Source organism: Vipera berus (assembly GCF_964194415.1).
Source record: "Vipera berus genome assembly, chromosome: 15".
NCBI classification, from domain to species: domain Eukaryota; kingdom Metazoa; phylum Chordata; class Lepidosauria; order Squamata; family Viperidae; genus Vipera; species Vipera berus.
Window position 1 is genome coordinate 10,376,111 of NC_138218.1, and position 287,163 is coordinate 10,663,273.

Sequence of the window (287,163 nt, forward strand, 5' to 3'; positions counted from 1 at the left end):
GCTTCTCAAATTTTGCCTGGCGGTCTTCTGACGTTTTACTTCTTAACCCAAGCTTTATGATATTTTTTTTTAATGTTTTTAACCATAAACCTTTGAGAGATGCCAGACCTTGGTAGCCAGTCTATTCAATTATTTATTTATTTATTTATTTATTTATTTATTTATTTATTTATTTATTTATTTATTTTAATTCCATTTATATCCTGCCCTTCTCCGAAGACTCAGGGCGGCTTACAAGCTAAACCAACAAACAGCATTAAATTTTGTCTCGTCCCCAGCCTTATGGTCTGCTTCAGCTGATCTCACCCTCTATCATCTTTTTTCTTCGTCTTTTTCTTTTCTTTTCTTTTCTTTTCTTTTTCTTTTTCTTTCTTTTTTTTTTTTGGTATCTGCTTACCTGACTTCCCCTCCATAAATATTCCCTGGCTCTCTAGCCTTGTCAGACCCAATCTAGGAAAGAACCTGCCTCTTACAAATATTTTACAGGGCTTGGAAATGCAATGTATATAGAGGAAATCTATTGTACAGTACAGTTCTGGTCTGATTGAAATTCTGCCACGGTTTACCGAAAAGGGAGGGCCGGGCTTAATTATTACGCCAGGAAAGTTGCAGTCCATTGTGGAGACCTCACTGATCTTCTTCCCCACAAAGAATCAATTCCCTTTCATCTTTGATGAAGCTGTTTGAGTTGCCCTGAACTTGTTTGAAACAGGCTGGCAAAAATCTGAAGCCACCGTGTAACAACGTCCACGGCAGAATTAGGGGCGAATAAAAATAAGCTAGCCAACAGTGTGTGTCTGTGTGTGTGTGTTTGTCTGTGGGGAAACCACCCCTAAGCCAGCCACTTTAGCTCCTACCCAACAATGGCTGGCCAAAATATTTTCCAACTCTTTTACAACTTCGACTCTCTGCCAATCGCACCCCAATTCAGGGAGAGCGTGACTTCAGGGTGACTTTGATTCCGTGTTAATTTCAGCGGCTAGGAATATTAACTGCAAGAAATATCTCATTATAATAATATTAAAACACGATCAATATAGCTCAGTAAATGAAGCAGCAGCACAAGCATGATAAGATCTTGTTGTCTTGCGATACTAATTTCCTGAAAATATGTCACAAAGTCATATGGATCTGAGAATAACATGACACCGTTGGATGTAGGACTGAATTTTGATGCGCAGGGCAATGGAGTAGCAGATTCGTGAACAACAGGCCGGAAAAAGTTATTTAATTCTATTTGTTGTAAAGTTACATTGACAGAATCTTACCAGTCTGAAAGTGCAGGCAGTCTTCAACATAGGGCCACAATGGAGCCCAAAATTTCTGTCGCTAAGCGAGACATTTCTTAAGTGACTTTGGCCCCATTTCACGACCTTTCTCTCGCCCAAGTTGTTAAATGTCTCTTGTCAGATGTTCGTCACACCCCCATTCCTTCTGCTGGGGAAGATGGTTTTTCTCTGACCATCCCTCTTGATGGGATTCATCTCCTTCAACCTTTATCCAAATGATAATAAGTCCCTTTCTTTCAGGGCTGTTGTAACTTCAGACAGTCACTAAACCTGTAAGAATTGCCTGAAAGAACTGTTATACTGAATACACCTAGCCTATTTGAAACAGGAGTCGATATTTTTCCTACTATACACTTTTCGTTTCGATATAGCTTTTCTCTCTCTCTTCCTATCTCTTGGGAATCCTATCATTTGACCGGCTAATTCTACCCTAACCTTCCTTGACAATCACAGTTGCTAAGTCTTTATCCCTCTTTTAACAATTAAAATATGGTATTGATACAAATAAGGTCTGGCAGCTGCTTCAAAAGGTTTTTAATTGAATGATTATTGTATTAAATAACTGTTTTTAATGGAGCATGAACTTTTCAAGTCATGACTGGGGAGCTATTGAGGTTCGGGTGAGTTTAGCAGGTATTAACCAGCCTTGAAAATTATAAAGTCATTATATGCATTATTATTTGAAATTTTGCCCAGTAGGGTTTCCCCCCCCTCCTTTTTTCTTCCCCCAAGCCAAGCAAATTGGATCCCACCAAGAGTATAAGAATCTACGTTAACGAGTGACACTACATGGATGTTATATGACCTTGTTACTCTTCAGTGGTTGCCCAGCATAAAAATCCGGCCCACCACGGTTTTTCACACTTCATGGCTGTTGCAGCATCTCCACATAATACATATGGCTCATATTCATGATGGTTGCAGTATCCCTGGTCATGTGATGACCTTTTGTGTCCTTCAAGGAAAAACAAAGCCCAGTGTGAATTTGGTTCGGTGTTGCAACTGGGCTGGTCAAATCCAAGAGTTTTTTCCAAGATGCAAGACCAACGTTGACATTGTGTTGGGCAATTTTCTATCCAATGTGGTTTCCACACATTGTGTATGTTAAAATCATCTTCTGCAAGTACTTTGGCGGTAGAAATAGCTGAATGTCTAGATCTCAGCCTGTTTGACTCCAGGCAGGCGACGTCTCTCCACGTTGGCAGCTGAGAGTTACCAGAAGTTGTGCGTGCTTTCATGACTGCAGGTTTTTAAGAACAGTCACTTGTCTGAAATGGTCTAGGGCAGGGGTCTTCAAACTTGGCCCTTTTGTGACTTGTGGGCTTCAACTCCCAGGATTTCTGAGCCAGCCTCTGGTTTGGTGGCTTGGTGTCTAATCATGACTGTGTATGTAGGACTATCAACCAAGACACACAGATTGAGGACCCTACCCTAACAAGCTTTTGATGTTTGAAGGTCTGCAGAACATGTTAAGGAGATGCCGTTTCTCTCAAAGTCAAATTGATGTTTAGTTAGCATGGCTACATGGCTACATTCTCCCCTACATGGGGAGAAACCTGGACATAATTGTAATTAGTCTATATTGCCCCAGGCACAATGGGAATTGCCAGTCCATATGCCACACTGATTCCTACCTTCTGGAAGGGCATCTGTCATATTGGTGGTCCCAGAAGAAGACATTAATCAAGGCGAGTCTCTAATTTCTTAAGTAACCTCATTCTTTCCAAGGCCAGAAGTTGAGATGGAATTTAGAAAAGGGTACTAACCCTATTTTATTCCCCCCCCCAATATGTGGGGTGGATTTTCACTCTCAGAGGTGAATCACATAATATTCAGTTTGCCTTATGCAATCTTAAAGCAGACAGCTCCAAGGCCTTTCTTATTCCCTTCTGCAAGTTGTCCTTGGAGAAATTCTCATTTTAATTAGTCTTCTGGAGCTGGTTGTCACCCTGCCACAATATAGCCCACTGGTTTATTACCTCCATTAAGGCTCCAATAACTTAACAAACAGATCAATAAACCATTATTACTTCTAGTCTTTCAAAAAAAGAGAAAGGGGAAAAAATCATGCCCTCCTCCTTCAGTCAAACTCAAACCAGCCCTGGTGAAATTTACAATTTCTCGTCATCAAGGAAGACGTGGTTGGGACAATTCATTAAAAGAATCCACACTGCTGAAATAGCTCTTCCCTTTACGGGCAGTGAAGGATCAATAGAAGTTGTGATAGCTAGGATCACCCTGAAAGTAGAAGGTAATCTGGGTGTCTATGGAGATTCTCAGTGATCCAGGTCAGGGTTATCCCAAAAGCGCTTTTTCAAAAGGCAACTGGACTTTGTTTTTTTCCTTGAAGATGTTTCGCTTCTCATCCAAGAAGCTTCTTCAGCTCAGCTGCCTTTTGGAAAAGCACTTTTGAGAAGGTAATCTGTGGTCTCTTTAGATCATGAACAGGACTTAGTTTGGGTTACCAGCCTCACTTTCTTCTTAACTTGTCCTTAATTCTAGGTTGGACCTCTCTTTGATAAGCTTCCATCTGTTACCTGCCCTCGGGTACTTTGAAGAATAGGTTGACCCCTCATCTCTGTGACAGCCCCTCAGATACGGGAGGGCTGATATCACGTCCCCCTAGTCCTTCTCTTCACTAGGCTAGACATACCCAATTCCTGCAATCGATCGTTCTTCATGTTTTAGCCTCCGGTCCTTGACCTTTGATCTTGGCTACTTGAGGGTTGCACTCAAAAAGTAGACATGGCCAAGACATCCTTGGGAGAAGGGTGCGGACAAGGCGGTATGATTTCTCCCCGTTGAACTGAAATATTAAACTGTAATAAAAATTACATTAGGTTGATGTACCTTTGCTGCTCACAGAGTTGCTACGGATGAGTGTGTTATGGCCGCTGTTTGCTAATCATTCTGCAATATTAGCATCTTGAGAGCCACCAAGGGCTAAATCTACATCCACATCTCCAAAAGCACAATATTAAAGAGAGAATGTAGGCTCAACCTCCCTATTGAGATCTTTGCTCTTCAGATGACTGTGTGCCGTGCATTAGCTTCAGGAACTCTCCAGATCTTAGTGCTGAACGGTTGCAGGAGAAGAATCTCTGGAAGTTCTTAGGAGGTCCAGTCTACCATTCCTTAACCAGGATATAAGGCTGGGAAGATCCCACCTAGTTGGGGAAACAGCATTTCTTTCTCTAAGAAAGCTTGCCGATCTTGCAAGAACGAGGTAAAGATATGTGGGAGACAGGAGGAAAGAGCAGCACAGGGGTCTTCAGGCTTGGCCCTTTTTATGACTTGTGGACTTCAACTCCCAGAATTCCTCAGCCAGGCACGCTGGCTGAGGAATTCTGGGAGTTGAAGTCCACAAGTCATAAAAGGGCTAAGTTTGAAGACTCCTGGACAGCAGAATAGACAATGGTCAGAGGAGAAGCAGCTGAGTCCAGCGAAGAAAAAGGGATCTGTGAAACATTTCAAAGGGACCCTCCCTATTTTTCTGAGAAGTACACTGTGTGTGTGTGTGTGTGTGTGTGTGTACACATTGACCTTCCAAACTTGCAAAATTCTGTTAATCTAGCCTTACAGTAAAACTCTTGCCTGGACTACCTCACCGGGCTGGCAGATCCAGAAGGTTTCAAGTTAATTCCTTAAGGTCCCTTTTAGCTTCTGCATCAGATTAGTCGGTTCCCCTTTTTTTTTACCATTTCTGGAAGCTTCTCTGGAGGGCTGTCGTTTGTGGAGAATTAAGAGGTTTTGCTACAAAAGAACGGCATGGCAGCTAAGGGAGAAACTGATTGACTGGATGAGAGAGTTGAGGGCCTTCCTTTAACTACAAAGAGAGTTGTCTGGGGAAGAAAAAAAAAAACCGCAACCATTTGGCAACGTAAAGGGAAAAGGGGTGGTGGCATCGAAGAGAATGAACTGACAAACAAGTAATTCCGAGCACGGTAGGAAGAGAAAAGAACTGCCTTTTAATTATATGATCTTTTTTTTTTTGTTTCCTGGATGAATTTATTTCTGACAGTTTCGTAAGATGACAAGAGAGTGCCTTTTATATGCACAAAGGAAGAAAAAAAAGAGAGAGAGAGAGAAGACGCTTCCCATTATTCAATCCCAACTGTTAAGGCATAAGAATTGGAAATGGTTTTTAATACAGTTTTAAAATTTTATGTTTATTGTCAGGATATTAAAAAAAATAAGATAAAACCTCCTAGCAATTACCAAATCGCAAGGCTCTTAAATCAGTTTCCTTCCTTCCTTTTTTCTTTCTTTTTTTTTCATCCCTCCTGACAGGAATAACAATAAAATAGGTTTGTTTGTTTGTTTTATTCCACATCTTTTACTGTGCAGATTGATGAGGCTTTAAGTGACTGTTTAGGGACTTTACAAGGGAGGGGGAAAAAATCAAGTAACTTTGATGTCAATGAATCGTTTGTCGCTCAGCGTGAATAATTGGTTACAACTGTGCCTCTGTTAGTCCCTTTCAAAGGAGCCTACAGTGGGGCTCAAAAGTTGGCCAATCTTTTTGAATTTGCAATATTTCTGCATAAATAGGGCTGAAAATGTGATCTCTTTGTGCTGAAGATTTGTTTTGCAAGGAGGGAACTGGGTAAAATTCCTCCAAGGCGATGTGCATGCAGCAGAAGGACAGGAGAACCTGGGGCGGTGGCGTCAAGAGAGGAATTAGCCTAGAGTCGTTACATTCCCACAAGCGGTCTCAATCTAACCCCTCTTGAATTCCACTGGCTCTTATCTACTGACAATTTAGCGCTGTCCCTTAGTTGACTCGATTCTTGTGTAAAGGCATGAACTATAAATCAATTTAACTTGAGCTCTCACGACCAGCCAGAGACCTCACTCTCTAAACCCCACATTCCTACAATAAACCCACCCAAACTAGGCTTTCCTACTTGCTGTATGTTCTGCCTATGGAAGAGAAGGATTAGAGGGGATACAGTAACTGTCTTCCAGTACTTGAGAGTTGTCACAGAGGAGATTGAAGAGGGTGGGACAAGAAGCAATGGGTGGAGGGTTGTCAAAGAGAGGTCCAACCTAGAAGTAAGGAAAAATTTCTTGCCGGTGAGAACAGTTAATCAGTGGCCTCCCAACGTTGTGGGTATTCCATTGCTAGAGGTTTTCAAAAAAAAGCAAGACTAGGCAACGATTTGACCAGGATGTCCTAAGGTTCTGCCTTGAACAGGGGGTTGGACTAGAAGACCTCCAGGATGCCTTCCAGCCCTGTGACTCTACGTTGTAAATATTATTTCTGCTCTGAGATGGAGGCTTGGTTCCCCCAGCTGGTCTGGAAACCTAAAAAAGGTAAAGGTTCCCCCGCACATGCGTGCTAGTCGTTTCCGACTCTAGGGGCCGGTGCTCATCTCCGTTTCAAAGCCGAAGAGCCAGCGCTTGTCCGAGGACATCTCCGTGGTCATGTGGCCGGCATGACTAGACGCCAAAGGCGCACGGAACGCTGTTACCTTCCCACCGTGGTGGTCCCTATTTTTCTACTTGCATTTTTACGTGCTTTCGAACTGCTAGGTGGGCAGAAGCTGGGACGAGTAACAGGCGCTCACTCTGGAAACCTAGGTGCTTGCAAATGACAGGAAGATATTTGCATAAGACTGGGTGCTTCCAAGAACGAGGACACCACTTGCTAGGCTGGGCAACTTTCCCAACTCTAGAGGGAAATTGGAAAGGCGAGCTCAGTTGGAGGAACGATCCTCTGGAGGCCTTGCAAAGGACATGAGAAAGGAATCCACCTTTTTTTTGGGAGACTGCTCCTGCCCATCCAGTCAGGCAAGGGATGGGCAGGCCTTAGCGCTGGAGGTGCAATTTATTTCCACCACCAAATGGATTGGTGATATTTCATGACAAACACAGCCTGGAGTGGCTATGAAGGTCAGCCCATCAGAGAGAGAAATAAATCGTATCGGATTACAGCTTCCCATTATGGGAGCTATTTATAGCTTGCTTCTTTGAAAACTCTCTGGGAATTTGTTTGGGGGATGATTGGGGGCTAGGGGAGGAAACTCTCCCCTTGGCTTCTCAATTAAACAACTGCAGCCCAAAAAAGTCACTTGGGAGGAATTGGGCCACCCTGGGATGAAAGAGTTTCTAAAGAAGCTCCATTCCCGAGGGAAAACCAGCCAGAGAGTCATAAGCTGAAGAGAGAGATGCTTTCACGTAATCAAAGTGGGCTATATTTCATTTGGCGAAGCTTGGTTTACAACAGTGTGCAGGATAGTGACGTGAAAGCATCACTTATGCAAGAGAACCTTTGTAGCTCAGGGTGGAATTGTGGGGTCCTTGGTGCTCTCTGAGCTTGGCAGTTTCCTTGCAGGCATTGCACGAGCCAACTGGGTAACATCATCAGTGCACAAACATCTGCAAGAAAACTGCCAAGCTCAGAGAGCAAGGACCCCAGAAAGGGTCGCTTGATAATGAGGTAGGTGGCATATAAATTTAAGAATAGAGTAGAATGGAATAGGGTAAGGTGGAGTAGAATGGAATGGAATAAGGAATGGAATGGAATGGAATGGAATGGAATGGAATGGAATGGAATGGAATGGAATGGAATGGAATGGAATGGAATAGAATAGAATAGAATAGAATAGAATAGAATAGAATAGAATAGAATAGAATAGAATAGAATAGAATAGAATAGAATAGAATAGAATAGAATAGAATAGAGCCTTGGTGGAGCAGTGGGCTAATGCCTCCTTAAGTAACACCAGCTGCCTGCAATTAGCACAGGTTCGAGTCCCACCAGGCTCAAGGTTGACTCAGCCTTCCATCCTTCCGAGGTAGGTAAAATGAGGACCCAGATTGTTGGGGGCAATTAAGCTGACTTTGTAATAATGCCACTTGGGGTGTGTGTGAAAGCAGGCATATACATAGAATGAAGGCTACTGCTAAGCTTGTAAGCCGCCCTGAGTCTTCGGAGAAGGGCGGGATATAAATGGAATTAAAATAAAATAAATAAAATAAAAAATAGAATAGAATAGAATAGAATAGAATAGAATAGAATAGAATAGAATAGAATAGAATAGAATAGAATAGAATAGAATAGAATAGAATAGAATAGAATAGAATAGAATAGAATAGAATAGAATAGAATAGAATAGAATAAAAGATGGGTAGTCTGTGCTTCATTGAGTTGTGTAAAACCCAGCCTATTAACTTAGCAAGTTGGTTATGTGAGACCAGCATAAACTATCATTTGATGTATTTCTTCTGGTGTGTGTGTGTGATGCAGAGCCAGCCCTTTGCATTTGATTAATCTCAATTTCAGTTAAATACATTGTGGGGTTAACCCCAGTCTTAAAACTCCAGATTTCATTCCCTCCTGTTGATCTGAAAAAACAAACTTTCAACACTCCAAATCCAGAACTTTCATTTCCATTTCCTACTAGTAAATTCTCACTTTTGCTAAATTGTAACAGGATGGAAGTAGCTCTGTTGAATATGAAGCATAAAGGGTATTTCATGGCCACAAATGCCTTAATTCTCCCCTGACCTCACCCTCTGAAAACTCTAGTTCTCAATCCACAAACATATTTAAACACGTTTTCTTTCCAAATTCTGTTGCCTTATCTGAAAATGGCTCGCCCCAATTACAAACTGAAAACAATCAATATTAAAAGCAAGAAGACATGGTAAAGAAAAGCGGTGCTTGAATTAATTGATCTACACCCTGGCCATCCTGCTAAAAGCTCGAGCAAAAATTACTGCATTGACCTCGTGTCAAAAACAAACAAACACAAAACAACAACAACAACAAAACATGCCATCAAAGCAGGCTTGAATTCAGTGAAAGAATTTCCACAAATGAAGGTCTGTGGCTTGTCCATCCTTGCATCTGAGATCAAAGAATGGAATCACGTCTCTTGTTGAAGGTGCAGATAGGGTGAGGACCTTCTTGAGATGTCAATATTGGAAGGAAGGAAGGAAGGAAGGAAGGAAGGAAGGAAGGAAGGAAGGAAGGAAGGAAGGAAGGAAGGAAGGAAGGAAGGAAGGCAGGCAGGCAGTAAAGCGAAGCCCTAAATGAAGTAGGTTTTTCTAAGACATTCTTGATATGTTCTTCACAGCTTACCTGCAAAATGTTCCTACCCAGGTAAAGAACCAAATGGCATTTGTTCTCCTTTAATGTTGACTAACAGCTGAAGGAATTCTGGGAGTTGGTCCACAAGTCTTAAGATTCAGCTCCCAGAATTTAAGACTTGTGAACTCCCAGAATTCCCGGAGCCAGGCAGAAAAAGTCTGGGAGTTGAAGTCCTCAACTCTTAAAGTTGCCGAGTCTCAGTACTCTACTTTTTGCCTCTCTTCCTTCAACTCTTTGCTTGGTTTCAAAGGCATTTTCCCTTCCTCTCCCCCCCAACCCCCCCCCCCATAATATCATTTTATTCAGCATTTGGTGACCTTTCTTGGAGGCTTCTTCAGAGCTCCAGAGTTGAAGTCAGGCATAAAAAGTCGTCTCAAATGGAGCCCTAAAAAAAAACAACACCCCACTTTGGGCTGGATGATCATGAACAGCTGGTAGGGTGCTGAGTGCGTGATTTTCACCCCCTTTCCAAGTGCTGAAGTTTTTCAGGGTTGAAAATGAGAATGGGTCGGTGTCTTTGTGATTGTGTGTGTGTGTGTGTGTGTGTGTTTATGTGCGTAGAACGTGAAGATCGTAAGAGAAACACAACTACAGGCTGCCTTTGTGGGTGCTAATTGCACTGCACGGAAGGATTGATTTGTAAAGCCTACACTGCTTTGCCCTGAAGGACAACATTTGTGCAAATCATATTATTGTATGCAGAGAAATGGGTAACACTTGGCATTATGGCTCCCTTTATAAATACCCTATTATTTATGAAATTAAATTAAATGGCACTTGATAGCAATCTGTTTCCCCCCACCCACCCACCCTCCCACTCCCATGCCAGAGTGCTGTTTTTAAATGCTACCTCTGCATTGTAAAATAATCTGTTAGAATCTATCCAGAGTCTATCAAATAGTGGAAGAATTTATTGTCCGTGCATTTTAGAACATACTGTGTGTTAACCCTGGGAAATAAATAGGCAGTTCCCAAGATAATAAAACACAGACTTTTTATTATTATTATTATTGTGCAGTACTTGGCAATAAGTGGTTATAAACAGGGACTTCTCGACTTATAACAGTTTGCTTAGCGATGGTTGAAGTTGTGACTGTCTCCGAAAAAGTGATTTACGACCCATTTTCGAAGTTGTGACACAAACACACACACACACACACACACACCATGGTCATGTGATAGTAATTTGTGCACTGGACACCCGGCTCACATTTACAACCAGTGGAAGCATCTTGCAATCACTTGGTGGTGGTTTGAAACCGGTTGCAACCGGCCCATTTGTTGGTCTGTCCATCCCTACCAGTAGAACACCCTGAAAGGGGTTTGCTTTTGGCCAGTGATCAAGCCAGATGGCAGCGTTAATTTGTCAGTTTAAGGCTTGATCTGGACCTGAAGTGAATCACTCGCTGAATGACTGCATCGCTTAGCGACTGAAATGCCAGTCCCAATTGGGGAGGACTACCAGGATTAAATGTCCCTGGATCTCTTGTAGTGTGTGTGGAGGATGGAAATGAAAGGGGTGGAGCTCTTCAGTAGGCTGGTTTCGCACCCGGGGTCAAAGCAAGAAAATGATCCTCCGATTCATCCATTTGCTACCTTCCCCTGGACCCCGAGCATTCTTTCCATTGCCTCCATTTATCCTTATCCAACGAGGATTGGCTGTGTGTCATTTGGGTTCCACCATGACCTGCATCTTGACCAGCTTTGCTCACCTTGGTGATCATTGAGGTCTCAGCAACGTGGCAGAACCTGGATTGGGTTGACTAGGCCGGAAAGCGGGCCCAGCCCCTCCAGAGAGTCCTCCAGGGCTTGTGAGTCCTACCGGGAAGAAAAGAGACAAAGGCGCTTCCACGCAGTTGCAAACACCTAAGCCAACCTCCAGGAGTAGGTCAATGAATCACCCAGGAGTCCAACTCCAGTCAAAGAAGATTTTACTTGAGGACTACCCAGAGGCAGGACATGCCTACTATACATCTTTTAACTGCTCCAGGCATCTTTACTGGAGTGTAAATATCTCTCAAACATCCGCTCTTTAAATTGGATTCCCTTCTGCTCCATCGCCTGCAGCAAAAGTCATTAATGGTTGCCATTCGGGATGTAAGCAAAGGAGAGACTCACTCTCAAATGTACAGAGATTGTCAAGCCTTTCGAGGAGTGTTGCTAGCATTGTGATCTCTTCTCTTCTCTTCTCTTCTCTTCTCTTCTCTTCTCTTCTCTTCTCTTCTCTTCTCTTCTCTTCTCTTCCCTTCCCTTCTCCTCTTCTCTTCTCTTCTCTTAACTTCCCTTCCCTTCCCTTCCCTTCCCTTCCCTTCTCCTCTCCTCAGGTCAATGCAACCAAGCCATTCTAATCCTTGATCTTCTTTTCTCTTTTCATTCTCTTCTTCTGTTGTTCTTCCCTTCCCTTCCCTTCTGGGAGCAATCCTTCTAGACCTTGTTCTTTGTTGCTCTCCATGCATACCAGTCATCCTTCCCAGCCTCCATGTCTCCCGCACTGATCGCTCACCGCTCTTTTCGAAAGAAACTCGAGAGACATTTTACCCATCAGGCGCCTTAAAAGTCAGGCGTGTGCAGTTGTTAAAACTTTCCAAAGTTCCACATTGCTTGCGTATATTTCTGCATATCTGTCTGTAGGGGGGATATTCTTCTGGAGCTTTCAGTAAGACGCTCAAATTGCACATCAGAAAAGATAATGCATCTTTATGCCGCTACAATGACTTCTAAATTTTTCATTGAATGTCAGCAAAGTGGGGAGGGAAAGGAGGGGGGGAGGAGAGAGGTGGAAGGGACACTCCATTGGTTGCATTATAGGCACTCCAAGATGGCTCCCCACCCACCCACCCTCCTTTTCCACCAATTCCATAAAGTGTCTGTGGTGGATTTGAGCGGTCGGAAACCCAGCAGTGATAAATAGCTATTTCTAAGTAAATTTCATGCAATTGCCCTTTGGTTAAAGTCTCTCCTCTCAGCACTTTTTCCTTCGCCCGCCGCACGGCTAATAACACTCAAGAGCGAATTCTCTGCAGTGTGACAACTGATTGCACTTTGAAGCAGTAAATGGCTTATTTCATAATTGGTATAATTTTTCACAAGTACCTGAATGTCATATCGGGAAAGAATAAGCAACCTGGACTTAATACAGGAGCTTTTTCAATCCGCCAACAAAAATCAATAATGTATTAAATCCCTCCTCAAACTGATTAAAATAATGGCAGCCTTGATGATGCTTTGGCAAACCTTCCTCTAAAGAGGGAACTCTTGGGCTGGAGATTGGAGGGGGGGGAAAGAATTTATGGCCAAAGGGTTGAAATGGGGGGTAAATGGGGCTAGCTTCACATCGAGCATCTGTTTTCCTAATTAAACTTTCGTCAAAATTCTCTCCCCTCTTTTTTTTTATCCCCCAGCCACTTCCTATTTACTCAGGACAATGGAAGACCACTACATTTTTCATTTGGAAAAAAAAATATTATTATTGTTTTTCATCCCACAGTCAGGCAGATGTTTAGACTGGATTTGGGCATTTTTTCTATCTATTGAATCCTTCCCAAGGACCTGTGATAGGCAGACGTTTGATGTGTGATGGTGTTTAAAGATCTCATCGCAGGATGTAAGCTGTTACCAAGTCAAGCTGCCTTTTGCAATTGACCATTGGGGATTTTGTCAATGCCACGGTGTCCAAGTATCATTATTATGGTTGGTCACAAAGTCAGCCAGATGTTTACACTGGGTTGGGCATTTTTGTCCACCTGTCGAGCCCTGTCCAAGGACTTGGGGTAGACAGATGTGGATGTTTGATGATGTCCAAGGTATCATCACTGGATGTAAGTTATTCCAAGCAAAGCTGCCTCTTGCAATTGACTGATGGGGAGTTTGTCAGTGGCAATGGGGTTCAAGTGGTGCTCCAATTGTTTGGGATTATCATTATTAAGGTCGGTCACACAATCAGCCAGATGTTTAGATCGGATTTGGCATTTTGGTCCACCTACTGAGTCCTTTCCAAGGACCTGAGATAGGCAGATGCTGTCTTTGATGGTGTTAGAGGAATTGTCACCAAAATGTTTTGAGTAAAACTGCCATTTGCAATGGACTGATGGTGAGATTGCCAATGCCGACAGTGCTCCAGTTGTTTTGGGATTGCACCCAAGGTGCCTATGGCTATTGGGTTTATCTCTGCTTTTCTTTGTCCCAGTCATTCTACTTCTATTTGCAAGTCTTTGTATTTTGTGATGATGATGATGATGATTATGATGATGATGATAATAATAATAATAATAATAATAATAATAATAATAATAATAATAATAATAATAATAATAATAAGAAGAAGAAGAAGAAGAAGAAGAAGAAGAAGAAGAAGAAGAAGAAGAAGTTGGAAGGGACCTTGGAGGTCATCTAGTCCAACCCCCTGCTCAGGCAGGAAACCTTATACCATTTCAGGCAAATGGCTGTCCAGTCTCTTCTTAAAAACCTCCAGTGTTGGAGCATTCACCACCTCTGGAGGCAGGTTGTTCCACTGGTTAATTGTTCTCTCTGTCAGGAAGTTTCTCCTTAGTTCTAGGTTGCTTCTCTCCTTGACTAGTTTCCATCCGTTGCTTCTTGTCCTGCCTTCAGGTGCTTTGGAGAATATCTTCTCCAGTTCTTCTCTTCTGCTGTCTCCAGCCACTTCTGCGTATGCAAAAAGGCAATATGATCTCGGTTACAAAAATTGTAGGGTTGCCCTGTTGTTTAATGAGGAAAGTTACCAAGAATGGATGGGGAAGGACAATTGTCATCTTGGTGAGATCTGAAGTGATCTTCATCCCCAAAGATACTCACAGCCAGTTATTTGAACTGCAGGTGGGTCTCCTGGACTACCTAATTCTGTTTAAGAGGTTTCCATGGAGATGCCTTCACCAGGCAACCTTTCTGCCTTTTGGCATCTTTGACAAAGTTTAATTAATGTCAGTAATAATTTCTATAAAAAATATCATTGTCCAGGCAGCAACAGGAGGGAAAATGGAGGGTGAAAAATGGGAAGAAAAGGAATGAATATGGAGAGAAGGGAATATTTGTAGCTCAGAGTGCAAATGAGGGGTTTGTGATGCTCTCTGAGCTTGGTGGTTTCCTTGCAGGCATTTTGTGACCCAACTAGGCAACATCATCAATGCTAGAAGGGGGTGGGGCTTTCTATACAGTTTCTTCTGGCACTAAAGATGTTACACAGTTGGGTCACGAAACGTCTGCAAGAAAACAACCAAGCAAAGAGAGTACCAAGGACCCGTAAGGCAATGATTTTTTTTTTAAATTTTTCTTTCTCTCATCTTCTCCTGCTGGGGAAGTTAAGATGAACAAAAAAAGAGAGGCCTCCCATAAATTGTTTTAGGAAATCACAGTGGCCAAAGTCCTTCCATGTATTTTCCAGGTTCTGTGACCAAAGGCTTTTGGATGGACGTCTATAGAATGCGATGCACAGGAAATAAAATGGTACCTCCCCATTCAAAAGCGATGGGCATATAATAAAATCATACAGGGCTACAGTGTCTTTCTGGTTGGTGAGCCCCATTAATCTCTATGGGACTTATTGCCATCTAACCAGGCATGCGCTATAAAATATTGACCATCTGCAGAAGTTTAACAGCCCTGTCGGATGTAAGGAAGAAACTCTACCTAAATAAGTTCTATTCAACCTACCTAACAATTGGGCCAGTTCAACTAATGTCCAGTTTTCCATGAAGCAAGTCTATCCATCTCTTTCTCCCTCTCCAAAGAATATCATTCATGCAACAGGAACTGAATAATACATAAAACAACCTCTGGCGTTTCACTTCCCAATTGAAAATAATCAGATCAGTACACAAGTTAGCTAGGGGTATCAGCACGGATCATTGCTTATCGCTGCTGAATGACAACAAGCCAGAACTGCTTGGGCTCATAAAATTCTGCCCCGATCAAAATTCAAAGCCACGTACAGTTTCTCGGGAGACGTAGGTAAAAAAAAAAATCAGAAATACTGAAATGAAGTCTCCTGCTTTGGATGGGTTGGACTAGAAGACCTCCACGGTCTCTTCCAGCCTTAGGATTCTATGTTTCTAAGTTCTGGATAGCTTGAGGTGGCCCTTGAATTATCCTTCAATCATGGTTTTTGCAAATGAAGACTGAATACCCTGTTTAAGAGGGGGACTGAGGACATTTGAAGATCATCGAGAATTTTTTTTTAAAAAAAGGTGTTCCCTTTTTGGGATGAGCCAGATGTAAAACACCTCCCTAATGAGATTTGGATAGAAGTATTTAACAGAAGAACAGAGCTCAAAGGGATCTTGGAGGTCTTCTAGTCCAACCCCCTTCTCAAGGCAACCTTGGCTCTTTTATGACTCGGGGACTTCAACTCCCAGAATTCCTGAGCCAGCGTGGCTCAGCTTGGAAACCTCTCCCTTTCCCCTCAGCGTGGCTGGCTGAGGAATTCTGGGAGTTGAAGTCCACGAGTCATCAAAGAGCCAAGGTTGCCTACCCCTGCCCCATACCATTACAGACAAGTGGCTGTCCAGTCTCTAAAAACCTCCCACAATTCCCAGAGGCAAGACGTTCCCTTGATTAATTGTTCCCACTCTCTGGAAATCTCTCCTTAATTCTAGCGTGGATCTCTCTTTGAGAATTTATCTTTGATAATTTACCACGTACTCTTGTCCTGCCCTCTGGTGCTCTGCTCCGTGACAGCCCCTCAAATTCCGGAATCATTGCCTCCCCTGGTCCTTCTCTTCATTAAAGTAGACAAAGAAAATGTAAATTCCTTTTATTTTTAAAATTTTCTCTTTTATTTGGGAATTGCATTGAGGAAAATGACTTTCTTTGTCTTCCGTACAAGTGTAGAAATCTCATCCGGTATTGGCTGTCGTCAGCTGTTCTTGGAATCAAAGCAGAAACAAAACTGACACGTATATCCTTCCCATCTCCTGATGCCCCAGACGTGGGCATTACTCACATTTGCGTCTATAGTTTTAGATTCATTTCCTCTTTTCCAGTTGAAATGCTTCTGCCAGGAGCTTTCCACGCCAAATATTAAAACGATTTAGGGAGCAGACAATCCAATTTCTTTCTTTGAAGACAGCAAATTGGATATCTGCAAGAGGCAAGCAAATTTTATTATCAACACATAGTTTGCTACTTAACTACCCTTAAGATTCACCAAGGGTTCATAAAGTCTAATTGAGAGAACATAGTAGAACGGTGGGGAATTTCCCCCTTCTAACTTTACCAGTGGTGAGATTAGGGTGTCCTGAAGTGTTCAGCCAAATTTTAGGCTAACCCAGCTTTTCTATTTTTCTTTCCTTTTATGCCACTGAGATAAAGAAGTAACACAAGCCAGCATGATGTAAGGGCTGTTAGTCTAGAAATGAAGTGATCCTTGTGCAAGTCCTCTTTCAATCATCAAGGAAGCTCATGAGGGGTTTTGGACCCATCATCCTCTCCTAGTCCAACCTACCTCACAAATTAGGATAAAACGAAGGAAAATCATCACGTAAGCCACCTTGAGCTTTTGGAGAAAACGTGGGGTGTATATAATCTTCATCCCCCACCAGCCCAAAATTGTCTATGTGCTGCATGGGTCATGAGGACCCAGATTGTTGGGGGCAATTAAGCTGACTTTGTAATAATGCCGCTTGGGGGTCTGTGTGAAAGCCCTAATAAGCAGGCATATACACAGAATGAAGGCTACTGCTAAGCTTGTAAGCCACCCTGAGTCTTCGGAGAAGGGCGGGATATAAATGGAATTAAAATAAAAATAAATAAATAAATGAAGAATGCATACTTTATAAATTCTCCACCACGCAATGTTTTTCAGTGACATTTTTCTAGTTCTCGAAGAGACGCACAAAAGTCAACTTTTATTTGCCTAGCTAGACCAGGTTGAAATCTGATGCACTGTTAATGATGCCGCTATAAATTTTCCTCGGGATCAGGAAATATAAATCATAATTACATTTTATTAGAGTTCAGCCACTAAGAGGGAGCCAGGAACTGTTAGAGCTAAAGGAACTGAACCGTAATTCAGAAGAAGATCTCAGAAGCTGGGGGGAAAAAAAAAAGATAAAACAAAGGTTAAAGTTGTCCTGCTAAAGTTGCTAGATCAAGGCTGGGGAAATGTTGACCTTTCAGAAGTTGAGGAACTATAGTTTCGAAGAAACAGCAGTGAGGGATGCTTGGAGATGTTGTTCAACGACATCTGGAAGAAGCTTCCCTTCCAGTTGGGGTAGATCAACCCCTAGAATTCCCAAGTCAGAAATTACAGTCTGAAGATACCTGGAGTTACTATGGGGAATCTTATCGAATACAGAATAACAAGAGTTGGAAGGGACCTTGGAGGTCTTCTAGTCCAACCCCCTGCTCAAGCAGGAGATCCTAAGCCATTTCAGAACAAATAGCTGTCCAATGTTTCCTTAAAAACTTCCAGTGACGGAGTACCCACAACTTCTGGAGGCAAGGCGTTCCACTGATTAATTGTTCTCACTGTCAGGAAGTTTCTCCTTAGTTCTAGGTTGCTTCTCTCCTTGATTAGTTTCCACCCATTGCTTCTTGTCCTGCCTTTGGGTGCTTTGGAGAAGAGGTTGACCCCTTTTCTCTCTGATAGACCTCAAGCACTGGAACCCTGCTATCATGTCCCCCCCTAGTCCTTCTTTTCATTAAACTAGAGTACATACCCAATTCCCACAAATGTTCTTTGTATGTTTTATCCTCCAGTCACCTAATCATCTTCGTTGCTCTTCTCTGCATTCTTTCTTTCTTTAGACCCAAGATGATTTGTCTTGCAAGAATCGAGAGCACAGAAGCCAAGTGAAAATGACCTAATGAAAAACAACAACAACAAGAACAACAACAAGAACAACAACAAAACTTCGGATGTAATCTAAGCCAAAGCTGGAATTCTCAGAGATCTTTCCTCGGGACTACAAAGCCCCTGATGCAAACGGTTCAGCAGAGGTAAGAGAAGCTCAAAACCAGGCTGCTAACTGATAAAACGAAAGATTTGGTGAGACAATGCAAATTAGTGGCCCGGAATCCAAAGATGGAAGGAGATTCGTTGCTTAGGGGCCAAAAAAAATAAAATGAAAATGAAAGGGCAGGTTGGAAATAGAATTCCTGCTGCAGTTTTGGACCCTTGCTACAAATTAAATATAAATCTCTTTTGCTTCTTGTAACATAATGGGCTTGAAGGGGACTCCAGAGAGACTCAGAAGCAGAGTAACATTTTCTCACCGTGGAGAAGTCAGAAAAAACCCCCTTATCTGCTCCTCACATCCTCTCTCAAGCTGCCAATGATGGCTTGCCCCACTGATTCGCTTAATAAGCCAGGACTGTGATGCCGAGTGTGTGTGTGTCGGGTGTCACTGACAATGGATAGCCTAGGAGTCGTTTTCTTCCTTTTTATTGCTGTTACATTATTTTTAAATTGCCCCTCACAGCACTTATAAATGGCCTCTGCCCATCAGCCGAGCTGCATCTGGAGAGTAAAGGAGGGTTTGGTTTCCTTGCCAGGCAGCGGGACCAAAAAACAAACAAACACAACAAACCAAAAGCCACGCTGTGTTATCTATTGCTAATAATTTAGTAGAGATGTTTGTGTTGTGTCTGGGGGAAAAAAAATATCAAACTTATCCTGCCAAATGAAATCACCAACTCCTTCACCCTCTCTAAGCTTCCGGGGTGCTGAGCCAAAGGAAACGGAGTTTCTTTGGGGAGACGCTGATTAAGACCATGATTTATTGTGCAGGCCATCCTCGACTTAGGACCGCAACGGAGCCCAAGATTTCTGTTGTTAAGTGAGGCGTTTGTTAAGTGAGTTTTACGACCTTCCTTAAGTGAATCACTGCAATTGTTAAGCTGGTAAACTGGTTGTTAAGCCTCCCCGGCGTCCCCGTTGAGTTGGCTTGTCCAAAGGTCGCGACAGGGGATCTCATGACCGTCATAAGTATGAGTCGGTTGCCAAGCGTCTGAATTTTGACCACGTGACCACGGGGGAGGCTGCAACGGTCGTAAGTGGGACCGTTCCTAAGTCATTGTTTTTTTCAGTGCCGTTGTAACTTTGAAGAAGGGGGGGGCTCAAAAAAAACAACAACCCACGCCTGAATTTTTCTGCATGCGCCTGAGTTTCTGCACATGAAGGATGAACCGTGTGTGTGTGTGTGTGTGTGTGTGTGTGTGTGTAGCAAAACCTTCAGGCTGCCACTTAGTGGCGTCTGAGTCATCCTACGAAGATGCCCTGAAGCTGCTTAGCTTTAAAACTGCGGTTCTAAGGGAGACCAAAAAGTGATGCAGCTCTTTCAAAATAGAGAGATCAAACAAAGCCAAAATGAAGATAAACACGCACGCACGCACGCAGAACTCACACAAATCATTCATCAGCCTGTTGACCGCACAGTGCATGATTTATTAAATTTTAATATATATTCCATAAAGAGTTGCCATATTTCCATAAATGTGTCACATCTACCTAATACATAGTAATGAACCTGCTCTCAGGATAGATAAATAAGAGCGAAGCACACCGGGCCAATGTTTATCAAAGGGAGATGTGCCAATATTGAATTTTTTTTTAATGTACATCCTTCAGACAAGGGAACTCTTCAGCAAGCATCCCTAGTGTGGGTTTGGGTACATGTGTGTGTGTGTGTGTGTTTCTGTGTGTGAGCAAAGATTGGAGGGGAATAGAGTGCCATCTGTAAAAAAAATGCATAAATATATATTTTTTTCATTCTGGTTTTTTTGCTCTTAGCCGACCGGCAGTCTTATAGTTGACCTGTTGATATCAATGGGAGAAAACGAAGTCAATTCAGAATGTGGAGAGCTTTAACCTCTCCCCGAACGATCCTTATCTTGAACGATTAATGAAAGTTGAAAAGATAGGGTGGGCAGAGCCAGACTTGAGGGGTGGGGTCCTTGGTGTTCTCTGAGCTTGGTGGTTTTTCTTGCAGGCGTTTCACGACCAAACTATGTAACATCATCAGTGTTACATAGGGAGCGGGGTGTGTGGAGAGGAGGAGGAGGAGGAGGAGGAGGAGGAGGAAGAGGATAGGGAGGAAGGAGGAGGACTGTGGGGTCCTTGTTGCTCTCTCAGCTTGGTTGTTTCCTTGCAAATGTTTCATTACCAAACTAGGTCACAACATCAGTGCTAAAAGGGAATGCGGTTTGATTTGAGAAAGGCAATTTTCAACCCACAGGGCTGAAAGCCAAGCAGTAACTTTAAATAGGATTGAAAATGAAAACAGGAAACGAAAGTAGCAGTAGAAAGCACAGTAAACGCCTCAATTAATCCATCAGTCCACTAACATGGGGTTTTCTGTATCATACTGGAAATTAAATTAGACTTTCTCCAGGTCTTCAACAAAGCTGCTTTATTCCTGGCCAGATGACATGCCCCTTTTTCGCAGCAAATTGATTTATCTCTGAAAGTGCAGCTGATTAACCATGGGACTATTCTTTATCCCCCCCCCCTATAGGGAATTGCTATACATTATTATGTGTTGAATGTAGAATACCTCTCTGTCGGGAACCTCAAGACTGTTGGGATGGGTGTGGAGCTACGTTTTGTGATAAATTTAGCTGCTCAGTTGAAGGATGTAAGCTATGTAGTCACAAAGAAGAGTTGGGGTCAACCTCTTCTCCAAAGCATCTGAAAGCAACGGATGGAAACCAATCAAGGAGAGAACCAACCTGGAACTAAGGAGAAATTTCCCCAAACTGAGAACAATTAATCAGTGGGACGGCTTGCTTTTAAAAGTTGTGGGCGGATCCATCACCGGAGGTTTTTAAGAAGAGACTGGACAGCCCCTTGTCTGGAATGGCATAGGGTTTCCTGCCTGAGCAGGGGGGGGTTGGACTAGATGACCTCCAAGGCCCCTTCCAACTCTGTTATTCTGCAGCAGCTAGAGGGGACACCCAAGAAGCCTTCCCCTTCCCCTTCTCACTTGCCAATGATGGAGACGGAGCACTAAAGTTAGTTAGATGGTTGTCTTGACGAAGCTTAACTGGAAGGAATCAACAGTTGCTTTGGCAGTGGGAACTCCTGCCGAGCATCTGTGGAGCATCCTGTGGGCTGAGCCATCTTTCACTGCTGTCATCCCAGAGGCTATCAGTGGTTTAATAAGCCTGCCATCGTGTCCCCTGCCCCTTAGCAGCGTATCACAGCCTTTTTTTTTAAAGGCTTCCTTCCTGGCCTTAAGGCCTCTTCGTTTCCTCTGACTCATCTCCACTATATTTCAGCTGACAGGCTGCATTTTCTTTGGGGTGGTGAAAGCTGTCACTAGTTCGGATGACACTCATTACTCTGCAGCTCAAATGTGGTGGGGCTGAGTGACACGCAGAAAACTCCCCGATACTTCCCGGAGCTTTCTTCAGCTTTTCAGCAGAGTTATTTGCCACCAAGCTGGGCTCCTTGGCGTTTGGGCGGAGAGGATGTCAAAAGCGAAGGTGAGGGTCTAGATGAAAGTGAAATGCCAGAATCCAGATCCCTTTCGGAATAGGGGATTCCTAGAAGCTTGGCGTTCTGACAAATCAGCCATCAATGGACACATGGTGGGAGAATGTTGTACAGACTCACAGGAGGGAGGGAGGGAGGGAGGGAATGCATCCCACCACACACAGAGAGAAATAAACCACATTTATGCTCCATTCAAAAGAGACACAAAGAAAGCTAAGAAGGAAACACACAAAAACCAGGACACATTCTCTCCAGTGGCCAACACCCAGATAAGCAGGGATTAACACCAGACAAACAATCAAGCAGAAAACAATAATCAAGGAACTACCAAGGAGAAAAAACACACACACACTCCCACCAACAGTGAAAGGGCAAAGTGCTGCATAAAACAGGAGCAGCCCTCGCCCCCCCCCCCCCCCACACAGGGGATGTTACCTAGTTGGGTAATGAAATATCTGCAAGCAAGCTACAATGCTCAGAGTATCAAGGACCCCATAACTACATTTGGAGCCAGCTCAATACACAGGGAACAGTCTTTGTACCTGGAACTTTCTGATTAGTGCAAAGTAAATAGGCAGTGGAGGACATTTGGGGTAGATCTTTGACTCTGTCCAGTGTCCTGATCAGTGAAGGTCACATTGCAGTCCATGAGCTGAGAGCTAATGTTTGGCTTGCAGCGTCTCCTTCCATGGTCAACTCAAGGCAAACACGTCCAATCATGCACACCCACCACACTGTTCCTTTTAAGAGAAGCAGCATCCTGCAGACAGCGGGCAGAAGAGATTTGCAAAATAGGAAGCAAATGAAAAGAAAAGATAGCTTATTTAGACCAGCGTCCTTCATTCATCCTCTCTCTCTCTCTCTCCGTGTTTTTCTGGCCTGCAAACTAACTTTGCTCTCCCCGGGACCGTACATCACATCGCACGTTGCCTTTCGTCCTTCTTTGGCAGCTTTGAGCCCTGAAAGTCAGGGAACTCTGCTTCCTTGGGGACAAAAAGGCCTGCTTTAGATGCACGATTATCTCGAGCAACGTGGGAGCCTCTTTCAGACCCCAGCGCCCGTTTCTGAAGCTCACTGAGATAGAAGCGTGCTTCTCAGTAGGGGTTGTGACAAGCCTGAAGGAGGTGGGTCTTCTCTGTTGACTAGCAATGCCCACCAGCGACAGCCACAAAAGCCTTTCTAATTTGACACACAACGAGAATTGCCTGATTTTCCCCACCCCACCCCTCAGGTTTTCTTGCCTTGTAAAGAGGCCTTCAGATCGTTTTTTTTCCCTTCTAAAGCCGCCTCGAGGCTTTGAGGTTTTATACAGAATATTATACAGAATAACGGAAGGGACCTTGGAGGTCATCTAGTCCAACCCCCTGCTCAGGCAGGAAACCCTATACCATTTCAGGCAAATGGCTGTCCAGTCTCTTCTTAAAAACTTCCAGTGTTGGAGCATTCACCACCTCTGGAGGCAGGTTGTTCCACTGGATAATTGTTCTAACTGTCAGGAAGTTTCTCCTTAGTTCCAGGTTGCTTCTCTCCTTGACTAGTTTCCATCCGTTGCTTCTTATCCTGCCTTCAGGGGCTTTGGAGAATAGGCTGACCCCCTCCTCTTCTTTGGGGCAGCCCCTTAGATATTGGAAGACTGCTATCAGGTCACCCCCCCCCGTTGTTCTTTTCACTGGACTAGACGTATCCAATTCCTGCAACTGTCCATCATATTTTTTAATGTCCATCCCCTGAGCTTCTTTGTTGCTCTTCTTTTGCACTCTTTCTAAAGTCCCCCCCACACCCCTTGCGAAATCAGCCCTCCTTGGATGCTGCAGCTTCCTTTAGCAATTGTGACTTCCTTTACTAGTTGTTTATTTGTTTCTTGGTTGTGGCTGTGTTTTACTTTGTGCACGAGGTCCTGAAGAAAGCCTCTCCCCCAAGGGTGGATGAAAACTCCCTACCAAAACCGCGCATTGTCTCTGGAGACTAGACAGTCCCTTGTCTGAAACGGCACAGGTTCTCCTGCTCGAGCAGGGGGGGACTGGACTAGAAGACCTCCATGGTCCCTTCCAGCTCTTCTCTTCTCTTCTCTTCTGCCTGTGAACGCAGACCCTTTCATCAAGCTGTTCTCCAGCTCTTTGCATTCCATTTTCCCCCCCCAAAAACAATGCTCCTCGCAAGCTGTTCCGTCCTGATTTGACCACTTTTGGCTGCCCCAATTCCACACACCGGTCAGTGTCAAAGAGTTGGAGGGAAGGCGGAGCTCACGGCTGTGGGAATCGGCTTTCTTTCCTTGTTCCCTCTTGGCCCACGAGCTCCATTCTTCAGAGAGGGCTCACCTCCCCGTCTCTTTCCCCTTGGGGAGGGCGCCGCCAAAGGAGCTGCAGCTGTGTCTGTCACAATGTGGCCAAGCGGTCCAGCTCCTGGGATGGCTGGCCTTGAGTTGGGCTCCAAGACTGAGCTTGTTTGGGCTTTGCCAAGCCCATTGTTTGCTCGCTTGGCACCACTGTGGCTGCCACATCTCCAGTGCCAGCTGTACAAAGCTTTGTACTTGATCGTACATCTTCTTGACAGTTGAATACCTGGGATTGGTGCTTCGGCTGATTTCCTTGGCAAGCTTGTCGGGTTGTCTTCTGCATTGGAGCCCTACCGATCTCCGCTTGCGTGGGGGCCCTGAATAGCCAAAAAGCTGCTTAAATCTCTACAGCAATGGCCAGGCCAGGCCTTTCCCATAAGGCTTTGCAGAAGCCTCCAGGCACGAGCGGAAACTCTGCCCATTGAACTTTGGCGATGCAGAACAGAATGACAGAGTTGGAAGGGACCTTGGAGGTCTTCTAGTCCAACCCCCTGCTAAGGCAGGAGACCCTATACCCTTTGAGATAAGCGGCTGTCCAGTCTCTTCTTGAAAACCTCCAATGATGGAGCACCCACAACTTCTGGAGGCAGGTCATTCCACTGGTTAATTGTTCTCACTGTTAGGAAGTTTCTCCTCAATTCCAGGTTGCTTCTCTCCTTGATGAGTTTCCATCTGTTGCTTCTTGTCCTGCCTTCGGGTTCTTTGTAGAACAGGTCGACCCCCTTTTCTCTGTGACAACCCCTCAAATATTGCCAAACTGCTATCATGTCCCCCTGGCCCTTGCAATGATACAACAACGAAGTCAAGAGTTCCAGCTCTCTTATTTTGCTATCGTTGCGACCCCCGTTATTTGGTTTAATCTCAATTTGGACAGTTGATTTGATTCATCGGTTCGATTAAATTACCATCAGAGGGAAGCTCTGAGTTGCATTTCTCCCAGCCTTACAAAATACGAAATTGCAAACTCGTTTTCCGGAAGCAAGTTGTTCTCCAACCAGCAAGCTTCTCAGAAGATGCTCTTAAAAAGTTTGCTGAAGAACAATTCCGGGTTGGCAACGTTGCCGCGGCTTCTTGGATTAATTCTAAGCTGCTCCCTCCCAAGCTAAGGAGATGATATTTGGCACATTTATAACTCCCGTAAAGGATAATGAGAGGAAGAAACAAAATTAATTCAAGGTCTGGCAGTTTTAATTTGGGGAAGGCAATCAGCTCCTTTCGTTCTTTTCAGGGCATTGGTGTTCTTTAACAAATCACATATTGGGTTTCAGAGGCTCTGATGGGAGTGGGCAGAGGACAAATCACTGACTATGAGAAAGAATTCTGAATATGTGGGTCCTGGGTGCTCTCTGAGTTTTGTGGTTTTCCTGCAGACGTTTCATGACCCAACTAGGTAACATCATCAGTGTTAGGAGGGAGTGGGGTGTGTGGAGTGAAGGAGAAGGAGGAGAGAGGAGGAGGAGGAGGAGGAGGAGGAGGAGGAGGAGGAGGAGGAGGAGGAGGAGGACTGTGGGGTCCTTGGTGCTCTCTGAGCTTGGTGTCTTTCTTGCAGACGTTTCATCACCAAACTAGCTAACATCATCAGAGCTAGTAGGGAGTGAGGATAAGCACTGATGAAGTTACCTAGTTGGGTAATGAAACATCTACAAGAAAGCAACCAAGCTCAGGGGGCACCAGGAGCCCAACATTCCTCCATCTCCTTCTCCTCCTTGGAATCTGATGTTAGCGTTTCACAAACCATCTTGTAGGGGCATTTTAATCCACCTGAAGTTGGTGAGATCTTGGGACTAGCTGCAGGCAAAACAAAATCTAAGCAACTTTATGGCGTACCTGAGCATCTGAGATTCCATGTTGGTCTTGGTTGCAAAGGATTTTCAAATATCAATATTGTTGGGCGCAAACCGGAAAGAAACTGCTTGATCTGTACCCAACCACGCTCAACTGGAGATGTCTACAGGGATTCTCAGTCATCCAGGCCACGGTTGTGCTTTTTCAAAAGGCAACTGGACTTTTGTTTTCCTTTAAAGGTGTTTTGCTTCTCATCCAAGAAGCTTCTTCAGTCTTTGGAACTGAAGGAGCTTCTTGGATGAGAAGTGAAACGTCTTCAAGGAAAAACAAAGTCCAGTCGCCTTTTGAAAAAGCACCTTTGGGACACTCAGCTGCAGAGCTTTCCAAATATAAAGCATGGCCCGCTCCCCGCTTTTCAAAATAGTTCGAGACCTCTATTTATGTCTACCTCTCTCTACTTATGTCAGGTACATGTCAGTGTGCACATGTATGAACAAACCGCTAGCGCTGGGTGAAAGTTTGCTGTGCCAGACAGCTGGCAACTTTTTGTGTGTGTGTGTGTGTGTGTGCGTGTGTGCCCGTGAAATGATCTTAACATTTGATTATTCTAAGGTGAGCTTTTTAAAACGGAATTTTAAATGTTACCCTGCTGTTTGAGAGCACACAAACCTTTAATTTCATGCAAATGAACGGTGAGGTGCTGAATGTCTTGATGTAAACGAACACTTTCTTTGAACAAAGAGGTTGGAAATGAGAGAGAGAGAGAGAGAGAGAGAGAGAGAGAGAGAGAGAGAGAGAGAGAGAGAGAGAGAGAGAGAGAGAGAGAGAGGGAGAGGGAGGGAGAGGAAAAAATTCCCATAGATTCTTTAATTGCTGTCTCAAAGTATGCAAATCTCGGCATTAGGCAGAATGCAATTATCCACTGCCTCTTTTCTGCCACCATTGCTAATGTCTAACAAACTACCAGTAGGTGACATTTACTGGAGGTAATGCAAATGAGAATTAATTTTTTTTTCCCGGAGACAAAGGGCAGCAGAAGAGAAAAACCTTCTTCACGTACAGTTAAAAAAAAAAACCCAACAAAAACTGAAATGTGTATGCGGGTATGGGTGGAGAGATATTTCCAGAAGAATTAAAAATTATGCATAATGTCCTCTTTCATTTGCTTGCAATGGAAGAGCTTTAAACTGAGGAAGCCACGGGTGGTGGAATTAAAAAAAAAACCACCACACGTGGAGTTGGGAGATCCGGGAAAAATGGCTGTCTAGAATTGTCCTCTCTCTCTCTCTCTCTCTCTCTCTCTCTCCCCCTCTCTCCCCTCTCTCTCTTTCTCTCTCTTTCTTTTTCTCTCTCTCTCTCCCTCTCTCTCTCTCTCCCCCTCTCTCCCCTCTTTCTTTCTTTCTTTCTCTCTCTCTCTCTCCCTCTTTCTCTCTTCCTCTCTCCCCCTCTCTCCCCTCTTTCTTTCTTTCTCTCTCTCTCTCTCTCTCCCTCTTTCTCTCTCCCTCTCTCTCTTTCTCTGCCTCTCCCCCCTCTCTCTTTCTCTGCCTCTCCCCCCTCTCTCTTTCTCTCTCTTTCTTTTTCTCTCTCCCTCTTTCTCTCTCTCTCTCTCCCCTCTTTCTTTCTTTCTTTCTTTCTTTCTTTCTTTCTTTCTTTCTTTCTTTCTTTCTTTCTTTCTTTCTCTCTCTCTCTCTCCCTCTTTCTCTCTCCCTCTCTCTCTTTCTCTGCCTCTCCCCCCTCTCTCTCTTTCTCTCTCTCTCCCTCTTTCTCTCTCCCTCTCTCTCTTTCTCTGCCTCTCCCCCTCTCTCCCTTTCTCTCTCTCTCTCCCTCTTTCTCTCTCCCTCTCTCTCTTTCTCTGCCTCTCCCCCCCTCTCTCTTTCTCTCTCTTTCTTTTTCTCTCTCTCTCTCTCAAACACTAAAAATATCCACCAGAGATTGCAACCTTCTTTTCGTTGAGAAATCGTTGCTATTTTGACAAGGCAAGAGCAGCCTGATAGCAACGTCTGAATGTCTTTTCCTTAGCTATTGTCTAGGGAAAGCCCTTATCGCTCCGCGGTGTTGATAACGAGTGATAATTCTATTAAATATTAGGCAGACGGATCCAGGTGTCAGAGCCGCTGAGCAAGGAGCACACACTGAAGATTCCTTCAGATTCTTCTTCGCCTGCATTGATTGAGGGAGGGGAAGATCTGCCAATGCCCCCGCCTTGCAAGGCTTTAGGGTTGGGTCATGGTCTTCTCAGAGAGCGATGGACAATTTTATTTTAATTTTTTATGACAGAAAGTTCACTGACGGGTGAGCAGGGATGTAGGGATTGCTGGGTGAGATGTAAAGAGGTCGCATTGTTCTTTCTTGAGGTGTCTCTTACTGAGTGCCTTTGAATTTCCACCATGGATGCACCTCAGATTCAGGTGACCCCATTCCTGAGGTTTCTGAGCTGGCAGCGGATCATGCCAGCCTGTGTGTGTGTGACTTTCCACTAAAACATTCACCGGGTGGTGTTCCCCAAACTGGTGCAATCCTGTCCATCAGGTCCAAGAGGACTTGAAACCTTGCAGGACCTGGTGAGGAGACCTGCGCAAAGCAGCAGGTCATAGTGGAACGTTCATCCTCAAGGTGAAGAGATGACTTGGTTGGCGTTCTCCTAACCTTTCCGTCTTGAAATCAGAACTCTCCACGCCATCCAGTTTGATACACTCGACTGATCCCCAGAGAAACCTAAGCAAGCTGTGTCAAGCCATCTTGAGAGGTAGCCTGGTTCAAGTGTGCCGCGTAAACCCTCTTCCCGGCAGTCTTTCTGACCATCATGAGGCTCCTTACTTCCATTGAGGTTCCTCAGAGGTGGGAAAACATCTTGTGGAAAGCCATCACCCAACAGTTCATCCTTCTGCCATCTAGGACCTTTCGGCTTGCTGAGAAACTCTGCTGAGGGAAGTTCAAAAGACCATTTGCAAGTGCTCTGAGAATACAGTGGAGAACCAGATGCCTCTTTCTGTGGAAGAAAACGTTTTGGAGTCGTGAAGACAGATCTGGCCCATTCTTCGCTTCTCGGACTCGTCAGTCCACCAGAAGAGCTTCAGAAGACTTGCTTCAGCTGCCTTTTCCCAATTAAGACAAGGGGAAAGAAGTTAGGACCATTGTGAAATAAAAAGGTAAAGGTTCCCCCGCACATGTGTGCTAGTCGTTTCCGACTCTAGGGGCCGGTGCTCAACTCCGTTTCAAAGCCGAAGAGCCAGCGCTTGTCCGAGGACGTCTCCGTGGTCATGTGGCCGGCATGACTAGATGCCAAAGGCGCACAGAACACTGTTCCCTTCCCACTGGAGTGGTCCCCATTTTTCTACTTGCATTTTTACGTGCTTTCGAACTGCTAGGTTAGCAGAAGCTGGGACGAGTAACAGGCGCTCACTCTGCTACGCGGCACTCGGGATTCGACCCGCCAAACTGCCGACCTTCTGATCGACAAGCTCAGCGTCCTAACCCACTGAGCCACCGCGTCCCTATTGTGAAATAGTAAGCTATTATATTAAGATAAACCCTCTGTTTGTGGCCACAAGTGTCCTTTCCCAAGGGCTACATAATGAAACGTTAACTCAAAGCCAAGCATGGCCATTATTGAGTCTTCCCTCGAAATTTACATCAAGGCATTTTGTGCACCAGGACTTCTTTTTTCTAGAACAGGCAAGATGGTTGAGAAACCCTTTCCACCTTTTAAAAGTCTAGCCAAATGAGTTCCTTTCCTCCTTAAGACGTGAATGTTTGCAGAAACAACCAGCAGAGGGAAGAATTTTGCCTGCAAAGGGGAAAATAATAAACTTAGCGCTGTTGTCAGCACGCCTGATGATTTTTGAAAGATTAACCAACGTTATCCGATGGGTTTATTTTAAGCTTTGACCATCATCTCAGGTCTAGAGAATTAAAAGTGGATAAAGAGGAAGGGAAAATGTCAAACTGCTTTATTGATGTGGCAAAAGAAGAGTTTTGGCAACGGGAGTTGTCTTAACTGGAAATGTAGACCATTCGTTATTTAAATTTGTCTTAACTCTGAATTGCGCTCACAAGCCTCCCAAAATTAGCTTTGAGTCTCATTCTTTTCCCCCAAATCTCATTAGCTATGCACGGTAAAATAAACTACATAAAGTCTGGGAGGGTGTTTTTTTTTTAAGTTCATCATTGCTGAACAATTTATTTTGCCTAATGAAAAAATTGGGCAAACCTCGTCTGCCAAAGGTTTAAATGCCCTGTTGTCTTATGAATTCAGAACGAGGATATATAAAGGACTTTTTTAAAAAAAGAAAGGAAAGGAAAAAGGAAAGAAGTGATGCATTTATGGAAGACTTTGGCATTTGTAAGTTGCTGGGGTTTAATGGAAAAGTATGTTACTTACCTGGCCAAGACAAGTAAATTGGATTAAAAGCTTGCAGAAACAGACAAGCCGAAGGACTTGGCTAGACTTTACGTTCAGATTATATGAAGATAACGTAGTGAAAGAAGTTTAATGGTATCAGGATGGAGAACAATAGTGAAAGATAGAAGGAAAAAGAGCTGAGAAAGAGGGGAAAATAATTTCTTTACCTTTTTAACGGAACGGAATAACAGAGTTGGAAGGGACCTCGGAGGTCTTCTAGTCTAACCCTATAAGTGACTTGGGAACCGTTTTTCACAGGGCCATTTGCAGCCTTCCCCCTGGTCACGTGATCACAATTCGGGGACTTGGCCACTGACTCACCTTAATGACGGTTGCCGTGTCCCGGAGTCACCTGGTTGCCTTTTTGTAACTTTCCCTGCTGCCTTCCTGCAAACCTAGTCAGAATGGGGTTAGCCCCGCTGGCTTAGCGGCCGCCTGTTTCACTTAGTGACTGCAGTGATTTGCTTCACCGTTGTAGCCAGAAAAGTCACAAAAGGGGGCAAAACTCACTGCCTTGTCTAGCGAGGGAAAACCCGCCCCTCGGTTGTGGCTGCAAGTTGAGGACTTACCTGTATCACCTTCCTTTGCTTAGGGAAACGCCCCATTTCTCTCCCTCCCTCCCTCTCTCCCTCCCTCCCATTCTTCTCCTGCCCCCAAACGAAACTGGGTCCCTCTTTCCTCGAAAGAGGGAAAAAAAACGCCGTGGAAAAATGAAACGGTGAACCAGCCCTGGTTTGGCTGACGGAATTGCACAGCTGTACCAATGCTACCCTCTGGTGACCAGAACATATGAATCCAATCGAATGGCTAATCTACTCTCTCTTGGAAGGAAAAGTAGACTTGCCAAGCACTGGGAGGAGGGAGCAATTAGCCCCGAGTTGAAAATCCATGCAGGGAAAAAGGAGAAGGGCTCTTCTCTTTAAAAAAAATAAAATAAAAATAAATAAAAACAAAAATAAAACCGGTCCTTTCCTCCCTTTGTTGAGCCTAGCCACATAGGTCAGACAGGAAGCAAGATCCATTGGGCCAATTCTATGTTATTGTAAGGCATCTTTCACCGCATCTTGCAGGTCTGAAGGTACACCGTTTTTGTTTTTTGTTTTTTTTTGGGGGGGGGGATCTTGCCTGGTCAAACTACTGCAGTTATCAAGTCCTGGCCAGCAGCATGGAAATTTATTCAGCGGCGTAAAGTTTTATTTAAAGGCGGTTGGAGATTCACCGGGCTTCAGAAGTCTTTGCATAGTTGACGATGTGGTTTTCCCCCTAATTGCTTGGCCCGATAACTCTTTCAGTGGAGATGCCCCAGGATGACTTAAAGGATGTGGAAAGGTTCAGGATAGTCAGTGGCTTCTCAGAGGAACTGTTGTAAGATCCTTGGACTCTCTGCTAGCATTGATGATGTTGCCTAGTTGGGTAATGAAACTTCTGCAAGGGAAAAAAAACCAAACTCGGGCAACAACAAGGATCCCACAGCCCCCCTCCTCCTCCTCTAGTTGGGTAATGAAATGTCTGCAGGAAAAGACGCAAGCTCAGACAACATCAAGGTCCCCACAGTCCTCCTCCTCCTCCTCCTCCTCTCCGCAAACCCCACTCCCTTCTAGCACTGATGATGTTACCTAGTTGGGTCATGAGACGTCTCCAGGAAAACCACCAAGCTCAGAGAGCACCAAGGACCCCACAGCTCAACCCTGAGCTATAAATATTCTCTTCTATCGGAACATCACCAGGGCAAAAGAGTTTATATACCTTTTTTTGTATGGTAGTTTATAGGTTTATATGGTAGCCATAGGAAGCTCCTGATGATGCTCCCTAGTTGGGTAATGAAATTTTGACGCGCGCACGGGGAGGCTGCAACGGTCATGAGTAGCTTCAAAGGGTCACTGAATGACCTGTCATAAGTCAAGGGCTACCTGTCCTTAGATGAGTGCAGGGGTCAGTCCAGTGTCCTTTCCCCGCTGAAGTGAGTCCATCCGACACAGATTTGTCCTTTTTCATATTTGATTTAACTTTCAAAACCCCAGAAATGGACAACGGGGGGGGGGGGGGACTGCGCAACACTCTCTCTCTCTCTCTCTCCTACTCGACCAAACAAAGGAGATAAAAATTAACATCTTTGCTTGGCTCATCAGTGACTGCTTTCCCCAGCTCCTTGGTCTCCCTCATTAATATTTATCGAGGGGGGGGAGGGGAGAGAGAAAGTTGCATAAATTTCCACTGCTACATAATTAACCCTACTTTGAAAAAAAGAAAAAAAAAGAGGGAGAACATCTTTCCCCTATGCAAAATAAGGTGGTCTCTGGCGAAGAGTTAATGAAAGATACAGTTGAGATCCATGAACAGGGGAGCTGGTCCAAAAAAAATGTAGCTTTCCCAGATCAGGATCTGCTGGAAGTTCCTCTGGTGGAGATTTTATTCTGGCTAGGTTGATTTGACTGTTCTGCCCCGTTCCTTGATACCCACGGAGACCTAGATCCTCTCTGAGGTTGCAGACATTTCATTACCTGGCTAGATAATATCAACAGTGCTCCCACACTCACTAGCCCTTGATGGTGTTCCCTAGTTGGGTCATGAAACCTCTGCAAGGAAACAGCCAAGCTCAGAAAGCACCAAGGACCCCACAATCCTCCTCCTCCTCCTCCGTAAACCCCATTTGCTTCTAGCACTGATGATGTTACTTAGTTGGGTCACGAAATGTCCGCAAGAAAACAACCCAGCTCAGAGCTACTGTCTATAAACAGGGAGCGAGTCACACCCACTAGCCCTGAGGATGGTACCTAGTTGGGTCATGAAATGTCTCATTTAACTCGGAGGGATTTCCTTCTGATGGATAAGTTTTTGGAGCCTGGTTCCTTGTCTCCTATTACTTGACAACTTGGATTTATCCTCCATTAGTGATAGCCAAGAAGGAATCCGCAAGGATCCAGTAACTCAGACAGCCAATGGAATACCCACTGGCCTTCCAAAGCTGCTCTGTCTTGGTGCTTTAATCTGAAGAGGTTAGAGACTGACCGTTCCTCTCTTTCATTTGTCTTGCCCCCCCCCACTCTGCTTCATTGTGCGATTCTTAAACGTGCCTCTGAGCTCTTTCTTTCCTTTCCTTTCCTCCCCTTGATCCACACCTCACGTCTGATCTTTAGTGCGATTCATAAAGAAAGCGGTTAACACGAGGCTGACATTCTCTTTGATACGAGCATCATATATGGGAAGCCACTTGACCCCTGAAGGTTCTCTTCTATTGCAAGATTGACACTTCGCATTGACATTGCTTCAGGCTTATCAACAAATCTAAGCCTATTTTATTAAGGAGCATGCCAGCCAGAGACATCTTTATAGACAGTTGGTGTATAGGAAGCCAAGGCTTTTTGTTGTTGTTGCAAGGAAAGGGACTGTTGTTGACTGCACAAGTGGGATTTGCTTCTCAGTTTCCCGGTCACCATATCTGAATACAAGAGTTGGAAGGGACCTTGCAGGTCTTCTAGTTCAACCCTCTGCTCAAGCAGGAGAGCTATTCCATTCTTGTCCCATCTCTTCTTGAAAGCCTCCAGTGTTGGAGCACCCACAGCTTCTGGTGGCCAGCTGTTCCACTGGCTAATTGTCCTCACTGTTAGGAAGTTTCTCCTTAATTCCAGCTTGCTTCTCTCCTTGATCAGTTTCAATCAGACTAGAGCTGGAGGGTACCTTGGAGGTCATCCAGTCCAACCCCTTGCTCAAGCAGGAGATCCTGTACAATTTGAGACAAGTGACTGTCCCATCTCTTCTTGAAAGCCTCCAGTGTTGGAGCACCCACAGCTTCTGGAGGCAGGTCGTTCCACTGGTGAATTTTTCTCGCTGTCAGGAAATTACTCCTTCATCCTAGGTTGGGTCTCTCTTTAATGTCTTCCCCCTGTTATTCCTCTCCTTTGGAGCATAAGTCAGCCTCCTCTCTCTGTGACAGCCCCTCAAATATTGGAGGTCTTCTAGCATGTCACCCCTGGTCCTTCTCTTCCTTAAACTAAACGTACCCCAATTCCCGCAAACATTCTTCGTGTGTTTAATCCTACAGCCCCCTGACCATCTTTTTTTTACTCTCTGACCTTTCTCTTTTCTTTTCTTTCTTTCCTTCACATTCTTCTTTCTCTCACCTTTCTCCTTCCTGCCTTCTTCCTCAGAATGTTTTCCATATTTTATTTTATTTTATTTTCATTTTTATTCCATTTATATCCTGCCCTTCTCCGAAGACTCAGGGCGGCTTACAAGCTTAGCAGTAGCCTTCATTCTATGTATATGCCTGCTTATTAGGGCTTTTGCCCCCCCCCCCCCAGCGGCATTTTTACAAAGTCAGCTTATTGCCCCCAACAATCTGGGTCCTCATTTTACCTACCTCGGAAGGATGGAAGGCTGAGTCAACCTTGAGCCTGGTGGGACTCGAACCTGCACTAATTGCAGGCAGCTGGTGTTACTTAAGGAGGCATTAGCCCACTACTCCACCAAGGCTCTATATATATCTTCTTTCCTTCTCTCATCTCCTTCCTCCCTCCCACCCTCCCTTCCTTTTCTCATCTCCTCCATCCCTCCCTCCCGTCTTCACTTCTTCAACAACCGCTCTTGAACAGAAGCTGCCACCCCCACCCCCACCCCTCATTCCGTTTCTGATTGAGACTTCAGGATAGCAAGCAGCCTTTTAACCTGAGCACACCTGCCCACCTCTGGCCCAGCGAAGCTCTTGCACAGCTATCGGCTCCAGAAACCTCCGTGGCCTGATAGGCTGAAGCAGATCAGGTGGTACCCCTTAAACCTTATAAAAGCCTCCAGGTCCCATCCTTGCTGGATCAGAGGCTGGCTCTGCTGATCCCAATTCCTCCTCCTTTAGTTTCCTGGCTCATCCCAGACCTTCTTCAGCTGCCTCCGAGCTGCTTCTGACATCTTGCTACGGCCAAGGCTGATGCCACCGAAGCTGTCAGAGATAACGGATGGCCCGTCCAGTGGAAAGCCTTGGATGAATCAATTAAGATAGCTCCTCACCTATTGATCCCTACCCACAGCTATAAAACTAGCATCGATTCCCTTGGAGAAAGCCAGGCTACGCACAGCCACCACCCAATGGCCAACTGCCTTGCAGCGTGATCAATATGGCACGTTCTGAAAACTTTGCCCAGGAGTCTCGTTGGGTGAGGGACGGGTTTGGGCCGAGCCGTAAAGAGCAAAACCAAATGATTTCACTAACAGCCCATTAAGCAGCCTATCAGGCAGCTCCATTCATTTATCCCCCTGACTTTAAGTTTATAGCCACACGGATTGCCATCCCATTTTTTATTTTTATTCTCAACTGGAAGGAAAGTGCCTCTGCAGGGCCCTCTTGTTGAGGGCTGATGATGGCAGCTTTTGCCGGGTCATGGACAAAATAAATGGCATATGCCGGTGTGTGTGTGTGTGTGTGTGTGTGTGTGTGCGTGCGCGTGCACAGGCACCCATGCACATTTGGCAGAAGAATTTCAGCAGGGGAAGGAAGCTGGCCGAAAGAGGATCTTCTTGACATCCATCCCGTTTGGGACGTCCTTTGCCTGGTGGATATTTGCAGGCAGGGTTCCAGATTGTTGTAGCTTCGTGGCCATTTGGATGAGAATTTCGTTCCTCCACCTGGTCAAAAGACCGGAGCTGGGTACAGACAGTTTTCAGAAATTTAGACCTAGAGTAATCTTGAACTGCAGATTTCAACACGGGTGGCATTTTTAATCCAGTCGAATCACCCGTCTGAGCCCATCTTAAGGAGGATACATAAAAACACGGCACAGACAGTCTATAAAGACATGCCCGTCTGTATCTGGCTAAATGTAGGTTTTATTGATGTTTCATTTCTTGATGTAAACAAGGCACGTGGCCACCCATCTCACAGGCGTATAAAGTTCCACCCAGCCATCAAGCAATGCAAATAATAGATCTCCCAGGTCAACGACAGCAAATTCCAACTTACAATAAAAAGGATTTCAGCCATCCGAGCCGGCTTAACTAGAGTGAGCCTAAATTTAACACACTACAATAAAAAAAGAAAAGAAAAGAAAAGAAGAAAAGAAAAGAAAAGAAGAAAAGAAAAGAAAAGAAAAGAAAAGAAAAGAAAAGAAAAGAAAAGAAAAGAAAAGAAAAGAAAAGAAAAGAAAAGAAAAGAAAAGAAAATCAGGTTGTCCCGGTCTTTTTTGCTGTCCCAACTCACAGCCTAGTAAATCCGAGCTGTCTTTGACAAGGTGAAGGAAAAGCGATTATACCCATCTAAGCTGTCACAGGAATTGATCGGTCGTCCTGAGTATTGATCCGCCGTCTCCAGCCTTTCAGGGTGTCAAGCACCTTCATTTGAATTTCTATCTGCTCAGCTCTGGACAAAATGATGGAGGCTCTGCCTCAGTTTTGGAATTCCTTGATCAAATGTCAACATCAACCAACAGCCTCGTTGGTCACCCTGCAAGTAGAAGGGCAGCATGAGTTCATTGCATTTGTTTATTCTGATCGGGAGTCCTTGGGGGTCTCTGAACTTGGTGGCTTTCTTTCAGGCATTGCCTTACCCAACTAGGGAACATCAGCAGTGCTAGTAGGGAGTGGGAACTGTGGAGAGGAGGAGGAGGAGGAGGAGGAGGAGGAGGAGGAGGAGGAGGAGGAGAACTGGGGTGGTGGTCCTTGGTGTTCTTTGAGCTTGGTGGTTTTCTTGGAGACATTTCATTACCCAACTTGGTAACATCATCAGCACTAGAAGTGGGTAGGGTTTACTCTTATTTTTATATACTCATGAATTACCAAAACCGCTCCCACCATCACTGACAGGGCAAGCCACAAGTATACAAAAAATATGAGCAAACCCCATTCCCTTCTAGCATGGATGACATTGCCTAGGACCTCTCACACATACATACATACATACATACATACATACATACATACATACATATATATATATATATATATATATCCTTTGTGTTCCTCCTATTTATTATTATTTCTTTTCTGGATGCAAAGCCAAATGTTTCCAAAGCTGCAACCGCTGTCTGACCTCACACAAAGCCAAGGAGGAGAAAGAGAGAGCTGTTAAGGTGATGAATAACTCACAAAAACCCAGTTGCAATGCACTGGGTGATGTCAGAATGCCCTTATCCCCCAAAGGTTGAAGAAATTACTTAACAGATTGGGAGGGAGGTAGAGAAGGTGGGAGGGGAAGAGAGAGAGAGAGAGAGAGAGAGAGAGAGAGAGAGAGAAGGAGCAGAAAGGAAACAGATGACACCCACGAACTGTTAGAATTTGCCTCCAAACCATCTCTAAGAAATACAAAGTGACCGAGTAACAAAATAACAGAGTTGGAAGGGACCTTAGAGGTCTTCCAGTCTAACCCACTGGTATAGGGTTTTACCACTTCAGACAAATGGCTGTCCAGTCTCTTCTTCAAAACCTCCAGTGCTGGAGCACCCACAACCTCTGGAGGCAAGCCGTTCCACTGACTGATTGTCCTCACTGTCATGAAATTCCTCCTTAGTTCCTGGTTGCTTCTCTCCTTCCCTTGCTTCTTGTCCTGCCTTCAGGAGCTTTGGAGAATAGCTTGACTCCCTCTTCTTTGGGGCAGCCCCTGAGATACTGGAAGACGGCTATTAGTCCTTCTTAACATTAAACTAGACCTTGAGGGCATCAACTCCAGCCTGCTGCTTTTTCCAGAAATCCATATGAAAACGTGGCTGTGCTAGTGTTCATCTGAGATCTGCCTTTTGGACACTGAAGATCGTTATTCCCTACCTTGTAATCTGAAATTAAGAGCTGCTTTTGATCTCCTACCCTGCAACAGATTTACATATGTAACATTCAAGAAAAATGTGAAAGTTTCTACGTGGGAGAAGTTTCCCCTACCTTTGTAACAATACAATGGGAAAGTTAATGCAGGAGGACATGAAATAGTAGTGTTTCAATATTTGAAGGGCTGCTACAAAGGAGAAGGTGTCAACTTATTCTCCAAAGCACCGGAAGGCAAGACCAGAAGCAGTGGATGGAAACTGAACAAAGAAAAGAAAAGAGAAGTATAAAGTGGGTGCTCCATCACTGGAGGTTTTTAAGAAGAGATGGGACAACTATTTGTGTAAAATGGTACAGGGTTTCCTGTTTGAGCAGGGGGTTGGACTAGAAGACCTCCAAGGTCCCTTCCAAGTCTATTCTGCAACTAGCTAACTAACTTTACCAATTCACTTTATACCTGTCAAGATTGTTTATTTCCCCTCGGTGTACTAGATAATCTTGCAATGCAAAGATTCTCTCCGTTTCCACAATCCCCACTTTGCAGTCCTGGCTTAAATAATACAGCTTTTTTTAAAAAAAAATAATAATAAAAAACCATAAAAAACCATTATGCTTGTAAAAAAAAAATGCTTCCTGGGTAGCCTCAAAGCTGCCTATGATCCTTTTTGATTCTCCGCCGTCGTTCTTACATCTTATTCATCTGGAAAAGAATTTGCAACAGCCCTGAAAATCATAGATTCCTCTCGGTTAAAATGATAAGCCGAAGTCGGGCAGCTGACATATAGTAACATGATTCACTTGGACAGTTAGTGACTGTACATCCAATTCATTCCTTCTCTGAAGCACCAAGTTATTATCTGGAATGCACAGGGTGTCTGAACTAACGTATGATCAGCCAGGGACCCCTTCTGACGGCTGGAAGAGCAATCAATAAGAATTGTCTCCGGCAGTTTTGTAGACTATGGAAGTTGGTGTGAAAATGAAGTGATGGAGATTAAGTGGTAGAGTGGGGTGACCCGGCTCTTTCAACCTTGCTTTTTTAATTAAAGATCCAACATTGCTTTGAACTAAAGTGGAGAAAACCCTCTCCCCATCTCCTCCTCCTCCTCCTCCTCCTCCTCCTCCTCCTCCTCCTCCCGACACTCGGCCGCCGAGATTCAGAAAAGGGTGACTTTGGTTTGAGCTCTTTCTCACAGGATTTGAGAAAGATGGACATTACAGATAAGTAGCAGAAGAGAGGGCAACTTCTAGCAGGCGTGCCAGCTCCACCCCCATGATGCTCAGCCAAAATCTGCCTCCCCAGAAGGCCAATCTTCTTTTGGAGAGAAGGGAATATTTGTAGCTGAGGTTTGAACTGTGGGCTCCTTGCTGCTCTCTGAGCTGGGTGGTTTTCTTGCAGGGGTTTCCTGACCCAACTAGGTAACATCATCAGAGGGGAGTGAGGTTTGTCGACTGGAAGAGGAGGAGGGGGGAGGAAGAGGAGGAGGAAGACAACTGTGGGGTCCTCGGTGGTCTCTGAGCTTGGCTATTTTCTTGCAGATGTTATATTACCCAGTTAGATAACATCAAAGTGCTAGAAGGAGTGGAGATAGGGGAGGAGGAGGAGGAGGAGGAGGAGGAGGAGGAGGAGGAGAACTGTAGAGTCTTTGGTGCTGTCTGAGCTTGGCTATTTTCTTGCAGATGTTACATTACCCAATTAGGCAACGTCAACAGTGCTAGAAGGGAGTAGAGTTTGCTATCTGTTTTTACACCGTTCCTTGGAACTCTGAGGATGTTACCCAGTTAGCTAATGAAACCTCTGCAAGAAGAACCATCATGCTCAGAGAGCACCAAGGACCCCACCATTTCCTTTCCATCCCCAGGTTAAGCATTAACGCAACCTTTCTTCCCTTTCTCCCCATTGTCCCGCCTGGATTCTTTCTGGCTGCTAGACCTAATTTTTGACACCTTATGCACCGCAGTCCAATATCGCAGGCTGTCATTGTGAAATGCGAGGCTTTGGGGTTGATGAAGCACAGTATGGATCCTGTCTGACAATCCCCAGGTCTTGATGGTGGTGGTGGTGGTGGTGTGGGGGGGGGGGGAAATTGAAGTCGAACCACTGAACTGAGAAAATGAAACGGCCTGGCCTGCAGCTCGTCCCCCCCTCCCTCACAAATCTCACAAAGCCCCCCCCCTCCCCTCAAAAGCAGTTGTCTTCCGCTCTGATTGTGAAAACTCAAGAAGAAAAGACAAGAAAATCAGTTCAATGGAACATTAACTGACAATTCTCAGGCTTGCAATAATAATGCATTAGCCACACAATTCATTCTTTTCTTTTCTTTTCTTTTTTTGTCTCATGTCTTCCTTTCCATAAAAAAAGAAAAGAAAAAAAAGTCTTCAAATAATAAACATGGATTTTATTTTAATTTTTTTCCCCCGTCCCTCCCCCCCAAACATCTGTCTGGTGACACCCAGTCAGCCCAAGTTTTCTTCTTGTGGGAATGTAGAGATGACGTATTAATTGTAATTTAAAGCCGTGGCCTGTGCGAAGGATATATTAACAGGAGGGGTTTAGCTGAACGCATGGATCTTGATCAACTCTGCCTGTTATTTCGGTCTTCGGCATATCTGGGGCTGGATTTCTAGGTGGATCTCTGAGCTACACACACACACACACACACACACACACACACAAATGCACACACGGAGAGAGTGGGGAATGCAGGCAGGTCCTTGAGACTGCCGGCCACCTCTAAATCACACTTGCATGTATAAATAATAGATAAGGTGGAAACTCGCACCCTTAATATTCTTCCTACGTCTTATCTTATTAAACTAATATTTCAAGGAACATAACAGGGTTGGGGATGACGTGCATCTGTGTGTATTTGGTGGCCAGGTCACTTTTAATGGCGTGGAAGATTATGGGTTGCAGGGCGAGGAAAAAAAAATAAAAATAGATGATCCAACCTAAAGCCCTAGTGAAAGCCACGATTGGATAAAATCAATAGTTTGTCCACTAAGAAAGGGAATTTTAAAAAAATAAAAAATAAAAATGGGCAGGGCGGTGCAATTGTACAGGCGGTCCTCGCGTTGCGACCCAAATCTACGTTGCAAAGTGAAACGGGTGTTGAGTGAGCCTGCCCCGTTTTGCGACCTTTCCTGACGCAGTTGCTAAGCGAGTTGTTGCCATTGTTAAGGACGCTGCAACCATTATAAATAGGAGGCAGCTGCCAAGCGTTTGAATTTTGATCATGTGACCACGAGAAGGCTGCGCCCGTCGTTAAGTGTGAAAAATGGTCGTAAGTCCCTTTTTCCCCCAGGGCTGTTGTAGCTTTGAATGGACACTAAATGAACTGTTGTAAATCGAGGACCACTTTATGTTTAGATGGCAGGACTTTTTCGCTTTCCCCAAAAGCAGAAAACTAAATAGAATCGCAGGGAAATTTCTTTTTTGGGCATGCTGGGAAGCTAAACTGGGTTCCAGCCATGTTGGGCTTTTAGATCGTAAGCTTGATCTAAGAACAGGAAGCCTTCAATTTACAACAGCTCATTTAGTGACCATTTGAAGTTAGAACGGCACTGGAAAAAAGTGACCATTTTTCACACTTACAACCGTTGCGGCATCCCCTGTGATCACGTGATCAAAATTCAGACCCAGGGCAACTGCAGGGTCCCGAGGTCAGGTGGTCAGCTTTTGCGACCCGAAAACCTAAAACCTTTGGTCACAAAGAAGAACTAGCTTTTCCCTGGGCTGTCCCCAAAAGTGTGAGATGGTTGGATGAAACAACGCAAGACAGAGGCTTCGGGTATTTGGGGGGGGGGGGTTAGCTTGGAAAGCGAGGGGGGGTCAACGGGGCCACGTTTACCGGCATCCTCACGTTCAGCAGCTTGTCAAATTTCTCTGAAACGACTACCGGGAAATACCGAGGGGAAGGAAGCAGGGGCTAATTATGACAGTCCAAAGTAGGGATAAATACAATGCATCAAAATTTACTGTGAATTAAAAAAAATCTCCTAACATCTGCAAGACCAGCGAGGAACTGGCAGGCTGATTTGATTGGCAAGGGAGTCCCCAGAATATTAAGTCTTGGCTTGGAGTTTTATTGGCTTGCCGTGACTTATATCCTATTAGAGCACAAACAATTGGAGCATGGCAGAAGATGCTGGACACTGAGAGAGAGAGAGAGAGAAGCAGGGATACCCCTTAAGTGAGGATTTAGCTTCTGTGGTAAATGGTGGCGCAGTGGTTGGAATGTGGTATTGCAGGCTAACTCTGCCCACAGCCTGGAGTTTGATCCTGGTTGACTCAGCCTTTCATCCTTCCGAGTTTGGTAAAATGAGGAGCCAGATTGTTTGAGGGCCAGAGGCTGACTCTGTAAACCACTTAGAGAAGGTTGCAAAGCACTGTGAAGCGGTATATAAGTCTAAGGCTATTGCTATCCCTCTCTTTTCATTTCCAGACGGTACATTGTCCTCCGTTGGATTTGGATTTCATTGCTGGTGATGTCAGCCGTTAGCAAAACTTAGACCGGTTGTCTCAAGCTCCTGTTCCCTTCTTTGATGATCTGAGCTGCCTCGTGGCCTGTGAATCAACTAAGTCTTTTCTCTTAATTAATTAACTTTCCACTTATGGTTTGTGAGTCTGTTGGGTGCGGGGCTTAAGGTGCTGAACTAGAAACCGGGAGCGTGACAATTCTAGTCTTCTCTTTGGCTTGACATTGGTTGGGTACATGTCTGGCCTTAAAATGGAGATCCTCGTCCCGTGAGCAATCCCAGCGTGCAAAGAACATTAGCGATAGAGTCTACCATCCAAGCTGGAGACGGGTCCATTAAAAGTGGTTTAGAGATATATCCTCTTTCCATTACTGATTGGGCCATTAGCTGGATAAATAGACACTAATATTCAAATTTCTCTGAATAATTCAGGTAGGATGATTTAACAAACAGGACAATATAGGAAGATAATTGTCAGCACCTGGTAGTTAAGCTCTGTCGGAGCAAGATAAGGGTGTAAAATATACCAAGGAGGTCAATTATTCGATAATCTTAATTTTCTTGAGCTTACTGGTGGTTAGTGAGAGTCAGCCCCAATTAAAATTCTTCATCCGTTAGGGAGCAGAAATTTCCTCCCTTTACTAAATTTGTATGGGTTCTATTAATTTTCCCCTTCCTTCCTTCCTTCCTTCCTTCCTTCCTTCCTTCCTTCCTTCCTTCCTTCCTTCCTTCCTTCCTTCCTTCCTTCCTTCCTCCCTCCCTCCCTCCCTCCCTCCCTCCCTCCCTCCTTTCAACTTCTCTTTCTCCTTCTCTCCTTTTCCTTCTCTTCCTCCTCTTCCTCCTCCTATCTCTGCTTGCTCAAACCTTATTCTGAGTTAGCTGCAACCTCCAAACATCTAGATTTTCCTTGGCCTGGGCGTGTGTATTTTTTCATGCCCGGCCCACCACCGTCTTCTTCCTTTTAATTTTTTTTCCCCCTTTGCTTGATCATCCCAGAATTTGCTGTCTGCGGCCATGACAAGGGAACAATCCTTTATGTAAATACCTTGTAAGTGGAATTCCTCATTATTAATGCAGACACTTTCGAAGAGGAAGGCAAACAGCATTTGGCAGGAAGGCTTTTTAATGAGCGGGTTGTAAAGCCTCTGAGCCACTGTGTGATTCTCTCAAGCACTCTTACACACACACACACACACACACACACACACCCTCTTTTCTGTCCGCCAAACATAAAAACACGGCTTGTGTTTTTCTACTTCAAAAAGCTGGGCATTTTCTTCTTTCTTCCCCCATTTCTTTCTTTCTTTTTTAATTAACCAATTTATTAGCAGGACACGTGCACAGAAATCTAGTGCTCAGGACTGCTGACTTTTGACCCTTGGTGACGGATATATATATATATATATTTGCCCTGAAATCTGCAACCGACCTCATTATTTATGGCATCCAGATTGGGATAAATCTGGTTTTCTCGGCATGCTGGATGGAGCCAGGAGGTAGGGCTGTGCATTGTGGAGAGCCAGTAGCTCTTTTGATGGCTAGAGATGTTTGCCTTTCCTCCAGCTGATAGGAGAAGTTATTTCTAGCTGAGGGTTGAATTGTGGGGGCCCTGGTGCTCTCTGAGCTTGGTGGGTTCTCGCAGATGTTTCAGAAACCATAAATGTCTGCAAAAAAACAAACCCAGATCAGAGAGCACCAAGGACCCCATAGTCTTCCTCATCTTCCTCCTCCTCCTCCTCCTCCTCTTCCTCTCTGCAGTCCCCACTTCCTTCTAGCACTGATAATTGGGCAATCAAACTTCTGCAAGAAAACAACCAAGCTCAGAGAGTAAAAGGGATTCCATGGTCTTCCTTCTCCACTTTCTCTTCTTCTTCCTCCTCCTCCTCCATCTTTCTTTCTTTCTTTCTTTCTTTCTTTCTTTCTTTCTTTCTTTCTTTCTTTCTTTCTTTCTTTCTTTCTTTCTTTCTTTCTCTTTCTTCCTCCTCCTCCTCCTCCTCCTCCTCCTCCTCCTCCTCCTTCTCCTTCTTCTTCTTCTTCTTCTTCTTCTTCTTCTTCTTCTTCTTCTTCTTCTTCTTCTTCTTCTTCTTCTTCTTCTTCTTCTTCTTCTTCTTCTTCTTCCCCGTCTCCTTCCCTCAGTCTACCCTACACCTCTATGATTTTGTAGTGGTCTCCTCTCCATATACTGTTTAGGAGAGGGGTGTTGTTGTTTTTTTAGTCTTCCTCTTAAATGAGGCATTTACTAGATTCCAGCAAGACTATTAATCAGGCTGCATCCAAGAGAGATGATCAATAACAGATCCAACCCTTCAGCTCTGCTAAAAGACCAGCCCATCTAGGCTCTCTTCTCCTCACTGAAGTTTAATAAATCAGTGTCTGGCAATTAAGAACTAGTATTCAGCTTTAAGAATCAATGCCAACACTGGATTTTTTTTATTTTTCCTCTTTTCTCATCCCTCCTTTTTTCATTTTTTTCCTCTTGACCACCAGGAGGGGGGGTTTCATCTTTTGTTGGCAATATCAACCTCACAGGGAGCCTTTAAAGTGATGAGAGTTGTACAGTTTGAAAGAGTAGGATGGAAGAAGGATGTACAAAGGTACAAAGGAAAACAGAGGAATGGAATGGAATGGAATGGAATGGAATGGAATGGAATGGAATGGAATGGAATGGAGAATGAAATGGAATGGAATGGAATATTTTATTTGGCCAAGTGTGATTAGACACACAAGGAATATGTCTCCGGTACAGAAGCTCCCAGTGCACATGCAAACAAGAGAGTAATAATAATCATAATAATGATACCAATAAGAGGGGGTAGTAGAGAAGATGAGAAGGATAACAATAATACTACAGCCATACAACATGGGTAGATATACTTAGCTATAAGTCAGCCTAAGAACATTCAACTTATTATAACCTAAGAAAGAAAGGAGGGAGACACAGGAATAATTCTCAGCTAATTTGAGACACCCCCCCAAAAAAAGTCGCAAAGAGTACTCTCAGTGGATCAGCCACAACCACAAAACGAAACGTATGCAGAATCCTTTCCTATCTCAGCTGAGCCAACTGGATTTCAGCTAGCCCTATAAAGCTTTCAGACATTGGGCTGGCCCATATTTTCTCTAGCCGGAGGCTAAACAACTTTCTGCCTTCCAGAACCTCAGTGGGCAGCAACTCTGAGGCACCAGTTCCTTCCTGTCTTTGACATCTTAATGCATCTGGACCCTTTTTGTAGACTTCAGAAGGTTAATTCAAAATGACCGTGGTAAGTTTCTCTCTCTGGCTACGTTCCCTTGCCTTCAGATCTTACGCTGAGCAACCGTTGCTGCTCCCTCATGGACTTCCTCACCTCCACCAGAGGACCATCCTCTCCTTTCTTTTGCCAGTTCTTGTCAGATGTGCCTTCTGGCTTAGTTTGCAGTGAGTTGCGGAGGCAAACTTTCTGGAATCAATAATGCAGACCAGCAACTGCCAGGCAGATTTCCGTCAAGAGAAGTAGGAGTTCATCTCAGCCACGCAACACGAAGCAAGCAAGTCAACCCAGGCTTTTCCCAGGATCTCAAAAGATCTTTAATGGAGTTATAGGATGGATAGATAGGTAGACAGATAGACAGACAGACAGACAGACAGACAGACAGATAGATAGACAGATAGATTTTGCAACAAGCATAAAATTAATTCTTCTGGTTTGATTCATTTGGGAGATCTTGCAAAGGATGGACAGTCTCCACCAAGATCAGGTACACTGTCCCATTATGTTTGGGACAATGTGGAAGACAAACAATGTTTTGTGTCCTTACTCTGATTTGTCTTTGATCCTTAATTAGTTGGGATCATCCCCTGGAGAAGCTGAAATCTCTTTGCCACTGTTGTGCTTTAAGAAGCAGCCAAACAACACTCGCGAGCAGGCAATGAAAACACACACAGAATAATAGGGTTGGATGAGACCTTGGAGATCTTCTAGTCCAACCCCCTGCTCAACAAGCAGACCTAGATTAAATAACTTGTGAAACTCCCCCTTCCTCCTCTTTTTTTTCTACCTAGATTGCGTTTGGACTATAAGACCTCCAAAGTCCCTTCCATCTCTATTCTATTCTATTCTATTCTATTCTATTCTATTCTATTCTATTCTATTCTATTCTATTCTATTCTATTCTATTCTATTCTATTCTATTCTATTCTATTCTATTCTATTCTATTCTATTCTACTCTACTCTATTCTTCTATTCTATTCTATTCTATTCTATTCTTCTATTCTATTCTATTATTCTATTCTATTCTATTCTATTCTATTCTATTCTATTCTATTCTTTTCTATTCTATTTATTCTATTCTATTCTATTTATTCTATTCTATTCTATTCTATTCTATTCTATTCTATTCTATTCATTCTATTTCATATTCTATTCTATTCTACTCTACTCTACTCTACTCTACTCTACTCTACTCTACTCTACTCTATTTCATATTCTATTCTATTCTATTCTATTCTATTCTATTCTACTCTATTCTATTCTATTCTTCTATTCTATTCTATTATTCTATTCTATTCTATTATTCTATTCTATTCTATTCTATTCTATTCTATTCTATTCTATTCTATTCTATTCTATTCTATTCTATTCTTTTCTATTCTTTTCTATTCTATTTATTCTATTCTATTTATTCTATTCTATTCTATTCTATTCTATTCTATTCTATTCTATTCTATTCTATTCTATTCTATTCATTCTATTTCATATTCTATTCTATTCTATTCTACTCTACTCTACTCTACTCTACTCTACTCTACTCTATTTCATATTCTATTCTATTCTATTCTATTCTTCCATTATTCTATTCTATTCTATTCTATTCTATTCTATTCTATTCTATTCTATTCTATTCTATTCTATTCTATTCTATTCTATTCTATTCTATTCTATTCTACTCTACTCTACTCTACTCTACTCTACTCTACTCTACTTAAAAAAATGTGGCACTAACTAATATAATTTGTGACCAGTTTTGCTTCCTCCCATGTAACCTTTAAATTCTGCTGGTGGTTTAAACTGTCCTTGTTACCCCACCTTTCTGTCTCACCTATATTTAATTCTTCGAATAATCTTGCAGGAGCCTTAGATGCTTTTGTGAGGTATCAACAGCGCCATCGTGTGCTAGAAGGGCTTAATTTCGAATAAATTGTTCAAGTGTTGAGTACCGAAGGGGGGGCAGGGGAAATACAGAAGAGAATACAGAATACTAATGGAGGAGAATATTTGTAGCTGAGGGTTGAATTACCTAGTTTGGGTCATGAAACATCTGCAAGGAAACCACCAAGCTCCGAGAGCACCAAGGACCCCCTCCTACAGAATATAAAATAACAAGAGCTGGACGGAATCTTGGAAATTTTGAGTCCCAACTCCTCCTTCAAGTAGGAAACCCTGTAGCAGGGCTCTCCAAACCTGGCAACTTTAAGACTTGTAGACTTCATCTCCTTAGAGTCCTCCAGCCAGCAGGAACTCTGGGAGTTGAGATCCACCAGTCTTAAAGTTGCCAAGTTTGGAGACCCCTGCCCTATACCAATCCAGACAAATAGTGGTCCAATCTCTTCTTAAAAGCCTCCAGCGATGGAGCACCCACAACTTCTGGAGGGGAGCACTTCCACTGCCAGGAAATTTCTCCTTAATTCCAGGTTGCTTCTCTCTTTGATAAGCTTCCATCCCTTACTTCTCATCCTGCCCTCGTCAACCCCTTCTTCTCTATGACAGACCCTCAAGTGCTGCTTTGCTAGACTGCTATGATATCACCCCTCGTCTTTTCCTGAATCATTCCTCCTTCAAATTAATTGGGATGTTTCTCTATAAAAAAAATCCTCCTGCACAACCCTTCGGAGATCAGCTCTGTATTCAGCAAGCAACAACAAAAAAAGCCACTGCTGTTTCTTTCTTCTCTCTTCAGTAAGGCAAATAGCATCTTGCTAGACATGACTTTCCGGAAACAAAAACATACATATTCATTTCCATTGCGTTCACACCTAGAAGGTGGGATAATGCTTGTTTGAAATTTGTTGAAAAGACTTGCTCTAACCCAGTCGGGAGCCAAAGGAGAAGGCGTTTTGTCAATGGGTTGATTTACATCTGGAGATGTTCCTTGTTTGCTACTGCGGTGTGAGAAATCTTTTCAAGGAGTAGACAAAGAATGAAACACGAGGATCCTGCATCTTGGCCCCAACAATCTGGGTCCTTACCAACCTTGCAAGGGTGGAAGGCTGAGTCAACCTTGAGCTGGTCAGGATCGAACTGCCAAGCTGCAGGCAGCTGGCAGCCAGCAGAAGTAGCCTGCAGTACTGCATTCTAACCACTGCGCCCCCAGTTTGACATGTCAGTCAAAAGAACGGAGGACTTGAAGAACTGTCTATCTAACACTGCGCCCTTGCCACGCTCTGATCCGAATTTTTGTTGTTTGTTTGTTCAGAAGAGGTTCTGTAACGGTGTCCTTCAGATTTGGACAATTCCAAATTTTAGATTTAGACATTTTAATAGGTTTTTTTTAGTGTTTTAATGGTTTCTATTGTTTTTATTTTAATTGTAATAGCAACGTGGTGGCCTAGTTGTGAAGACACTTCGCCTCCCTCTCAGAAGGTTGAGAGTTCAATCCTAAGTAGCAGCAGATGTTTCTCTCTTAAGGTGCAAAAAAAAAAAAATCTGCTGCCAACTCCAGGTAGGCGTCAGGAAGGGCTTCTGGCCAGTAAATGCTCAGAGCAGTCCAGAGACATTTGCTGAGATGGATGGCAGAAAGAAAGAAAGAAAGAAAGAAAGAAAGAAAGAAAGAAAGAAAGAAAGAGGGAGGGAGGGAGGGAGGGAGGGAGGGAGGGAGCTTCTCCGAGAGGTTGCAATGACTCAGTAGCAGCCAAAGGTGTGTTATTTGAAAGAGCTGACCTGGAATTGCCACCAGGTGGCTTCAACACTTCCCTAACATGGCCCAAAAACTTTCGTTTCCTGACTCTTCAGATCCCTTCTCCAGCTCCGGAAGGAGGTCTCGGGTCGATGACAGGATCTCAGCTGGCAAAAGCAGACCCAGCATTGGAACCCTACTCCGTTGATCTGACGGTTGTCCTAACCCCCTCATTCCCCCTTGACTAATCCTGTCCTTCTTGACACGACCTTTCCGCAGGCCCCGAGGAGGTCAGCGGGGGGCTCGCGCGGACCAGCCCTCCTCGGGCCTTCTGCTCTTCCCCTGACAGCTTTCCTGAATGGCAGCCGGCAAGCCGCACCGGCGGGGAGAGGCTAGAGGCAACGAGGGCCAGTTGTGACAAACACTCACAGGAAAATAATAAAGTGGCAAACTAATTTTGCATCGGACACACTTACCGGAGCATAAAGAGCCTCTGAAAGGGATACATCTTGTGCCATCTATCTTCCTTAAACACCCAAGCTGTGACAAAGTGGAAAGCAAAATTATGATGAATGATGGGAGCGGCTTGCAGTGGTACCTGGGTACTTTAAGCGGGCAGGATGGACGCTAATGGAAAACAGAACTTCTATCGGCAGGAGAGTTATGCGGAGGGGGGGGGAAAGAAGGTGAGCTTAAGGCCTGCACACACATGCAGAGAGAGAGAGAGAAAGAGAGAGAGACAGAGAGATTATGATAAACCGGAGCTTTGTTTTCATCAAAAGCGCATAATGAAGGCGCATCTCGTGACATAAATTAAAACCGGCAAGGGATAGGTCAGCCCGGCGCTGTGTTGTGTGAAGACAAATAGTCCCCGATCCCTTGACAAGAGCTGTATCTCATTTACCATTTCTCTTTTTTTTTTCCTCCCACCCCCCCTCTCCCTCTGTCTTTTTTTAGTACGTTTCGCAATGGCAAAACAACGACAAAAAAAGGTTTTGTTCGTCAACAACATAGGCGTCATTTATTTTACTGCCTCATTTGAATATGATAAATACGGGAGCCATTTATTTGTTCACCACCGCCAAATAATTGTAGATCCACTAGTTTTGCGGCAATTAATCACCGGGATAGGACTCAGCCCCCCCCCCAAACAATTCCTTCCCCCTACCATTGGCTACAAACATGACATTGAACAATAAAAAACATTAACCTTTGCTTTGCGGCAACAAACATACTCACACATATAATGCATGCATACATACACATTTGATGATTAAAACTAGTTGCTTTGCAGAGGCCACATCTCCAATTTATCATTGACTTAGTTAGTTCTAAAGCGGGGGGGGTCTATTTTCACTGGCAGCTAGGGCTGAAAACACAGGACCCACCGGATGGGATGAGGGGGGAAAAAATTAAAAGAAGTTTTAATCTGGGGAACAAAATTCCTCGGTTTGAACAGTGGAGACTTGGGGATATGATTGCGCAGTTAAATTAGTGGTTCTGCCTTAGAATGCTGCTTGTTACTCATCATTGGTCCATGTTTCAATAAAAGAGAATATTCTTAGCTCAGGGTTGAAATGAGGGGTCCTTGGTGGTCTCTGAGCTTGGTGGTTTCCTTGCAGATGTTTCATGACCCAGCTAGGTAACATCATCAGTGCTAGAAGGGTGTGGGTTGTGTGGAGAGCAGGAGGAGGGGGAAGGGGAAAGGACCGTGGGGTCCTTGGTGGTCTCTGAGCTTGGTGATTTCCTTGCAGCTGTTTCATGACCCAGCTAGGTAACATCATCAGTGCTAGAAGGGTGTGGGTTGTGTGGAGAGGAGGAGGAGGAGGAGGGGGAAAGGGAAAGGACCGTGGGGTCCTTGGTGGTCTCTGAGCTTGGTGATTTCCTTGCAGCTGTTTCATGACCCAGCTAGGTAACATCATCAGTGCTAGAAGGGTGTGGGTTGTGTGGAGAGGAGGAGGAGGAGGAGGAGGAGGAGGAGGAGGAGGAGGAGGAAGACTGTGGGGTCCTTGGTACTTTCTGAGTTTGGTGGTTTTCTTGCAAATGTTTCATTACCAACATCATTGGCCCATGCTTGTTTATAAGTAGGATCATCTGTACCAAGGGGAGGGGCATGTATTTATAGCACATTAAGTCCCAGGTCTGTTTTGGATCAGAAAAAAACGATAGGTTCCCTATTAAGGTCTTGGCCAAGTCTCTCAGAAATGTGAGTCAGCATAGCTTGCATCAGCTTTAGTTTCCTGGTCAGCGTAATGTTCTCTGACATTTGACAATTGTTAATTCTCTTTATGGCCTGCTAAGATGAAGCCACCAAAGCAATCGACTGCTCTTTATTAACACGAAGGTACGATTCCTTTTTATAATTCTGACCCTCTTCTTCCTGTATGCCTCAACCTTAAAGTTGGCTGGTGGTGGGTTGGTGAGCTAAGTGACACCTTTGCCCTTACAAAGTATGACTTTCAACTCCAAGGAGAGACCAAGGAAGAAAAAGTCTTCATATTTTTTTTCTCCAACTGAGCTTGTCTTCTTCTTTTTGTTTATAGGCTACCAGTCTCACTCTGCACAGCAACTCTGGGTGGTGTACAATGAAAATACATTGGTGTCATAGAACAGAACAGAACAGAACAGAATAGAACAGAACAGAATAGAATAGAATAGAATAGACCTCACTTCTTGCCACAGACTTGCCAACAGTTTTCCATAACTCTTCTGCTACATGGTTGTCAAATACAATTTGAACTTTGTTTCTGGCTGCTTAATGACCATTTATAACACTTTTCATGGGACTTATACTAACAGTTGACCTTGTATTTAATGCAAGGGTTCTCAGCTGTTGTCTATCAAATGTATTGATAACAATGCCCATCATATTCTTGTTCAGATTTGACATTCTTCATGAACACCAGTATTTCTCCTCTGCCAAAGTTCTCACTTCCCTACAGGTGTCTTCTCTCAGTTGCTCTTTTAGGCTTCTGCATGTCATCAAGGCACATGTAGAGATCTGGTTAGAAATCAGAGCGTCTACTGCACCCCAGATTTGGGAATAATCTGTGCAGAAAAAGTATGGCTTCCAAAGATGGATGGACTCAGGATGGGATGAATGCATCACTGCAAGACCTGAAGGACCAAACTGAAGACATCTAGGAGAAGATAGATCTATGTGGTTAATGACTTGGTGGCATACAATCAGTTTCCGTCCATGCAAGCCATATAATCCTAGGATGGTGGAAGTAAAGAGAAGATGTTGGCCTTCTGGTGCTTCATAATATCTATAATCTTTATAACTTTACAATCCTGGGATAGATGAAAGAAAAGAGAAGATGATTGTTTCCTGGTGCTTTGGTCAACTTATTTTCCAAAGCATCTGAAGGCAAGACAAGAAGCGATGGATGGAAACTAACCAAGGAGAGAAGCATGAAGGAGAAATGTTCAACCAGTGGATTGGCTTGCCTTCAGAAGTTGTGGGTGCTCCATCTCTGGAGACTTTTAAGAGACTGGACAGCCACTTGTCTGAAATGGTATAAGGTCTCCTGCTTGAGCATAGTGTTGGGCTAGAAGACCTCCAAGGATCCTTCCAACTATGATGATGATGATTGATGATGATGATGATGACCAGCAACATGGTGCAAGGACTTGGTTAAAACAGCAAAGGATATATCATGGGAAGACCTGAAGGACCAAGATGAAGATATCTAGGGGACGTTCTGTCTAGGTGGTCCCCAAAGGCAACCATTTCTTCATGGCATGTAATCAATCTCTAGATCCTTTTGTTCCTTCCTTTCTTCTCCCATCTTGCCTTTATTTCCAGGCCAACGGTGATGAAGGCTCCAGCTGCCAGGGCCTCACTGCCCTTGTGCAGTTGCCTGCCAGTTGTGCACTGCCGATTGCAACGAATGCCACCATCTGCTGCGCCACGTGGACATCATCATCTCCCCTTAATTACATTAGCCGTGCAATCAGTTACTGCATTACAAGGCCGGCGATGAGCTTTTAAATCTTGGTGGAAATCATAAATAATTGCAGTAAGTGCCAGGCGCCAGATGTGTGCGCCAACCCTGCTCGCGTTAGATAAATAGTAACCTTACGATACGGCATCAGAGTAACCTTACCGGGCAGACGGCGTGCACGGCCACTTCTGAATTTCGTTCCCGCATCTGCTCCAAAAGCGAAAAGGGGATTAGATCTGACACGAGAATTCAAGGTTAGCCCAGCTCTAAAACCCATCCCTTGTTTGGTATCAGCCGCCACCAGGCTGCAAAAAAAACAACACACACACACAAAAACACAGAGAAATTCAGCATTTCTTTGTGTCAAAGTTGGCATCCTTTCCAGATTCTTTGAGAGGGGCATAGCGGGCATCAGAACCTGGGTGTCAGCCTCCAAGCCGTTGCTTAGAAAGGAGGCTGGGGATCAAAATTGGCAATTAAATTCTAATTGATGGCCCGGCAGCCATTAATGATCAGGCTTCTGTCATTAATCCAAGCTGCAATGAGAGGATTTTTTTGTTTTACAAAGCAAACCAATATTCTCTTTTGTGGCTTCCTCATTATTGTGGAATCATAGACTTGGACAGGCCTTTTGGTCATCCAGTCCAAACTGCTGCTGTGGTTATTTAGGATTAGGGGATTAGGGGAAATTTGGCCCTGCTCTGTGGCTGTGTTCCCACAACGCATTCAACTCAAGCAGTTACTAACCAGTCAGATCTGAGGCTGGCAGATAAGTAAGTTCCATTTTCTCCAGGAAGGGCCTGATATATTACAGGTAGTCCTGAATTTATAAGGGTTCGTTTAGCGACTGCTCGAAGTTACAACAGCACGGGAAACTGTGACTTATGACCGTTTTTCACACTTATGACCACTGCAGCATCCCCAAGGTCACGTGATCAAAATTCAGACCCCTGGCAACTTGTTCATAATTATGATGGCCACAGTGTCCCCTATTTGTAACCACCTGTTTTTTCTCAGAGGACTTTGTAAATGGCACATCACTAAAAAAAAATTCAGTTTTTTGGGGTGTGTGTGTGTGTGTGTGTGTGGAATTGGACATCTCTTTGCATCCAAGTGAAGTACAAGACCAGCCCAAGAACTGAAGGGAATGTCTTTGGGATTGAGAAAACAGGCTAAATTCCGTATAATTATGGGGAGCAGTAGAAATTAAAGTCAGGTTCTGGCCATGACAAACTGGGAGCTGTCCATTCCTGAAGACTAGCTGCCCGACCTGTGTCACAACAATCTGTTTTCCAAATCTTTGTAAAGTTTCCATCCTTGTAGAACAGGCTTCTGTTTTGCAACCTCATTCTCAGTTGGCTTGAGAATTCAATTATTATTTTTTCCCACCCGTCTTTGCGATTGGACGCACGCACTTGATTCTGTTTTTCTCTTCTTTCAGACAACCACTTGTCTGAAATAGTATAAAGGCTCTCCTGCTTGAGCAGGGGGTTGGACTAGAAGACCTCCGAGCCCCCTTCCATCCCTTTTGTTTCTTTCATTCCGAGTTGGGTGAACTAAGATCTCTCTTAAATCAGGCTCAGCTCCTGAGGACTTCAGGATGAGTCTTTTGTTCATATTCAAGATTACGGCTTGGAAATCTTCTAGTTTTAGGTTGTGGACTTTTTATGTCCCCACGTGTAGTGATCCCAAAAGTAATCTTGGCGTTAATCTAGTGTTTTTCTCCCATTCCCCCGCTCAGACATCTGTGGGAGTAAAAAGATCTCCAAACATCTGCAAGAAATCAACCGAGTTCAAAGAATACCGAGGACCACACAGAAAAAGATCTCAAGAAGAACAATATTATTTTGTTCTCTTGCTTCTTGCTCCTTGTGAGTAAATTGTAGTTAAAGGTAAAGGTTCCCCCGCACAGGCGTGCTAGTCGTTTCCGACTCTAGGGGCCGGTGCTCATCTCCGTTTCAAAGCCGAAGAGCCAGCGCTTGTCTGAGGACGTCTCCGTGGTCATGGGGCCGGCATGACTAGACGCCAAAGGTGCACGGAGCGCTGTTACCTTCCCACCGGAGCGGTCCCTATTTTTCTACTTGCATTTTTATGTGCTTTCGAACTGCTAGGTTGGCAGAAGCTCCATTCTTCATTTTTTCCATCTCATCCCTATTTTACACTTTATTAAAGGTAAAGGTAAAGGTTCCCCCGCATGTGCGTGCTAGTCGTTTCCAACTCTAGGGGCCAGTGCTCATCTCCGTTTCAAAGCCGAAGAGCCAGCGCTTGTCTGAGGACGTCTCCGTGGTCACGTGGCCGGCATGACTAGACGCCAAAGGCGCACAGAACGCTGTTACCTTCCCACCGGAGTGGTCGCTATTTTTCTACTTGCATTTTTTACATGCTTTCGAACTGCTAGGTTGGCAGAAGCTGGGATGAGTAACAGGCGCTCACTCTGCTATGCGGCACTCGGGATTCAACCCGCCAAACTGCCGACCTTCTGATCGACAAGCTCAGCGTCCTAACCCACTGAGCCACCGCGTCCCTCTAAATTGTAGTTAGGGTGGGTAAACAGAGCCATCCAGGAGGTTGCTTCCTCTTTTTGATGCAAGCTTGAAATAAGGCTGTAAGATTTGTAGGGATCTCTGCTTTGGTTTCGTGCTATTTAGATCTGGCAGCTTGGGGCCTACTCCCACATCACAGCCCCTCCGAACTTGGTGACAGACAGTCAGGTGTTCAGGTTTTTAAGAAGAGATTGGACAACCGTTTGTCTGAAATGATATAGGGTTTCCTACCCGAGCAGAGGGTTGGACTTGAAGACCTCCAAGGTCCCTTCCAACTCTGTTATTCTGAGTTGGGTGAACTAAAATCTCTCTTGAATCAAACTCAGCTTCTGGGGAACGTCAGGATTCATCGTGTCCCCTTTTTTAAAAGTATTTTTTTTAAAAAAAATAAATTTTATTATCAAATAAAAATACAGAAGGAACAAGGTTAGAAGTTTCATTAGAAACACAGTAAGTTTCTTATTAGAAAAATAAGCTAGAAAAAGTTAGAAGTTGGGGGAAAAAGCAGACAGATAAGAAGAGGAAAAAAGGGCAAAGAGAGTGGGAGGGGGGATGAAAGAGTTCTGAATTTCTTCAGTGCGACAAGAGTACAAATATAATACAACCTTAACCCTTCAGCTTTACGTTTTACCACCTTTCAAAAATTACCAAATTATTCTAATCATTGAAACCTAAAAATCAAAGTTTCCTTTCTTCCAGTTTTGAGCAAAAAGTCTAGAAGCAATTTCAAAGTAGAAACAAAACTAGATACATTTTTTTAATTTAAAATAACCAACTTCACCGTCTCTGCTAGCTCCATCATCTTTACCATCCACTCTTCCACGGTGGGAATTAGGGTTTATGGTGTCCTATAAGGTGCAACTGTTTTACCCTGGCTTTCTCCAGTCAAGTTAGAAAGCTTGCCAACTGTGACTTGTTGAAAAATTCTAGGCAAAATATGTCAGCTTGCTGCCTTCACGCATTCTGCTATGCCACAATGGGCCTTCTTGGTTGTAATTTAGCACTGTGCATTTATTCTTCTTATTTATTTAAAATATCTATCTGCCCATTGTAAAACAATCATGGCAGGCTTACAATAATAATGTGTTTGTTCATATTACTGAAAAGGCCATTTGGACACTGGAGAATGGGTTTTGCTTTGTATATGTGGCTTAAGTGTTAAGTCTGTTTATAGGCCTACATATCAAAGGAATAAGCTTCAAAATGCATTTATTGATTTGGTCAATTATGATGTCCCGTGAGAGGATTGACAGAGGATATAAGGGATGAGATGATCTGCACATAGGATGGGCCATATTTGGGCAATGCCAAGACTGGATCTTGGGCGGGGGGGGGGAGAAAGATGATTATGGAAAACAAGAGTGGGAAAAAAATTATTATGTTGGGGATGTGGCGGGAGGGGGAAATGACTGCCCAGAGGAAAAGAAATACAAGGAATGCTTGTGGTGATCACAAAACTGTGTTGGCAGAGGTGCGAATGGGCCTGTGTGTAGTGCTGCTGTATTGTTGGCAGACAATCTGAGTACCGTAATTTGCAGCGAATGTTAAGACAGATTATATGATGCAACAAGGACCGTATGTAGTTGACCATTAATATAGCAAAGTAAGACAGTTGCATTTGAGAGGAGAAAGTGGAATGGCTACCAGTTATACAGAAGTGGTTGAAAAACTGTGTTGTTGTTGTTGTTAGCTGCGAAGTCGTGTCCGACCCATCGCGGGCAGAAAAACTATGGTTTAGATTAATTCCTATACCTTGGTTAGAATATTTACTAGGGATGGAAAAGTAGCAGAAATATTGCTGCTTATTTTTTCCGCATCCTGGAGATAGATAGATAGATAGATAGATAGATAGATAGATAGATAGATAGATAGATAGATAGATAGATAGATAGAGATGGATGGATGGATGGATGGATGGATGGACGGATGGGTGGGTGGACGGACAGAATGACAGACAGACAGGTAGATAGTAGATAGATAGGGGATAGATGGTAGATAGAGATGGATAGGTGGATAGATAAATATGATGGGTAGGTAGGTAGGTAGGTAGGTAGGTAGATAGATAGATAGATAGATAGATAGATAGATAGATAGATAGATAGATAGATAGATAGATAGATAAAGAGTAGATGGTAGATATAGATGGATGGATAGACAGACAGACATAGCTATAGGTAGATGGTAGATGGATCAAAGGCCCCCTCCACCCCCTCTCCCAGCGGGTCCTTCTCCTGCAGGCAGGCGAGGAAGCCTGGCGGCAAGGCCGGCGCGGGTTGGAGCGCGCGCGCGCGTCCCCCTCCCCTCCCCTCCCGGGGGCTCCGCCGCGCGCTCCCGCTCCTGGCCCGGCGGATGGGCCCGGCGGGCGGAGGGGGGGGGAGGCGGGGGCGGCCTGGCGCGCTCCGGGCGCGCTTTGGAGAGGCTTCGGCGTGCCCGGCGCGCCCAGGGCGCCCGAGGCCGGCCGGAGGAGCTGCGGCTGGCCGCGCCGCTTCTGCCCGGGGCCGGTGGGCGGCGAAGGGGAGGCGGCGGCGGCAGTGCGGGCTCCGGGAGGCAGGGGGCTCTGTGCTCTAGCGAGCGCGGCGGCGGCGGCGGCGGCGGCGGCTCGTCGGAGCGGCGCCCGGCTGGGTGGGAGGCGGTGTCAGCTCGCCTCGGCCGCCGCTTTCCTCCGCCCTCGCTCTCGGCTGCTCCGCTTGGGATCTGCCCGGGGCTGGGGGGCCTCGCGCTCGCACTCCCGGTAAGGACCGTCGCCTCCTGCGGGCCCCGCCGGGCCTCCTCCTCCTCTCCCTCCCTCCCTCCCACCCGCTGCCGCTTCTTCTTCTGCTGCTGCTGCTCCTCTTCCTCTTCCTCCTCCTCTTCCTCCGCTTCGGTCCCCGCCCTGCCGGGCAATGAAAAGCTGCTTCTGCCTGAAACGGGGGAGCCGCCAGCAGCCGCCAGCAGCAACGCCCCGGGCAACAGTTAAGTGTCTCCCCCCCCCACCACCACCACCACAAGGCCTGGGTGCCCCCTCTCCTCCATTGCTCCCCCATCCCGGGCTGGGCCTTGCGCCCCCTGCGCTCCTGCCAGCCCCCCTCCCGCTTCCCTTTCCCCACATGCACCTTCTGGGGTGCATTAGGGGAACCCTTCTCCCCCCCCCCCACTTCTAAACCGGGGAAAGGAGCGTGTAGGCCTTGCAAGCCGCGGTTAGGGCTTGTTGCAGAGTGTACATTGGGGGGGGGAAAGTCTCCCCGTTCCTTCCCCCTTTCCTTAAAGAGTGGGGGGGGTGCTCTCTCCCTTGTTCAGGGGCTAGAGAGGGGGGGAACCCCTGCAAAGATTCAGAACAAGGGGCTGGCTTTGTCTTGTCGGGGGCCCCCCCTCCTTTTTCAGTACGAGGCGAGAAAAAAATCTCTGCCAGCCAATCAACAACCACAACCCAGAGAAGGCACGCCTGCTCTTCACCCGCCAGCTTCCTGATGCTGTTTTGGGGTGGGGGGTTGGGGGGAATGCCTGGAAGGCCCTTGTGGTTGGGAGCAGACCCCTTTGCTTTGTTGCTTTGTACACTTAAAGGTGTGGAAGTTCCCTCGTATAACCCGTTTCTTGCATGCTTGGCTGGGCTGGGCTGCCCACAGACACACACACACGCCAGCTCCCCCCTGGAATGGCACCTAGGTGGGGTGTCTTCCGGTTTGAACCCCCCTGCTCTCATCTCTCTGCTTTCTTAGTTCCGAGCATGCAAAGGATCCCAACTCTGGAGTCGCCGTGCTTAGTATAAGACTGCCAGTTTGAAAAAGTGTGTTGGGGGGGTCTCTGGGTTGAACAAGGAAGAGAGCCTTTAAATGAGAGGGGGGTGGTGGTGGAAAGAGCTTTTCCCCACCCCATTCCCTAGAAATTGCATTACAAATATGCAGCGTTGCTCTTGAGACCCTGAAAGCATTTGTGTGTGTTGACACACTGACTCAACAACAGGAACAGAGTATCTTTACTAGCTGTGTTTGTTTTATTTTATTTTTATTGTTATTTAATGCTACTGGTTAGGTTAACAAGGGCTACAGTTCCATTTTTCCCCCCAAGAAAAGCTGAAGTGAAGCCAGGAAGGGCTACAGTATAAGGCAGTGACCCACTGACGGATTTGTGATAAATTAGCAATAGATCTATATTGGAAATAAACAATATGTTGGCTGTAAATTAGTTACAGGCTTGTTCAGCCAACCTGCTAAGCTGCAATATAGTTTCCTTGTTTGTGACAGGGATGTTGTCTTTAAATTGTAATATAGAGTGATGAAAGTAAACACTACCAATGCCAGTGTAGCAAGTTGCAATGTATACAAATCAGCCAGTTTGTGTATTCAGTAAAAAAACAATTAAGTATACCTGATATGCAGCTTTGGCTTAGGTCTTGACATCCAGGATATCACAAAGCTGTCTTTAACTTAGGTTTTAGCTGATGGAGAGAGGAGGTGGGGGTGGTTTAGTGTCTTGTGTGAACTAAGCCATTGTAATTTGTTGGTTGTGGTTTAGTGAAGTGAGAATGGGATCGCCTTTTGGAAACTTCTGACAAGCAAAGTCAGTGGGGAAGGCAAGCTTCGTTTAGCAACCGTGTTACTCACAACTGTGGCAACAAAGATCGTAAAATGGAGCAAAATTCATTTAACAAATGTCTCGCTTAGCGTCAGAAATTTTGGGCTGAACTGTGGCCGTAAGTCAGCGACTGGTAACCTGTACAGTCTTCTATCTCCGTAGTACGGCAACAAGACCTCAGAATTTCAACGGCAAATATTCCAAAAACTGCAGTGCAGCTTGCAACGGTCATAAGTTGCATTTATGGCATTGCAGCTGTCATAAATATGAAGTGAATATGTTATGAATTTTGATCGTGTGATCCTGGGGATGTTGCAGCGATGTGCAAAAAGGTCACAAGTCACTTTTTTCAGTGCCGTTGTAACTTCAAACGGTCATTAAAAGAACGGTTGTAAGTCAAGGACTTCCTGTATTTGTAGTTCAGGGCTGAACTTCGATGTCTTTGCTGCTCCCTGAGCTGGGTTGCTCTCTTGCAGATGTTTTATTACCCAACTAGGTAACATCATCAATGCTTCAGTAGCAGGGAGAGAACACACCCCACACACTCCTTTGTAGGATGTTACCTCCTTGGGTCATGAAATGTCTTCGGGCTCAGAGAGAACCAAGGGCCCCACAGCGTACAGAAAAATCCTTGGGATCCTTGCATACCTTTCAGATATGGAGACGAGTAACTTTGGGGGAAGAAACCTCAAGGCACAATGCAGCCTTCTCCCATGGCAAGGAAGCTAGCCCAAAGGTGTTGCAAAACGAAGAAAAAGAAAGAAAAATGGTCCTACTTGATTGTGTTGTTCGTGGGTGGCATCCCCCGATGCCTTTCTAGGACCGTAGGCATGCTTTTATGTGCACAGACCAAATTGTGGGAGGGCATTAATGTATACAGGGGCAGAGGTGGGTGTGAATTGCAAAGCCAGTAGCTCAGTGACGGCCTAAATATTTTAAACAGTCCAGGATCCTGAAACCACGTTTCCTTCCTTCCTTCCTGCAGAAGGCTGAATGGGAGAGATTAAAGCTTCCATTTGTGCGCCACTGCTAAACGGCATCTTTCCTGTTTGCTAACAATACCAGTCTTGGGTGGGGGAGAAATAATCTATTTTACATCTAGCCTTCCACCTGGACCAAAACAATATAACTGAACTCTAGAATTCCAGAAGAGCTAGAACTCTAGCAAAAAAAAAAAAATCAGAATAATATAAACAAACTCTAGAATTCTAGGCGAACTAGAGCTCTAGAAGGATTCCAGAATAATATAAATCCTCTTGAACTCTAGAGGAGTTTCAGCTCTTCAAGCTTCCATCCTATTCCCAGTGGCTGCTGGCCCAACCACTTTCAAATCTCAAAAGCAGATGAGATTTGGAGTAGAAGTAATTGAGCAGGTATATTTGTAAGCCACTTAGAGCCCCCAAAGGTGAGTGGGCAGCCATATCAATCCCCCCAATAAATAAATAAAATACTTCTCTTCTTTTAGTTCTGGACAATTAAAAAAAAAATCAGGGAATGGAAAGCCTGCCCTGATGCTTGAAAATCCTTTTGTTGTTGTTGTTGTTGTTACTATTGTTATTCTGCTTGGGGGTATTATTTTGCCTGGAACCAAGGGTGGAGTGGAGAGGTTAAACAGCATTCTTAAAATATTTTAAAGAATGTTTCGATTGCAGACAAGGTCCCAGCCCCTACGATTGGTTCAGGCAGTTTCTTGGGATGCATTCAACCTCTAAATTTGCATTCTGACCTGTCTCTGCCTCCCCACTCTTCTCCTTTTCCAGGATCCGTCCACCATGCCAGAGGTTAGAGAGCTCACCAATGCTTTGGCCAACCTGCCTATGGACCCCATTACCGGCGTTGGGGTCGTCGCCTCCCGGAACAGAGCACCCACCAATTACGACGTGGTGAGTATGAAGTCCACCCAACCATCACCTTGATGATACCTGCTCCTTTCCTTTCTCCTTCGTGTGTGTGCAACGCAAGCAAATCGCTTTGCGCTGGCACGCAGTGTGCGTTGCAGGGTGTTCTTTTTAAACAAACAAACAAAAAAACACACAACTCTCTGGAGCTGGGAACTAACTTTAAGCCTGGCTAGCAAAGCATCAGAGCTGGGTTTGTGGCATATAATTCCCAAGCAAATAAACCACCATCTTTTTTTCTAAGCCGCCCAAAATTGCTTTATTGGTGAGATAAACATAACACATAAACATAACATATGCACACAATATATAAATAAGAGGAGAGGGTCCTTGCTGCTCTCTCGTTCTTGCAAACGTTTCGTTGCCAAACTAGGTAACCGCATCAGGGCTAGCAGAGAACGGGATTTGCTTTCACGTTATATTCTAGTGGCTTGCCCTCTCAATGTTGTTGTTCCTCATTTCTTTTATCAATAAATAAAATAAAACATAGTCTGTCTCACCTGTGCTAAAGTAAGGAGTGATTATCCCAGACAAGTGAAGATGTAACCTATCTGACTTAACGCTGTGTGCGAATGCAGGCTAGTTGTTCTCCAGCAGCCATGCAAGAATTTATCCTGGTTTGGTGGGTGGTCATATCTGAATCCAGCTTTCTCTGCCTTCTACTTTCAGCAGTACTTGGTGATTGTTCGGATAATTCCACACCCAGTTGCTGCTCAGTTCTTTATTATTATTTTTCCTAAAGCAATTTTAAAATTAGAGCACTCTAATAAAAAAAGGGGGAAAATAGAAATTAAAAACGGTGCATACACATTGTTGAGTTCAGTAAAAAGGGAAGCCGTTCGGTTGATTCGTTATTCTTGCCAAGGCAGATGTCAGAGGATAGTTTTCACACCCTCAAGAGGACTAGCGACTTTAAAAAAAAATCGAATTTATGTGTAAGGAAATTTACTTGGGTGATGCCGTATTTTATTTTGAATACTATCCCCTGCTTTTTACCACAGGCTGTTTTCCAAGGCTGTTTCTTCAGACTCTATAAACCTGGCTTAAATGCTGTGTTTGTTCTTGTAATCAACCACTAACGCTGGGGGGTTATTTTTGCCCCGAGCCCTGGCTACATAGCTTACAAAAATGCAGGCTTTTGAGAGCTTCTTGAGGTTTGCTGCTGTGACCCTATTTAAGCTGATGGTCAGAGATGACCGATCTGGTTGTAGCTTCTAGCTATGTTTGGAGAACTTGCAGGATCAAAAAAAAAAGTTGTTTTTTTTTAGGGAAAACAAGATAAAAGGAGAGGCCACTTGGAAGTTTTAATGCCGGGGGGTGGAATAAAAAGAAGAATTTTGCAGATGATCTTTCTGGAATCTCAAACAGGAGCCTTCTATTAGGAGCTACTGTATTTCCTCATACTTGACGGCTGATAAGGAAACGCTGAGTTCACTACTTCAAATTCCAAGAAGGATAGCTGGCGTTTTTTGTTTGTTTTTTTTTGTTGTTGTTTTTCCACAAAATGAGAATCGGGAATTGGCTTTTGAACTGTTTTGCAAGATGGAAAGGCTTAGGGTTTTCACTGCCTTGTTTTTGATGTGTTTTTTCCCCCCTAGTAGATTCCCTCATGCTTCAATTTCCCAGGATTTAGGTCTGGCAAGCTCTCTTTTTACTTCTGGCACATCCCCCAAAGCTTTCTCTCCCCCCCCCCCCGCTTTTTTTTTTTTTTGGAGATTGAACTGAAATTGCATTGTCGACATTCCACTGCTGCGCACATTTTGTGGCAAACGTTTTGTCGTCAGAATGCTGGAGGCCGGGAGGAAATTACCCCAGATGAAATCACCTCTTTGAAGTTTCTTTTTTTTTAACTCCCCCCCCTTTAAAAAAAAAGGAGTGCTGGGTTTATTGGCTTGCCGTTATAAGCAACGTTGAAAAACAATGGCATACCAAGGTTCTTAAGTCTGCCCCAAAACAGTACAATATTTGATAACACAGAATTTCATCTTTTTCAGGGTTTTGTGCTTATCTTTCCAGGCAGAAAACATTATAAAGGAAAGTAAAATTTACCAGCAAGAACAGATTTTATGATAGATAGATAGATAGATAGATAGATAGATAGATAGATAGATAGATAGATAGATAGATAGATAGGTAGGTAGGTAGGTAGGTAGGTAGGTAGGTAGGTAGGTAGGTAGATAGATAGATAGATAGATAGATGATAGATAGATAGATAGGTGGACGGACGGACGGACGGATGGATAGATGGATGACCTGGCCCTTCTCTTTCATTTTTTTCCCCAGGTTGCACAAACCGCAGATGGCCTAGATGCTGATCTTTGGAAGGATGGCTTGTTCAAATCCAAGGTCACACGATATTTGTGCTTCACACGGACTTTCTCCAAAGAGAATGTAAGTTCACTTGCTTTTTTTGGTGTAACTATGAAGGGGTTGAGGTAGGATCAAAGAGAACATGTTTTGAGTTCTTCCACAGTGATGAAGCTTTTAAGTCCAACTGCTTTTTGGAGTTAAGGTAGTGGGAAGGTTGAAGGAAAGGGCGTTTTGTGCATTAACTATCAGTATAACTGGTTCCTGAAGAGCCAGTTTGGATTCATGGTTAAGGCCCTGGATTAAAACCGGGAGAGTGTGAGTTTGTAGTTAGGAGGTCATGAATTTGAATTAGAAATCAGGAGACACTGAGCTTGGATTAGGAGATCATTAGCCAGGAGACCATGAGTGGATCAGAAGCCAGGTGACCATGAGAAGCAGGAGGCAGAGGACCATGAGTTAATTAGAAGCCAGGAGACCATGAGCCAGGACACCGTAAGAAGCAGGAGGCCAGGAGACAGAAGACCATGAGCTTGGATTAGAAGCCAGGAGACCGTGAGTTCTGCTCTTGCTGTAGACACCAAAGCCAGCTGCCTGACTTTGGGCTGGTCCCTGTCTCTCATCCAAAGAGCCAGAGTCGTATAATGATGAAGGCTTCATGGGACAACGTTGAAAGTTGCTGGACTAGCAGCCCAGAGACCCAGGTTCTAGTCTCCTCTCAGCCATGGAAGTTCCCTGGGAGAGGCAGAGTCCTCCCTCAGTCCTAGGAAGCCCCCCTCCCACCCAAAAAGAAAGATGTTGCCAAGAAAGCTGTATGGTCTTGTCTGTGAGTTGCCAGAAGTTGAGGCTGACTCAAAGGCAGGCACACACAAAACGTTTGGTTCCTAGTCAGGTTTGTGCCCCATTATTCAAATTCTCTTTGGTCCCCTGTGCCAAGATTCTTGGGGGTGGGGTGGGGTGGGAAATGCATCTTGATTTTGCAGGATGCAAAATCCATTTCTCTCCTTCCAGTCGCCCCCAAGCGAAACATGTTTCCAGAAGGGTCTTGCTGACACAGGATGATGGGCCTCTACTTGTATGACTGTCAAAACAAGGGAGATCCCAGATACGCTTTCTGATGGAAATGTTTATGAAATGTGAGCATAAAAGCTTTGCTGTAGAACGTGGTTTCTTCTCCAGCCCTTAATTAATAAGGAACGACGTTTGCTTGGATTCAAATCAGGGTTCCTTGTTCCAACTTGGCCTGGAGGATCGCCTCTTTTTTCCCATTGTTGTTGTTGTTTTTCCCCCCCATTTTGCTTTGCTTTCTGGACTTTTTAGGCCAAGCTTCAAAAATGAAGCTGATTAGCAAACTGGATGCATGCCTTTTCTGCTCAGATAAGGATCTTCCCTGTCTGTGTATTTTTTTCCCCCCTGAGGTTGTGCTTTCACAAAACTGGAGCTGTTTCCCTGCTTTGTAATTTTGGAAAGGGGAGCCTCTGGAAAGATGTGGATTCCAAATGTTCCTTCTGAGGGGGTCTGAAGAGCACCAGGGATGAACCAAACCTCTTTCCCACCAACTGCAGGACTAACCTGGTCTCTGCCACCAATTCTGGTCCCCTCTCTTCTTTTAGAACTTCAAGGGAGGCAGTCCCACCTTAGAAGAATTTATGTAGATCCACATCTCCATAGTTCTGAAGCAGAAAAGGCTTTTGAAGGGTTACAAGAACGAAACTGCAGATGTCCACAGGACCGTTGGGACGATAGCTAAAGAAATGTTCTCTTCATGTTCTCTTGAGCTATCTTCTAGACCAGTAGTGGTGAACCTATGGCATGGGTACCAGAGGCGGCACTCAGAGCCCTCCCTGTGGGCATCCGCACCATGGTTTGGAGGTGGCAACTGTCCCTCTTCAACCAGCTGCCCCCCACAGGTGTCCCTCCCCACGAGCGACATTGAGGTGACCACACCCACCTTATCTTCCATGAACACCACAGCCTCACCTACCCAGTAGGCCACACCCACCTGGCACCCAGCGGTAAATAAGTGGGTTTTGGGTTGCAGTTTGGGCACTCGGTCTCTAAAAGGTTCGCCATCCCTGTTCTAGACATTTCAGGACCAGGCTGAGTGCATGTGAGGGTGAACTTTCTTCCAACGATGCTGTCTAGCCTAGTAGTGAAAGGCAGCTCAGAGAACACCCCACAGTTCAACCCTAAGACAGACAGACAGACATGCTCTACTCTGGGAGTTTCCCTTTTTTTTCATCAGTTGCCTAATCAATTTGCTTAGTTTTACTAAATTTCATGGCCATCGCTAGTGTTCAACATGGGCTTGTGTCATTGTAGAATTTGGTAGTGTGTCATCAGCATCTCCCAAATACGGGCGTTTTAAGCAAATGTCACAGTCTTGATTTATGCTGGTCTATAACCTCAATACAGATTTGATTGATTGATTGAATGAATGAATGAATGTATGTTTCTGATCATTCCAGTCTTTTTGCCAATACTCGCATAATTGTCTTATCCAAGATTCAGACTTCCAAAGCCATGCCTCTTGATCCAGCCCCCCAACTTGAACTGAAGCTCAGATGAGCAGGGGTAGTTTGTGAGAAAGTCGATACATGGATTGTGTTTGTACAATAATGTTGTTGACTGGATGGAGCCATCAGATTAATGGTCTTGCGGGAATGTAGTTTCTGTTTATTGGGGTGGTTTAGCTTTTGCCGAATCCTCCAGTATTTGGCGGCCATTGAGTCTTCTGCCTTTCTTCCAACAGAGTCACTTAGGTAATGTCTTGGTTGATATGAAGCTCATAGACATAAAAGATACTTTGCCCGTCGGCTTCATCCCAATTCAAGAAACTATGGATACACGTAAGTAGAGTTGGTAGCCTTTACTGTGATCAGGTCCTATCTAGATTCAGCCAGGCAGAGGATTCTGTGATGCACCAGCTATGGATTGAGTTGAATCCTATCTGCATCCCTATTGTTGGGTTTCAGTTGAAGATCAACACATTAAAATCCAGACTAGACGAGAGAAGACAAGGGAGGAGGTTAAAGACTGGGGTTCTAGGTGGGGAAAAAAGCTAAAAAATTAATCCTGAACTATAGAAACATCTTGGTCAACATTCTGCCATCAGGATTAGTACCTTCTGAGAAGTTCTGGATGAAATTACCTTTACACATAACAAGGAACCAATGTGAGCTTCACCCAATGTAGCTGGATGTCCAAGACTTGTAATCTTGCCCTCTCCTCCCTAAGAACATTTTTCTTTAGGATTGACACCGCATACTAAGTCCACCATTTGCATTTCCCTTCGGCAGAAGGTCAACCAAGTTTTAAAGGTCCAGATATTCATGTCTCTGCATGATCCAGGGATAGACGTTCTCTACAACTTGACCAGAAGGCTTGGAGATGGAAAGATCCCAGAGGAGTGGGAAGGAGAAACTGGGAAAGTTCAATGCAATTATTGTTCTCTTTCTTGGTGTCTGTCTCTTTCTCCTCCCCTCTTTAAGCCTTCAACCACCTGTAAAGAGAAGAGTAAGCTTTTTAAACTCGCATTGTCTTTTTCAGAAGAAACTGCTTTCCGGAAAAAGAGGTTGTGCATTAAATTTATTCCCCGGGATTCTACAGAGGCCGCCATTTGTGATATCCGCATACTGGGCCGAGGCAAACAAACTCCTCAACAATATACGTATATCGGGTATGGAGGTGTTTTTGTTTTTCAGGACTTTTCACTTGACTTTTTTCAGATGACCAATTTCCTCTCCAATGGGACCTCTGTCTCATTTCTAAACCAGCTCTAGGGGTCTTCTTCCAACTCAATAAGCCATATGATGAATGATTGAAGGAACTAGGTATGTTTAGTGTAACAAACAGAAGGACTAGGGGTGACATGATAGCGGGGTTCCAGTATTTGAGGGGCTGCCACAAAGAAGGGGAGGGTCCACCTATTCTCCAAAGCGCCTGAAGGCAGGAGAAGAAGCAACGGATGGAAACCCATCAAGGAGAGAAACAACCTAGAACTAAGGAGGAATTTCCTGACAGTGAGAACGATTAATCAGTGGAACGACTTGCCTCCAGAAGTTGTGAATGCTCCAACACTGGAGGTTCCCAAGAGGAGATTGGACAACCATTTGTCTCAAATGTTATTTGTCTCAAATGCTTGAGCAGAAGGTTGCATTAGAAGACCTCTAAGGTCCCTTTGAACCTATTACTTTATTTTATGTTCTCTGTTGAAGGAATCTTACTGTTTTCTCTCTTTGATGAAAAGGGAATTGAACAACATGGGCATCTGGTACCGGATGGGGAAAGTCCCTCGAAATCATGAATCATCTCAGCCTACCACACCTTCTCCACAAGCACCAGCCACCACACCAGCTGCCAACCTTCCCAGGTGAATATGTGGGCTTTTCATCCTTCCTTGCCAACGATGGTTTCCGGATGAACATAAGTCAACAATCTTTTCAAGCCAGGACTGAAAAAGAGGATTTTTCAAGCATAATCCCCTGCTTGGCTGCTATCCATGGCCACTTTGAAGTTTCCGGACTAAATTCCTAAGTTCAAAAACACCCAGTTTCAAAATTTTATTTATTTTTCCCCTCACAACATCTTACGCTTCTATGTCTAACCTATTTTATCACCCATCTGTGTCTGTATTCGTGTTCCTTTCTCAGCTCTAGTAACAGCTATGGTGTTATACTTGATTTTTTTTTTGAATGGGCAGCATCAATCAATGACAATCAGGCTAGGAAGTGGGAAACAGGTGACACCTTACCTTCTCCTACCTAACATGGAGAGAGGTTTTGGGGGGTCCTGTTACTATGACAGATCTCCTCTTTCTCTTTTTTTCTCCTCCTCTCTTTATCTTCTCCTTATCTTCTCCTTATCTACTCTTCTTTCTTCTTTGTCTCCTCTTATTTGTTTTTCTCCTTATTTCTTCTTCTTATTTCTCCTCCCCCCTTTCTTCCTTCCTTCCTTCCTTCCTTCCTTCCTTCCTTCCTTCCTTCCTTCCTTCCTTCCTTCCTTCCTTCCTTCCTTCCTTCCTTCCTTCCTTTCTTTCTTTCTTTCTTTCTTTCTTTCTTTCTTTCTTTCTTTCTTTCTTTCTTTCTTTCTCCTTCCTTCCTTCTCCTCCTTCTCCTCCTCCTCCCCTTCTCTTCTCCACCATTCTTCCTCTCTTTCTCTTCTTCTCGTCCTTCTCCTCTCCTCCATCCACCTTCCCTTCCTCCACCCCACCACCCTCATTCTTCAGCTCTTAAGCAGGAGAGATGAGGGTGAACGATGTATCGGCAGGAGAAGAGAAGCCAGTTGGGCTTCCCTCCGACATTGGTATTCCGCTCACACCGAATTGTAGTCGAGCAGCAGAACCCAAAGATCGGGCAGCTGCCATTTTGTCCAGAAGCGAGAAGAAGCTGCGGGAAACCCTTTTGTCATCCCTTTGCCCTGGTCTCCGAGGCTTGCTTCCCCCCTCCACACCCCAATATATGGAAGGGAGAGGGGAACACACGGGTGTACACACGCCCACACGAACCCACCCATATAGAGACACCCCGTTTCTCTTCTTCCTCTTACATTAAACCCCCTTCCTGTGCTGTCATTTGAATGCTGACGGGGAAAGGGGACATGTTACTCTCTTTCTCCGCCGTTGGTGGGGAGAATTAATTGGCATTTGCCCATATTAATGAGCTCCCTCTCCCTGCCTCCCCCTTTCCCCCACCCCCGAGTCTTCCAGCATTAGAGATTCTCTTCAAGTCCTAGTAATTAATTGTTAATCTCTTTTCAGGGCTAAGTTTGCCTACTCGCCGGAGTAGGGACAGGAGGGAATAAGCCCGGCTGCCAAACCCACGCACGTTGCAAGTGGCAGGGAGGGGGGGGAGTCCTCTGCCCCCCAACTCCCCCTCCCCGTCAGGCAGCAGTGCGCAGTGGGCAGAGTCGCGAATGTGTCACGCATTGCCGCGGCGCATTCGGCGACGGTGTCAAAACACAACTTCAATTAATTTCCTCTAATTATGGCTCCAGAGAGACTGGCTTTTTATTGTTCCTCATTAAAAGGCATTGCCTTTTTCCTTTTTTTATTTTATTTTATTTTATTTTTTAAATATCTGCTTTTTTATTTATTTATTTATTTATTTATTTGTTTTTATAAACCGCCCTTCGTTTGCTTGTTTGTTTAAAACCGCCCCCCCCCTGCCGCCCCATCCTCTTTCGGTGCCTCAAATGCAGCAAGAAATTCAGAAAGCTCTATTAATATGTGTGTGTGTGTACATATACATACATACATACATACATACATACATATATATACACACATATTCAGAAAGCTCTTAAGATGAAGGCCAGATTTAATTAATGATACGTCCAGGGAGGGGTTAAAAATACAGATAGTTCTCAACTTGTGGCCTGTTGCTTAGCAACTGTTCAGAATTCTGACGGACCTCCCTGAGGTAATTATGATCCAATAGCTGCCGCCCCTCCCTTTCCCCCCCCCCGCAGTCACATGACTGCATGTCAGGCGCTCATTAACGAGCCCACAATTACAGGGACACATGGCCACATTTTACCTCAGTGGTGAGGTTTTTTTTGTGGAAAACCAGCATGTTTTTGGCAGAACCGGCCCCTAGTGATTCACTCAATGACTGCCACAAAAAAGGGATAAAATTAGGTTGGTCATACACTATTGTACTGTTATTTTCTGGAATTGATTGGCTATGTCTAGCTATTTATATGTTTATATCATTCTTCATTCTGTCTATATCTATCTATCTGGCTATATATCTACCCATCTAAATACAAATATAAAAAAATAAAAACAGAATTATAGTAATAAATTTCTCCATTATTCTATCCACCTGTATCCATCAATCTACCAGTATCTGTCTGTCTATCTATCTATCTATCTATCTATCTATCTATTTATCTATCTATCTATCTATCTATCTATCTATCTATCTATCTATCTATCATCTACAAATGGAAATATAAATAAAAGACAGGAGAAAAGTAGAATCCTAGTAATAAATCACCAAACTAAAAAGCTTTCATATGTCTAAAGACAGGGAGATGACAGAAGGCATTCCCCTAAGTGATGGAAACTTTTTAAACAGTGTTACTAATAGTGTACAACTACTGTTACCACTGTTACTAATAATAATAATAGAAAACTAGCAGTTGAGAGTAGAGAGTTCAGACCAAATATAATGAAAAGCTGGTGGGGGGGTGGAATCAAAAGAATTTTGCTTGCCAGTTGAATCAGCCAGATGATATGTTTTCATTTCTGTCTTAGTAGTCTGTTAAATCAAAATCTCGTCAATGCAAGATTTAGGTTACTTTTCCCCAGCTTGGACCTCGCTAGAGTTGAGCAGGACTCAAGATCTTGACCTCTGAAATGATGCAATTTGGGGCTTCACTTGTCTTTATCTGCCAGTTTTATTCCCCCACTTAAGTGCTGAATAATTTCCGAGATAAACTTTCTCCAGAATATTTAGCTGAACCATCTCGAAATTAGTTGTCATATTTAGAGACGGCTTGAACTGGAAGATTTTTCTAGTTTCTCCCCCATATATTTATGGGACCTCGTCGAAATGTCGCCAAGACACCCTCAATCTTACACGGGAAAAGACCCGAATACGCCAAGACCTACATACCTGTACCCGTGAAAATCTACTAAAACACACACACACACACACACACACACACACACACACACACACACACATATATATATATATATATATATATATATATATATATATATATATATATATATATATATATATATATACTTGATGAAGAACGTCACCCTAATTACATATTTAAATGCAAGTCCCGTGTCAATATGGCTCCTTGCTGCTTGAAATGATGATTAATTATATTCCAGATTCTAGCGGCCTCCGTTCATCTCAGCTGTGTTATTGTTCCCCAGTTGTTCTTCCCTCTTGCTCGCCATTTCTTTCTCCCTTCCCTCTTCTCCACTTTTGTCCAGGAGCTGGTTTGTTTATTTATTTATTTATTAAATGCGCATGTGTGAATATGGCTTTCGAAATTGAAAGTAGTCATTGATTTGCCATATGCTGCCAAGCTGTTGGCGTTTAACAGGGGTTATATTAATCTTTTTGCCTCCCAATAAATTAGGTTGTGTGGGGTTTCTGAGTGGCACGCGTACAAGAGGGGAAGGAAAAGCTCCCTCTTTATAGTCTTAAAATGATTATAAAATGTGCCTTTTTAAGATATGCCAGCAGGAGACGTAGCTGGCAGCAGTAATAAGTTTAGGATCCGTATCTGGCTCCTGCTTGTATTTGTATAAAATCAATTCATGCCGGCAATTAGGACAGATTTAAGATCGTTTGCTTGTTTGTTTGTATCCCGCCTTTATTATTTTTGCAAATAATTTAAGGTGGCAAACATATCCAACACTTCCTCCTCTTATTTTAACAACAACAAACCTGTGCTTTGGATTGAGGGACCGGCCCAGGTTTTTGTGGCTAAAGGTGGGACTAGAACTCAGTATCCCCTGCTGATTGATCCACTGGGTTGTTGTTGTTTTTCCTTCCATTTAGTCGTGTCCAGTTCTGGGCTGGTCCCTGCAGTTTTCTTGGCAAGGTTTTTCAGAAGCGGTTTTCCATTGTCTCCTTCCTAGGGCTGAGGGAGAGTGACTGGCCCAAGGTCACCCAGCTGGGCAAGACGATCTGCTGAAGCCATTCTCCATCACGAGCATCCTTGTCTCCTTAATTTGGGATCGTTGTTCTTGAAGGTCACGTGTGCTCTTTTGCCCCTTCTCTTTAGACATATATCGTTGACGCTTCCTGCCAGCTTTCGAGGGAAAGGCCACGGCACTCGGCCAGATTTTGAGTATCAGCACTCCAATTTATATGCCATTTCAGGTAAGTGACAGATCTCCTTGCTTCCTAGAGACGCTCCCTTCACAACAACAATAGTTACATTTGCCAAATCGAGCCCCCAAATTCAGTGGCTAAGCAAGACGGTCATTAAGCAAGTTTTGCTCTTTTTTTTAATGACCTTCCTTGTCACCTTTGTTAACCGTATCACTGCAGTTGTTACGTTAGTAACACGGGTTGTTAAGTGAAGCTGCCTTCCCCATTGACTTTGCTGATCAGAAGGTCCAGCAAAGGGGAGTCACACCTCCCTGCCACCGTCATAAATACGAGTCAGTTGCCAGGCGTCTGGATTTTGATCAGGGGACGTTGCAACGCTTGCAAGTGTGAAAAAATAGTCACAAGTCGCCTTTTTCCAGTGCCGCTGTAGCTTCGAACGTTCACTAGATAAATTGTTGTAAGTTGAGGATGACCTGTAACACTTCTGCAGGCAATGGGGGAAAGATGGTGTGCCCACACCGCAAAGAGGAGTGGTGCTTCTGAAGCCTCACGTTGTTGGTCAGGTGGTCAGTTAAGTAGCCCTTCTCAACAGCAGTCCATCCTCAGACTGGGTTCCTGACCACGTGACGGGATGTTGAGAGAAGAGGACAAGGTTCTCAAGAAGATCCAATAATCTTCTGACCTGGTGATTGTAGAGTTCGTGAGAAAGAACTGCTCCATCCATACCTCTCATGACTTCTTCTGAAGGGTGGTGTTGAGTCAGAAGGTCAGACCCACACAGGCGACTAGAGAGAAGGAAGAGCAGAGGGCAGGAATAATTTTTGCCCAAGGACCCAAGCAGGGGGTTGGGCTAGAAGACCTCCAAGGTCCCTTCCAACTCTGTTCTTCTGATAAGAACAGAACTTCACGAAGCAGAAGGAGAAGTAGATGGCTTGTAATAACAGAAGTCGGAAGGAGGAATAAGTCACTTTTAAGGGGGCATAAATTCTCCACGGCGGCGCATAAACAGCCCTCGTTCTTCACCGTCTGTCCCTGCCAATAACAGGGGACGGTGCTGAAATAAAGGGGAGAGGGAGGGGAAGGGGGACAAAGCTTGTATCTTGGATCCTGGTGTAAAAGGTTAGTGGCTGACAGGTGGCGAGGTTTTCCCACTGTATAAAGCCATGTGCAGGCTGTCAGACCCACACAGTCTGCCTCGTTTCAAGTGATGGATTGCGTGTTTCCTTGATTAAACCTTCCGTCACTTAAGGAACAATAAGCTGCAGCACCGAGGTGTCAAGATGTGTGGCTCCGTGCGTGTGTGTGTGTGTGCGTGCGTGTGTGTGTTTCTGCTTTCCATTTTTGCAGATGTTGGGCTCAGCGCGCAGCATGTATTATTAAAGCGAACCTGGCATTTATAGCATCTTTATTTCCTTCGCAAGAGAAATGACCCTTAAATTTTGCCTTCGTTACAGGACGGGACAGAGGTGGCCCTTTCATCAGTGTAATTGGTAGATTAATCAACTTAAAACTTGAGTTGATTAATAAATATATATATATTTATGTTCCTCAGGGATTTTTAAATCATCTTTTGCCTTTGAGCTTTTCCATGATTTTGTCAAAGTCCGATAATGTGCAAGTACTACACACACACACACACACACACACACATCTTCCTTTCAAGGATAAATCGTTTTTCTCGCCCTTATTATATGCCATCTTGTCCTTGTGGGGGTGTCTTAAACAGACACATCTGGAGATTTTGGAAATATAGAGAGTGCTTTAAATTTATAATGAATGAATGGTTGCTTACCATTTTGTCTTTTTGGCTTTGTGGTGAGCTCTCTAGGATTGTAAAATAGTCAACTTAGCAGCTTTATTGTATAAAGAAATAAAATCATATGGTGACTGAATTGAAATGTTTTCTGTTGCCCAGTGGTTTTACTGGATTTATAATATTCCATGATCCTAGATCCCTCTAATTATCCCTTCATATCAGTTCTTTCGTGATCGACGTCAAGGTTTAGAATTCTCGTGTTCGATAGAGAATTCTTCTGCCTTCTAAAATAGTAATTTTTGATGGAAAGAGCATGTGCTTCCAGCCTGACTGGTAAGAGCAAGGGTCTTCAAACTTGGCCCTTTTATGACTTGTGGACTTCAACTCCCAGAATTACTCAGCTAGGCATGCTGGCTGAGGAATTCTGGGAGTTGAAGTCCACAAATCATACAAGGGCCAAGTTTGAAGACCCCTGGGTAAGAGGGACAGTCATGGAATCAGAGCTGGAAGGGACCTTGGAGGTCTTCTAGTCCAACCCCTGCTCAAACAGGAAACCTTATACCCTTTCCAGACAAATGGCTGTCCAGTCTCTTCTTAAAAGCCTCCCGTGATGGAGCACCCACAACTTCTGGAGGCAAGGAGTTCCACTGTTTAACTGTTCTCCACTGTCAGGGAATTTCTCCTTAGTTCCAGGTTGAATCTTTCTTTAATGATCATCTCAAAGCTTCACCCTTTCTAGAATCCCACCGTGTGATCCAAATATTTGAATTCTACGGATCATTCTCATCATTCAAGAACAATCTTTCTTTTTTTTTAACAGTCTTTTAAAAAAGTCTTTTTTTTAATAACAAAGGTTTTTTAAAGAGTGTTATTCATATTGAAGGTGTAAATAAAAAGTGGGATGTGCTGGTTGAAAGAGAACAGAGCAGATTTCTTATTTCAAAAGATGATGAAAACAGAAATGTGTTCTGTCCATTCCTGTTTATTATTAAATAAGGGATGGGGAAAATCATAACACAATTTAATATTATCAACCATCATTTATAAGCATGCTACATAGTCGACAAGATTTATTGAGAATTAAATCAAGTTTATTTTAGTGGGCACAAATGTAGGCATTGGGTATCCCTTCCCCTTGATATCAGTAGAAAGTAGAAAATATCTAAATTTCCTTGGCATAGTCTTGTGGGTTTATCAAATCAGTCTCTCTCAAATTAAGCATGAGAAAATAAACTATGAGATTCGTCCTTAATTTGAAACATCCTTATGCTTACTTTTCCCTGCCTTATTTACTTCGGTAGATCTTGCATTGTTGTGCTACTAAATTACCCTTTATAGAAATGTCAGTATGAAGAGTGCAGATATTCCATCAAAAGTTTCAGACTAAATGGATGAGCTTTTTAATACCTTGGCAGCTTTTGGGGTGAAGTTAATAAACAGCGTGTTCCAAGACAATATGTTAATGGCTCCCGGAGGGAGATAAGTTGGTTTGGCTTCCAAAATGCCAAAACAAAAGAGAAAATACTTTGGCTGGAAATGCAGAAGCTGCTTGGGTTGCAAAATGTTTCATCTATCCACAAGAGGCTTTGGTATGACTTATGGACAAATCGTACGTTACCGGAGCTGAGTTGAAACTCTCCTTTGTTTGTCGCGAGAGGTTTTGGCAACGCTGCCCAATTCATCTTCTCTTTTCTTCTCGTTGGCTCAGTTCTTTCCTTCATTCCTGGACTCTCAGATTCCAGCGCAATTCAGATTCTAAATTATACCAGGAATCACCCTTCCTTCCCAATGCAAGACACCTCGGATTCCTGGTTGGTTGGGATCATTGACTAAATCAAGAAGGGAGCTAAGCTAAAGCTTGTAAATGTAATCAATAGTGCAGGAAAACAATAAAGAAGCTTCTGTCCACTTCTATCACAAAGCTGACTTCGATATTCAGGTGAGGGAGATTTAGTGTCTTTGAATTTGTAGAAGCCGTGGTGGAATCTTGCATAATAAAATGGTAGCAAGTGTTGATTTCATCAGATAAGCAAGCTGTTGCTTGTATCTGATTTCCAGAGCTGTTTCTCTCCGATGTGCTTGGCTAGTCATCAAACTAGATAGGTACGTATGGTGACATCCTTAAATTTATGTAGATCATATTTTCTGGGTTTTTCAGTGCCAAGATTAGGAGCAGGTAGAAGATGTGGAGTCCTTGGTGCTGTCTGAGCTTGGTTGTTTTCTTGAAGACGTTTCATTACCCCACTAGGTAATATCATCAGTGCCACAAGGGAGTGGGATGTACGGAGAGGAGGAGGACTGTGGGGTCCTTGGTGCTCTCTGAGTTTGGTGATTTTCTTGCAGACATTTGTTTATATACAGTTCCTTCTAGCACTGATGATATTACCTAGCTGGGTCATGAAACATCTGTAGTCCCCTGATCATCTTTGTTGCTCTTCTGAAGTAGCTGGCATTTTTATATGTCTTTCCTTCATGACGTAAGTGTGCAACTCAAACTTTGGAAAATAGTGACCAGGCCAAACATTAATAAAAAAAAAAGTAAGGCCCAAATTCCAAGATAGCCCTTGGCATGGAAAACCCAACATCCAACTGATGTTTCGAGCAATAGCTTTTTCCAACTCTTGAGTCTATAGAAATACGTTGGCATTGATTAATGAGCTAAGATGGCACTCTGAATGGGCTGGTGGGCAAAACTGCTTCCCTTGAAAAGAGAGAATGCCAAAATTCCTTGATTCTCTTTCCATCCCTATTGTGCAATTTTTTTTTCTTCTTGTGTTGGCCACCCCCCCCCCCCCAAACAGCCATATGCTTCCTGCCACGATATTATGTGGACTTCAATTGCCTCTGGTTTTTTTTTAATAAATCTTTTATCTGCCTTCGATGGGAAAGACAATTTAATCAACGCTTAGTCGTCTTTTCATCCCAAAACTATTGTTTTGATTCATTATCCACCCCTCACACACCATTCACTTTTCAAAGATAATTAAATAGTTCACACGGCCCAGTAAACTACCTTTATTAACATCGATAATTTTGGAGCAGGGAAGAGTGCCGTTGTTTTAATTTGCTGCAAAATAACTCCCTTTAGCTTCGCCGAGGAAGATAGTTTTTGCCTTCTTATTATAAGGTTGCGATGTTTGTTGCTGAATTCCTTGATTCACCACATCCCTGCCGCTTTGTAATCCCATTCTAGCCATATTTGAAGGCTTTGTGGGGATTTTATTGAGGGCAAACTAGGATGGAGGTCTTTATTAGCCTCAGGAAGTCTTAGTGTTGATTAGTAATGTCTGTTGTCTTCTCCTAGCAGATTCTTCTTGGTCCTAGGAAAAGACTGAGGGGGTTTTCATGAGACAAAGCAAAAGAACTGGAGTCTTTATGAGCCTCAAGAACTCGTAGCGTGGATCAGCGATGTCTTGGTGGTCAAGTCTTGGGAGAAGACTGGGAGGATTGTCACGGAGCCATGCAAAAGAACTTGGGAGTGAAGAAAGCACTTTATTCCAGAATTGATCAGTTGGGTTGAACTATTTTCTTCTCCCACGCAAACAAACGATGAAGCATTGTAGGCCTTTTTTTTTTACAACTCTTAGGGTCCTTATAATAATCTTTAGTATAAGATAGGCACAATCTGAGAGCTACTTAGATGCCAAGTCAAGTCACCGCATAAAGCAACTGAATATATATATTAAAGGAAAATATTTATAGTTCAGGGTTGAAATGAGGGGTCCTTGTTGCTCTCTGAGCTTGGTGGTTTTCTTGCAGATGTTTCATTACCAAACTAGGTAACATCAGTGATGTCCCTTCCTTCTTTCCTTCCTTCCTTCCTTCCTTCCTTCCTTCCTTCCTTCCTTCCTTCCTTCCTTCCATCCTTCTTTCCTGTCCTTCCTCTTCTCTCCACAAACCCTTCTAGCACTGATGATGTTACTTAGCTTGATAATGAAACGTCTGCAAGAAAACAACCATGCTCAGAGAGCATCAAGGACCCCTCCTTTCAACTCTGAGCTACAAATATTTTCCTTTAATGTATATATTCAATTGTTTTATGTGGCCGCTTGACTCAGTATCTAAGTAGCTCTCAGATCGTGTATAATTTGTACAGGACTAAAGATTTTTATATGGAGCCTAAGAGTTCTAAAAAAAAACCTACAATGCTTTTGTTTGCATGGGAGAAGGAAATAGTTCAACCCAACTGAACAATTCTGGAATAAAGTTCTTTCTTCACCCCCAATCTGCAATTCCGTGCTTGGTTAATTATCCCCAACGGTGTGAATATCATGTTCCAGATGTAGCAAAATCTCTTATTAAGAATGTGGCTTTGCTTCTGCTCAGCTAGCTGTTTCCTATCTCTGTTCTTTTATGAATAGGATGTTCCTATGCCAGTTGGATATTTAAACAGTTATTAACAGGATGACAATTAACAGATTGCTGGGACTGATTTTTTTCCCCAAAGAAAGAAGCGGGGGAGGGGTAACGTGCCAAGAATCTCCTTCAAAATGTACACTTTGTAAAAGTATTGCAATGCCACAGTGCCCGTGAATTTTGATTTCCCGGAACTGATATTAGACTCCTTATTAAACTATGTACATCTGCTTTTAATTTAGTCCAAATAATTGGAAAATGCAATGAAGCTTTCCAATTAAAACAGGGGCTTTATGCTGTTTAATAATACCCCCATAATATTATAGCTTATGAAATGACAGGTGAGTTGCGCGAAAGGATGAATAAAACATAAATGCAGCAATAAGGACAGGAAAAACCCGAGACAGTTGCTGGGGATTTTAAATGCTCAATGTAATTTGCATATATTAATCTCTTTTTTTTCTCAGCCTTAATCGTGCATTCTTCAGCATCTGAAGTTAAAACAGCGTTGACAGGCGAGAGCACATGTAGTTTTTTCGAGGATTTATGACTTGTATAATTTCTGATCTTTAATAAGCAGATATGACTGATCCTCATAGTTCTATAGAAATCATTTAATTGTTCCAGATGGCATGTCCTGATTATGCAAAATTACTTTTCACACAATTCTCTTCCCCCACCCCTCTTTTTTCAAGGCTTGTATACGATGTGCTTGATGGAGTTCAGAGTAAAATTAAAACAAGTTTTTATAGGGCCTTATCGCACGGTTTTATGGTGTGTTAAAGCACACACGTGCTCACTCATACTCAGAGAAGCTGAATTTAATCTCTTCCGTTACATTGGCCAACATTTGGCGTGGTTTGTAACAGAGAACTTGTGTCTTCTTCCTTTCCTGTTTGCTTTTTGTCTCCTTCTAGGAAGGTAGGAAGGTTTTGTTCCTGATGGTGTCACTAATGCTTTTTAAAAAAGAAGGATAAAGGAAGAAGATTTTTTTTAAAAAAAACCTGCCGAAAAATAATAGGGTACCTAATTTGTACGCTGAGTTAAATATGCAGAGGAAACGTTCACACGTCTTGGGTTGATACTGCTTGTGGCACAAATGAAAACAAATCTGCTGGTTTCCCCCCTTGTCAAGGAGGATTTTCTTGAAATAACTGGAAAGAGGCGTGAAGTTGTGTTTTAATGTGGCTTTATCTTTCTAGATCAGAAGGACAAGGCTTGTGACAGGTGCAGTCCTTCTGCTGGCATCCTTTTAATTTAATTTAATTTAATTTAATATTTGCATTTGTATACCGCCCTTTCCCTGAGGACTCAGGGCGGTTTACAGGGAATTAAAATCGAAACATACAAAAGTTAAAACCAATTAAAAAAAGCATTAAATTCACCCTGTAGATTAAAACCCCAGTTAAAATTTTCTCCTCAGCCTGGGCCCGAGAGCTCAAAGAGCCAGGTCTTCAGGCCCCGGCGGAATGATCGGAGGTCAGGAGCAGTCCTCAGCTCTACCGGCAGCTGGTTCCAGAGGGCAGGCGCTCCCACCGAGAAGGCCCTATCCCTGGGTGTCACCCGCCGGCAATCTCTCACCGGCGGAACCCTGAGCAGACCCTCCCTATGGGAGCGCACTGGGCGAAGGGCATTTGATGCCGGCAGCAGGTGTTCCCTCAAATAACCCGGACCCAGGCCATGTAGGGCTTTATAGGTGATAACCAGCACCTTGAATTTCACCCGGAGGGCAACCGGAAGCCAATGCAGCTCGCGGAGTAGAGGTGTTACATGGGAGTATCGGGAAACCCCCATTACAACTCGCGCGGCCGCATTCTGCACCAGTTGAAGCCTCCGAGTGGTCTTCAAGGGCAGCCCCATGTAGAGAGCGTTGCAGTAGTCCAGACGGGAGGTCACAAGCGCATGAGTGACTGTGCGTAGGGCGTCTCGGTCCAGATAGGGGCGCAACTGGCGCACCAGGCGAACATCCAGCATTTTTCAGCACCCATCCAGCATTTTCATAACTGAACAGGCCTTTTTGTAAAAAAAAAACCTGCTTTGTTGCTGGACCTGTCCAAAATCTTCTTTGGTGAAGTGGTTACCCGTCCAGTGAAATGTTTCTGCATATGGTGTGGTAGGATGGAGGGTTTGTCGTCACTGTGTTTTGGGGGGGAGAGAGCACGGGGGGAGGCTCAGCTAATCTCAATGTACACATGTTGTACTTTGACAATAAAGGTTTATTATTAATTTATTATTATTATGATTATGATTATGATTATGATTATGATTATGATTATGATTTGTTTTCAACTAGCTTGGAAGGCAATTCTCTCTCTGCCGGGCTTCTTCCATTTCTTTCTTTTTTTCCCTCCAAATGTTAAAAATTAACATTTAACAATTAAAATACAAAACAAATACAAAATTTAAGAATAGGGGAAAAAAGAACACAAAAGATGCATTGGGGAAAAAACACAACCTAACACCTATACACATACTATCCTATCCCCCCCATAATTGAATACCGATGAATACATTACTACAAAATTAATTTCTTCTCCCCTTGCAAAACAGGCCCCAAAGATTTTAAACCACCAAATCCATTTGGAAATTATTAACCTGCCATCTATATACTACATTAATCACAACGTAATTAACAGGAAGAACAATAATAATAAAGAGAAGATTAGCGTTTCAGAACTCTCTGTTAGCAAACTATTAATGTGAATAACTCGAAATATCCCATTGTGTCTTGCCTATCCCATATCGTCCCAAAGGTTAACGGTAATTCGTGCTGGATCAAATATCCACGTTTGTTTCTTAATGTGTCTGGTGGGCTTGTTTCGCTAATCTGGTTGGATCTACTGTATTTTTTGAGCTAACAACTGGATTGTTATCAATCGCTTTTCCAAACATTCTGGTCATTGTTATTTGGCAGAGTCAAGATTCGGCACGACCCACCATAGAGGGATGGTTAGTGAAATGGCGAGGACTTGTAGAATTTCCTGAGCTGGATAAGCTGACTTCTCGGATTAGAGAAAGGGTTACTATCTGCATTTATTGGTGACTGGAAATCCCTTCTGGATTTTCTTTTGTGAAAAACCAAGTTGTGATTTATGGTTTGGATGATTAGATGGGATAGATTAGAGAAAGGAGAGAGAGATGATGTAACTTTAGAAAGACAGGTTAAAATATAATTGCGCTTATAACTGCTGTGAAGAATATCGGAAGCGGCTTCTTTTCACTCTTATACCTTCCTGTATATCTTGTTCTTTTTTCTACTTTCTTCCATTTTTGTATTGCACTATAGCTTTCTTTCTTTCTTTCTTTCTTTCTTTCTTTCTTTCTTTCTTTCTTTCTTTCTTTCTTTCTTTCTTTCTTCCTTCCTTCCTTCCTTCCTTCCTTCCTTCCTTCCTTCCTTCCTTCCTTTCCTTCCTTCCTTCCTTCCTTCCTTCCTTCCTTCCTTCCTTCCTTCCTTCCTTCCTTCCTTTCCTTCCCTCCTTCCCTCCAAGCACGCAGAGTAAAATGCCTTTTTCATAAACTTTGCCTGCTTCCCTTCACACAACATGTGCAACTAGATCACTTGGAGACGTTGCAGCTACATTAATGCAACATGCAAGGCTTGTTTAGGGTTTAGCTGTGTTGTGTGAACGCAATCACTGGTTCCCTGAGAAAGACCAGACAGAAAAGCTACTCCAGGGCCTTGGGAATGTGAGGGGTGAGATTTCCTAGTTTGACACGTGAGTAATCACTACAGAATGTAGCAAAGCAGAGCAGATGGGACAACAGAGGTTGGAAACCAAAATCTGTTGCAAAGTGTGTCTCCTGACAAACAAACTTCCCTAGCCTTCCAGTAGCTTTCAACCGCAACTCCCCATTCTTCCCAGTTGCGTATGATCATCTGAAACCTAGTGAGGATTGTAATCAGAAGCACCAGGCTGGGGCTTATGGAACCAGAATGCTGTGGTTCCTGTAGTGTGGAATAAATGAACCATCTTTTCACCGGGGAGGAAAATAAATAGGCTGGGTGGGAGAGATACGCCACCCTACGTTCTTTCGTAGAAAGACAGGGGGGGTGTTTAAAATAGTAATAATAATAATTTGATGTTGTAAAGTGGGGTGCTGCTCTATTATGTTATCTCTGAGCTCTTCAATTAATCAAGAGTAAATTGCTCAGGATGTATGCATTCATTTGGAACCGCGGCAGTTGAAGAGCCCTGTTATTGCCACCATTTCTGCGTTAAGCAACGTTTCAGAAACCAAATCAAACCCCCATCCCCGAGCCAGCCTCTTCTTCCCTTTCGCAGAGAGGGTGAATAGCCTTAATTCTGCACCAGCAAAAGAAGGGGCTAATAATTACATCGTTAATTGGCATCTGGAAAAAGAAAAAAAACAACCCACAAGGAGGCTCTTAATTATAAAGTGTTATTTCCCTAATAGCTACAAGAGTTGGGCATTTGATCTGTATGGAAATTGCTGGCTATTATTAGCTAATTAGCAATTACGTTGATGGGGGCATCTTGTTTTGGAAGAATTTGCACGGGCAAATAAAACATACCTCATGGAAAACACATCGCTGTCCCAATGTTTCTCCGTTGTTTCTCTTTTTATGGGCCTTTTCTCTCTTCTCTCTCTTTTCCCTTCCCCTTTTCCTTCTTTCCTTCCTTCCTTCCCTCCCCCCCTCCCCTCCCCTCTCTTTAAATCCCTGCTCCCTTCTCTGTTTAAAAATAATATTTGTAGTCCACATACAGAAGAACTTTTTTCTCCACCCCGTGTAACTTTAAAACGACATGTTAAAGTAAAAGCAATCTGGCTAGAGTTTTGGGTGGTTTTAGACCTGGTATATCTTAAAAGAACGATCTGGGTGACGGTGACTTAGTTTCACCTCTAAAATTAAGTAACAATAAGGCTTCAAAGAGGGATTAGAAGCCACTGAGGAACGACACGTTGCCCACCTCTGTTTTGGAAGTTGTACAAAGTCCTGTTTTGGTTTGCACCAAGGGGGAACAAAGCTAGAAGAGCGTTCTTGTTATTCCTCTCGTAATGTATTTTTCTACTTCCCACACTGGGCTGTGTGAATGCTGCTTCATTACAGCCGTCCAGCCCTTTTACTTGTGTTCATGTTTGCTTTAAGATAGCCACATGTCCTCCTTCTTCAGCTTCTCCTGGTGCTTTGCCTCTCTGTGTTTATCTACATAAGGACTCGTCTGGGCGTTGTCGTGCTGAAGAATGACCGTCTGGATTTGAAGATTCCCAGGGCCAGCTTGACTTTGGCTAATCTGGTTAGAGCAGCCTGCCAAGGCAAGCTCCGTTGGTACACAACAGATGGCAAGGGCCCAGCCACAAAATAAACGGCTGTATATCTTCGCCGTGTCTTCCAACCATCCATCAAAGAGCTCTCTTAGGCTGGGGGGGGGGGGGTTTAAATCTTTTGCTACGTTTTTACTTTCCCGCCATCAAGTCCTTCTGTTTAGGCATCCCGAATTTCTAGTAAACTAATGATAGTTCAGGGCAGAGAGAGAAAGAGACAGAAGGAGACCCGGAAGGGGGAAGAGGAAAAAAAAAAGCGGGGGGGGGGGGGAATAGATCAACCTTCCCTTCCATGTTTCTCCACACTTGTTGAAGGACAACTTCAAGGATCTGGGGTAGTATGACCTTGACGCCTCTTCCATCATCCAGTCAGAGACAGCTGTGACCCAGATGACTGAGAATCCCCATAGACATTGAGCTGGGTTGTTTCCTTGCAGACATTTCATGACCCAACAAAGTAACATCATCAGTGCTAGTAAGGGAGTAGGGCTTGGCCTAGGAGACTCTATGAGAACTATTAGACCCTAACCCTCTTGATTTGAAGGCCTGGTCTCCAGGCACAAGAGGAAGGCCAAGAAAAGAAAAGAAAAGAAAGCTGTTTCCCATGCTTGAGGACCATCAAGTCCTTCCGTGGTTCCCCGGGCAGCGGTGGACCTCTCCTTGAAGTCTCCATCCACAGGGCAGCCTCTGAGCTCCAGCGTGGCCCAGCCAGAAGCTTCAACCACAGCAGCCCCGGCATTTTTCATTTCCCTGACATCCCCATTAATAAAGCAATGATCCTGAAGCAGCTTTGCTGAGTCTCCCTTCTCCACGCTTCCATCAGTCACCACGAGATAATTTCACACAGGATCATTTTTAAATTAAATGACGATAAAGACGCGGAGGGATGTTTCGTTGTTTGCCAGTTCATAGGGAAGTCTGTCAAGTCATTAATATGTCGTGACAAACCACTTGACGGGAGCAGGGGCAATTCGTTATTTGCCTAAATAATGGCTTGGCCAGGTTCTGCAGCGTTTGGCCTTGAGAGTCCTCCACTGAAGACATTCCGGGCCACACAGGTTGGAAGAAGAGAAGCAAGATTGGACACTGGCCCCAGAATTTTGCTCAGCCTAAGACCACAAATGCAATTAACATTTTCATTGCTAAGCGGGGCAGTTGTTAAACCCGTGCCTCGTTTTGAGACCTTTTTTTCTTTTTCTTTTGCCATGATTGTTAAAAGAATCGCTGCAGTTGTTAAACAAGTCACACGGTCATTAAGTGATACTGGCTTGTCCCATTGACTTCGCTTGTCAGTGCTAGTAAGTGTGGCTTGCTCCCTGTTTATATACAGCAGCTCTGAGTTTGGTGGTTTTCGTGCAGACGTTTCATTAGCAAACTAGGTAACATCATCAGTGCTACCATCACTCAGAGAGCACCAAGGACCTCCTCCTCCTCCTCCTCCTCCTCCTCCTCTCCATACACCCCACTTCCTTCTAGCGCTGATGACGTTACCTAGGTTGGTAATGAAAACAAGCAAGCTAAGAACCGTGAGTGCACCTCCAAGCTTGCAAGGGGTTTGATAGTGACTGGAAAGGACAAGGCCCACATTTTCAGCCCTTCGAGAGGGACTTTGGGGAGGGGGAAGAATAAAACCTCCCTCTTGCTTTATTTCTCTCCTGACTCCCCCCAAAAAGGATGGTCCTGGCTTTGACTGGCATCGTGAGGGATGGTTAGCCAAGCCTTGCCCTCAGGAGGAACCCCTTTCCGGAGCACCGGACCTATTGATCAGGACGAGGCCCCCACGGGGAGACTTTCACCCAGAGGCTCAGGAGAGGCATTTTGCAACCCCTCGAAAGCTGCCAGTGAGTGCCTGGCAGGAGCCCTAATGCTTCTTGACAGCCATATTTAAAATCTCTCTTGTCCCTGTTCATTTGTTCCGTTGGAGAACTCGTCTCGAGCGTGCCGTGCTCTTTGCCTTAGAAAGTTCTCTGTTGTTGGCATTGATGGGAAGACACCACCTGATATTTCAATGAGTCAGAATGAACAATGGAGCATGTTTCCATAAGCCCCGGGAGATGCTTTGTGAAGAAAGAGAATAACGGCAATTAGTACTTAGATTTCCACTTGTTTCTGACGCCCATTGTTTTGTGCTTTCAAAGAAACAAGCAGTTATGCTGGGAGAATGTTTTTCTGCTCCCTTTCAAATGTTCGGCCCTCGCGCGACTCCCTTCTATTTAGCCGGCACCTCGGAGGAGAATTCATTGGGGAGGTTATATTTAGGACCTTATTCAATAGCATTTGCTACCCCCAGAGAGCAGTATGGGGGAATCGAGAAGTAACTTCGTATGTTGGGGTGTAATGCAGGGCGTCTGGCGCTCCTGAAAGAAAGTTGTGTTCGCCTCCTGTGCTGTTCTGCAGAGGAAGATTGACAGGAGAAGGCAGGAGCTGAATTTCACACAAACCTGGTTGATTGATTAGGTACCGTCAAGATTGACAAGGGAAGACAAAAGCCGGGTTCACACAACTTCATTGATTAGCCACTGTCAAGTGGGTATAGAGTCTTAGCAACCAGGGAGATGGATTTTCTCCACGAAGATCTGTCCCGTACCTGGTCCTCCAGGTACACTCATCACTCAGGTGTTGCCGTTGTTGCGTGTTGACTTCTCCTCCTTCACCTGTCTTTCTTAGGATTATGAATTTCTTCAGGTGGTATATGGATAGAAATTGACTACATGCCACCAAGTTGGCTTTTAGCAACCATATTGCTAGACCTTCTTCAAGAGAGTCTGTTCCTGACCCAATCCTTCCAGTCTTCCAGCGTTGCACCAATTCCCACGGCGACTATGATCCTCCACCTTTCCCACATCAGAACTTTTCCCTGAGAGATAAGTCTTCACGTAATGTGATAAGCCTATGTTAAACCACGTTGGGACTGAGCATGGCATCAGCCTGCAATTGTGGCCTCTCAGGCAAAAAGCCAATCTTGGTGCATTTTCTTTTTAAACACAGTAGAGCTGATGTGGACTTGCAGAGCATTTGTGCGAAGTTCGATCTAGCAGTTCTAAGACAGGAGACAGTTTCTCAGATAGACAGAAGCTGTGGGGGGAAGAGATGACCCCATTTCCTATCTTTGTCCAAGGGAAAGGTGGACAACACCTGGAATTCCACAGCTGGAATCCAACTTTGGAGCAGAATGGGATTACGACTTCTCTCGACGGGCTGCTTAAGTTGAGGGCACCTCCGTCGCTCTAAATCTCTCCGTCCTTCTCAGCCCGATCTTCCTTCTCTCTAGCCCACCTGCTCAGATGCTCCCCACGAACCGGTTTTATAAATAATCTCGTGGCGACAGCCCTGGATGGGGGCCGAATCTCGCAGCCCGCGCGTTCACGTCTCGCTGGCATTAATAACAGACTCCATTGTGCAGTTCAGCCTTTTTTTCTTTTAAGTGCAATCATTCTGAGAAAAGGGCATCTCCTTAATTACAGGTCTGCTTAATTACAGCTCTGTGGAGGAGCCCACATGGCAGCACTGAGGCATTTGGACAGATTGCTCAGCTTTTTAGCTGCTGCGCATTGGTTCCCAATCTTGGTGGCTCCCCAGTTTTTGAGGATCAAGACGTTCCTTGCAGAAACTTGGGACTTTGCGGCCTCGTCTTTTTCTCCACTTGATCTCCCTTAGAGCCCTGTTGGGTAGACAAGGCTGAGACAGAAGAAAAAGTCATGTAAATAATTTAGTGAATATATTTACGCTTGGTTCACAACCAAGTTCATTACTTTAGTGGGTGAACCTAAGTAAAGATTTCCCTATCCAGTTGTGTCCAACTCTAAGGTGTGATGCCCATCTCCATTTTTGGGCCAAGAGAGGCATCATTGTCCCATGGTCATATGGCCAGCATGTCTGTATGCCAAAGTTGCATAGAACACGGTTACCTTCCCACCGAAGTGGTACCTATTTATCTACTCTCATTTTCATGCTTTCAAACTGCGAGATGGGCAGGAGCTGGAGCAAGGAACAGGAGCTCACGCCATTGAGTGGCACCTGGGTCTCTAGCCCAGGCAGTCAGCTTTCCAGCTGACAAGTGCAGCATCTTTAACTGCTGAGCCATCGCACCCCCTAGAGAATGGGTTAATTCAGATGGGTTAATTCAGCAGATGAATTAACCCTGGTTGCCATTTTGATCATGTGACCCTGAAGTCACTGATCCAATGGGTATAAGTCGAGGACTGCCTCTTCAAGGCAATGAAGATGCCTTTACAAGTCCACATTGGGGACTGTAGAGATGAGAAGACAATACACTTATCTTGACCTTCGTTCTTTGTGTTTTGTTTGCAGCGATGGAAGGCGTGCCTTTTATGATCTCGGAGAAGTTTGCTTGTGCTTCCGAAGGGGTGAGTTTTTCATATTTATTCATTTATCCATGTCATAGACCTCTGGAGTCACCTCCTAAACTCCTGCCACTTAACCACTGAAGAACCTCAAGTTCAAATACTCCCGAATCCATAGTTTCGACAATGATCTGATCCACTGCTTCAAGTCCCTTGCCTTCTTGAAAGCTGTCCAGAAAATTTCACCTTGAAATTTTGGAAACCCATCAAGTAGAACACCTTGGATGGGGGAACTCAACCTTCCTCAACTGTCACTTTTTTAAAAAAAAATCTCCATACCGTCTTCACCCACCCCTCCTTGTTCAAGAGAATCTTCTTGAATGTGCTTGAAAAGAACATCTACTTCTTAGGATGTTCCTCACTTCCCAAGCTGAGATGCTGGCCTGATGCTTCTCCTTGCTCTCAACTTACCATGAGATGCTGGATGATGCTTCCCTCACCTGCCTGCTCTCCTTCATTGATGCCCTAGTCCTGTGTCCAAGCAGCGGACCACATCTCCTTGCCTCTGGGTGTCATGCTGCCTTCTGAGTAGTGGGCTACCGTTCCCATAACTTCACTGACTTGGGAGGGGAAGATGGAAACATTAGTCCTGTCAAACATCTCAACAGGGGACACGAATGGTGGCTGGATTGAATTCTTAAGATTTGAATGGCACATTTCCATCTTTCCCTGTTTAGATGCAGCCTGTTGACCTGCTGGGAATCACAATTAAATCTTTGGCTGAAATTGAAAAAGAGGTGAGCTACCCCCACCCCCTCACCCCCCACACACATACGTCCGTCACCCAATGCTCTGTTTCCTCCTCTCTCCCTCCCTCCCTCTCTCTCTCTTCCTCCCTCCCTCCCTGTCTCCCTTTTTCCCCAATGACTGAAGAGATTGGTCTTGATTGTAATTGCTCTTACCCACGCATATCTAATTTGTGTCTTTTTAAGTGTTAATTAGTAAACAGTTTGAGCTGACATCTTTATGCCTTGGCGTGTTTGAAAAATAGCTCGCGGGGTTTCCATTGGCTCTGGGCCTTCCTTCCTGATGTTGGCACAAAATTTACAGAGACATGGGCGCCCGGTCGATTTTTAGAAGGTCTTGCAAAGGATTTTGTAGAAACACTCCTGGGTGTCTCCTGGTTTTTATTTCTTGGGAAGAAGGGGCTGTGAAATGGTTGCCCATGTCGTTCCCCGTCCCCCCCCCCATGCAGTATCCGTGCGAAGCAGTTTGCAGAGGGACCCTCATTTCCTTGATCAACTTAGCAGCAAACAAGGCCCCATGTCTGGATGAAGCTTTAAAGAAAGAAGTCACATCTCTTCTGCTGCCCTCTATGTTTCTTTTGTTTCAGGGACAACTAGGTATTAGTCATAATTTTCTTTTGCAATATAAGGAAGAGGAATCCTTAGCAGTCATTTATGATCACACAGTGCCATCCAGCGGTCTTATCAAGGATTGGATCGGGAGGAGAGAAAAAATAATAGTGTGGGGAAGAGGGAGGGAGGGAGGGAGGGAGGGAGGAAGGAAGGAAGGAAGGAAGGAAGGAAGGAAGGAAGGAAGGAAGGAAAAGAGAAAGAAAGAGACAGACAGACAGAAAGAAAGAGGGAGGGAGGGAGGGAGGGAGGGAGGAAGGAAGGAAGGAAGGAGATGGCAATGGGAAAGAAGAAAGGAGATGGGAAAGGAAGGGAAGGAAGGAAGGAAGGAAGGAAGGAGAGGTGAAGGGGAGGAAGGATGAGAAAGGAAAAAGGGAGGGAAGGGGGAAGGGAAGGAAGGGGAAGGGAAGAGAGAAAGGGAAAGGGAAAAGAAAGTAAAGGTAGATGAGAGAAAGAAGGCAAGGAAAACCTGTAATTAAGGATTTTGGAGGTATGATAGTTGCTTACTTTAAGGTACATCTGAGTAAATGAGAAGACAGAATTTAACAGCCCTCTACTCTTCCCTGATGCTTAACATATTACGTTACAGAAAATAATAATAATGAGAGAATGGATAAAATCATTCAATCGTCTCATCCTTTGGGGGTGATATTTCTGAGACATTAAAATGTACTGATTGCATGATCTCCTGTGCTGTTTTGTCCTCTGCAGGCAGGTTATGTTTGATTGGTGTACCGCTGCAGTTAGGCCACCAGGTGGCAGCATTGCCACGTGTATGTACTTTGCACTGCCTTTCCCTGTTTAATGAAAAGTTTGCAAGTGCAACGTGGAGTCCTTGGTCCCTCTCTGAGCGCCATTCTTTCCCGGCCTCTCTGGGAATTGTTCGACTTATCCAGATAAAACTACTGGATTGATTGACTGTGCACTATCAAGCCAATGTTGACTCTTAGTAGCCACATAGATAGAGTTACTCCAGGATGCTTTGTCCCTAATGTTCAACGCTTGCTGCTCGTCCTCTCCATCTCTTTCCTTCTACCTTTCCCAGCATCGGACCTTCTCCAGGCAGGTGGAGTGTCCAAAGTAGGATAATTTAACAGAATAACAGAGCTGGAAGGGAGGCAGGTCTTCTACTCACTTGCTCAATCAGGAGACCCTAACCCCATTACAGACAAATAGCTCTCCAGTCTCTTCTTAAGTCCTCCACTGTTGGAGCACCCACAACTTCTGGTGGCAAGTCGTCCCACTGGTTAATTGTTCTCACTCAGGAAATTCCTTCTTAGTTCTAGGATGCTTCTCTCCTTGATTAGTTTCCACCCGTTACTTCTTCTCTTGCCTTCAGGGGCTTTGGAGAAGAGGTTGACCCCCTCTTCTTCTCTGCGGCAGCCCCTCCAATATTAGAGGGGCTGCCACAAAGAAGAGGGGGTCAAACTATTTGAGAATTCTGGATTGATGGGCTCAACGGTACATTGGTAGGTTTTCTTGGCTGCCCAATTGTTCATACCTCACTGTTTTTCTCTCTCTCTCTCCTGCAGTATGACTACAGCTTCCGGACAGAGCAGAGCGCTGCAGCCAGGCTCCCTCCGAGCCCTACCAGATGCCAGCAATATCCGCCCTCTTGAAGTCTCTCAACTCCTTGGAGTATAACGCACACATACTACTGAGAAGCGACAGGATTTTCCTCCTCCTCCTCCTCCACCTCCTCCTCCTCCTCGCTTTGTAACCTTTTCCCCAACCCTTCCTGTCCCTGACAAGCAGTATTAATGGACGCCTGTCCAGCAAAAGACACAGCAAGCCTTGGTTTTTTTTCTTCTCCTTTGCATCACTTCTTCCCCCCCCCCTTTGTACAAAATAACTGGATAGCATTTCTTTCCCTCTTTTTTTAATACCAACTTGCTGGTTTGCAAATCTTGACTCAGCTCCTTGAGTCCTTTTGGACAACAGCCCTAACCCTGCAGATTCCCCTCGGATCAGCCCTCATGACTGAAGAGACATAGACTTCCGTTGCGGGGGCTTCTGTCTGTCCACGTTTATTTATTGTGGTTTTTGAGGGTGATCATTGATTCCCTCTGAAGAGCTGTCCCCACTGGGCTGAAGTGTCTTCTACTAAACCGTCTAACAAAAACGAGCATGTGCTCTCTAGGTGGATGGAAGTCCCATCAATGCGCAGCTCCTTGGCACTGACTTGTTTTGGACATGACCTTAAACTTGTCTTCTCGTGTGGTCTAGTAGACCTCATGGATAGATTTTTCTTAAACCAGAAGCACATCCTTTTTAGCTGTTGTCTGTGAACACCTGGCTGGCTTTATCTGGCGTTCCTCAGCTGACTTGAACTATGAAGATCCGTCCTGTAGATCATCACTGGTGTCAGCTTTCCTGCAGCACTGGTGTGGCTCTCACCATCCAATTCACAACGTCCTTTGTGGTTTGAAGCAGCTTAAAATGTGTTGCCTGAACTGGACTTCTGTTTTTGGAATTTCTCTTCTCCGAATCATCTGCCCGAATTGATGATCGACGTGACCTTTTTTCAAAGATGGGCAACTTCATTTCTGAGCCTTTGTTTGATTGTTTTTTTTTTAAAAAAACATGATTTATATCTGATATAAATTTTGCAGAAAGAGTTTAGTCCAGATACTTGTCTGGAAGGCCTACGAAATCTCCAGTGGCTCTCTGTAAAACCTCCTCCTCCTGTTATAAATAGTTCAGTTTAGCAAGTGAAAGACCTGTCCACCTAACTGGGCTGCTTAAGATGAAACAAACCATGATGTGTTCTTTCTGGAGATCTTGGAAGAAGAAACCAACACAGATTCATAATGTAAGCTCCAGCCCATGAGTACTGACTCCAGAATAGGGTGCAACTTAGTGCAACTTATCACTGAAACTTAAATTATTTGGGGAAACCTGTTGTAAAATTCTGCGCTGCTCTTTTTCTGTGCTGCTGGAGAACAAATGCTGTGTTGTAGAGATAAGGAGAGCGGCACCCTTCTTCCCGTTTTCATTGATTTGATTAAAAAAAACAAAAAAACCCAAGTAGGCTCCAGCATGTCACATGTAAATAAACAGTAATTTCTCTAATGGTATTAAAATGCAGTTGACCTGGTTTGGGACCTTAGCTGCTCCTGGAGTTAGTTTAGCTTGTTTTGTTCTGGAGTAGTTTATCCCTAGCAAAGAGCGGTGGTTGTACTGCATAAAATGGATATGTCTTCCCAATCCTTGCCCAGAGGTTTATAAACTGCATTTTTTTCAAGAAAAGTAAAGCTAGGTTTCTGGAGGATTAGCTGGACGATGGCTTTACAGCACGATCCAAGCCAGCGTGTTCAGCCCTTCTACCTTCTTCTTAGCAAGCATGGTCTATGTCTTGATTTCTTTACCATCTCTCTCGGTTTTGCCAAGCTTTTTCAGTTCTCATGGTCCGTTGCCAATCACCGAACTGCCTTTCTCTGCCCCCCCCAAAAAGAGGACCTTCATGAAGACATTAAATAGGTAAGAGGCCCCAACAGAGAAGGCCCTGCTTCAGTCACTTCCTGAAGGTAGCTTGGAAACCAATAAGGTAAACTGAGGCAGCAATTTGATCTTGCGCCTGTGAGATGTTAGGAAAGCATCTCAAGCAGAGCAGGTAGATCTGAGATGAAGACAGAAAAGTTGTTTTCCAGTCAACAAAGTGCAAATAGAGCTAATACGACGGCCGGCGGATGTGAATTGAATCTGGCGGAGAAATTTTGATTTTGAATTTTAAAAAGTCAAATCTAATGAGATTGATTTGGAAAGCCGTTCTAGTTCAGAGGAAGGCAGGTCCTGGAAGGTGTGTGGAATCCATTCAGGTTAGCAGAGTTTTTAATCCCCCCCTCAAATCAGGACTTCTTTTGCTTCCTTCCGTTGCCTTACAAATGGCACGTCAAGGCCACTCCATGTTTGGAAAGATGGAGATGGCACATCTCTGCCACAGCTCTTAACTTTCTCAACAGCTGTGCCGAAAAAAGATGGTTGATTTTTGCCAAATTATCCTGTCCCGCTAGTTGGTTTCCTTCCATAAGGAGGAGCCATAATAGGGTAGCAAAGAGATTTCCCTGTCTCAAATTTTGGAGAAGAACTGCTGGTTAAATTGAAACCGAATTCATGCCCTGGAAGGTAGAAAGCGGAGGAAGTCATCACCAGCCATTGCGTGGACTCTCAAGAGGAGAGTGGTCGCTTCCTGTAAGAGAGAAACAACCAATGCACCAGAACTTCAAAAAAACACACCAAAATGGCACCTTCTACTTTTCAATGCTCTTAAGAGCCAAGAAAGCAACTTTGAATTCAAGGCTACCAGAATTGCACCAGAATTGCCCCTCAGGCAGAAGGGGCAATTGTTTTTGCAATATTCTGGCGTAGGTTTTGAATTCTTCCCCCCCCACCACCACCCCCTTATCCGGTGAGAAGACAGTGACAAACAAGCAGATGTAAGTTCTGTCAAGTTCTGGTGAAGTTCTGAAGTTCCTACCAGCTTCCATCCAACTGTTCTTGGATGCTGCTTCTCCTCCCCTTCCCATCCAATGGACAGGATGCAATTTAACTTTTTTTTTTACAGAGGAATGCTTAAGTACAAAGCACACTATCATTGCATCCTCTTTTTACATAGTATCTGGCCTCCCAACGGTACTGATAGATAGGTATTTATTTCTGTATTTAGGCGTATAGCTATAATTGTGGATGCTTTTATGCCAGTCTTGAGTCTTTTTCACATTGTTTCCACCCCTTTTCCATATATTTCTCTTTAGATAATGCAGATATGAGCCCCTCAGTTCCAGACACAGATTGGTAGACTCAGAGCTGAAACCAACTTCAAAGAAAAGGTTTTGTTCATCTCTCTCTCCACTATGAAAGGAAGGTGGAAGTTTTTTTACCCAGGACCGTTGCCTCCGCTTACAGTCAGAAATGGTGGAAGGCAAGAAGCAGGATTGGTAGGTGTCAAGCTAAACGAGAAAAAGGGAAGTGGAGTTAGAGAACTCAGCCTTGTTCTCTCAATACTGGAAAAAGTAGCTATAAATGAGCCTGGGTCTCCTTTCCCCCCCCCCCTCCCCAAAGGCAGTTGTTGGTCTTTAAACAAAGTGTCGATCAGGAGTTTCTGCTGGTCCTAAAGGCGTTTTTGATGGCTTTTGTTGACTTTCATGTTTGTCTCTTTTGGACCCACGCTCCTTGTCCTTAGCCATTGGCTGGAGTTGATGAAAGATGGAGAGCTTGAAGGTCATCAAGGCCTGGGGAAGAAACAGGTTCAATTCTACTTCCTCTCCTCGTAGTAGAGACTGGTGGTGTAATGTTGTTTTGACAACCCAACACTGAAGGGACTTCTTTTCAAGCAGGGTAATCTTTCATGGAATGGAGTTGTTCATCACAGGTAACAATGGTGAAGTTCTTGTTGGCTTCTCCACACAACCCCATCATATCGACGGGTGCAAATAAGCCACCTTGTGTAGTGTTATTATTCCAGACATCACCACTGAGGGGAGACAAAAGGTTTGTAGATCTTTCCTTGGAAATTTGATTGCCTGTTTGTGCAGCTTTTGTCAATTTTATATTCACACGTACGGAATATACGTGTGAATATACGCATAACACACGGTTGCACAGATGAAAAATGGGTGTGTTATTTCTGTCCCTTCCCCCCCCCCAAACAGAGCAAAAATAAGTGTTAATATCGGGGAAATTGTGATGCTCTGTGAAATGGGTGTTTAGAGTGTGGTTAATGGGACAACAGACAGATTTAGGACAGCTGATGTGTTCAAAATAAGTTGAATTTGTGGAGTATTTTGTGTGAGTGAGTGTGTGTGTGTGTGTGAAGTGGATTAAGTGTTTGTTGTGTGAAATTATATTTTGAAAGAGGGGACCGATCTTCTTGTTTAGGAAATAAAAGTAGGGTTCCTTTCAGGTGCAGAAAAACGACATCAATGCAACATTAATGCAACATCCTATGAAACGCATGGATTAAAACATCCCTTTCTGAACTATTCGCTTCAAAAACAAGAATATTGTTAAGCAGCTGGGCATTTTTTAAAAATTGTGTGTGAGTGTGTAGGTATGAATGTAATTTTTTTTCTTAAAGATGCTATGCATTTTCTTTGTGATGGGACATTGAGAGTGTTCATTAATCCTATTAATATTACTCTTTCATATTTATTTTAGATGGCCTACTTTGTATTTTACAAAGGGAAGCTCCCGTCTTGAGAACTTAGTCTGTATTCTTAATATAATTTGTTGAATAAAAAAAAATTAACGAGTTCCTCTTATTCTTTTCTTTGAAGGCTGTGGGTGTCTTTTTGCTCCCATTTCATTAGGAATATGTCAATGAAAATATTAAATATTGTAGGACTTTGACAATTCTCTGTGTGTTTCTGGAAATCCTGAAACATCTTCTAAGCCAACAGCATAGTTCTTGAAGTTATTTCTGTTTCTTCTGGTTTTTCTTTCTTTCTTTCTTTCTTTCTTTCTTTCTTTCTTTCTTTCTTTCTTTCTTTCTTTCTTTCTTTCTTTCTTTCTTTTGTCTTCATCCATCCATCCATCCCATCTATCTCCAGCCATCTAGAAGGCTCTATATTTCAAATTCTACCCATCTTTACCTACCTACCTACCTACTTCTGTCTCTAATCTATATTCTCTTATCTTATATATATATAAGATGAGCCATTTAATTTTTATAGCTACCCATACCACAAGCAAGTGACTCTGAGTGACGTACAACAAAACTAGAGACCGGCTCATTCTTTTTGGTGGCTACTGTTGAGCTGTCCTCAGCTTCCTTGGTGGCCACATCACAAGCATCTGCCAAATATGTTCTTCAGTTCCTACCTTTTGGAGCTGATGGAAAATGTCTACACAATGGTCCATCCGTACCTCTTTTCGGAAAACCAGCTCTTGTATCTGAAGAATCTCTCCCTCCACCCATAATCTTGTTCTTCCTCTTTCTCCTCTCCCAGTTTAAGGAGATTAATCCCTGTGGTTGAGACATTCTGTCTGTTTGTAACCTCCAAAGGAACCGTGCTTGTCCTGAGGGAAGGAGGGAGGGAGGGAACTTGTATTTGTGCAAGTATTGTGGGACTTGGCAGTGACTGGATCAACAGATGAATAGGAAGAGGGGTGTCCTTCAAATTGCGTAATGTGTGTGCATTTTGCGATCCAGAGCTTGATCTTAAGGGCATACCTGTTGTCCATAGGGTCGCGATGGGTCGGACACGACTTCGCAGCTAACAACAACAACATTCTTTGAAAAAGACAGATGTTCACCTACCAGCAAGATCGTTGTAATTGCCCCCACAAACTCTTAAGCAAAATGAGCAGACAAAGATGGAAATATTTGATGGAGCAATTAAAACAGCTCTAAATTGCTTAAAAGCATATAAGTTGCAACTGATAGAGGAGAATACCTGTAGCTCAGCGTTGAAATGTGGGGTCCTTAGTGCTCTCTGAGCTTGTTTTGTGTGAGACGTTTCGTGACGTGACTAGGTAGCATCATCAGTGGTAGGAGAATGTGGGGAGGAGGAAAAGGACTGTGGGGTACTTGGAGCTATCTGTACTTAATTGCTTTCTTGCTTTCATTACCAAATTAGGTAACATCGAAAATCTTCCCTCCCTCCCTCCTCTTCCTTCCTTCCTTTGTTCCTTCCCTTCCTCCTTCCTTCCTTCCTTCCCTTCCTCCCTCCCTCCCTCCTTCCTTCCCTCTCTCTCTCCCTCTCCTTCCTTCCTTCCTTCCTTCCTTCCTTCCTTCCTTCCTTCCTGGCGGGATAGATTCAGGAATGGAATCCTCACTCTTGGAGGTTTACAAAGAGACAGATGCAAAACTAGGGAGGTAGCGTTAAATGAAACCATTTCTCATCTTCCACTTGAAAAGGCAGCCAACACAACTTTCAGCGCTCTTACCTACTGACAATTCCACATGTTGTCTTAACAGAAGGCATGACACATTACAAGGCAGAAACACAGCTTGTTTTGAAGCTCCCATCCTTCTCGGGAAATGACAAGCTGATCTCAGCTCTCCAGAAGTTACAGCTAACACAATCCGTCTTGACATTTGAATTACAGTCTGGGGGGTGTTCGGTGGCGTTGAGGTTTTTTTTTCCTCTCTCTCCCTTTTTTAAATTTACACGACGGGTTTCTTCAGAAGCAACGGCGGGGGGGGGGGGGAAGCTCAAGAGGGCAAATAAAAGAGCTGATAGCATCTGGTCAGAGAGAAACGCATCTTAATCTAGTTACGTATAATTCTCTTAAGAAAACAAGACATTTATCAACAACAAAACCCTATGGGTATCCTATAGGTAGAATAGACATGTCAGGGGGAAAGCCATAAAACTCCTCGAAAAGGTGGGGGTTTTTTTCTTTTCAAAGCCACACGGTCCCAACTTTGCAAAGTGCAGATTTAATGATCGTCTCTACTCTTCCCCTTCCTAAGTTTTTGGCCAAATCCCTGATGTCATATGCAGCCGGTTAAGATAATGAGGCTAAGGCGGAATTAGGTGTGACTTGATTTTCCAAGAGAGGGATGGTCCTCTTTCCCCCCCCCAGCTCCTACCACCTTTGTTCTCATGAAGCTGGTTATCCTCCTCCCCCTCCCTAAATACCTTAAGGGGTAGAAAAAAGGCTCCGTTCTGTATAAAGATCAAAGGTCTCTGGGCTTTTCCAACATTGCTTCAGACTTTGCCTCCTAATTATCTCTCCCCTTCTCGGTTCTCTTCCATTATCTGGATAGCCCTCGCCTTCGTACAAAGCTCCTGTACGTAATTCGCCTCCCCTCTTCTTTCTCCTTCAAGTGGATTTTTTTAAAAAAAAAAAACTTTCACGTCCTTTTCATTCTTCGCACGTCGGTCTCTCAATTCTTCACCCCCTCCTCATCCTTTCCACACACCCCCTCCCCCAATATTTGATTATTCTTTTAGTGACCTGGAAAGCTTTCCTTCTCGGTCTAAAATGGTCTTTTCAGATGGGCAACCAGCACTGGAGACTTAAGACAGGAGTGTTGTAAATAAAGTTCCTGATTGACTCGGGTGCTAAATATTCAGTAATTGAGTAAACGACAACCAAGACTTGGTTAGTTTGTTTATTTAGAAGCAGAGGGCGACAGTCACTGGTGTTTTATGTTCACTAAAAATCCCAGAACAGAAAGAAAAGGAAGGAAGGAAGGAAGGAAGGAAGGAAGGAAGGAAGGAAGGAAGGAAGGAAGGAAGGAAATGGAAGGGAAAGGAAGGGAGGGAAATGGAAGAGAAGGAAGGAAGGAAGGAAGGAAGGAAGGAAATGGAAGGAAGGAAATGGAAGAGAAGGGAGGGAGGGAGAGAGGGAAATAGAAAAGAAAAAAGGAAGGCAAATGGAAGGGAAGGAAGGAAGGAGTATTGGTGAATTAATATGCCTACAGCTTGATTTTCATTTTATAAAAAGAGTAATTGGAAAGCAGAAATAGGTATCAAAGCAGGTACCTTGAAAGTACAGCTAAATGATGCAACTTCTCAAAGCAGAAGATTGTCAGCTGGGAAAGTAAGCCATCCACTAAAAAAGTAAACATTCCCCCCCCCTTTTTTTTTTAAGTCCTCCCTTTCCTTTACAAGGAACACTTATGATCTCCCCTGACCAAAATAAATCAATAAAATAAATCAATAAATCACCTCCCTGCTATTAAAAAGGGAGGGACCCATTCCCCTGCTTTGGCCCCAGAGGCAAGAAGATCTCAATGGATTAGGCAGAAGTTCTTAAGATGTTTCCTCTGGAGGACGAAGTCCTGCAGTAGGACATTAACAAGTTGTAAAGTGATAAACGTGGTTGTATTGTGAGGGCGGAGGGACCCACCCTAGGAGAAATGTTGGTCTAGACCCCGTGTCCTTTGGAACCTCATGAGGTTATTTAAATCATTTATAAAGCTCACAGGTTTGGGATTGACATCTGTTTGCTTCCATCCATCACCACAGCCCATCATGCTTTCCAAAAGAGTGTGGGGCACGATTTAAGCTCTCTTGAATGGATGGCATCACAAGTGGACAAACAGATTAAGAAAGATGAGATGAGATGAGATAAAAGATAGGATAGGAGAAGGGAAGGGAAGGTGGAAAGAGAAGGGAAGGGAAGGGAAGGAAAGGAAAGGAAAGATGGGATGGGACGAGGTGAGATAAGAATTCCTGTAGACACAATGGTACACGTTAAAATGAAATTCACACATTAAAGTGGTATTAATCCATTACTTAATACGAGGGGGGGCACTTACCGCTGGAGGTGGCTGATGGGCTAAGCGCTAAGGCAACCTCAGCCCTGTCCCGTCCACCTCTTAGCATTCTTCCATTCAGTTTTACTGCATTTGTTTAAATAATATTTTAATTGTGCAGTTTTAATATTTTTTCCCCTGTTTTATAACTCGTCAGGCGCCCCCAGAGTCGCCTTGCAAGGGAGATGGGCGATGTACAAATTTAATAAATAAATAGAATGAGTAAATAACTCGGGAAGAAATCGGGAAGCAGATCATCTTAATTTGGAGGGTGGGGGGTGGGCAGAGAGAGGTGGCAGTATTGGAAGCGGTCATCCTGCCTCTCTCCTCAACGTCTCCCTTCTTTCCCAGGCGCCATGTTGTGGTCCACAGGCCTGGGGATGATTGGCAGGACCAACGAGAGGAAGGAGGCCGCCCTGCGTAAAAGCTTTTAAATGCTTCCCTTCGCCCTCACACCCTATTAAGAGGCAGCCGCTGTCTGTGCTTCATTAACAGGAGATGAAAGCGCAGAAAGCAGGGCTTGCCCCAAGACTGTGGCTTTCTAACTGAATGGCAAGAAGCTTTCGGAAACCTTCCTAGACGCTTCCAAAGATGACTCAAGTCACGGCTTAACGGGCTTGGTTCAAGGCCTGTTGGACAGGGGAGCACAGGTGAGCTGCCTTAATAACTTCCCCTCTCCTGGATGGCCCATAAGTCATCTAATCACTCACCACGAGGAGCGGCGAACTCTGTTTTTCTCCTAATGACGCTGTCCAGATCCCAAATCTGCTCTCACAATATGGCCCAGCTGTGGGTGCAGGTTACTTTGTTCTTTTTTTTTCCCTCCCTGTCCTGATCGTGTCATGAAGGTTAGTTTTAGGGGAAGTAGGACATCTTTTCCCATTCTTGAGTGTGTCAAAAACATCTGCTTCTACTTTTTTCCAAAGAGGAGCAAAGAAGATCATGGTGTCCAAGCCCCGTCTTTGGATCCAAGAGAAACAAGGCATTCAAGCATCAGCCAGGGCGTCCGAGAAGCATCTCCAGGTAACAAATCAACCGTGTGTCCTTTGTCTTGTCTATCGGTCCAAAGATGTTGCCACCAGGTTATTTTCCATATCTCATAAAACCAAGCCAAGTCATATCTTCTTGTTGCAAAGAATCCGTGTTGTTGTTGTTCAGTTGCTAAGTCATGTCTGACTCTTTGTGACCCCATAGTCCACAGCACACCAGCCCCTCCCCCCCATCCTCCACTGTCTCCATGAATTTGCCCAAATTCATGTTCACTGTGTCCCTGACGTTATCAAACCATCTCATCCTCTTGTTTGTTCTCTGCAACCTATTGCCTGAGAGAGAATGACGGGAAGAAAACTTCCCGGATCTATTATTTCTCCACTGTTCCATCTATTCCCATCTACCTACTAACTGATGCTACCTCTCAGCATTGGCCATCTGAAGCCATCACCCATTTCTGCCTAGTGGTAGGATCAGCGTGCAGTTGACCCCAGAAGCTGTGATGATCTGAATTAACTGCTTGCCTCCAGAAATCGTGGGTGCTCCATCACTGGAGGCTTTTAAGAAGAGACTGGACAGCCACTTGCCTGGAATGGTATAGGGTCTCCTTGCTTGAGCAGGGGGTTGGACTAGAAGACCTCTAAAGTCCCGTCCAACTCCGTTATTCTGTTATTCTGAATGAGTAACACAACAGCAGACCACAAAGGAAGATCATCTTACATGCGTACTTAGCTATTTCGGGACTTAGGGATTGCCCCCTTGATATAAACTCTGAAATAACATTTTAGCTTGTTCTAAAGCTTTTTAGGGACACGGTGGCTCAGTGGGTTAGGATGCTGAGCTTGTCGATCAGAAGGTTGGCAGTTTGGCGGGTCGAATCCTGAGTGCCGCGTAGCAGAGTGAGCGCCTGTCACGCGTCCCAGCTTCTGCCAACCTAGCAGTTCGAAAGCACGTAAAAAATGCAAGTAGAAAAATAGGGACCACTACGGTGGGAAGGTAACAGCGTTCCGTGCGCCTTTGGCGTCTAGTCATGCCAGCCACATGACCACGGAGACGTCCTCGGGCAAGCGCTGGCTCTTTGGCTTTGAAACGGAGATGAGCACCGGCCCCTAGAGTCGGAAACAACTAGCACGCATGTGCGGGGGAACCTTTTTTACCTTTACCTAAAGCTTTTTAGATTGTTCTAAAGCTTCCAGGAGCTTCATTCCTGTTAACGCTGGAGAAGGCTCCATATCAGGCCAAGAGAAGACAGGATCTTCTCATGCCCTCTTTCAGAAGTGTTGTCTCTTGTGAACAGAGCTGTTTGTGATGTGTGAAATGTTTCTTTTGGCTAATGGAGAACATATGGCAAAAAAAAAAAACCGATCAAGGAAAACTGGCCCAGCAGATGAGGTCTCTTAAAAAAAAAGAAAGAAAGAATTAAGAAGAGGAAACAGCAAACAAGCTGGAAAGATAACATTTCAAAGCAGCCCTTAAATGAATAACAGATTCAGTTACTGCAAAGGACTCGAGATTTTTTTTTTATCATATATTGTATTTTTGTCTAGTGAAGTTATTTTCAAGAAAAACAAACCCGACATTTTTGGCCTCCTTTTTTTTATTATTTAGAAACCGACAGAGCCAGCAAACAAAACAGCCATCCCATAGGTAGCTAGACAGGCAGATATTAGATAGGCTGATATACTGATGTGCAAGTCAACCATCTATATGGGAAGACCCTATAGATGGTTGACTTGTACATCGGTATATCAGAAGACTGTTCTGTTACAATTGCTCTAAAAATTCCTCATGTCTACAAGTAAGATACTTGATCCTGGAGTGCAGGCTAAATTCTGCCCACAGCCAGCAGTTCGATCCTGACCAGCTAGAGGTTGACTCCAAGGATGGAAAAATGAGGGCCCAGGTTGTTGGGGGCAATAGGCTGACTCCGTAAACCACTTAGAGAGGGCTATAAAGCACCGTGAAGCGGTATATAAGTCTATGTGCTACTGCCATTGCTAGTGTTGTCCTCACTCTTAAGTCCATCCATCTTGCTTGCTTCTTCTTTCTTCTTTCCTACCATTCCTAGGGTTACGAGCTTTCTCTGTTGATTGTACAGCTTATCTGTACAAAGACTGGGGGATCAAACTGATATCCAATTGGTGTCAACTCTTAATGGCCAGATAGATTCCCCCCCTCCTCCCCCTGGAGGATCTGTCCTTAACCTGATCAGTCTTTTGGGAAAGAATTGGAGAAGACTTACCGATGGGAAAAGTAATCGTAGCTGCAGCAGGGAAGGCCGGTTTACTAGAGGAGAATAGAGTGACTTATTCAAGCCTTGTCCTCTTCCCCAAAGAATGAAAATATTATTTCGCTGTTTAAATAATTTGGAGGAGGGAGAGAAGTCAAAACCAATGTTTAAGCCAGGTTCCCAAGGAAAACAAACAGCAGAGGGGGAAGGAGGAGAGAGAGAGAGAGAGAGAGAGAGAGAGAGAGAGAGAGGGGGGGAGAGAGAGAGAGAGAGAGAGAGAGAGAGAGAGGAGAGAGAGAGAGAGAGAGAGAGAGAGAGAGAGAGAGAGAGAGAGAGAGAGAGAGAGAGAGAGAGAGAGATATGGTGCGAAGAGTTCATAGGGCCATGTTTTAATGAACTGGATCAAATGATGGAAGGGAGGACATTTCAGCAGGCTGGTTAAAAAAAAGAGAAAAATCTGTGCACCTGGCTGAGAATTAGAGATGTCTCCCGTGTTATTCTGACATGCTCAGAAGCAACTTGGCTGACCTCATTTAAGCCCGGTGTGTTTCACCAACCCGGCTGATGGGTTTAGTTTGAAGCCATGCGCCAATAGAGAAGAATATTTGCAGCTCAGGGTTGAACGGTGGGGTCCTTGGCACTCTCTGAGCTGGGTGGTTTTCTTGCAGACATTTCATGACCCAACTAGGGAAAATCATCAGTGCTAGAAGGGAGTTGGGATTTGTGGAGTCAAGGAAAAGGGGAGGGAGACGAAGACAACAATGGGGCCCTTGGTGCTCTTGGAGCTTGGCTGTTTTCTTGCAGATATTTCTTTACCCAACCAGCTAACACTAACAATGATGAAAACAGTGCTAGAAATCCGAGGAAAACAACAAAGCTCAGAGGGCACCAAGGAGGGAGTCAGTGGGTTGACTGGACCCCAAAGCTGAGTTACTTCGGTCGGCTCTCATTCAGTTGACCGTGGGAAAGCAAGTCAAGCGGCCACAAAGAGTGATTCAGTTCACACCACGCTCTTCCTTTGGTTCCTCTTCTGCTCTCCCAGAGGTTGGTGATCCCAAAAATGGCAATTAAGCCAGCCAGGTAAATGAATCAGGGCTGATAGTGGTTCTGTCTGGAGCACAGGAAGATCATTTTAAATCAACGCAAGCACCTTTGTATTATTAGGAAAGCCCTACAGGCTATTGCACTGTTTGATCCCCGGTTCAGATTGAACCTCCATTCTGCACACAGCCTTTGTTTAAGAGAGTAGGGCACCACCCATGTTTGAAAACACATCTCTCCCCCCACACACACCTTTTTAATGAAAGCTGAAACATTCAAGGAGAATTGCCGGAATATCAATGGAGGAGAAGAGACTTCTCTAGCCGGTCTCCTGCGGTTGGAAGAGAGTCCCAATAAAATTGCCAGAATGAACGTATGGGTGCCGCGGCTTCATCCGTCTTCAGCAAGACCCCAGGAACAATTAAACGAATGATTAAGAATCCGTTTCCCCTGGTTCAGCCTCTGATCGATCCCGCCCGGTATGCACATAAGTCCCTGCATTAATGGGGGTGCAGATGTGCAAATATTAATAATTAAAAGAGGGAAGAGGGGCAAGGAAGAGAGAAAAGGGAACGTTAGGGGGAATGTGCAGATGGGAGTAAATCAGGGGCTAATTCACCTGTCTTCGGCTCCCAGGATGGTACGTAAGAGCTGGGGTGTTTGGAGAGACGGGGGTCCCCCTTGGGAGTAATAAATGATACCAGGTCTGCCTTAAAAAAAAGCAAATAAGTGGGATTTAATTTGGCATGGATTCATTTCAGACCTCAGGATAACCTTAGTTGCTTATGGTCTCCCTATCAAAAAAAGAGAGAATTGCTCTTTTATATATATACATAGATTTGGTGAATGGGTTCTCTCTCTCTCTCTCTCTCTCTCTCTCTCTCTCTCTCTCTCTCTCTCTCTCTCTCTCTCTCTCTCTCTCTCTCTCTCTCTCTCTCTCTCTCAGACACACACACACACAGAGGGAGGGAAGGAGGTTGAAATTTAGTTATGGAAACTCGCTGATGTTGTCAACTCATCCACTTGTCTCACAGCCCATCCTTGCTGAACAGAGCTGTTGTTTTTATGGAGGAAAATGAGAGGAGAGGATGCAGTTGACAGTGTCTCCTTGGGCTTTCTGGAGGGCAATTGTGAGATGTGTTGATTATTTGTAGCTTGGGGTTCAACTGCGGGGGTCCTTGGTGCTCTCTGAGCTTGGTGGTTTTCTGGCAGATGTTTCATGACCCAACTAGGATACATCATCAGTGCTAGAAGGGAGTGGGGTTTGTGGAGTGAGGAGGAGGAGGAGGAGGAGGAGGAGGAGGAGGAGGAGGAGGAGGAGGAGGAGGAGGAAAGGACTGTGGGGTCCTTGGTGCTCTGTGAGCTTGGCGGTTTTCTTGTAGATGTTTCATGACCCAACTGGGCAACATCATCAGTGCTAGAAGGGAGTGGCTTGTTTATAGATAGAAGCTCTGAGCATGGCTGTTTCCTTGCAAACTAGGATGTCTTCAGTGGTAACAACATCAGTGCCAGTAAGGGTTTGTTCCCATGGGGGTCTGTTACTAGCACAAAGCCCAGTGCTTTTTGCCATTTTGAAGCAGAAAACAAATGAACGCTGGAGTATAAACCCTAAAATGGGATTAAGAGTTTTCTTTTAAAAAAAAAAATCAAAGACCTTTTTGCAAGAAAAAAAATGTGAGTTTATCTCTGCCTAGGGCCACTCTTAAATCCTCAGAAAAATGTCACTGCGTATCCGTCTGTGTGGATGGATGGATGGATGGATGGATGGATGGATGGATGGATGGAGACAGAAGTTACTCAATGGTTCAATAGAAACAGAAGAACAGAGCTGGAAGGGATCTTGAAGGTCTTCTAGTCCAACCCCCATCTCAAGCAGGAGACCCTATATCACTTCAGAAAAATGGCTGTCCAGCCTCTTCTTAAAAACCTCCAGTGATGGGGCATCCACAACCTCTGGAGGCAAGGAGTTCCACTGATTAACTCTTCTTATAATCAGAAGGAACCTTGGAGGTCTTCTCGTCCAACCCCTTGCTGAGGCAGGAGACCCTAGGGACCAGGGGTCTTCAACTCCCAGAATTCCTCAGCCAGGCAACAATTGTAAATACAAGCGTCTGCATTTTGATCCCATGACCACGGGTCGTAAGTGTGAGGACCGGCTGTAGGACACTTTTTCCAATGCTTCAAACGGTCACTAAACAAGGACCACCTGTACTGACGTCTCAACACCCTTGGAGCTATAAACGTGGTTGTTTTTCCTCCCCATAAAATAACATGGTTTATTGTGAGAAAGGCTTCAGATAGAATCTCTGTCTGTTTATTCTGGGGTTTCATTTTCATCCATTAAGTGCGTAGTAATGTCTGCCCGGTTATGTTTTCTTTCCGATTTCGGTCTCTCGAGCTGACAGGATCAATTGTCCAATACTCTTGTTTTGTAAAATTGTCCTTTATCCTCCAATTAAAATTGTGTGTGTGGGGGGGGGACTTTGACCTTGTCTTAAAACAGTCCTGAAATAAATGAATGGGGCTTTCCCTCCCCCCCTCAAACCAATGTAATTGATTCTTCTACTATTCTAATACACACAAACAATTCTTAACTTTGGGCCAGCTTAAGACATCAGCAAAAGAGGTGGAAGAAAGCTGGTAATTATTCTCACCTGCCAATCAGTCCCTATGGGTGAAATTTTCTTCATTAATCTGTGTTTTTCTAATGTTAAGCCGTGTTCCGAACAGCCTGAACGGTTCACATCTGCCTTTCATAGAGGAACTGTATTTCATATTCAAGGTGATTTTATTTTTCTTTTCAGTTTTTTTTCTCCCCCCCCACCCCTCTTTCCCGGGGGTGATTAGGTTTCAGAGAGGAACATTCCAAGCAAGAAAGGATGAACCAGTATAATTTCCTCCCCGTGTCCATATTCATGGCAGATGAAACTTGTGGTGGGCATAGATCTGGAGGCGGCTTGTTTAGTGACCGTGGAGAGTTACAACAGCACCCCCCCAAAAAAGGAGACTTAGGACCGTTTTTTCACACTTAACGACCGTTGCGTCAAAATCCAAAGGCTTGGCAATTGGTTCCTACTTAGGACCGTTGCTGGGTCCCAAGGGCATGTGACCCCCTTTTGCGACCTTCTGACGAGCAAAACCAACGGGGCAGGTTGCCCTTCTGTCCATTATCTGCACCAGGTAGAAAGAGACAATCTAAAGCAGACATGTCAAACACAAGGCCCGGGGGCCGGATCCGGCCCGCGAAGTGGTTTCAGGTGGCCCACGAAGCCATCCTGGAAACAGTGAGGGAACGGCCCCCACTGCCTTGGCCCTGGCCCAGAGACCCTCCTTCTGCCAGAGACCCTCAGATCTGTCCCACTCCTGCCCAGGCCCCCATAGGCACTCTTGAGGCGAACGATGTAGAGCTGGCCACGCCCACCCAGTAGGCCATACACACTCTAGCCACGCCCACCCAGTAGGCCACACCCACCCTGGCCATACCCACCCGGCCACCTGAGGGCAACCGCAATGCTGATGCGGCCCTCAATGAAATTGAATTTGACACCCCTGGTCTAAAGGCATTAGATCACCTTTCCATCTTGCTGGTATCCAGGGAAGAGAGAGGCAGGCTTCAGCTCTCAGGTGCCTTCACTGCAGCTGCAGAAAAGAAGAAGGAGATCAAAATCTATTAGTGTTCGGGCAATTTAAAAAACAAAATTTTGGGAGAAAAACAGGAACCCCAAGTCTGCTCGAGTTTAGAATGTAGAACATAGAATAATAAGGCTGAAAGAGAGCCCAGAGGTCTTCTAGTCCAACCCCCTACTTCAGCAGAAGACCTTATACTGTATCATCCTGGTCAATTGGTTATCCGGCCTTTTCTTGAAAGCCTCCAGTGATGGAGCATCCGCAACTTATATACCTTATATAGTTAAATTAGGAGGGAAAGGACCAGACGAGGAGAGGCATTGGAGTCAGACATTAAGGGAGGCCAAAATCTTGCACTGAGAAAACTGCCCATAAATTGCTCCAGGTAGCTGGAAATTTGTGGGATAATCATGTTACGTTTGAGGCCACTTAAACCAGCTGAACGGGTGCCTTGATCTTTGGATGCCTTGTAACTTTTCAGAGCTTTGATCCTTATCTGGCTGGGCGGGAGCTGATAATGGGTTTCTTTCACTGCCTACTCAGAAGTAAACCTCACTAAGCACTAAGGGAAGTTGCCTGAGTGTATTCCTTGCTCCACTTTATAGAGGTCATATTTATTTATTAAATTTATATGTCACCTACCTCACTGTCAAAATTGTTGGGCGTTGAAAATTAAAACATTAAGATTAACAAGCAAACAAACAAAACACACACACACACACACACACACAAACTAAACTAAAGGGAGCAGTGCATAAATGGAGAGGTGATGGGATCTTTAGCTAATCTACTTTTTAGTGCTTGGGATCAATATTCTTTCTTCCTCGCCGTCTCAGCTATTGCTCTGGGATCGGCTTTGAAGCTGTAGAGTTTGAGACTGCACGGCCCAGTTACAAACGAAGCTGGTCTCCAGAAGAAGGAGACAAACCTATTTTTGTGTATATATATATATATTTCCTCTCTGATTTCGAGGGCTTTTCAAGAGAGAAAATAGTACAAGGATTATTCCGCTGTATAAGAAACCAACAAAACTAACGTTAGAAATTAGGCTTGGCTGGAGAGAAGAAATTTTGGCCAGAGGGAATATTACATTAAAATATAGTTTTTCAGCCGACGGATTGGAGATGTCAGACAAGACCCTCAACGGGTCCCTAAAAATTCCCCCCCCAAAAGACTTTCTTGGAGTTGGGCAGTGTCCAAAACTAAGCGCTTAACAACACTAACCTTCACAGCAACCAGAAGAAGGGCTATTTCATCAAGAGACCCTCATGGCCGAAATGTCTAGAAATTCAGCTCTCCAAAAGCAACTTTGAAGAAGCAGGAGAAGAAAGAGCTATGAGGCTGTTGTTGAATGGTGTTGAAAAAGCCTCTTGAGAATATTACGGAGAGCCCAGAAAACAGTACCCGATGGAGAATGAAACCATTCCTCACTCCAGCTTCAAATTCATCCTCCTTCGGACGTATTACGCAAACCCTCCACTTTCTGGAAGAAGCCTTTGACGCTGGGGAAGGTGGAAGGAAAAAGAAGAGGAAGGACTCATAGTGGCCACGGTTGCATCTTTGGGAGACTTAAAGGATCGGGTTAGGCACAGATCATCCCGGAGAAAAAGCTTTCCGTGGGATCGCTCAGAGCCGACACCGATTTTTTTGACGGCACTGTTGGCAGAAGGCTTGGGGGGAAGAGAAGGCGGTTGAATGAGAAGGTGAAGCTTCCACGAATTAAACAGATGAACCGGTTCCCGTCCTGTCGGGATCCCTTCAATTCTGGCGAAGAAAAAACAATGTCGATTTTAAGATGGGATTTGAGCGAGGAGGAAAGGACTCTTGGCGCCCCGGGCGCGCGACTCTCCAAAAGACGCGTGTTCTTAATGGCCTCCGAAAAACCGCACCACGATTAACATCAAGTACAGAGGAGGCTGCGAATTTATTTTTTTCCTTTTAAAAAAAAAAGAAAAGTTAGCTCCGAAAAGTCAGCCAGCCCGGTTGTCTGAATGTTTAAGGAAGGAAGGAAACAGAGCAGAGAGAGGGGTGAGAATTGCGCTCCTGGCAATCCACGCGTCCTCCAATTTAGATCCCGAACGACCCCTTCACACTGATTAGGGAAGATGCCTTCATGCCAGCCATCCTCTTCAACGTGCCACGGATATTGAAAGAAGTTGTTGGTGTTTAGTTTTTTTTAAAAGTTATATAGGAAATATACTGCTCAAAAAAAATAAAAAATAAAGGGAACACTTAAACAACACAATGTACTGTATTTAATAGTAGGATGTCTTATTTTCTGTTCCCTTTATTTATTTATTTATTTATTTTTGAGCAGTATATTTTTACCACCATTTACTGTTGGTGTCCTTTGAGAATTGCCGGTGCGTGAGCCTGCAAAATAGAAAAGGGCAAGCGCGCAAAGTCTCTCCAGAAATATATCTTCCTTGGCGCCTTTATCTTGAAATAACATAAATGCGGCTGCCTTTTTTTTTTAGGCTGATACCTACACACACACACACACACACACACACACACACCCGGGTGCCGGGGTGCCAGGTCGGAAACGAAGGAAAATACATTTCTTTCCCCCCCCTACTCCCCAGATAATTTCTTTCCAGCACGTGGCAAAGTTCCCCCGTCGGTTTAAGACGGTCGATTAAAGCCGGGGCCAGCCACTTTCGTTCCTGCCTTCACAAGGCTAAGCTTGCTTTAACCCTGGTTTGTTTGCAGGGTTGCCATTATAAGAAGCCTGGGTCGCGGTGCTTTGGGAGGCGCTGATTTGGGGTTGGTTTCGTTCCAACCTATTGTCTGAATTGTGCCCACCGCCACTTGAAAAAGGGGCGAGCAACTTGGGCATCTCTCAGCCCTTTGGGACCCCGAGATCTTATTTGGGGTTTTGTTCCTGCGTGTCCAGAGAGGTTTCTAAAACATTTAAGTCACCCGGAGTGGACCCGTCTGAGTCTAAACCCCAATTCTTTGCCTCTTAAGAGAATCACACTGGCTGACGGAGAGAAAGATCGGAGCTCCTTCTATCTATCCCATAATAACGAGGCTTGCCCGCTCCGCGTCGAGCGGATTAGCGCGCGTTGCAAGAAAGCCGCGGATTTATTTTATTTTATTTTTTTAATCTCGGCTGCGCTGACTCAGGCGGCAGCGCTCCCCTCCTCGATACACCTTCAGTTTACCTGGCATCCCTGTTTTCTGCCGTTTCTTCGGCCGGAAACAAACCCTGGCTTGTTTTTTTTCCCCCTAGCCCTTGGAAATCAGCCGGGGAATGCCAGATCCGCGTTAGATTATTCGAGCTTTATTCGGAGCCGCGCTTCTTACTGTATTCGTGTTTCCCTCCCTTAAACCTTCTTCCCACGACGGCCCTGCGAGGGAGACTTTAAAAGGGTTGATCCAAAAAAAAAAAAAAAGGCTGATCGAGGCGGTGGGGGGAGGAAGAGGGTTTGAAGGGTCTCTCCCTCCCCCTAACGCTACTGGGACTCTCCGACGGCAAGATTAAGGCTCCAAGTCGCGCCTATGAAAAGAGATGGATCGATCGCCCCCCCCCCCGAAGAAAAAGCATCTTGGAAGCCAAGATAGGGTAGGGTGCGTTCGGCACAGGGACCACTAGGGGGCAGAGCGCGCGCGAGGCAAGTCCACCCGAGATTCTGTACCTGGTTGTTCACCGCCCTGATTCCTAACCCTGGTTTGTGGCAGTACCCCAGGTTCTGAGTCTTCCCCCCCCCCCGTACCCTGGGCTGTACACCAACCCACCCCACTTCGGCCTGGCGTGTTGTGTCTTTCATTTAGGACTCAGCGGAAGCTCAGGTAACTGGATCAACCTGCTTTCTGGGTTGGCTTAGAAACGGAGGCTCCAAGGAAGTGAAAGGGCTGAGAGTTTACACTAACCAAATGCACCAAGACACATCCCAAGCTGTCCATAGGTCTTGACAAGCTTGCAAGCCTGGGGGATAGTTTAATTCAGCAAACTGTGATCCTGTCCATCTTGGGTTTGTGTGTGGTTGGGCAAAGCCAACCCAGTCTGTTTCCCTACAAGCGAAGCTTCAACTGTCTGCTTTAATTCCTGGGTAAAACAAGAGATGAAGGTACTTGCAACATTTTTTAACCTGGCACCTTCTGGTGTGAACCGCCACACCCATCTGGCATGGCCAATATAGCCTAGGGGTATGGGGATGAAGGGCCGCGGTGGCTCAGTGGGTTAGGACGCTGAGCTTGTCGATCAGAAGGTCGGCAGTTTGGCAGGTCGAATCCCGAGTGCCGCGTAACAGAGTGAGCGCCTGTTACTCATCCCAGCTTCTGCCAACCTAGCAGTTTGAAAGCACGTAAAAATGCAAGTAGAAAAATAGGGACCACTACGGCGTCTAGTCAAACGGAGATGAGCACCGGCCCCTAGAGTTGGAAACGACTAGCACGCATGTGCGGGGGAACCCTTTGCCTTTACCTTATGGGGATGATGGTCCATGCCTTGGGATTTAGATGACCAATTAGGGGAGCCTCCTCTGGTTAAGGCTGGCCAGTTAGGGCCCCTGGAAAGGGAAGCCTCCTGTGTGGTGCAAGGAATAGGGCTGGAAGACCCCTTTGGCCTCTTAGAGACTTTAAAAGAGAGAGAGAGAAGCAAAAGGAACATTTATTTTTTTCCTAGCAGTTTTGGTTTCCAAGAGTTTTGGTCCAGTTTTCAGAGAGAAGGTTGAAGGAAACAAAGCCCGATATTGTGGCCTTTGCACCCAAACTATGCAAGAAAATTAAATTTGAAAGCGGGGGTGGGGGGATTGAAAACAAAAAGGACAAGGCAGTTTGGGATCATTTCAGAACCGGCGATGAATCAAGAGATGCTTTTTTTGCTCAAGCCAATCTTTTTACACCCTCTTCCAACCCTTGGATGAAACCTCATCATACTAGCCACGCTCCTTCGCACATGATAGCTTATTCAATAAACCATTGTGAGAAAAAATACGGGGAGGGGGGTAAAATATAATCCCAATCTCAGTCAAAACGGCTGATTTAGGATCATTCGGGGGGGGGGGGGGGAAAGAGGGGAAATACTTCCAAAATGGTACGAATTGCTCTGTTAACTCTGAATTTGGGCAGCGGAAGGAAGGAGAGATTGAACTGAGCAAACTCGGCAGCCCTTCCGGTTTTTCCGCGGGCGAACCGGAAGTTTCAGCCAGATGGTGAACGGGAGACCACTAGGAAATTCAGCTTGGATTCGAATTGGGGAATCCAGACCCCATCGCGAGGGGGGAGTCCAGGGTTGCGCAAGCAGGGAGAAATGGGGGAGGAAGGGGGATCAAAACGCAGGTTAGAGCCAACCTATGGCCAAACTTTGATTCATCCAGGATGGAGTCAAAGTAACCATCTATAACAGCCAGGGCTTCTGGCGAGCCCTGCCTTGCGCAGTGGGGAGGCTAACCAGAGACTCCTGCCTGCCTTTCCGTCTGCTTTCTCTTTCGCTCTCCTCGAGAGTAAGTTTCCTTGAAAGTCAAGGGCGATTTTGTTCCCACCAGCGAACAGGCAGAGCGACCCTCTTCGATCTTGGAAAGGAGAGATAAGCCGATTCGCACATTAGAGCTCTACACGGATCTGCAGCTTTGGGCTTAAGGACGAAGGATGAAACTCGCTTCCCTCGCGCCCATCCCTCGAGTGGGAAATGGGGGAGGCTCCGAGGTCCTCGGTTCAAGTCTGATCCTGGACGGAAGTGGGTTACCGATGGGTGAATGTCGTTGGTCCGAAGACAAGGTAAGTGATGTCTCGGATTATTTTATTTTCCCCCCCTATATGGGCATTTTTTCCCCTTGGGTTCTTTCCTGGGGGGGGGCTTACATCTCTCTGCCTGAAATGATCCTCCTCTTTCACACCGGGCGCCCTTTACTTGCTTTCACACGTCGTCTTCCTTAAGCCACTTCGTTACTTCCTCAGCGTTAATCATGGCTAAATTTCTGGCTAAGAAGAAGCCCGCTCGCTGCTTAAGCTGCAGCGCAGAGTGTTTGAGAGTTAAGCCAGGTACCAAGTGGCAAGTAGCATTTCGTGGGAACGCAACTTACTGGGTTCAGGAAGGTACTCCGTTTAGCGCGGGTTGAAAACGAGAAGCGATGGCGAAGAAGTTGATTTCGGGGTTACAGGCTGGAGCGGCTGTGGTCCGAATCTGCCCTTCTCCGCGCGATCTCCTCGCCCGCTGTTTATTTCTTGTCTTTTCTTATATTTCTGCCCGCCCGTTTCAAAAGTGGCGTCCGCTCCAGAGTCGCTCCGCACCGACTCCAGATTGGAGGCGGATTGCCAGGACCGAGAAACGGAGCCCAAGCTGCTTCAGCTATCCACATGTTGAGCTTCTTGGAGAAAGATATTAAACTAGATAGGGGTGGGCAAATTCATTTTCCCAAGAGGCTGGGCCAGACCAGCAGGACTATGAAGGTGCTAAGCACGCACTCACCTACATACCTTAATATATTTTTTTTAAAAAATGTTTTTAAAATAAAACCAAAATAAAAATCCACGGGGTCCGGACAAGGACAGCCAAAAGGCTGGATGTGGGGCCGGGGGTGGTGATGGTGGTGGTGGTGCGTGTCGTAAAATACCCAGATCTGGACTAGATAAAGTGGCAATGAGGCCTAACGTGATGAAATCCAGAGTTGCGCACATTTTACCCCAGTGTCAGGCGCTCCCTTGCGCGCCTTTCTTCGCGGGTGTAAAATGCCACTTTCCAGATAGGGACCCTTGGCATTTCCTTGCGCCCCACCTCTTCACCCTTAGTTTAGAATTTGTTCCAAAAGCTGGAGACGCGATTTTTAAATTTGATTTATAATGGATCTTTAAAGGAATGAAAATTTAGTGCTCACGCTGTGTGTGTGTGTGTGTGTGTGTGTGTGTTGTTGGTTCCTTGTAGAGGCTGGGGGAATTAGGGGGGTTGTTTTGCGCGGCGGGACGAGGCGTATTTCTCCGAGTAAACGTTCCCCAAGTTTCCCCCGGACACTCGGACTTCGTTGCAGACTATTCGGCGTCTTGACGGTGACCTCCCAGGCACTTTTCAATTTTCGAATTGTTCAATTCTTGGTTCGGAATTACTACCGTAGGAGCGCGGGATAAGCTGGAAAAAGAAAACGTTCGTTTTCAGGGGAAAACCTTGAATTTGGTTTGATCCAAAAAGTGTCCTTGGATTTTAATTTCGGGCTGAATGGATTTTACCAATCCATTCCGCTTTCGGGGGCGGGGGGCGTTAAGAGAGAAAGGGGTCCCGAAACGTTAAGTTGATTTTTAGTTGCGAGCTCAAAATTTTAAAGCACTTTATTATTAGTCATTACTAAGTTTCTTCGCTCACGGACTGCAAGAAATCGCGTTTTTACTGGGGGGGGGGGCGGGGCGGAAAACCACTCCGATTTCTCTAAACTGGGGGTAAAAGGAAGCAATGTCAAAGGAAAGTTATCAAAGTGACAGATTTCTGGATCCCTGGCGATGCAAGCTGGGATAGGCAGGGAGATTTGGGGAAAGTAACCAAGGTAGACTCCTGCGCGCTCTTGTGTATTAGGGTTTGATAGGCAAATAATGTCTGTAACTAAGGTATTTTCCTGCCGCTGGCATTTGGCATTTTGCACTTCGTATTTTTGGAAGACGAAAATGTCTTCTCCTCTCTTCCCAAACATAATTATAAATGTAGGAAACCAAGGCTAAGGAACCGTAACAACAGGGTTTTGATTTTATTCCATCTTTTACAAGTTATTTTATACGGGTTTTTTTCCTACGTCGCCTTTATCATTTTTTTTAATAACTCAAGGCCGGGGGTCATATCTAATACTCTTTCCTCCTCTTATTTTCCCCACAACAACCCCGTGAGGTGAACTGGGCTGAGAGAGAGAGAGACCCAAAAGATCGGTCTTGTCTTCAGAATCTGTTTTTTTTTAAGAAACCAGAAATTTAAACGCAGATCATCAAAGGCAAAAATTTTTAGCTTGCCATTTATTTCGCCTTGATATTTTGTAAAAGTTAATAAACGCCCTGCTTTGAAAAACCACTGCCGCCAGATGTGCTCAGAAGCTATCCCAATTAATAAATTGTAGCTCTGTAATACAGTGTATAGACTCAGCGTAAGCTTGCAAATAGACTTAAATCTTGTCGTCTTGAAGCAGCCAAGGAAGGCTTAAAGCCCGCTTCTTCTGACTGATTCCCGATGGGTCTACTCGGAGGCGGGATGAATTTGGACCCAGACTCATCCTGGCCAGCAGTACAAGATAGGAAGGCTGTCATTTCTTAATCCTCCCCGCCTCACTCCGCCCCAAAAAAGTGAGCCAAGAATTACGAAATATTCAATATTCAACGGCAGTTAAGTCAAGTCAAGATTCCACTGGCAGTTAAGTAAAGACTTTAAACAATGTTTTCAGGATGGAAATAAAACTAAATGCCAGTTCCAGTTAACGTTGCGCGAAAGAGGGGGGGGCAGATCCCCGCTCCTTTTTTTTTTTGAGGCCTGTCTGTGGCTGGGCGTTTGGGGCTCTACCTGCAGTTCAGAAGCCGGGCTCGCTCGCGTTCACAAAGCAGGCCCAGAAGAAGGGAGAAAAGGAAGTAATTCTGCATGTGTCTTTATCAAACGGGGTCCCCATTCGCACCAAAACGGGGCTTGCGTTTTTACGCGCGCCAGGGAGCAGAACTGAAATTTAAAAAAATAAAAATAAAAATAAAAAATCGGGGCAATCACGCCAGGATAGGCCTTCTTTTTTCCTCCTCCAGCCCACTCAAAATTTCAGGCAACCCCCCCTCCCCTCGCCCCACCCCACCGCAGCCCAAGAAGGGTCCGCGCTGTGGCCCTCTAAGCATCGCAGAGCACCTTTGGTCGGGAAAGAAGAAACGCGGAAAACTTGGCACGAGGGTGCGGGTGTGGGTGTGTGTGTGTGGGGGGGTGGGGGTGGGGGTGTCAGGCCCTGGCCGGACCCAGCGCTCCTCCTCGCGGCCTGCGCGCCAGAGGGTGGGTGGGCGCTGGTGCGCGGAGAGGGTTTGCCGCTTTTGGGGTGGCAGGGAAGCCTGGATCGCTCGCTCCAAGGGTTGAAAATCAGAGGGTGGTCTTCCGCGAGGCGGATTTAAACATTCCAGATCCTGGGCGCAGAATGTGGTTTGGCATTTGAGGGAAGGGCTAATTCAGCCGAGAGTGACCGAGTTTGGGCGTCTGCGCGCGTTTCCAAGAGTTTTTTTTTCTTTCTCTTTTCTTTTTCTTGCCCAGGTGCCAAGCCAGACACCCCCCCTTCCTGGACCCCCAGATCACGCAAAAGGCTTGCGCAGAAGGGGAGGAAGAAGACAGGGGCTAGCTATCCCCGCCCCGCCCCGTTTTCCTAACCCCGAGTCCCCGATGGACAGACCTCCAGCCCGGGTGCGCCTTTGGCAACACTCCAGGCGCTTTCTCTCACTATCCCCAAACCAGCAGAGAAACACCCCCACCCCACCCCCCCACCCCCACCCATTTTCTTCCTTCCTGGACATAACCTGCAGATCAGTGGCCGGCAGGAAGGGCGCATATTCCCGCCCCCCCCCAAGGGAAGAGTAGCAGAGGTGCCTACCTGCCAGACGAGGCGAGCTGGCTGTTCCTTGTGAATTTAGGCGGCTACTTGAGCGCGGGGTCTCTGACAGGAGATGGGGGAGTGGGGGGGGCACGGATCCACGCAGCCTTCTTCTTCCTTCTTGCGTTCTCCGCGTGCCCTCCCCCGCCCCGTTCAGCTCACGACTGTTGCTGGATAGTCCCTAACTATCCCTCCCCTTTGCAAATCTCCCCCCTTGCCTTACCCAATTATTAATTTTAAAACAGCCCAACTGTAAACGTCTCTTTCTCTCTCCTTTTCAAGCTTTCCTCTTCCCCCGTTTCTCTGCTCCCCGCTCCCTGCCTGCCTGCCTGCCCGCAGCGCTTACCCTTCTTTGGCGTCTCTGGACGGGTTACCTGCCGAAAATCTCCTTCTGTTCTCCACCTGGCTGAGGGCTCCTTTTGTCACGGCTGACTGCCCCTCGAGGGAGGGGGCTTGCCTCGTCTCTCTCTCCCCCCCCTCCTTTCTCTCCTCCCTGCTTTATTTCTCGATCCCTTTCGCTCCCTTTCTCTTTTTTTCCTCCGTTCACTTTTTTTTTTGTTTGGCCGCCCCATATTTTATTTTTTATTTTTTTTGCGCGTAAGCGGACGCACTATTTGACAGGGGAGGGACCGCCTCACTGCGGCGTAGGGATATTAGGCACACCGATTGGGAGTTCAAATGTCAGCAAGTTTTTTTTTCCCTTTCCCCTCCTCCTCCTCCTCCTCTTCTCTTCTCTCTTTCTCTCTCTCTCTCTCTCTCTTTCCCCCCTCCCCTTCCATCTCCGCCTTTTTGGGGAAAGGAGGGGAGGCGGAGGCGAGGCGGTGGCGGCGGCGGGGCGGATGTATTCCTCCGCAGCTGCTTTCCGCCGCTTGTAAACCGAGCGCCTCCCGGCTCGGGAGTTTTGGATGGCATTTGGGCCGAGGAGAGCTCCCGAGGAGACAGCTTGTGCATGCAGTGCCGGGCGTCTCCCTGCTTCGGGGAGGGCCTGGCCGCCCCCTCCGCCCCGAGAGAGGCCCCGGAGGCGCCTTTCAGCCAGCAGGTGACCTCCCCGGCCGCCCCGCCGATGGACGGCCGGCTTCTTCGGCCTCTAGGCTGCGCCCCGCTCGCCTTTGCCGTCGGCACCGTCCCGCAGCTCCGCGGCCCGGACCTCAGCCGGGGCGGCCGCTAACCGCCGCTGCCTTCCCTCGCGTAGCCCTCCTTCCGCCCCATGGACGTGGCCGCGGGACCGGAGGCGCTGGAAAACTGCTTGAATCGCGGCTCGGTGAATTGCGCCAAGATGCTGGACGGGATTAAAATGGAGGATCGGCCGCTGCGCTCGGGGCCCGCCACTTTGGGAGTCCTGTTGGGTGAGTTCGCCTCTTCCGCGCTTTCCCTCCCAACTTTCCTGCCAGTTAAAATCTCTCTCTCTCTCTCTCTCCCCCATCCCCCACTCCACTCCAGAAATAAAACTCGCCCTCCTTGGTCCCGATCCTGGGCGAGGGGGGATCTCACACCCGCTCGCCCTCCTTTCTTCCTTTCTCTCCGGTCTCCAGGGCCGAACAGTTGCGGTTAAAGATGCCCGGCCGCTTGGCCAAGGAGAGGCGGGTTACCCTGGCTGAGAATCCACATGTAAAGGGCAGGGCAGGCTGGAAGGAACCACTTGCACGCCAATGCGCGCCCGGCCTTGACTGAGTGATACACAAGTGTGTTTCTTCCCCCCCCCGGCCCCCTTCCCGTGCTGTCTCAAGGGTCCAACATTTCCAACTTATTTTATCCCGCTTCCAACCCATCAAACCTCCCCCTGCTGAAAACCGGCTGTTTGCAAAAGCTGCTACTGATGCGTTTCGCGTGGTCCAACTTTTGAACCCGAATCGCTGCGCTTTATCTTCCTTGGCGAGGACGGTTAAAAAAAACAAAACAAAAAACAAAAAAACAAGCTGGGTTTTCTCGGGACTGCTTGCACGTCAGAAGGGGCACCCGCGTCGACACGCTCCGGGTTCCCAGAGAATTCGGTTGTTTGGCACGCTTGTTAAGCTCTGGCTAAACGATCTATAAAGGAGTGACGCCTGCAGGACGGGACGAAGCGCTCAGCTCAGGCGTATCTCGTGGGAGAGCCCTGAATTCGAATGGACAGTGTGTTTGTGTGTTTTGTGCGCCTCCCCGATACTTCTCGAGGTGAACTGATTTAATCTTGAACTTCTGGCGGAGAAAGTCTGGCCCGTTTGCTTTCCTTTCGCCTCTCTCTTCCGGAAGACGCGATGCGCTCACTTTTTCCTTGGACAACCTCTTCTGACAACCTCCTCCCGAGTTTAAGCCTGGTTCTCCCTGAAGCCCCTGCTTCAATCGGGCCTCAATCCCCACTGCAATTCTTCTCCCTCTCCGACCCCCCCCAAAAAAGCTGGTTCCCTCCCCGTGTGGATCCTAAGCTGGCCAAGTGAAATCTGCCAGCTGCTGTCAACGAACACGGCTTCTCCTTGAGACAATTTTCCCTTAACATTATGCAGCGTTTTCCAACCACCTCCCCAAGTAACAACCGCGTGCCAAATTCCGAGAGAAACTTCTTCAAAAAGGAGGTTTGTAGGCTGTCAATCCAGCCTACTGCTCTGAAGCCCCCTCATTTCTTCTGATTTGCAAGGCTAGGCTTTCCTCTCTCACATACCCGGGATTGCAGCCTGATGGCATTAAGGCATTAATGCCTGATGGCATTAAGAGGGTCCTTCTCCTTCCCTGGTATGAGGGCATGTCTTAATAATGTGCCGATCTGGGGCTGGTTTTTTTTTAAATTATTTATTAAATTTATTCACTATTGAATTAGAGGAACATGAACCATTTAAGCCAGGGCTGAAAGGAAAAGGCCTTTAAACCTGTGTTTTTAACTTGGTCGCCATCGAGACAAACTTCTTGGTGTGTTTGTATAAGTGCCATTATTTTACTTTTTTCTCTCCCCCCTCCCCTTGGCCATTATCTTATAGTTTATTTTTTGAGCCAGGCCAAATGAAATAATAGTCCTAATAACAACTGCCCACTACAGTAGTGCTATTGCTAGTAAAACATAATGATGATGATAACTACTATGGAATAATAAATGTGTTTGGGGGATGATTCTGGCGAAGGAGTTCAGGGATATAAATGGCTAAAGATGACTTTTTGCCTTGACCAGAATCCCAGGCATGCTTTTTTGGAAATGAGCCTTGAGGCATCCTGTTTGGCTATTAATCTTCAAGAACAGGGATTGCAAATATTTGGATTCCCATCAGAAACTCACCTCTGTCTCCTTTAATCTAGCTTCTCTTTTCCTGGTTGAAGGAATGGAGAATTGAGATCTTTGGGGAAAACTCTGTGAGGTCCTGTGTGGGATCTTAATTGTCTGCTCTTCTCTCCCAGATCAATTGACTTCGCCAGCTCAGCTTCGTTTTGGTCCACTGAAGTCCACGGCTAATAATAATAAATGGGTGATTATAGGGAGGAAGCCTTAAAATAACAAATATATAACCAGCGCCATTCTAGTTCTTGAGTGGGAATTAAGAAGGACCGCTGCATCCAGGCATTTCAAAGCCACCCTAGGCCCCCGGGTGAACCAATCCTTCTTAAAACACAACCCTGTGGATTTGTGCTTTTTTGGGGTGATTTTGCCTTGTCTTGTTTTCTCTTTTTTTCATACTTTCTCTCTCTCTCTCTATTTCTCTCTCTCTCTCTTTGCCCGTTTGCTGCTCCCTTCCCTCCTTCAGGGTCCGATTGTCAACACCAGGCAGTTTGTGAGGGGTGCCAGCGTCCCATCTCCGACCGCTTCCTGATGCGTGTCAATGAATCCTCATGGCACGAAGAATGCTTGCAATGCGCCGTCTGCCAACAGGCGCTAACCACCAGCTGCTACTTCCGAGACCGGAAGCTTTACTGCAAGCAAGACTACCAACAGTAAGATCTTTACCCTTATTTTTACTTTTCCTTTTTAGCCACTGGAATTCTTCCCTGCTCAATCCCAAGTTTGATCTCATTTATAACTGTATCCCGGTGGAACGGGGTAGGGGGAGAGGCATAAAGCAGCGAAGTCGAAAAATTGAGGATGATTTCCAAGAGAATAAGCCCAGCTTTTTGGGTCAAAGAGCGGTAGCTCCACCCCTTTGCTTTAGAACCCATTGTTGCAGATAAAAGAGCTGTAGCTCCGCCCCTTTGCTTTAGAACCCATTGTTGCATCATCCAGTGGAACGTTCCATTTCGTTGCTTTAGAGGGACCATCCTGGGGCTGAACTGGTTTTCCCCATCCATGGATCTCTCTCTTTCCTTTATCCTCCCCTCCTCTTTGAGCTACTCTGTGTGGTGTGCAATTTGGAAAAAAAGGTGCAGAGGGTATTTGGGGTGGATATTGGAGGTTGGATTCGGGAAATGGTTTGACTTCACGACAAGTGGATTTGGGGGAGATGGCTGGGGAATAAAACTGGGTCACTCGTGACATATGTGGTGGTATTTATTAAGTATTCTCAAGCTTATTAAGTATTCTCAGGTGAGTAGAGGCTGGATGTCTTTGTCCGTTCCTTGTGCCGCCCTCTCTGATCCAACCCAAATGGCTTTTCGGTTGCATTGCTTGCAGATTTGGGTCACTTCCTAGTAAAATCCTCTCTGAGCAACTTGCCTCCACTCTCTTTTATTTGCATTATTTCTCAAATTGTCGATTTATCGCAGTGCCACCCCCCTTCCCTATTTTCTCTGTCTGAAATCCTCAATTTTCTTTAGTTTGGCCATAGTTTGAAATGGATCTCTGCTTCCTTCCCTGAAGCAACCCATATCTCTGAAGGAGATAAATGGTTTAGAAATAGGAAATATAGTTAAACAAGTACAAATATTCCATATATATATCTGCGGTTGAAATCCGTTTCTCAATTTTGTCACGGTCCTTCTTTTACAAAATAGGGGACTCTGCAAAGGAAGAGGTTATATTTTTTTCTTTTTCTTTCTTTTTTTTTTTTGCTTTTAGGTTGGTGTTTCGATCCTTGCAGTCTTGCTTAGACAGCTTGGGTAGAAGCCGCTAAAAGTTGTAAAGTACAGGGGGGAAAACCAGCACAAACATTCCTCTCAAAGGAGCAATTAATCATCATAATGCAAATGCATTTGGAGGGGGGGAAAGAGGCGTTGTGTATTCCCAAGGAAAGTTGTGCAATAAAAGAAAGTTTTCAGGGATTTAAAAAAAACATTTTTTTGAAGAAAAAAAATCCCATCTTTCATGAATATGGTACTGAAAAAAACATGGAGTGTTTTTTTTAAAGGAAGATTTTGATTTATTTTTTTTTTAGGATGGGCCTTCTCCAAAGTAAAGGCAAATTGCCTGTGACTAAAGTAATTGGAGCTCTCTCTCTCTGTGTGTGTGTGTGTGTGTTTTTTCTCAAACTAAAAAGTTTGGCAGTCAAGATAGATTCTCTGGAATCCATTTCCCTAAGCTGGAATCCATTCTCCCAACATCGCTGGCGAAACAAAACCCAAAAGCGCTGCCTCCTTTTTTTTTAAAACAACAACAACAACAACAAATCACGCATCCCTGTTTCACTGTGGTGTTTGTTGGTAACTTAGATTTTTCAGTTCTTTCTTTTCCATCTTTATTCTATTTAAAGGGCGCCTCTTTTTCCTGCCAGCCTAATTGGGACTGAGCCTCGCGGGGATTAAAGATTATATTATTATTATTATTATTATTATTATTATTATTATTATTATTATTATTATTATTATTATTATTATTATTATTATTATTATTATTATTATTTTATTATTATTATTAGTAGTAGTGGTAGTAGTAGTAGTAGTATTGGTATTATTAGTATTAGTATTATTTATTCGGTTCACGAGTCGCCCCCTCCCCGCCCCCCATCTTAACGAACGAGATCGGGGAAGGCGCCTCCCTTAATTCGGATTCCACGAGGAGGCACTTCCAGACCGATCCGATTTGAACAAACTTTCCAGAATTGCTTTCTAAACTCCCCCCAAAAAAACTCTTAAAGCGGGAACTGGAAAGGAAGGGGGGGAGGGACGTTTGTTAAAAGTCTCTCCCACCCCCTTTGGGTAAATCTGGCGACGTGTTGTATTCGGGGGGGGGGGGATATCTCGAGTTTGTTCCCGAAACGTCTGCAAAAAAAATAACCGAGCTCCGAGGCCACGGAGGATTCCTTCCCCCCCCCCAAAAAAACAACCCTGGGTTTGCAATCCACGCGGATTCGGCCGGCGGAGGGAACCAACGGGGGTGGGGGGAGAAGCCGCTGCCTGGTGAGCTTCGCCCGGGTAGAAAGGCGAGGCGGGGGCTTCTTCGCTCGCTCGCTCGCTGGCGGGGAGGATGGAGAAGCGCCCCCTTCCCCGCCCGGTGGCTTTTTTTGTGGGGCGGGGAGGAAGGATCTCGCCTTCTGCCCCCTCTGAAAAAGTCTCCCTCCTTTTTTGTTTTTCCTTTCTGGCTTTCCCGTTTCCTTCCTTCCTTCCTTCCTTCCCTTCCTTCTTTATTCCTTTTTCTCGTTCTTCCCTTCATCCTGTGTTTCCGTTTCTCTCCTTCCTTCCTTCCTTCCTTCCTTCCTTCCTTCCTTCCTTCCTTCCTTCCTTCCTTCCTTCCTTCCCCTTTCCCTTCCTGCCCTTTCTCGTCTTTTTGCCATCTATTTCCTTCCTTCCTTCCCTTTTCCCGTTTTTCCTTTTCTCTCCTTCTTGCCTTCCTTCCCTTCCTTCTTTTTCCTCTATCTCCCTGTTGCCTTCCTTCCTTCCTTCCTTCCTTCCTTCCTTCCTTCCTTCCTTCCTTCCTTCCTTCCTTCCTTCCTTCCTTCCTTCCTCTTTTTGCCCTTTCTCATTTTCCTTCCTCCCTTCCTTGGCTCCTGCTTTACTCTACCTTTTTCTTTCTCCTCTCCTCTTCATCCCTTTTAAAGGAATCGCCCTTCCTTCCCCCACCTTTAGGAATCTGTTCGCACGACACCCCCGCCCGATTCTAGCCAGCCAGCCAGAGCGAAAGCGAGAGCCGCTTATGCGCAGCCTGCCCAATTCACCTCAAGCGGGGGCAGCTTGGCATTCCAGTCGCCAGCGGACCTGCTCTCCTTTGTTCTTGGGGTCCGTCTCCCCCTTCTCAAGAGGGCTAGGGGGAGGATTCCATCGTCACCCAGCTCTCCACCCCAAAGCCGGGCCGCCGTGATCCCCAGACACCCCGCGGTCGTGACGGTCGACAGGCCCCTCCATTTAAGCCACCACCACCCCAAAAAAACCGAAAATACCATTCCCTCCCCCCCCCCCGAGCAAAATTGGGCATTTTTCTTTCTTTTTTTTTATTGAAAAGTTTTACAATACATTTTTTAAAAAGACAAAACCCCTCCCAACCCGTTCCCCTCTTCCCAAACCTCCCCAACACCTCCCTCCCCTCCCCCTCCCCCTTCCCCGACTTCCCAGAGCTCAATACAGGGTATAAAAATACAAACAATCATAGTCTACCTTAGGCAAACAACAATAAAATATTAAATCTATCGCACTTTAACTCTTATAAAATGACTACAAGCAATCTAAATATCACATCAATCCTTATTCAAATGCTAAATGAAACTTTTTAGTCCCATATTGGGCATTTTTCCTGGGCAAGAGGAGCGTCTTCTAATCCAGGCATTTGACCGACTTGGGGAGCGCCATTCTGCCTCCCCCCCCCCCCCCGTCTTAAACCTGCGCTGCCCGTACAAACCTGGAAGCCGGCGAGGCGTTCCGAAGAGGCGCCCGCCGTTGGAAGTTGGCAGCCAGGCGCAATTACGCACCTGCCGCGGGGAGCAACGTAGGTGGTGGAGGTGGCGGGGCCGGACACGGCCTCGGCCATCCCCACGGCCCTACGCCGAGCGCAAAAGCCGAAGAGCGCCTTGGCGAGCTGTCCGGTTCCCCAGCTCCGTCTTTTTCCCCTTGGGAAGAAAAAAAGCTGGCTAGGGCGCTGCGCCCCGAGCGCGCTTTCCCGAGTTGACCGCAGGACCGAAGGAGAAGCCGGTTGTTCCAAGCGAGGTTCTGGGCCTTTTTTCCCCCTGGGAGAAAGAAGGAGAGCTTGAGTCCTGAAGCTAGCCCAGGGCGAAGGCGCCTTGGTCGCCCATGCCCCTTTGGCTGAGAGGGGCCGGCTTGGTGAGCTGGAGGGTCCCTTGGCGGGGAGGGAGCTCTAAAGGGCTCTGTCGCGGCCGTTTAAAACAATAGGAGCTGCCCTCGCCCTTAGGATAAAATGTGCCCTTAGCGCTTCCCCTTAGATCTGCTCTTTTTCCCTAGAGATCCTCCCCAAAACCCAGGACGGCTGAGGACCAGCTGGTGCCTGTCCAAACGGGCATTATATCCAATATTCACTGGTCCTTCAAAACAGAGCGATTTATGCCTGGCCCGGGTGAAGCCTTTTCACTTTGAAAGCAAACAAAACTAGCCTGAATGAGGTGCTTGGATCTCCTTTGGGATGCTCTGGGACGGGCGGTTCTCCAAGGACAGTTTCATGGCTTACAATGACAGCAGGCTAGTCCTCGGGATGTCAAAAGAGGAAGGAAAAAATTGGGAAAGCTGCATTTTAGTCTTTTAGTTTCCTTCCTTCCTTCCTTCCTTCCTTCCTTCCTTCCTTCCTTCCCCAGGATCATGGGGAAATGTCCTTTTCATTTAATCTTCTAGTTTTAGACATTTGCTCCTTCCTGATCCCCAGGCTGATTCTTCAGACTGACCAATGTCTTAGCCTAGCCTGTAAAACCAACCCATGAACCAGATTTTGTGGTTCAAAAATTGTCAAGTTTGTCAACATAAGGGCATTCATTTATGACGGCCAACTTCTTTAGTTCAGGACTGCGTACGCTAAAATTCTCTCTCAAATTCTCTCCTTGGCTACCAGGGAATAACCCCCCCCCCCCGCTCAATTTCCTGAGCCTTTATTCTGCGTAAACTGTGATTTAAATTTGCAGTGGAGCAGAGGCCTCACAATGAAAGAGCTAATAATACACAAGCCTTGTAAAAGGCAACCAGTATTTCAGTGCAGACCTATAAGAAGTTTAGGATATATGATTGGAAAATGCAGGAAACCTTGTCTAAAGCGAAGTCCCAGGCTGACTTTTGAAGGGGGAGTGGGAGAAAGCTCCACAGGGCTCTCTGTAAGATACGTTTTGTCCTTCAAATAAATAAATAGGTCACTAAAACCATTTGTGGTTTATCTGGACGTCTGTACTTGGCTACTAAGCCTGGGACATTTTCTAAAGCATAAAATTGATGCAGCTTAAAATCGGGGGAGGGAAATAAAGAGACACCCGGTTGTTGTTCCTCTCCTCCCCCCCCCCAGTACCTTAACAACACATTCAAAATTGGGCTGCTTCTTTCTGGTGTGAAGGAATTTAAACTCAACTCTGAGAAACCGGAATTTGAGTTCAGTGTAATCCTGAATTCTAACTAGGAAATGGGATTTCCCCCCCCTTTTCTTAACGCCAAAAAAATATTCCTTTCAAATACATAGTTCATTTCAGTTCTTGAGCCTCAATAGTTTTCCAGCGGGATTTTTCCTTCCCTTTTGTTAGCATAATAAAAATATCCTTTGCGAATAAATAGTTCGTTTCAGTTTGGGGGCCCTCTTAGTTTTTCCTATATGCTGCCTTCCTCAACTCATCTCCTTTACTGTGTCCCTCTCCCATCGCCACACACAACAAGACACACACACACACACACACAACACAGGGCAGTGTTTTTGTCACACATTCTCGAGTGTGCAAAGTGACAATCCCAATTCCATATTGGTTCTACAGTCAATCTATGTGTAGGGTGCCCAGAGATGGTGTTGTTTTTTTGTTTTTTAAAAAATTGATTTAATCTTTTTTTTTAAAAAAAAAAATCTTCTCCTCTGCCTTTTTGACTTTGGGGCTGTTTCTAATCTCAGCCCCTTTTCTTTTCTCCCGGCCTTTCTTTCCCACTTCACGCTTGTCACTAAAATTTAAGGCTGTCTTTGTGCCCGGAGTGGGTTAAAACATGGTCACTTCAATCGACGCGACATAATATGACTTTGCAAGTGGTCTGCCAGCAGACAAAAGACGACATTTCTGGTTATACATTAGCTTTTGTCTAACATTCAGGAGGTGTCATCTCCCCCCACACACTGCCCAAAGATTCCCCCCCCCAAAAAAAAGGTTTGGCAGGGGTGGGCTGTTAAGAGAGAAAACTATGTGCATTTCATAGCAACAACTCCAAAATCCTCTGCTATGGAAACCATGGAGGAGGGGTCTGTGTGTAATTGGTAAGGAGTGGATGGAGAGTATAAATATTGGGGCTTTCTGGAAGACCTAGCTGAATAGTTGCATCCATGAATGCCTTTTTTCCCCCCTTCCTCTGTCTCTTTCCCGCTTGCAAATATTGTCTCTCCAAACGGGGACTTCTGTCTTCAACATGTCCATTTAGGAAAGCTTTAAAGATGGGCCTTTAAAAAGACATTTAATCTGGAGCAGAGCCGAACCGGGAGGGCTAGGAATTGAGGTTCAATTGATAAAAAGCACACGTGCCATTTGGAATGCCTCTGCACCAAGTGACCGAACGCATTTGACAAAATACATTTTTTTCCGTAAGCTTTTTTGTAAGTAATTCTCGGAGTCACTGAGACCGAGTGGACAGCCTGTATAAACTCGCTAAATAGATAAATAAATACTTTTTGATATTGAGCGGGCAGGATATTTCCATGTGGCCTCGAAGAAGCTTGTGCACGTCGTTCTCTCATGTCGTGTTTCTAACTGTCAAATAATTTGCCCTTTTCGATTCTCCTTTCTCTTGGGAGGTTTCCTAAAGCTGCAAATACTGGACCTAAACTTAACCCACAATCGCAATAATTTGCATCATGCATACATAATATCTTTATTGAATTTCAAAACAGATAAAATTCAGAATCGTAGTAAAAAGTTAGAAAGAGGGGGGAAAGGCAAGAAAAAGCAGAATTACAGGAAAAGAAAAAAAAAGATATGGGTTAAGATATGGGGAAAGAGTAACTTCCAATGTGTTCAGTTCAGATACATAATAAAATAGCTTCTTCCTCTAGGTTTAAACAAAAAAATAAATAAAAGTGCAGCATGTAAAACATACATAGCAACCCAAAGCAATAACAATACACAATATTTCTAGAATCAAAATTGATCTAGTCATCAAATTCCTCCAACTCTGTTTGCATTGTGAGCTACAAAAGATTTGTGCAGGATTTTTTTGGGAAAGGATCTGGCTGGTTTTTCCTCTTAGTGTTGTCCCAATCTTGTTTTTATCAATTTTAGTTACGATATAAGTATACAAAAGTGGTTTTTTTCGAAAGGCAACTTGGACTTCTTCAATTCAAACGTCTTCAATTCTGGATGAGAAGCGGAATGTCTTCAAGGAAAAACAAAGAAAGTTTGAAAAAAGCAGCCTTGACACCCTTTTCTGGAAATATGTCCTTTCTGAGCTGAAGTGATTCTTCTGTGTGGCCACATCAAATCTTTATGGCTAGTTAGCCATTTTTTTCCCCTCCTGGTTGTTTATTTTCACTTCTCTGCTGTCCTCCTTCTGGGGCATCCGATGCTTGTTTAACTGGAAGATTTGTAGACTATTAACAAGCCCTGAATATTTCATTCAAAGGCTTTGCTTGCAAAGAGAAAAAACTTTACCAATAAAGGAGAATATTCGTAGCTGATTGAAATGAGAGCTCCTTGCTGCTCTTTGAACTTGGGGCTTTTCCTGCAAATGCTTCATTACCCCAACTGGGTAAAATCATCAGAGAAAAGGTTTAAATTCTGTGGGGGTAAGGCTAGGCTGTAAAACGTTTGGCCTGTTTCAGAATTCAAACGTTAGACTTAAAACTCGCTTTAAGAGTGGGGATGGAAGGGAGGGAGAAAGAGAGAGAAAGAATGAAGTATTGTTGGAAGCTAGCAACGAAATGCGATCAAATTTGGCACCTCTACAGGGCAAATGACTGCAAGTTACTGTATGTCCTTTGATCTCCTGTGTAATAATCTATAACTTTGCAGCAATTGGTTGTGTAGGTGTTAGGAGGAGTCAGTGAATGCTCTTGCCTGGCTTAAAAGTACAATGGTGTGTGGGATTTTGTAATCGCTGTTTTGATTTTGCGGCATGACTGCAAAGAGGCATGAACAAAGCAAAGATCACAGCTTCGCCTTTTGTTCTAACCTGTGCTGGCTTTCTTGAGCTTTGGAACAAATATCTTTAATTACTGTAAAGAGACCTCCTAATAACTACTGCAGAGTTATTGTCTACCCAAGTCAAGAACCTATGCAAATTTATCTGCATGGTTGAGATACATTTTCTTTCTAGATTAGCCATAGGCTAATGTAGCGTGCGGAAACGAGGAAGCCAACACTGAAGCAACAAATGAGATTTTTTTTTAAAAACAAAACAAAACACAAGTACGAATGTTTTCATGGCAACTTTAAGCGTGTTCAGAGGTGATTACTGACACTGGCCAAATATTTGCAAGGTTGCAATTATTTGCATTAATGAGTGAAAACAAATATGTGTGACAGATGAAAAATATCAGCAGACACACGTAAAAAAATCGGGACAGGCAAACAGTGTACACCTGCAAGGAAGCCCAGCAGTGTTAAAAAAAAGTCTTTCTTCCTCTGTTTGTCTTTGTGTGTGTGTGTGTGTGTTTTAAAAAAAACACACAACCTAGATCTACACATGGTTAAGTGAAACCTGGGTCTAGAATCGGCGATATTTCCCTGGTTGAATGCAACCTAGGTTTACAAATGGCTACATTTCCCTGGTCAAATTCAACCTAAATGTGCAAATGGCTATGCTTCCCCAGAGGGAATTGCTTAGGAATAATTTAGTGCACCAGACATTTCATAGGAGCTAGAAAAGGCCTGGGCATCAAGAAACCATATCAGTAAGTGGAATGGAATGGCTTGTCTCCAGAAGTTGTGGGCGCTCCATCAGTGGAGTTTTTCAAAAATTGCCTGGACAGCCATTTGACCAGGATGGGTATAAGTTCTCCTGCTGTGAGCAGGGGTTGGACTAGAAGACCTCCAAGGTCCCTTTCAGCCCTAGGTTCTATTTAACATTGCTGGGCCTATAAAAATCTTTTTTAAAAAAATGGCTTCCGTTTTTCTAAGGCAAAGGCTACCTTGAGAAGCCTGTGTGAGGGTAAAACTCTCAAGGTTGTTTAGCTCTTCTTAAAGCCTCACTAACTGGTGGAATGGTATTCCCGGGTTGAGCCCAAATAAAAAGATATTAACTTGTTTTGGCCTTTTGTTCGATCGCAGCGGCTTGTCTGACAAGACAAGCTAACCTGCTGCGTGGGTTTCTACTCTTAGTCCAGCCGGAGGACAGCAGGAGGCCAGGCGGATAAAAGCAAGGGAAGAAAGAGCGCCGTAAATTCCATTTCTCCCTCCAAAGTCACTCGCTTGAAAAATGTAACTGGGTACATATGAAACGTACGCGCTTCTAAAATCCCCTTTCTTGTCCTCTCGTCCTCCCGTGCTTTCTCCCAGCTCCTTGGGGGGAAAAAAGGCTGATTGTGTTATTCGGTTTTTCTCACCCAGAGATGGGGGTTTCGCTTTGAAAGCAATGCTTTTTTCTTTTTTCCTTTACCAATGGCTTAGAAATTTGGGATCTGTTGTGGGAATGGACTTTGCCTAGAGAATATATGGTCAAAGCGGAACTCTGCACCTTCTCCAGTCGTGTGTGTTTCTTGCTTGGGGCAATTTATTTATTTTATTTATATCCCGCTTTTTTGTTTTTTAATAAACGGTTCAAGGCGGGGAATGTTGTCTAATGCTCTTTCTTCCTGCTATTTTCCCCACAACAACAACAGCCCTGTGAGGTGGGTTTGGGGACTAGAACTCATCATCGCCTGGTGATTGGGCCAAAGTCACCCAGCTAGCTTTCACGCGTAAGGCGGGACTAGAACTCACCGTCTCCTGGTGATTGGTCCAAGATCAACCAGCTGGCTTTCATGCCTAAGGCGGGACTAGAACTCACTGTCTCCTAGTGATTGGCCCAAAGTCACCCAGCTGGGTTTCAAGCCTTAAGGCAAGTCTAGAATTCACCGTCTCCTAGTTTCTAGCCAGGAGCCTTAGCCACTGTACCAAACTGGCTCTCTGATCTTTCCGCAGCACCCAGATATTTTTATAATACTAAATCTGGCAGTCAGATCCAAGGTAGGGCAACATATTCTGGAAGCCAGATTTGAATACTTCAGATAAATCTGAGTTGTGGTCTCTTGGGTTAAAATCCTAGCCTAAAGCCCTTTTGTGGTCCGCAATGATGCGGGTGCGGGGGACCTTGTAGGGTTAACACCATGACTCCAGGGTTTAGTGGACTGATTCAGACAAAGCATGGAGCTGATTCATTGACTGTGAAGACTGGGTCTGAAGTGTATTGCAGGGGAGGAAAGGGAGAGAGCCATATGAAAGTTTTTGTCAAAGCAATCCATCCAATCCTAAACAAACTTCGAGATTACATAATATACAAACTGAGGTTTTGGTCTCATTTCATCCAAGTGTGATAAAGCAACACGTAGCCTGTGATATATTTGCAGCAAATTGCATTAAAAGAAAAGCACGGTTGACACGGTCACCTTACAGATATTATGTTGATAGCATTAAGATAAGTTAGGTGCTCGAGTTGTCTCTAAATCTAATTTGCGCTTAAGCCAAGAGGGAAAGCGTGCAGGCTTTTTAAACATTGTTTTTTTCCTCTTTTTCGTCTTCCACATTTTTTTTTAAATAAAAGTAAGATAACCTGGGTTTTTCCTCCCTAATTCTCTTGTTCAGTAAAGCAAACATACACTGGACAGCCTTGAATATCTGGGTTGTAATTACAAAACGCAACCCTTTGCTTGATTACTTGGGAACGCAGCAAGAAAAGTGCTTAGGACCACATTAAATGGGAGATGTTTTTCAGCTAGGGGAAACCCATGAGCTTCAACTGCTGGAATCCAGGACATTTTCTGTTGGATTTCTCCACTGGAATAATTGTAGGAGAAGTGAGGGTTGAAGAGAATATCTTTATTATTATTATTATTATTATTATTATTATTATTATTATTATTATTATTATTATTATTATTATTTTTAAGGGATGGTATGAAAATAACTTCCGAGAACGGCATTCTTTTTACAAAATAGTTTAAAGAGATCATTAGGAGCTCTTTGGAATAAAGGGTCTCGCTTAGCAACAGAAATCTGGGGCTCAAATATGGCCATACGTCGAGGACCGCCTTGCCTTGGCAAACGGAAGCAGACAGAAGAAACTTGACTTTGGCCATGAACGGTATATGGAATGTTTGCGCAGAATTCAAAGGCATGTCAGAAAGAGAACTTATTGCCCAAATTTCATTCCTACATATACGAGATTCTTTGACAGTATCGAGCACAGATCAAGAGCTTCTTGCGTGATGCGTGTGTTCCAGGAGCAAAAGTCTGCAGGCAAAACTCGGATGCTTTTTATTGATGATCTCTGCCTTCCGTTTGTCCCGGTTAAAGCAGCTGGAATGTGCCTTGAGTTGAACGTGCCTTTTGGAGACGCCCTTGGTTCCCAGCAGCCATGTTAAGCTGAACATCTCAAGAAGGAATTCCGTACAGACAGTTGACCCTGGATTAGCCTAAATCCCCAGAACTAAGTTACAAGGGCTTGGGAGCTTAACCCAAACTGTTATGCCCTGATGATGTTCCCTAGTTGGGCAATGAAACGTCTGCAAGAAAAGCACCAAGCTGAAGGAAACGATTCCACTGGGTTGATTGCTCTTACTGCTAGGGATGTTCTTCTTAGTTCTAGGGTCTAGGCTGCTTCTTGGTTAGTTTCCATCCGTTGTTTCTCGTCTTGCCTTTTGGTGCTTTGGAAAAAGCTATGATGCATTCAGAAGTTCTGTTAAGGTACAGGGAGCCGAGGGGTGGACCAGCAGATCTCCAAGCTCCCTTCCAACTCTGTTATTTTGTTAAAGTTGGGGAAAGTAAGTTCTGCTTTGCTTCCTTCCAACTCCCTGGAGACCCTGTGCCCAGCGAAAAGTTCTGCCTTCTTGATTTACTAACAAGCCCTCTTAAGCATGAATTTAAAAAGATCAGACAGATTTAGTAGATTTAGATTAGTAGATTCAGAACTACTAATTACTCATGAAGTGGCAACATTTCTTTCCGGGAGATGTTTAGCAGGAAACAAATGGAATTGAAGGTGATGTAATAATAATAATAATAATAATAATAATAATAATAATAATAATAATAATAATAATAATAATAATAATAATAATAATAATAATAATAATGATGATGATGATGATGATGATGATGATGATGATGATGTTGGAAGGGACCTTGGAGGTCATCTAGTCCAACCCCCTGCTCAGGCAGGAAACCCTACACCATTTCAGACAAATGTCCTGTCCAGTCTCTTCTTAAAAACTTCCGGTGTTGGAGCATTCACCGCTTCTGGAGGCAGGTGGTTCCACTGGTTAGTTGTTCTGACTGTCGGGAAGTTTCTCCTTAGTTCTAGGTGTAGATGTTCATGTAGATGTTCATCAAAGTAGTTCTGCTGTTGGCCTAGAAAATGCAAACAGATGAATGTTGTTGTTTATGACCTTTCCATTCTAATTTTAACTGCTCTTTTTCCTCTGCTCTGTTGCTTTTCTTTCCTTTTTCTTGGAGTGACGGCCAAAGGTTCAGGTTACATAAACCTGATGGGTTATTTCCTCCCCCACTTTCAATTTTTCCCGAGTGCAAATATTTGGTATGTGGTTTTTGCAACCAGAAGAGTAAAACGAAAATGCTCTGCTGTTTCTGGTAACAATGTGATGGGAGACAGTTTTACAAATACTGATTTAGCCAAGGATTTTATTTCAGAAACCGGAAGAGAGAGTTTTCGGTGGGGTGTAATTTTTGAAGATGTTGAAGTGGGGTTAAGAAGAGTCCATCCTCATAGACTTACAGGTGAATTTGGACCAGTCCCTTTCTCTCATTCTGGCCTGCATTGCTGGGTTGTTGTGATGCTCATAAAACGAAGGAAGGTTCTGACATGGGCTGTTTTAAGTCATGAAGAGAAAAGGCTGACCGTGGGCCTAACAAATGAATAAATGTTTATAGACCTGATCATATATATATATATATATATATATATATATATATATATATATATATATATATATATATATATATTCATATATATTAATGAGTTGAAGAGTTTAGAAATTGAAAAAACAAACAAACAGCTGCTTCTCTGTGAAGATTGCCTGGTATGTGGATCCGTCTCGGTGCCGTGGTGATAACACCAATATTTTATTATCCTTTTATTATTATTACTCACTGTTTTATGGAATTTGTGTCTGAGCTGGAGTTTAAAGTAGTGTGGGTTTTCTTGGTGCTGTAAAACACGGAGAGTTGGCTCCACTTTGCCAAGAACAAAGAGAGTGTGGACAAGGGGTTGGACTAGAAGACCTCCAAGGTCCCTCCCAGCCCTAGGATTCCATGTTCTGTATCTGTTCCCTGGTTATTTTTAAGCCTATTCTTTCACTATCAACTCTAGCTAGGCATGGAGCGTGCTATGAAGAGACTGGGAAGAACTATTTTGCAGGAGGAAAATAAGACAAGATAGTTCTTGGATACTTTGCTCGGGATTCTGAGCAACTTCGGGGGAAAAAAGACACGGTTTGCCTCAACTTGTTTCACAACTTAGGAGCATTAGACGAAGCTGCTGGGAATCTTTCCTTTTATGTGCAAGCCTCAGGGGTTGTCAGAGCGCGGTTCTCAGCTGACAAACCTTGGTTTGGGAGCTTCAAATGTAAGGGGGACTTCACTTCAAAATCTCCTTGCAGCGCAGCAGCGTGAGTGTATTTTTTAATATAGGAAAGCATCGTTCTAATGCGTTGTCTCCCCCCCCCGGAACACAAAGCAAGTGGTAGATTCCAGAGGCACCATATGATGTTGCTGATCATGAAGCTTATCTATGGTATATAGAGCAACAAAAACATAGAGGTTTCAGTTTAACTTTAGCTGACTAGCTTCTAGCTTGACTGGATTCTAGATTCTAGCGATAAAAGTTCTGAACGGCAACTTAATGTATGGTTTTGACCTTCTGTGCCTGACATTAATCTAGCCAACTCAAGTTCAGCACTAAATTGGCGCCAGAAAAGAGTTGATATAGACTCAAGAGGGGTTGGGGTTTGAACCGTTTGTGGCAACGTAACAACTCTAAGCTTATGAACCACTTAACTCCGCCCTCCAGCTCTGCCTGCTCTTTTCTCCCACGGATGCAAAAGTGATGTCTCAGTTTTGTCCTTCTTCAAACAACATGGTTTGATGCACCAAAAGTGAACCCTAAGATACTGAAAGTGTGCATGGGGAGCTTACTCAAGCTGAGAAGAACATTTCTTGACTCATGTTTAAATGCCTATGCCTTTGGGAAACAATGGCAGATTTAAAGGTGGGTGGGGAAGAGCGTTATTCAGAGCGTTATTCCTTTAGGGATAATCTGCTAAATCTGTTTGATAAATGGATCTGAAGGAAGCAGGGCATGGAGCTTAGAGTCAGCTGTCAGTAGGGCTACCAATTTGGTCTCTGAGATCTTTTCCTTTTCTGAGACGACACTCGGATAGCCTTCGTGGAATTATTCTTTGCAGAAGAAGATTGACAGGCCAAATAGATGATTGCTTGATGGAGTAAATAAAGGGATTCAAAAGCAGGGGGAAGCAGGGGGCTTTGAATTCACCCTCACTAGTGACTCCTCCTGAATTAGGAATGCAGCTCACCTTTTCAAATAAAAAAAGAAAGAAATAGTTCTTTAAAAAATAAAAATAAAATAGTCATTAATAAAATCAGACAAGATGGCTTGGCGCTATCTTGGCTGACCTTGGACGCTAACCACACTGGACCTGATTGATGCTCGGATGGGAAACTACTGGAGAAGCCCAGGGCTAATTTGGGAGATTTAAAAAAAACTGTTGGCAGAAAACAGTAACCACTTTCCCCCAAAAGGACACGTGCAACCCAAGTGAAATTTAACCTGTTTATTTCTCACCACGCTTCCGTAAAAATATGGAAGGATCTTCAGATATTATGCCATGCTTCTCTTTGGTTGTCTCTTTTGAGGGTGAAAATCTCATTATTATTATTTTTGTTTTTTGAGAGTGTGTCATCACCCACAAGGCTGCACCGAGTATTTTCCTGTTGCTACACATTTAACACAAAGTGCCTTTGAAAAGTTGGTGTGCCTTTTCAAGGAAGCTTCTTTTGTTATCCCTGCTCTTTTCACCATCTTATCCAGAAAACCTTGGCTTGTTCCCTGAAGCAAGCTTGGATCACTCTCTTGCAAAAAGGGGGCAGTTTCCTACAGGCACCAGTCAGTGGGAAGAAACAGACAGGATATGTGAATTTGTGGGTTACTATGCCCAGAGCAGGTTCTTTCAGACAGTAACAATTCTGGAATGGCTGTGAAAACACACAAGCCTTTTTTCTAGTATGATTCTCTGGAGTTGTTGAACTTTCCTTTTTTTAATAAAGCGGTTTCAGGCTGAAACTTTTTCATACAGTTGCAATTACTGCTCTCGCTGACATGTTGTAACACTAAGCATCTGTTTAAGTCTGGGTGATTCATAGCGTTAGATATTTCGGTGTTTTTATTATGTAACCCTCCTCGTGTTATTTAATGCTTCTGTATGGCTTGTCAAGGGGACAGGCAGCCTTACGGTTCTTGTGAAGGCAGCAGCGTGCATTTGTTTTGGGCTGTGGCTATCCACTTTTGAGGGGCTGTATCTTTGGATGGGAGGCTAGACAAAGGTCAGGAGGACAGCCCGTTTTTACTGGAGGGGAAGGAAAAGGAAGAGGGATGGAGACAGAGAAGGAGAAGGAAGGGAGGTGTTAAAAATAAGAATGACGGACTTTGCAAGCATTTGAACACCCATTCCAAACATTTTAGCACTCTGTGCAATCTGGAAACCAATAAAGTTGGCCCTCCTAGCTTGGATAAATTCAGATGGAGGAATACGCGAGACTTGTTGCAAAGCGAGTTTCACTTACATTTGGGCCGTTCTCAGTAAGAGGTGACAAACATCTGCGCTGGGGTGGCGCAGTACTTTGCATTTGATTCCTCAAAGGCCTTTAAATCAGATATGGGCGTGGACGTAGTATCTGTGGACAACTCCTTAACGGCTTGGGCACCGTTTCTCTGACAGCTGAGAAAAGACACGGGTGCTTTAAAGAGTGGCGGATCGGAGTCGCATCTGCTTCCGAAGATTTAGTTTGAAGTGCCCTGTTTTGGAATTCAATCCCAAGCACCTGAATTTGGGATTTCCATATATCTCTTGCACGGTGTCATATTGAGAAGAAGAAAAAAACAACCCATGTTTGCACCAGCCCAGCATGGCTGCATCCCACGAGGCAAGCTCTGGCTTTCAATTTCTTAGGGGCTGCAGCTAACCCTGGAATTTCCCTCCCTCCTATCAATCCATTTAACAATCTATTCTGTGTTCTCAGCCAAGCGGAAAAAGGAACACCAACTGGAACAACTTCCCAACTTTTTAACACCAATTTTCAACACCCCTCCCCTCTGCCTCCTTTCTCCTGCCTTTAGGGACTCTGCTGAGTGGAAGGACCGTTCAATGCTCTACATTTATAGATTTTTGCAAAAGTGGAGGGGCTGAATGAGCTAAACGGCTTCCCCCCCCCCCCTTCCTGGCTGTTGTAGCCAAGGGAGGGGACAAAAGATCCTAAGAAGAGGAAGTTTTATTCCGGAGGATGTTGAGCGGGGTTCAATGGCCATCGCATCAGTTTGGTGGTGAGAAGGGCCTCATAAAGGTGGGTGTCATTTGATGCCAAAAATAACACTCCTGAGAACTCAAGAGGCTGATTGAATTGCCTTCTTCGTTGCTTGAAATGTTTATTTGTTAATCATAGACCCCTATATAAAAAAAATAAAAGGAGTGCCTGGTCTTGACCTTAAGCCTACAGGAGAATTTATCTCCCGTCTTCCCTGCCCAGGAAACGAAGGAAAAGTCAGCTCAAGCTGGTGTAATTTTTCAAGGGTAATGAATAGAGCGAGGGGGGAAAAAATTCACTGCCTGGGTTAAAATGTATTTACTTATTTTTATTTCTAAAGCCACTTGTCTTGCATAAGGGACTCTCCGTTGTAAGATTTTGCCAGTTTGGTATACTTTTTTCAAGGGCAGTAGGCAGAGCAAGGAAAAATTTCATTGCCAATTAGAATTTATTTGCTCATTTTTATTTCTATAGCTGCTCAACTCACATAAGTGATTCTCCCGTATACGTTTCCCCCCCTCCCCCCAAAAAAATCAGCCTGCATTCAGTCTTTGGGAGAGAAAGAGTCAGGACTTTTTGATACAACTCTATGGTTTCTCTTAACGTTCCTTAATTAAGTTTTTTTTTTAAATTAGGGAATGACGTGAATTGATAATGATAATGTACTTTCTTTCCTTCAGATGCGGTGATTTGAAAGAGGGGGAAAAGGAGGAAAGAAAGCAGCAATCAAAATGGCCCAGGATAGGATAGAATAGAATAATAACTTTATTGTCACTTTGAACGTACACTAATCGGCATGCATTAAAATGAAACTTCGTTGCGCTCAGCTCTCAAAGGGTCACCTCAAAGGATGCTAAAATTAGCCTGAATTACGTGTCTATGGTTGTCCCAAAGGTGCTTTTTCCAAAAATCAACTGGATTTTCTTTGGGGTTTTGTTGTTGTTGTTTTTTTTTTGAAGACACTTCACTTCTTCTCCAAGAGGTTTCTTCAGTTCAGTCTTGGATGAGAAGTGAAACGTTTTCAAAGGGGGAAACCCCCCCCCAAAGTCCAATTGCCTTTTGGGGAAAAGAAGAATAAAAAAAGCATCGTTGGGACAGCTGCGTCCTGGATGACTGAGAATCTCCCTAGACAAATCCCTAGCTAGTCTTGATAGGAGGAGGGGTGGATTGGTGTGTGTGTGTGTGTGTGTGTGTGTGTAAATGCCAACGGACTTTATCTCCCCCCCCCTTTTCCTTCTTAGAGGCCTGCTCTTTGGGGGGGCAGCAACAAAATACAAAGCTCACGATGTTGGTTGAGAGGATGGAAAGGGTGATATTGTCAACCGGGACCGTCTTAAGCTGGCCTCCCTTTTTTGTACCGGACATGAATCAGGGGATTAAAATCGGCAAATTTCCGCTCTTTCACTCTACCGGACAAAAGACGTGAAGGTTTTAGTGTCACTCTGCCCGATAAAAGTAGAGGAGCTTGTCATTCAAAGGGGTTCGGCAACACTTGTGCCCGTGACATAATCTTATTAGAAGATAAACCCACAAAGTCCCTTTCACCGGAGGAAAGTTACATTTAATTACTTCAACCTCCTTTTTTCTCTCTTTCTCTCCTCCCCTCTTCCCCCCCCCACACAAGACTCTTTCTTTTGAATTCCTCCGTTTGCCCCCTCCCTCCCGACCAGCTGATGTTTTACTTCCAAGGCTGACTTTCCCTCAGGAAGCAAACGGGGAAGGAACCAGCTGGATTTGGGCTAATGAAAAAAAGAGCATCGGTGTTTTTCTAGACCGAGTTTTGAAAGCCAGGGTAGCTTCACGTGTCACCTTAATCCAGGGTTGGGTGATTCAACTGATGTTGGCTGGGTTCACGCAGCCCCCACCCAGCCCCCAGCAAATGAGGACCGGATGGCTTTGGCTGTGTTCACTGAGCACGTAAATGTTTTAAGTGGAAACTGCGTAAAACTTTGACAAGCTATTGTGCTGGTATGAATGGCCTTTGCTGGCTTAAGTGGGAATACAAAGAAATATGCTTCTCCTCTGGTTGTTTGTGTTTGCATTTTTTTGTTTTTTGTTTGAGGAGCCCTTGCGTTGAAATCGGTTGGAAAACTCTTGGAACAGAGGAGGCCCTTAAAGCATGTCTCTGAGATATGATCAAGAAAGGACTGTCCTTAAGAGAGGACACTCAGCTCCCTTATAAAAACTGGGAAATTAGGAGTACGTGTAGTCTTTCCCCATCTTGAAATGGATGAGGGTAAGAAAAAGGAAGCCTTTGTGTTTGCTTGGAACCTGACCATCTCCCTCACCGTGAACTCCAAAAGTTCTTCTTTTTTTTCAAAAAAGAACTTTCCACCCTTGCAGAGAAAGATATGAGCTGTAGGGATCTTTGGAGATTGAGTTTCAGAGCCTCCCAAACTCCATCCCTGCTCCATCCCCCCCCCCAAAAAAATCTAGAATGATTTGTATTCTGAGGTCTTGGCAGAGAACCAGAGAAGTTCACTGAGCTGGTGAATGGAGACGACCAAGTGGAAGACAACGTAATTGGCTCAAATCGGGAGCCCGTAAGAGTGATGACCAAAAAAAAAAAAGTGTTGATGGCCCTTTGGCTTGGACTTGGCAGCCAGGTGCATTCCAACCAGAACTAACTTAGGTTCCTTGGAAACTGGGGTTTAGAAGACATGATCAAACCAGGTAACATCATCAGCACATCGTCAGCTGGACATGCCTCGTGCTGTTGAACCTTTGAGTTTTGCCACTGGACTCAAGAGACACCAGATGCTTGCTTGGTTCCTAGAAGTCGTGTTGAGCTGAACATCCCAAGAGGGAATTCAGCTAGATGGAATTGACATGGACCACACTAGTTCTCCAGAACTGAGTTACAATTGGGAGCTCACGCAAACAATTTTGCAGGTACCGCTGAGCGCTGATGATGTTACCTAGTTGGGTCATGGAACGTCTGCAAGGAAACCACCAAACTCAGAGAGCACCCAGGACCCCACAGTTCAACTCTGGGTTCCAAATATTCTCCTCTATGGGAAGGGAAGTGTGGCAAGCAGGCTGGGATTATGTCCAGGGGAACCTCATCCTCACCCATTTTGGAACTGCTAGTTTTCATGCGAAGAAATAAACGGAACTGTGACGATAGATCCAGAGATTCAGAGTTTTGCAGAAGTTAAGAAAAATGTAAGAGAGAAACCATTTTTGGTGTGAAGAGGGCAATTAAGCACTGGACAATGTGTTGGAGAAGGAAATAAATAGCAGTTGGGGTGGTTGAATAGAGAAGGATACAAATGGCTCTAATATTGACTTTCAGGCATGCCGTCTTATTATTACACCTCCTTGTGCATTTTCAATTGTCTACTTGTTTTTCTTTTAAATCCTCTGGCTTTCCCTGTCTGATAAAATGAAACTAACCTGGGCTACACAAAGGAGAGTTGTGAGACCTGCACTAGCCAAGGGCTGTAAAATGAGAGCCGGGAAGCCGAAATGAACTTTTAAACAGTGTGTTATTGACATTTTTAAACACAGTAGGCTTCCTGAAATGAATAGGCAAGGGAAAGAAGAAGGAAAAAAACAACAACCCTCAAATGTTTCCATCCAAAGCGTATGGGGAGGGCTTTGATGTATTTGAAATTCCTGTTCCGTGCGGCTCAACGGCTTTTGAAAATCCTGATGTTGGCAAGCCAGCGTGCTTAGCTTTTTAAAACCTGGGAGTTTTCCTCCTGTCACTGGGTTGTGCTGTGCAAGCTATGCCTGCACATTCCTGGGCTCAAGAGCCTTTTCTGAGAATCAGCTGACCTGGCTTGCTCATCTCCAAGGCAGAGATTCCCCATCTGCTTCCCATCTGCCTTCCGAGATTTTGCTTATTGAAGACAGGAGAGGTTTCAGCCTCAAGGCCTGGTGCAGGCCTTTTTTGTGCGTCCTTCCCTACCTGCACACGTGTGTGCATGTGCGCGTCAGCGCCCCGTGCGTCATGTTCCCCATTGGCTGGAAAGCGGCACACTGCAAGGATCTCATTAGCTTGATGCAATCCTAAACCCAGTGATAATTATGAATGAACACTTAATCTGATTTGAAGGCCTTCTGCAGATGACACCGGCAGATTTATAGTGGATGCTAATTTGAGTGAATCCGGATCACACATAAGTTCCAGTTCAGAAGATTTATTGCTCATGCCTGTACACAAGAATCTAGTCAGCTAACTGTCAGCAATAAATTAGCACTAAATAAGAGTTAATGGAGTTCAAGCGGGACTGGACTTTTGAGTGTTTGTGGACATGTAAGGATTCTAGACTGAGTCCTTTCTAGACTCTGCCTCCAATCTCTGTCTACTCTTCTGAAGTTCTATCTACCCTGTTGATTCTCATGGATAGGAACAAGCAGCGAGAGAGCATAACTACCTAAGCATTCCTTAATAAGTCAGTTAGGCCTAATGCATGCTTACATGTTCCCTGATTTATTTAGCGTATTGCATACAATGTTCAGCACTCGCATGTCCATCCTTGGTGCACTGTGAGGGTGCACTACAGCAGCGCTAATTGTTGGCCTTGTGTTGCATCGCTGGCTCCAGCACCGGGCTTCTGTTCTCTGCACACACAAATGCAGCTAGGTTTTTCCCCGCCCAAGTGGTACCCATTTATCTACTTGCAGTATTGCATGCTTTTGAACTGCTGGCTGGGCAGGAGCCAGGGAGCGAGTGGTGGGAGCGGAGCTGGGCTCGAACTGTTGACCTGAAGATCATTTCTGAGCGGCAGCTCCAGCGTTATTAAGCCGCTGCGCCACCGTGTTGATCGGGTTAGGCCAGTCGTGGATGCTTTGGTGAAGATCGGTAGCTAGGAGTGAGTCTTTGAAGAGACCTATCTCCCTTCTGCTGGAGGTTTCTGTTACTGAAAGAGTCATGCTGTGGAAAATGTAGGAAGAAGATGGTGATGGTGATGTAAAAACTGCCCCCTCCCATCCTGGATGAGAAGCTGAAAAATACACCGTGGAGTAATGTTCTGCCTCTGGTTCTTCTTCAAGCTTTCTAAGAGTTCCTCCCGTTGTTGTTGTTGTTGTTAGTTGCGAAGTCGTGTCAGACCCATCGCGACCCCATGGACAACATTCCTCCAGGCCTTCCTGTCCTCCACCATCCCCTGGAGTCCATTCAAGCCCACGCCCACCACTTCAGTGACTCCATCCAGCCACCTCATTCTCTGTCGTCCCCTTCTTCTTCTCTTGCCCTCAATCTTTCCCAGCGTTAGGCTCTTCTCCAGTGAGTCCTTCCTTCTCATTAGGTGGCCAAAGTATTTGAGTTTCAACTTCAGGATCTGGCCTTCTAAAGAGCAGTCAGGGTTGATCTCCTCTAGGACTCCCCTTGTAAAGCGTGCCAAATATTACATAGAAGGTGCCCTAAATTTAACTTACAAATGTTTCAGCTACAGAAACATTTGAAAAAGCATAATCTGAAATCAGGGCGAGCTGCTTCCAAGCTGTGGAATGAATTGCATCCCTTCTCTGACTTCTTGCATCTGAACATCCTGCGTTTGCTGAATCCTGAAAGCTCTTTCACCTGTCTGTCGCAGATGTTTGACCTTGTCCGGTCCATCTCCTTCCCTTTGGTGACCTGGTGTTCTAGCAATATAACAGAGGGTGAAATATATATATATATATTTCTCTTCCATCTTTTGGGGAAAATTCTGGCCTGACTGACCCCTTCCTGTCCTCTTCTCCCTCCTTGCCCCAAATCAAACCAACCTGAGGTCTAAAGAAGAACAATTAATTACACAGCTCCAACTGATTGTAACTCGGGAGAAGTATGTTTGCAATCTTTATTAGCGTTCTCCAAAGTCATGCATAAAATATGACTTTGGTATCACGCTTCAGACCAGATGTTTTCTCTTTCCCAGTGTCTTCTTCAAGCTATCTTCGGCTCTGACTGTCTTCCGTGTTCGAAGATGGGTTAGAAAAGCTTCCAAGTAGGTCCACTGCAAACGATTTGGGGGTGGGGGTGGGCAGCAATTTGGGGTGGGGGGAGAAATACAGAAAGAGAAGGGGGGAAGGCATTATCTTAGCTTATGGGCACAAATCACATCTGGCTGTTTAGCTTTACCGCATGCTGGATTTATTTCTTCTACATTTTTAAGGCTATTTTATTCTTGATAGTGCCTTCAATTAATAAAAAAAAAGGGTTTCTGGTACAAAATAGGCCCTTTCTGAAAGTGGGGAGAGGCTTGGGAAGGGAAATAGCTCTTACAGCCACAACGTTTACCGTAGAAACCTGTTTCCAGTCAAGTCTTGCTTAACCACAGCACAAAGTTCTGCTGTTTTCTTGGACAGGGTCCAGCTCTTTTGATAAACAAGCTCTGTCTACCCCGCCTGAGTGGAAAAGATGGACTTTCTGCTTATCATTAGGGTGTCCTTCCATTCTCTGCCTGATTCTTTGGGGCGGGGGGAATGTAGATGTTGTTTTGTTCCTGACCGGGCTAACCCACTTCTTTGAGCTTAAGGTGGTCCTTCTCAATACAGGGGTGGACAACCTGCTGACCTTCTCCACCCCAATGAATCCCTGTGGTTGTCTCAAAAGGCTCTGGAAGCTTCTAAGAGAAGCCGGCTTGGAGCCCTGACAAGAGAAAGCGAACCTTGAACCTGGGTGGGGAGAAAGGAGTCAGACAATGGGTTTGTGATTGTGAAATTTTTCGGGTTCTTCTTGGGCCGAGGGCTGTCACTCGGAGCTCCGATGTTAAAATCCATAAACAACCACCCCGATTATCATCTGCCTGTCCTGGGTCCTTGGGAAGGACTCGATAGGTGGATAAAAATGCCAAATCCAGTCTCAACATCTGGTTAGCTGTGCAATCCACCATAAAGTCCATGCTGCTTTTGTTTATGCAAAAGCAGACTCGTGTGACTAACCGGTCAACCCATCAACTTCGAATGGAGGTGAGATCTTAGGGGAGACTCTACTGCCATATCGATGATCTCCCATTGGGTTGTTGACCCCTCTCAAGGGGTCCAAGTAATTCTCTTTGCCCACCGTTGCTTCCTTCACAAAGTTTTTAATATTAAAAAAGCACCTTTCCCCAATTCCTGTCCAGTTCGTGGTAGCAATTAGCCTTTCCCGGTGTTGCAACAGGGGCAACACGAGTCAAAATTTCCTAAAGACAGCCTCACAGGAAGACCGCAGAGGTTTCTACCAAGTTCTCAGAGGACCCCAAACCATGTGTTAACTTCCCAAGGAGACTTGCTCAGACCCGTTCTAAGGGAGACAGCCTCCCAAGGTGGAAAGTTGCAGTGATAGGAGAACCAGACAGCAAACGAGTCCATTCAGATTTTTGCAAGCAGTTCTCTGCTCCGAGTCCTTGAGCAATTGGCGCATGCATGTTTAGGCACCAGCTTTCTTATTACTTTGGTTGCCCTGTGACTGAACCCTGGTATCCAAGTTGTAGAGACTTGAATTGTACCCCAATCTTAATTTTCTATTCTCTGAAGAAGAACTTTCTCAGGAGATGCAGCGTTATCTTATTTATCCATCCATCTATATGAATGAATGCACAGTCATTCAGAATTGATCACTTAGATATCTTCCTTCCTTCCTTCCTTCCTTCCTTCCTTCCTTCCTTCCTTCCTTCCTTCCTTCCTTCTCTCACTTTCTCCTTCTTCTCTTTCTCCATCTCTCTTTCTCCTTCCTTCCCTCCCTCCTCTCTTTCTCCTTCTTTCCCTCCCTCCTCTCTCTTTCTCCATCTCTCTTTCTCCTTCCTTCCCTTCCTCCTTTCCTCTTTGTAGCCAGGTCCTTCAGAACCTACAAATAAACCAAACTCCTCCGAAATGGAATGTCTTTCTGACCCTGGCATGTTACCCTGAACCACCCTGCCCAACGCATGGCAGGAGCCTTGATTATTCCATGCAGAGTTGTACCCTGTTTTTCACCCTTGGTGGCATGACTCCAGCTAGCTGGTGCCAAAGCTGCCTTTTCATTGTCTGCATTTACTGCCCTGCTCATGCCAGCTGGCACCCTTCTAGCCCCAGAAAGAGTAACAGCCAGCCCTTTCTGGGCTGCAGCTGTGCTTGCAAACAGTTGAGACCCTGGTGGCATCTGGTAGGAAGGGTTAGGTGATAGACCACCATGCAGAAATGGGCCCAGGAGGGCTACTGAATAGATGGAGCCATGGTGCTGGATCAAGAATACCTAGAAATTCTTCCAAAGATGGCAGCTATGAGCATATAATCCAACGCTAACTATCTAAGCAAGATGGATGTTATGTTTGGTAGCAGCTGGAACAACCACTGAATAGAGACATCAGTCCCCGAAAAAGGTTAGCAGCTTTGGGTGTCCTTGAAGAGTCTCAGTCACCCAGGTTGTCCCAAAGATGCTTTTCGAAAGGCAGATGGACCTTCTTGTGTGTTTTCCTTGAAAACACTTCTCCAAGAAGCTTCTTCAGTCCTGACTGAATGGATTTATATTCTTTGCGTTAACGACCAGACAACCGCAAAGAATATAAATCCTTCTGTTCCTCACAATTCAGTCAGGACTGAAGAAGCTCCTTGGATGAGAAATGAATTTTTTTTTAAAAAAAAAAACCCACAAGGAAGTCAAGTTGCCTTTTGAAAAGCACCTTTGCGTTACAAGAGAGCGGACTTCTAAATGTGCTTGGAAGCCTCATGGATCATGACTAGAGACGTCTCTGGAGCTGGAGAAATATCTAAATAAGGTTTGCTCCTGAACGGAGGAGACCTTTCTCCTACCTATGAAAACACAGACTATTTATGCAGAATTCAGATCTTATTGGGGGAGGAATCATGTAATTTGTTTTAGGCCCAGTGCAGGGATTTGGAGATTTCTGGTGTAATTAATCTCTTTAGAAGTTGCTGAATTCCACTCCTGCTGTGGTCCACTTGTTGGTCCTGGCTGCTGACTGTTGTCATTTGGCAAAATCCGAAGGGCAGATACCTCCAGCTCTGATAAATGCATGTAGGCCAATTTGCAAAGCTCCAGCCCATGATCCCTCCGATGTTACGGAGGAGATTTTTTGAATGTCACAAGCAGAGCCAATATATTTCATAATCTGTCAAACAACAACAACAACAACAACAAATGGAACAAGCAGCAAAGAAGCAAAAAATATGAAATCTCTAGACCCTAAAAATCTCAGAATTTACTCAGACTCATCACTCAAGTCCTCTGAAAATGGCTATTTTTTCCACTTCTGCTTCTTCTGGCATTGAAAGACTGCGAGACCTGTTCACTATTTCAAACTTTGCTTGTTCTTTCATTCTCCCTTTCTCAGTTTGCCGGCTTAATTTGCATGAGTGGTTTTGATGCATTTAATTGCCTGTCTTGTTTTAATTTATCCCTGTGTTTAATTTATTATTGTCATATTGTGCAGCTCCCTGGGAAGATGCTTTTGGAGGTGGAGAAGGGGGGTTTGAAGCAAAGGATGTAAATAATATTTTTTTAAAAAACCAAGCAAATTGGTCACAAACAAATTGATTAATAACATTCCAGACATAGATAATATCAGCCAAGTTTTGGAAAAGCGCTTTTTAAAACAACATGAGGAATTCGTTTAGCATGCTATCAGCATGGTTACAGTTTGATCTAGTGGTTAAGGAACCAGGCTAGAAATCAAGAGGCAATGAATTCTAGTCCCACCTTAGGCACAAAAGCCAGCTGGGTGACTTTGGCCCAATCACTAGGAGATGGTGAGTTGTAGTCCCGCCTTAGCCATGAAAGCTAATCTCAACCCACCTCACAGGATTGTTGTGCAGAAACCAAGAGGAGGAGGGCTTGTTGGAGATGTTTGCTACCTTGAGTTATTTCTAAAAAACAGTGAAGGCAGGTTGCAAAGGAGGAGGAGAATGTGCCGAGGTCTTTATTACTGTAGATCACTTTCTTTGATATTGATTGCCTGAAATGTGATGGAGATCATTTATCTCTTACTTGGTCTGGATGTCTAAAGCAAAGCAATGAATCACCGACTCTGGTCTGTGACCCCCAATAAAGCTTATTGACTGGCTGAGCTGGGTTGCACATACACTCAGTTTCATCTGAAAGGTGAAATCAATGGGACTAGAACGTCAACACCGTTGATTCAATTCAGGCTCAATTCAGAGGCTTCTGTACGTGCCCAGGAACTGCTTTTCCCAAAGAGACTCAACCCAATGGAATAATTTGCGTGGCGCATTCATACTGCACCCGATCGGTTTTCTGGACGGAGCCAATGATTTTCTGAATTGCAACCCTGATTTGAGTGAATTCTGCTTGATTTGCACCAGCTTTTTTTTGCCTTCTCAATTTGACTCGCAAATGTGATTCAGAACTTATCAAAATAAAGGAAATATTCTGGCCCCAGTGCAGAACATCCTCATTTTCTCGTCTTTAGGTCATTTTGGCTTTATTTAATGTCGCCAAGCTGGCTCAGACATCTGAAAGGCCTTCCAGGTCTATGAAATAATTGAATAAAGCGACTCCAAATGAAATACCTGGTTTCTATCAGACATTCTTAACAACTTTTTAATAAGTGAGAAAGCGAAATAATTCCTCTAAATGGGTCAATTAGAATTCTCTTTTTGCTGTTGCTGAGTCTCAATCTTGGCCTTGCTTTCCTGAGTGGTAAATACTTAGTCAGCGTCTCAATTAATGTACAGCAGAGTCCAGCAGAGGGGGAAAAATAGAGCTATTGTTAAATTGCATGAAATATGTTCTTTAAAAAGATAGGAGAACACTTGCAAAAAACAAAGCAGCAATAACGTGGGAGACTTCCTTCATTCCTCCCTCCTTCCCTCCTCTTCCTTTGTACTTTTTTCCTTCCTTCCTTCCTTCCTTCCTTCCTTCCTTCCTTCCTTCCTTCCTTCCTTCCTTCCTTCCTTCCTTTCTCTCTCTCTTTCTTTCTTTCTTTCTTTCTTTCTTTCTTTCTTTCTTTCTTTCTTTCTTTCTTTCTTTCTTTCTTTCTTTCTTTCTTTCTTTCTTTCTTTCTTTCTTTCTTTCTTTCTTTCTCCAGGCAACATTTCTCTGCACGTGTTATGAGATATAAGCAGACCTAATTTTACTCATACTTGCCTAGAAATCAAATTTCCAAGTGGGCTTTTTCACTATTTGATGGCTGACTCTGCAGAAGCTGTTGCAACTTGAATCGGTCAACCTTTGGCATGGCACCCCAAATCCCAATATCCCTGACACATATGGGTTCAGCCAGCTCAGAAGAGAGGATTTTCCTGCATTTTTCCATCTGGGCTACTGAATACTCCTCCTCCTCCTCCTCCTCCTCCTCCTCCTCCTCCCAACACACCCCACTCCCTTCTGGCACGGATTATGTTGGGTCATGAAATGTCTGAAAGAAAGCAACCGAGCTCAGAGAGCACCAAGGACTCCTCGGTTTACAATTAAGAAGCTGGAATATTAGTGATAATTCAATTTTGGATTCAGCTCCCATGTAGATAATGCGTAGGACCAACTTTCTGATAGGCAAAGATTTGGGGATGTCCTCAGCTCTCTGCTAGGCTAGGATGCTCCATCTGCCTGTCCGGGGTGGGTTTGTTTTGTGTCATCCCAACGGCACATCATGGAGGGGGGGGCGTGGAGGAATGGGGACACACAGAGTTGCTGAGATTTATCTTGTCTTTTGGCTGACAGTCAAATCGAGTGATTGCCAAGGCAATCTGGCAGTTTTTAATCATTTTATCTTTCTTCTTTTCCACTCCGGGGAGACAGCCAGCGTTTAGCAGTCTGCTCAGAACACCTTGGGCGATTTTCCGCAGTGGGGGCTCTGGGGGCCCCCAGTTATTAGCTCTGCTGTTTGGAGCACACTCGGATCTTTCCCGGGGGAGCTGGTGTGAAAAATTAACACCAGCTCGGCCGTGGATCGGCTGAGGCAGGAGCGATGTTGCTGTAATTACTCCATTGATATTCCTCGTACAATAACGCTGTCATTGGCCATTTGCATAGACTTTGTTCTTCCCCCACGGCCAGAGACACATCCGTGTGCACATGTGTGTGCAAGGCACACACATATCCGGCTGCTTTTGGGCCCAAGAGTTTGTTTCCCCCCACCCCCGTTCTTTTCGATGGTTTTGTTAGCATCTCTAAAAAGAGGGGGAGGGAGGGAGGAGAGAAGGAAGGAAGGATATGGGAAGAGAAGAGGGAGGGAGGGAGGGAGGAAGGAAGGAAGGAAGGAAGGAAGGAAGGAAGGAAGGAAGGAAGGAGAGAGAGAGAGAGAGAAGAGGAAGGCTGGGGGTTAGGGGTCTGCCACCTGTGTTTCTGTCAGCAAGAGCTGAATCCCTGACCTTGACAGACCTCAATTGCTACGTGTTGATGCACGTCTATGACCATCGAATCAAACGGGGCAGCGCTTCCATATGTTTATAAATGCAAAACTTCCCACCTTCCCTTTTAGCTGCTTGAGTCTTTAGGGCTGAGTCCTTCCTCTGACCTCGAGGCTCCTGCCTCCCTTCTCCCATTGCAGCATCTCCACCTCTCCTTCCCAAAGGCCATCCACACACTGCAAGCATTGATCATTTCTTGCGGGGGGGGGGGGGGAGAAGGTCCAAAGTAGTTTCTTGGAGGAGTGGGCACCTTTCACTTGCTTGCTTTCTCTTTCTTCTCTCTTCTGTCCCTACGAACTGGGTACATCCCTCCGGCGCAATCCACTGCTGTTGGTGTCAATGCCAAAACCCACAGTGTTGCGGAATTGGGGGTGGGTGGTTTGTCTTAAGAAGGGAGGGATTGATGGAAAGTGTGTCCCCCCCTCCCTCTCCTCAGCCCTCCCCCTTCAATTTTCACATTCTGAATGTTTAATGAAGGCCCGATCCTGGGTTTATTTGGCCAGCCTGTCCATTTTTATTGTTCCGTCAATAGCATCATCTCATCCAGAACGCCGTGATCTTTAGCAGCTGCTCCTCCAGGAGACCTTGGTGTTAAATGCAATTATGGATTTTGGAGCACCCCCTGCGATGCGTTTGATATTTTCTTGCTGATCTAATTTGCAGGCTGGTCGTTTATTGTCTGGCATTTTAATGGCGTCAGGATGCCACAGGAAAATTTGATTTCTCGGGATAATTTCTGCCTTTCTCCCCGCCCTTTCCCCCACCCACCCACCCTAATGATATTAATGCGAATCGTGAAGCTGCATGGATTCTTAAGAGGAGCCAGCCGTACGTCAGAATTCTTTGAAACCGAAATAAAGAAAAAAGAGGTGTAGACTAGAGGGAAGGGGGAGGGGGGGAAATCTGATTTTTAGCAAATCGGAATGTAGGATCGACGTGTTTTCTTACCGTGGTCATTTTGGAAAGTGGGAGAAAGAAACAAAGGTTTTGAAATGGCTTGTTCCACTCGTGTTTGATGTAGACTTTGTGTGAAATTGAGACAGGATTGGAAAGTGGGAGTAATTAGGAGACTGCAGGGCAATAAGACAAATATTGACAAATAAGACAAATATTGTGGTTTTGTGTGTTCTTTTCTGTAAGGCATAAGTGGGCAATCCTTCCCCGGGGATCTGAGTTTAGTGTTCTTTGTGTCGTGCCTGGATTGTGTAAACTGCTACTTTTTGTTCCGTTCTCCCATCCCTGATCTTGGGTCGAGAGCAGGCGACAGAGTTAGGAAAGTGATCCAGTTCTGACGGGCAGGTGCCTCTGTCACCCTTCCAGGGATCTGTTAGTGGATGATGGATGGATCTGGCTTTTCACTCAGCGATGCCACTCGGCTGGCAACATTTGCGTCAAATATCTGTCAAGATGTTAAGTGGATGGCGGCCGTTTGCAGGGAAATAAGACTTGTGTAACCTGATGTTCCACTTAAGAAAGAAAACAGCTTCCTATACCCTCAGTGGGTCTCCCCCTACTGTGATAAATAAGGTGCTGGGACTGATTATCTCAGTGACCTGGCTGGCTGAGGAATTCGGGAAGCTGAAGTCCAAACGTCTTCAAGTTGCCAAGTTTGAAGAGCCCTGCTCTAGAGCAATGTTTCTCAACCTTGGCAACTCGAAGCAGTCTGGGCTTCAACTCCTCTGCTGGCTGGGGAATCCTGGGAGTTGAAGTCCAACACATCTTCAGGTTGCCAAGGTTGAGAAACACTGAACTCATGGGTCAGAGGTTCCCCACTTCTGCATTAGCTCAGTGACTGTTCATTCCTGGGTGAGACACCACCAGGAAAGCCTAGAGTGAAAGCTAGGCTGTGAAATTGGACTACCCCTAAAAGAAGTCCCTGAAGACACCAAGGAATCAAGCTTGATGTTACCACACTTGTAGCTCACCTTTGCACTTTAGTGCACTTCGGATGTCGTCAGATGAAAATCCCTAAAATTCTCATCCAGCCAGACACACCCACAAAGGACTAGATTGATCGTCTGTTGTGTATTTATTCCATATGCCCCTTTTTCTATGCAGCCCTCATACTTCAAGATCCACATGTAGAAAGAAGTAAGTTTCTCTTGAAGGTCAAATGGATTTGGTCCAGCAATTTCTTCCCATTTTATGCTTCTTATTTTCTATTCATCTTGGCCAACTGGCAGGGGAAAGTGAAGTGAAAGGGAGAATCAAATTTAGTTTGATCTGTGTAATTTAATTATACGCAGCAGACTACAATTTCCATGCAGGCATAATTTCCATTCTTTTGTTAATGCAAGCCGTTCATCCAAGTTTTGCTTTGTCACTCGCTCTTCACCCTTCTCCTCATCCCTTTTTGAGAAGTCATCTTCTGGCTTTTTCCCATCTCTTTCTGATCTTTTCATCCAGCTTGGGTGTTGAAATTTGTTAGGCATGGAAAATTGGGACCATTCATAAGGTTGCAGCATGGGCAATTTACTCAAGCCTATACACAAGAATCTAGTCAGCTAAGGGTCAGCACTAAATTGGCACTAGATAAGGAATCTGAGGCTGGCTGGGCTTGCATCTCTTGTGGCAGTGCAAGGATTCCAAACTGATGACCCATTTAACTCCATCCCCAGCTCAGTCTGCTCCTCCTAAAATTCTGATTATAAATATGAAAGTGTATACTGTAGTGTGCAAACTGTAGTGTGCGCCTTAGCCTGGTATGTTTCCCCTGCTAACTGTGGATAGATAGATAGATAGATAGATAGATAGATAGATAGATAGATAGATAGATAGATAGAAAGAAAGAAAGAAAGAATAGAAAATAGAAGATGGATGGATGGATGGACGGATGGATCTTATTTTAAGGGGAAATATATTGAACAATATATATTTCAGAAGTACAGGCTTATGGAACCCTGGGCAGAAAATGCAATGGCCATTAAATCAGATGGCTTAAGTAGATGAAACAAAGGGCAGAAAACTGATGGGGTCATGGTGAAGTTCAGAAGGGCATGCTGTGACCTTCAGCCATGGTTGAACCATTGGTGGCAATAAGATGATTCCTTCCGTTGTCACCTACTTGGTGGCCTCTTGTTATTCCTTGTGGAAAGCAAAGTGTTGGGCACTATGGATCCTTGATCCAGATCCATCAGTACTTCTGTGAATTCAACAAGGCTGTCAGGTTCTTTCTGGAGCTCTACCGTTCCAGTAGACGACCTCTGTTTTCTTGACCTTGTGCAAAAGGGTCAGGTTAATTCGCCTTCCTAAGAGGGAAGGTGACAAGACTTTGAAGCTGAGCAGAACACACACATGACCTTACACACAGAAACACCCCTTCCTTCTTCCTAACCAGAGCACTTCGCAGCCACCAAACTCAAAACAGATGTGAAGCACACTGCAAGCCTGGTGGCCCTTGCCAGCAGCTTTAGAGTTTTGCTTTTTTGTGTAACTTGGAACGAAGAGGGGATTGGCGCACCATGCCAGGGATGAAGCTGGTGGGATAGAGAGATAAAAGAGCCGTGTGGGGGAAAAGTTTCGGAAGCAATTGGAGCTGGGAGACAGTGTATCCCAAATCTGGATCCAGAGGGTGCCATTTGGGTGTGTGAAGAGCAGTTGCTAGAATAGAGACTATGATCTTAGACCGGAACAGTTTTGGGGTTCAGAGATGGCATTTTCCCTTCTGCAAACCATAACTTCTGTCGGGTTGACTTGATTTAAAATTTAAATCCATATCTTTTCAACCCAGTTGAAGATACCATAATTAAAAAGAAAAAAGAAAACAGGGAACTAAAACTAGAATAAAATAAAATTATCCCGGCACCAAATTAAATACAGATATTCTAGGGAAAAACGGAGAACTTGTTTGGTTAGAATTCCCATAAAAAAAAATCTTCGGACTACAATTTCTATAAGCTTTCCTCTCTTGGCTGGAATTAAATTAAAACCCAAGAGTTTTGGAAGACACCACGTTTCCTAACTCTGAAGACTTCAAGTAGCTTTTCCAAGACCGATCCATTCGATGGAGGTTGATTTTTAACCAGTCGTTTTCATGAATGTTCTTTTCCCTGCAACATTGGGAATGCCATAAATATTTGGGAAGATATCCCCTCCGCCTTGCTAGACAGACATGTGGAGGAACAGGAGTTTATTTTTTGACCTGAAAAGCATCTCCCAAATCAGAGAGTATTCTTAGAGTGTTTCGAGTTTTGCTTTCTGCTTCTTAGTTCATATTCACAGAGGATAATGAAATAACGCTTTGAGCAAAAAAAAAAAAACACGAGGGGAGAAAAGTCCCAGTCTTTTAATCTGACCTTGGGATCACAGTTGTTTATTTTATTAACATACTCTTTTTTTTTGGTGCTAATGTGAAACCCCTTTTTTTTCCACCCGTCTTTAATGCCTCCAACCTCCCCCCACCTCCCCCCAATTCCTGCTGTTCTTAACAGGCGGCTGAAGACAGACTAGCTTGTAACTGCCTAACGCAGTAGAAAATTGCTAAGGCAATAACGCCACAGCTTCTTGAAAAATGACTTTAAGCTGATGCTTCTCGGCTACATCCAGGGAGAAAGAATGTCCCGTGGAGGTGGAGGGTGGGAGGGATGCCATAATGGGGTTATCAAAGGGATGGGTTGGAACTTGATTTTAATTGGGATCATCGATGCTTGGCCCGAAAGGCCAGAAATGGCTATTTCAACAAATGTCAGAATTGATAAGGGAAAGCTCTGATGCCTGGTTGGCCTGATGCCTGGTTCCTCGGATGGGATTGTTCAAAGGGGCTTGGTTTCAAACAATCAGGAGGAGAATTTTAGGCTTGAAAGGAGTTTGTAAGGGAGAGAGGGAGGGAGGGAAGGAAGGACTATAAGGTACGGAAGAGAAGGAAGGAAGGAAGAAGGAAGAGGAAGCAAGTAAAGGAAGGAAGACAGGGAAGGAAGGAAGAAGGAAGATTGTAAGATGCTGAAGAGAAGGGAAGGGAGAAAGGAAAGAAAGAAGGAAAGAAAGAATGAGAAACAAAGAAAGAGAAAGAAAGAAAGAAAGAGAAAGAAAGAAAGAAAGAAAGAAGAAAGAAAGAAAGAAAGAAAGAAAGAAAGAAAGAAAGAAAGAAAGAAAGAAAGAAAGAAAGAAAGAAAGAAAGAAAGAAAGAAAGAAAGAAAGAAAGGGCAGAGATTTCTGCTTTTCATAGATGATGGGAGATTTTTTTTCTTTTTTAATATTACATTAAATTTATTTGGGATTTCCTGCCTCAACATGGCAGGAAACTCATCACCAAGATTTGGCAGTTGTGGGTTAGTGTTGAATAATACGTACAAAAAGGGTGGGGTGAGTGCTCTATCTAGCATTGTTATCTAAAACTTGAAGAGTTGCTCCAATCAATTTCTTGAACATCATATTGTGTTGGCTGGGGCTTGCGTTGGGGTGGGGGGGGGGAGGGAATTCATGAAGGATGATTCTGTTAAAAACTATTAGTCATGTAGACTCCACATTACTCCTGAGTTGGTGAGCAGCATTACTTTCAAGCCTCAACAGGAGACGGTTATGTCTCCATCTCTTGCTTGTCAGCCTCTCCAAGGCATCTCATTGCCTTCTGGAGGAAGATGAATTTTGGTAGGAGAGAATATTTATAATTCAGGGTTGTACTGTGGGGTCCTGGGTGCTCTCTGAACTTGGTGCTTTTCTTACAGTAGTAGGGAGTGGGGTTTGCTGTCATCAAGCTCCTGACGATGTTACCTAGTTGGATCATGAAACATCTCTGCAAGAAAACCACCAAGCTCAGAGAGCACCAAGGACCCCGCAGTCCTCCTCCTCCTCCTCCTCTCCACAAGTGCCACCCTCTTCTAGCGCTGACGATGTTACCCAGCTGGGTAATGAAACATCTCTGCAAGAAAACCATCAAGCCCAGAGAGCAGCAAGGACCCCGCAGTTGAGCTTTGACCTGATCCGAGAGCAGATTAGGGCAGCTGAAGTCCAACCTAGTCGATTGGCTCCCAGGAAGCCTGGGGTAGAGCTTGCCCTCCACTTGTCAGAGTATCACCCGAGAGAGGTTCCTCTCTTCAACTGGGCAAGGAGAAGCTGGCACCCCTCCAGAAACCGTAAGCCACATGCCAAACTCTCCCAGCCACTTCAGGAGCAGGACCTGGATCCGTCGCTTCGCTTGCTGGCAGGATCAAAGCTCTTCCAAGGAGTGAGCAGGCTCTGAACTCCATACGGGTCTGCAAGGCCTGATAGACACGGATAATATACATTCGGATAGCTGAAACCTTCTCCCCCCCCAACCCCGCTCCTCTGTTTTTTCTTTTCTCTCTCTTCTTGTTCTTCGTGTAACCCAATCCCCTTGTCTCTCTCTCTCTCCCCCCCCCACCAGCCCTGGTGACCCCTCCCCAGCCATGGAACCGGACAGTAGGAAAACATGTCAGTGTATGAAAAGTGGCCGAGCCGCCCACCCCTCCATCTTCGGAGAGAGCGTCAAGTCAGCTCAAAAGAGAGAGGCGGCGGTGAAGAGGTGGGGGTGGGTGGGTGGGTGGGTAGCGGGAACATCTTGCAGCACGCAAGACGGGAGCCCGGGGCCTCTTTTGGTCTTTGAGAAACCCGAGTGTTTTGTTTTAATCAGAGGGAGCAGGGCTGGCCCGGCCCTGCGTGAGTCGGGCTTTGCAACCCTTACTTAAAGGAGGGCTTTCTCAAAACAGCTTGGAAAAACAGGAGTCAGCAAAGGATGAGAACCAGGCCAGCAAGTTTTGGGGACTCTGATAACAGGAAACACGGAGGATTCCAAGGAGAGGAAATTAACTGGAGCCGGGAGTGGAGGGACCTTTAGCTGTTTGACTCGACGCAGCAAGGTTGTTTGGGGAAGGTGAGGCCTGTGGCCAGTTGACCTTCTTAGCTCAGCATTATAGCCCATGAATGCCAGCCTCTTCGTTTCTCTCCTCTCCCTACTTTATGGAGGAGGAGGAGGAGGACAGGTCAAAACCTTGCTAGCTGCTTGGCTGAATTGCCAGAACATTCTTCACTCTGGGCCTCCAGGCTTCTATTAACTCTTTGAATGGAGAGGCCACGGACGGGTGCCATGTTGGTTGGGTTTTTTCCCCCAAGACTGGCAAGAAAAAAGTCCTTCAGATGACCTTTTAAGGGAGACTGCCTTCAGTCCTTAAGCAAGGACACCTTGAAAGCCTTTCACTTTAGCTCCATAGAAACTCCCAACCCATGTGCTACTACAGGTAGAATTGAATAACAGTCAACAGTCAGCGGGGATCAAAGCTGTAAAGGAGGGGGGGGGAATAATTTCTCAAGGTTGCTAAGGTCATTTCCTACCTCATACATACACTACCGCAAAGGACCCTAATTGTGTGAGAGAAGGAGAAGGAAGATGAGTTGGAGAAGGAGGAAAGGAAGGAAGAGATGGAGAAGGAGGAAAAAGAGAACAAGAAGGAGAAGGAGGAGAAAGAAAAGGAAGATAGGCAAGGAGGAGGAAAAAGATGAGAAGGAGAAAAAAGGGGGAAGGAGATATTTATGGAACAAGATTACTCCTTTTGTGTTCCCTTTCCAATCAACTGCCTTGAGAAAGGAAGGCACGCACCTTAAGGCAGGGGTCTTCAAACTTGGCCCTTTTATGACTTGTGGACTTCAACTCCCAGAATGCCTCAGCCAGCGTGCCTAGCTGAGGAATTCTGGGAGTTGAAGTCCACAAGTCATAAAAGAGCCAAGTTTGAAGACCCCTGCCTTAAGGTCTCAGTAGCACCTACCTTTTCATTCCTTCCCTCCCCCTCCCCCACCCCCAAATCATTTTTCTCTTTTCTGGGTTTCTGTGTGGCAGAAGCCATGAGCATCCACCTATTTTAAACACAAGTGTAATGGTTTATGGCCCATGGAGGGATAATTACGAAGTACAGAATCGCAGATTTTTATCGCGGGCTGTCTCCCAAGGGCGCCGTTAAGGAAACCGTATGTGTCATGTAGCCAATTTAGGTAATGATTCTGATAAAGATAAACGGAATTGTTTATTATAAGTAATTGGGCCGACCACGGACCCCGTGATGCTGGAGCACAGAGAGAACTTCCCAGTCTTCCCCCACCCCGCCCCCATCCTTTCAAAAATTAGACAAATGATTGGAATGGTAGCTCAATTTCATGAATTAGGAAAACATATTTTAGAACCCATGTTCCTTCTATCTCCTTTCTCCCCTCCCTCCCTTTTTCTCTTATTGTGGTTCCAACTGAAGTGATGCCTCCATACTGGGAAATTCCTCCAATATCAGTGATACCACATAGACTTAACCCAACCCTTTGTTGGTTGAAAACTTCCTCTGCACAACTTCTGATATTGCTGGGAAATCTCTTCTCCTCCCCACCTGTCTCCTCTCCTCTCCTCTCCTCTCCTCTCCTCTCCTCTCCTCTCCTCTCCTCTCCTCTCCTCTCCTCCTCTATCTTCTCTCTCCTCTCTCCTCTCTTCTCTCTCCTCTCCTCTCCCCCATCCCTCCTCTCCTCTCCTCTCTCTCCTCTCTCCTCTCCTCCCGTCCTCTCTTCTCTCTCTTCTCCTCTCCTCCCCTATCTTCTCTCTCCTCTCCTCCCGTCCTCTCTTCTCTCTCCTCGCCTCTCCTCCCATCCCTCCTCTCCTCTCTTCTCCTCTCCTCTCCTCCTCCTCTCTCTTCTCTCTCCCCTCCTCTCCTCTCCCCCATCCCTCCTCTCCTCTCCTCTCCTCTCCTCTCCTCTCTCCTCTCCTCCCGTCCTCTCTTCTCTCTCCTCGCCTCTCCTCCCATCCCTCCTCTCCTCTCCTCTCTCTTCTCTCTCCTCTCCTCCCGTCCTCTCTTCTCTCTCTTCTCCTCTCCTCCCCTATCTTCTCTCTCCTCTCCTCTCTCTTCTCTTCTCTCCTCTCCTCCTCTATCTTCTTTCTCCTCTCTCCTCTCCTCCCATCCCTCCTCTCCTCTTCTCTCCTCTCCCCCCATTCCTCTCCTCCTCTCTCCTCTCTATTCTCTCCTCTCTCTCCTCTCCCCTTTCTCCTCCCTTCTTTCTTCTCTCTTCTCCTCTCCTTCAGTTGATTTCATTGAAATAATCTACTCTGTGTTGAATATTAAATTGGGGGTGGGCTGGACACCATTTTTCTTGTCTTTTCCTACAAAATCCTTCCAGGCAAGAAGAAGGTGTCTTGTCACCGGGAAGCCTTGACCCTTTCAGGCTCTTATCTCTCTCCAGATAAGATGCAATCCTTCATTCTTGAGTGGGGCACCTTGTCCAACTATTAGCCTACGACAAGTTTCTGTTTATTTCTCTCCCCTCTCTATCAATCACCAGAGGATAACTCTTATTATCCCGTAATTGCTACTGCTTGACTGAGCTGGTCTGAGCCAGACTGTATTCCCACAAATATGAGAGATTTTGAGCTAAAAGCTGAGGGTGTTTCTTCAAAGGGTGATGCATCCATGTGGCTAAACTAAAGGCAGAATGTGGCTCCAGTCTTGCAACGGAAAGACCAGATGGAAAGGAGGAGACTGGGCCAGGTTTAAGCCACTTGTTTTTATCCAGCTTGAAATCTTCTTTGTGTTTTTGTTTCTTTGTGTTTGCTGGTGATTTATGGTAACAAAACACCACAATATCCGAGACTGGTTCCTTTTTTTTTTCCTGGATAAAGCAGTCCAAATTGAATTCTTTCATAATTGTTAATGAGTTTTGCTTGTTCGTTTATGTACAGGAGTAATAAGACACACAAGGGGTAAAATTCTCAGACAAAGCAACGAAAATCCATGTCATTCTGGGGCATTTGTCTCGGCAGTGAAGCCTATCCTCATAAGGACTAGAAGCTTTTTTTTTAAAAAAAACAGATCTTTGAGGAAGCAACCTTTGGCAACATTGGTAGAATTTATGAAGCTGTGTAACATTTATTGGCAATTGCACAAATAGCTCAAACACACACATCTCTGCTGAACGTGAAAGTAGCTGTGTTCACATCACTTGCTTTAATTTCCTGGCAGAACTGAGCTATTATCTAGGCATGCTCAAAACCTTCAGTCAGAATAGAGCTGGATGGGACCTTGGAGGTCTTCTAGTCCAACCCCCTTCTCAAGCAGGAAACCCTATACAATTTGATAAAAGCTGCTGTCCAGTCTCTTCTTAAAAACCTCCAATGATGAAGCACCCATAACTTCCGAAGGCAAGCCGTTCCACTGGATATCTCGTTTAAATTTTCTCCATCCCTCCGAAGTATATTAATGAGGTGATATCATTAGGATGTTTCTCCTTAAGTCCAGGTTGCTTCTCTCCTTGATTAGTTTCCATCCATTGCTTCTTGTTTTGCCTTCTGGTGCTTTGGAAAATAAGTTCACCCCTTCTTCTTTGTGGCAGCCCCCTAGATATTGGAACACTGCTATCATGTTTCCCCCCCCCCAGTCCTTCTTTTCTCTAGAGTAACTTGAGGAGAGGTTTAAAGCTCACACCTTGCACTAAATCACAACAGTCTACACAAAATTAGCTAGTTGTGCAGCACAGTTGCTGGGTTTGTAAATGTCCTGACTACTGTATTTGGGTTCTGCGAAGATCGCCAACATTTAACAAATGGGGTTTGTAAGACAAGTGAATACAAGGGGGTGTCATATTCGGTCAACTGATTTTTCGTAACAACATTAATTGATATATATTCTGGTTTTGGATTTCAGGTTAGAATTAAAAAGCAAGGTCCATTTATTTGCACAGGAGGGCAGCGGATGGGGCACATCAGGTTCATAAAGCGGAAGCATCACCACAAAGAGTTGAAACCAGTTGCTAGAACACTTAGCATCCTACCTACTCTAGGGCTAGGCAGTGGCTATAAAAATATTACACACATTTGTCTTTTCTTCGCTGCTTATTGAGTGTTTCCTTAAAAGAGCTTTAACTTTAACTGTTATAACACCTGGCCAACAAGGTAAATGGCCATAAAAATTACCCAGGGTGTCTACATCCCAAAGGTCAGAAAATATTCTCCAGCAAAGAAAATCTTCATATATGTAAGAGTGAGTGTTGTCTTTCTGTTTACTATTCGGAGACAAAATCTATTTTGCCATAACTGGGTCTGGCTTATTCTGGACATTTACGAATGCCCGCGAATTCATTTAGAATCAACTTATTGTAGGGGATCGGTGGGTGGGACATACAACTGGGTGTATTCTTCGGTTGACGAAGCTGGAAACGCCAATGAAATGGACCTTTGCAACGTTTCGGTTGCCAGACTTTTCTAGGGTAATAAAAAAAAACTGGCTCGGTGGCAGAATGCAAGATGCTTCTCTGGGACGTTGCATAAATGTTAGGATCATTTGCCCCATTGAGTATCCAGAGCCAGAGGCAATTTGAGCTTAAAGCAGCTTGGATGGGCTTGAGTGATTTGTAACAAATAGAAGCCCATGATGGATGAGCTGTGGTAACGTTAGATCCAGTGGATAACCTTGATGAAAGAGGTGACGGATTTTTTTTTTCTTCCAGCATTGCCCAAGGCACTCACCCATTGTAGGAAAGGAAGAGAAAGAGGCAGCTTTGGGGCGGGGTGGGGGGGGAAAGCACAGTTTAGTTACAGCTTGACAAAGAATCAGTTGTCATTTAGTCTTTTTATGGTAATAGGTTGGCTGGTTGTATGTCGCTAAAAAATAATAAAGACTAAGGAACATGATTACACACACACAGCTCCCTCAGCGTGGCACTGATCTTCATTTAGAGGCTAGTGATGGGGAACTACTAGTTCCCTGGGGAGTGAGCAGGATCAGGAAATGTGTATTTTCAGGCTTAGGTCTGTGAGCAGAGGACTTTTTGAGAAGGGAGATAGATGGAGGATCACAGCAGGCAAGCAAAAGAAGGAGCTTGTGGATCTCTCTATTCGGACCTTCAGTCCACCACCACCCTCACCCCTTCTCAAAAGGGCCTGGCTTTGAAACTCACTTCCTGGGCGGAGAGGAAATTCTTCCCTCCAAGCAGGAACGCCAGGTGAGAAGACAAAGAGAAGGTTGCGAGAAGAAATAAGAGGTTGCAAGAGGCCCTCCAAACTTCCTTGTTGCAGAGCGTCAAAGACCTCCTGTTCCAGTTCAAGAGAATATTTGTAGCTCAGACTGTGGGGTCCTGGGTGCTCTCTGAGCTGGTCGTTTTCTGGCAGACCTTTCATGAATGACCCAACTAGGTAAGATCATCAGTGCTAGAAGGGAGGGGGGTGTCTGGAATGAAGGAGGGGGACGACTGTGGGGTCCTTGATGCTCTCTGGATTGTTTTCTTGGAGATGTTTCATTACCAAGCTAGGGAACATCATCAGGAACTTTATGTAGCTACTGTATCGACTCCACACTGTCTTGCACTGGTGAGGTTCCAATAAAGCAGAGTATTTGTAGCTCAGGGTTGAACTGTGGGGTCCTCGGTGCTCTCTGAATGTGGTGGTTTTCTTACAAATATTTCATGACCCAACTATATCTAAAATCTAAAAAAAAAATTTTTACACAAATATGAGCTGTCACTGTTGTGACTACTGCCTGTCGATGGCCTTCGGTTAGGCTGAAACAGGAAATAAAGATTTGTCCCATGTATACACACACACACACACACACACACACACACATACATACACGTTTTTTAACTGGGATGCTGGAAACAGCGTTGGGTAACAAATTTTTAGCTTCTTCATCTTTTACAATAGCCGCCTGAAAAGCAAACACCTTACAATTTTGAAACTGCCAAATGGGGCGGGAGTGAAAAACATTCCACAGAAAATTTTAACCCTCTTTCCCCCCCTCCCCAATTGTTTCCCCCCATCTTTGAAATGTTTCCAGCTGGCACTGGTTTGGATTAATCTGAGATAGCCAGAGTCCAAAACAGGCTAGATCTGCTGTCATCACCTGACCCTGAAAATTTTCTTGGCGCTCCTTTTATGCTGCTGCTGCACCTGACTTTGTTATTTTTTTTTTAAAAAAGTTTCCTTTAATTTAAAAGGTTGATTGATCCCCGTAGGAAGTCCTGCCAACTTGAAGCAGATGATGTCAAGACTTCTGCTCCGCTATTATATCTGGGGTTTGCTTTGCTGTAGAACAGCCACCCACCCAGCTGCCCTCTTCATTTCCATGATTAAGCAGGAAAGCTTTTTTTTTTCCTTTGAGATCCACTGAAAAAGCCAAATCATTTGAGTTTTACCAGTAGTAGCTCAGGTTGACCAATGAGGTCCCTTGATGCTCTCTTAGCTTGGTGGTTCAGAGAACATCAAGGACCTCGCTTGATTTTCCTGCAAGGCTTAGCACCTCTGGTTATGGAAAGTCTCTAAAGCAGACATGTCAAACACAAGGCCCGGGGGCCGGATCCGGCCCGCGAAGTGGTTTCATGCGGCCCACGAAGCCATCCTGGAAACAGTGAGGGAACGGCCCCCACTGCCTTGGCCCTGGCCCAGAGACCCTCCTCCTGCCAGAGACCCTCAGAGCTGTCCCACTCCTGCCCGGGCCCCCATAGGCACCCTTGATGCGAACGATGTAGAGCTGGCCACGCCCACCCAGTAGGCCATACGCACTCTAGCCACGCCCACTCAGTAGGCCACGCCCACCCTAGCCACACCCACCCGGCCCCCTGAGGGCAAATGCTGATGCGGCCCTCAATGGAATTGAGTTTGACACCCCTGCTCTGAAGAGAGAGTCAGATTTTTCAGACTCAAAAGTATTTCTACCTGGAAACTGTTAGATTTCCCCCCACCCACCCTTTCTATTTTCTCCTGGGCGAATTTGATGAAAGAGGCCTTCTGTTTTGTCACCCTGAGCAATTGGTGGAAAACCTTTTGAAAGGCTGGAGATGGTTTTAGCTGCTAAGATCTTTGGGGGCAAACCTTGGGCCATTTATAAAATTATATTTGCGGCATCAGAATTGGGTAGAAGTGTGGGGTCCTCGGCGCTCTCTGAGCTTGGTGGTTTTCTGGCAGACATTGCTGTACCAAACTAGGTAACATCATCAGTGCTACCATCAGGACTAGCATCGATGATGTTCCCTAGTTGGGTCATGAAACGTCTCCAAGACAACAACCCAGCTCAGGGACCCCACAGTTTAACCCCTGAGCGACAGATGTGTTCTCTTCTAAGGGTAGACGTACCCAACTATCTAGGAGTGGCAACAAATTCTACGTGCCTCATGCCATGGCTGCCCATTGGCTATAAAGACTGCTCACCACTCCAATCAAGACGTCTTTATTTGCCGCTTGAATCTGCTTCCATGTTTGATGGAAGACTCTTAGTTTTCAGAGCAGGGAAGACCTTTCTGAGCTGCATTTTCATCCTTCCATTGTTTTGGATGACCGGGGCGGGGGAGGGGCAGCAGCATTTGCCTATAGTCTGATTTGATTCCAGCGAAAGCATAATATCGGCCCCGTGTTTTGTGCGAGAAAAATAATAATACAGTTTAATGGTGGGTATTTACATTCCCAATGGAAAGGATACATCTGTTAAGATGAGTTTCATTAAAATTGTAACCAAAACAGGCGGGCAAATTGTCAAATTGATTCCATCTTCAGCAGAAGGACATCCCAAACTTTCTCTTGTCTCTCAGGGTTTTGGGTTTTTTTTGGGTGTTTTTTTTTTGTTAAAACAAACAAAAGAAAACATGGATTGAGCCCGAATAGGATTCATCCTTTCCACAGGTCACCATTTCAACCTCTCAATTAGATTTGGGATCTGCTAATTAGATATAATTCATTAGCGGTGAAAATGAGATCAGAAATCAAGAGTGGCTCTTCAAGGATACAAAAGGGGCTGGTCCTCCCCATCCATCATTGTTTTAAGTAACCAATTTAAAGGCGGACAAATGCATAACTGGCATTATTGCCTTGTCATAACTAGTTAGGGAGCTGGAGCTGGAAAGAGCTGGCGTTATAAATGGTTTTTATCACATTACTTTACAGTTATGTGTCAGCCCCTTTGCTTAAGATGAATGCGGGGCCAATAATCAGATTATCAAACTGAGATGCAGGGGGGAAAAAACAAAACCCAGGGGTGGTTGGGTGGGTGCAGGGCCATAATTGCTGTTCGGGGCAAAGGGAGACAATGTCTTCCAGGCCTAGGTGCTCTCGAGATGTGCTTGGGGAAGATGGAAACAATTATTTCGAACGCAGTGTGGGATTCTCAGCTTTGGGAAAGCCAGTGGAGGTGAGGACACTCCTGTGGAAGTGCTTAAATCCAGACCAGCTCAGGACCATCTCCCCAAATGAGGGTCTGGTTCTGGAACCCCAAGGTCAAAAAAAAACAACAGACAAGTCTTCCTCCCCATGTGATCTGGAAAGAACTAAGAAAGCCCATCAGCACATTGTGTAATCATCCGAGCGGACTTTGCTCCATTCTTGTATATTCTGTTCTTACTTAACAGAATATCCTTCTTCTTGAGAGGGATAAAAGATCACGTCTCTTTCGCCTAGGTCACCTTGAATGTTGATCTGAGTTAATGGAGTTCTGGATTCACCCATGCGGCTTCTTCCTTCTACTGGTCTGATTTTTCAAGAGGCAACTGGACTTCCTTTGTTTCTCCTTGAAGAGGTTTCGCTTCTCATCCAAGAAGCTTCTTCAGCTCTTGGACGAGAAGCGAAACCTCTTCAAAGAAAAAACAGGAAAGTCCAGTTGCCTCTTGAAAAAGCACCTTTGGGACAACCAGGACCTGAGTGACTGAGCATCTCCATAGACAATTCCTTCTACCAGGCGTGTTGGGAGAAAAATCAAAGGAATTGAGGGAATCTCCAATTCCGTGCGTTTGAGGGACAAATAATACAAGCATGAATCAGCGCACAGTATAGAGCTGATCTTTTTATTTTAGCTGTGGCAGAATATTTTGGTAGGGGTATTTGGGTGTGGTTGTGGGTGTGATGGCATAATTGCAAGCTCACATGAAGTCTCCTTCCATACATTAGCACGGATTCTGTTGGTTCCGCTTGAACTCTTACCGCTCTTTGTTGTGAAATTATGCCACGTTTCGTCGTGGAATTGTGAGCACAGGGATGTTTGCACACCTCTTCAGTCCTTGGTAGGTAAAAGTCCTGCTTGAAATCCAGCAGAGACACTCTGCCAGTTAGCGTTGACATTTGGGGGATAGATAGATGGTTGGAGTTGGTTGGCTTAGCCAAGACATAAACCAGGATGTGGTTTGCTTGGTTTTGACGTAAGAGGGCGAAGTGGAAGCTCGAAAGCCTGCCTCCTAAGAAGGTGGGACATTTGCGCATCCAACGAAATGTAGTCCATGCTTGTTGGCGAGGAGATGATACAGACCTCTAGGTTCTTTCCTTCCACAGTTCTAAATGAAGATGCCAGGGACTGCCATTCTTGGCCTTCCCCAACTTAGAACCCTCTGCACAGTTGCAGGAGTCATTGTCCCACACGTGAAGAAGGCTGGAAACGCACATGTTCTTTGCCAGAAATAATTCCTTCCTTCCTTCCTTCCTTCCTTCCTTCCTTCCTTCCTTCCTTCCTTCCTTCCTTCCTTTCCTTCCCTTCCCTTCCTTCCTTCCTTCCTTCCTTCCTTCCTTCCTTCCTTCCTTCCTTCCTTCCTTCCTTCCTTATATTGATATGATTTTAAAATGCCCTGTAAACCGCCCTGAGTCCTTCGGGAAAGGGCGGTATATAAATCTAATAAATCTAATCTTCCTTCCTTCCTTCCTTCCTTCCTTCCTTCCTTCCTTCCTTCCTTCCCTTCCTTCCTTCCTTCCTTCCTTTTCTGATGTCAAATTAAAAAAAAATTCCATATATCAGCAGGTGGGTACCCGTTCTCTAGTGATCCATTTGTCCCTTTGACCCTCTTCCCTAGAGCTGAGACCATAAATTATCCCCTTCACCCTCCCGCCCCCAACTCCCTCTTCAACCTAAAGAAGGACAAAACCTTGAAAGCTTTCTCATTCCGCTCTTGGTCAAATTCAGTTAGTCCTCCTAAGCAAGCCAGCCCTGTCCTTTCTCGGTTGTTGTCAAACTGTTCTTCTTCTTCCTCCTCTGCCTCCTCCTCCTCTGCCTCCTTTCCAGAGGCATAACTTTGACAAACGGGTTAGCGTTGGTCTCCAGAACTTCATGAATGTCAGTCCAAAACCACATGGCACTTGTCTCTTTCATTGGGGGATCGTTCTTTTTTCTTCCCCTTCGCCTTTCTTCCCCCCCCCCCACCTTCAAACACGCTTTAATTGCAGCCTTACTTATGTGATGGAAATGTTACTCTCCGAGGGATTATTTGAATGAGGAACGACATCTTGAGGAAGGGAAGGAAGCCAACTCTGCCTGTACTAAATTACAGGCTTAATAATGAATTTTTTTCCCTCGCCCCCCCCCCTCTCTCTCTCCATTGAGCTGGTTTAAAAGAACAGGGAAGACCCTTCTGGAAAATTGAATTCCCTTTCCCCCACCCCACCCCCAAAAAACTGGCCCGGAGCACAACTGATGGGGATGCCTTCCTTTTGTCTCTCATATTTTGGGGGTTCTCTGTTTGACGGGGGGGGCAGGGCAGGCAGAACAAAACACCTGGGGATTCAGCTGCCTGGGGGGGGCATCCCACTGCTCATCAGGGAAATAAAAGATGACAACTTGCTCTAGGCAGACGGGTCACGGGGGTGGGTGGGGAGAACTTCAGATTTCTATTGTAGGTATTAGCCAGGAACCTGCCCCCCCCCCGTAGCCCGTTTGACACCTGGGCAGCTCTGGGTTAGGAAAGGGATCCCGGAGGGGTCTCCTACCCCCCTTGATGTGGAGCTGGTGCCTTAGGCCAACGGGAGGCGAGTTGGGGGGCCAGGGCCGCGCCCCTCGCTCGCTCGCTTGCCGGTGGCAGCCTGCAGTATCGAACATCATCTCCATTATTCATCCGGCCGGGTGCTCCCAAACAGCTGGTCTTCAAGGGAAATTACCTAATGAATCAACAATAAATCCATTGTGGAGGCGTGACATCGCTGATAATAAATTCAGGGCTGGGAAGAGGTGGGCCACCCGCTCGTCTTTCCAGGTCTTCAGCTGCTGCTTTGCATAGAAGAGAGAGGAAGAGTTGAGGATGGTGTGTGTGTGTGTGTGTATGGGTTTTTTTTTTGGGGGGGGAGAGACCAAGATGACAGCCAAGCCCCCCCTTACCCAAAATCTCTCTCTCTCTCTCTCTCTCTCTCTCTCTCTTCTTTGTTGAAGGTGTCAGCCAAGAAAGAAGGATACGGGGAGGATGGCTTCCTTTCCTTCCTCGCCTTTGACCCCTTTCCTATGTCTGATTTATCTTTGGATCCGGAGAGGAATTTGAATCGGTTTCAAAAGATTGGGGGGTGGGGAGAATGTAAACAGGGTGGGAGGCTCCGGAGCGTTGGGGTGGGGGGGTGGGGTGCAAGGAGGGGCTGCTTCGCCCTTCATTTGCTTCCTCCGTCTCACCCAAAGGCTGCTGGGTGCCTTTTCTCAGAAAGTTTTCCAGCAGCCCAGGAGAAAGAGCTGAAGATAATCCAACCCTCGCTCCCCCCTCCCCTCCTTCCCTCCCCCCCCCCAACAATTATCTGGATATGCTTTCTTTATTGAAGAATGCCTTGGCTCACGGGAAGCATATTTCTCAGATTACCGTTTGAAAACAAGCGTTTTGTTTGCATTTTTCTGCCGCAGCATTTTCTGGTTATTTTGAAAAGGGAGGCATGAGATAATTAGAGAGCGATTCAACTCTCTCTCTTTCTTTCTTTCCTTCTTTCATTCATTCATTCATTCTCTTTCTTTCTCTTCCCTTTCATCCTCCTTTTCTCTTCTTCCTCCTGCTCTTCCTCCACCCTTCCCTTCCCTCCCCTCCCTTTCTCTTTCCGTTTCTCTCCCTTCCCTTCCCATTTTTCTGCCCCCCCTCCCTACTTCCCTTCCCTTCCTCTTCCCTTCCCGTCCTGTCCTGTCCCTCCCTCTCCTTTCCCCACCCCTTCCTTTTCTCCTCTTTCTTCCTTTTCACATGGATGATTCCTGGTTGGGAAGGAAAGTTGAATCCGGTCATTGTTTCAGCTGAAGGCACTTGCCTTTTTTTGTCGTCATCGAATATTGTGGAACCAGTTTCATAAGGGTGAATCAGATGCACCTTTTCACAACCATCTCTAATAAGTCTTTCCCCTCCCCCCCAAAAAAAAAGAAAAAAAAGAAGAAGAAGGGGGGGCAGAAGAAGCATTGAGTCTTTTTTTTTTTTTGCCAGATTTCTCGGGGGCAAAATGCATACTTTGATTCACATTCTCAGGGAGCAGAACATGAAAAGTAGGAAGTTTGTATTCTTAGGCGATGGGAAGCTAACCTGAGATCTAAGGCACAGCAAGCATGTTGGAGCAGGTAGACTATTTTCGTTCCATCTTCTCATTTGTTCCTTGGTGGTAGCTCTTTTCACGGAGCTTTAATAATGCTCTCGGTGGTTCCCTGGTCAGTACGCTCACAATTAATGGGTTTGAAGTAAGGATCCTTTTTCAGCCCACCATCTCTTAACTTGTGTTAGATCTAGTAGGACAATCTGTGCTACCAGAGGTGACGTGATGGCAGTCTTCCAATATCTGCTAAGCTTGTAAGCCGCCCTGAGTCTTCGGAGAAGGGCGGGATATAAATGGAATTAAAATAAAATAAAAAATAAAATAAATAAAATAAAAAAATCTGAGGGGCTGCCACAAAGAAGAGGGGAGGGTCAACCTCTTCTCCAAAGCTCCTGAAGGCAGGACAAGAAGCAACGGATGGAAACTAACAGAGGAGAGAAGCAACCTAGAATTAAGGAGGAATTTTCTGACATTTAGAATAATTAATCAGTGGAACAACCTGCCTCTAGAAGTTGTGGGTGCTCCATCATTGGAGGTTTTCAAGAAGAGATTGGACAACCATTGGATGGTTGTCCAATCTCTTGTCCAATCTCTTGTCCGACCATTGGATGGTTGTCCTGCTTGAGCAGGGGGCTGGACTAGAAGGCCTCCAAAGTCCCTTCTATCTCTTGTTATTCTGTTGCAACTTATGCTAGAGCTACATCTGAGGAAGGAAGCAGAGCCCCGATTCTTTATCCTGCAGAAAATGCAAAACCATAATAACTACTCCTAGATCTCTTGGGCAACAGGGATCTGGGTCACTCTCAACTCTCTGAATCTTACAAGATATGCAGAGTATAGAGATGCCATGAACCTCTAGTGGCTCTGTTTCCAAGGGAGCGAGGTCTGAAACTCTGAAATTTTTGACTGCACAAAATAGGATGTATGGTGTGAAACAGTCTTTTTGTTCTCGTGTTGCAAGTAATTTTGTTGGGGTTGATTTGAAGACTTGGTTTGAAACCAAAGGACAAAGCTTAGAAGAAAACGTGGACGTACGGGGATGAATCTTAACGGTCAATCTCTTTGGGGTATCACTTAGGATCCAAACAGTGAGTTGATAGAAGAGATATTTGTAGCACAGGATTGAATGGCAAGGGTCCTTGGTGCTCTTTCAGCTTGGTGGTCCAGGTAGAGTTGGCTGGTAGTTGAGTCACGACAACTGGGTGTTTTTTTTCTTGTTAAAGGTAAAGCTAAAGGTTCCCCTGCACATGTGTGCTAGTCGTTTCTGACTCTAGGGGCCGGTGCTCATCTCCGTTTGAAAGCCGAAGAGCCAGCGCTTGTCCGAGGACGTCTCCGTGGTCATGTGGCCGACATGACTAGACGCCAAAGGCGCACGGAACGCTGTTACCTTCCCACCGTAGTGGTCCCTATTTTTCTACTTGCATTTTTACGTGCTTTCGAACTGCTAGGTTGGCAGAAGCTGGGACGAGTAACAGGCGCTCACTCTGCTACGCGGCACTCGGGATTCGACCCGCCAAACTGCCGACCTTCTGATCGACAAGCTCAGCATCCTAAAGGTTTAAATGCTTCCTTCTGGTCAAACTCTGGCCTTTTAAGTTCCATGTTTTATCACAGAAAGAAAGAGAGAGAGAGAGAGAGAGAGAGAGAGTCAAATGCACTCAACATTGTTCTCCTTTGCCCAGGGCTGAGATTCATGCAAAGGAGAGGACAAGAAACAACAGCTCTAAGCCCCTTTTAGTCTTCCACGGTAGGCTCTGGAGTTATGAGGCCTAGTGGGTTGCCATAGCAATGGTGGCAAATTCTTTCCAACTTCTTCAAAGTGAAAGACGTATTTGTTTTTCTGGCACAATTTTAAGGCCACAAAAGCTCAATCTCTTGGCCCTTTCTCTCTCTCTCTCTCTCTTTTTGAGGGGATGGTGGTGGAGAGCAAGGAAATCAGAGTTCCTAACACCTGCCGATCTCTACTTTGTCCCTTTCCAAACCTCCTGCTGATCAGAAATTCAAATATTTTTTTTCCCCTCTTCACTAATCTCCGTTGTAATTTGGAGAACGATGGGTATTTCATGCTCTGGGGTTAAGTAGGTTTTCCTTTGGCTGTGAAGCCGAAGGGAGATTCAACCGACCGCCATTTTCTGTCCCCCCCTTTCCCTCTTCGTATTTGTCATGATGTCTTTTATTTTGTCTGTTTCTTAAATTTATTTGCAGCCCACCTGTCTGTCCTCCTATCTTTCACGGAACCAAGAGGGCAGGAAGGAGAAGGAAACAGTTTAGCTTGGGAAATTAAACCATGGCTTGGTGGGTGGTTTCCATATGTTTGTGTTCTCTCTGGAGAGAGGTACCATAGAGGTGTTTGTGAAGTTATGTTCAAAAACTGGGCGTATTATCGCAATTTGTTTTCCAAGCTGCTCTTTTAAAAGATGGAATAGTGCTTGCCTGCCAATGAAAAGCTGAAAGTAGAATTATGCAAATGAAAATAGAAACACAAGATCTACGCAAAATAAAACCACTGTTTAAAAGCAGCTGGTGAATTCACATAAGATCAACATATTGGGTGGGGGGGGGGAAACAAACGGTCAAGAAATTGATAACATGCCAGGCACTGAAATAATTTCAAGAAAGCAGTCAAGAATTTTGAACACGGCCAGCCTGAAAGCCTATTTAGTAAAACCATTATAGTTTGCAAAGGTTTGCTTGGAATGTTGTCTAATGCTGAGCAGAAAAAATGGCACCTCAAGTATCTTATCCCCAAGTCAAAGCCAAAAATGATCTAGGTCTTCACAGTCCCGATCGCTATGAAAAAGAAAGACAAACCGGTACACTATTCAATTCTTTCTCATAAGTCCTTCTCCCAATATCCAAAAGAATTTCCAGATTTCCACTCGAGTTAATCAAATGCCTGATTTACGGAGAATAATCTTCTCCTTGAATTTTGCAATTTGGTTTGCAGAAGTGGCCAGACCAAGACAGGAGTCGATCCAAAACCTCTTTTTTTTTTAATCCCACAATCTATGGATAGGTGAGATCTAACTATACAGCAAGGGACGCGGTGGCTCAGTGGGTGAGGATGCTGAGCTTGTCGATCAGATCGTCGGCAGCAGAGTGAGCGCCTGTTACTCGTCCCAGCTTCTGCCAACCTAGCAGTTCGAAAGCACGTAGAAATGCAAGTAGAAAAATAGGGACCGCTCCGGTGGGAAGGTAACAGCGTTCCGTGCGCCTTTGGCGTCTAGTCATGCCAGCCACATGACCACGGAGACGTCCTCGGACAAGCGTTGGCTCTTCGGCTTTGAAACGGAGATGAGCACCAGCCCCTAGAGTCGGAAACAACTAGCACGCATGTGCGGGGGAACCTTTACCTTTAACTATACAGCATTAGTTGTTATAAAAAATGACATGGCTTGTTTTTTTCTCGAACATAAAACAAACAGAGCATTTGGTTCCCCAGCAGTGGGAAGAAGGAAGGAGCGGATGCAACACGCATGCGTTAAACATGGTCCTGTTTGTTCCCTTTGTTGTTGGTGCGCCAGGTAGCGCTTAGGCAACTGATAGCTTGATAGCAATCCCCTAGCAACCAGCGTCTCCGGGAACTTTCCTAGCAAACTTTTCAGCAAAGCCGCTCATTCCGTACGGAGTAACATTCATTGAAAACAATCGTACCGAGCAGGGGAAACTCTGCTAGGGCAATTTGCTAGTGGCAGGTTGAATGCATTGCCCTTGTGTCCCCTCAGGTTATCTGCAGCGTGGCATGACCTGAAAGAAGGTTCATCTTTTGGCACTCTGTTGTTGTTGTTGTTGTCGTCGTCGTCGTTTTTAGAAAAATTGCACCGAGAGAACCACTTCTGACCAAATGGCTTGTTCCTCTTGATTCAAGAATAAATATTTTGGAGAAGTTCTGCTTTAATGCTCCCTGGGGTAAGCTGCATATAAATTCACAAGGGGGAGTTCAACAAGCCGCCAGGGCCTACATATAGAATCATAGGACTAGAAGGGACCTCGGAGGTCTTCCGGTCCAACCCCCTCAAGGCGGCAGATCTTACCGGTAGAGTCTGGGTGGAGAGTCATTTAAAGATGAGCCAGCCGTGTGCTGCAGCTGCCAAAAGAGCCAATGCAATTCAAGGCTGCATTAACAGAGCGATAGAATCGAGATACCGTGAAATTTCAAATTGCCAGTCAAATGGTTGTCCAGCCCTTCCAACTCTCTTATTCAAGCTCAGTAGGTCTTGAGACAAAGTTAACTCCTCCACCCCATTCATTCCACATCTCCCATAGACAAAGTCATATCCCCCCTCCCTTAAAAGCTCCGACTCCGACTCCAAATTCCCATCAGGTCTGGAGGTGCCTTCCATAAGATCAGCCTCCCAAGGACCCCTCTAAGAACAAAGCGAGGTCCTTCCTTCATTTTCTTACTCAGACTCATTGTGAGCAACCCACCCACCCCGGCTCAGACACGGAGCTTTGCTGAGTAAATAACTCGTATAGTAATCCTGTGCTTGAATCCAGCTAATTAAATCCTGTCAAAACATCCTTTCTGGGCCAATAACACAAGCAAAGGAAGGAGGAGAAGGAGAAGGAGAAGGAGAAGGAGAAGAAGAAGAAGAAGAAGAAGAAGAAGAAGAAGAAGAAGAAGAAGAAGAAGAAGAAGAAGAAGAAGAATGAAGAAGAAAGAAGAAATAATTCTGATTTTCCTTAGAGCAAATACAAGCAAACGGTAATGGACATGGGGCTGGCTCCCCCGCCCCCCCCCCCAAGTAGAATTCTTCTTTAACCAGCAGCTCGGCTCCTGGTATTGTCCTACCAGAGGTGTCAAACTAATCTTGAAGAACAAGAAGCCGCATCTGGGGGACCCATGAGACCCCAGTAGAGAAAGGGGAGGGGGCAAAGGAGCAAAGAGGTGTCCAACGCTGCTCAAGAAGGCATGTTGCAAAGAATGGACAGTCCTTTTTTGATTAAGCGGCGTCCACTTTAGCTGCGAGGCCGACCCCAGCTTTTTGGAGGTGGGATTATCTATTGCTTCTGTTTAATTACACCTCAGAGGGAAGGAGCAACGGGGAGGGGTGGGGGAAGAAGGCTTTGATTCCTCTTTAGAGGCACAGTTAAGTCAAATAACATGGCTGGGAGACTGGACTTTTCATTGAGATAAAGAGGTCTCCGCCAGGCAGAGCACTGGCCAGCCCTGAGTTAATATCCACTATCCACGTTCGATTGATGCTTTTAAGCTCCAGATCGGTATTCTCAGCCAGGAGTCTTGTTCCACCCTTGAAAGAAACAGATGTGAGGTATTTATTTATGGCAGGATGAAAACGAAGAAAATTGAGAAGCTATTTTTTTATTCATCAGAGAGAGAGAGAGAGATCCTAATTCTGCCCTCCCTTTGTTTTTATTGCTGTCCGTACGTTTTTGTTAACCTCTTTCAAGTACCAACTCATAATAATAATAACCGTAAGAAAGACGCACACAAAAAGTCTTGATAGTGGACGTGGCAATGCCTGGAGACCGCAGAAGTCAAGAGAAAGAACTCAAGAAGAATCACCAAAGACCTGCAGATAACAGAATAACGGAGTTGGAAGGGACCTCGGGGGTCTTCTAGTCCATCTCCCTGATCAAGCAGAAAATCTTACATCACTTTAGACAAATGGCTGCCCATTCTCTTCTTAAAAACCTCCTCTGGAGGCAACTTCCATTTTGCACTGGTTGATTGTCCTCACGGTCAGGAAATGTCTCCTTAGTTCCCGGTTGCTTCTCTCCTAGATTAGTTTCCGTCTTGTCCTGCCTTCAACTGCTTTGGAGAAGAGGTTGACCCCCATCTTCTTTGGGGTAGCCCCTCAGATATTGCAACACTGCTGTCACATCACCTCCGGTCCTTCTTTTCATTAAACTAGACCAGGGGTGTCAAACTCAATTTCATTGAGGGCCGCATCAGCATGGCGGTTTCCCTCCAGGGGCCGGGTGGGTATGGCCAGGGTGGGCGTGGCCTACTGGGTGGGCGTGGCTAGAGTGCGTGCGGCCTACTGGGTGGGCGTGGCCAGGTCTACATCGTTGGCATCAAGGGTGCCTATGGGGGGCCTGGGCAGGAGTGGGACAGATCTGAGGATCTCTGGCAGAAGGAGGGTCTCTGGGCCAGGGCCAAGGCAGTGGGGGCCGTTCCCTCACTGTTTCCAGGATGGCTTCGCGGGTCGCATGAAACCACTTCGCGGGCCGGATCTGGCCCCCAGGCCTTGTGTTTGACATGTCTGAACTAGACCTACCCAATTCCTGCAGCCCTTCTTTGGATGTTTTAGCCTCCAGCCCCCTAACCATCTTTCTTGCTCTTCTCTGTATTCTTGTTGAAGTCTATTAAATTTATTAAATAGAATGACTGTGAGAAAACAAAGCAGGGGCCTGATAGTGATAGCGATAAGACACCTTGGGTGCCATCGCAAAACATCTGGAGCACCTTTTGAACACCCCTGACATTGACAAAGTCTCCATCAGTCAATTTCAGAAAGCAGCTTCACTCGGAGCAGCTTACATCCTGCTAGGATGACTTTCACATTATCAAAGGGGAACTTCTGTCTGTCCCTGGTCCTTGGGAAGGAGTGAATTGGGGGATAAAAACACCAAATCTGACCGTGCAACGAATCATCATCATCATCATCATAACATCATTGGTGGAGATACGAATGTGAGATTCCTGGTTTAAAGCAGTTTAGCTTCGTCAGACATCTTAACCCATCTGACAGCGATTAAGCAAGGCAAGGGTTTTTTCCCCCCTTCCCCTAAAGGAAACAATAGTTAAAAAAAATCTTTCCACAAATATGTAGCAATTGATTGTCCCGCCTCTGGTCTTTCTCATTTTAAATTGAGTTGGATGGAGCGAGCGTCCTACATCAGATCCGTAGGTTATTACCTGGTCACAAGGATTTACAATCAGTTACATGTGGGAGGTATCTCTGCATCTAGATTTTGAATTTACCAGAAACTTACAGCTGATGGAACTGCCAGCCAAATAAAACTGGGAAGAATGAAGGCGCATGGATAAAATAATATTGCGGGGGACGGAATCGCGCAACCTACAGTTGGCTGGCTGAACCAAAAAAACATTTTTTTGGTCAAGGAATAAAAGGCTTTCAGAAAATTATTTTGATGAGCTGGTGAGCAGGCTAAAGAAGAAAGAAAAATTGGCAGGGAAGAAGAAAGGAAAAATCTCTTTCTTCCTCACATCCTACCCACTTAAAGACCTTTGTGAATATGTTTTACATTAAAGCTATCGTGTTTTTAATACTGGTGGTTAACTGGGGGAAAAAATATAGAAGCAACCCAAAGATTCATCTAGCTTGAAGGCCTATGGTAGTTGCATATTTAAGAGTTTTATGTGTGTTGAGGAAACGTATATTTATTTAGCAGGACAACTATCAGTAGACAAATGGTTTCATCTTCATTTTTCTTGAGGTGTTGGGATGAGTCCATAGGTTATTTATTCATTTGTATCTTGCCTTTATTGCATTTATAAATAACTCAAGGCGGGGAACATATCCAACACATCTTCCTCCTTCATTTTTCCCCCGCAACAACAATCCTGTGAGCTGAGGTGAGCTGAGTCAACTGGCTGAAAAATCACCCAGCTGGCTTTCGTGACTAAGACAGGACTGGAACTCAGAATCCATTCTGGGAACTTCTGAAGCTGAAGTTGGAGCTCAATCATTATTTTTTGGGCAGGGTTCTCCACTAAGAAATCACCAGACTTGTCCATCATGTGAACTTCTAGGTTTTTAAAAATAAGTATGGTTATGAGTTTGTAGAGAGTTCGTGGTCTTCTTAATCTGAGCTGTGGAGGCAAAATGTGTGCATGTATATCTGATAGAATTTCTGAAGGGACATCCTGGTATTGTGCTGTTCGTTTTTTCATAGTCCTTTTTGAAGGAGACTGAGACAAACTGTAGCCCTTGAGCCAAACCATAGCCAAATTTGACATGGTCCTTTGGAGATCACTGTAGCGCTCTCTGGATTTTTCAACTGTAAGTCCCACCAGCCCACCCTAAAATGATGCAAGATGAGTCCAAGAACTTTTGCAACCAGAAGCAAAGAAGTCAATAGGGTCCTTTCCCAAAATAGAGTAGAGTAGAGTAGAGTAGAGTAGAGTAGAGTAGAGTAGAGTAGAGTAGAATAGAATAGAATAGAATAGAATAGAATAGAATAGAATAGAATAGAATAGAATAGAATAGAATAGAATAGAATAGAATAGAATCTGGAAGGGACCTTGGAGGTCTTCTAGTCCAGCCCCCTGATATGTATAAGAGCTGGTGGTGTTGGCAGTTGAGTCTTGAGTAAGATAAATGGGATATTGTCCTAACACTATAACCAATAAAACAGGCGAGCTAAGAAGACTAGGAGGAAGCTGTAGGATGTGTATTAGAAGCAATTGCCTGAGAGGTCTCCTACTGGGGTCCTTTGGAATATGCTACCTAAGATGAGTTGTCTCAGTCTTGAGTTACTCTAGGACTGGCATGACAATAGGATGCAGAAGCAATGTCCAGCATCTCCAGGTAGGTCCAGAAACATTTGGAGATTGATTGGGATCATTTCCAATATACTTGTCAGTGAGAACAATTAATCAGTAGAACGGTTTGCCTCCAGAAGTTGTGGGTACTCCATCACTGGAGGCTTTCAAGAAGAGATTGGACAACCATTTGTCTGGAATGATCTAGGTGGGTCTCCTACTCAAGCAGGGGGTTAGACTAGAAGACCTCCACGGTCCCTGTGATCCTATGTTCTGCCTGTGTTTCCTTAACTTCACTGACTCGGGAGGAGAAGCTCCACGCTTGCGTTTCTTGCCTCTCGTTTTCAAGACATTCTTGCTCTGACCTGACCAGAAGCCCTGGAGGCTGATCCTGTTGAATAGATGGCCCTGCGTGGCTTTAAGCTATGTGCGTAGATTAATAGGCATCTTCTCCGAAAGGAAGGCCGTATCATTGACACACGATATATTTTATTACATTGCTGAGAATAATGGCATGAAACATTGCCGACACATTCATCAGCAAGTCTGCCAAATTGGTTATCATTTGTGCCCAGAATGATGCTAAGAAGGTTTCTCTACTCAGAGGACCCTGATTTTTTTTTTTTTTTTGCTACTTCTGTTTGGACGTGATCCCAAAAATCCGCAGCAGAACTTAATTTGATTGTTCTCTCCCAAAGCTCTTCCTTTTTTCTTACCCACCTGCCCTGATGCTTGATGATTTTTTTATATAGGACAAATGGTTCAGTAATAAAGTGTTGCCTGTTGTCTCGTTCATGCATTTCCACCGATAGATTGCTTTCCCACTGAGCATGCTCAGTCTAGAAGGAAAGGAAAGCTTATTCCTAAGATCTTAAAAATAATCATAAGGTGACTATTATTATTATTATTATTATTATTATTATTATTATTATTATTATTATTATTATTATTATTATTATTATTTGCATTTGTGCAAAACCACATACAGTGATACCTCGGTCCTTCTCGTTAATTGGTTCTGGGAAGAGCAACCAAAAGTGATGAGTACCGAACAAATTTTTCCCATAAATAAATTTAATGCGCAAAAAAACACACAAAGCGACCACAGAAGCGAAGATAAGGCCGCAAGGGGATGTGCACAGGGCAGGAGATATTGCATGATTGACACATGACTCTTTGTTTCGGCCGGAAAGGGTAGCGAGTCACAAGGCAACCGACAGTGACAAGTTCTAGTTTGTGCATAGAGCACCAAACAAATGACAAAAATCAGGACGAAATTTTGGCATTGAAATGTGTCAAGTACCAAATTCAATGAGCATAAAAGCAGTCAAGTACCAAGGTATGAGTGTACACACCTACCTGTCGTGCATGGCTGATTTTAGATAAATTAAAAAAAGGGATCCAACTCTGGATACTTTCTTGTCACATAGAAGAGCTTTCCCAGGTATTGCGGGATTCCCAGTATTTCTAGGCTGTGTGCTTTTTGAGAATCCTAAAGTTGACCAACCTCTGCCTTACAACATCCCTGTGCCTTAGTTTGCACCGATTTCATCACCGCTGAGCTGATTTGTACAACCCTCTGGATGGGTTTTGCAGGAAGCTTGTCTACACATTCTGGGACGTGTGACAAGACAAGGAGAGAAGCAACTTTAGAACTAAGGGGAAATTTCCTGATGGCGAGAACAATCAATCAGTGGAACGGCTTCCCTCCAGAAGTTGTAGAAACTAATCAAGGTGAGATTGGGAAACTAAGGAGAAATTTCCTGACAGTGAGAACAATTGATCAATGGAAGAGTTTCCCTCCAGAAGTTGTGGATGCTGCAACACCAGAGGCATTTAAGAAGAGATTGGACAACTCATTTGTCTGGAATGGTATAGTGTCTCCTGCTTGAGCAGCGGGATGGACTTGAAGACCTCCAAGCTCCCTTCCAACTCTGCCAGAATAATTCCAGCCTCCCCAGACTAGTTTTTTCTCAAAGCTATTGTGACGGTTGCGACTTAGAGTCCCAAAGAGCTGGGATATGGTAATGACAGTGAGAGAAGCCCAAGAGGTGGAGATTTCAGGTGGATCCTGTCCTTGACGGCGAGTTGACAGCTTACTGGTTTGGGCCAACAATACTTTTCCACAGCTGCCTTGGGATTTTCACAGGGGTTGAATGCGGCAGCACAGGCGATGAAATTGGGAAGAATCGGCATTGTATCTTCTGTTAGATCGGAGTAAACAAGGAGGCCTCTCCCACCTCAGGTACACAAGATACTGTTTGGACAGCTGCAGTGTCCATTTCGAAGGGTGCCATCTCTTGGCAGCCAGCCGGCTGGCTACAAGGCTTGTGAATGTTGCCATAGAGATGGCAAAATGCTCAGCCGAATGCGCGCCTCGCCTCTCGAGGCCTCTGCATCCAGTCAGAGAAAACCAACTTAGCTCTGAGCAGAGACGCAAGGAAGCAGCCCCCTACACCACTGCGAAATAGAATAACAGAAGTTCCTCCTTAGTTCCAGGTTGCTTCTCTCCTTGATCCATTTCCATCCGTGGCTTCTTGTCCTGCCCTTCAGGAGAAGAGGTTGACCCCCTCTTCTTTGGGGCAGCCCCTCAAACACAGCTATTGTGTCACTCCTAGTCCTTCTTAAACCTTAAACCCGGATGAAATAAACACAAGAGCCGCCACGTTCCTACTGTGTTTAACGGCCTTCTTGTGGCTCCGTGTGTTTGCGTGATTCTAACTTCAGACTTTTGTGTATGTGTGACTTTTGAGTTCATCCTGAGACTACATCGACAACTCCATGCGGCTTTCTTGGCAAGATTTACGGGACGGGTTTTGGCCTTGCCTTCTTCTTCCCAGGCCTGAATGAGAAGGACTGGCCCAAAGTTAGAGATTTTAAGATTTCGAACAGGAGGACTTCATCCCCTTGTGCATAGATGGGATTTGAATACGGCACAGCTTCTGTATTGAGCTGTAACTTCTCTTTCGCTCCTAAATATGTGTCTGGCTTCAATAAAAATTGGACTGTCTTGATTAATCTTCTCAGGGAGAAATCCTTGAGCATCTTCCAGAGAAATTCCCTGGTTCTCTAAAACATGGCTCGGAAAACATTGATGTCATAGGCGATTGGGTCGAATCCAATTTTGCCTCTCTTGAATCTGAGGAGTTGAGCAAATTCATTGGAAAACCATCAAAGCTTTTCCCTCTAGCCTTTCTTTCTATATGAAACTTAGTATGGCTGCTATGTTGGGTCACATCCCTCTGCCTAGTGATGATCTGTGGCTATATGTGGCCAACACTGAGAAATCATGGAAGCTGTAATCCAAAAAATGACCTAGATTGCTAAACTCTGGACCATGAATAGGGACTCATAACGAACAAAGGTAAAATATACGTGTCCATGGATAAAGTTGCAGGATCCAATTTGGATTGCCCGTCCTCAGGGAACTTCTCTCTATCAGAATCTTTCTCCTCCTCCTCCTCCTCCTCCTCCTCCTCCTCCTCCTCCTCCTCCATGTACTAATTCCTTTCCATGTAGGTTGGATGATAACAATTCTCAATTAGCATATAGGAGCTGATGGATGTTGTAGTCCAGTCTGTCTACATCTTCTGGCTTGGCTTTGTGGAGAGAAAGTGGGAAGGGAACTTGATTTAGCAAACAGTGGTCCAGACAATGAAGATGATTTCCTTTCTTCGCACCCAGACCCCATCTCTTTCATGCCTCCTCTGTTTGGCAAGAGCTGCTTGGACTCTCAGCAGCATTTTGTACAATCCCTCAGCCGGACGACGGTGGAATGCCAAGAGTCAGCAAGCTGAAAGGAACATCTCGGTCCTCGGACACTTAATTTGAAGTATCTGCCAAGCCAGCTTGAATGCAGTTTGGAGAGTCCCAAACATAGCTGAAGGCTAGTTAGCTGTTTTCCCTAGCAACCTCAGGCTGACCCCCGAGGCAAAGATAAATCTTGTGGAGCAGTAAGAGGGCTTAAGGAAGACCCCTCCTCAAAATTTGGGAGAGTTTTCTTGGCAGCATTTGTCTGTTGAGGGAAAGGATAATCTTACTTGAAAATCCATGAAGACGTGGTTTCAGTTGATATAATGAAAGGAAGGCACTTAGTAAAATCCTTTCCTTTCTTCTCCTCTCCCTTTCCTTTCCTTTCCTTTCCTTTCCTTTCCTTTCCTTTCCTTTCCTTTCCTTTCCTTTCCTTTCCTTTCCTTTCCTTTCCTTTCCTTTCCTTCCCTTCCCTTCCCTTCCCTTCCCTTCCCTTCCCTTCCCTTCCCTTCTCTTCCCTTTCCTCCTAATTATGTAGGCATGAGCTGTGTGTGGAAATAAGTACGCTGTCAGTGAAATCCAGATTGATAACTAGGTTGTATCTGGCTGCAGGCAGTTATAGTTTCTGGTGGCAGAAGTCTTTTGCACTCACAGCTTTCACAGCCAAAATGGCTTTTTTTTTTGAAGAGGGTTAGGGTTAATTTCCGTCCTGTCCAAAACAGAGACGAAACCCATCCAGACTCTGGCGCCATGTTTGAAATAAGCAGCTGGTTGGACACAGTCAACTCCAGGACAGTAAGTTCAAACAAAGCATGTGATTCAACATTTGGGGGTTCTCTGTATCCCATTGGAATAATAATAATAATAATAATAATAATAATAATAATAATAATAATAATAATAATAATAATAATAATAATAATAATAATAATAATAATAACAATAATAATAATAACAACAACAACAACAACAACAATCACAACAACAACAACAACAACAGAGCTTCAAAATAAAACGAGAAGATGGAAAAATCCATCTTGGGGATTCCAAGATTGTTCAAAAGGATGTCAACAACAACAACAACAGAGCTTCAACATAAAACGAGAAGATGGAAGAATCCATCTTGGGGATTCCAAGATTGTTCAAAAGGATGTCAACAACAACAGAGCTTCAAAATAAAATGAGAAGATGGAAGAATCCATCTTGGGGATTCCAAAACTGTTCAAAGGGATGTCAAATCTAGTTCCAGTCTTTAATCTATCTGAAGCTCTTGACAACCCCATGTCAGTAATGATCAATATTGCATTGCTTGCCAAAATGGCTAGAAGTAATGCAATCACTGACAGTTTCTTGGCCCTTTGAGATCAGAGGAAGGTTTGAGATCTTTTTCTGGTGGACAAATGGATGGGGTTGGCTGGGTGGTCAGGACATTGCCGACCCCAGCAATTATCCTGAGTTTGGCAGGAGCCAAACCCAGGAAAATGGCTAAGGATGGCTGGCGGGCGTTTTCTCTCCTTCAAAGGGTTAACCCTGTGCGATGATCTTTTTAATTGTCAAAAGCGCTCTAGGCTATTAGGGTTGGCAGATTCTTCAATAATCTGTTTTATTTTTACCTGCTGGGAGCTTAATTAAAAAACAAAGAGGCTCAATTTAAAGCTGATTACTATGCTAATTTTGTAGGAACTGGGCTGCGATTAAGAAGCTTTAAAAAGGGGAATTTAGTTTGCCCTGGGGGAATAGGTTGGAGGCCGTTTTTGATTCCGTTTCATTAGTTAGCTACAATTATTTATAAACTAAATGGAAATCATGATATTAAAGAGTAATAAAAAACACGAGTGTCTATGTATTATTGAGTAGCAGAAGTTTTCTCCTCTCTCTCTCCCTCCTCTTTTCCCTCCCTCGTTTTTTAATTTAGCACCGAAACGTGCCGGGACTTTATTACTGTGACTTGCAGTTAACACAGCTAAATGCAGTTGTTAAATATAAGACGCCTTTTATATGGGCCCATAAATTGGGTCCTGTCTCTTCTGCTTTCCCCTGATAGATCACGTGAATAAGTTTATAAAGTCATCAGAGTGACAACAAAGATGAAGCTGGCGGTGTTGGGGCAAAGAGTTTTATGAGACGAGAGGCAAGGAAGTCCCTTTAAATGGGAATAAATTATCTCGGATGCACGGTTGAGACTCCTGGGAATCCGGGGCCGAGCGTGGAAGAGGCAAGCTTGCAATGCCAGCAGAACTGGGTTTATCCAAATTGCTCAACAAGCATCTGAAGGAGAAGATCTCAACTCCTTTTGGAGAGCTCCTGTGGTTTAATGGTTGGAGTGTCATAGCAGGGCAAATCCTTGAGTTCATTGCTTCACTGCTCCATGGTTTGTTGCGAGCGTGAAATGAATCATTGGGGACATTAATGTTGTCTTAAACTCTGTGGATGAAGGGCAGGAATAATGAGTAAGAAATGCCACAGCCGTGGCAAAGATGAAGTATCGGGGAGATGGTTGATGCCTGGCAGGAAAACAGGAAGCCTCTCACGAAATCTCTACGGAGGTTCTCCATCATCCAGGTCGTGGTTGTCCCAAAGGTGTTTCCCAAAAGGCAACTGGACTTTCTTGGGTTTTCCTCCTTGAAAATGTTTCGCTTCTCATCCAAGAAGCAGAACTGAAGAAGCTACTTGGATGACAAGGGAAATGTTTTCAAAGAAAAATCCAAGAAAGTCAGGTTGACTTTTGGAAAAGCACCTTGGGAACATCTCATGAAGTCATTCCTCTGGTCAACAATTCTGCCGATACACAGTTCTTCCGTGTATAGACAAACTACCTGCCCTACTTCCAACATTGCGTGTACTAAGCATGGACAACCTTATGGGTCCTCAGGGAAATGTAGGTGAGCTAGATGCCAAGGAAGATGGTGGATCTGGGTCAAGCTTGCATGAGCTTGTTTAGAGGGCTAGGTGGAAGGAGTGGCCATGATCGAAACAGGGATCAAATGCAGCTCACCGAGTTGAGGAAGATTGATAAGGAGAACTGTTTGCTTAAAGGGTGGATAGGAAACTCCAAAAGTTGCTTTCTTTATCAGGATTCTTCAGCCTGTCAGTCAACAGGTTGGGCAACCCAACCCAGAAAGGACCATCTGCTGATGATCCTTCACAGAAGACATTGTCCTTGAAAAGGTAGAGGTGTACCCCTACTACTAGATAACAAACATAAGTAAATCATGATGTGGGTAACTGAGGTCCTTATATACTTGGAGACTGAAGACTCCATGCCTCTGGGATAAGTGAGGATTCACCTTCATAATCCCAATCCGATGTTGGTTTGTCCTCTTGAAATGGAGCTAGAAATCCAGGTAGTTCCCTTCAGTCTTCTCTTGACTATCCAGCCTCCCCTCTAAAAAGCACAGGGTCAACCCAAGATTGCAATGCAAATTTTTTACAGGATCCCCTAGGCAGCCATCTTCCATGAGTAGGTGGCTTGGTGGGATGAAACGTGTCGTGGCTACCAACGGATTTGTTTGTCTTCCCCTGGAATAATAACAGAGTTGGAAGAGAACTCGGAGGTCTTCTAGTCCAACCCCCTGCTCAGGCAGGAGACATTTCAGACAAATGGTTGTCCAGTCTCTTCTTAAAAACTTCCAGTGTTAGAGCACTCACAACTTCTGGAGGCAGGTTGTCCCACGGATTCATTGTCCTAACCGTCAGGAAATTCCTCCTTAGTTCCTGACAGCTAGAACAATGAATCAGTGGAAGAGCCTGCCTCCAGAAGTTGTGAATGCTCCAACACTGAATCCTTCACATCTTGCTGCTAAGCCCCGCAAGAGCGCTTGAAGGAAACTTCCCTTGGGTGTGAAAAATCACATCAGAGAGAATGTTTTTTTCAAGAATGCATCGGGCTGGACAGTTGTTTGAAAATTGTAAGGGGGAAAGCCTGAGGTCTTTTGAGAGGTTCATCCCCCTGTCTTTCTGATCTGTCTCCTGACCCAGCAGACACCTTACCTTCTTCCTTTCATGACCAACGCAGTGAGTATGTGCCCCAAGGCACCCCGATTCACCCCCCAGTCCTTCATCAAAGTGACTGTTTACTGATGGTTTTCTCGTAGGGTGCCCCATTAACAGTATTCTTTTTGTCTCCAAAAGGAGGCGGGGGGGGGGAAGCTGCTTAAGCCTTTAATGATAAGGATTTGGAGGTGGAGGAGGTACTTTGTCAAAGCAAGAGTGACTGCCCACCATCAGCTTAGGGAGATGGAAGATGGGGCGCGATCCTGGCCTTTGTTCCTTTCTCTTGGGGGATTCTGGGTCTTATGGTCAGTTCAGAGACAAGAAGGAAGAGCTTTGGCCAAGGCATGTGGCCAAAAGCTTAAGATGTTCGTCACACATGAGTAAGGCCATAGAACTGTTCAAAGAAGGTATCCAGGGTTTTTTTTGGAGGGGGGGGGCGGGTGTAAGAAATTAAAATTACAGGGTAGGAGCCCTGTTGTATGGAATTTGGCAGAACAGGAAGGGAAGGGAAGGGAAGGGAAGGGAAAAGAAAGGAAGGGGAAGGGAAGGGAAGGAAAAGAAAGGGGGAAAAATCAAGACATGTTAAGTCTAGTTAAGATGGGGGACAACCTTCCTGATGATTGTTTCAGAGGTTGAAAAAAGCTACCACCCAAATGGAAAAATGGTGAAAATGGAGTTTCGCTTCCTCATTTCTCATAAGATTTGAGATGGGGGAATTCCATGTTCCTGGATCACCTATAGCAATATTGCAATATAACAACAGAATTGGAAGGGACCTTGGAGGTCTTCTAGTCCAGCCCCTTGCTCAGCCAGGAGACCCTATGCCATTTCAGACAAACGGTTGTCCAATCTCTTCTGGAAAATCTCCAGTGATGGAGCACCCACAACTTCCTTGCCAAGATTAGTTTATCAGCACCTCTTAGTTCTAAATCCTGTTGACATTTTCTGAATTCCGAGCACTTCCATACCAGCTGTTAGGGAGGGATCTTTTCTCCACGTTTGTGAGCTTCTGGAATGCAGCTGATCAACCCCAACCAGAGAGTGGGGAGCTATAAGGACTTTTAGCCAAGTCCAACGAAGCTGGTTTTATGTCCTTATCCAAGCTAACACAATACACACACATATCAGTCCATATTAGGACATAGTGTATCAGTTTGTCATTAGTGGTGCCATTGCTAGGAAGGAGCAAATTCCACCAGGAACAGATTTGTGTTTATTAAACGTAGCTTCCATCCCAGCTGCGTTGGGACAACGGCAGTAGACTACTCGATGGGAAATTCCTGGTACACAGTATCATAAAGGTTTATGTTTTTGCTCAAGGGAAAATTCCTAGCCAAATGCAGGATATCTGGGTGCTCTGGTTTGTTAGGAGAGCTGTGCTTTTATAGAAGTGGGTGATTTTCAGGCAGTTCTGTTTCGGAGTAAAAAAAAGGTGAATCTGTTTTAAACGTTGATTTTGTAGTAACTGCAAAAGCTTTGGATTTTCGTTCAGTCTGTGTTCTGTGATCCAGCAATGGAAGGGCTGTTTAAAGCCAATATTGATGTTTTACGTGAAAGGTGCACTGGCTGGCTTTAAAATCTTCTGGCTTATCGGTAAATCTGCAAATACAGGTGCAGAGTGTCCAATTCGCTAAATCTCCAGAGCAAACACAGATGTTGAGAGGATGAAAAAAGCCTGGTTGTTCTTCGTCCTTTAGTGTTGATTAGTGCAAGGATAATACTTGAAGCATGATCTGCTTGGACTTTCATTTGCAAGAAGTGGTGGTCCCAGTTTTATAAGTCCTTTTGCATCCTTTTTTTTTCCCGTTTCTTTTTTTTCTTCTTTATTTCTTTGGGGTGCATTGCTCAAATATAGCAAGCCCTAGTTCTCAGCTGTTTACAGTTTGCTCCTTTCTCACCCCAAATCTCCACAAAGGGTAAGGGAGACAGACTAACTTCTTGGATCTAATGGATATCCATGGGAATGTGGGGTCCTTGGTGCTCTCTGAAATTGTTTGTTTTCTTGCAGACATTTCATTACCCAGCTAGGTAACGTCATCAGTGATAGAAGGGAGTGGGGTGTGCTAGGAGGAGGAGGAGGAGGAGGAGGAGGAGGAGGAGGAGGAGATGGTGGTGTTCTGAGCTTGTTTGTTTTCTTGCAGACGTTTCTAGTTTGGGTCATGAAACATCTGCAAGAAAACCACCAAGCTCAGAGAGCATGAAGGACCCCGCATTTCAACCCTGAGCTATAAACATTATCGTTTGGTGTATAATTTAAAGTAGAAAAGGTGTACTTTAAAGGGGCATGGGTGACTTAGATATGTATAGATGTAAGTAAGTATAGTGCCGAACTATTTTCAGAAGAAGGGGTTTGTCTTTGAGTGCATGCTGGGTGGGGCCAGGAGAAAAACATTATCTGATTTAATTAAATGGAAATATAGGTCAACATTTCATTAAAGATCTGAATTAAATTAATTAAGAACTGCCCACAACAATATTCTTCACACCCTAACAGGGGAACATCGAAGCAGGTGAGGTCCCGTGGTTTCTCTATTTTTCAAGCTGGATTTAGTACTTTCCAAGATTTAAAATCAGGCACGTTATCCTAAATCCAGTATAAAATCTGTGATTTGGGTGGCAGAAATGGAAAGGATGAGTTGGTGAGCTCCCTCCAGAGGAAGGGGTGGATATAAAATGTTGTTAAAGCAATAGCAATAGCCCTTAGACTTATATACCGCTTCACAGTGCTTTACAGCCCTCTCTAAGCGGTTTACACCGTCAGCACATTGTCCCCCAACAATCTGGGTCCTCATTTTACCCACCTCGGAAGGACGGAAGGCTGAGTCAACCTTGAGCTGGTCAGGATTGAACTCTTGGCAGTCGGCAGAATTAGCCTGCAATACCACATTCTAACCACTGCGCCGCCAGGGCTTCTAGGAAGCATAACATAAACAGTGACTTCAGCAATGGGGCAGTATCAAGATACTCAAATCTAGTCCACAGGTCCCTGGTCAACCCTTGCCATCATGATCCAAATTTATATTTCGCTAAAAGAGAATATTTGTAGCTCAGGGTTGGCCTGTGGGGTCCTTGGTGCTCTCTGAGCTTGGTTTTTGTTTTTTTCTTGCAGACACTTTATGACCCAACTAGGTAACATCATCAGTGTGACTTGCTGTCTGTCCATATGCAGTAGCTCTGGGCTTGGTGGTTGCAGACGTTTCATTACCAAACTAAGTAACATCCTCACTCCACCGATGACGTTACCTCGTCTGGTAACGAGACGTCTGCAAGAAAACCACCAAGCTCAGAGAGCAATGAGGACCTCACAGGCTTACCTTCTCACCCTCACAATCCAAAATGGCCTGTGCCATCTTGTGAAAGGATCCCAGAGTGAGCCCAGATGGACAGAGGAAAGCTAAAGCTTGTTGGAGACCTAGGAAATGGAGTGCGGGTGAGTGGGGGGGGGAAGAGAGAAAATGCCTCTTTCTCCCCCCAACAGCAGCAAATCAAAAGACGGAAGGAGGGTTTTCCACTGGCAACGGCACATCTTTGCCAGTGGGTTTCGTTGTTGTTTTTTAACCTGCACCCCACTGTTTCCCCGCGAAGAAGGGGGAGGGGGAGGCGAGGAGCTGTAACACATGAAACATTTTGTTTATAAAACGCCAGTGTGTTTGCTTTATCTCGCCCTCCTCTCCTCCCACCCCTGAGGACACCCTCCTCTCCCGCCCCCCATTGCAATCTCGATAATGGATGTCACCTCCCAGCCTTGCATGCCTTCTGCAATAACGCCACCGCAGAAGCTTTTCAGAGGGTTATTAATAAAAGATTGTGTTGATGAGTTCGGAATTTGGCAATGGACCCCCCGCTGGAAAAAAACAAACATTAACACCGCAGGACAGTGAAATTTCTCCCTTGCAAATCAGCAACTAAACGGTTTTCCTGATGGACTCCAGGCATGAGGATCGCCTGCGTAGCATCTCGGCAAAGGCCACGTAGCAAGTTATTGTGTCGTTTTATGCCAGCCTCTGGCTGGATCCGCAACCCCCCTCCTCTCTACTTAATGTTCCCCTTTTGGAAAGAAAAGGGCCATTATCCTTGCATCCTCTAACTCATTCTTGCCAGCCAAACCCCACCGTACCAACCTTCAAGATGCAACACACTGAAAATAAATAAATAAAAGCCATCGGGAGCTATGAACGCCGCTGGAATTGCACCGAAGGCAGTCCCTGAGCAGCGGAAATAGCAACCGTGGTTGGTGAACTTTGGCGGCTTTAAGTTTCCTACGTCACACTCCCCTGCGTGAATGACAGCTTTCCAAAGGATGTTCCTCCCACGGCTGGTGGGGTGAGATGGCGTGGTTGCCAAGCTAGAGGAAGACATAGTGAAAAACATGCCCACCTCCACCGGAGACAGATCATTGACCAGAATTTGTGATTTGTTGGGTTGCAAGTTTGGGATGACCCTTTTGGAGAAACCCCTCATTTGGGTGTGGGGAGTCATCTCCAAGTTTTAGGTGGTTGATTGTTCTCACCGGTGGGCAGGATAGGACTATGACTGTATATAGAGTCCGTTCTGTGATATATTTACAGAATAACAGAGCTGGAAGGGACCTTGGAGGTCATCTAGTCCAGCCCCCTGCTCAAGCAGGAGACTTTATACCATTCTGGAGAAATGGCTGTCCAATCTCTTCTTGAAAATCTCCAGCGATGGCATATCCACAACTTCTGGAAGCAAGCCGTTCCGTTGATTAGTGGTTCTCATGGTTAGGGAAATTTCTCCTTAATTCTAGGTTGGACCTCTCTTTGATAATCTTTCACCTGAAGTGGGGAATAAGCTGTTAGCCATGACAGCCCTGGATTCTATATCAAAATGAGAGAGTCCCCAATTTGAAGCGCTGTCTAGCCCAGGGGTAGGCAACCTCGGCTCTTTTATGACTCATGGACTTCAAATCCCAGAATTCCTGAGTCAGCATAGTCCATGAGTCATAAAAGAGCCGAGGTTGCCTACCCCTGGGCTAGCCCAAAGGCAATTTGATACAGCCCCCCCCCCCTGCTAGGATTCCACAAACATTTTCCAAATCCTCCAGTTGTCTTCACTGCAGGTATTAGAAGAAGCCCAGCCAGTTAACCAGGGTGGCCAAAAACAGGCCCCAGCCAGCACCCTGCACCACCCACAATCTCCCAACCTTGCCTTGTCATGTTTGCATCGCCAGCAAGGAAGTGACAAAAGCTGGCTTGTCTACAAAATAGCCCCTGAGAGGTTTTGCAGCTGCGGGCAGGGGAGAAAGCTATGGGTCTGGAAGGCAAGAAGGGTTGGCGTGGGTGCCTGCCGGTGGGGAACCAGTCCACACCACTACCACCCCCAAACTCTGCCTAGCTCCAGAATCTCAAATCGCAAAGCAGATTTTCACCAATGGGAACCACGCTGCAGCTGAGCCAGAAGAAAACTGGCTGAGGTACTCGCGGAGAACCGGGGTTGCGATCACTATTGATCCAGGAGTGGTGCCAAGGCTTTGTGGGGAAGAGCCCCAAGGCAAGAAGGCTTCCTAGCCCTATTTGCGGAGAGGTTGGCAGGTAGATCTGGAGCCTTCTCCATGCAAAGCAGGTGATCACTCAGTTAAGGCTGCTGCTTTTGACACGTCTCTCTTTTGCTTTTGTTTTGGAGTCTCCAGACCAGGACGTGGGAGAAATTCTCCCAAACGTCTCAAGATTGTTTTGTCTCAGGCTTGGAGGGGTTTGGAGATACAGTCCCACCTCTCTGTACCTTCCCAAACTTTTTTTTAAAAAAATAATGGAATAATAATGGATGGAGATGCTTCTTAACTTCCTCCCTTCCTCCAACCCCACAATTACACGATCACAGTTCAGGAGCTTGGCAACCCACTCGTTGCCTTGTCCTGTGGTCATCTGATCACAATTCTGTACTTATTATATGTTTTGTTGTTAGCCGCCCTGAGTCCTTCGGGAGATAGGGCGGGATATAAATCCCATTAATAAATAAATAAATAAATAAATTTGCAACCTTTTTTTTTGACAATTTCCAGCAAAAAAAAAAGGTCCGTTGGGGACCGTGCAATATGCTTAATGACCACACGACTCAACGACTGCCGTAAAAAAATGATTGTAAAATCAAGTCTGGTCTCCTGGTGACTCGACTTACGACAGCACTGACTTAGCACCAAAATTCTGGCCATAAATCAATAATGATTAAAGAGACAAGCCGCTCCGCTGTAAGAAGAAAAAGGATTGTGGCTGTTTGCAGTGGGAAACCTGCCACTGTGGTTTTGGTAAAGGTTTTTTTCCTATCAAGTTACCCTAAGTTTTCTTTCTGTGAACTGGAAAATAACATCAAGAAGCGAAAACGTGATTTCATTTCCCAGGCGGCATCGATCAATTAACACCCCCAATTGATTAATTCGTCCCATGATACGGATACATCGAACAAGCAGAGAGGCACCCAGGTCTTCCTGCCTTTACAACCTCCTCCTGTTTAGCCAGTCTCTTGAACCTTGCTTAATGCGGATGGCAAACCGTGCTTATCTCAGCCGGTGAGCTATAACACAACCGTTAACAATCTATTTGCCCCACAAACAGGAGGAAATTAAAAACCAGGGTGAGGCGATTGAAACGGTAAAGGTTAGTTGTTAGGGCTTGATTATAAGAGTAAACAGCCGCCGAGGAGGATTGGGAGGGAGGCAGAGCAGGGTGGATTTAAAAGCGAGATAAGGAACCAGAAGGCAATAAATCAGGGACATGATATAACGTGGCCAGATGGCTTGAATCCTGGCACCGCAGACCATGCCAAGGGCACTCTCCTGCTGCTGGGTCAGCCAGAGAGACGAGCTAGCTTTTTTCCAACCTGGAATGCTCGGGCTGGAAGGGACCTCGGAGGCCTTCTAGTCCAACCCCTTGTCCAAGGCAGGAGACCTTACACCACTCGGGGCAAATGGTGCCCCCATCTTTTCTTGGATGGAGCACCCACAACTTCGGAAGGCAAGCCGTCCCACTGATTTATGGAAGGCTTTGAAAAAAAGAGATTGGACCACCATTTGTCCGATATATTCTAGGGTCTCCTACTTGAGCAGGGGGTCAGACTAGAAGACCTTGGAGGTCCCTTCCAGCTCTGTTATTCTATTAAATTTCTCCTTAATTCTGGGTTGGGTCTCTCTTTCACAAACTCCCGTCCATTGCCCCTTGTCCTTCTCTCTGGTGCTCGATTCCCTCTTCTCTGCGACAGCCCCTCAAGTATTGGAAGACGGTTATCTTGTGTCCCCCCCCCACAATCCTTCTCTTCGATACACTAGACAAGGCTGCTTTTCTTGGCGAGGTTTCTCCAGAAGTTCTTGACTCCTTCCTAGGGCTGGGAGAGAACGGCTGGCCCACAGTCACCCCCGTGGTTTTGCGCCTAAAGCAGGACTAGAAGTCCCAGCCTCCTGGTTAATAGAATGTTTTTCTCTTGCCTGAAAAAAAAACTCCCCCATCATTGATCTGTTTCTTCTTTTCTCTCCCTGACCGGTTAGATATTTTTTTTCCAGTGAAATAAGTTGCTTGCTTTGTTTATCGCACAATGAAGAGGTTGCCCAACTCAAGACGGTCTATAAAATTAATAAATAATTTCAATATCAGCCAGCGGCAAGCCTGAACGAAACGATTAATACGGCATTGAACAGTCCCACTGCGAGTTGTCCTACCTAGACCCTCAGGAAATGGTGTGTGTGTGTGTGTGTGTGTGTGGTTTGTTTTCCCCCCCACCCCACCCCGCCCTCCCCCAGTGCAGAAGGACCTGACACGTCTCTCTTTGGTTGCTTCTTCCCTCTCCCACAGACTGTTTGCTGCCAAATGTAGTGGGTGCATGGAAAAAATTGCCCCCACAGAATTCGTCATGCGGGCGCTGGAGTGCGTTTACCACTTGGGCTGCTTTTGTTGCTGTGTCTGCGAGCGGCAACTGCGAAAAGGGGACGAGTTCGTCTTGAAGGAAGGCCAGCTCCTCTGTAAAAGCGACTACGAGAAGGAGAAAGATCTGCTCAGCTCCGTCAGTCCGGATGACTCCGATTCAGGTGAGGGCCCCTTCTGAAATGGGCCTTCTTTGCTTGGTGGGCTTCCAAAAATGTGTCTGGTTGGCCAACGAGGGGTGCAAAATGCTGGAGCAGACGGACCTTTGCCTAGCTCTGAGCTCGGGGCATTTCTTATTAACATTTGCGATGACATTTTTCATATAAGGTAAAACCCTCTCCCAGTGGCAGGAGATCTTACACCATTCCAGACGTCCTTTGGGTTTGATGGGATGGATACACCTGAATAACAGAACAGAATAATAGAGTTGGAAGGGACTCCGGAGGTTATGTTCTTTAACCAAGCCAAGCGTAGCTCCGTGCGGTGTGTGAATCCAGCCTCTCCCATATTTGCATGATATATCAACAGTGAAAAGTGACGATGAGGATGGGGACATCAAACCAGCTAAGGGACAGATGACCCCCGGGAAGGGCGGTGATGACGGGAAAGACCCAAGAAGACCTAAAAGGCCACGGACAATCCTCACAACCCAGCAGAGAAGAGCTTTCAAGGCCTCCTTCGAAGTATCTTCCAAGCCTTGTAGGAAGGTAAGTTTCTCCTTCATCCGTCCAATCTTGGCTATTAATCATTGGTGCAGCTACTCTTTGACAAAAACGCCTGCTTTGCACACGGAAGGTCCTTAACGCCATCCCAGGCACAACTGGGATAATTTAGACACATTGCTTATGTGTCCAGCTTGATGCCCCCCCCCCATCCTCTCTTGTCATGTAATTGCCATTTCTCCTATGATCCTTCAGTAGGGTGGTAAAAATTGGCAGGCATCCCACTGTAGTTGACAGCTATTTCCCTTGGATTTGTGGCCCTCCAGATATCCAGTTTGTTAGTGGAAGATAAAAGTATAAATTCCCTATCTCGGACAAGGAGGACATCTGCAGCTGGAATTGTAAAGGATTTTCCTGGAATACTTAGAAGGCTGAAAGAAGAAAAGGAAGTCTGATTAATAGAAAGACCAACTGATTCATTGGAATCCACTGAGCTGGAATTAGCAGGATGAAAACCTGGATTAGGCCATTTTTGTGTAGTCCTCCAATTTGCTGTCACCACCAAGACAGCTGGTTCATTTGGCATCAGGGTTGTTTCTCAGCTTACAGCAGAGTATAGAATACCAGAGTGGGAAGGGACCTTGGAGGTCTTCTAGTCCAACCCCCTGCTCAGGCAGGAAACCCTATAGCGTTTCAGACAAATGGCTGTCCAGTCTCTTCTTAAAAACTTCCAGTGTTGGAGCATTCACCACTTCTGGAGGCAGGTTGTTCCACTGGTTAGTTGTTCTCACTGTCAGGAAGTTTCTCCTTAGTTCCAGGTTGCTTCTCTCCTTGACTAGTTTCCATCCGTTGCTTCTTGTCCTGGCTTCTGTGGCTTTGGAGAATAGGTTGACCCCCTTCTTTGGGGCAGCCCCTGAGATATTGGAACATTTCTATCACCTCACCCTTAGCTGACCACCCCAAGTCGTATCCTAGCTTCGAATCCTAATTAAAATGGACTTCCTTCCTCATTTCTCCCAGTAGCCAGTTGGCAAATTTCAGGACAATCTCAACTTCTACATTCCCTGAGTAGACGGAATAGTGTTGTAGAGCTCACTAGCTCGCTCAGTCGGTGTTGTAATGTTGTAATGCTTCCCAACAACAAGCACGGTCAAGTCTCAATGTTTGTACCTACGTGAGTAGACAGAAGCTGGTATTAGCCAAGACTAAGCCGAGCTTTCTGGTTCAGAAGTCTGCAAACACACTGAAGAAGGTGTGCAGCCTTTGAAGGTTTCAGTCGCAGACTCCAGCTACCTTTCAGACGTGTAGTCCTCAACTTACAGCAGTCCGTTTAGCGACTGTTGAAAGTTCCAGCGGCACTGAAAAAAATGGACTGAAGCCCGTTTTTCGCACTTTAGGACCGTCGCAGCTCTCTCCTGCTCACCTGATCAAAATTCAGATGCTTGCAACTGACTCATACTTACGATGGGTGCAGTGTCCCGGCATCCCGGAATTCCCCTTTGGCCGCCTTCTGACAAGCAGAGCCAATGGGGACAGCCAGATTCACTTAACAACCATGTTACTAACTTAACAAGTGCCGCGGTTCACTTAGCAACTGTGGCAAGCCAGGTCATAAAATGGGGCGAAACCCACGTAACCACTGCTTCACTTAGCGACAGAAACGTCTGCCGAAGTTGTGGCCGTAAGCCGAGGACGGTCTATGCTCTGGGAAATGAAGATGATGCAGAAGCTTTTTTTTTTTATTCTTTGCACGCCCCTTCTAATTTCTTGGCAATCAGGACCAAACCGTCCCAGAGGGAGGATCTTTGGAGGATGGTGGCAATTTTGGTTTTCTGTATTTGGCTTCTTTTTGCAGGTGAGGGAGACTCTGGCGGCTGAAACAGGCCTCAGCGTTCGCGTAGTCCAAGTCTGGTTTCAGAATCAGAGAGCGAAGGTAAGACCTCAACACGGCCCTCAAAGCCCCGCTTGCACCCACGGAGGACGCAGGAGAGAAACGAAAGTGATTTTGACCCTCTCTCCTTTTCGCAGATGAAAAAACTGGCGCGGCGGCATCAGCAGCAGCAGGAACAGCAAAATTCCCAGCGGCTTGGCCAAGGTAAAGCCATCACTGCAGCTGGTTTGAAAAGCTTCGGGGTTGGTAATTCATTGATAAAATGGAATATCTGCAGCTCCGGCTCGAACTGTGAGGTCTTTGGTGCTCTCTGAGCTGGGTGGTTTCCTCGCAGATGTTTCGTGACCCAGCTAGGGGACATCATCAGTGCTAGAAGGGAGAGGGGTTTGTGAGGAGGAGGAGGGGGAGGAGGAGGACTGTTGGGTCCTTGGTGCACTCTGAACTTGGTTGTTTCCTTGTAGACGTTTCTTGACCCAACTAGGTAACATCATCAGTGCTAGTAGGAAGGGCAGAGTTTGCTCCTCATAGCTCGCCCTGCAGCCAGCCACCAATACCCTGATAAGCAGCTCTTCCTCCTGTCTCCCAAGGTTGTTCTCGCAGCCCATGACAGAAAGTTAACCTATTTTAGAAAAATGGACATCAGGGCTGAAAATGCCCAGGGGTTGCCACTTGCCCCCCACCCCCCATTTTAAAAGCAGCGTAACTGCCCAGATCCTGTATGTTCCACCAGAATAAATATTGGGCTGGACTTCCCAAGGGAGGCTAGGTAGTTTTCTGAGAATATGTCTTGGCATATTTTCAGCTCTTGCACCCTGACAATAATTGGCATTCAGTTCACCCTGTCTGCTTTGGGCCGTGCTGGCACCATCAGGCGCCAGTCAGGGCTGGCAAAATGCTGCAGGAGAAAGACTGGACAAACACCGGGCCTCTGCCCTACCCAGTTTGCAAAATCCTTCGTGTGAGGACGCAACACCGACTCTTGCATATGGATGAGAGAGGCAGCAACCATCCTCAGACAGGCATTGCCCAACGTCAGAGGGAGCCGTGGGAGTGGAGGCGAAGAGAAGAGCTGGCAACTTCTCTCTCCATCTTCGCAGGAATGAATCATTGTTTTCAAATCACCCTTCTCCTCCGAGGAGCTTCTTCAGCTCTGACTGGATCCTCCCATCCCCCACCCTCCAGTCAGAGCTGAAGAAGCTTCTTGGAGGAGAAGTGAAACGTCTTCAAAGAAAAACAAGAAAGTCCAGTTGCCTCCTGAAAAAAACACACTTGAGACGTATGAATAGGCTGTTGAGTCCTAACAAATATGGTTATTTTTTTAAGGTTGAAAACAGTGCCGTTTGCTGCCCAGAATCTCTGCAGCTGTGAGCTGGGCTGCCTATAAATTTAATAAATAATAATAATAGTAAACATTATTGGCATTGATACAATCCCCATCAGTCAATTGCAAAAGGCAATTGACAGCTTACATCCTGTGATGGTACCTTTAATACCTCCACATCTGCCTATCTCAGGTCCTTGGGAAGGACTTAACAGAAGGATTAAACATGCCAATCCAGTCTAAACGTCTGGCTGAATTTGCAAACCACAACAATAATAACCACTGGCATTGACACAATCCCCATCAGTCAACTGCAAAAGGCAACTTTATTCATGACAGCTTACATCCTGTGATGATGCCTTTAACACACATTCACATCTGCCTATCCCAGGTCCTTGGGAAGAATTTGATAACTGGACAAAAATGCTGGATCCAATCTGAACATCTGGCTGACGGTGCGACGAACAATAATAATAAATAGTTCTGGTAGGTTGACGGCAAGGCAAGCATTAGTTGAAGTTGTTTTGTTGTTGTCCTACAGAAGTAATGTCCAATCGGATGGAAGGGATAATGACGTCGTACACACCCCTTGCCCCACCGCAACAACAGATTGTAGCAATGGAGCAGAGCACTTACGCCACCGATCCGTTCCAGCAAGGTCTCACCCCGCCACAAATGCCAGGTGACCACATGAATCCTTATGGTAAGACTCCCTGGGAACCAACTGCCATTGTCATGTAAGACCTTCAGGACCTCTGTTGAAACTCTGAGGTCTCCTGTTAACATCTGGAAGGGCGCTAAAGTGTCCAGAGAGCCCATAGAGTGCAATGCTTAAATAACTCCAGAAACACCTGTCTGTCCACTCTTGGCCGATGAAACTCGCTGAGTGTTTTTAGCCTGGATGCTTCCTTTCAGCCCACCCAACTTTGCAAGGAAGGTTGTAGAGAGAGAAAAAATGGAGGAGTGCTATCTAAGCTGCTTTTATCTCCTAAAAACAAAGCAGGATAGAAATCTAAATTCCAATATCCTATCTATTAGAATCCTTTTCTCCTTGCTTACTTGCTTCCAGATGGATTTGACAAAGCAGAGCTCCTAGGAATGGACAGGTCAAACGCCTCCTATTTCTGTATTCATCAGTGACCCCGTCTTAATCCCACCCATTCCCCAAAAGGACCTGAAGACACATTAGACTAGTCAGTGGTAGTGAGAGCGTTATAGGATTTGAAAGCTTCTTCTGTTCTTCCTCCTTCCTTCCCTCCACTTGTTCCTCCAGATCTCCACGCCCCATTGGCCAATGTCGGGATTAAATTAGCTTCTCTCTCATTTCCTGGAGCAGCCATAGCACTCGAGAGAGCCCTGCCATCGCCTTCAGGGCAATTGGCATTTCCTAAGGCTGTTTTTCCTTGGATTGCCATCGCCCTCCCACATGCCAAGGAAGAAGAGGAGGGGAGAAGTAAATAAATGAATCAGTGGAGCCCAAAGGGTGTGGGGAACAATTGCTTCTCCCGCTTAGGCTACTGATTTCAACCATTGACCTCTTGAAGAAATCTCTCGCCTTTGTGCAGTGTTAGGTGTGGATCTTGGTCTACCAGATCTCAGATGGGTTCCATAGCTGATCAGCTGCCCTCAGTGAAAATCCCAGCTTGGCCATTGTTTTGTTTTGAGGTTGAAACACATGCAGGAATTGGGGGTGTGTCTAGTCTAGTGAAAAGAAGGGGAGACAGGATAGCAGTGTTCCAACATTTGAGGGGCTACCACAAAGAAGGGGGGGGACAACCTATTTTCCAAAGCAGCTGAAGGCAGGACAAGAAGCAACGGATGGAAACTCACCAAGGAGAGAAGCAACCTGGAACCAAGGAGAAATTTCCTAACAGTGAGGACAATTAACCAGTGGAACGACCTGCCTCCAGAAGTTGTGGCTGCTCCATCATTGGAGGTTTTCAAGAAGAGACTGGACAGCTGCTTATCTCAAAGGGTATAGGGTCTCCTGCCTTAGCAGGGGGTTGGACTAGAAGACCTCCAAGGTCCCTTCCCACTCTGTTATTCTATATACAGTATGTATCTATTATGAAGCCAGGGAAAGAAAGAGCCGTGAAGAGTTAAACCACCGCATTATTCTAGTTATGTGCTTCTTATTTTAAGGAGGCCTGGAACTGGAAAAAGTAGGGGGGGGGGCTTGCAATCCCAAGACCTGTCTTTTCACGACCACATCAGTGAGAAGGCTGCATCAGATGTGGTTTGGCACAAAGCTGGTTTACCCTCTTGCATCCAGAGCTTTTTAGTATGCAAATTGATAACAGCTCTTATCGCACTCACAACAATGGTATGTGGGCTGGAATGCCTAGATTCCCAAACTGGGGGCACCAGATGGGTGGCATGGAAAAATTGAAAGGGACACTCTGTGGCTGGGTGAGGTTCTGCTACTCATATTTTACCCTTCAGCCATCAAGTCGTGTCTCACATGAGATCTTGCTGCATGCTTGCCTTGAATAATTTCAGAGGTTTAATACTGAGTCAAGCTTTCTCTGTCAAGCCCACCACGTTCCTGGAGCAGATCAAAGAACTAGGTCCTTCTCTTGAGCAGGATGACGTTTGGAGATCTGGAAGATCTAGTTATTATTGCTCGTTTTAACATCAACTGACATCATGGCCGCATTCAGGTTTGACATTGGTCGCCTGGATGGGTTTCCCCAAAGCAACTCTTGTCTGCAAAAAAATAACCCAAAAAAACCACCCCACAATCAGTTTTCTCCGCTGAAAAGGTCTTCACTTATTCCCGATCCCCTCCTTCCCATCTCAAAAGAGCTTCCGTATTTTGTAGCCGCTCAACAACGGGGATCTTTCTGGATCCTCTTCGAAAAGAGAAAGATGAGGTTCCAGGAGGAAAAGAAAAAAAAAGAATGAAAAGGCTATATTGTTGATCTAAGAATTGAACAGCAGGTAGCAAGTCTTCTTCCCTAGTTTTGCAACAGTTGCAGTTTCCAAAGGCCCTGTTGCAACAGTGTAAAGTTATCATTTCAGGGATCTAGTCCTTGTGATTTATAGCTTTGCATCAGACTTCTAGGCAGCGTTTTCTAAGAATGGAAAAACTTCCTCGCTGCCTCAAACCCGGCGTGATGTTTGCCGCCCTGAATGGCAGGAATGCAGGTCGAAGAAACAACCCACAAGGAAAAGGCAGTGGTGAGGAGAAGAAAAAAAAAAGCAGAGCCAAGGACCCGTCCTCCAGCGTTGCAACAGACCTAAAGGAGAAGAACAAGGATGGTCGTTGGGGCTGGAAGGAAGAACTTGTAGAGTTCTGAGCAGAGCTGACAAAATCTTTCTGCTTCCTTTTCAAGTTGTCGCAAAGGGCGCCGAGGGCCAGCAGTCCTCCAAGGCCCCCCGTGGAATTGCTCAAGTCCTCTTCCAACCCACTTGCAACTCCCTCCATCAGCCTCTTTCAGTCGTGCACCTTACCTGACTAGGGAAGGATGGGACTTGTAGTCCGCCACATTCGTTTGGATGCTCCTTCTCGGGAGGCAGAATGATACTAACCGGGTCTATTCTGCTTTGGGAACTATCCTTGATTGTTTTAAGAGTCCTCCTCCTTGGGGATCAACAGAACGCGCCTTCTTAGCCAAGTTTGCATTGGGGGAAGAGGTGAAAAATGGAAGAAGAAAAACCCCACCTTTCCCCCCCCCCCAACACTGGGTTTCTCCTCTTCCCGCTTGCAACCCCTCTCCATTTTCCTTCCAGTGGCAACTTTTATTGGCACTGTCACGATCCCGATCCTGACATTCCTCAAAGCCACAGTTTCCCCTGATGGAATGCAGGATCTTTTTTTCTTTTGCCAGCCTTCGTGCCTCAGATAAAAAAAGAATCTTTCCCAGTCTTTCTCTCTCTCTCTCTCTCTCTCTCTCTCTCTCTCTCTCTCTCTCTCTCTCTCTCTTTCTTCCTCTTTCTCTCTCTTTCTTCCTCTTTCCCTCTGTTTTTCTCCCCCCCCTCTCTTTATCTAACTCTCTTTCTCCCTGTTTCTCTGTCTCTTCAAACTCTTTTGAGATGCTGTAGACTGCAAAGCAAACAATTTACTGGCAGAGAGCCCAACCATTTCTTACATCCCGCCCAATGATGCTATCATAGTACCATTAAAAGCTCCAGCAAAGAGCCAGGCCTGCTTTTTTTTTCCTTTTCATCTGATTCTTCAAGTGCAAATTAGTTTGATTTTTCAGCAGAGAAGATCAACGCAGCTGAAGAAAAAGCACAGCCTTCCAAAAGACTATGACAGCTCAAAATGCACCCAGGGCATCTGAGTAGTATTATTGTTATTGTTGTCCTTATTATTCCCAGAAACCCAACACCCTGGAGATTTAAGATAGGCTTCTTAAAAAAAATTCTCCAATGCTTTAGTTTGCTATTCGCGGTTGTTCTTTGGAACAGAAGTATATCCAGATGTGGGAATCATGTGAAGAAATTCCTCTTGGGTCCACAAATCCTACACTGCAGCTAGTAAAGGCCTTAACCAAAAGTTGGCTACGTCAATCCAGGTTTGCAGTGATGCAAAAATTGAAGCAGGAATATTTCCAGCTCCCCAGATATTACTAGATTTCTGATATTGCCAAAATCCTATGAATCGAGTTTGCCTAGAGTATGCCATTTGCAAGTTCAGTGTAGATGTAAGTTCAGAGATGGAGAAAGAGAAGGAGGAGAAGTGAAGTTAGAACAGGAAGAAGAATTGGTCTCATTAACCTTCTCCCGGTTGTAACAGAATGACAGAGTTGGAAGGGACTTCCAGAGTTGGGAGGTCTTCTAGTCCAACCCCCTGCTCTACCATTTCAGACAAACCCTTGTCCAGTCTCTTCTTAAAAACCTCCAGTGATGGAGCACCCACAACTTCTGGAGGCAAGCTATTCCATTAATTGATGGCTCCCCCAGTTAGGAAATTCCTCCTTGGTTCTAGGTTGCTTCTCTCCTTGGTTAGTTTCCATCCATTCCTTCTTGTTCTGCTTTCAGGTGCTTTGGAGTAGAGGTTGACCCCCTCTTTTTGTGGTAGCCCCTCAAACATTGGGATACTGCTATCCTTTCAATCTGGGAGGGCTTTATATATGGTACCCTCAACACAAATGGGACCTCTAATCCTTCTTTTCATTAAACCAGACACACTCCTGTCCATCTGGGAAAATGAGACTACAGCACATATTGTCAATGGCCGGTTTCCCCACCAGCAATCAGAATACTTTGCATTCAAAAAGGATTCTCATGTACTGAGAATGAGGCCAATGTTTGTTGGGTGGCAAAATCCCAAGCTTACCTTGTGAGCATCTCCTCCTACCTTCTGAAAAGAACCATATCACGGTACATCTCTGTCGTACGGGAAGAGTTTAACGCTGATGGACATGGGTGTGCTGGGAACACTGCGGTCCTGTGAATTCCTTGCATGGGTGAAACCATATATGGATCGCATCTATGGAGATTCTCAGTCATCTAGGTCATGGTTATCCCAAAGGTGCTTCCCCCCCCCCCAATGGCAACTGGACTTTGTTTTTCCTTGAAGACCTTTCGCTTCTCATTCAAGAAGCTTCTTCAGAACTTGGATGAGAAGCGAAATGTCTTCAAGGAAAAACAAAAAGTCCAGTTGCCTTTGAAAAAAAACACCTTTGGGACATATCAGATCATCTTCTCGGAAAATTATAGCACTGTGGAGCAGTCATCCCAGCCTATTAACATGTCTATATTCTGTCTGTTTTTTGCTTTTTTCTTCTCTCCTTCACCCATCAGGAAACGACTCCATTTTTCACGACATTGACAGCGACACTTCTCTAACGAGTTTGAGTGACTGTTTCTTGGCTTCCTCAGAAGTAAACTCCATGCAAGCCAGGATAGGAAACCCCATCGATAGGCTGTATTCTATGCAGAGTTCCTACTTTGCTTCATGAAAAGCAACTGGGGTAAACCAGCCGGCTCTTTTGAACTTCTCTCCTGAACCAACGTTGCAAGGAACTCCTTCCTGTTTTCCAGCTGAAAAACAAAACAACAACAAAAAACAAACACAAAAAACCCCAAACTCATACAGCCATATTTTTCTTCTTTTTCTCCAACCTGATATTGGTCACCTGGGATGACAGGAGCATTAAGACAGGCAAGGAATCCTCAGTCAGAATGACCAAAGGACCACACATCATTCTCAACCCCCCCCCAAAACACCACAAGGTCACCAAGGCTGGACCAAGAGACGCCGTTAGTTTCTTCTCGAACCCCATCGTGATGGATGCAAACACTTCCCACGTGCATTGCTTTGAGAGATCTCTTTCCACGGTGTGGCGTTTTCTCCCGGCTGCCCACGATGCAAAAGTTGGTCAAGCTGAAGGAAGAAATTGGAGAGGACTGTCCCAATTTTGTTCTGTATGTTTCATCTTCCCGCCTCAGGACTGTGAGACACATTGACCAAGCTGTGGTTCCTAGAGGAACATTCCCTGTTTCCCCCTCGACTTTTCTTTGTCTTTCTTTTCCTCTCCATCAAACCAAACGGAAGCCAAACTGGTCACTTCTGGGGGCATTAAGTTAGAGTCGCTCTACTGCCTGGAAATGGGGGAGTGGGAATGGAGGAGAGGAGGGAGAGGGGGGGAAAAAGAGAAAATAATGAACGCAAGGCGAAATCAGGGCCACGTCGTCATAATTATGACGTTTCTTGGAGAGGAAGAGAAAGAGTAAAAAAAAAAAGATGCTGAACAGGGGAGGCAAATTTAGACGAGCTGTTCATGACAACTTTACCTGAAAAAGCGATTTTATAAAAAGTAGGGCGAGAGACATTCTGGAGCATCTGAATTTATTTCAGGTTGTTCGCCATTCTGGGTGTGTTAAAACATTTTTTTTAAAAAAAACAAACCACGATGAAATAATTCAGTGCCAAATTTGATGTTTTCACCCCTAGCTCTGCTAGCCTTGATTGACAGTCATCTGTTGGTGATTCCCATTTGTTTATACTGATTTGGCAGCGATACCCCACAGTTCCTTGCTGCAAGACGCATTAATTAGAGACGGCTTTCATTTGGATCTTTTTCCTCAATGGGGGGGAAAAAAACCCTTTCCCTCCCTTTATCCTTCATATAATTGCAAACTGCAAGCATTGATGGTATTCTGTAGGCTTTACTCTTTTCCCAAAGCAGTTCAGTTATTCCCAATGCACGTGGACCAGTTGCTAGTAGAAATTAAGCCTTTTGCAGATGTGAAGATGTGAAACACGTTTTATGGTGCTTGCCACTAAGAAAGTCCAGGAAATTCCACATTTTGTGACTAGTTAGATCACATGGTAAGCTAACATGGAGCCTTTTACGAAGTTTCTGGGGGTCCTGCTCCAAAAAAGGGATGGATCTGGGGCTGTGGTTTGATTTTATTTAAATTTTATTTTTTAAAAAAACAAGTTAGTGGATTAAATATCATGGCTTCCCACATATTTTGCATTTCACTTCTGCCACATTAAAATTGGAGTGGGTGAAAGCTTAAGCAGAAGGCCATCATCAAGTCTTTGGGATCTTCCAGACTATTCTGGGTCCACCATTTTTCCATCACTGCATTGTCCTTTGTTCCCCAAACTTGAGTTCCAGATGTTTTGGTCTATGTATCCCAGCAACCTCAGGTAGCTTAGTTCAAGCTCCCACCAGGTGTGACTGACCTCAAATTCCATGCTTGATTTTATTATATCTTTTATTATCTATTGTTGGGAAACATAAACTGGAGACTACTCTTGACCTCATGGCTTGCTTATGGATTTCTAGAACTATCTGCTCAGCTCCCTTGGGGATAGACTAGATGGACCCCAAATTCTGCAGAATTTTGATAGAATGTGTGTGTGTTTGTGTGTGTATGTGTGTGTTTTAATGTTCATAAAACAAGTTGGCAAAGTAGAGTTTAACTTCACCTCGAGTGATCAACCTTTGTCAATTTTGGAGGCTGTCAAGATGTGTGGATTTTAATTCCTAGGATCCTCCAATTCGGATAGCCCAGGGGTAGGCAACCTCGGCTCTTTTATGACTCATGGACTTCAACTTCCAGAATTCCTGAGCCAGCATAGCTGACTCAGGAATTCTGGGAGTTGAAGTCCATGAGTCATAAAAGAGCCGAGGTTGCCTACCCCTGGGATAGCCATTGCTGAGTGTTGAATTCCACACACCTTGATGGTATCCAGATCCAAGAAAGGCTGAATTAGGGAGAAAACAGAGTTTAGTTGCTGCAATTCCGTAGCCAACATAGCCATTGCTGAGAAGGTTGGGAATCAAGACCCTGAGGTCTCAAGCACTTCTAGCCTGGGAAAAGCTGACGTACAGACTTATTGTGAGTATTTGTTGGCAAGTTCAGTCTGCAAGCTAGAGAAAGGCTATACAAGCCATTATCCTCTCACTGTCTGTCTCTTCTTTTAGGGTCATTTTAGATTGATGGTAGCCTCAAGTTTTTGAAAGCGGAAGAATTCGAGGAATAAGATTTACAGGTAGTTCTTGACTTCGTTTAATGATGGTTTAAAGTTATAACGCTGCTGGGAAAAACGGCTTGCAACTGGCCATTGCACTTATGACTTTTCCAGCATTCCCCACAGTTACGTGACCAAAATGTGGGCACATGGCGACTGGCATGTACTTACGAGGTTGCAGTCTCCTGGGCTCAGGCCACTGGCAACTTCCAAAAAGCGAAGTCAGTGGTGGAAGCCAGATTAGCTTAGCAATGGTGCGATTTGCTTAAAGGCCACGACAAAAAAGAGCGTAAAATTGGGCTTGACTCACTTATCAACCGCCTCACTTACCAGGGGAAGTTCCTGTCCCAATTTTGATCAGCTGTTGAAGATTAACTAAGTTCCTTTAGGTCTTTTCAATATTTATTTCTCATAATTTAAGGACCAAGCCAACCCCCCCCCGCCAACTCAGTTGTCCCTATTGGATTCCAACTGATATTAGATCTGACAGATGGTACCTTCTCCTTATTATCTCCTGCCAGATCCAATGGGATCCAGGATAAGGCTACCATCCACAAGCGATTCTCCTTATAAGCATCTAAGTTAGTCTTTCCCCCCACAATCGTATTAATACATTCTGGAAGTTAACAATGTGTGAAAATGTACATCTTTTCCAGTGTCTTGAAATGGCTGCCTACATCAACTGCCTTCTTAAATGACTTCAGGTAAGAGATTGGCTGTTTTTTAAAAAAAATAAAAATAAAGAATAAATGCCCAAAGCAAGACCCTCTTTGACAAAAGAAATTAAAATACAATGTCTTCTGAAACCAAATCCTCTGGCAGTTGAGCGGTTCTGCATTTGAACCACGTGTGAACACCCTGTTTGTTCACTTCCTTTATGGCATGAATATCTGAAGAGAAGCAGGTCTTACGTTCTGCTTTCCCCCATATGCAAGGATATCTTCTGAATCTGAAAGCAGAATCCCAGGAGGGCTTATCAAGTGGATCTGGAAACCAATTTCCACAGGCCACCAAAGGAGGACATGGTTCAGAAGAACAAGTCTGCAACTTCCCAGTGGAACTGCAGAAAGAGACCCCTTTTAATAATTAACCCTAATTATTAATTATTCAAACTCACCCAAGGATGCTGTTTGCCTTGTCTCATCCCCAACTGAAAGTTCTGTTGAGAAGGCAGAAGTTCAAAGTTCCATCTTCTGTCCTCTGCGAATAGGACGACATGGAGAACTTAGGAAAGACCTTCTGCCTTTTCCATAGAGATAGTTGTCCTCCAAATTGTGATGTAATTGAATTGTAATCTTTCCCCTCCAACACCAGTAAAGGCTGCCACGGCCAACTCATCGTGGCCAACACGCCATGGGCAACTCGCTGCAGGACAGGAGCTACACACTAATACAAAAAAATGGTGGCATAGAATCGTTAAAGAAAGAACAATAAAAGGAGGGAGACAACGAAACATGAATGACACACACACAAAAGAAACAATTGTTCATTTGTTTTAAATAATTGAATTGAATTGTGCAGTTGTCCCACAGCAAGTTGGCAGTGGTAAGCTGGCCATGGTGAGCTGGCTACGGCGATTTGTCCCATTCCACTGAGAGTGAGCCCAGATTGAAAGGCCCAGCCAAGCTATTCAAACTTGCTTCTCCTTCCCCCTGGTATCCTGGCAGAGATCAATGTCACTCTAATGTGTGGCATGGATGATTGCTCTCAGGAATCTGCTGGTTGTATGGTTTTAACCTGGGACTCCAGGGTCAAAGGGCTGAAAGCTCTTGACCTTCTCTTGACTTCAGGCTTACTCTTGCATTCTCAGGAGAGTTGCCACTCAAGCAGACAAGAAAGCAAAAACAGGTAGGAATGTCTGCTGATGTCTTAGGTGGATAAGATGGATAAAACCTTCTTTGACAAGTATGGGTTGAAGCCCGTGGAATGGCAGCCTGTGTGGGACGTCAGATGGCCATTATAAGCAGATTATTTGTCCCTTTGCATGGCTTGTCTCTGTCGACACACACTGCCTTCCAGTCTTTTAATCACGTTTGGTCCAGTAAGCAAAGAACGGGCTGAAAAGGGTAATTTACAGTAGAATATGAAATATATATATATATATGATTGGCCAGGCTGCCACGTCTATAGTGCAGTTAGTAAAGTGGGTGGAAGGAAGGAATTGTCCTCAGAAATTCTTCCAAAATGAATGTAAATCACTTATTTCAAAGGGGATGTTAAGAGAATGAGGAATTTTGCTACTTCTAAACACATAGTCAATCTGTTCGGTAATGCTATTGATGTAATGTTTTGCCACTTAGATATTCTCATTGACTATTGAGATCTATGGGGACCTTGGTGCTCTCTGAGCTTGCTGGTTTTCTTGCAGACGTTTCATGACCAAACTAGGTAACATCAAGAGTGCATCAGTGCATTGGTGATGTTACCAAGTTGGGTCATGAAACATCTGCAAGAAAACATCCAAGCTCAGAGAGATCTAAGGACACTACCGCCATTCTCCTCCCCTCTTCCTCCTCCTCTCCACAAACTCCACTCCCTTCTAGCACTGATGTTACCTAGTTGGCTCATGAAACATCTGCAAGAAAACATCCAAGCTCAGGGAGCATCAAGGACCCCACAATTCAACCCTGAGCTACAGATATTCTCTTCTTTCACTATTGACATCTATGCCTAAGGTTGCGTTCTTCTAAAGGAATGCTGGAAACAAGTTCAGGATTCAGTACCTTTATTTAATCATATTTCCCGGGACTCTTTCAGGGAAGGCGCAAGAATTAAACCAGCACAAAATTGCTGCACATTAAAATGGAACTATGTCATAGTTTAAAAAAAAAGTTGCCCTATTAACATTTCTATAGCTTGGTGGGAAGAGCCAGTTCTCCGTGCAAGGATGTTTCTCTCTATTTCTACACCGGGATGACTGGAACTCCTTGCATTTGTAAACCAAGAGGAAAGGATCCTATCAATAAAGTGCGTTTTTGAATCAAGAATGAGAAGCAATTCATAACAAAAAAGTTAATAATGCTGTGTTCCAGGGCATATGAACCGTGTTGGATGATGGCTCATTAGGGTGTTCAGAAACCATGCTGAAAAAGCCAAGTATTGTAAGCATTGTAAGCCAAGTCTTACGGTCTGGTTCTTATATTTTCAGAAATTGGAGATTTCCATCAGTCCTCCCCCCATCTTCCCAAGTATTCACAATGTATGAATCGATCTATGGTCAATATTAAGCTCTAATCGATCTATCAAGTGGCAATGGAGTACACAGTGTTTGCTGGAGACAGTGGTACTTTCCTCCGATGGGGCAGCCTGCCTCTTAATGCCAAAAAAAAAAAAGGAAATGTCTTTCTGATTTATGTCTGTGTCAACAAACGTATTCTTAGCAAGGAACGTGGAATGGAAAGTTAGCTTTGCCACTTTTCTCCAAGCTGGGGGGGGGGGCAAGAATGCCATCAAAGAAACATCTCACGAACTTTATGCAAGTTCTAGAACTTTAAGGATTCCTTGGCTTTCTGCTTTAAAAACACCGTGAACTCTGCAGTGCTCCTTCTTCAGAATATCTTCAATAAGCGTTCATGTGGCCGACTTTACAGAAGTTAGACAGCTCAAGAGCTCAGGCAGGGAAGCTTTTGGTCCTGACCAAATTTGGTAATTCTCATCCATTTCCTTGACTCTTCCACCAGTTTGCCAGCAGGATAGGTCCTCTCCAGCTTTTCAATTTCAGGTGCCCTTCCCCCCCCCCCAATTTTAACCTGCAAATGGGAAAACAAAACGTTTGCTGATCAGCCCTGTCAGATCTCATCCTTGGTGAATTCTCCCGTTGGGTTTCTGTCTGAGCGGTTAACTTCAAAAGATGCCTTCATTCTCTTCTCCATTTTTTAAATTTCTTTTCCCCCTCCCCAATTCACTTCTCTGCCTTCCGTTGCCCTGTTTCTGTTTCACAAATCCCGGCTGTATTCTCTGTATATTTATATATTCTGTATTTATGTTAGCAAAAATGTAGTATTTTGTAGCTGTTCCGGTTTGTTTAACTTGTAAAATAACGATGATGGTCATGATGATGATGATGATAAAGATAATTCTTCATATCCTTTTTCACCCCAATGCTCCCTGAGTTGTTTTTTTTTTTGATTCGTTGGGTTTTGCCATCGGCCCCTAGCCTCATTTCTGCCTTTTAATTTAATGACTTGCCATTTCTTAAATTATTTATTAGTGTGTTGTGGGGGGCTTCGTTCTTTCATGCCCACGTGGTCACAGCTTACGGCTTGATCTGTTTTGATTTCTTCTCCCCCTGCCGTCCACGGACGGCTCAAGCGATGTGATTCTCAAACTTCAGGTTTTTTGCTTTTTTTCCTACGTGGGAGTGTGTGGGTGTGGGTGCGCGCGCGCACGCACGGGCCTGAATGAGTGGAAGGTTATACTTCAGCATATTTGTAAATAAAAGCAACCTGTAAATGAAATGGGATGTTGTTGTTATTGATCATCACACAGTCAGCCAGAGGTTTAGACTGGATTGGGCCATTTTTGTCTCCCTATCAAGTCTTTCCTAAGGATAGGCAGACGTGGATGTTTGATGGTGATATTGCCTCGGAACATAAGCTCTTCCAGGTAAAGCTGCCTTTTGCCATTGACCAATGGTGAATTTGTCAATGCCTATGCCAGTGGTTTTCAACCTTTTCTTCCCCACGGACCCCCTTTAAATATCTTGGACCCCCAAGACTTAACTCAAGATTTAAAGCATAACATTTCATAACCACTGGCCTGTGGTGTTCATTATTGACACAGAGTCTAACTGATAGTTTTGGCTGGATTTGGCAATTTGATTCCCAGATTCTCCCCAAGGATTTAGGATAAAGATGCCTTCAGTCCATCCACCCATCCATCCACCTGTCCATCCATCCGTCCATCCGCCCATCCTTTATCACAGTCACAGAGCACAATAAAAATTAAAAACAGAACAAGGCAGAATAGAGTATTACAATTAATAGTGAGGTCCTCAAGCCAAGCTTTGCCTTATTCTACAGAGGTTGTCTCAACCATTGAGTCATGTCTGATGCTCGGTCAGTCTGTGAATCAGCACCGTCCAAGACCCTCTGTCTCACAGTGCCTCCTTCAGATCTGCCATGGTCACCTTGGTGTCATCCTCTATAGTCTCCAGGACTAGATGACCTCGAAGGTCCCTTCCCACCCGTGATCCTATGTTCTAAGTAGTGCTTTTTCCTCTTGTGGCTGCTCCATCACTTCTTGTTTTCAAGAAGAGACTGGACAGCCATTTGCCCAGGATGATATGAGGTCTCCTGCTTGAGCAGAGGGTTGGACTAGAAGATTGGTTATTCTGTAAGAAGAGGTAGGGATAAAAATCTTTTTCTCGGGCGCCGAGGTGGTTAATTTCCCAGCTGGGAATAGCTTTCCTAAGCATAACAACAAGTCAGGTGGATTTTGCTCAAGTCGGCAGACACCAGTAACGATTGAGACACAAGAACTCATCACCTTGACCGCCAAGGCATGAAACCAAGCCTGAGGATGAGTAATCGGCAGTGTCTTGCGCCTTATTTCATGTTCTTCTCTCCTGCCTCCTGTTTCTAGTGTCACCAAGTTGCAAATCAAGACTGATTTACACCTTACAGCTGTACTAAACAGAAGGCAAATGAACATAAAATGCAGAAGTAAAAACAAAAAAAAACGCAATGACAATCAGGGGAAAAAAAAAATTCCTGAAAGCACCCAGAGCGTTGTTCCTCCATCCTACACACAAACAAACACACATCTCGGAGCAGCTACAAATCAGATTGTCAGTGAGGACAATAGGCAGTTTAATCATTCAGATGACTTGATCAGTTTAGGGCATAAATCTAAATTCTGAGGACATTTTCCCCCTGTTTGGCCTCTCTTTGGTTTCTGGCAACGAGAACAATTCATCAGTGGAATGGCTTGCCTCCAGAAGTTATGGGTGCTCCATCATTGGAGGTTTCCAAAAATACTGGACCCTCCAAGACCAACAGAGGTCAATATGATGCTCCTTCCTCCAACAGTTTCTTCCAAATGGCATGAAGGTGTCCATAAGGTGTCCACATGCCGAGCTCAAGCCAGACCTTTAAGTCTACAACAGATGACATCAGTTGTTGTTGACAAAGATAAGGGTTGATGTTTGACGAAAGCAGATCAGGAAATTTCCCCACTGTGGGCTGGCTTGGGAAATTTTGAAAAAAGCACCCTGGAAGAAGACAGCGGCAACACCTTGATGCCAAGAAGTATCCATGAAGTCATCAGCTGGTTGCCCTTCCTCCCTGCTTAGTAGCCACTGGTTGGCCCTACGGAAGAGAGCCACTGCAGTAGCCTGTGCTGTGGCTCTTTCCCTACCAAACTGGGAACTTCCCTTTTGTTTTCTTTGATGTGCATTTCACCATTGTTTTGCTTTCTCTAGCGTTGTCTGAAGACATGGAGGCAGGGCCCTCAAAAACATTTGCCAAGTGACCTCCTTTTATCGTAGGGGGAACTGAGTGAAATCTTTGGCATTTGCTCAGAAATGTCGTCTTGGGTCCAGAACAAAGGGGCAAAAAGAAAAATAGAGGGAGTGTGTGTGTCTCCTGTAAGATAGGACTGCATGCTCCACTCATTTATTGGAAATTCTCCTCTCCCTAGCAATAAATTGTTCAATCAAAGTCAATAAGAACTAGTAGCATGCTAAAAAATATATATATGAGAAGCTGCTTGCGCCAGGCGCACATTTCCTGTGGCATGAAAAGAATTCCATTTCCACCCCTCCGTGCGGGCAGCCTTGCCAGGATGAGAAATCTGCCAGCAGCTGCAGCACACTGTTGCTACATGCTCCCACCGGTGCACCAGCCCCTGACCTGGTTTTCATCCTGCTCCGGGGCAGAGGAACACCTGGGCTACGGTGTTGTCCAAGCGAGTTGTTTTCCATAGCAAGAGATTCCCAGCTCTGGGTAATTACTACCAGGAGTGCAAGCATCAAAAGCATTCTCTTTTCGCATCCACCCTCTGCACCGTCTTCCTCCCCCCCTTCCATTCCTGCAAAAGATGCGCCTGAACATGTCGGATAATGATTATTCTCACACACACACACACACACACACACACACACACACACACACACACAGGAGAAGCCAAGATCTGGTTGCCTTGGTACACATGTCTACCTTGTACCACCAGCGAGCTCAATTAGCTGGGTTTCTTTCGCAGAAGGAACTATCCAGCTTGTCACCCCCGAAATGAGTTACCGCTGATCTGATTAGCCTTTTTGAGACATGCCACATGTGCACATTTTTCTTCTCACCTGCCCTGAGCGATCTCTATCTGCAGAGGCAGCGATCAAGGCCTCGGCAGGCCGCGCGCCTTGAGTCATTTCCCCTTGTTCTAAATTGAACCACAGCAGGGAACCGGACACACCCACCGACACTGTGCCTGCGGACCCCTCCCGGCTTAAATCAAGATATTACACTGTAATCATAGCGACCGACCTAATCATAATGGAAAAGACGGGGGAGGCGAAGATCTCTGAAGGTGGCTGATGGCTGAAGTGCGAAGTCTGGGTTTCTCGCATGGGAATTGTCATTTTATTTATTGGTTGGTTTTATAGTGCGGGATTTCCACCTTGCCCAAGCCAAAATATTCTGGCTGGCTTCCATAGTAAAAGTCTCCCCTGTCCAGTCGTGTCAGATTCTAAGGCCATTACTCATCTCCGTTTCCTAGCCGAGGGAGCCAGCATTGTCCAAAGATGTTTCTGTGGTCATGTGGCTGCATGACTGTATGCCAAAGTACACAAAACACTGTAACCTTTCCACAAAAGAAAACAACTAGGCTTGTAGAGCATCAGGAAATCCACAGTCATCCTCCTCCTCCTCCTCTTCCCTGCAAATCCCACTCCCTTCTAGCACTGAGGATGTTACCTAGTTTGGTGATGAAATGTCTGCAAGAAAGCCAAGTTCAGAGAGCACGAAAGAACCCACAGTTCTCCTCCTCTTCCTCCCCCTGAAAACCCCACCGTCTCCTTCCACCCAACTCAAGAGAGCACGAAGGACCCCACAGATCAATCCCGGGTCACAAGTATTCTTTTTAAATGGGTGCCTCCTTGACTAATGGGGAGGATTTAAAGATCTCGCTTAAACAGGGATGTTGAGTAAAGGTTTCCCCTCATTTTATCCTTACAGCAATGCTGGATAGTAGTTTGTCCCCTGGGCTGAAAATAACTTCATCCTCTCCTTCATAACTTCACCGGTAGCCCAGCCCAAATTTCTCCGCTGCCAACGGGACACATTCTGCATTGGAAAGTAGACCCATGGAGCTGAATGCTTCAAGTGGATGAGTCTTCTCTTCCTAAATGAGGCCCTTCCATTTTCTCCAACTTCTAAAACCCAGCTTCTAATCTGGTGTTCTTCATTCTAATCTACCGGGACCAGAACACCTAGCATTTCCTGCCCGGGTAGCCAAAGGGATTCTGGGAATTGCCATCCCATCACACCAAAGAGTACTAGGTATTCCAAAGCAAAGCAGTGGAAAATGATACGTTTCGACCGATTTTCTTATACTGGAGAGGTTGCTACCGTTCCTGACAACCCACCTCTTAATTTTCATCCCTTTGCTTAGGAATTATTTTGCTCAATTACCAGGGACAATTAGATTGGCAAGGTGTCTTCCCCTTCCCCCCCCTCCTTGAAAAGGCAACTGAGATGAAAACCCTATAATTGGGTGCAAAGACTAATTGCTACTCTTTGACTAATTACAGAAAGGGTGGATTCCTGTTGGCTCTCACCTGTTCTAACTTCCCATCCTTGAGACCATCTGATCTAAGAAACCTTGGGCCGTCCTGTAATTTTCACATTCTGCCCTGAATTCATCCTGTAGGGATCCAGGTTGCTTTCTTGGGGGAGGCCCAGCCCCCATTCTTAACCCAGTTTCAAATCATAGACGATACATTCTCTTCAGACGTTGCTCACCCGAAAGACAAAGGCATGCCAAGGGTTGATCCTGCTGGCTGTGTCTAGTTTCAGTACCCTCCTTACATGCATATAGAAAGCGAGCATAATTTCTTCCAACCTTCCTCCATGAAACCAAATGCAGCATTTCCTTTAGAAGATGCCCATTAAAAGAAAGCTCCCGCTTTGCTTTTCCAAAGAATGATTTGACCCTTAAAAGTAGTGATTTTTTTTCTGCTGCAAATCTCCATCACAGATAGCCTTTGAATTGGGCGAGGGAGAAAGGGACCTCAATAAAGAGTCCAAAGCTGTGGTGCGTATCCCTTCCTCCAGAAAACATACTTTTGTCGCTCTGCGAAATGCAACATTTGGCAACCGCCTGCAGAAGCCAAGCTGTTCCGGGCAGATCCTCCACACCCAGTTCTTGTGAGGCTTTCAAAGTGTTTCTCGGAAACATCTCGTGGAGGCCCTCATTCCTTCCTCCATGTTTCTCAAATCTTCTGGCACCTCTCCTCTGTCTGCTGTTTCATTGGCTGAGTTAGGCGCTAAGATACCAAAATATGCTCAAACGGACCACCCATCTAAAAGAAGACAACGATATACGTAGCAGGTTTGAATGAGTTTTGGCACCCGAGTTGGGAAGCCGACATGTGAGAAAGAGTTGGCATGCAATAGCTATCTCGGTAAGGATCTTTGGAACATCTCCAGTGAGGATTAGCAGGCATGCATGTTTTGGGAAAATCAGCTGCTGGAATGCTGAGGAGCAATCCATAACACACATTAACCGGCTTGCACAAGACATGAATGCTAGGAGAGGTAATTCCATAGAACGAGGTGACAGCGGTAGCACTGATGGTTTTACCTAGTTTGGGTCTTGAAACGTCTGCAAGGAAACCACCAAGGATCCCACAGACCTCCTCCTCTCCACAAACTCTGCTTGTTTCTAGCACTGATGATGTGGCCGACTTGGATAACGAACATCTGCAAGAAAATCACCAAGCTCAGAGAGCACCAAGGACCCTTCCTTTCAACCCTGAGCTACAAATATTCTCCTTTATTGGAGTTTGATTATCTCTAGCAGAGGGCAATTAGCGCCTCATTCTCCAGAGAAACCCACCGTGAATAAAGTCAACTAATTTATTCAACTTTCTTCTAGATCATACAGTTATTTCATAAGATACAGTATGGCAATTATACTGAGGGCCATTTCCCAGAAACGATGGGTTTCCTGACTGATATGAAGAAGCGATGGAGTCCTAATTACTTGCCAAGATGGGTATCCTCTTAAAGAGCTCCATTGTCCAGTTGGAGACGGAAGAGTTCTCAAACTCAGTGACCCTTGACAGAAGCCCTTCCCTTTTTTTTTTCCCTGACCTGTCCAGGGTGCTGATTACTCTTATTAACCATTTGACATAGTGCCATCTTGAAAGCCTCCCTTATAAAGCTGGTAAGTTGGCTGGTAGCAACTTGCAAGCAGCATTTGAGGGAAAATATTCTGAGAATGTGCATGATCTTAGCCAGTGGAAACAGTGGTGTAAACACTCCTTGTGACAGCTAGTGCCGTGGTGAGTCTGAATCTGGGGATTGGCGTTCAAAATGTTGACACTTTGGGGTTTTCTAGAGCTGGCTTGTCAGATCCTGAAAACTTGTTTAATGATTCGGGCCTGTTTCCATTTTTTGTTTGACATCTCTTCTTAAGGAAAGCTTGCTGGCTACCAAGCCACTGTTTTGAAACTGTCAACCTCCTTTTGATAAAGAGAAGCAAGCAAGCAAGTCAATCATAACATCTGCTTGAGAATTTCCTACTATTCCTCCAGCAGTATGGTGTATTTCCTGATGCAGTGTTCTGGGGGTGGGGGGGAGATCTAAAGACCCATATACTGCAAATCTGCTTCTTTGTGCGTTTTCTCAAGTGCGTTCCAAGAAACCAAATCCATTCTGATGCCGACTGACTTGCGATGGGAATGTGGCAGAAACACGCCAGTTTTGCAAGCCGCCTTTGGCACGTTTCTTTACAATACAGACAGTCCTTGACTTAGAGTGATTTGTTTTGTGACCATTCAGATTTACAACAGCACTGACAAAAGGGGCTTCTGCGCAGTCCTCACATTTGCATTTGTTGCCGCAACATCCCCACAATAGTTTTATCCAAACTCGAGTGCTCGACAAGTGGAATGGATTTATGTTGCATCCTGAAACAATTGTGCTAGGGCTTCATTTTTCCGGTTGGGTCTTATTTTGGGGGGAACACGGTAGTGCCCGTTTTGTTGCAAAAGCAAGGAAAGAGTAGGCCTCGGGTGCATCTCTTGCTCATTGTAGTAAGGAGAAGTGGGAGAAGCCGAGTGAAGACAGAAATCAGAAATCGGAACTTCAGGAAATGAACTGCCTTCTCCTTTCCTTTCCGGATCAAGCTTCCTCCGAAAAGATTCTGCCTCTTCCAACTGGTCCAGAGCATCGAGCACCTGCAGCCCCACACCTGGATCAGCGAAGGCGGTTTTTTTAAAAACCCTGTAATTGACAATTACAGGGATAATGACAAATAAATACACCCAGGAGGGAAGTTTCTCCTTAATCCTCATCTGTCAGCAATAACTTCATAAAGCTCAGAAAGAGGATTTGCACTATGTACATTGAGGAAGGGAGGGGAGCGAAGCACCCAGCACAAACTTGAACGCTTGGATCGGGAAGAAGAAGAGGCCGGATGGCGGTTGAAAAGCCAAGCCCACTGTGTCCTTCACAAGGGGAGTCTTGCAGATGTTTGCAGATGCCAGCAGGAATGATGCAGTTGCCCAGATGGAGTTGCTCTGAAGCAGGGAGAGCCCACGCCAGTCGCTTATCGATTGATCGCAGTGAGCATCTCCCTTTCCTACCCAGACATGCTCAGAGTGATCTAGAGGAGAGCAACAAAGGGAAAATTCAACCCAAATTGGAACAGCTTGCAACAACCCCGCCTGTCCTCTCTGTCCGCAGGATTATTCCCTCCCAACATTTCCATTTATAAAACCTAGAATCCTAAGGCTGTAAGGGACCCTGGAGGTCTTCTAGTCAAACCCCCTGCTCAGGGAGACTTATATCATCCCAGTCAGATTGTTGTCCAATCTTTTCTTGAAAACCCCCATTGATGGAGCATCCAGAACTTCTGAAGGCAAGCCATTCCACTGGTTAATTGTTCTCACTGACAGGAAATTTCTCCTTAGTTCCAAGTTGCTTCTCTTCTTGATTAGTTTCCATCCGTTGCTCCTTGTCCTGCCTTCAGGTGCTTTCGAGAATAAGTTGACACACCCCCCTCTTCTTTGTGGCAGCCCCTCAAATATTGGAAGGTGGCTATGATGTCACCCCCTAGAGCTTAGGCTAGACATGCTCAATTCTAGTTCAAACCAGTTCAATAAAATGTGTAGGTGCTGTCAAATGACCCGAATTAATGGGGCATCAGGGAGGTCCGTAGCACAAGATTACTTACTGACCTCTTTTGCTGAGATCTGACTTCTTGAGAAGGCCACACCTCAAGAGCCATTTTGGCCCAAAGCTGAAAAGTTCCTAAGGCATAAAGCTGGCATGTTCTTGTAAACATGGACTGCTGATTATACTCAAAAAGCTCTAGTCAAACGGGCTTTTCCACAACACTAAGCATTTCAGCACCTTCGGCATGTGCACACTTTCTCTCTCTCTCTCTCTCTCTCTCTCTCTCTCTCTCTCTCTCTCTCTCTCTCTCTCTCTCTCTCTCTTTCTTATCACTACATCTTCTGGTTTTGTGACTCTCCATTTAATCATCCTTGATTGACTCGCTGCAGACGTCCCGAGATTCCCAAGAGCACGGAGAGTGTTTTAAAAAAGCGTCTTTGCCAACCCACTCATCCCGGGTGACATGGCATCCCACTCCACACCCCAGGGAAGATTTGAGCCTTGCGGTTCTGTAATTACAGACAAGACTTTTGTCACTGAGACGAAAAAAGAAAGACGTCTGACGATGCTTTCTTTTCTTGACTGGATGCTGTTTCCCTTACTTTGTGAAGACAATGGGAGATGCCCAGGCAGATCCATCTGGCTGGGCTGCCTGGCAGAAATTGGCACATCCGGGGCACGTTTTGGAGAAATGACAGAATAAACATTGACACAGAGAGGTGGTAAAAAGATGAAATTGTGTTAGGGGAGGTCCCAAAAACGCTCGTCAGCCGTTACTCCGAAGAGTACGTTTGTCTCCAGGAGTATCGTTGTATTAAATGGTTGGCGTGCAAAGGCCCTTCTGAAGCCAGAACAGATCTTCCGGTAGCTTGTTTGCTGAATTGTTCGCTTTCCAGAAAAATGCTGAGATAACTGACAAATGGCTTAAAAAAAAAAAAGGCCGAGGATGTTTTAATTGCAGACATTTCGTTATCAAACTGTCACATCATCAGTGCTAGAAGGGAATGGGATGTATGGAGTGGAAGAAGACGGGAGGAGGAGGAGGAGGAGAAGGACTGTGGGGGCCTTGTTACTCTCTGAGCTTGGTTGGGTTCTTCCAAACGTTTCATCACCATACTAAGTAACATCACCAGGGCTAGTCTACTCTCTAATTCCTGCCTCTTTCCCATGTCTTGCTCTCAAACCCTCAGGCACCTCGAACCATGAAATAGGTGGGATATAAATTTAATTCATAAATAAATAAGCAAACCAACGGTCATGCTGTGTCATTGCCCAACTGGCAGCATTTGGATCTGAGGGCTGCGAAACTAGCTAACCTCACCAGTTATTGGGTTAGGCTCTCCCTGCCCATCCCAGCCCCCCCTTGACCTGTGGTTCTTGTGAGGTTGTGGGAACCCCCCACCCCACCCCACCCCGCTAATCGACTTAGCCCTTCTGGAGCAAAGACGAGAGCTGAATCTAAAACGGCACTTAGAAACGGCAGGTGGAAGCCCGGGTGGTATCCCGAAGGCTTTAGTCCTGGAAGCTGTGTTTTTTTAAAAAATAACCTTTCTAGGCTTGTCTTCATTTCTGGAGTGAAGAGAGCAGGGCCCACGCCTCAAATGGAGACCACGTGGAGAGAAATAGAAAGCGTCCCAGACGGTGCCGGACCTGGATCGGCAACTCGAATGTTTGCTTTAATAGGCCCCAGGAAAACTTTCTCCTAGGTGGTACATAAGCGAGGTCACCAGGACCTCCAACCCCTGAGACAAATTTTCACTCCTATGGCAAAACTATTTTTCTTTCGTCTTAAATTTCCACGGGCCAGGAGGGCATTTGTTCAAACCCTTCTGGGCGGAAGGGAGATGGAATTGGCCTCAAAGGGTCCCTTTGTCACTGGGAAAATTGCTGAAGGAGACCAGGAACACGGAAGCGTGAGCAGCAGCAGCCAGCACAACAGAACCCATTGCTTCTTTGCTGTCTGCACACACACACACACACACACACACACACACATCACAGAATAATTCAGAGATGCTTTTCCAAAAGGTGACTGGAGACCTATTGGCCTTGCAATACCAACTGGTCCATTTTGATGATGGTGGTGAGGAGGAGGAGGAGGATTTAAGATGGTATCTAGTTGCAGACCCCTCTCTTCACCAGGCCCAGGCATCACACGTGCCCCTTTTAGCTTTGCAAGGAGTGGGGGGGGGGGACACACAAAAGCCTTAAGAGATCCCCTCCCCACTCTCTTCACTGATAGCCAGGAGTGACACCCCAACCAAGAAGGTCAGCCAAAATCAACCTCTATTGTGACCGTAGCTTGTTCTTCTATTGTTGGGGACACACACACCCAGCTGAGCTGAATGGAGACGGGATGGAGTGTCAAGAGGGGTGGGAAAAGGCTGGGAGGGGGAACAGCCTCAGGGCCTGATCCCAGCTGTAGCCTTCCAAGCAGTCTTTTGTTGCTGGCTATAAAAGGACAAAGAAAGGACTTTTGTCCGCCGTGGCGGGTGACCTGCTTTCTTTTCTCTCCTTCCTTTTCCTCAACCGGATGGCATTCATTCGCTCCTTGGCATTAGAAAATATCGAGCGTACCCACCCCATCTCCTCTTCTCCCACCCTTCACCCTCTCCCCGGAGAAGCAGCCTGGTAGTAAAAGAAAAGGGTGGTGTCGTCTTGAGTTGGCTTTGAAGCTGCGAAAGAAAGGTCTCGCAACTCCAAGCAGAGAAGCTTTCAAGGGCCAGAGCTACAGTGTACACCTTTCAAAACAACAGCAGACAGCAACAAAAAGTGACCCAAGGAGTCCACTGTCCACAGAGTGGTGTCTGAAGTTCTCCTAGCTTTTTGGAAGCTTTGGTTTTAAAGCTCAAGAAATGGGATCACGTCTGTCTCTGAGGGGAGAAGCTTATAGCTCAGGGACAGTGGGTAGCTTCTGTCCAGGATACCTTTGCAGGCCACATCTGAAGTTCAAGCTCGGAAGCTTTCGAGCAGAGTTGAGCAACCCCTTGGTTTAAAACAGCAGAGGATCAAAGCTGCTCGGGACCTGAAATCATCTGCTAGATCAAGTTTGATCGGGTTTTATTCAGAACATCGAGGTGAGAAATCAAGAGTTAAAAATAGGCTTGGTGACATCATTGGAGGGCGTCTCAAAGGAGTAAAGCAACTTTGCAGGACGAGACGTTTATTTACCTATTTTTGCAAGCAGTTCTCTGGCATGAGGGATGTAGGACTTTCAAAGACGGTGTGCTGGTGGAGCTGATTCTCCTGTGGACATCATGAGAATCTCCTTGCTTACCTTCTTTTGAACGTTGGCTGCCAAGCCTTTTGAGCAGAAACGGTCTCCCTCCACATCTAACATGATGGGAACATAAGATGAAGTGGGGCCACCAGATGTTCCTTCAAAAGAAATGCCAACGGGGTGGGGGTGGTTCCTGCTGTCAATCAACACAGTCACTCTGTGCTGGAGAATCACAAACACATGTGCCCAGAGCAGGGGTAGGGAGAGATGCTAAAGTTGGTGTCACTGTCATTCATGCTCTTTCCTGCCTCGAGCTAATTGGCAGGTTTTTGACAAAAGCATTATTTACCCCAAGGAAGACTCAGCTCTCAGTGGTGAGTGTCTGATTGATATGCAAAGATCATTTCTTGTGTTTTCCTGTCTGGTCTAACCTAGGAAGGCTGGCAATTCAATAGCGAGCCATCAACCCAGCCATGGTCTTCAACCATTTTCAGCAACCAGGGTCGGCTAATGCTACAGCCTCTGAAACCTGGCAGAAACTCAGAGGAGGATAAACAGAAGGGACTCTGTTCAGGAAAGCTCACATGGGGAGAAAGTTCTTAAAGCAAATCTCCTTCAGGGCATATCTCCAGAAACTTTCTCAAATCAAAGTGCCAGAACAGGAGTTGGAGACCTGGTGTTCCCTTCACAACCTGTCTGTGAGTCACTGCAACAGCCGGTGGGGGTGGCGGCTGGGCTTGGCCAGTTCTGGAAAGCCTGAGGGATAAGCTCCTTAGATGCTCACCAAAGGCTTGGTCTACCTCCTACACATTCACACATAGAGAGACAGAAACACCACACACACAAACACACAAGCTAAAAGGTGTCATGTCCCCTCCCCTCCCCCCCAATGTATTTCCTAATAGAATAGAATACATGGATTCTAGCATGGATGATGTTACCTGGTTTGGTAATGAAAAGTCTGCAAGAAAACCACCAAGCTTAGAGAGTATTAAGGACCCCACAGCCATTCTCCACCACCACCACCACCACCACCTCCTCCTCCTCCTCCTCCTGAAGTCTGCAAGAAAACCACCAAGCTTAGAGAGTATTAAGGACCCCACAACCATTCTCCACCACCACCACCCCCATCACCATCTCCTCCTCCTCCTCCTCCTGAAAAGTCTGCAGGAAAACCACCAAGCTCAGAGAACACCAAGGACCCGAGATTTCAGCCTTGAGCTACAAATATTCTGTTCTATCAGAAGGTTATACTATTGGTTGAAATCTACCTCATTCTTCGAGACACAGCTGAAAATATCCATCTCAGCCAAGGTGCCACTTCCCTGCCACCCACTAGCCAAACTTCCACCCAGCCCACTAGCCAAACTTCCACCCAGCCATCACGCCAAAGGAAAATCTGTATCCGAGCCAAAAAACAAAAACAAAACCCCACACAACTCATCAGGAGAAGTCAGGGAGGTGGTGTCTCCACAGCTACAGTAATTATGCATGAATCTACCGCCTGTTGGCTCCACGCTGCCGGTGGAAAGAGAGACTTTTGCTGACAAGGAAAAAAGAGATTTGCGTTCCACCCTTTGCTAAATGCATGCAAATCACTGGAAAGAGTGGGGTCCCCCCCTTTTTTTTAAGTGTGAAAGTCTAGACGTGTGTGTTTTGCTTTTGGGTGGATTGAGGAACCTCTATGGGAAGCAGTATGAGGTCGGAAGGTGGTGCCACCCACATGTGCCCTTCCCAACATCTTCCACCTACCCAAAAGGGCCATTTCTAATCCCTGCCACACATCGACAATTTTGTAGAAGCCGTTTGATCTACTGTCCTTCCTTTTTCCCTCCCAGTAGTAAGAATAAACCCTACTTAGCCCAGTGACAGCTAACCGTTGCATGTCACTCTGCAGTGTCTGGATAAGATTAGTCATAGTTTTCAAGAGCCTCATAAGTGGGATTTACACTAATGCGGGTTACATTCAATGCTGCAGATGTTTGTTTTGGAGGAGTAAAATTCCTCGCCTTTTTTTTTTTAAGAGGAAGGCGCAAATTGAGGGTGATCAATCAATCATGAAGCAGGTTATTGACACATCCTTGTTCTTGCTGAGCAGAAAGTGAGCTGGGGAGGCTGGCTAGCATACTCCGTTTTCAAGAAAAGCCAAATTTATCTCAGATTTGATATTGTCTTCTTTTGGGAGATCTGGATTTCGACGTTCATGTGCATTTATTAATGGCGCTTTTCTTTTAAACACCTCCTTATTCATTTGACATGAGTGTTTTGAACATTTCTAAGGATAGTAACATTTTCTCTGAAAAGATTAATTAATTAATAAAACCTATTGTGATATTGTGATAGACTTATAGCATTTGGTGTATACGTATGTATGTGTGTGTGTGTGGATAGATAGATAGATAGATAGATAGATAGATAGATAGATAGATAGATAGATAGATAGATAGATAGATAATAAATAGGTAGATAGGTAGATAGATGATAGATGATAGATGAATAGATGGATGGAAAATAACAGATAGGTAAGTAGATAGGTAGGTAGATGATGGATAGATGGATGGATAGATAGATAGATAGATAGATAGATAGATAGATAGATAGATAGATAGATAGATAGATAGATAGATAGATAACAGATAATAGACAGGTAGGTAAGTAGGTAGGTGGATGGATGGATGGATGGATGGATGGATGGATGGATAGATAGAAAGATAGAAAGATAGAATCTGAATTCCTAATGGTCAAAACAAATCGGCAGCAGAGAAGAATCATCGGAATTCAATGTGGGCGGGACCTAGATCTCTTGTGGGCACAAAGAGACTGATGATGCATTTAACGCCTCCCTCAGTTCAGTCTGGTCATCTCTTGTAGTGATTTTTCCTTAATATCCTCGCCTTCCTCTGCAAGTCCACTGGAGTCTCCCCAAAACCAAGTCACAGGATGGGTTGAAAGAGCTGATTTCTGCCTTCTGAACGTGTCCTCTTTTGTCTCCTCCTCCCCCCCCCACCCCAGAGGCTTGGAGGATGAGTCAGGGCTTTGGTTTTTGCCAAAAGTGAGTGTGAGAAGCCTCAAGGGCCTTCTAATCGGTAGAAGTCATCTGGGTTGCCTACAAGAGCCGGTTAATGCTTTTTTTCCTCCCTAACTTCAAAAAGCTTGTCATTTCTTTCTTTCTTTCTTTTTGCAGGCACCTTGTAGGATCCGGAACCCGTTCAGATCAGCCTATCAACCCTTCAGGATCTCTGCTTTGAACATTTTACCCTTGTACTTGGCTCACGCATCACCTGGCTCGCGCAAACCGAGCAGAAAAAGATTTGTGACAACTGGCTTTTCAGACGGCCAAGGATGGGTAGCTCCGTGTGCTTTTATGCACGGCAACACTCTGTGTGCAAAGCGTGCCTTCGAACGGTCTCTTCCAATAAAGTCGTAGGTAAGATTCCCAATACCCGATGGAAATATGTTTAAGATCAGAGCAATAATTTGCACGCAGGGGTGGCCAGTATCTGTTTTCTTGAAAAATTCCCCCTTCACCCCACCCACCCCCCACTCAGAATAAAACACCAAAGAAATAAAACAATTGAAAATTCAGATTTCTCAGCTGAGTGGACCGGAATTTCACAGTACATGGTGAGTGGCCGTTGCTGCGTGGGAGTTGAGGGATTGCTAGATTGGCCGAGTATTTATGTTTTAGGTGACAGAAAAGAAGCTTGTGGTTTGTCTGCTGATCTTCTGCTCCCTTTTCATCTCGGTTTGTCTGCTGATCTCATGGTTTCAAAGCCCCATCCTTGCTAGCCTGGCCTCTTAAGGCAGCCACCACCCAGGATTAGGCCACGAGCCTTTCCCTTGCAAAGAAGATGCATTAAATTACAACCACATCAGGTATGGTTGAGAAAGACACTGTTTCATCATGCCTCAACAGTCGGTTCGGCAGGCCTCCTGCAGGCGCTACATGTTCCCCTCCCTCCCTCCCTCTCCATGGTCGTTCAGTCCAACCAATGCTTGCTAGGAATGCACATACCAGTGAGTTGAAGGGGAGAAGGAGAAGAGAAGAGAAGAGCAAGAGAAGAAAAACAAGCTAGGCAACGTAGAGGAGCTTCCTGCCACACCTAGGAATCCTGGCAGAGGGAGAGGGAGAGGGAGAGGGAGAGAGAGAGAGAGAGAGAGAGAGAGAGAGAGAGAGAGAGAGAGAGAGAGAGAGAGAGAGAGAGAGAGAGAGAGAGAGAGAGAGAGAGAGAGAGAGAGAGAGAGAGAGAGAGAGAGAGAGAGAGAGAGAGAGAGAGAGAGAAATTCAGTAGTCACTGGAAGGCATCCCAACCAAGTGCCAAGTTGTATAATTTACCCCAAAGAAGGAAACATTGGGGGGGGAGGCCATATTTATACTCCTGAAATTTGCCATAGGTGGAGAGTTGAGGCTATAAAAATATCCATCTAGTTAGAAGATCTACAAAATAACAAAGTCGGAAGTCGGAAGGGACCCTGGAGGTCTCCTAGTCCAGCCCCCTGCTCATGCAGGAGACCCTACGCCAATTCAGACAAAGAGTTGCCCAATCTCTTGTAAAAAAAACCTCCAGCAACGGAGGTCCCACAACTTCTGGAGGCAAGTCGTTCCACTGGTTAATTTTTCCCACATTCAGGAATTTCTCCTTAATTCCAGGTTGCTTCTCTCCTTGAATTGTTCCCACCCGTTGCTTCTTGTTCTGCCTTCAGGTGCATTGACCCCCTCTTCTTTGTGGCAACCCCTCAAATATTGGAAGACTGCTATCAGGACTGCTATCCTTCTTTTCGGTAGCCTGGCCCTACCCAATTCCTTCAACTGTTCTTTGGAGAAACCGAAATTTCTCCACCATTCGGTCAGAGCCGAAGAAGCTTCGTGGATGAGAAGCGAAACCTCTTCAAGGAAAAACCAAGACAGTCCAGCTGCCTCTTGGAAAAGCAGCTTTGGGACAACCCTGACTTGGACGATGGAGAATCTCTGTAGACATTCAGGAATGGAGACCAAATGCTTAGCTCAAACACTGCAGTTCACCAGTACAACCAGTAGGGGCGTCCTTGCCAACCTGGAGAGTTCTTCAAGAATGAATCTCCAATGATAAATTTTGCCAAACCACAGCGAGGAAGTCCGTATTACGCTTCTAAGCTGTGCCAGTGTAATGTTGTTGCTTTTTAGAGGGTGCTTGAAGCTGGACCACTTCAGAGAGAGCAGGAAATGCAAACAAGTTCTGGGAGGGTGGAAGAGGAATTCAAAAGCTAGTAACTTTCTACATTGCCCCACACTTAGAGGAAGAATTTTTTTCTATTAAAAATGAAAACGCTTTTGCGTAAGACTTTGGAGAAATCTTTCCTAACACGTCCCTGGTTTCTCAAATGTTTGGATAGTTTCACTCACGTGCCGTCCATCACGATCTCGTCAGATCCTAATAAATAGATCCGTGTTCAAGAGATAGAAAAAGTGTGTCACCAGCTAATGGAAATACGCGTTTGTCTAGGATATCGAGCATATTAGCTTTTTTTCAGCTGTAACAGTTCATCTGTTTTTAATTTTAAGGGGTTTGAAGGATTCTATTTGTGTCCCAACAGGTAGTTCTGCAAAACGAGGAGGGCGAGCCTCAAGTCTTTGTACAGAACACTGCCAGCAGTCCAGCCCGTCTCAGTGCCAATGTGCGCATTTGTGTGAACCCGTGGGAGAGGGCGACACAGGTTCACATTGGGTGAGTAAAAAGAAAGAAATCTTGGCAGATTGGATCCAACGGGACCATTTCAATGAATTCTCCCTGAATTGAAATGTATCTTCAGGGACACGCTTGCCTGGCTCTGATGAACAGGTGAGAATTTGTGGGCTGCCTAATCCTTGATGGATTCTTTCAGGGTGTTTTTTTTTTACGACGGTACCAACAAGTGGCCACCACCTGTCCAGTAGGAGCGGTTAGATCTGCAAAGAGGGATCTCGCTTAGCCCTTGTGAATGTCTGCATGTTAAGTTTCAGTGGCTGGCCTAGAGTGGGTAAGAGAAGGGGATAGGATAGGATAGGATAGGATAGGATAGGATAGGATAGGATAGGATAGGATAGGATAGGATAGGATAGGATAGGATAGGATAGGAAAGAGGTTGGGAGGGAAAGGAAAGGGAGGGGAGGGGAGGAAAGATATAGGAAGGGAAAGGAAGGGAAACACAACTCTACATCTTTTTCAGACTACTCATGACTTTTGCAGACATTTATTATTTGCTCCAAGTTTAAAAGGCCTTTTAACTGTCCTGCTTTCATCCATATCTGGCTTTTTGCATGTGCCCCCTTCTCTTCTCCTTTCTTTCCGGTGTAGGCAGAAGGGAGGTTTGCCCCCCCCCCACACACACACACAAACACACACACACTCCTGGCACCCACTCCCCAGAGGTGAAGGAAGAAGGTCACCGGCACGCCACCAAAACGCCTCCAGCCTCGCAATCCCCGGCTCTTGACTTCAAAAGCATCTGTCACATTCCTCAGCCATGTCCCAAGAAGCACTAATAATGCTGAAAAATGAAAACCCCAACAGATGATCCTGATTAGCCATTTGCGGCTATCCTTACACCTCAAGGCGCAGCAGCGTGGAGAGCCGGAGGCGTCTCATCTCCTGCGCAAAGGTGCGGGTCCAAGTAATGTCTCTGGAATGTTCACCTTGGATTCCTCCTCCACCACCCCTCCTCTGACCCCCCCTCCCCAATTCTCCTTTCATTCCTGGCAGGCTGTCTCCAGCATAATCTTCAGAGAAAGTCTGCTGGAAATGTCATTTTTTTAAAAAAAGAAAAAAATGCACCCAAATATATTAAGAGGACGGAGTGGGGGAAAGCTCCGGATGTCGCAAAAAGCCAGCTACTTGAACCAAAGGGTGGAGAAACACTCTCTCTCTCTCTCTCTCTCTCTCTCTCTCTCTCTCTCTCTCTCTCTCTCTCTCTCTCTCTCTCTCTCTCTCTCTCTCTCTCTGAACGTGATGGTGAGATTGGCTTTTGAGTTGCTCAGAAAGTTTCTAGCCCTCTGGTTTTTTTGGTGGGTCATTTTCTCAAAGAGGTTGAGAATTTAGGAAGATTATCAAAGAGAAAACCAACCTAGAATTAAGGAGAAATTTCCTGACCCTGAGAACAATGGAACAGTGGTACGACATACTTCCAAAAGTTCTGGGTGCTCCATCGCTGAAGGTTTTTAAGAAGAGATTGGACCGCCATTTGTCTGGAATGGGATAGGGTCCCCTGCTCGAGCAGAGGGTTGGACTAGAAGACCTCCAAGGTCCCTTCCAGCTCTTCTCTGCTGTATTCTGTATTCTTTCATATTTGTCTTGGGAAAAGTTTCTCTTCAGGAATGTTTTCTCATTCAGATGATTGAAGAGAGCGGGAGAGGTTCCCGCTAGGGTTTATTCATGTTATTGGTGATGCTCTCACTTCCAAAAAAGATATCCACTCCAATTGTATAAGGCCACTAATATAGGTAGTCCTCGAACTACGACTGTTATTGGGGACAATGTGCAAATCATACTTACATGTAAATTGCACAAAGAGTACTGTAAAGCGCTATGGGGCGGGTATATAAGCCTTAATGCTGTTGCTTTTTCGCAAGCTAGGAAAAAAAAAACCACCAGTGTGATCCAAATTCACCCCTTCCTTTGGTGCGTGTCAGCTACAAATGTCATCCCTTAGAGCACAGAACTGTATACTTCCAGGAAAGAAATCAGATAACATGACAAGTAGCTAAATTAGTTAACAAGGCAGCAAACGGGCACACCCTGAAAGGCGACATCGGCTTTGCCAAGATTTGGCTTCGCAACCCAACCGTTAGAACTTGGGGGGTGGGGGAAGAAGATTCTTGCTTGGTGTGCTCTACCGCCAAGTCAACTCCACGCAGTGCTTTTTTGGAGAATTGAGTGTGGGGATTTTTCCCTGGCTGCTGGGAAAAACACATCGGCATTGACTGTATACGGGCCCAATACATTCTGCAGTGGGCTGCAGAATTTGCTTCGCAAAGGGAGAGAGGGCTTTTGGTGTTACAAGCGTGATCTTCCACTAATTGTACCGGGAAGCTAACCATGAAGAATTTAGTAGTAGGGACCAGTCAGTTTCTGAAATGCTACAATGCAGACAATGGTCATTTAGGGACCGTTCAGAGCTATAACCGCATTGAAAAAGGTGAATTTAACAACTGCAGTGATCCGCTTACCAACAAGGTGGTAAAATGGGACAAAAGCCACTTAACTCTCTTGCTTAGTGACAGAAATGTTGGGCTCAGATGTAAGTTGAGGACTGAGAAGAGAGAGAGAAACATCAAGGAGGTATTTCCAGGGACATCCACTCTCAATATATTTGATCAGAACCGAGACGTCGATGAGTTATAGACCAGGTTTCAAGTTCAGGGTGGTCAACAATCCATTTCCATCCATCAGTGCAATTGTTCCATTCATGGAATGGGGAAAGACAAGCCTCTTTCTTGAAGTGTCCTTCAGTAAATCCACTCCGAAGGTCTGGAATCGATTGGCGTCTGCCGGTTGTCTGCCCCGATTATTGTTTTTTTTGCCAATGTTCTTATCATTAGCATCTTTCTGTTGTCATCTCGCTTCTAATGAGGGTTCCAGGTTGCACGAATTCCTCTTTAGTATTCTTAGGTCCTAAAAATGGGAGAGCTCTACTACCTACTTCATAAACCTATCCAACTGGAGAGAAAGACTAAGGTAAAAATAAAGGAGGATATCGGTAGCTCAGGGCTGGAACGAGGAGTCCTTGGTGCTCTCTGAGCTTGGTGGCTTTCTTGCAGACGTTTCATGACCCAACTAGGTAATATTATCAGTGCTAAGCTCTCAGTTTGACAGATTGTAGGGAAAACAGGTGTCCGGCTCACTTGCAGCATTTCCCCATAAATGTGGCTTTCCTAAGTAGAAATTCTCTATCAGAGCTCGAACAATCTAGGACCAAAGATTATCAGCTCACCTTTCCTTACCTCCCGGATGTTGCCAGATGCTGCTCTTCGGACACGAGGGAAATTCCGCCTTTCTTCAAACCGCCATTCGGCTCTCCCCTTAACTCAGCAGTAAAGGGCCTGGGTTTAATTGGCAGTTCCCCTTAAGCATGTGTTTAATTCCACCCTGTTGGGAATACAGCCGCTCCTCTTAAATAATTGAGTGACCACAAGATTGGTTAGTTCTGTTTTCATGACCCGTATTGATTTAAGCATAGTTAATCCCTTCAAACATCCATGTCTCCTAAGCATCTGATGGCTCTCTTTAGGGCTATAACCGCCTTGCCGTTAGATTATTTCACATCAGGCATAGTAATGCCACGATAAATCCATCAGGCCCTCCCGTGCTTCGCCAAGGCAAGCACCAGATGGGGACCAGCTTCCTCACTGCTAAACTCTTCATTTCCCCCCAGCGGAAGACAAGCGGGTGAAGATGTTTTATTAATTTATTTCTCTCCGGTTTCCCCTTCTCCTTCCCCCTCCCCTCCTTTTGTTCACCCGTCCATAAATGAACTGGCTGGCAGTGACATTTAAATAATCGCACACCCAATTAAGCCGGCAGATTAGAAAGGGGGAGAAAAACCAATAGGGGCGCTTGTAGTTTTGCGGCATAATGAGTAAAGCCCACTACGTCGGGCAGGATCCATGTTTAACAAGCCACTCGGCGGGCATTTCTTGACAACAGTCAGAACTCTGCCCTGTCGGTTGGCAGAAATAAGATAAACGGCTCTGACGTTAACGCATTTTGTGGTGGCCAACAATAAATGGGATACAGATGGAGAAGGATATTTGGAACCGTGGGGTCCTTGGTGCTCTCTGAGCTTGGTGGAGGTTTCTTTCTATTTTGGGGGGGGAGGGGACAGATGTTTCATTACCCAACTAGGGAACATCCTCAGTGCTAGAAAGGAGGAGGAGGAGGAGGAGGTGGAGGAGGAGGAGGAGGAGGAAGAGGAAGACGACTGTGGGGTCCTTGGGTGCTCTCTGAGATTAGGTGTTGATTTGCAGACGTTTCATTATCCAACTAGGTAACATCATCAGTGCACTGAAACATCTGCAGGAAAACCACCAAGCTGGGACAATACCAAGGACTCCAATAAATGAGTTACTGTGTTTTCCCTTCTTTTTAATCCACAGGCAAAAAAGGAGTCTCTCTCTCTCTCTCTCTCTCTCTCTCTCTCTCTCTCTCTCTCTCTCTCTCTCATTCTCTCTCTCTCTCTCCCTCCCTCCCTCCCTCCCTCTCTCTCTCTCTCTCTCTCTCTCTCTTCCTGTTGCTTCTTATTTGGTCCTCAGATGCCATGGAGAATAAACCATTGCCTGAGCTTTTCTTGTTTTTTTTTCAACTTAGCCTGTTGGGCAACCCAGTCCTTGTGGCGAGGAAGCCAAACTTAAGGATTTGGGACAGGGATAAACAACACATGGACTATGAAAGTAGACCATCTGTTCACTGCTCACTTCCAGCATCCTTCCCTGTTGCCCCCAAAAGCCAGGAACTGTGTGCCGTTGTGATTTGCGTTCTTCTTCGGAGGATCGCAAGCGTTGGTCTTGGTGTTTTGCCAGAGATGTCCTCCAAGCAACCCAGAAGAGCAAAGTAACCAGACACTGGGGCAACGTTGTTTGTTTAATACGGTAGGGAAAGATTGGGCAACAATATATGGGCTGGGTAGAAGAAAAAGAAGAATGGACAGAAGGAGAAAGAAAAGCGGTGGAGGAATAAAAAGGGTGAGCCCTCTTCTGAGTTTTTGAGCAGCCCACCGTACCAAAGGTGGCTTCCCAACCCTGATTTAAGGATCTTCTGGAGGTTTGAAAAGGATGGTGGCTCCGAATGTCACCGTTTCTCCCTCCTGCTGTCCCCATCTATTCCTTGAGTTAGAGCTTTCTTTTCTTGTGAAGCCAACAGAGACAATTAAGCGCATCAGGAACCCTGCAGAACGCTCGTTTATTTCGCCAATATTGTTTCCAAGTCATCAAATATGCATGCAGTTGATGAGCTAAAGAGAAAGAAAAAAAAAGATGCAAAAGTTGCATCTGGGGGTTAGGCAGTTCACGTCAGAAAAACAGAATATATCCCGCTTCAGCCCACGAGAACTGAGCTGAAACAAAAATAGGCCTTTTTTTCCCCTAATTCCCTACGTGGAAAGACTCACCTTTTTTTTTCATCAAGAAAAATGGAAAGAAATGAGAATATTTCAGGGATGCCAATGCATGGTTTGCACTTTCCTGCTGCACCTTTGGATTTGCAAAAAAAAATGTAAACATGATCTCTGAGCAGAATAACAGAACAATAGAGTTGAAAGGGACCTTGGAGGTCTTCTAGTCCAACCTATACCATTTCTTTTCCAATCTCTTATTAAAAAAACGTATTAAAAAGCTCCACTCACAACTTCCGGAGGCAAGATTAAATGTTCTCACTGTCAAGAAATTCCTCCTTAGTTCCAGGTTGCTTCTCTCCTGGATTAGTTTCCATCCGTTGCTTCTTGTCCTGCCTTCAGCTGCTTTGGAGAAGAGGTTGACCCCCTTTTTCTTTGGGGCAGCCCCTCAAATATTGAAAGACTGCTATCAGGTCACCCTTAGTCCTTCTTTTCACCAAACTAGACATGCCCAATTCCTGTTCTTCATGTGTTTGAGCCTCCAGCCCCCTAGTCATCTTTGTTGCTGTTCTTCACACTCCTTCTCGAGTCTCAACATCTTTTTTATAGACGTTTACAACCGAATTTTGGGGGTGGGGTGGGGGATTAAAGAGTATAAATAATTGATCAGAGTCTGAAAGTACCATGCTTTTATTTTTATTTGGGGGGGAGAGAAGAGACCCCCTGGAAAAATCAAACTCCTTCGCTCTGCATCAAGTATGTTCTGTTCTTCCTCTTCAACCTGTGGGAGAGAGACATCTCGGCATGTTTTCAGCTCTCGTAATTAGCCTTGGCAATGAGAAAGAGACAAGACCTTGTTAATGGGATTAAAAAGCTCTTTTCCTGACACCCTTTGAGTGACAGCAGCCATGGCGGCCTCGTTGCCCATCAAAGCTTGAAGGAAGGAAAGATGACAGAGACGTGTTACAACTGGCCTGTTCCAGAGTACAGAGAACGCCAAGACTGGCAGCTCATGCTTGGAGACGCCAAGCCAGGGAGAAAGGAAATATGAGGGCTTCCCAACTCAAGGTCAAGGAAGCCGGTTACTCAGAACTATCCCCAGGTTGTGAAGCTTCCACAGCAGGCTTGAAATGTTTTTGGGGAAAACATTTAGGACCTCTTCTCTTTGATGGTCTGAAAGCTAAGTGGGTTCCATCAAACCATAATTGCTCCTGGGGACCGAAGGCTGTAACTCTAGACTTGCCTCTGATCTGCTGTCTAAACGGCCGATCGCATTTCTGATGCTCAAGTCGTATAAGGCTGTTGAAGTCGTGAAGGCCAACTCTTCCTGGCGCAGGACTCCAATCAAAGCATCCCTGACAGAGACCTCTGCCCAAAAGGCCTCCTGGGAAGATGGGGATCGGCTCCAGTGTCAAACTGTTTGTATTGCTGGGGAGTTTTCTAACGCTTGATGGGAATCGGCCTCCTCGTAACTTAAGACGGCTGCTCCGTATCCTATGAAAACATGTTGTGGATTGCTTCTGGCTGACGGTCCCCGCAGGCGTTTCCAAAGATCTGTAAAGTCCCCCTTGGCTGTCTCTTTTCAAAGCCATCGCCCCGTTCCAGTCTGTGGTACGCTCACCTGCCATTCAGTGGGAGATGACCTATGACCGGTCAGTTGAATTGCTCACATGTTGCTGACCCAGTCAAGAAAAACTAGTCATTCTCCAGTGTTTAAACAAGCCTATGGCAGTCTGGATTGTGATAAAGAAAGAAAGAGACAGAGACAGAGACAGAGAAAAAGAGAGAAGGAGGAGGAGGAAGGTGGGGAGGAAGAAGAAGGGAGAGAGGGAGAGAAGGAAATAAAAAGGAAGGAAGGAAGGAAGGAAGGAAGGAAGGAAGGAAGGAAGGAAGGAAGGAAGGAAGGAAGGAAGGAAGGAAGAAAATGGGAGAAGAATGTGAGGGAAGGAAGGAGAATGGGAAGGAAGGAAGGAAGGAAGGAAGGAAGGAAGGAAGGAAGGAAATGGAGGGAGAAGAATGCGAGGGAAGGAAGGAAAATGGGAAGGAAGGAAGGAAGGAAGGAAGGAAGGAAGGAAGGAAGGAAGGAAATGGAGGGAGAAGAATGCGAGGGAAGGAAGGAGAATGGGAAGGAAGGAAGGAAGGAAGGAAGGAGGGCAATCCAAGGGAACCAGTTTCTTTAAATCGAACTCTTAAATTAAAGACCAGCTAGATTGCCAGCAAGGCTAAATCCACGGGTCCCTTTTTTTTTCCCCCTTCTTCTTCCGCCCATCATCCTTCACCCGATCCAGATCTCTCCAGCGCAGGAAAGACAGATCGGCCGGGTCAAAGAATAAAACGTGTGTCGTCCCGGGGAAAGAAGCAAAAATGCCAAACGGCGGCAAGCACCTGGAGAGCAGAGGCTCGTAAGCCCGTCTGCAGGAAAGGCAGCCTGTCAAGAAACAATCCCGGGGTTCCTGCCGTGAACAATTTTGAAGGGCTGCCACCACATTTTTTTCCCCTTCCTTGTCACTATTTTCCCCCCTCTATGTCTGTGACCTTATGAACTTTCGTAATTCTTGGGAATCTCCTGCCCTGAGTGACACCGCAACAGAGAGAGACTTCGGCCCTCAAATTAAATTATCCTTCCCTCCTCTTCTTCCCCTTCCCCCCCACCCCGACCAAAAAAAAAAATACAATCCCACCATCTGAGAAAACCCACCGAAAAGAATTTTTGGAATAAAGCCTCTGGAATGTAACTCGGCCCATTGTCTGAAGGCTTGCAGAGCAGAAATAAAGTGACCCGCTCAGCTTTGGAGATTTTTACCATGCATTCCCAGCCTCTCTTCCCTCCGGGCATAAGGACTAGAAACTTGTTCTTTTTTTCCTTTCTTTCTTTCTTTCTTTCTTTTTTTTAAGTAACCACTGATTGATAATCTCAAACGACACAAACGTGTGAGAAACATGCTAACTCTCACCCTTCTGAAGAGGCTGTTTAAAAAAAAAAGGAATGTCTGATTTATGTGTCTCTCCCCCCACCCCCCAAAAAATATGGACAGGACAAATCCTAAAGTACATTTCCATTTGTATTTAAGAGTGAGTAAAATGAAAGGCAGGTAACATCACTCTTTCTTCTCTTCTATTAAAAATACCTGTCATCCATCTTTCTTTCTTTCTTTCTTTCTTTCTTTCTTTCTTTCTCTCTCTCTCTCTTTCTCCTTCATTTCCTTCCTTCCTTCCTTCCTTTCTTCCCCTGACTTCCCCTTCCATCCTTCCTTCCTTTCCTCTCTTTCCTTTTTCTCCTTCCTTCCTTCCTTCCTTCCTTCCTTCCTTCCTTCCTTCCTTCCTTCCTGATGTACCTCTGTTGCACAATAACAGCAAAATGGAGGTGATGTGGTCCAAATTCAGTCATAGAATACCCTCCCTTTTTTAAAACCGTTGATAAAAATACGCTTCCCCAAACTTGTGTTCCATGAGGCCCAGAGAAGGACCAGAGCTCCAAAATTTGCAGATGTTTCATTACCCAAACTAAGTAACATCATCGGGACCCCTCATTTCAACCCTGTGCTACAAATATTCTCCTATAGTAGCAGCCTCCCCCGCTCTCTTCTTCCTAGCTCCCAATAGAAGCTCCAAGCACCGTGTTGTGTTCTTGAGTCAGCTTTTTTTTTTCTCCTCTTGCTAACTGCCAGCTGATGGGCAGTTTAATAAAAAATGACAAGAAGGAAAGAATTTATCTTCCTGCGGTGTTTGCGCCTTGCCTTTTGGCCTTGTCTTAATCACTGTGGAGAATGCAAAAGCGATTAAAAAAGGAGGGGGGGAAAGGAACAGACGAGAAAAGTGGATCGTGTTAGAATTACAGCCTCTTGAGGCTTTGGAATATTTGCCCCAAAGGAGGTCTGTGGATCCCCATAGGGTTGGCTTCCAATGAAAAAGGATCGCTGAGATGGTTGGGGAGATTTGAGTTTTTCTTCAAGGAATGGAACGGAACGGAACAGAACAGAACAGAACAGAACAGAACAGAACAGAACAGAACAGAATAGAATAGAATAGAATAGAATAGAATAGAATAGAATAGAATAGAATAGAATCTGGAAGGGACCCTGGAGGTCTTCTAGTCCAGCCCCCTCCAGGAAACCCTATACAGTTTCAGACAAATGGTTGTCCAATCTCTTCTGGAGAAAAGTATTTTGGGAAGGAGAGGAACTGAAGACTTCAAATCATCCTCTCAGGACACTTCATTTCTCAAGACATTTTGGATGGACAGAATAACAGTGTTGAAAGGGACCTTGGAGGTCTTCTCCGCCTAAAACAGGGGACCCTATACCATTTGAGACAAGTGGTTGTCCAGTCTATTTTTCAACACCTCCAATGTTGGAGCACCCACAACTTCTGGAGGCAAGCTGTTCCACTGATCAATTCTTCTATCTGTCAAGAAATTTCTCCTTACTTCTAGGATGGTTCTCTCCTTGATTGGTTTCCATCCATCGCTAGATTGCGATGTAGCCCCCCCCCCGAAATATAGAGTATAGTGTAGACAAGTTCTTAGCCACACAACCTAAATTTGGAGATGTCCTCTTCATAGCCTCAGTGTCTCTATTTCAGGAGACCTGCAACCTGGAAATTAACAGAATAACAGAGTCGGAAGGGACCTTGGAGGTCTTCTACTCCCACCTCCTACTCAAGCAGGAGACCCTATATCATTTCAGGCAAAGGGTTGTCCAATCTCCTCTTAAAAACGTCCAGTGTGGGAGTACCTACACTGGATCCCTCAACTTCTCTGTATGGTGGCTTATTAAACCACCATGAGGGGTAGGTTTCGATCACGTGACCCCCACGGGTTTGCTGCAATGGTCATGAGTGCTAGAACTGGACCTCAGTCACTTTTTTGTTTGGTGCCTCTGAACGGACGGTCGATAAATAGTTACAAGTTGAGGATTACCTGTAAACGCGGTTATGTGCACATGGCGTGAATCTTGGCTTGCTGAGTTCCCTGATAGCTCGGGACATTTCACAAACCCAGAAAATGGTTTGATTCAGTAACTAGGCAATGCGTGCACAGACAGCCCCAGTGTGATGGTTAGATGAATCAAGGAGCCTCAGATTGTGTTGCATAAGAATGTGGCTGATTTTGCAAAGCTCTGTAGTCCTACGCATCTTCCTGGTGTTTCTGATTCTTTCTTAAAGTCAGCTGCAGTGATGCACTTTCTCCCTCCCTCCCTCCCTGCTTCCTCCTCCTCCTCCTCCTCCTCCTCCTCTCTCCCCAGCCCATCATCCATGCTCCTCCTCGTCCAATAAAGCAACATTACCGAACTCGTGTTTCTTTCCTGGGTTGCCATGGCAACCTGCGAGCTGGCGATGTCAGATGACCGAATCCCAAAAGGAGGGATGCTCAAGGTCGGAAGAACGTGACTCTTAGCAAGGACACAAATTGTGGGTTCACCCCCCACCCCAGCCCCGTTGAGACCGAGGCCTCACGCATGTTAACGCCCGCCCTTTTGCAAAAGATTTGGCATGTGATTCAAAGGGAAGAGGCGAAGAATCCTGTGACACGACCCCTTCCTACTAAAAACTTCTGTTATTTTTCCTCAGCTCCTGACCTCCTAGCAGTTCGAAAGCAGGCAAATGAGAGCAGATAAATAGGTACCACTTCGGTGAGAAGGTAACAATGTTCCGTGCTCCTCAGCGGCTGGCATGAGGAGGGAAATGTCTTTGGACAACGCTGGCACCCTTGGATAGGCAATGGAGATGGCAAGGGAAACTTTTACCTTTGTGTACGTATAAATGATTTATCTTGAATCCCATGTATTTTGGGAGAGCTATTTCTCCAAGCCTGCTGCTCTGTATCAAAATGGATGGTGCCCAGTCAAGGTTCAGCACTGTGCCTTAAATTATTAGCAGAAAAGCTAATCGCACCCAAACGACTGATTTATTGTCCAAAGCAGCAGAGGACAGGACCAGAAGAAAGGGGTAGAAGTTTGCCAGAAGGATGTCCAGCCTAGAACTAAGGAGAAATTTCCTGACAGTAAGAACAATAAACCAGTGGAACGGCTTGCCACCAGAAGTTATGGATGCTCCATCACTGGAGGTTTTCAAAAAGAGCCGTTCCTCCAGAATGGTGTACGGTCTCCTGTTTGAGCAGGGGGTTGGACTAGAAGACCTCCAAGGTCCCTTCCAACCTTATTATCCTATGTTCTGTTAAAGGAGTCTCCAAAGAGGTTCCCCAAGCCAAAGCTAGATTTATGTTCCTGGAGAACACTAAGTGTGACCTCCTTTATTTTTTGCTAACAGCTTCTTGTGTTTTATTTACGCCAGTTTCCTTTCCTTAACTGAATTGGGGAGAGGGGGTAGCAAATCCAAATCGATGTCAATTTAAGACTCCGAAGTTGGCACCCAACACTTGGCCAACTGTCGGTTGAGCTGCCCACGATTGGCAAGAACAGCCAGTTTCGTGGCCGTCGAAATATCTACCATAAATAGTGGCTTACGGACCCACCTCTAGCATACTCCCCTAGCCCCCCCCACACACACTTTATCTGAAACAAGGAGTTGCAATCTTCTGCGACAGACGAAGGAAAGCTATTGTGTGCCTTTCTTTCTTCTCCTTTTCTCAGCTGAAGTAACCTAGGCAGGAGACCAAAGGGTGAGATTAAGGGGATGGGAAATTAAGGCCAAGCTAGGTCAGTTCATATATTACAGCTCCCAGTCTAAATTTCAAGGGACTCTTGAGGTAAGATACAGTTGATGAAAGTCGGGTGGGGTGCCGCATCCCAGATCTATCCACACATAAAAGAATGTTCTTTATATTAACCCCTTCGTGCCAACTCGAGCTAATGAGTCTTCCCGGCTGCTTAAGGGAGCTCTACATTAAGAACCTGCAGCTCTCCGCCTTGCTTCCGTCAGAGTTAGGGTTTGTGTCAGGAGACAGATGTCATTATTGTGGTGGTGGGACGTCTTGAACTCTGGATTTATTTCTCGCTCATAATTAAAGTTGCAATGAAAGAAGGAGACGGGAAGCAGTAGAAAGAGAGAATGGAAGCTCAATAAGAGAATAAGAGGACAATAGAAATAGGAAGGGACCTTGGAGGTCTTCTGGTCTTCTAGTCCAACCCTACACTATTTCAGACAAGGGGCTGTCCAGTTCTCCTGTTAAAACCCTCCAGTGATGGAGCACCCACAACTTCTGAAGGCAAGCTGTTCCACTGGTGAATTGTCCTCACCGTTAGGAAATTTCTCTTCGCGTCTCTCCTAAGTTGTGGTCCCAATTACGGCTGCAAGTCAAAGATGACCTGTAGGCCAGACATCATCACCCAGATGAAGTTGGAGAAGCTTGATCAGAGAGAGGAAGGTCTAATTTCAGTCTTAGGTCATGCAGTGGTCCGTTAGGTGGATGGACAGGAGGGCGCGCCCCATTCCACTGTTGCTTTTTTCCAGTTGGTATTTCAGACATGCCACCTTAGATCCTGGAGGCAACATGTGCTCCTCAAAACTAGTCAACCTCCAGGAGATAAAAGAACAGTGAGATGGTGGTGGACAAGACAACCCTAAACCCTCGAAAGAATGTTAGTTATCATCGATTAGAGACCATACTTTCTCTTGAAAACTTTAATAGCGGGGGGGGGTATAGAAAATGACCGTTTCTTGGTGCTGTCTGAGCTTGGCTGAGTAGCACTGATGATGTTGCCTCTTTGTGTAATGAAAGGTTTGCAAGAAAATAACCCAGCTCAGCGAGCACCAAGGACCCGCTCATCATTTCAACCCTGAGCTACAATGATTCCCCTTTATTGGTAGAGCAAATCTAATGAATGTAATTAAAAAAATAACAGACAGAATTCAGGAGACTGAAGTAGCTTCAAGTGTGTTTGACATCCTAGCATGGATACGAAGAAGCATTTCTAGAATCCCGAGCTTTAATTGCACAGGTCATCCCTACGGGCTCATGAAGTCTTCATTGTTCAGCCTGGCCTTCCCAAACATGACCCAGATTTTTATGTCCGCTTGTGGCCTTGCCAAACATTCCACAGCACACCAAGGCAACCTTTCGGGAAGGCGTGAGACAAAACACCTCTGCAGACATCCAGGAGACTTCTTTAATGAGAGGCCGTGCAAACCCCAAGCCAATCATAAGGGCATGCCCTCCAGCTCTGGAAGACTTGAGGGAAAGCAGGCAGGTGGCTCAAGACATGGATGCCAACTCTGCAGGTGGTAGCTGGAAAAGAACTACTTTCCAACAGAAATGGTCCTCTGAGAAGGGCTGTCCAGCTGGTTCTATCTGCAAGGGGTTCTGCCCTGTTCTTGGGTGAAGGCAGCTGCCTAGGGAACAGCTTGCCTCCAGAAGCTCCATCACTGGAGGTTTTCAAGAAGAGACTGGACAGCCAGTTGTCCAGAATGGACTAGGGTCACCTGGTTGAGCAAGGTTCCTCCCAACCCTATGATTCTATGTTCTGTGCAGCATTGAGGATATGTTGGTTTGGGTGAGCAAAGAAGGGCTAGGATTGTAAATGAGATTGCATGGAGGTGTGCGGTGTCCTCTGCTGCCTTGCCCTGCCCCCTTGATGGGAATTATTGCTTATTAACGGCTTCACTGTTAATTTGAAACAGGATTTTGGAATTAATTCTAAGAATCATTTCTGTAGGGAAACACTGTTCGGACTTTGGCCGGACGCTAAAATAAACTGGAAAGAACTAATGATTACTCTTGAAGAACATTTAAATTTGACTTATAAATTTCATGTCGGCCAAAGGGGCACGTCAAAACCCTTGCTCTGTTTTCCGACACAACAAAAATAGTAGAAGCCACAGAAGTCTTAACCACGATTATGCTGGGACTGACACCTTAAACAGCTCCGGCAGCGCAAAAAAGAAATTTTTAAACAGCATCTGGAGAGGAGCTTTTGAAATTGTGACTTTTCATTAAACGTGGTTGTTGTGGCAATAAAGAGAAGCCTTTTTATCCAAAAGATGGGCGGGGAATAAGGGGAAGTTTTGATCCAGATTCCGGTGTGAGAGGAGCCGTGGCTGAACATGGGATAAAGCCTGTTTCAAGCAATAACACTCATATCACAGAACGGCGCAGATAAAATCAGCTACAAAGCCAGCTCTTTTATGTTCGGATTCAGACAAAGGCGGGAGAGTGGTTTCATAGCCTCTTTTTCCCCCCAATAATCTTATGATGGAGCTCCCTCTAGCTCACACATTTGCAGTTATGGGCATCTATTTCTCTCCTGTGCCTCAATTTAAACACCCCACCCCCCATTTACAGAAGGGAGAAGGGGGAAGGCTTTAAATAGCTGGATAGCTATTTCTTGCTGAACAAAGTTTTTTTGTAAAATTACTTGCCCACCTTTCATTCCTCAGGACCAATTCAGAAGCAGATGAAAATCGGTGTGGGGATGGTGTTGGATGTGGTCAATCAGGCCCTTGGCCTTTTTTTTTTAATTGCTAAGATTTTTTTTAATGGTTTATTCTATTCTGAACAGAAGGAATGCTTGGATTGGATTGGACTGGACTGGGTCTCTTTCCAAAATAAATTCTCCTGTAAGTATTTTACTACAAAAACGACTGGCAGCGCAAACCTCCTCTGCCAATTTGCTATGAAAATGGCATGAGTTTTGGCAGAGCGAATATTTGCGCCTTCTTATTTGATTGCAAATAACGTTTGGAGTTTTGAACATTTATTTAATGGACAAAAAGGATTTTTTTTTCAAAAAAAATGCCCTAAACCCAGCCTGACTTAATCATGCATTTCATCTACTGCCTTGTGCTGAAATGCTAATTTTGGTGGAGATTAAGGAGATGTTTTTACAAGAATAATACCCCACATCTATTTAAATAAACTGCGAAATGATAAGCAGACTACAGGAAAAGAGTTAATTAAGAATCTCCAAGGTAACTTCTATTCCTTTGTTAACAAAACACAAATGTCAAGGGACGGTTATTTTATCTTTAACTGACCAATCGCCCACTATGCATACATTCGGAGAGAGAACAGTAATAATTTTATAACATCGCAGTTCTAAAGACTCACACCAATAAACGCACTGGATATATTTACACCCTCCATCTTATACACACCAGCTCCCGTGTTTTCACTTTATCTTCGCAGCTCCCCATATATCCTTTCATATATATATATATATATTTTTCTGCAACTACAATTAAAAAGAAGTTTATTTATACAAATATGTAAAATTAACAAACCACCTCTGGAGATAAATAGGGAGAGAAAGAAGGCAGAGGTAGGAAATTCCACAAGGGCTGAAATTAACTATTGATGAAGCACAGACTGATCAATTTATAAATCCGTGGCAAGCGGCCCCTATTTTATTTATTTTTTAAACCTTTAAGGAAAAAAAATATGTGGCTTGCATCCATTCATTAAAGAAGCAGTTTCTTAGCAAATTAATACAGAGAGGAAGCCAGGTTGGTTTTTTTTTTTTTTTTTTTGTAAGGCATTTTGAAATACGATTTTGAGATAAAATCTTGAGGCGACTCCTACACTAATCGGATATCTTGTTCACCATATGCTTTTTAACTTTTCAACCATGATAATTTTTTTTGATGTGTTCTTCCTTTTGTGTCTTCGTTACACGCTGCTCAGAATCCCTTCTTGTGAGTTGGGCAGCCGTATAAATTTTATATATAAATAAACAATTCTTTTTTTTTTAAAGGGTCCTACAGAGAATCCATGACGCTTAACCAGCAAGCATTTCTATATTTCCAAAGTTCCTCGCTGAAATCAGAGAAAATTCCAAGTATCAAAACTGAAATGGTAGCTGGTCAAGAGTTAGCTCCTTACTGAGTGGATTAATTAATCAGTCGGTCTAATGTTATTTTCAAACAGGAGATTAAGAAGGGAATTCTATCTTGCATTTGAAAAAGAAGAAGAAGAAGAAAAATGTCAAAAAGAGGTTGGTTTGTTTTTTTTACTTGCTTTGCAGTGAGAATTTTTCTCTGGTGATCAATCTCTGGGTGTTCATCATTGGCCTGTCTGGCTGGATCGTCTTCTTCTAGGCTTGCTTAGAAGTAAATTCTGTAATTTTTAACGCAAAGAAATACACGCTAGGGAAGAATATTCCTCAGCCCTTCGGCCTTAGGGATAGAACCAGCTAAATCTTTAAGGCTTTGGGAATGAAGTTATTTTTGTCTTCCCGAGCAAGGATGCAGTTGTTATTTTTTTTAAAAAAAAATAAATCCTTGAGAAAAGGGAGAACAGCGCTAGGAAAAGCCCATTGGATCAGCTGCCCCTTTGAAAGAAATACATCAGGATGTCTATTCCATAATCGAATATTCCAGATTTTTTTTTCTCTCTCTTTCAGCCCAGAATCTGATTTTAATCAAAGATTCTGTAGCGCAGTTGTATATTCAAATCAGAGTATTGCAAGGAAGAAAGAAGGGGAAGAAAGAGAACCGCAGCCTGAAGAATAATCAAAATTATTTGAATTAGTCACCGTTTATCTTTCTTTCAAAAGGTGGGTAGATGCACAGGGATTAAAGAAATTGCCTAAGGAGCGTGCAAACAAGCTTCAAAATATATTTCTGCTGCAAAAACACGTATGCTCATTAGCAATTGCTATTTTGCCTTCTTTTCCTAACGGGTAATAATAATAGCCAGGTCCCTTTTTAAAAGCAAAATAAATGGTTATTGTACATCCGGGGTGCTGTCATTCCTGTTCGCCTTTCTTTTATCTTAATTATCACTGGTAATGCCATGATTCTCCCTCTTTATTTCCTAGGATCCAGCCCAGGAAAAATAACCTTATTTCAAACAATAATGATTTTTCTGCTGCCATAAATAATTCAAGCCTCCACTTGAAGTATTTAAAGAAAGAAATTAAAGTCTCCAGCAGAAGCTGCAATTGTTGCATTTGAGATACGCACGTGCGTGCCTATAATCTTCATATATTTTCATATATGCGTGAAGACTACACAGTTATCTCATGGATAAATACGAGGTTTGTTTGAATGTGGAATCTTGTTTGTTTTGAAAAGCATTTTCTCCTTTATGTTAAGATTTGGTGGCATGCACACATGCATATACGATACATACATAGGCATGCAAGAATTAAAATGCATGGTTCCTTGTATATGTGAGACTTTTTTTTTAAAAAAAAGGAACAAATAGCAAAATCTGATTTAATCTGCGCAACAAATTTTACCTGTTGAGTTTTGCAAACAATCCCTTACAAAAATTAAAAAGCGTGAAAAATCGCATTGTTTCTCAAGGCGATTTTTATTATTATTATTATTATTATTTTGCTTTGTTTAACAAAATGTACGCTTTTGTAAGTATTTTGCATTGGCACCCATTGTAATCTAACACGAGAGTGTGCGTATAACTTTTAGCCTTCCTGTGTGTGTTTTTTTTTATGATTTTGTAAAATTCTGCACATTTGAAAGATCTCCTATATTCACCAGGAAACTGCTCTGGAAAATTTGGTTGCGTGTCCAACGACAACAGGCAATTGTATCGCCGTAAGGAGCTTCGAAACAAAATTGAAAATTGGGTCAGTTTTGGTGAAAACAAATTCAGATGAAATCTTTCAGCAGCTTTGTTCGCAGCCGTGTTCATATTTGACACTGTCAATTAACTGAAACAGACTCCTTTCTCGTACCGTAGCCTTTGTGAAAGAGGCAGGAGGGGACAGTCAGCAAACCAATGCTGTTGTTGTTATTTCGCTGTAAAGACTTCCCTGGATAAAGTCATTTTCGTCTCATATCCTGCCAACATAAAAATTGCAATTCTCTGCTCTGCCAGGGAATGGGTCTTATCGCAACAAGCTTGGCCGTCCCTGTGACAGAGCTGGCTACTGAGAAATGCATATTTGATTTATTTAGCCCTGCCAGAGAAATGGCTAACAAAAGATTGGCTGAAATTTCTTGATAAACAGCTGGAGAGATTGGATAAACCCAGGGGCGCAAAAACGGAGTTACCCAGCTCTAGGTTTGAAACGGGTTTAAAGCCCTGGGATTGAACCCAACGAGGGTCTTAATCAATGCTGATTTATAACAGAACAACAAAGCTGGAAGGGACCCTGGAGGTCATCTAGTCCAACCCCTTGCTCAGGCAGGAAACCCTGTACCATTCCAGACAAATGGCTGTCCAGTTTCTTCTTAAAAGCCTCCAGTGTCGGTGCATCCACAATTCCTGGAGGCAGGTTGTTCCACTGGTTCATTGTTCTCACCATTAGGAAACTCTTAGTTTAATTCTAGGTTGCTTCTCTCCTTGGTTAGTTTCCATCTGTTGCTCTTTTTCTCCTGTCCTTGGCTTATTTAGACAATGGGAAGACCCCCAAATAGCTGCTAAAAAAAACCACAACATTCAGATTTCACCAAAGAAAACATAGAGCTAGTGTCCAGGATGTGATATCCCAGCCTTCCCATCGTATAGATCCCTTGTGAGTCTCTCTCTCTCTCTCTCTCTCTCTCTCTCTCTCTCTCTCTCTCTCTCTCTCTCTCTCTCTCTCTCTCTCTCTCTCTTTCTCTCTTTCTCTCTTTCTCTCTTTCTCTCTCTCTCTCTTTCTTTCTCTCTCTCTCTCTCTCTCTCTCTCTCTTTCTCTCTCTCTCTCTCTCTTTCTCTCTCTCTCTCTCTCTCTCTCTCTCTCTCTCTCTCTGTGTGTGTGTGTGTGTGTGTGTGTGTGTGTGTGTGTGTCCCCTAGAATCCCGCTCCTACAGAGGCAGCAGCCAAAGAAACAAAGGAGAATCCTCAGAAGCTGCTTAGGAAAGCTCAAGTGATGAGAACTGGGCTGTGATGGGTGATTTAAAGAGCTCATAAACAGCAGGCTGGAGATTCTGCAGAAAGCAATAAAGAAGAGGGTTTTTAAAAAAAAAATAGAAAAGAAAATATTCTTCTCGACTGTAGGTCTTCTGTGTTTTCTTTATCCGGAATTCGTGGTCTTCAGGCCCTGGAGCAAATGAGCATGTTTGTTGCGTGAGGTCACACTATCCCGGCAAATATCTTTCTGGGTGCAGTACAGATGCCCCCTCCCTCCCCCTCCCCCGCACGCACACTCCTCATCCCCCTTTTACAGTAGTCCTTGACTGATGACAGTTGTCCAGTGAGTTTGGCTCCATTTTTTACGGCCGTTGTTGAGTGGATTGCGTGCAGCAGTTGTGGTGGTTAGGTGAATTTGGCTTCCCCGTTGACTATGCAAAAGGGGATCACGTGACCTCGGGACACTGCAACCGTCGTTAATAGAAGTCAGCTGCCAAGGGTCCAAATTTTGATCAGGTTGAGATGCCGCAACGGTCGTCGGTGTGCAAAACAAAAAATAATTGTTTTCAGCGCCATTGTAACTAAGAATGGTCATTAAATGAACTGTCGTAAGCCGAGGATTACCTGTGCTTCTATACATCCAGGCGTGCATGTGCCTGGCATGGCTTTGGCTTCTCTGCCCCATTGTAGCCCTTCCTGGGAAGGTTTTGTTAGCCGACGTCTAGACGTTGCTGAGTTCCTCCCTCCCTCCTCGCCTCCCCAGCGCTAGTGGCAATTTAAAATTGTTTGGGATAAATTCGGCTTCTTAAGCCCAGGGAGCCAACAACAATCCTCGGTTCCCTGACCTCTGTCGCAGCATCAAACGCCCAGCTCCAGCCTGTTCGGTTCAGTTGTGGGTCAGAAAGGGTGAGCCTCCCTCCACCTTCCTTGTAGGTTTTAAAATTGTTTTGAGAAAGAAGAGAATAATAATAACCATTGTAAGAGAGGGAGAAAAAGAGAGAGAGGGAGAAAGAGAGAGAGAACAAGAGACAAAGAGAGGGAGAAAGAGAGAGAGAACAAGAGACAAAGAGAGGGAGAAAGAGAGAGAGAGGGAGAGAGAGAGAGAGAGAGAGAGAGAGAGAGAGAGAGAGAGAGAGAGAGAGAGAGAGAGAGAGAGAGAGAGAGAGAGAGAGGGGGGAAATGGAGAGAGATCATTGCAGACAATTTTGATTCTTGCCTTGCCTTTTCCTACTGATGTACAGAATTGGCTTGTTGCAATGGATGGTAGTCCTAGAAATAAAGCTTTGGCTAAACACTCTGCTAACCCCATTGAAACAACCCCAAAACAAATTGGAACGCAGATTGCTTTTGGCACCATCCAGAGACAACAACAATGCAAAGAAAAAAAATGCAATTCTGTCCTCTCTGTTAATGCAATCCTAGGTTGCATTAATAGAGGGGTAGCATTAAGATGTGAAGTATTAGTACCGCTATATATAAACCTTAGTAAGATCACGCTTGGAATCCTGCATCCAGGTTTGGTCACCATATCACTAAAAAAAGATGTTGAGACTCTGGAAAGAGTGCAGAGAAGAGCGACAATGATGATTTAGGGGGCTGAAGGCTAAATCGTACGATGAAAGATTGCAGGAATTGGGCATGTCTAAGTTTAATGAAAAGAAAAATTAGGGGTGACATGATAGCAGTCCTCCCACATTTGAGGGGCTGCCACAAAGAACCAAAGAATTCTCCAAAAGAACCAGAAGGCAGGACAAGAAGCAACGCATGGAAACTTATCAAAGAGAGAATCAACCTAGAACTAAGTAGAAACTTCCTAACAGGGAGAACAATCAACCAGTGGAACGACCTGCCTTCAGAAGTTGTGGGTGCTCCATCACTGGAGGCTTTCAAGAAGAGACTGGACAGCCCTTGGTCTGGAATGATATAAAGTCTTCTTCTCAAGCAGAGGGCTGTGGTCACATTGTGGTGACAGCATCACATGCCAGGGCAGCGTCTCCGTCTTTCTTCCTTTCCCAAAGCCTGGGGGCTCCCAAGAGTCAGGACCTACAAGGCAGCAATCTATAGGGGTCTACGAAAGAAAGGAGCGAGTGACACCAAGGGGGCAACCATCTGATGCCAGGGTGCCCCCCCAAAGCTAAGAGGCCCGAAGGCTCCGCAGCAGCAGTGAAGCAACCTGTAGGGATCTCCTCCTTTGGTTGATATTATGGTGATGGCCACTGAAGTCCTTCAGATGTTTGTGAGAAAACTCACCATCACCCCAATCAAGATTTCACTGCATATCATGCATTAGAGAGGCCCGATGCAATCCTATTTCTATAGCTAAGAAATTGTCAAAACATTTTTGAGCTTCAGTTGTCCTTCAGTTGACTTGGGTGTGATGGGTTAAACAACTTGCATCCCAATTCCATCTAACAGATAAGACTTTGTGCAAGAATATTAAAATCCAGGGCTCTGGAACAGTCACCCGGATTTTAATATTCTTGCACAAAGTCTTACCGAATGTGGAATTCTTAACAACATTTGAGTCATGGGTTTTGAAATTATTTTCATTTCAGGAAGTGACTGCTTCTACAAATATTTTCCTCGAGGACCTACGGTGAAGGTGGGGGGAAGACGTAGATCTGAATATTTCAAATTGGTAAGTCATAATTTTTTGCTGAACTGAGAGGAATGATAAAATGGGAAGTGGTTCCGTTCCCTGGAAATTTATAATTATAATAATGAAAGTCCTTCGAAGAGAAATAGTCTGTCCCTTTCCTTTTATAATCCTGGGATGGGCTGGAAAAGCAGAAAGGGTGCAAATGCTTTTTTAAAACAAAAACAACACGGAATATAATACATACCAAAGAAACCAAAAACATAGATTAAAGCTTGCCGCAATCTTCATAAATAATCATCTGTGATAACGTCAACTGCTCAGATATAACAAAATTGAGGGTCTGTTATGAGTTATATGCGCAGAATGCCTGCATCTTGGTTTGGATTGTGATTATTTAAATTTAATTTTCTGTATTTCTGCATCTGATTATGATGTTAATATTACATGTATGGACTTCCCAATTCAACATTGGTGTATGCATTAAGTTAAATGCAAACCATGCATATGTTTTCTGAGGTTTTCGCGGGTGTTTGTATGTGGATCTTTGGTCATTCGGGTTTTTTCCCGCGTAGAATTGAAGGTGTAGGAGCAATGTTTCGATGGAATCCCATCCGTCATCCTCAGGCTGGTGGCTTCAGCTTCCTTCTTCGGATTATTTTCCATCTGTTCCTTCTTGTTCTGCTTTTAGGCACTTTGGAGAATAGTTTGACGCCCCCACTTCCTTGTGGCAGCCCTTTAGATATTGGAAGACTGCTATCCTGTCACCCCAAGTCCTTCTTTTCATTAAACTAGACATACCCAATTCCTGCAACCTTTCATCCTATGATTTAGCCTCCAGATTGTCTCCTCCAGATGTGCCAAATGCTTTAGCTTCACCCCCAGTGGCTCCCACACCCAGTGTTCAGTGCTGGTGCACATCTGGACAATACACACACACACACACACACACACACACACACACACAGCGAAGAGAAATGCCAAGCTTGTTTTTTATTTTTATTTTTCAAAAAATGCTTTCATTTTTTGCAGCTACAAAGGAGAGGAGGTCAGGAGCTAACACTGCAAAAGAAGACTAAATCCGTTCCACAGGTCCGTCTCTCTCCCCTCTAGGCTATGCCCACGTTAGCTCGGTTGGCCATTTCTTTGGCATCCCTTTGTAGTCACTCAAGAGTCGATTGAAACAATGGCCGTATTTTTGTGCCGAGACATTATTTGGAAGAGGCCACCGTTGGCCCATCCTTTGATGCCGCAGCCTGTGTTCACCAGGGTGTGCAAAACCTTGTAAGCTGATCCCAGGCAGCAGCATTTTTTTAAGACTGCATCACCCACAGATAAGACAAATGCACTCTGCTTCCCCCCACCCACCCACCCACCCACCCCCAGGCCTTGAGGATCAGAAATGACTGCTGCCTAACAAAATGTGGGAAAGAAAAGAGCTACGTTCAACTGCCCAATTCTTCTGCAAAAGGTAGTAGAATTCTACCACTGCGGAGTGAGCTGGGTGGAAAACCAAACTGAAATCCATTGAAATAAACAGGGATCAATCAATCAGAATAAAGGTGGAAGGGGCCTTGGAGGTCCTCTAGTCCAACCCCCTGCTGAAGCAGGAGGCCCTCCATCATTTCAGACAAATGACTCTTCTTAAAATCCTCCAGTGTTGGAGCATCCACAGCGAGGCGAACCGTTCCACTAGTTAATTGTTCTTCGTTGTTAGGAAGTTTCTCCTTAATTCCGGGTTGCTTCTCTCCTTGATTAGCTTCCATCCGTTGTTTCTTATCTTGCCTTCTGGGTGCTTCGGAAAAATAAGTTGACCCCCTCTTCTTTCTGGCAGCCCCTCCAATACCGGATCAGGATGATAGCGATAGCAATAGAACTTACTTGACAGCCCTCTCTACCCGGTTTACAGTCAGCCTCTCGCCCCCAACAATCTGGGTCCTCATTTTACCCACCTTGGAAGGATGGAAGGCTGAATCAACCTTGAGCTGGTCAGGACCGAACTTGAAGCTGTAGGCGGAGTAAGCCTGCAAAGCTGTATTAATCTAACCACTGTGCCACCAGGGCTGAATCAGCAAGTGACTGAAAGAATTCTGCTTGGATAGGGTGAATGGCCAGAAGAAGCATCTTAAGAAAGTTTCTTAGTTCATTGGAATTGTTACCTAGTTTGGTAATGAAGCATCTACAAGAAAACAACCAAGTCCAGAGAGCACCAAGGACCCCATAGTCCTCCTCCTCCTCCTCCTCCTCTTCCTCCTCGTCCTTCTCTCCACAAATCCTACTCCCTTTTGCCCTGATAATGTTACCTAGTTGGGTCATGAAACATCTGCAAGAAAACAACCAAGTTTTGAGAGCACCACAATCCAAAATGTCCATTGATGTTTACCCTTTACTTGGCTATTAGTAAAGTAAGCCCATCCCCACGACCACTAGCAAAATCTTGGCTTACCTTAATCTCCGGACTCTAATGCACTTTCCCCTTTTTTCCTGGGGAGTGACTGGTTTTCCCAAATTGAAGGGATAATTTTAGGTGGTCGTCTGAACAAATTGTCTAACCGGGCCAAGGTCCGGGACTATATTAGGTTGCTTTCCATATTGCAATATTGGCGTAGTTAATAATGATTTGGCAGTAATTTTAAAACAGTATTAAGAAGGCATCAATAATTCAATCCGTGCTCAGGAAAAACCAACCCGAGTCCTGGGCAACAGAGAATAAAAGCGAGAAAAATCATTAGTCAAAGTTAATGTTAGATTGATTAATTTTTGAGTCCTGGACTTTTTCCCCCCTCCCTTCCCCCCCCCCTTCCCTTGAGTGATGGGAGCAGCAAGCAAAGCTTAGGCCTTCCTGGGTATCTCGGCGTTTCTATGGTAACGCATTCTTATTGCAAAGCGGGGTCACCCACAGCTTAATGACAGAAAGGCGGGGAGATAGAGAGAGAGAGAGACAAAATAACACTTAAGTAGCAGTGACAGTGTATGTTAAACATCCTTAACTCCTGAGAATACCCTCAGGGTGTCATCCACCCCCAACATGATGCTTCCAGGGTCCTGCCAAATTAAATTAAAATAATAAAATCAATCAAGATTGGGCATCTCCATTTTTAACTCCTGAGATGATGCCCACCACCCCTTTTTTGTATCTTTGTCTTATATCTGGACAGGTGGACAGTGATGGGTTGCAACCATCCACCATTCCAATGAAGTGCTCTGGGACTTAAATGGGACCCAGAATCTTTTTGAATTAATAAAGACAAATCTGGAAGCTTTGAGTTCAAGGAGACCAGCTCCAAATCATTTGTTTTGAACTCAAAAAGTCAAGCAGAGGAAGGATTCTGCAGGAGCCCAGGTATGGTGTCCATCAGCCTCTAGAGAAGATGATGCCAACCTCTGCTGTAGCTCCCCTTGTGGGAAACTTGAGGGCTTAGAAAATTATCCTGCAGCCCCATCTCTTTTTCAGTGGGGAGCAGGTACTGTACGTCACCAAGGATCTCCTTTGAAGATCCCAAGAGTTGGGAAACTTTATGGAAATGCACATCTTGGCTTGGCTTGGCAGCTCACCATAACCTGGAGCTATCTCTCTCTCTCTTCATCCCATGAAAAACATGTAATCGAGGCGTGACCAAATCCGTTTGCAGATTTTTCCTTTCAGATGCTGGAAAGCCAGCTCATCCAACCTGAATGGTGGCTGGTTTGGCCACTTTGAACGTAGACAAGCGTTGTTTCTACAGACTCGCTGTCTCTAGCTTTGCAATCCAGCTGATCGGCGCCAAACGAGCATACTACGTGTTCTTATGTGTTCCAGCAGGAGGAGGTCTGGGCTCTTGGCTCGTCACAAACAAGGATGGATCAACATGGATAAGGACATCTCTGCAAAAACAAACAAACACATCAGTGCATTGCAACCCAGGCTATGTCAAGCACTTACAACACTCAAGAAGCACATTGAAGATTTGGAAACCCAGTTTGGTACAATCTGTCCTATCTAGAAAGATGTTCCTCAGTAATCTTTTGAAGGCCAGGAAGATACTAAGAAGCAAACGACTGTCCCTAAACCACATGTCAATGTCCTCTCAAAGGATGTTCTCCTGAGCCAATCGAGCTACAATTGTTCTCTTATGGAGAAGAAGGATCCATAATAATGACTATGACTGTTCCAGAAGCTTTATCAATGATGGCCAACAGCCTATGAAGAGTGAAAGTCTCTTGGAAGACCAGAGGGCTCCAAAGGCCACCTTTTCAGGCATTTCACTTACATGGACTGTTCCTTGTACCCATGGTGTCTCCTTCTCCTACCAAGATGCCTCTTCATCAATGCCTGCTGGTTGATTGGTTCAAAGTCTTAAAAAAAAAACACCCACCAGGCTTAGAAAGCAGTAAGTACCCCACTGCTCCCCTCCTCCTCCTTCCCCATCCCTCCTCCTCATCCAATCTGCAAACCCTACCCTTTCTAGCACCGATGATGTTGCATAGATGGATCGTGAAACATCTGCAAGGAAACCACTAAGCTCAGAGAGCAGCAAGGACCTTACTGTTCAACCCAAAGCAACAAATCTTCTCTTCTGTTGGTTTCAACCATACTTAGAAAACTAAGAAAAATGTGTTCATTAAGGGATGCATAAAGATGGCCCACCATTGCAGATCATGTACACTCCACACACTACCCTTCTACTTTATTCATTCCCAGTGGAAAATATGAAGTTGCTACTCTCATGACTTCTAGTTTCTCATTAGGTTGTAGAATTCCAACTTAAAAAGGCCAGAGGTTCTAATTAGTTGGGTGGCATAGGAAGATTTTATGTACGCTGATGTTCCTTTAATACTTCCCCTGGAGGAGGCAAAGGCTGGCCAGGATAACCAAAGAAGTCTCATTTTGTTCTGGCAAGCATGCACACATGACACTGATAGTTCATTGTATAACACCTGAAAAAACTGGAATACAAATTGACTTGATTAAGCCCCTGCATGTTTTGCAAGATGCTATCTTTGACCTGTAAACAGAAACCAACGCATGATCGCCAGACTAGATTCTAGTGTTTGGAACAACCATAATTTTTTTTCCACACTTTTCACTCCATTGTGGTATCCCAATGGTCACGGGATCCAAATTCAGATGCTTGGTAACTGACTCGGATTTACGATGGTTGCAGTATGCCCTTTTGTGGCCTTCTGACAAGCAAAGGCGATGGGGAAGCCATTTTCATTTAACAACCGCAGCGATTCACTTAGCAGATGTGGCAAAGAAAGATCGTAAATTGGTGTCAGTTTGGGTCTGACGGATTTGTGAACTTGGTCTGAAAACTCAGAACAATTTCCTTGAAACACTTTGGTTTCCTTCAGGGGGTTGACGCAAATGTATCAGTCAGATCCAGATTCGAATTGCAATATCGCAACGTTCCTTCACCGGAGCCGTAGTGCTCTCTTCCAGAAGAAGAGTTGGTAACTTCCAAATTAGGGGTCCCGAAGTGTACTTTGAAACCAGTCCAGATGTTTTGCTGACTCGGAAGAGGTTCTACTAAGCAGGTGTTCCTAAGAAGCTCTGGAAGAACCCTTGGGGCCATCAGGATCCTCCATCCCCATTTTGCTAGAGACCTTCCAAAGGATCAGATGTCATCTTCTCAAATCAGCGAGAGAAGTGTGATACTGCAGCCATGTCTAACTCAACGATTTTAGGAAGGCTGTCAAACCCATCTGAGCTCTTCTTTGGTTCTTGAGTCTACTGAAAGCTCAGAAGAAAGTCTTCTTGAGAATAAAAAGCAATTCAACAGTCACAGATTTCCAGAGCTGAGTTTTGGGGAGAATCTGAAACAGCAAGCTAGAAAACCTTCTGTCTAAGCCTGGCTGATTGCTGGAACAACTTTGAATGCTGGTGTAGGGTATTTCTGTTCCTTTTTTCCCCCTAGACTTCCCCGGCTTTAATAATAATAATAATAATAATAATAATAATAATAATAATAATAATAATAATAATAATAATAATAATAAGTTGGAAGGGACCTTGGAGGTCATCTAGTCCAAACCCCTGCTCAGGCAGGAAACCCTATACCATTTCAGGCAAATGGCTGTCCGGTCTCTTCTTAAAAGCCTCCAGTGTTGGAGCATTCACCACTTCTGGAGGCAGGTTGTTCCACTGGTTAGTTGTTCTAACTGTCAGGAAGTTTCTCCTTAGTTCTAGGTTGCTTCTCTCCTTGGTTAGTTTCCATCTGTTGCTTCTTGTCCTGCTTTCAGGTGCTTTGGAGAATAGCTTGACTCCCTTTTCTTTGGGGCAGCCCCTGAGATATTGGAACACTGCTATCATGTCACCCCTCACCCTTCTCTTCATTAGACTACACATACCCAATTCCAGCAACCGTTCCCTATATGTTTTAGCCTCCAGTCCCCCAATCATCTTTGTTGCTCTTCTCTTCTTCTGTTGGAAGTTGATCCATTAAATATTTCTTAAAATCCTTGGAATGCTGCCAATGAGATGAAGAGAGCCAGTTGAGTAACTCTAAGCTGTGCATGAGCACTCTGCATTCCTGTGACTTAAACCAACAATTAAATAATGCAAAGGTGAAAATTTGGAAAGCCGCAATCAAACCTGCAGTCATTTAAACCCCTTTTTCTATTTTAAATTTCTTTTTTCTTTTTTCCTTTATAGATATAGATATAGATAGATATCTATATTATAGATATTATAGATATAGATAGATAGATATAGATATAGATACAGATACAGATACAGATACAGATCTGTGCTCTGGGACTTCAGAAAGGGAACCTGTCTGCTTTTGTCCTCCTCGATAGCCTTTTTCCAGGACTTGCTTTTTCTTTCCAAGGCAGTTTGAAGCGGAGAGGATCGTAGTTGGAAATTTGAATCCCATCAACGGTGATGAACTGTCCAGACTTATCCCAGGCTGAGTTATTGATGGAATTACGACAGACACTAAGAACTTCTTGAGATGATTTAAGCAGAGGGAGGGAGAGGCTCCGGAGCAGACAATGGCTGGTATTATTTACTGGGATAAAAGTGATATTTTGAAGGAGAAGGAGGCCGACCGCTGAAATAGCCTCTTTGTCTGCTTCAACTTGTAGCCAGCAAGGCTCAGGGTCTGGAGGAGTGAGAGAAGCCCAAAGTTAATCAGTTTAAATCTCCAGACATGTCAGCCTCTGGCTGAGGTGGATATGTTCTCACCTCGCAGGAGTCCTCTTGATTTATCTGAGGTGTTACACCTCACTTTTCATCCTTTCCTCCATGCTTTCTTTTCTCCTATTAAGATCCAGAAGGCTGCCCTTCGTGGAATGGAATGGAATGAAATGGAATGGAATGGAATAGAATAGAATAGAATAGAATAGAATAGAATAGAATAGAATAGAATAGAATAGAATAGAATAGAATAGAATAGAATACAATAGAATAGAATAGAATAGAATAGAATAGAATAGAATAGAATATAGAGAACGGAACAGAACAGAACAGAACAGAACAGAACAGAACAGAACAGAACAGAACAGAACAGAATAGAATAGAATAGAATAGAATAGAATAGAATAGAAAAGAAATAAAGAATGGAATGGAATAGAATAGAATAGAATAGAATAGAATAGAATAGAATAGAATAGAATAGAATAGAATAGAATAGAATAATAGAATAGAATAGAATATGGAATGGAATGGAATAGAATAAGAACAGAACAGAATACAATACAATAGTAATGAGTAGAATAGAATAGAAGAATATAATATAATAATAATAATAATAATAATAATAATAATAATAATAATAATAGAATAGAATAGAATAATAATAATACTAGAATAGAATAGTAATAGAATAATAAGAATAGAATAGAATAGAATAGAATAGAAAATGGAATGGAGAATGGAATGGAGAATAGAATAGAATAGAATTAAGGAATAGAATAGAATAGAATAGAATAGAATTCTTTATTCGCCAAGTGTGACTGGACACACCAGGAATTTGTCTCTAGTGCATAAGCTCTCGATACAAGCAACAAGTGATAAATCATGATCATAATCATCAATTACAATCATCAAAAATCATAAGACATAGTTTGTAGGATACTAAATAAGCCAACAACATAAATCATAATAGGACACTAAATAAAAGCAACTTCCATGATTAACGGGACATTAATGAATAAAGGGGTCCCTTGTCACCCATTGTCATGAATGCATCCATTGTCTTGTCTTTTGCCAATTCATAAAGGTTCTCCAGTATCAATTCTCTGTAAGTTTCCAAAGAACCCTCTTCAAAGGTTTCTATTTTTCCTCTATTTTGATTTTGGTTCCCCCCCACCCCCAAAAGCTCAGCTGCTCCTCCTGTAATTGTTTTGCAGTGGTATTTGCCTGTCTACTGTCAGCACCTAATTATCAACCTGTAATTGACCCCATCCTGCAATAAAATCTAATTAGGTCTCACAGCTGCACGGAGCTGCACTCCGGCCTGTTTCCAGGGGTGAAACCTGAACTCAAGACAATATCCCTGGAGAGGACCCATTTTCACAAAGACGCAGAGAAGTGAGGCTTTGTTGAAAAACTCAAAAGCTTGCAAGAGACACGGGCACACCGAGTCACAAAGCAAGCAACAGGATAGTTGAGTATAGGATCCTTGGTGCTGTCTGAGCTGGGTTGTTTCCTTGCAGACATTTCATTATCCAGCTAGGTAACCTCATCAGGGCTAGAAGGGTGTGTGGAGAGGAGGAGGAGGAGGAGGAGGAGGAGAGGAGGAGGAGGAGGAGGAGGAAGAGGAAGAGGAAGAAGAAAAGGGCTGTGGGATCCTTGATGCTCCCTGAGTTTGGCTGTTTTCCTGCAAATGTTTTGATACCCAACTAGGTAACATTGTTAGCGCCAATGATGCTACCCAGTTGGGTAATGAAATGTCTGCAAATATTCTATTCTACTATCTGGTGTACACGGGTCCCGCGTGGTTAGTCCATGGTTCAGTGTATAGTGTGAATTCACTCAATCAGGTTGAGTAAGCCATGGTTAGATTTAGAGCTTTGGGGCCACGATGACTTTGGTTTTCCCAGCTTTGCTGCTAACTTTGAGAACGCCCAGTAGGGTTAGCCCAACTTAGACGAGAGACATCAAGAAAGCTCTAAAACTGTAACCCAGGCTGAGAAGCGAGAAACGAGCGGGAAATGACTTGTCTATTCCTGTAAAGAAAACAGCTCAAGGTACCCAGGAGTCCAGCATGACTCAGGGGACAAATTAAGGCGACGGTTAGGGGGTCCTTTTGTGGTGTCTGTGTGTTTCGTGGCCCCGAATTATAGTCTCAAAATTGGGGAGACCCAGAAATCTTCTCTAGCTGGAAGTGTGAAGTTTGCAGATTGCATTACGGCCTTGAGGCCTAACGGCCCATCTTCCCCGTGTTAAACCCATCCAAATCCATTTTCGAACGGCGTAAAGAGAGCGCAGGGAAAGGCAAGGAGAAATTTCCAATAAACGGAGCTTTCCTTTTGCGGCAGAAAAGGGCCCGCTCTCCTTATTTGTCAAGCGAGACCACATTTAGCGAGGGGAGCCGGTGAGATAAGATTCATCTAAGTATTACCGTCAGTATTAAATTAATCACAGGAGACCCTTCAAACGGTTTAGTTCCAGGGATGCCTGGAATTAAGTTTTGCTTGGGAAAGCAGCTCTTTTCCTCAGATATTTATCAGGTGCAGGTAGTAAAATGGGCTTTAGCTGTGTCCAACATGTCTCCTGCCTGTAATTAGCTATTAAAGCATTACCAATCTTGTGCTGTGTTAGCGAGTGAGGTTTATTGCATTGTGGATAGGGAGCTTGGTGAAATATCTCCCCTGTGCTATTCCGGAGGATGGTTGTCAATGAGGCAACTGCCACACTGGGCCATTTTTTTATTTTTTTTATTTTGGGGGGTGGGGTTGACAGAAAGGGAGGGGAGAGGGACTCGTGATTCCTTGCAAAGCTGAGCATAGCTGGGTGACTTAGAGAGAAATCTCCTTCTGCGGAGGACAATAGGGGCCTTTCCTGTCAAAGGACTACAATTTTAGGGAAACTGAGAAATTAATAGTGGTCATAAGGGTGGGAGGGAGGGAAGAGGGAGCCAAGCTATTCTCCAAAGCACCTGAAGGCAGGACAAGAAGCAACAGATGGAAACTAGTCAAGGAGAGAAGCAACCTAGAACTAAGGAGAAACTTCCTGACAGTTAGAACAATTAACCAGTGGAACAACCTGCCTCCAGAAGCGGTGAATGCTCCAACACTGGAAGTTTTTAAGAAGAGACTGGCCAGCCATTTGTCTGAAATGGTATAGGGTTTCCTGCCTGAGCAGGCAGTTGGACTAGATGACCTCCAAGGTCCCTTCCAACTTATTATTATTATTATTATTATTATTATTATTATTATTATTATTATTATTATTATTATTATTATTGTTGTTGTTGTTGTTGTTGTTGTTGTTGTTATTATTATTATTATTATTATTATCCATCCAGTTGCGTCCGACTCTGTTATTCTATTCTATTCTATTCTATTCTATTCTATTCTATTCTATTCTATTCTATTCTATTCTATTCTATTCTATTCTATTCATCAAAAGGAAAAAGGGCACAGAATGATGTGCACCCCACCCCCACCCCACCCCCCAAAATATGTGTCCCCTTCTCAAATGCCTGTTTTGACATCTTGGATTCTGCAAGCTACCAGAAGTGAGACTTGATTAAGGAGCCGCAGAGCAGGGCCTTTTAATTTATTGTGTCTTTCATAGGAATGACTTTTGCGGAGCGGGGAGAGGCACAGTTCTGACCGAATGAGGCTTGATCTAATTCAAAACATTTATTTGCTTGGGAAAACCGAGCCAGTTCCATCTGCTCTGATTGAGAGAGTCAAATCAATTAGATGTGGATCATCAAAATCCCTGACTCGGTTAAGAAACCAGCCCGTTTCTTGAAGTGATTTGGAAATCCTGAAGATTCAACTGAATTAAACCTCCGAAGTGAATTTGTACCAGCTAATGCTCTGGTCTATCTCATACTGAGGCAGAGAATTAACCTGGGACCTTCTTAACGACCTGGTCTTTTCAGATGGCCTGACCACTCAAGGCGGATCCCATTTTTGCTTAAATTTCTGGACCATTTTCTTTCTTTTTTGGGGGGGTGGGGCGCCTTTCCCACCCGACACTGTCTCTCAATCGCTTCCGCCTGCAGCCCCAAACGGGGAGAACAGGCAGGGAGAAAGGGAGTTTCTCCCCCCTACAAGCGACCACAAACCGTGGGAGAGCTTTTCTTCAGGTTGCTCCACTGACTTATATTTTGACATCCTTAAGTTCAAACAAGCTCTCTTTGCACTCAGCCGGGGCTGAGATGTTCTCCTTTGATCTGAAGGTCAACGCGGCTGTTCTACCTCGCCCAGGCTCCTGCTGGCGTGCCATGCGGTTTTTGTTTTCAAATTATACAGCAAGAGTCGAGAGAGAGAGAGAGAGAGAGCCCGGGCTGGAATCAGTCTAAGCGAGGGAAACCTGAGAGCCGCGAGCAGCAATGTGAAATTGTCACTGCTGGGGATCAGAGGTGGGGAAACTTTCTGGGATCCGTTTCAAGGATCAGCTGTCATGTTATGACTTAAGCCGAGCTCTGCCAGGGGACCTGACGTGCCCCACAAACCATTTCTCTTGCATTTTTTTTAAAAAAATATTTCTATCAGCTAATAAATGGATTTGCTTTTGAGATACTCTGCCAGGGAAGAAAATTTGAAAAGGGCTTTCCCCCCCCCCAGGAGCAACATGGACTTGAACTCAGTGGTAGCTGAGAGATGCATGTGGCCCAAAGTCACCCAGCCAGCTTTCAGGGCTAAGGCGGGACTAGAACTCACCGTCTCCTGGTGATTGGCCCAAAGTCACCCAGCCGGCTTTCAGGGCTAAGGTGGGACTAGAACTCTCCATCTCCTGGTTTCTATGCCAACATCTTAACCACTAGACCAAACTGGCTCTAGTGGATCTAATGGATCCAGGTTGACCTCCCAGCCATGAGATCTCAATGAGTGCTTTTGGGCCAGGCCTCTCAATCTATCTCACAACTGTCACGACTTAGGGTGGTTTGAAATGGAGGGGAGGAAAGTTGCACTGAGCTGTTAGGTTGACTATAAAGGATAACACCTAAATACTATTGGGTGAATGGGCTTCCATAGGCAGGGCTGGCAAGCGAAGGAGATGTTGAATTTGTCCAGTGTTAGGAGCTGTGCTCTGGAGCTGTCCAAGGCTATTTAGTGCTGATGCCCAGCCTGGCATCAGCCTCTGAGGAGTGATGGAAAATGGCTTTGCATTTGGGGTGAGATGAGATGAGATGAGATGGGAAGGGAAGGGAAGGGAAGGGAAGGGAAGGGAAGGGAAGGGAAGGGAAGGGAAGGGAATGGGACAGGACAAGACAGGACAGGACAGGACAGAAGAGAACAGAACAGGTTTATTGGCCAAGTGTGATTGGACACAAGCTTCTAAGTGCAAATGTAACACTTGTCTTCTTGAATATATAAGTTGAGCTGCTGGCCTCTCTTGTCCAGATGTTGTGAGGCAGCTCCATTAGAAGCAAAGCTAAGGGTAGGAAAACAGGCACTTCATAAAGCTAAGAGGCTAACGAGTGGGAAATTGTTTACAAAGTGAATAAAATACAAATATTAAAGTGGGGGGGAACCCACCACCAAAGTGGACAATGAAGCCAAAAAAAAGCTCTCGCCTGGTGTTTAAAACAGAGCATAGTGGAAGTAGAAATGGACACAAATGGCAAATCAGTGTGAAGCCAAATGAAATCTGATTTGCCCAGCTATCCTCCATTAAGAACGAGGCTCACAATTTATTTGGCTCGTAGACACACAAGCAGACGAGGCGGTTGTTTCTGCTAGAACCAGGCCTTTATATCATGCTTATCGAAGACCCAATTGGTTCGAGGTTGGTTGGTTGGTTGGTTTCCCTCTTCCGTGGCTTCATTTGGTCCTTTTCAAAGGACCTCTTGAACTTTTGCTACTGTATTGGGGGTGTGTGGGGGTGTCAAAGCCGTTCTATCAAAGGCTGATGAGAGGTTTGCCCGAATGAAAGAAATTCCAAGCGGTTTTCCTTCTCCATAAGACCACCAAGGTCTTTTCTGGGAAACGAGATAAACCAGCCTGCCCCTGTTTATTGATCTAGAATTATTGGATGTCGCCCTACTGAGATCAATCTGCCCGGGACAGGGGTACTGTTTTCCTTGAGGAAGCTGAGCATCATAGGTGGCTTCGTGGAGGTACCCCTACCCTGTTGCTCTGTCAGCTCAGCCCTGTCCAAACCCACCTTCCCAAATTCAGCCCACATGTTGGAACCCACACCGTGTGATTGAGATTAGATCCAGGCCCACCCTGGAATTCTCCAGCCAAAGCTGAATTCTGGCTTGGATCGTCCACTAATGAACTCACCCAGATCTCCTGCTGAGAAGGGACCTTGGACGCTGCTGCATTGTTATGTCTGAACGACTGCTTTCTAAAAACAAAATGGGAATGAAAGTGCGATCGTCTGAGAGAAGAAAGTGGGGAAGAAAGATCTGGGTTTCTCGCAGGAGGCCACGTTGGGTTTTCAGTGAAAGACAAAATAAAAACTCATTGGCAATAATGTAGGCTGAGACATCCACCCCTTTGCTTCCCCCATACTAGAGGAAGCATCAAAATACAAGTTGAGCTCCAGTTATTCACGACTTGAACCAGTTCACACATTATGCTGCATCCAGTCATGCTGGTAAAAGCAGAATCCCTCAAAAGCAGAATCCCACTTGTGAGTAATGCCCTTCTTGGACCTAGATTCTCTATGAGACACCATCATCGAGTGAGTGTTGACAATGTAGGGTGGACTCCATGGGATTGCCCCACCCCAGAGGCCTTCTGCGGACCCCGTCGGGCAAGGAATTTGGGCTGAGTCTTGGAGAAAGGCCTTCTCTGCTTTAGCCCCAACCCTCTGGGTTGGAAGGGACCTTGGAGGTCTTCCAGTCCATGCCTATTCTCAAGAAGAAGACCCTATACCATTCCAGACAAATAATGGTCCAATCTCTTCTTTAAAACCTCCAATGTTGGAACACCCACAACTTCCGAAGGCAAGCCTTTCCGTTGATTTATTGTTCTAACTGTTAGGAGATTTCTCCTTAGTTCTAAGTCAGATTTCTCCTTGATTTGGGGGGGGGGGGAGGAGGAGGAGGAGGAAGAGGAGGAGGCATTTATTTCATTACAAATCCTGATTAGCTCTATTTCTGACTTTCTTAGAACTGGATCAATGTGGATTTTTTAAAAAGCCCCAGAAAGTAAAGATTTCAGCAGTTAGCGCTGCTTGCAGCATCTTTGCCAATACAGTGACCTCCACAACATTTTAAACAAATCCCAAAACTTGGGAAGCTGGCACAGCAGCCTACTTTAAAGCAGGGAAGGGGGGGGGGATATTCAGAGAAAACAGCACAGCTTAATAGGCCTGGCCAATCCTCTCTAATCCACTTCAAGTCATCAGAACAAGCTGGAGAGGCAATTCCACTCCGTTGCCCCCAATTCAGCAGGAAAGAAAAGGGGATTTGAGCATGGGGCTATGAGTCCCAATTAGCCCCATCCAGACGAGCGTCCAATTTGATTCGGTGCTCCCGCTGAATTCCTCCATCCCATTCAGAAAAGTCAGAGCCTCTCAGTTCCACGTTGAGGGCTTCCAGTCCCGTGCTAGGTAGGTTTTAAATGAAGTGGGGAAAACAGAAGATTACCTCTGAGCTCATGCAGAGCTTTTCTTGCAGAGTGGCTGATTCACCCCGGGTAAGCCTCTGGCACATCCAACCTGATCTTTCTTTCTTTCTTTTTTTTCTTCTTCTCGTTTGATTGCAAAAAAAAAAAGCCGTTTCAGATAAAAGGAAGCCAACAGGGGTTACGGTTGCTCTGAACAGGTGACTGCCCTCCAGCTGCAAACACACCTGGATCAGGCTGGAGTTTTTAAAGCCCTGAAAAGTTTCCTGGGCTGCAATCCAAGTCTCCAAAACCAGGTCCCGTCTTAGTGTGAGGAAAAAGCACCCGCAATGACAAAATGTTGCACAAAACGACCTGTGGGAAGAGGTTCAAGAAAGTTGGACAGTCAACTGGGACGACCCAACTCAAAAGGCCTTTGCTGGCCCGCTCAGCTAGGGGGATAAAATCTGTAATCCCTGCTACGTCTTCCATCTTGTGAAGGAAGACAGAGATAGTAGCCTTGTATTCTCTAAGAACAAGGAACAAAAGACAACAACTAGACCGAAACGAAGTCTGAAGATGTTTTATGGATGTGGCCTTCCTTAAAATCTTTTTGACCCAAAGGAGTGGTCCCGAAATCTCACGATTTCTTTATTTGTTAAATTTAGAGGTTGCCCATCTCATCGGCGAAGCGAAGTCAAGAAAAACATTGCCACTGAAGTGCAACTGTTCACATGTCTGACTCTTCATGACCCCATGGACCACAGGACTCCAGCCCCCCACCCCCCGAATCCCCTTGTCTCCGGGAATTTGCCCAAATTCATGTTCGTTGCATCGGTGACACTATCTAATCATCTTAAGCTCTGCCGTCCCCTTCTTCTTTCGCCTTCCATCTTTCCAAAACGTCAGCCTCTTTTCCAATGGGCAAAATTCTTACTCCTTTTAAAAATTGGTGGAAAGCTTGGACTTTTGATGTCTTGCCTCTTTCATTATATTTGTCCAAAGTTCTGTGCTATTGTTCTCTTGGTTCACTTCCAAGAGGTGTTATTCAAAAAGATACAGTCCTGAACGTGGAATTATTTAATGGCTGTTGATGGGTGTAGCCTCTAAGAATATGTCTGTTCCTGCTTTACAAAGTGACATTCGTAGCTGATCATCCCTAGCTTGAATTTCCGATGAATCCTCTCTTCTCATTTGATGGCCAAAGGTATTTGAGCTTCACCTTCACTGTGTGTGGCTAGTTTTATTTTAATTGATCAAACTTCTGTCTCATTTGGCCTTTTTTTTCCTTGGCTCCACCCACACTGGAGATGACTGTCTCCAAATATCAAAGAGTCACCAAAATCCCCCCAAAATAATAATTATACACTCCTATTTGAGCAGGCGAGAGGGGGGAAAAAAGAATCAGATTTCTTCAGAAAAATAGCTTGTTAAGCAATCTTGACTCTGTTTTTTTTTTAAAAAAAAAACCAAACCAAACCTGGATCTCTTCTGCTCAAAAAGCCAGGGAAGAATCACAGATACTCCATCAACCTCACAAAAGGTCCCCAAAGGCTTTTTCTTTTGTTTGTTTGTTTTCACTTAGAGTTCAACAAGTTTGAGATGGTGGGTTAGAGCACAAACGAAATTCAAGTAATCTCCAGATGAACATTTTTCAGGCTGATGAATGGAGTGCAGGAAACCACGCCAAACACAATAAGCGGCTGCGCTTGTGCGAATTGAAATGTCTGATTACTTTGCTCTTCTTGGTTGCTTGGAGAACATCTCTGGCAAAACACCAAGACGAAGGCTTGCGATCCTCCGAAGAACGCAAATCACAACGGCACCCAGTTCCTGGCTTTTGGGGGCAACAGGGAAGGATGCTGGAAGTGAGCAGTGAACAGATGGTCTACTTTCATAGTTCATGTGTTGTTTATCCCTGTCCCAAATCCTTAAGTTTGGCTTCCTCGCCACAATGACGGGGTTGCCCAACAGGCTAAGTTGAAGAAGAAGAAAAAAAAGCTCAAGAGGAGAGAGAGAGAGAGAGAGAGAGAGAGAGAGAGAGAGAGAGAGAGAGAGAGAGAGAGAGAGAGAGAGAGAGAGAGGGAGGGAGGGAGGGAGGGAGGGAGGGAGGGAGAGAGAGAGAGAGAGAGAGAGAGAGAGAGAGAGAGAGAGAGAGAGAGAGAGAGAGAGAGAGAGAGAGAGAGAGTAGAACTAAGGAAGAATTTCCCAACAGTGAGAACGATTAATCAATGGAACAGCTTGCCTCCTGGAGTTGTGGGTGCTCCATCACTGGAGGTTTTCAAGAAGAGATTGGGCAACCCTTTGTCCAGGATGCTATAAGGATCTCCTGTCTTTGACAGGGAGTTGGACTAGATGATCTCCAAGGTCCCTTCCAGCCCTGTGATTCTATGATTGATTCTGTGATTCTATGATTCTGCAGTTCTATGACTTATGACATTCTGGTGTAGCAGGGGATACCATCCAGATATTATTTGGGATTGAGGTACTCTTGAATGAATCTACAGCTTTTTTCCCCTCTATTTCTCACTCGTTCTAAACTCTAAATATCCCAATTTGTAGGGAATCTATGGTGAGCAAAATTCTGATTTATTTATTTAATATATATATATATAAATATAAATATAAATATAAATATAAATATAAATATAAATATATATATAAATATATATATAAATATAAATATAATATATATATATATATATATATATATATATATATATATATATATATATATATATATATATATATATATATATATATATATATATATATATATATATATATATATATATATATATATATATATATATATATATATATATATATATATATATATATATATATATATATATATATATATATATAATATGATTGTAGGTAGGATGGGTCTCTCTCCATCTTGGTTTTGAGCACAAGTAAACCTTCCTGTAGTTATTAGTCAAGCAATCCTGACTTATTTCTAGGGGCAACCCAAAAAACAGTTCTTCCGATACTTCCCACCAATGCTATGTTTATCCTCGGAATCTCTACAGTGGACCAGATCCAAGGTCTTGATGGAGGTTGAAAAGCAACTCCGATAGTAGAAAGACTTAAGGTTTTTTTTTCTTCCTGAAGCTTTTTCCTGCCAAGTGGTCTCTTCTCCTGCCCAACATACCTTCGCTCAACAAAGACTTCTGGAGTTCAAGTCAAGGTCCTGTAAACACAGCCAAGTCTTAAAGAAAGAGAGAGAGAGAGAGAGAGAGAGAGAGAGAGAGAGAGAGAGAGAGAGAGAGAGAGAGAGAGAGAGAGAGAGAGAGACCAAGCATCCCTTCCCGAAGAAGCAAAAGTTTATAATTATTTTTTTACATATCTGAAAAAAGACAGGCGGGGTGGGGGGAGGAAGGGGCTCTCTCCAGCTACAGAGCTTTTTCCATCCCTGCTGCAGACAAGTGACAGCAGCTTAACCATTAGCAGATGCACCACTCCGTAGATCTGCCACTTGAATCGTCCTTCTGCTTGTTCCTCTCCTTGGCTCAGATTGTACGGAGAAAGCGTTGAGGCAAGTCACTGTCACTTTTATTCCTGTCCCAAAGGTGCCTTTTTTTTCAAAAAAGCAACGGGACTTTCTTGGTTTTTCCCTTGAAGACTGAATGATGGGAGAATGGAAGGATTTATATTCCATACAGTCCTCTGGACGTTAGTACTCTTCCTGAGAGTCGTTGAAGCCACTTGCAGGTTTATCTGTGCCCTAAATACTGTAGTGCAAATGGGTGTGGAATCTTCTTGGAACTGCTGGGGGGGGGGGGAAAGCACCTTTGGAACAACCATGACTTGGATAGCTGAGAATCTCCATAGACATTTTTATTCTTGTTCTCTAGGAGAATCCTCCTCTTCAGAGAGTCAGATTTATCACACACTGCCATTGCATACCTTGTGTTGTATACACAGTGCTTACAGAGCCAAACAAAGCTAATTCCACAGCCTGTCTCACACAATGGCTGGCCAGATGTTTGTCTGGGTCATGAGGTGGACAACCAGATGGGCTGGAATGCCCTGATCCTTGGTTTCTTCCTAACAGCCAGTGTTTAAAAGTGTCGAAGTGTTGCTTGTGGTTTGGGATACGACCATCCAGACGAATAGCCATGGGTAACCCGTATCTCCATGAATTGACTCACTCCCTTTCAAAACCACCTAACCTGGGGTGACGGGAGGTGTAAGAGAGCAAGAGAAGGGGAAGGGTAGAGTCAAGCTGTTACGGGAAAGATATCAAAATCCCAAAGAAGTAGAAAGGGTAAAAAGAAAGTTTAAAAAAAAAAAGAAACTCTTAGGCACCAGTTGTGATAGGCGCAAGGAAAGAGGGACTTTGAACAGCTTTCACAGATCATTACAATGCCCTAAATGCTTTAAAATCTAAAGCCTAAAACACTCTTAGTGATTCCTGTTTCCTGATTTGCCTTCCATTTTAAAAAGGTAAAAAAATTTCCCTCTAGGGCTTTTCTTGGCTGAGGGAAGCAACATTGTCCAAAGACATTTCTGCGGTCATGTGATTGGCACGGCTAGATGCCGAAGGGCATGGAACACTGTTACCTTCCCGCTGAAGTGGTACCTATTTATCTACTCGCATTTGCATGCTTTTGGACTGCTCGGTGGGCAGGAGCTGGAGCAAGGAACAGGAACTCACCCTGACGTGCAGCGCTCAGATCTTGAACCGTTGAGCCATCGGACTTCCTATGCCTTCTGATCTACCGGTGGTAAGTTCTGAAGCTTAATTGTCCATTGTATAAACACGGTCTTTTTTAAAAAAAAATCAGTTCCGAATTTCCCTGCCTTTAGTTTCAGGGTGTTATTACAAATTCAGAAGGGAAGAAAATTCTCTTCCCATCAGCCCTTGCAGGAAAAGGACAAAGCTGTCACGTCTTCACTTTGAGCGATGAAGAGTTTTTAGTTTATAAAACAAGCACCATGGGGGGGGGGTCTACCTCACAGGGAGCTTTCAGGGGCAATATACAACTTGAAAATCATCTCCAGCTCCTTTTTTTTTAATATAGATTCCCAACTCTTCCCAAAATTACACGGCTGAAATTTGGCTACAGTACTGCTGATCGTTCGCCCTGGCAGAATAAGGGCCCCCCCATGCTTCAAATAAAAAAAAGGCTCAAAACGTCCACCCTAATTCACCAGAGTTCTCCCTTGGAAGGACGGGGAGAGGGGGAGGAAAAAGAGTTTTTAAACCCAAATAGCACGCAGAGAAGTTCGCTTGTTCTTCGTTAGCAAACCGGCGGGACAGACCACCTTTAATTTCCACTCCGACGTTTGCATTCTTCAGAAGAAGGGCTTAAACCCCTTGAGCGTCTCCAAACCCCTTTTCTAATCCTTCTTTTATAGTATCTAATGCAGAAAGGGTGAGAGAGGCAGAGGAAGAGAGGAATAGCCAGGACTCGATTGTGCGGCTTTTATTGCCAACCCATAGTGACCCATCTGTCAAGCAGGCGGACAGTCCTGGAGAGTAGCCTGTTGCCACCAATGGATGGTACACAGGCCACCGGGGAGCCCCGGAAATGTGCACCTTTGAAGCCACTAAATTATTTAAAGAACGATTCAGCAAACCTCAGGATTCTACCGTCCCGTAAATCAAACCCTCCCTTAAATTGCATTAAGCCATGGATTCCGCACGATTTCTCCTCAACTATTGATAGCTTTTCCCTTGTGAGTGTAGAGTATTGATTGCAGTGGACAGGGGGGTTTTTTTTGCTTTTCTTTTTTCTTTTCCCCAAGCCATCATCTCCTAGATCCTTCTCGGCCAGGGAGTAAAAAAAGGACAAAATGTGGCTATCACGTTAAGCCATCGTTCGCCAAGAAGCAAGGAGGGTGAACAAAGCAGAACTATCTCGCAGGGCAAAAGTGGCCGAGGTGCAAATCTTGAGTTGTAGGTCGCCGTCCTTGGAATTTGCCCGAACGGTGAATCTACTTAAGTTGTGCATCAGATCTTCAGGCTTGATCTGATTCTTCTACTCGGACCCATTTCTGTCTCGCTTTAGATATTGATTTGTTTTTAAAATTAGGCCGCGTTGAATACCTGCAGACATCGTCATCTGCATTTCTTGTCCTGGAAGTGTTTTGGGCAACAATTTCCAGATCTTCACACTAGTTTCTTTAGGGGGGTGTGTGTGTTTCCATCTAATATTTGTGGGCACTGCTTGATCTGAGAGTGGATCGCAACTGTCTAGTCACATCCCTCCAATTCTCCTCTATCTCCCATTACAGAATTCGCATTTCAATGTACCCAACTACGATTGTTTCCTTTGGCTGTCATTTTGCTTTCCTTTTCTTCTCTCTCCTTCCTCGTTCTCTTCCTCTCTCTTTCCTCTCCCTTTACTTTAGCTCTAGCTTCGCTTCCCTTCTCCCTCCTTCCTCTTTTCCTTTTGTTAGGTACGGGGGACGAATGAACACAAGCAGCGGCTCACTAACACCATCAGGTGGCGCTGCACTGTGACGGGATTGGCTGGCTAGCGCTCGGCGGGAAAACCAAATAAAGGGATTGGCCGCGAGCCTACCTGGCCAGGTATATAAGGGGCACTGGTAACCCCTCTTGTTCTGTTCAGTACTTCCACTAATAGAGATCTGCCATGCCGAACCCATTGTCCGTCGTATTGCCAGGCGGTTGAGAGAACCCACTACACAATACCTTTCTTCTTCCTCTCTCTTTCCTCTCTTTTTCTTTCCCTCTCTCCTTCCTTTCCCTTCCCTTTAGTCCTTTTCTATCTGTCCCTTCCCCTTGCCTTTTTTTCCTTCTCCCCATTCCTCTTCCTCTCCTTTCCCTCTCTCTTCCCTTCTCTTTTCATTCTCTCTCTTCCGCTCTCTTTCCTTTGCTTTTAACCTGGATTTAATGGCTTAGATCTGACTGCTTTGCCAGTTCCCCGAGAAGCATCGCCTGAGTTCAGCCGTCCTCTCTGCCTGCTAAATAGTTTTCCCCGCCCGTCAGATGCACGCCACTCAGCTCCTTGACTTTTGGCAACGGTTCCCTCAGCGTGTTAAGCCCATGCTTTCATTTTTAAAGCCTGACTTGTCTTTCCAGCTGAGGGTAGCTGGAGGGGGAACATTACCCACCTCTGAAACAATTATAACTTGTGGTATAAACAGTAGGACAGGCTGCTCCTTCCATTCAGTAGCTCTAAATTAACTGTGAGATCTCTCTGTAGCACATTGGGACCGGCGAAAACCATTCATGGACCATTTATGGGCAGTCCTTAGCTTCCAATGAAGTGGGAGGCAGAAGGAGAAATAAAATATGTCAGCTAAATTTAGATGAAGTTGAGATCTCCACGCGCTTGAAAATATTGGAGGGTTTTGTACTGAATTCAGGTCTTTGGTTACCTGACGCCTTTTTTGCATCTGCTAATATACACAGAACATCCCGATCAGAAATGAAAATATGTAGAAGGGAATTTGGTGGGGGGTGGGGAAAAAATAATAAAGGTCATGAAGAGATGACAACTTCATCTTAATTTAGCTGACATATTTTATTTCTCCTTCTGCCTCTCACTTCATTTAAAAAAGAAACGAAACGAAACTGGGAATTGGAAATGGGACTGGTGCTGTACGATAGTGAACAAGGAGAAAGCCAACATAAACTCACTGAGGGAAGGAATTTCAAACTGTAAAAGTTAGATTTGGGCCAGAAAAGCTGGGTAACAAATGTTTCATTCATTCTGGAGAACACCTTACATTCATGAATTCTTTCATCCGTGGGAGATCAAAAATGTGGGGAGGAGGAGGAGGAGGAGGAGGAAGAGATGGAGAAGGCGGTGGTAAAGGAGAAGATAGACAATGAGTAGAAGGAGAAAGAGAAAGAGGTCAAGGAGAAGGAGAAGAAGGAGAAGCACACAATCCTATGGTGGGTTGCATGGATTGCAACCATGCACCTCAATGGTAGCTCCCTCAGGTTGGAACAGGTTTCCTGCTTATTAAGCTGCACCTTGATTTTTTTTCCATTTCCCTGATCACTTTGCCCCATCCAGAGAATTATTCCTTCCCTAGCAATGGCTTGATTCACTTCCCCAACATCTCCTAATCTCCTTTCCTGGCAGGACATTGTTTGGAAGTCAACCATCTCCCCAGGCTGGTGCAAAGATTCTTATTTCTGAAATCTTTTCTCCTCGTCCAAGATTCCTAAGCTCTCTAAACAGACCAAAGGAAGGCCAGTGGGTTTGCAGACCCTGGGAAGCACCTGGTTCGAATTTCAGCTAAGCTTCTTGAGCTGCTCACGGACTGTGGAGCTTGGAATAAGTTTTCAGACACAGAGAGCCGTGCACGGAAGTCCAGCTTTAGATAAGAGCCCAAGATAGAGTCATAGATATTTGACTTTTCTGGGCAATCTGTAACAAATCAAGCCTGACATTAAAGTATTAAAAGCATGTTGCCTTTAAAAATTCTCCAAGACATCTTTAGGAAACTGTTATGCAAAGAAATGAACTAATAGGTTTAGAATGAAAGGGCAGTTGGACATCTGCACAAACACCAGCAAGTCCTACGCTTACAACATAACATGCTTGTAACTACTGTACAAAGATGATCAGATTTTGATAGCCTCGGCGCACAAAGGAAACACATTTTCCCCCCAAAGGTTCATCTTTATTAAAATAAACTTTGCGGGGGAACCCTCGGCATGTCTATTCAGGCCTTTCTGCAACCCTCTACCCACCCACCCACCCACCCCGAAATAACCAGCAGAAAGACTTAAGAGAATTGATAGCATTCTTGGCTAGAGTAATTTTGAGTTTGATTATAAGCCAAAGGCATTGCGGTCAACTGCTTTGAGGAATAACAGGATGGAGAGCCTAAAGCAACATCAGATACTTCGATTCATCATAGATCGGGGATAAACACCTGCAAAATAACTAACCAAGAAGCAAAATCTACAGTTCAGCCTTGCCAACACCACTTCCAATGCTGGAGATCTTCCAGTCCAGGGGTCCCCAACACCTTGGGCCACAGCCCACTACCGGGCCACAGCCTGTTACAAACTGGGCTGCACAAGCCATGGTCAAGCACGTGCGTGCGCTACTCACTTCTGTTTTCACCCAGTTTTTTCAGTACTATCATGGAAATGTTAGGGCTTCCCTTCACTCTTTCAGCATTACCTGAACCAAGTACCAACTCGAGAAATGGGCAGGTTAAATATCCACTTGGGAAGTAGGGCTTTTTTTCCCTCAAAAAAGGACATAAACAAGTCCTTTCTCGTAAGTAGTAAAACTCCAGGCTCTTGTTTGAAGATGGGCAACTTGAGTTTGGGGTAGAGTTTGAAAACCTCTGCTCTGGAAATTCCTGGGTTGCTAGAGTCCCTTCTCCAGTTTCTTAGCTGGCCTCTCTGTCTTTGCCATTTGAGGTCTGGGTCTTTGTTACGATAACCAATGATGCATTGTTAGCAGTTACTGTTAATTTGCAGATCAGTAAGACGCTGAACTTGTCGATCGGAAGGTCGGCAGTTTGGCGGGTCGAATCCCGAGTGCCGCGTAGCAGAGTGAGCGCCTGTTACTCGTCCCAGCTTCTGCCCACCTAGCAGTTCGAAAGCACGTAAAAATGCAAGTAGAAAAATAGGGACCACTACGGTGGGAAGGTAACAGCGTTCCGTGCGCCTTTGGCGTCTAGTCATGCCGGCCACATGACCACGGAGACGTCCTCGGACAAGCGCTGGCTCTTCGGCTATGAAACGGAGATGAGCACCGGCCCCTAGAGTCGGAAACAACTAGCACGCATGTGCGGGGGAACCTTTACCTTTACCTTTACCTAAGAGCGTATGGTTTCGTTTAACTAGGTTTATAAGTTACGCCTAGTGAGAATTGTAGTTATTAATTTATCAGAGTTCTGATGTTGCCCATCGAACAACTCCAAGCTGCGGCAGTCTGAATGGTTTGCACAGGAAAAGCTACGCATGTAAATAAAAAGTAAGACAGACGGTTGCTTAATAATATCATCCAGAGTTAACTAAATAATAGAAGATGTTGCCGACTAAGAGACGTACAAGGCTGCCCCCTTCTGGTTTTCTGGGTTCACGCTAAGCTGTAACCTGGTTGGTTTGATGTTTCCCTACTTCCCAGCTTTCGTCAGACCCAGGTGCCAGCTCCTTCGTTGGTTCCATCTTTGTAGCTTTCCATAGGTCCAGGAGATAGTTCCTCGGAGGCCTTCCTGTCCAAATCCCTGCTCAAGCAAGAAACCCAAGCAGGAGAATGGAAAACTGAACCAGGTCAGAGTTAGGGTGATCCATTTCAAGTTGACGATCTTCTTGGAAGTTCTACAAAGAGTTGGCTTCAGCTTTCTTGTTCATTTAGCCAAATATATATATATCTACCATTGAATTTCTGGGTCTTCTTCTGAAATTAATGAGCAGCCCAGAGAGTTGGTGCCCCGTCTTAACTACAGCTCATCATTCATTTCCTAAGAGGTTCCTCAAGTTGAGGTTATGGCTGTTGTTATAACCTCAAAATGGGGAGGGGTGAATCTTCCTCCTCCCCTTCCTGTACTGGTCTCTATGGAGACCTGTGGTTGATGTGTTTAAGACTGTAGTGCAAAAGGTGTTAACGGGGTGTATGCAACAATGGGAGATCTTTGAAGGGGGAAAAATGTGAACGTTGGTAGGCATCTCCTGAAGGCAAAGCATAGACATGAAATCTTCAAAGTCAGCGTGGTGGGATGGTAGAAGTTGTAATCCAGTGTAGCCGGAAGGCAGCAGGCTTGGGGCAGGCTGATGTATGGGGAGGAAATCTTGGTAGGTCTTGTTCCGCTGTACTGAAGCGCTACCTTCCATGGCTGGTGTGCTGTGTAGGACATTCAGGATGAGTAATTACTTTGGTTTCAACACAGCCCTTGTGTTTCTCCAGGTCCTGCTGTACTTTTGACCCCCCCCCCCCAGAAAAGCAAAGCTCTGGATAATAGAGTTAAATCCTCATCTGACTTATAATAATATTTGACTAAGCTCCCTTAGTCGAGTATCGTGCCCGATCCGCAACGTGGTTAGCGCTACCAAGAAATGGGAATTTGGAACAGGGCTGAAAGAGCAAGACATGTTCTTCAAGAGAAATCCAAAACAGGCTATAGTCTCCTCCTCTCCTTCTCTTTCCCCTCCTTCCTCATTCTTTCCTTCTCCTCCTCCTCCTCCTCCTCCTCTTCCTCTTCCTCCTCTTCCTCCTTCCTCATTCTTTCCTTCTCCTTCTCCTTCTCTTCCTCCTCCTCCTCCTCCTTTCTCTTTCTTTCCTTCCCCTCCTCCTCCTCCTCCTCCTCTTCCTCCACAACTTCATGCCTGCCTCGCTTGCGATTTCTTGCTCCTCTCCGAAAATAAAAATCGGGGCAGGTGGGAAGACGATCCCAGGAAGTTAAATCCAGAACAATAAAACAATTTGCATTAGCTAAGAGATTTCTCCCAGCACCCTTCCTCTGGCAAAAGTCATTGTGATCCCTGCTTATTTAAAAAAAACAACCACGGCCATTAGCCAGGCCCGCCGCAGCCAAGGTGGAGCATTACTAATGCAATTTGTCCTCTTCTCTTGAGAAATGTGGGACTGATTTGCAGAATAAAAGCAACACCTTGCAACATCAGGAACTTATCTTTAGCCTGGGGGTCCAGCGTTGAGGCAGCCCGCCCACCCCCTCTACTCCGAAGTCCTTCCTCGGATGTGTGAAATTATTAAGCAGAACCTTATTGGGGGTTACACCTCGGAAATGCCAGCGGACGGGGGAGAGGAACAGGTAGGGGAAAAGCACAGATCAAAGAGCATGGGAAAAATCCACCTTCTCCGGCAGGGCTGGGATGCAGGAATGTGCCCCCAGACCCTTTTTCCCATGCTGTCACTGCCTCTTTCTGGAGGGATTTAATTAATAACTTTCATCTGCCTCTAATCTTGGCATCTAGGCTCCAAATTTGCAGCCTGGGCAATCTGAAGGCAGCTATAGCTGAAATTGGGGGTGCTCACATCTCCCCAAATAGGGTTTCTCCTGCCATCCACATCAGCTAATCGGTATTCTGATCCATGGGGTTGTTTTTAGAGGGTGTAGAAATACTTTTAAAGGACACATTGGTTTTAATAAAGGAGGATATTTGTAGCTCAGGGGTTGAAACGAGGGGGTCCTTGCTGCTCTCTGAGTTTGCTTGCTTTCTTGCAGACGTTTCATGACCCAACTAGGTAACAGCATCAGTGCTAGAAGGGAGGAGGAGGAGGAGGAGGAGGAAGAGAAGGAGGAAGAGGAGGAGGAGGAGGAGGAGGAGGAGGAGGAGGAGGAGAACTGTGGGGTTCTTGGTGCTCTCTGAGCTTGGCTGTTTTCTTGCAGACATTTCATGACCCAGCTAGGTAACATCATCAATGCTAGAAGGGAGTGGGGTTTAGGAGGAGGAGTGGGGGAGAAATTGGTTCTCTGTTTCACTATATAGCGTGCTTGAAAATGCATTTATTTATTTATTTATTTTATTTATTGATGGGATTTATATCCCGCCCTATCTCCTGAAGGACTCAGGGCGGCTCACAATAAAACATATAATAAGTGCATAAATCAAGATAAAATGAAATTGAGAACATCAGTGCAATAAAAAATTAGAGAATTTAAAAATGAATTAAAAATACTAAATATAAATTAATTAAAATGCCTGTCAGTCTAGGTCAGCTTGGTGGAACAGGTGTGTTTTGAGGCCGCGGCGAAAGGATTGGAGGTTTTGGGCTATCCGAAGCTCAGGGGGGAGCTGATTCCATAGGGTTGGTGCTCCCACAGAGAAGGCCCTCCCCCTGGGGGTCGCCAGCCGACATTGCCTAGCTGACGGTACCCTGAGGAGGCCTTCTCTGTGTGAGCGTACTGGACGATGGGAATTTGTTCCCGGCAGCAGATGGTCCTGCAAGTATCCCGGACCTAAGCCATGTAGGGCTTTAAAGGTAAGTACCAGCACCTTAAATCTCACCCGGAGGGCAACTGGTAGCCAATGCAGCTCACGCAGGAGGGGTATAATATGGGAGTATCGGGAAGCTCCCATTCCAACCCGTGCAGCCGCATTCTGCACCAGCTGAAGCCTCCGGGTGGTCTTTAAGGGCAGCCCCATGTAGAGAGCATTACAGTAATCAATACGGGAGGTAACGAGTGCGTGGGTGACTGTACGTAGGGCATCTCGGTCCAAAAAGGGGCGCAATTGGTATATAAGACGAATCTGGGCAAATGCCCCCCTAGCCACGGTTCCAATGTGATCTTCAAAACTGAGTCGTGAATCTAGGAGGACGCCCAGATTGCGTGCTTTATCAATGGGAGGTAACATCTCTCCTCCTATAGTCAGAGATGGAACCTCTTGGACTAAACGAGATGACGGTATGTACAGCCACTCAGTCTTGGCCGGGTTGAGTCGAAGCCTGTTTTCTCCCATCCAAATCTGTACCGCTTCCAGACAACGGGACATCACATCGAGGGCATCACTGGGTTGGTTCGGGGTGGAGATGAATAGCTGGGTATCATCAGCATATTGATGATATTTCACCCCGAAGCTACGGATGATCTCTCCCAGCGGCTTCATATAGATGTTGAACAGGAGGGGCGAGAGCACCGAACCCTGAGGCACTCCACAATTAAGAGGCCTAGGGCTTGACCTCTGCCCTCCTGCCAACACCGTCTGCGAACGGTCCGAGAGGTAGGAGGAGAACCAACGCAGAACGGTGCCTCCCACTCCCAGCCCCTCAAGACGACGCAGTAAGATACCATGGTCGATGGTATCAAAAGCCGCTGATAGATCTAATAGGACCAGGACAGAAGAATAACCTCTATCTCGGGCCCGCCAGAGATCATTCACCAGCGCGACCAATGCCGTCTCCGTGCTGTGCCCTGGTCTGAAACCCGATTGGTACGGATCTAGATATTCAGCTTCCTCCAGGTTCAAAGGGAGCTGTCGTGCCACCACGCTCTCAACGACCTTCGCAAGGAAGCGAAGGTTGGAGACAGGACGGAAGTTGTTTAAAACAGCTGGGTCCAGTGCCGGTTTCTTGAGGAGGGGCCTTACCACCGCCTCTTTCAAGGCAGCAGGGAAGTACCCTTCACTCAGTGAGGCATTGATAACTGCTAGGAGCCAGCCTCGTGTAACCTCCCGAGAAGCATAGACTAGCCAGGAGGGACACGGGTCCAACAAACATGTGGCGGCACTTAGTTTCCCCATGATCTTGTCCACTTCATCCGGAGTCAACAGGATATTTGCAAACCAATTTATAATGCCAAGTTTGCAATTCTTAAGAGGAACCGGTACTTTCCCCTGTCCTTACATTGTCCCAGTCTACAAATCTCCTTTCCTTTCACAGATATATTTCCCATCCCAGTGCTAAAAGGCACAACTGCCCACAAGATGGGGCAATGAGTGAGCTGGGGATTTTTTTTAATTGGGAAGAGTTTCTTCTTTGCATGCGATATTGTAGACTGCTGAGACTTATATTTTCCTGCCAAAAACCGAATGTTACGGTATCATAAACATGGAGTAGAACAGTGAGGCCAAAAAGAAAAAAGAAACAAAGAACCAATAACCTGGGTTGGTATTGATCATTTAAGATTAAGATCTGGGAGGGGGGCACTCCTGTGATTTAGACCCAGAAAACGTGAAATTTATGGTCCCCATTTGAACCTCTCTCCCTCCCCATAGCCAGCTGAATGCCAAAGGCTGTAAAATTTAAAGAGGTGAGAGGGGAAACTTCCCAGAAAAAAAACATAAGCGTTCCTTGAAAATGGAATTAAGTCCTTTCCTGGAAGAACTCACCCCAGCGAGCTTGTGAGCAAGTGGGAAGGTATTTGAAATGCTAAATCAGGATGTGTCTCTGTGCAAGGAACCAGCTTCTGCTTTATGGGGAAGCTGGTCTCTTGACGGTGCACAATTGTTGTAGCGTTCAGTTCGTACATAATCCAAAATGTAGAAGCTTACTGTTGCCCGATCAAAGTCCTTGCCCTTTGGCCTCTTTAGAGCTGGTTGACCTCCATTCCACGCCTTTCGAGATCTTCTCCATATCCAGGTTGGGATAAAAATGAAGGGAATTTTTAATCCCAAGAGAGGAAGAGAATCAGAAAACAATTTGGTTTCTGACCGATCCAGGAGAGGGACTCAGAACTAGGGCATATTCCTGGGATTAACTTGTATGTCATAGCTGCTGTCCAGTCACTTTAACAATCACTCAAAGGAATGATATAAAATATCACTTTTTTACATAGCTGAAATAATAGACTGTTTGTCCCCTGATTCCTGGATGACTGAGGCTCTTTAACTCCTTGAAACGGGATGCCTTCTCTTCCCTTAAACCTCTCGAGAGAGGGAGGAAAAAAATGTTGACAAAACAGGCAATTTTCTGTAATTTCTCTGCAAACTTCTGTCATCGGGGAGAGGGGGCTTGGCCGCCCCACCCGTTTTCAGATAACACCGCCAGGTAACCTTTGACATTTCGGTTCTCCCTGGCTTCGAAGCATCCTGTAAGTGCAACAGTTGTGTCTTTCAGCCCTCCAAAGGCCAGCCAACAATTTTGACTTCGGCCGGCTGAAGGCAGCCTTTGTCTCTCCTTCGGAGAAGGGATAAGAAATGCAGTTAATAGCTCGGGAGAGGGTTAATCAGCAAGTGCTATTACCCCACCAATATTAGGAAGGATGACAGAGTTATCAATAACTCGGCCGGCAGGTGAAGTACGAGACCTGATAAGGTGAACTTCGGCTTGATCCCGGCTTGGCTTAAGCGCTCATTTTAAAAGAAAGAGAAAAAAGGAAAGGAAAAGAATGGCAGAGCTGTTTCCTTCCCCCCCCCCCCCGCCCGCCCCTTTCTTCACCACATGCCGAATCTTGGGCAGCCAAGAAGCTTGTATCTGTGTGCGTTTGTGTGTCCTTTCGCTTTTCTGGATGGACAGCGATTCTGCGGTTTAAAAAGAAATAAAGGATAGAATGTAGAACGTGGAATAATAGGGTGGGAAGGGACCCTGGAGGTCCTCCAGTCCATCCCCCCACCCAAGCAGGAGATCCTGTACTTTTTCAGACAAATGGCTGTCCAGTCTCTTCTTAAAAACCTCCAGTGATGAAACAGCCACAACTTCTGGAGGCAAGCTGTTCCCCTGGTTAATTGTCCTCTCTGTTAGGAAGTTTCCCCTTAGTTCTAGGTTGCTTCTCTCCTTGATTAGTTCCCATCCGTTGCTTCTTGTCCTGCCTTCGGGCGCTTTGGAGAATAGGTTGACCCCCTCGTCTCTGTGGCAGCCCCTCAAACATTGGAAGATGGCTATCATGTCGCCCCTAGTCTTTCTTTTCATGAAACTAGACATACCCGACTCCAACAACTTTATATGTTTTAGTCTCCAGCCCCTTAATCGCCTTTGTTGCTCTTCTCTGCACTCTTTCTAGAGCCTCAACATCTTTTTTATATCATGGCGACCCAAACTGGATGTAATATTTTTTCCTAATAATCCTTTCACTTTCTATGCTGTCTATGCTTCATTAATTCATTAACAATGTTAAAAATCAGTCCAACCAAGCATCTTGGTCCAAGATTAGCTTTCCTGGTTGAATAACAAGAGGTTGTGTTTTTTTTACTCCCCTCACAGATAGACAGACCTGGATAACCAGCTTCCTAATCCCATTTTTTTTTTTTTGAAAATGAGCGATTTCTTTATACAGCCTGAAGAGAGGTTGCATTCAAGCACAGCTCTGTCTTTTAAGGCTGCCTGCTTTTATCAGTCACTCGATTGGAGTTTGGTTACTAATGCTGGACTCACAGGAACTAAAGCCAGTAGAATATTTTCTCAAGCCGTTACTCAAAACTGCTTAGGCTAATATTTCCAAATGGCTAAAGAGTTTCAGGATTTTCTCTCTGACGTTTAGAAGCCACATACCAAGACGCTGGAGAAGGAATAGCTCTTTTTAAGCTGGGCCGTTTTGAAACGATGTGCAATCTCTTTGTGCATTTCTATCTTCTTCTTCTTTTTTTGAAGAGCAGACTTTGGAATACTGCATCCAGTTTTGGTCGCCACGATATAAAAACAGACGATGAGACTCAGGAAAGGGTGCAGAGAAGAGCAAGAAAGATGATTAGGGGGCTGGAGGCTAAAACATACAAAGGACGGCTGCAGGAATGGGATATGTCCAGTCTAATGAAGAGAAGGACCAGGGGTGACACGATAGCAGTCTTCTGATATTTGAGGGGCTGCCCCAAGGAAGAATTGGGGGCCAAGCTATTCTCCAAAGCACCTGAAGGCAGGAAACCTGGATTTATCTGAGCTGGTTAGATCAATCTTGGAAAGTTGGCTGGACCCAAATCAATTCCTTTCTTTCCTAGAGGGTAGTCCCACATCACCCCCCCTCCTGCCCGCTGCCTTTTTTTTAAAAAAAAAAAACACAAAGCTGCTTTAGACATACAATTCAGACTCTGCAGTATAGACAAGCACACTGCCTCAATATCCTTTACAGGCTGACCTCTCAAAATAAAAATAAAAAAATGCTTCGGAAAAATAAGCCCGCACTTCTTCAGAGGTTTTTTTTTCCCCTATCAGAATGTCCTGCGTTGGCCCTTTTGTCCACCACATCTCCCGTCTCCAAGACTTCCCTCGATCCATTTTGCAAAAGGCTCGTCCTCCGAGCATGACAACCCCTGCTCCGTCTTCAAATTACCTTTTTTTTATTGAAATCAATAAAAAAGAAAGAGAAAGAGAGAAGGTGGAAGGTGAGTGTCGGAGAGAGAGAGAGACGGTATCAAACCGAAGGCTGCTTTGCTATAAATGCGTTATTGGGGAACGACCAATGAGAGGGACTTTTAAATGTCCAGCCATTGATTTTGGTGCAAGATGGAATATAATAATCAACGAAAAGATGTCGCATCCATACTTTGGCCAAGATTGCATTGGAGAAAAAGTCAATCTGGGGAACTTATTGCCAGATGTTTGTTGTATCAGATGCAAGGAGGGGGGGAAAAACACACCACGTGTGCATATGTTTTGAACAAAAGTCTTCAGTTGTTGTTTCAGTTAGCATAACTCAGATAGAAATAATTGTCCATTTTCTTCATCTGCCCCCGAGGGAGAGGACAAAGGGGGAAAAGGGGGGAAAAAACTGGCTGAGAGAGGATTTGGGGAGCTGAAAAAATAATAAAGAAGGAGGAAAGAAAACGACTGCTGGCTGAATTCTTAGGCTATCATTATCTAAATAATTTTCTTTGATGCCCTGGCATTAAGAAATCCAGGAGGAGATTGGAAAATACCTGAACTCTGACGCTGAGAGGCCAAAGATCACATGCCTTCGGCCACACAATGAACGTGCTTCTTTGCCACCAACATCTTGGACAATCTAGAATCCTAGGGCTGGAAGGGACCTTAGAGGTCTTCTAGTCCAACCCCCCTGCTCAAGGCAGGAGATCTTATACCATCTCGGTCAAATGGCTGCCCAGTCTATTTTTGAAAATCTGTTCCGCTGATTGGTTGTTCTCACTGACAGGAAAACCCTCCTTAGTTCCAGGTAGGATCTGTACTTGATTAGTTCCCATCAGTAACTTCTTCACCTGGCCTCAGGTGGTCTGGAGAACAAGTCAATCCCCTCTTCTTTGTGACAGCCCCTCAAGAATTGGCAGACAGTTATCATGTTTCTTTCCCCCCCCCCACAATCCTTCTCTTTGATAGCCTAGACAAACGTCCCTCCCTCCCTCAACCATTCATCACACAATTTAGCTTCCAGCCCCCTAATCATCTTTGTGGCTCTTCTCGGCACGCTTCCACCTTTTTGTATCGTGGTGACCAAAACTGGACCCAATATTCCAAGTGTGGTCCCCCCCACCCCCACCCCAATGCGTTATAAAGCAATACTAACGCTTCATTTGATCTCGATGCTATCCCTCTGTTGATGCAGCCCAAAACTGCACTGGACTTTTCGGCAGCTGCAGCACACGGCTGGCTCCTACTTAAGCGATGGTCCACTAGGACGTCAAGATCCATCTTATAGTTGCTACTGTTGACCCAGGTAAGGCCTATTCTGTATCTGAGCGTTTAGTTTTTCCTGCCACAGTGCAGGACCCCCATCACAGAGCTGGATCTTGTTGGCTAGGGCTGAATGCTCCAATCAGCCAAGAAACGCCTTGAGTCTGTCTCCCAAAGAGTTCTCCAAAAACTTTGCCACTTCGTGTCTGTGGAGCTTCTCAGTCGTCCAGGTCAGGGTTGTCCCAAAGCTGCTTTTCCAAAAGGCAACTGGACTTTTTCTTTGTGTGTGTGTGTGTGTGTGTGTGTGTGTGTGTGTTTCCCTTGAGGACATTTCGGTCTCATCCAAGAAGCTTCTTCAAACTGAAGTTCTGTCAGAACTGAAGAGGTTTCCGTTCCGTTAGAAGTGAAGAAGCTTCTTGGATGAGAAGCGAAAGGTCTTCAAGGACAAACCAAGCCCAGCTGCCTCTTGGAAAAGCACTTTGGGGACAACCATGACCTGGATGATGGAGAACCTCCATAGACACAAGGCAAGTTTCCCCATCTTTGATCTACTGTTTCACCACCATATCAACACCATGCATTGCTAACGTCTCCGTTCAAATCCGAGAAGCACCTGCTTCCAATTTTAAACACCCCCCCCAGGTGTGAACATCCCCAAAACAGGGATGCTTGGTGTCCCACCCTCTCCTTGTCCCTGAGATCCCTAACTTCTCCGTTCAGGGTATGATTTTTCATCATGGAACCTGTATTGGCCAAATTAGATTTATTGTCTTGGTTTCTTACAAAATTACACGCGTAGTGCTGTTCTCATTCCTCTCCAGGATAGTAAAAAGCAATAAAATTCTTGCAGATTTCAAGAGTGGGCAATTCAATAAAAAGCTATGTATATTTTATAAGGAACAATAAAAAAAAGTAAGTCTATCGTTGGATCATAAAGAGGTGGTGGAAAGCACGATATATATTTTTTTTAAAAAAATTATTTTTGTAGTTGAGCATTAGTTTTCTGGTTTGGAACTGCCATAGGTTTTACCTCCCAGGACCAGCTCAAGGGTCATTTATGGAAGCAGTGAGAACAATCAATCGGTGGAACCACCTGCCTCCAGAAGTTGTGGGTGCTCCGTCACTGGAGGTTTTCAAGAAGAGACTGGACAGCCATTTGTCTGAGATGGTCTAGGCTTTCCTGCTTGAGCGGGGGGCTGGGCTAGAGGGCCTCCAAGCTCCCTTCCAACTCTGTTATTCTGTTACGCCCTAAAAGAATGTGACATCCATATATTGGGGTTTCCCACTGAGAAATCAAACGCGGGAAGACAGTGTGTTCGCCACCCTGCAAAGCCTTTGGCTGCTTCTGTTTGCTTGATTTGATTTTTACCCCGATGCTCCTTCAGCTCTCCCACCGGCAGCTTGAGAACCGGAGGTCATTCATCTCAACATCTGGAGCTCATGGACTTCTATCTCCCTTTGAGGTCCACATTCTTGACCTGGTTTGTTCCTGGGGGAACCGGTTGTTTACCAGTCTCTCTCTCCAGCCCTGGGACAGGAGTGCCTCAAGACAAGTAGTCTCCTTCCGCCCACCTCCTCATCTGGGCTTGAAGCTTCTGTCGTCCAGGTTCAAGAATTGCTGTCATCCCCTCCTTGCCCTGGATGGGAGCGGGATTCTGCATCTGTTTCCTATTCTGAGATCTTGCCCTCTCTCTTTCTCCAAGGGTCTCCTTTGATATCTTCTTTTAAAGTTTGTTCCTTTTGTCAGTGGGTGGCTGTTACGAGGTGTTAACATGCATCGAGCAGATTCAGGATCTCTGGTGGCCAAAGCAGAGATTCCACAAAGTCTATTGTACCCAGTTGTTTATCTGGGCATTTTTTTCTTTCTTTCTTTCTTTCTTTCTTTCTTTCTTTCTTTCTTTCTTTCTTTCTTTCTTTCTTTCTTTCTTTCTTTCTTTCTTTCTTTCTTTCTTTCTTTCTTTCTTTCTTTCTGACTTTCTTTCCTTCCTTCCTTCCTTCCCTTTCCTTTCCTTTCCTTTCTTTCTTATAGATAGATGGAGAGAGAGAGAGATGATAGATGGTAGATGATGATAGATAGATAAACAGATAGATAGACAGACAGACACAGACAGACAGACAGACAGACAGAAAGATAGGCAAGGAGGCAGGCAGCCAGATAGATGAATATATAGATGACAGAGAAAGAGAGGATAGATGATAGATAATGATAGATAGAGAGATGCGAGAGAGAATTTCCTTTGATTCAAAAAATAGAATTGGATTTTATTCTTTGTTTAATTTTATTTACAGTATTTACTGTCCCAGTTCAATATATGGTCAAACAATTTAGACAAATGTCCTTGAGTTCTGCATAGCTCATAAATCGGCAGGCATTTTTTTTAAAAAAAAATATCGTGTTATATATGGGTGTTTCTATGAGCCTGCTAATTTAAACCATGGCATTTGTTAATGTGGATATTTTCTTGAACCGATACTACTAGAGATATTATACGCTTCCTTTTTCATGTTTAGTTTCCTAGAATTGGAGGGTTCACAGGGCTAATCACAAAGAAGTTGAAAGATTGAGAAGCAGCAGAGATGAGCAGTAAACCAGAGAGTGATATGGGGTTAATGTGGCCTCTGCTATCCATTCTTTCAATCGTTGCCCTTGGATACCAAGAGACGATTATTCACAGGCAGGAAATTGCGTCTTTGGGAGAATTGTCCCCATTTCTTGGAAAAATTCAAGCTTGACATGATGCCCTACATTGTCACCACCCCAAAGTTCACCCTTGCCAGAAGCCATGCTCTTCAGAGCCTTCTAGAGTTGGCGGGGAAAGGAAGGAAATACTGTCAGGATGATACCTTATGTGACAGGAAATCATCAATAAAGGACAGGCACTAGCTACATTTCCACATCTCTCCAGTGGCTTCATAGTGGTTACATGCTAGCCAGTCAGTGAGAAAGCAATCCCACAGTCCTTCTCCTTCTCCTAATCCTCCTCCTCAAACCCCTCTCTCTTCCAGCACTGACGATGTTCCCTAGTTGGGTCATGAAACTTCTACAAGAAAACTACCCAGCTCAGAGAGCCCTCCACAGTTTAACCCCGATCTACAAATAGTCTCTTCTGTTGGTAGTTAAACATCTCAACGGATCGAAAGAGACATGCATGTTGATGCACTTGGCAGTAGGAAATCCTTCCCCTGTCAAAATAATAATAATAATAATAATAATAATAATAATAATAATAATAATAATAATAGTAGTAGTAGTAGTAGTAATCCCAAAGCCATTTTTAGAATCTTCAAGCTATTGACCCTAGAATCTTTGCGTAGCCACAAGCAAACTTCATCCAACTCCCTTGAATTCCATTGACCTTTATCTAACTCCTAGCAAGTGTGAACTGAGAAGATTCCCTTGCATAGGCATGAGTAGCCATAAATCAGTTGAATGGGTCTTCCACACGTGGACCTGATTTCTCATGCCTGACATTCACTGCATCTTGGCCAAAACTCTAGTCCTTGAAGCATGGCAGGCGTAGGTTGAAGAAGCATCTTCTCCCGAACACACTCAGCCTGGCAGTTAACTACCACGATTTTCCCCTCTTCCTCTCCCTGTTTAACTGTCTGCCTGCACAGCCAGTTGGATCGACCACATGAAACAGTCCTGACAAGCTCACATTTAGAGAACATCCATGTCTGCCAGCAAAATTGTGCCAAGTGAACATCTTGGAGACGTCTGACTCAAAAGGTTGCCCTGCTGGGCTGTTAAGTGTTGGTTTGTTTCTTTTCTCCCATCCTCCCTTCTCATCCTCTTCAGATTTTTTTTTCTTTTTCATTAGTTGCAAAGGAAATGTTGAAATGGCTGGGCAGGATAATGAGCCTGTCTTAAGGAGAAAGTTTGGGCAAGAC

General features: G+C 44.9%; 2 protein-coding genes and 2 long non-coding RNA genes across 15 annotated transcripts; 3 read left to right on the top strand and 1 right to left on the bottom strand.

Moving 5' to 3' along the window:
- Positions 1–58,813: 58,813 nt before the first annotated feature.
- On the top strand, positions 58,814–107,939 carry MVB12B (multivesicular body subunit 12B). Of its 6 annotated transcripts, none has more exons than XR_014028058.1 (13): positions 58,814–58,891; positions 62,252–62,374; positions 64,673–64,780; positions 67,449–67,545; positions 68,246–68,375; positions 68,946–69,068; positions 73,454–73,551; positions 89,213–89,268; positions 89,943–90,002; positions 92,153–95,557; positions 101,326–101,480; positions 101,757–101,853; positions 107,088–107,939. XR_014028058.1 is itself a non-coding variant. In XM_081340056.1 (10 exons), the coding sequence occupies exons 1-10, from the start codon at positions 58,823–58,825 to the stop codon at positions 92,237–92,239; spliced, it is 951 nt and encodes a 316-aa protein (XP_081196182.1). In that variant the 5' UTR covers positions 58,814–58,822; the 3' UTR covers positions 92,240–96,873. The 6 variants fall into 6 exon arrangements, 1 of the variants encoding a protein (XP_081196182.1); XR_014028059.1 differs by having other exon boundaries at positions 107,091–107,939; XR_014028060.1 differs by lacking the exons at positions 101,326–101,480; positions 101,757–101,853; positions 107,088–107,939 and adding an exon at positions 96,777–96,873 and having other exon boundaries at positions 92,153–96,669.
- LOC308675093 lies at positions 101,875–118,451 on the bottom strand. The gene is made up of 4 exons (XR_014028067.1): positions 118,243–118,451; positions 108,664–108,730; positions 105,711–105,801; positions 101,875–105,586 (listed from the first exon to the last, which is right to left on the bottom strand). It is a non-coding gene; the product is annotated as an uncharacterized lncRNA (long non-coding RNA).
- Positions 118,452–118,628: 177 nt separating this feature from the next.
- Positions 118,629–211,246, top strand: LMX1B (LIM homeobox transcription factor 1 beta). Of its 7 annotated transcripts, none has more exons than XR_014028054.1 (11): positions 118,629–119,588; positions 121,950–122,136; positions 194,416–194,648; positions 195,013–195,191; positions 197,002–197,079; positions 197,175–197,241; positions 198,900–199,061; positions 206,749–206,816; positions 207,452–207,499; positions 208,606–208,643; positions 209,944–211,246. XR_014028054.1 is itself a non-coding variant. In XM_081340052.1 (8 exons), exons 1-8 carry the CDS (start codon positions 119,450–119,452, stop codon positions 204,265–204,267), a joined length of 1,203 nt encoding a protein of 400 aa, XP_081196178.1. In that variant the 5' UTR covers positions 118,629–119,449; the 3' UTR covers positions 204,268–207,227. The 7 variants fall into 7 exon arrangements, 2 of the variants coding, with proteins under 2 accessions (XP_081196178.1, XP_081196179.1); XR_014028056.1 differs by having other exon boundaries at positions 198,900–199,040; XR_014028053.1 differs by having other exon boundaries at positions 207,452–211,246.
- A 32,910-nt stretch (positions 211,247–244,156) lies between these two features.
- Positions 244,157–261,044, top strand: LOC308674848. Its single transcript, XR_014027991.1, has 5 exons — positions 244,157–244,297; positions 244,706–244,858; positions 245,805–245,893; positions 249,657–249,739; positions 260,424–261,044. It is a non-coding gene; the product is annotated as an uncharacterized lncRNA (long non-coding RNA).
- Positions 261,045–287,163: the final 26,119 nt, after the last annotated feature.

Excerpts from the sequence above, each read along its gene's own strand:
- MVB12B (XM_081340056.1), top strand. The coding sequence starts at position 58,823 with ATGAAAAGCTGCTTCTGCCTGAAACGGGGGAGCCGCCAGCAGCCGCCA. Across the intron at positions 67,546-68,245 it reads TCAAGAAACTATGGATACAC|AAGAAACTGCTTTCCGGAAA; the intron begins GTAAGTAGAGTT and ends TGTCTTTTTCAG. Across the intron at positions 69,069-73,453 it reads CCAGCTGCCAACCTTCCCAG|ACATATATCGTTGACGCTTC; the intron begins GTGAATATGTGG and ends CCTTCTCTTTAG.
- LMX1B (XM_081340052.1), top strand. The coding sequence starts at position 119,450 with ATGGACGTGGCCGCGGGACCGGAGGCGCTGGAAAACTGCTTGAATCGC. Across the intron at positions 194,649-195,012 it reads TCCGGATGACTCCGATTCAG|TGAAAAGTGACGATGAGGAT; the intron begins GTGAGGGCCCCT and ends ATATATCAACAG. Across the intron at positions 195,192-197,001 it reads CTTCCAAGCCTTGTAGGAAG|GTGAGGGAGACTCTGGCGGC; the intron begins GTAAGTTTCTCC and ends TTCTTTTTGCAG.